Source organism: Gouania willdenowi, chromosome 12 (genome assembly GCF_900634775.1).
Source record: "Gouania willdenowi chromosome 12, fGouWil2.1, whole genome shotgun sequence".
In the NCBI taxonomy this organism is placed as follows: Eukaryota; Metazoa; Chordata; class Actinopteri; order Blenniiformes; family Gobiesocidae; genus Gouania; species Gouania willdenowi.
This window is the reverse complement of record NC_041055.1, coordinates 8,721,212-8,967,588: the sequence shown is the minus strand read 5'-3', so window position 1 is coordinate 8,967,588 and position 246,377 is coordinate 8,721,212. Positions and strand designations below refer to the sequence as shown.

Below are 246,377 nucleotides of genomic sequence, written 5' to 3'. Positions count from 1 at the left end.
CACTCCAACAAAATCCGCTCTGTGTGCAACGTGCTTTTGCAATGAATTACATCGATTAATGTCAACTGTGAAGCGTATTATCCACAATAATGGTAAAATTCACCTTATTTCCTTTATAAAGGTTTGGTCCATTTGATATAAAACTGTGTTGAATGTTGACACTTCAGGAATAATATTATCAATTTCATTCACACTTTCAGCGGAAATCACCCTGCGGGCTGAGTTGGATGCTCTGGCGGGCCGGATTTGGCCCACGTGCCTTGAGTTTGACACCCTTGCTTTACAGCAGGGGTCTGCAACCTTTACTCTACATGGAGCCATTTTGCCTAATCTCACCTGGATTAAAGTCCTTTCAGAGCCGAAAAAATACCTTCTCAATGAGGACAATACAGTGTATTATATTCTATACAGTTAAAATGATATAGAATAATGTTTGATTTGATTTATATTGATCATGTAAATAGCAACTTCAAAACAGTTAAAAATAAAATAAATTAACATCAAGAAATAACAACAAAACAGTATCTTGCATCTTCAAATTCTTATGCATCTCAGTCTACATGAAGAAGTTTTTTGTTCGTTAATGTATTTGAAAGGCTACAAACTTGAATTTGATAAAACATGATCATGTGGTCAACACATGCTAATTTCTCATTTCTTGCCACACATAAAACATGCATATTGAACCTGCACATTGGTGGTTAAATGAATTTGTCCCCACACAATTAAAAACTTTATTTACTTCCAGAATAGTGTTTTTGTTGGTTTAATTATCTTACCAGGAATTTAAAACTTAAGGTTAGCCACGGGTGCAGGAAAAGTTGATGGTCTGTAGATGTTGCAGGACGTGAAGTAGGAAGGTGCTGAGTCATTGCACAACGTGATTTATTTTAGGTTAACAAATTGTTATATCATTATTTTGATTCTCATTAATCATGAATAGCCTCTGTAAAAAAAAAAAATATATATATATATATATATAAAATTTAAATGTTTTTTTAAAGCTATAGGGAGCCATTGCAAAAGAGTCAAAGTGCCACATGAGGCTCGAGAGCCACAGGTTGCAGACCCCTGCTTTACAGCATAGTTTAGATCGTTTTTCTGTTATGATGAAGTGGCTTGAACATGTTTCCAAACCTACATCTGTTCTGAGTGTATTTAATCTCACTAACAGTTACTTCTTTGCCCTCACCGCCTGCATTCACGCCATTTGTAAAACAAAAGGATTAAAGACTACTTCCGTCCAATCCTCAAGTTAGCATGATCCCTAAACAAGGTGAAAGTCTCCATGTAGAATTGGAAAGGAAAAGGAAATGCAGAACTTCCTTGACCTCTTAATTCAAACTGCGTGCATACAGATCCCCATAAAGCAAACAGGAACACCATTGTCGTCTCCGTATGTGAGTGTGTGCAGGCGGGAGCTTTTCTAAGCGTACTTATCGCTGAGCTGCATAAGACCAGGCAAACGCAACGGATTGAGGCTAAGAATCCAGTGTGTCATACAGAAGCTATGGCTGCACCTCCCTGAGAGACAACAAATGGAAAGAAATGTCAGTGGCAAGTAAAGACAGAAAAGTTCTATTTAAACAAAAAACTAAAAAATGTACATACTTTTTTTTTTTTAAGTTTTCCAAAGAGTAATTGTGCGGTCGTAGAAACAAATCCAAACGTCAACCTTTTGGCTATTTAAAAGGGATTAAGCTTCATTCGAATTTAGAAAATGTCACATTTCATTCCAATATTTGTGTCCAGTATTTTTCATCGGTTGGCACAGAAATGCCGACAGAGTCGCCAATGATAATAAGATTTTTCTGGGTGAGGGATTTTGTTTTGTCTCCATGGGTTGAGCCACAAATGCATCCATATCAACAATTTAACAATGGAAATAAACCTGGCTATACACAATGTACACATTCATACACACTATTCTGTAAAGGTGGTGTCCCAAAAATCACCAGGAGGCAGAAAAGAACATCAAAGCGTAATTTTATCAGGTAAATGTGGCAGAAGATCAAAGGTTAACATCAGAGCAACAAATGAAGGTAGTTGTCACTCTAAGAATACCTGAAAAACCAAGATGAAGCACTGCAACTAGCTTAACCAAGATTAACCTAGCCTAGCTAGTCTTGAATAGCTTGCTTAGCTCGGGGCCACTTGAGCTCAAACTGCTCCATATTTGGCCCCTAAACTTAAATTAAGTTTTCCATCTCTGCTTTAGGATTGCAATTGAAAATAAATAGGAAAGGCAGACTAAACTAATTTTCCCCGACTGTATAAATCAGATACAACACATCACAGAAAACGTATTATTGCACACTATCTGCCGATCGCACGAAAAAATAATTAAACTCTTCTAAGTTTGTGTTACAGCCTCAGAATGAAAGGTACACCTAAAGAATAGCAACATCTTGGATCAGGAAACCATGACATAAAATCAGGACACTCAACAGAATAAACAATTAGATTGGAGTTATAGTCTATCTCTCTATAAAAGTAAGGAATCTCTGTCCGTCTCTGTGTGTTCCTCAAATATCTCTGCGGATCATGATCAGACTGAGCTGAGAGTTTCAACATGGCTGCTGCTTGGTTCAAGGGTGAGCAACATCAAATTTGTTTGGACAAAACCTCCTCCCGAGTCATCAGTGACGATGTCATCAGTCATGTGATGATGTTCCACCTTCAAACACAACCTCATCTGGCCATCCATTAAAAAGCTACTTACACTCCCACTTTTCTATATCAATACATAGTTCCTACGGGCACTGCACTAGTTTTTGAAAAGACAAAAAGATCAAATTCAAATATTTAAAGTCCTGCAGAAAGCAAATGAGATCAGAAGCTTTAACACAGATGCTAACACTGAAATGACTAGCATTGCTAATTAGGCCAAAATCAGCATTGATATGTTGCATTAAGGAAAAACTATAGAATAGCGACGCAGTCTTCACTAATGCTTAAAGCAGTGGTTCCAAAACTGGGGGTCTGCCCCCCTCGGGAGGACGTGAGCCCTTGAGCTTGAAAAACAGATGTTTTTTTTTTTTTTTTTTTTATTATTTGCCTTTAAATAAACAAATAAAGAACTTTATTACTGTTCTAAAATATGTGAATACATTGTTTAACAGTCGATATTTTTATTTTCTTTAAAAAAAAAGGTCACTTTATTTATCTTTTTTTGCAACGGTGGTCCTAAGAGTTTTGGCGCAGAAGAAAAAGTTTGGGAACCACTGACTTAGAGGAGGCTTTTACGGCAAATGACATTTTACTCGTATGTGAGTGGATGTGCCGTTCATGACCCTCAAAAGCAGTGCTTGGTGAAGCAGCAGTAAGAAGATAAATGAGACAATTAAACAGTGCTCGATGGCATCTCAGTGAGTAATGGTGTCTCTTCTGTGCACAAATACAGTCCAACACTGTTGCAACATTAGCAGGTCTTTATGTGGTGAATGGGTTTTTGGCCCAAGCTTTGTTTTTTTTGGATTGATAAACTGTGTAGGATTGTTGAGTCTGGAGTAATTTCATCAGCAACTATTGTTCCTTAAATAAATAAAAGTAAATCATAATGCACTAGCATTTAGTTTCCCACAAAATGAAAACCATAGGGTTGTGAGTCCTTTGATGACTTCAGCATTCTCACATGTTTGTCCCGTTATATCTGGTTTTCCTTTATTGTTGAGCTCCTCCTGTTTGCATCTGATGGTGTACAATGACATTCCATGTGAGGCACAGAGAGAATAGTAAACATTCGCAGCCAATGTTTTCATGGTCGTCAATAAACCATTAAAATCACTTTACATCTTTGTTTTTCTGATCAGTTTAATCAACTATTGTAGTGAAAAAAACAACAAACCTAAAATGGAATCCAAAGCTTGACCAATGTAGTGTTAAAATGGAATTTTTAACTTCATATGACACAAAAAAAATCTTTAATTAGAATATCATAAGACAATATAATTTAAGGGAATATAATACAGTGTAGAGCTTTTAATTCTCAAATTTAGTTTCTATTAAGACATTTTTTAAACTGTAAAATCAGTGAAACATAAGAAAAAAGTACTTCACAATACTTTATTTACTACATACATAATACAGTACAAATTACAAAGCCACTTTTTAATCTTAGTATCAGTATTGATAGTTGTTTACTCACAAATATGAGTATTTACTGATACAAATACAGCAGCTATGTTGCTCTGCTTTGAAACATATTTTTTCTCCAACTTCAATTAAAACAAACAAATGTAACTACATAGCTATCATTAATAAATATAGAAAATCCATGTGAGTCAATTACACATCTGTGGTAAGAGATAGTTTGTTAATTATTGTCAGTATCGGCTTGGGGTCTGGCCTGGGGTCCGGTCCCTGCTGGCTCTGGGCCCGCCGGCGGGCGCCCGCTGGCTGCCCGTTCGGCGCGGCTCTGGCCGACTGCTGGGCGTGGGCCTTGGCTCCTCTGCTGGAGTCTCGGGCGGGGGGCTCTCTGGGCCCTCCCCTCGGGGGTTGGGTGCTTGAGTGTGGGTGGGTGGGGGCGGGATGCAGGCGGGGGGCCTTGGGGTTGGGGTCGGTGGCGGGATGGGCTGGGTGCTCGGCTGCGTGGGGCTTCCTCGGATGTGTGTGTGGGGGGCGGTGGCTGCCTCTCGGCCTGGGATCTTGGGGGCGTCTGGGGGGTTGCTCGGCAGTGGGGGGGTGACCTGGGGCTCCCTGGCCCCCACTCTTTCTGCTGGCCTGGCTGCATCTGTGGGCCCGGGGCAGTTCCTGGGTTTGCGGTAATGGTTATTGCATATATACTGGTCTACGATGCACTGGCACGCCTTGGGATGTGGGATAAAACTCATACTGGGCTTAACTTTAGACATGTTAATCCCAAATACCTTTAGGTACTACCACTCACTCATTCCCTCTGTCCACAGCCACCACCATTATAGCTAAGCTTCACACTTGTCACTATACTGGCTTGATTACACAACATAATAAGCACAATATATTCTACAACTTCACATCTCACCCTCACTGTATAACAATCTATTCTTCCCCACCCTTTCTATTTCCTACCTTGAGTCTCTTTTTTCCCCTATGTGTAGAAATGAAATTATTTATTTGTAAAATGAACTCTAACTTCTACAATAAAAAAACATTGTTATTAAATCATTTGTATCACTAGGATTCTTACTGCAGCATCACATCTTAAGGCAGTCTGATATTGCTTTGAAATCAAGTACTATGTTCAAAGTGCAAATAAACCCATTTTAAAACAATCATATTTGCTTATCTAGAGTAAAAAAAGTTCAAATATTAAAGTAGCTAATGTGATATTTAGAATTGTATCTATTCGCTTTAACTCAATAATGTAGATTTGATCAGCGGAGGATGATCAAACATGAGAGTGGTGTAGAAAATAGGATTAAGTGTAAAAATTGTCCAGTTGTTGACTGGCTAACCTGAGTATTTCACACCATGTGGATCGACTAAGATGTGAGTCAGTAGACCAACAGGAAACTGAGGCAGGGCTTTAACTGATTTGTCACAAATTGACAGTAAATGTCTGTAAAGTTCAAATTAGAAATTATAGAGGCATGGGTTCATCAGTCCTACGATGGACTGGTGCCCTGTGTAGGGTGTGCCCCCGCCTAACGCCCAATGAGAGGTAGAGATAGGAACCAGTAGACCCCAGTGACCCTGAAAACAGAGGTCGGAAAGTTGATGGATTCATTCCTCTATCTACGATGGTGTAATGATATTAAAGATATCAGCTTTGTGCAGTGATATTGACACTAAGGGACACTCAGTATCAATCAAGCACCAGTTAAACACCACACAGCAGAAACAGGCGACTTTTTTTTTTTTTCTTCACAAAAATTATATTTGTTTGTCATTTTGTATTATTTTGTTGAGTCATTTTTTGTATTATTGTCATTTTTGTTGGTTTAAATTTTTTTTAATTGTCCTTTTTTTATATTTTTCAGTTATCTATTTCTAGTCATATTGAGTGTTTTTGCAGTAATTGTATTGTCCTTGTGTATTGTGTGTGTGTATGTGTGTATTTTTAGATTTTTGTGTACTGGTGCCGTATTATTGTTTATTATTCTATCATTTTGTGTTTTTGGGGTAATTTTGTGTATTTACTTTGGGGGCCACATTTTTGTAATTGTTCTGGTCTAACTAATTATACACAAATGACTTCTAATCAATGTCAATAAATGTATATATGTTTTGTGTGTGTGTGTGTGTGTGTGTGTGTAAGTAAGTGAGGGAACTGAATTATTTGTATTGCTGCTCGTCTTGGAAACGACCGTAAAAAGCCTGCTGGTGTGATGAACTGTTGCTAAGCAGCAGTGGTTGCTATGTGGTGGCGATGGGGCATGGGTTCATGTCCGTGATTGAATCTCATCTTGTTTCTCTGTTAATTTTCATAAAACAAACGAGCTAAATTACAATATGAACACAAAATGACTAAACACAAAAAAACGACTAAAAAAGAAAATATGCAAAATGCCAAATAAATAAAGAAAATGGGAGTAAAATACACAAAACAACTATAAAAACACGTCATTATCAGATAAATACACAAAACAGCGTAAATACACCAAATGACTGAAAAATACACTAAATGAATCCCAAAATTAAAATAAAAAAACCACAAGACGGTACAGAGAAAAGTAAATAAAATAGTTTAAAAAATGACAGAAAAATGACAAAAATCACTCTAAGCACCCACAAAATGACAACAAAAAGACAGAGAATAATAGAAAATATATAACATGAGAGAACAACACGCAAATTAATGAAATACACAAAAACGACTCCAAAAACATCAACAAAATGATAAAAATGGGAAAAATAAATAAGACACAAAACACACAAAATGACAAATACACACAAACTGTGGCCCTCAGACCTTTGTAGCCCCTGCTGTACTATAACTTGCCCATGTCTGCTCTGTGCTAACCTGGCTTCCAAGCATTAAAACATTTCTCTGATATTTCTGGCCAGTTTAAAAAGGAGTGCTTTGTTCCATACTTAGTCCTTAGCATCCCGAGCTGTTTTCTTCTCCACTACGCTTTCCCTGGTTCAGAGGAGTGAAGGTGAGGGTGGGGAGGTTAGCAGGGCGAGATACTGGCAGCCATTTGTACTCCAGATCCTGAGATGGAGGCTCTAAACTCCAGGTGTAGTGCTTCAACAAGTATGTGCAGGTTTCCTGTGAACAAAAGGAGAATCACATCCTTTAAAATCGTCTTTAGATTGAGCCTCTACGCAGAGATGGGACACTTTAATCTCAGCGGGGCCACAGCACTGATCGTCTGATCTGAGGGTCACATTATCAACATTCATGTCAGCATTTAGAATAATGACCAACCTGTGTGTTCTTTTTACCGACGCGTATTTATTTGTTTGTCCATTAGCAGGATTATGTCAAAATTGCTAAATGGATATTAAAGAAATTTTAACCAAAGACGGACCTTACGCAATGGAAAATTCCATTCCATTTGGAGGTGATCTGGATCAATATATATATATATATATATATATATATATATAGATACTGGTTTAGTGTGTAATTGACTGATCTTTACTCACTTTGACTCAGTATTGTCGAATCGGTGCTTCAATTACCACACCAAGTTTCATCCAGATCGGTCCCAGATTGGGGATTAATTTAATGAAAAAATTGGGGTGTCCATACATTGGGACCTACTGTATGGTTATTAACTCATTGAGTGCCATTCACATCTACAGACGTGAATTGTGTTTTTCGGCTGGGGTTGCTAGGAGACAGTGTGACGAAGCTCTCAGTGAATATTTAACTTGTACCATGATGTAGTGACCAACTGGTGCCATGTAGGTGGCAGCAGAGCACCTTTGGATGAGAGATCACCCATGATGGGCAGAGCTCAGAGGAAGAGGAAAAGAGTTTACCAGACAGAAAATGGCGCTACGAGAGTTGAAGTTCCCAGCAGCCCAGTGGAGTATGACGGGGGGAGAGACTTGGAGGAAGGCCAAAATACAGTAAGAAATCCATTCAACTCTGACATAGATAGCAAAATAATAATAATTTTGCCTCAAAAGCCTGGTCTCAGTGTTGTTTTGGTAGTTTTATGGAAGGAAACTAATGTTGAGGTGTTACTTAAGCAAAAAAAAAAAATTGCTTCAAAGTCACTAATAGATTTGTTCAGAAAAAGATGTTTTTTCTCAGCTTTTTTGTCACAAACTGGCGATTTGTGTGACACTTGCCTATATTCAACTGAGATTTTTCAGAATCTGGTGTCAGAATTCAGGGTCTTTAAAAATTAGTGAAAAAGCTCAAAAATGGCTGGCACTGAGTGGGTAGAAATTTTGAAAATGGCTGGCACTGAATGAGTTAATGGGGGTAGAAATTTCTCTCAAGCCTTTAAAATGTGAATGATCATGGTACCATGATCAGGATCATTGATCCAGATAACTGACCATATCTGCCAAAAAGGAGATTTGACACATAGCGGAGGTTTGTGCTCTGAGGGGCTTCTTCACTAAAGGCTCAGGGGTATTAAAACGTGTGCAAATGTCACTCCACGCGCTAATAAGGGGTACACACCCCATGGATTTATTCTGAATTAAAGCTCTCATGTAAACGTAGCCATTTTGTATGTTTTCGGAGCCATTGTGTGCTTTTAACTGGTTGGCAGTTGGCCATATTTTCTCTTATGCAATTTCTGCTTGTATCTTTGTTTCCTGGTTGAAAACAAGCATTGCAACACATTTTCGGAGCATTAATTACCGTAATTCTGTGTCGTATCATAATAGGTTAAAGTTGGACTGACATCATTTCATCTTAAAACGCTCATTCACTAAATGTGGACTTCCATATGAGTAGTGTATTGTGCTTGGTAAATCCTCGTACATGCAGCATTAAGCTCCATCAGTGCACCATGACGGCTGATGTCATAACCAACCTGGCACATTGGATCATTTCAGAGTCACTGTGGGAACCAATCAGATTTAACACATTTTTTTTTTTTTTTTTTTTTGCGCCGCCTTCATTTCACTTTATGAATGAAGCTTTTTCTGATAGTGGGGGAAGAGTGGGATGATTGAGCGAGGAAGGCCGAGGGGAAGGAAAGACCATGAGGGAATGGGAGAGGGATAATGAAGAGGGGGTTGGGAGGAACGAGGAGAGCGGAAGGATGGAGGGAGGCAATGAGTCACATCTCTGACCCAGATCCCTGCGGTCTACTTTTCACTCTGATCACTCCCTCTGCAGGGAGTGCATGTGTGCGCATAATGACATCTGAGCAAAGCACAATTACGCTGCTAACCTGTGAGATGGACCACATACTCCCATCAACGCTGAAGGCTTAGAAACGACCAAAATATATTAATCTACCAACCCTGTGGAGACTATTTGAAGCCTTCAGATAAAGCCTTGAGCTTGATGCTGCCTCATATTAATAACATATCATTAATAAATCACAGTGGTCACCTTTGTGGGAAAACAGAAAAGGCAGTTTATAAAGAGAGATAAAGTCACACTTCAGAGAAAGGATAATAAGGTAGAACAACTATTGGAACAAAAGATAAAACAAGAATTCTCAACTGAATTAAGGCCTTGGCAGAAACAAAAAAAAGCATGAGAAAATCACAATATGAAAATGAAATAAAAACAGTTACTTTCCAACTATAATGCAGGTCAATTCTAAGGCAAGCTAAAACAAACTGAAAAATATCATCAAATCAATTAACAGCAGAGACGGTTTTATACTTTCCTGAAGAATTAAATAAAACATTCTGGGAGCTTTATTCAAGAGAATTCCAAAGGCGTTCATATTTTTGTGACGCTGCTGTAATATTTTTTTTTCTAACAAATAATATATTAAAATATTCAGAAGTTTTACAACATCTAGATTAGATAGACTTTAATAACCCCTTGGGAAGGCTCCGTCAGGGAAATTACAGCGCTTTGATAACTTGTACAAGTTTTGAATAAAATTTAATTCCATCATGCATAATATGTCCATTTGTAACAATCAATATAATAAAATGTTCAGATCATTAGCACCACTTTTGCTCTCTATGTAGTATTTTCATAACTGTTATAGTTTTTAAATCAGATCAAATTTGGGTCAGATAAAAAAAATACACACCATATTGTTCCATTTTGTTTATTTTTTCTTTTTCTTATTCATTTAGGGTTCTATTCTCCCATCTGGGCGTTTTTTTGCGCGCCTGCAGTTACGCACTTCACGCACCGCGCGTAAGGAGCCAAAAAGCGCGAATGTGTGAATGAAGGCGGCTGAAGGAAAGGAGGCGGTGATGTCATTTTTTTTTTGAAAATGATAAAGTTCACTTTTAATTTGAAATGCCCTCATTGATAAACAATGTAACAGGTTGATTTGATCAGATTACTGATCAGATTATTGCAGTGTGACTGAGTCACAGTTAAAATCTCTCTCCTTGATCATCATCATCGCTGTAAACCAAGTTAGATGCACTGGAGATATGAGGAACTAACGCGGCTGCAGAGCATCCTGCTTTAATACAGAGGGATGTTTGCAGTGAAACAGAACTATTGGCTTCCATAATACACAGTTTTAAATATAAATTGTTTAAAACGACCTGAGCCTCATTAAAATATGTGTGGGAACAGTTTGTGTTCCATCCTCATCTGCATATGACAGCTTGTTTCACTCTGTAGTAGATCAAACTGTGACTTTATGTTAAACATAGTATGAAAATAGTTGAATCACTGTGACCAACGTGGACAGAAGTCTGCGTCTGTCAGAGTTTTAATTAATCGCACAGCAGCAGCTGAGTGATCACAGCTGTGTGTGGCTTCAAATGTAACTAAGTCCATATTTTCTAGTGCAATATAATGTTTCACCTTATTGGGGCTCTGCACTTTTCCAGGGTTAGTAGCGCGTAGGAGGAAAAGGGCTTACCCACACTGGAGAATGGGCGTAAAGCCAGATTCGAATGGGAACGCCCACATTCCAGGGCTGCTCCACCCACAGTGCGTAACTGGGATGAAGGCCCACGGCTGACTTAAGTACAGGGGGAGAATAGCACACAGCCTAAAACAGTGCTGCTGCACGGCTTTTTGGACTTACGCACATGGGAGAGTAGAGCCCTTTGAGTTGAAAAAGGTCTGACAACAAATGTTATGTTCAGGTCCTGCATGGAAATTCTTCAACTCTTCTACTCCCTCACAAGTCACAAGGCTGTGCTTAGTTCCTGAAACATGGCAACGTTTGATTTTCCGTGAATCTGTATCAAGTAGTACCGAAGGAATTTGGTCAGTACCTAAAAAAAACCACATGAATCGTTATTTTTAAACTCACCAATCGGCCCAAAAATCCTGATCGTGTAAAGCCTAGTTTTTACAATCCGCCTCATCCTTTAACTACTCTCACATTCTCCACATTAGCAATATTGGCTTTTACTTTGAATAAATGTCATGACAGAAGTCTACCACTGGTATAGAACAACATGTTACGCGTATGAAAACCTGTGTGATCCTTAAATGGGCGTGGGCAGGTGCTTGTATGGTGATGTGGTGAGCCACCATGGGGACTGAGCAGGATTACAAAGACAGACAGTTCCTGGATCTCTCCTCCTGGTATAACTAACACATACTGACAGCCGTGTGCTGTCATTCCCATGAGTGGTGCTCCATTTCCTGAATGGTTGGGGGCGGGTAACATCCTCTCATATGGTTTTTCCACTGTGCATCGCTGTGCTTTGGAAGCTCTTCATTGGTTGTGCCATTGCGCTTTGGCACAGCTAGCTAAAGGCTAATGTAGCTCTTCTACAGACAGATTAACTGATTTCAAAAGGATCATATTCTCTTACTAAAATATCTTAATAGTGAGTTCAGCCCATCTGATATCGAAAAACAATTCCAATTGTTTTTACAGGACTTCAAACCTTGCTTCAGTGTGCACAAACACTTATTTGAATTTGTATATGCAATAATAATGAATAACAATGGCTTTTTTCAAGGAGACTCAAAGCGCGTACAGACACCATTATTCGTTCAACTGGCAGCCAGGGGGCCACATGCAGCCCTTGGTCTAATTTTGTACGGCCCCCATAGAAAATGTACAACATTTCTCCAAAAACAGATAATATTACTGAAAAACGCACAAAAGGACAACACAAAATCACACAAGACGACTACAAAAACACACACACACACACACACGAAATATGTCAAAAAAAATTAAAATAAATCCAAAAACAATATGTATACACAATAGGACACCCAAAACACACAAAGCAACAAAAACACAAAAAATGAGAGAAAGGAATCCAACATGACAACAGAAATACACACAATTACACCAAAAACACTAAATTACAATTACAATTACTGGAAAAAAACAAAACAAAAAATATTACAGAAAAACAAAAACAAACTGACAATAAAATATACATGACAAAAAATATGACCCCAAAAAAACATTTCAAAAACAAAATGTATATAAAAGTAAATAGAATGACAACAAAAAAAATGGTAAAATTACACTGAAAACACAAACAGAAAAACATGCAAAGCAACAAACAAAAACACAAACATTTACAACAATAGTAACGCGGAAAAAAAAGTACACAAAATTACTACAAAATTACACAAAACAACCAAGAAACAGAACATTAACACAAATATACAAAAATAACAGGAAAATATAGACAATGACAACAAAAACAAACACACCTTTTGTTCCTTCATGTGTTAATGCTCAGATTAGTCATTATACTAAATGCTGACATGAAAGTTGATAATGTGAAGCTCAGATCAGACAATCACATCTATGTGTGATAAAAGTTGCTCTTCTCGTCTGTACAGTCGTTGTGTGAAAACAGTGTGTGAGGGCAGACGAGACGAGAATCAGTGTGGTGTGTGTGAAGTGACCTCACCTTCAGGAAAATATCAGTAAGTTTAGCTCCGATGCAGTTCCTGGATCCATTTCCAAAAGAGCAAAGGAAGTGCTCCTGTCCGGCGTTTCTACACATCAACACACACACAAACACATTTGGAGCAAGGTTAACATATGGATTTAATAGTGTCAGTTTCTTGTGAAACATGCAGACCACCTTGTTTATTGATTGATTGATTGATTCATTGATCTGTTTCTTTGGAGCACTGTCACACTCATAACTCAGTAATTCATGCACACTCACATAAGGGGACACACAACAAATTGAATGGGTAATTATAAAATACGATCGTCTCTTCAATTAAGATAAATCAAAAGTTTTTTTTAAACATGTGAGACTGAAGACATTTCATCGCATATTTCATTGAGGTCTGTGGGCCCTGTTACAGGTCAAAGACGGAATTATTTTTTACAGTAGACAATGATCAGTCTTAGGAAGAAAAAAAAAAGTCATCACTACAACTATAAATGAAAGCATTTAAAGTATACGACGGATAAAAACATGCTTCCGGCCATCCATCAAAGTTGTGCTTATGCAGGCCTTCTTCTACCGCATGTGTCTAATGCATCCTGTCTTCCTGAAACCTGAGATATGATGAAAAGGAAACAGGAAGCATTAGCAGAGAGTCTGTGTCTGTGAGTCCAGGGTGTCAGATGGTTCCTGTGTGTGTGTGTGTGTGTGTGTGTGTAGAGATTACTAAAGTTTCTGCTTACATCCAACAGTTTAAATTTGCTGGTAGCCCATCTTAAAACAAGATGTTCTTCAGAAACTCAAGTCATAACTAAAAAAATAAAAATAAAAACTTTCTATCCTATATTGGGATGTGGTTTGTGTTCATGCTTGTCCATCCCACACATCAGTTGAACCAGTAGAGTATATTCCAGTGTTTCTCAAATGGGGGTACATGTACCCCAAGGGGAACATGATGGCACTATAGAGGGTACTTGAGAGAGAGAAAGTGGAAAATTGACAACAAATAATTGTCCGTGTTGGTCTCAAACCAGGCTTGAGATGACCAAAAACGCTAAAAAAACTATAGAAATGAATCAATTCAGGAGCCACTAAAATCAAAAACTAATTCTACATTGATATCAAAATGAGGTCACGATCCAAAAAAGGTTGTGAACCACTGCACTAAATACTGTTTATTTCCACGTATTTACAAAATGGGATTCTTTAAAATGTGTTTCATCACTCGTTCATTCCATCATTGTGCTCAAGTAGTTGTTTTTAAATAGTTTTCAATTTTCTATATTTCTGAATCACTTCATTATAAAAAGTTAACCTATCATAAGTAACTAAATCATTTCTAACAGTCAAAATTGTCACTAAAATAAAGTAAAAGATCATTTAAAAACACTTAAAGGTCCAGTGTTATGCTATTTTTCACACATCTCCATTTCTTCTAAGAACCCCAACAACATAGTATTTGAGGTTTATTTTCCTAAACTCGCCTGTTTTCTGGAGTTTGAACCCTCTGAAAAGTCACTTTCAGGGCGCTCCTAAAAACAGGCTGTTTTTTGAGTCTTCAAAAGATGAACTCATCATCAAGCTCTGCAGAAGCCTGATAACGATCCTGGTCATTTCAATCAGGTGTGTTAGAAGAGGGAAACATCTAAAACATGCTGGATAGTGGCCCTTGAGGACCAGGATTGGGGACCCCTGCTCTAGGTCTTCATCATCAAACCCAAAGTGTTCCCATATAAGAGAATTTGACTTGTTTACCAAGCGTTTCTCCTGCCATGTTTCAAGACCACGAGCAACATCTTTCCTTGTGTTGCCCTGCAGGCTTCCTTTGGCTTTGAGAGGGGCGGGTTGGAGGGGAGGAGCTTGCATGTGCTTGGATTAAACAACTCAAAGTTAGTATTAATAACATGTGTGTGCCAAGCTTTATTATCTGTATATGTCTGAAATAGTGGGTTTGTTTTATTTAGCGAATAAAACATGTAAAATAGAAAATGTTTTTTTTAATAATCGTTTTTTCTCGATTATGTTATTTTTGTAATCGTTGGGTGTAATAATCAAAATCGTAATCGAATTAATCGGATTAATTGAGCGGCCCTAAACTGCTGTCGCTAAGTTTGTTTTACCTGTGAGGTAGTTTTAGAGGGAGGAGCTCATATTCTTATGTAGGGTAGGAGGAGCCAGGATAGTCAGTAGGAGGAGTTTCCCCATTATGACGTCACAACGCGGGAAAAATCCAACTCGCCCGTTTCAAGTTTTGTTTTGTTTGTTTATTTGTTTGTTTCAGTCTAACAAAAATATTCAAACATAAATCACAATTTAAAAATATATATAACAAGACTGAAACTGGCAGAAGCAAAAAGCTTATACGCCCAACATACTGTAAACAATATTCCAGTAAGTTAAATACAAAACATACAAGAGAAATGCAAGCATTCAACAATTACATATGAGCAGCCTTTTTTCAAATAATGCAAAATATATAAATACATACACATGTACCTTCTTTCATATACAACATTTAACTAATGTCAAAAAACACAAACATAAATCTACTGCTTCACATAACCCTATAAAATATATTGTGACATTTTCTTTTTGAAAATAAATGAGTCATTCATTCTTATTTCTTTATCAACAGAATTCCACAAATTAACCCCAAGAACAGACAGACATCTTCGTTTAACTACTAATCTTGCTTTTGGAAGAATAAACATCAATGGATCTCTTAGGCTGTATTTGCTGCTCTGTAGTGTGAAGTATTTTTGAACGCCTTCTGGAAGAGTATTTATTTTTGCTTTGAACATAATTTGTGTTATTTTATAATAAACAATATCTTTAAATTTCATAAGTTTTGATTGAACAAATAATGGATGTGTGTGGTCATAATATCCTGCTTTGTTTATTAATCGTATGGCCTTTTTTTTTTGTAGTAAAACAATATCATTGATTATGGTTTTAAAAGTGGTTCCCCAGAGTTCTACACAGTACGTCATATATGGCAGTATCAAAGTATGATAAATTGTAAGCAAGGAATTGTAATTAAGTAAATATTTTGTTTTGTATAACACACCAAGTGTTTTTGAGATTTTTGTCTTTATATAATTTATGTGTTGCCTCCAAGATAATATGTAGTCAATTATGACTCCCAACAACTTGATACCAAAGACACGCTCAATTTTATCTCCATTTATTTCAAGTTTTATTTCTTCTTCAAATACCTCATTTTTGGTTCCAAAAATCATAAATTTAGTTTTTGCAAGGTTGACTGTGTAATGACCTGATTGCTTATTAAATCAGTATATTTGTTTACAAGTTAAATAACACTATAACACTGAGTATATTTGTTTACAAGTTAAATAACACTGGGATGTTGAATGCATTGTTTTTCTACATGGTAAAAGTTACATTATTTTATGGTTTGATATTAAAACATTACTATCAAAATATTAATAAATTCATTGTTTAGTTAAAAGTTAAAAACAAATATGTAGCCTATTATCTGTTTATTCTGTGGTGATGCTTTGTGTGCGCTTCGCTAGTTGAGAAGCGTAGAAGAAGAGACATTACCGGAAGCGTAGAAGAAGAGACATTACCGGAAGCATAGAAGAAGAAAAAAGATACGAGAGAGAAGCCCGAGAGATGGCGTGTCGCGCTGTTGCATGAAAGCGACGCGTGCATGTGTGATAGAGGAAGGCGTGAAAAAGAAACTCAGTGACTTTGGGCCTGGATGGTTGCCCCTCGCTTCTGTGGACTGCTGTGGAGTTCGTGAGCGACCCGCACCGCGAGGGAGTGAGCTGTGGGCGACGTTGCCAGGACAGAGCTGAACCAGCTGAGTGAAGCTAGCGCTAAGCTAACGCTGCTCGTCGGGAGTCGGACGGTGAGAAGAGACGGTGTTGCCGCCAGGGGGATCGGCACTCATCCGCGTTGAGGACAACGGGACAGAGGGAGGTTCTGCGTGCGTCAAGCTTTCTCATCTGGTCGTGAGGACAAGGTTTTCGTTCATTCCAGACTGGTAGGATTATCGTTTTCAAGTTGTTTTCCAATGGATAAGAGCTCCAACGCGCGCCAACGTTTCTAAAAGCAATTGCTTAAAACTAAAGAGTGCACTCTAAAAGAAAAAAAACCCTAAACTTTATTCCAACTGATTCAAAACTATTTACCACTAAAACTGTATTGTTTTTTTCATTGTTCCATCTTTGAATACAGCAGACTAAGTCTGAACTACAGTTATTGTGTGTGTGTGTTTAATCATTTTATCATTTAAATAATACACTGTAAACAATACCATTTCTTGATTTAACTAATGATATTTGCTCATTTGGTTTAGTCATTATTATTTCTGGGAAACCTCTTATCAGATTTGTAAGTGAGCATCATATTTGACCCTAGACACAGTTTTTATACATCGGGATGTCTCTTTTGCCATAGTTATTATTCAGTAAGGGAAAAAGGGGTTAAAGATTAAGAAATCTCTCCTTTAACCTAACGAGCCGGGTGGCAAAAAGGGTTACATTTTTGGGGGCTCGTCCGGGATATATTTTTTTTTTGTTTGTTTATGTACAGTGTGGGTCTATTCCTTTAAAGCTGTATGTGATGCTACTAAATATTTTTGAAGTTTTGTTGTAAAATCTGAGAATTTTGGTTACTTTTTCTGCTTCAAGTACTGAAAATGGAGGCAGCAGAGATTAAAGCTTGGTGCCACAGACATCAGTTAGATCCCACTCATGCTTTAGTTTTAAGTGGTGTATGTGACATCTCAGATGAGGTTTTACAGGAAGTCTTGAGCTCAGTTAAAATTTTGGGAAAGACAAGAATAGTGGACAAACGTTCAGACTTGACTTCCAAGACTGACTTTGTGCTAGTCCAGACCTTAACTAATGTGACTGAACACACTTTACCTGACCAAGTGGGCGTTCCAGGTGAAGTTGGTCCCTGGCCTGTTCACATCATTCCGCTAGAAACTGAACACCAAGGAGATTTTCAAGCAAAGTTGCTGTCATTTCTTGAGCATGAGGGCAAAAGTATGTCTGATGTTAAAGGACTGTTAAACCCGTCATCCCTTGATGTAAATACTGCTCTCATCAATGCCATTAGCTCACTTGTTGACAAATGCAATGCTGCGCCTGCTGATATTCAAAGCTACAGGAAGCTCAGAATGTTTTCTGGTGTGCGACCAACACCTAGTGGTGAAGAGGAGTATGACGCTTGGGCAGAGCAAACTACACACATGCTGGAAGAATGGCAATGCAGTGACAGTGTCAAGAAACAAAGAGTTGTAGAGAGTCTTAAAGGACCAGCGGCTGACATAATAAGATTCCTCAGAGTACAAAATCCCAAAGCTACAGCGAATGACTACATGCAAGCTCTTGAAACAGCCTTTGGGACTACTGAAACTTCATCTGATCTCCTAGTCAAGTTCAGACACACATTTCAAAGCGAAGGTGAAAAACTGTCCACGTACCTGCTGAGGCTCGACAAGTTGCTACACTGTATCTTCAGGAAAGGAGGATTGCAGTTGGCAGATATGAACCGACTCCGTATTGAACAAGTTGTACGAGGTGCATTACCACATGACATGATCGCAATGCGCATACGCATGACCCATAAACTAAGACCACCGCCTTCCTTTAATGATCTGCTGAAAGATGTCAGAGAGGAAGAGGACATGTTACAAGGCAGAACTGATGCAAAAAGTATGGTTATGTCAAAACCAGTCACCTCAGTCCCCAAACCAGCACCTGAGAATAAAGCTGACCCAGAAGTTGAGAAGCTCAAGAGAGAACTCAGGGAGATTAAAGCTGAAATGAACAATCTTAAAGTGGCAACTGTTGCAACAGCAGCAGCTCAAACTGAACCAAAATGTCCAAAACTTGACAATACAACCAAAAATAGATACCAAAGAAACATCACTTCTCAAAGATCAAAGAACACAGATCTGCCTGGGATCTTTTGTTACAGATGTGGAGAAGATGGACACTACATGAGAGACTGTGATGGAGTTGAAAACTTGCAAAGAGTAAATAAGCGGCTTATCAAACTGACAAAGAAGTCGGGAAACTACCAAGGGGCCCAGTAAGGGAACGGCCTGGCGTCCCAGAGGTAAAGACACGTTCCAAGAGCATCAAAACTGAGGAAATAGTGGAAGACACTATCCCAAAAGGCTTAGTGGGCCCAAGCTCTGCTGTACCAGTTCAGATTGAAGGCATTTACACAAAAGCAATACTTGACACTGGCTCTCAGGTCACTCTACTCTACAGATCCTTTTACGACAGATATCTGACACATCTGCCATTGACATCTATCAGTGCTCTACAGATATGGGGTCTCAGTCCTGCTGATTACCCGTACGATGGCTATTTGTCACTCAAGCTGGAGTTCAGGGAAGCTGATGTTGGCGTGACAGAGACCATTGATGCACTTGTACTCGTCTGTCCTGATCCAGTTGTTAAAGATAATGCAGCTATACTGGTTGGCACCAACACTCCAACAGTGAGACGTCTCATAAAAAGTTACAAGGACAAAGAGGGAGAAAACATCACAACAGTGAAACGCATTCACCCTGCTTTCCAAAAGGCTTTGGTGGAAATATCAAAGTCCCCCTCTGAAACTGACAGCCAAATAAGAGGATCTGTATGGTTTGCTCAACCAAAACCAATAATAATACGCCCAGGAGGTGTAGCAAGGGTCAAAGGCGTGCCAAAGTTTCAAGGGATACCAAGTACTCAAGCCATTTTGGTGGATTTACCCGATGACTTTGCAGAAGAACCAAGGTTTCCAGATCGGCTTCTGGTGAGGCCGGAGCTACAATCAGTCACTGCTGTGAGCTCCAAAAGAATCACTGTCCTTGTCACTAACAGTTCATCTAAAGATATCATGCTGACTCGAGGTATGCCAATCGCTCACCTTTTTCCAGTGGATGTGTTTCCAGCGCCCTCTGTGAAAAGAGAGACCAACCCTAGAACCTCAAAGAAACTCACCCCATCCTCTTTTGACTTTGGAGCTTCACCTGTTCCTAAAGAATGGAAAGATAGGTTGGTGAATAAAATGCTTGAAAGAGGAGATGTTTTTTCCACCCATGAGTTTGATGTGGGCTGTAGCAAAAGTATGCAGCATGAAATCAAAACCACAGAGGATAAACCATTTCGAGAGAGATCTCGCCGCTTACCTCCAGCCGATCTTGAAGCCCTCAGAGAACATTTGTCAGAACTAAAAGGAGCTGGCATAATCACAGAATCTCGCAGTCCCTATGCCTCCCCTATAGTGGTCGTGCGAAAGAAAAATGGCAAGATCCGGATGTGTGTGGACTATCGTACCCTTAACAGGCGCACAACCCCTGACCAATACACAGTGCCTAAGATTGAAGACGCTCTGACATGTCTGAATGGAAGCAAGTGGTTTAGTGTCCTAGATCTCAGGAGTGGATACTACCAAGTGCCCATGAGTGAGTCAGACAAAGAAAAGACCGCTTTCATATGTCCCCTTGGGTTTTACCAATTTGACAGGATGCCACAAGGTGTGTCAGGCGCTCCTGCAACTTTCCAGCGCATCATGGAAAAAACTGTCGGAGACATGAATCTGCTGGAAGTGTTGGTCTATTTGGATGACCTCATTATTTTTGGAGCAACACTCGAAGAGCACGAGCAACGACTGCTTAAGGTGCTTGACCGCCTACAAGAAGAGGGCCTCAAACTGTCGTTGGACAAATGCCAGTTTTGTCAACCATCGGTGTCTTATGTTGGTCACATTGTGTCACAAGAAGGAGTATCTACAGATCCAAAGAAAACAGAGGCAGTCACTACATGGCCCAGACCAACCACTTTAACTGCCTTGAGATCTTTCCTCGGGTTCTGCGGATATTACAGACGCTTCGTCAAAGACTATGCTAAAGTCGCATTTCCCTTAACTCAACTTTTGTCTGGTTACCCGCCCCATGCAAAAAAGTCCAAGAAAAAGCTAGACCAGGTCTACTTTAATCCATCAGAGCCGTTTGGTCATCGGTGGGACGACAAGTGTGAAGCTGCTTTCGAGGAGTTAAAACAAAGACTCACCAACTCCCCTGTGCTAGCCTTTGCAAACTCACAGTTACCTTACGTGCTACACGTTGATGCAAGCCGAGAAGGACTTGGTGGAGTTTTATACCAAGATCAAGGTGAAGGACTAAAACCAGTCGCTTTCATCAGTCGCAGTCTAACCCCCTCTGAACGTAACTACCCTGCACACAAGTTAGAATATCTTGCTTTAAAGTGGGCCGTAGTTGACAAACTACACGACTATTTGTATGGAGTAAGCTTCGAGGTTAGAACTGACAACAACCCTTTGACCTATGTGTTGACATCAGCCAAGTTAGACGCAACAGGTCACCGCTGGCTTGCGGCCCTGTCAACATACGACTTCAGTCTTAAATACAGAGCAGGAGTTCAAAACATTGACGCTGACGCCCTTTCAAGGCGCCCTCACCCTGACCCATGCCAAGAAAAACAGTGGACAGACATCTCAGCAGATGGCGTTAGAGCAATGTGTCAAGTATCCCACGTGACCAAGAAAAATACTCGTCATGAGAGAGCAATCGATCATTTGGGTTTGTCCATACACGCTGTACCCAAAGCTTTCTGCAACCTGTCCACACTCAGCTTAAAGGGAATGCCAATTCTGAGTCCCTCTGAGATCTCAAAAGCTCAACAGGAAGATCTGACTCTAAAGGAGATATGGAGAGCTTTAAAGCAGAATGGATCACCTCAGATCAAGTCAAGAGACCCTGCAGCTTCATTGTTGTTGAGGGAGTTCGAGAGACTAAAACTGCAACAGGATGTTGTATACCGAGTGACAGTTCCACCTGGCCGAAACCGTCGTTCACAACTAGTTTTACCAGAAAAGTTCAGAACAACAGTCATGAAATCACTCCATGATGATTCTGGTCATCTAGGCATCGACAAGACTTACGGACTCATCAAAGAAAGATTCTATTGGCCCAAGATGAGATCTGATGTTGAAGAACACTGTAAAAACTGTGCAAGGTGCATACAGAGAAAAACACTTCCAAAAAAAGTAGCGCCTTTGTTTCACATGCAAAGCGACGGTCCAATGGATTTAGTATGTATGGATTTCCTGTCCATAGAACCAGACCAAAGTAACACAGAGAACGTTTTAGTCATCACTGATCATTATACCCGGTATGCACAGGCTTTTCCCACCACAAACCAGAAAGCTGAAACCGTGGCCAAAGTTCTGCTGGAAAAGTATTTCCTCCATTATGGTCTGCCAAAACGCATGCATAGTGACCAGGGCAGAGACTTTGAAAGCCGTCTCATTCGAGAGTTATTGAGTTCTCTTGGCGTGGAAAAGTCGAGGACCACTCCATACCATCCCCAGGGGGATCCCCAACCCGAGAGGTTTAATCGAACTCTATTAAACATGCTTGGAACTCTTGAGCCTAATGAGAAAAGAAATTGGAGCAAGCACATTTCACATCTGGTTCACGCTTATAACTGTACGCCAAATGAAGCTACAGGTTTTTCGCCATATTATCTCATGTTCGGGCGTGAAGCAAGGATGCCCGTGGACTTGTGTTTCGGAACATCAAGCGACAACACCTGCAAAGAAACTTACCTTAAGTATGTGAAAGACTTGAGAAAAGGACTCAATGCTGCTTACAACCTCGCAGAGTCTGCCGCTGCTAGACAAAATAAAGGAAACAAAGAAAGATATGATCGGAAGGTCAAGTTCACACAACTTTTACCTGGAGATAGAGTCCTCATCCGTAACCTCGGACTGCAAGGAAAACATAAGCTGGCAGATCGCTGGGGCTCAAAACCATATGTTGTTGAAAATCAACTTTCAAACTTACCTGTGTTTCGGCTGAAACCAGAGGATGGTGATGGTCCAATCAAAATCCTTCATCGTAATCACATCTTGCCCTTGGGACAAAAAGTATGTTTGGTCCCAACACAAAACCCAGACATTATTCCAAAGAGGAGATTGAGAAGGAGGAAAAGACACCAACACAAAGATATTGATAAAGGATCAGTCCAAGATCTTGAAATGTCAGAACAAGAGAACAAAGATGACACAGAGTCAGAGGGTGAAATGTTCTACATGCCATTCTCAATACAAAGTACCCGCAAAGATGATGGAACATGTGAACCATTCAGTCTAGATCTTGATATGCAACCTGAAGAGCAGACAGAAGATTTGCAAGCGGTTCAAGAAGACCAAAATGGGAATAAAGAGACTATACTTGACATAGCTGAACAGTCAGATTTGCAAGAGACGTGCAATACTGAGACAGAGACACAAGACTCGATACGTTTTGATCCAGAGACAGACTCACGAGAAGACTTACAGATTGATAGTGAGATCAGAACGTCTCAAAGACTTAAAAAAGTTCCTTCAAGACTTACTTATGATATACCAGGGAATCCCAGTATTTGCCCTGTGAAGTTTGTTTCTTGTTTTTATAAGTGGATAAGCTCTCCTTTCCCACCTTAGTTGGGTCTATCTGATTTTATTAGCCTACTTACCAAGCCATGAGGGCATGTCTTTATTTTGGTAGGGGGAGAGTGTAATGACCTGATTGCTTATTAAATCAGTATATTTGTTTACAAGTTAAATAACACTATAACACTGAGTATATTTGTTTACAAGTTAAATAACACTGGGATGTTGAATGCATTGTTTTTCTACATGGTAAAAGTTACATTATTTTATGGTTTGATATTAAAACATTACTATCAAAATATTAATAAATTCATTGTTTAGTTAAAAGTTAAAAACAAATATGTAGCCTATTATCTGTTTATTCTGTGGTGATGCTTTGTGTGCGCTTCGCTAGTTGAGAAGCGTAGAAGAAGAGACATTACCGGAAGCGTAGAAGAAGAGACATTACCGGAAGCATAGAAGAAGAAAAAAGATACGAGAGAGAAGCCCGAGAGATGGCGTGTCGCGCTGTTGCATGAAAGCGACGCGTGCATGTGTGATAGAGGAAGGCGTGAAAAAGAAACTCAGTGACTTTGGGCCTGGATGGTTGCCCCTCGCTTCTGTGGACTGCTGTGGAGTTCGTGAGCGACCCGCACCGCGAGGGAGTGAGCTGTGGGCGACGTTGCCAGGACAGAGCTGAACCAGCTGAGTGAAGCTAGCGCTAAGCTAACGCTGCTCGTCGGGAGTCGGACGGTGAGAAGAGACGGTGTTGCCGCCAGGGGGATCGGCACTCATCCGCGTTGAGGACAACGGGACAGAGGGAGGTTCTGCGTGCGTCAAGCTTTCTCATCTGGTCGTGAGGACAAGGTTTTCGTTCATTCCAGACTGGTAGGATTATCGTTTTCAAGTTGTTTTCCAATGGATAAGAGCTCCAACGCGCGCCAACGTTTCTAAAAGCAATTGCTTAAAACTAAAGAGTGCACTCTAAAAGAAAAAAAACCCTAAACTTTATTCCAACTGATTCAAAACTATTTACCACTAAAACTGTATTGTTTTTTTCATTGTTCCATCTTTGAATACAGCAGACTAAGTCTGAACTACAGTTATTGTGTGTGTGTGTTTAATCATTTTATCATTTAAATAATACACTGTAAACAATACCATTTCTTGATTTAACTAATGATATTTGCTCATTTGGTTTAGTCATTATTATTTCTGGGAAACCTCTTATCAGATTTGTAAGTGAGCATCATATTTGACCCTAGACACAGTTTTTATACATCGGGATGTCTCTTTTGCCATAGTTATTATTCAGTAAGGGAAAAAGGGGTTAAAGATTAAGAAATCTCTCCTTTAACCTAACGAGCCGGGTGGCAAAAAGGGTTACAACTGTAATTTCTTTTTCTATTTTTACCAAAAGTTAATTTTTTTCCAGAACAAATTATGGTTGTATCATCAGCAAACATAAAAAAATTAAAAAGGTTTGATACACCACAAAGATCATTAATAGAAAAAAAAAATTGTAAATAATTTAGGACCGATCACAGAACCCTGTGGTATTCCACAAAATATATTTTGAAGTCCAGATATTGTATTTTCTAGTTGAACACATTGCTGCCTGTTTTCTAGATAGCGCTTAATCTAAGACAGAGCAGGCCCTCGGATGTCATACTTATCTAGTTTATCTATTAAATGTCTGTGATCAATAGCATCAAAGGCCTTTTTCAAGTCAATGTAGATAGCTACTGCAAATACATCATTGTCCATAGCAGTGCTGACCTCCTCTAACATATGCATTACTGCATACGGAGTTAGCTTTTCCAAGACTTTTGAGAATTGTGAAAAAATTGAGATTGGTCTATAATTTTCCACGAGATGCTTATCCCCATTTTTAAATATAGAAATGACCTTTGCGATCTTCATATCATCTGGGAAAGTTCCATGATGGAATGATTGATTACAAATGTGAGCCAATGGCTTAGCAATAAAATTAATAACTTCTTTAATAATCATAACCATATCAATTTGAGGTATATCTGTTGATGTTTTACTTTTAAAAGCTCTTACTGTTTGAACTACATCCACTTCTGTTATCCCACTCAAAAACTTTGACTTCACAGATGGATTTATAGTTTTTTTTAGTCAAGCCTGTTTCCTCATGAACCAGTATTTTTTTTTTTTTTTTTTGCCATTGTTGGACTTTTACGTCTATTTCCCAAATCTGATTGATTTTGTTCCAAGTCTGTTTATTACTATTTTTGCTATTTTCAAATATCCCATAACAATAATTTTTCTTCTGTATTCGGAAAATAGACGTCAACTTATTTTTATAAATCTTATACTCTCTCTCATTTTCTTTAGTTTGATTTTTTAAATACTTCACATATAGAGCATTTTTTTATGGGATGCCTTTTCCAGACCCTTAGTCATCCAAGGCTTATTTTTATTCACTTTCTTTGGCTTGGACGTCACAACTACTGGACAGTAGGAGTTGTAAAGTTCTAGCCATTTAGACAGAAACGCCATGTATGATTAATTCGGAAGCTGACTTTTTACAAAATGTGAAAAAGCAAGGGAGAGAGGAAACCTTTTCAACTTTGGTCCTCTAAATGAGGCTAAAGAAATGTATATCACTGTAGAAAAACAATATAAAGTGAATTTTTCACAATGCTGCCCCTTTAACTGGTAAGTTCAAACTGTTTTTTGTAAGTAATTGCACGGTAATTACACCAACAATTCTACTTTAGCTGACCATTTTCGTTCAAAACATTGCAAAATGAAGTCGAACCAATTATGAAAACATCCTCTCATCAATTCATATAAGATATAAAACAAGAGGAAAATTCTATATATATAACAAAGTGTAGTCCATGACAAAAACAACTGAATATGGAGGTGGGTTGTTAGCAGAAAAATGAACTGATGGAAAAGCCAAAAGAAAGACATTGCACAGTTTCATATTCAGATTTAATTTATCTCAGGCGTGAGTCTGTGTGGGCATTAGCATGCTGGCTAGCCGCTTTACTTCCAACTAAAAAAGCAAACACAGCATGCCATAAAATACCCAACAATAACAAAAGCAAACAGATACAATGGTAGAGACAGGATTTGCACTTGTTATGTAAGAGGTCTGGAGCCATTAAAGGAAACAGCCAGGTGGCAGGAGCAGAAGGCAGAGAAACATGAAGCAGAGAGGAAAGCTTTCTTAAATAGAACTGATAAAGTGGAACAGGGGATTAGAAGGAAAAACACATAGGACTGAAAATCCACACATCCACACTAACTCAGAGCAGACACATGCTGTAGATTATATACACTATTGGTTCGTTGAATTCTAATTTATATCACTTTAAAGCAGTGTTTCTCAAATAAGGGTACGTGTACCCCTTGGGGTATGCGATGGCACTACAGGGGGTACTTGAGAGAGAGAGAGAGAGAGAGAGAGAGAGAGAAGCAAATTTACAAATAAAAGCATTAAGAAAATTGGGTTTTATAATGTTTATTTTTAGTGAAAAAGTATAATAATAGTAAACATTACCAGCAACTCACAAAACAACAACAAAAACACACAAAATAAGAGAAAAACATTGTGAATAATAAAAAGAATGGACAAACAACAAAATACACAAAATGACACCAAAAACACATGCCCTAAGAGAGAATAATACGTATTATTAGTAGCAACACAAAAAAACAATAAAGACACACTAAAATGAAAGAAAAATGCACAAGACATACATTGAGAGAGAATGATTTAAATAATACCAACAACACACAAAAACAACAACAAAAACACACAAAGTAAGAAACAAATATCTGGAATAATAAAAAAGAACAGATAAACAACAACAAAATACAAAAAATGACACCAAAAACACAAACTGATGATAGAAATGATCCTGATTAAAACACGAACTGAAAATACAAGAATCAATCTTGGTCCCACACCAGGGGAGATGACAAGAATGCATAAAAACTATAGAAATAAATCTATTAGGGCACTAATAACCGTTTCAGTCCACTCAGATTGTTTTTAACAAACCTTCTGATAGATTCAAACTAAAGTAAACAACAGTAAAGTGATGGAAAACTTACTATTTGGTTTATTTTTGGAGTTTTCAGCACACCACATGTTACAATGATCCATTTTTGACTCATTTTAACCCCACACTGTGTGGTACTCTGGAGGGAATGCCCAAAATCTGGTGTATGCTGGTCTGTTACCATGACAACAGCTGCCAATTCCTTTCATTCATGTTTTTTTCCCTTCAGCTGACTGCTCTGCAGGTTTCACACACAAACACAGAAATGCACTTTAGTGCACCAAAAAAAGGAATTACAATATTATCGTACCATATTTGACATTGAGTCAATCTTATTTTTTATTTAAAGAAAATGACATCTCTTTGTCTGTCGTTGCCTGATAATAGACGGTTTTATGAGTAAGACTAAATATAAACACTTAGCTTTTGCAAGGAAAATGCTTTCACGTTATAGAATAAAATATTTTATAGAAGCCGGCATGGTTAAATTTGCATCTAAGACGCTCATTGTTATTAAAATCTGTGTCGTGACACAAAGTCAGACATTTCCTATAGTGGTGTTTTTTTTTCATGCTCCTACAGAAGTCAGTGGGGGTGTCAGTGTCTACATCTTCTGTGCCTGCAATGACTCATCTGTCAGATCAAAAGGGAAAAAAAAGAGAGAGAAAGACACTTTCGAATCTCCTGTGATTGTTTTTATTCTTCCAACCTTTCTCCAAAAATAGCATCATGGGTGGTGGGAGCTTCCCTCAATCGGCACACACACACACTTGCATGAACACAAACACACATACACACGCAGGGGTTTCCTATTGGTAATAGTCAGTTTCCATGGCAGCAGGTTCCTACATCCATACAATCACGAATTGTCCCCTTCCCCCAGCGACGGCTCCCCTTCCCCTGATGTCTGCTGCACGAGCATGAATGAGAATGAGAGTGAACAGGCAGGTGAATGAAGGAGGAAGTGTTTCGCTAACAGTGTGAATGGCAGATGCAAATAAACGAGGATTCATTTATCCATTTAGCCGAAAAGCTTAAAAAGATGCCTTTTTTCTTTTCCACTGATGTCTGCCCGACACATTTAAGTGATGCTATTAGATTTTTTTCATGGGTCCCAACACGCTGTCTGCATAATAATTTTAAAGCCAAGGATCAAAGCTTTAAAAGTCCAGTTTTTCTGCTCGCACTAACATGATAGCGTACGTAGCAGAAGAGCAGACATTTAATCATATCTCCTTTTTTTGAAAATTGTAGCCAGAAATAGTTAAACATATGAGTTTAACTACAAAAGTGATGTAAGGTAATGTTTTAGTATAGTTGCAGTGGAAATGTATATAACATAAAATGTGTTTAATGTGTTATCAATGTACAAAATAAAAAATGTGCACATCTATTTAAATAAGTTCGGATTTACTACGGTTGGGCTCGCGGAACGTCTTTGCGCCGAATATCACGTACCACATTCCCGAGAATTCAGTCGAATGACTCGGTTCCACAGAGTAAAAAAATGAGGCCTGGCGCCCCCGTAGCACATACGGAGTAATGGGTCCCATTCATATATTGATATGTGCTAAGGGTGTAACAATACATGTATTTGTATTGAACCGTTTCGGTACATGACGTTCGGTTCGGGTACAGGGTTGTGCACGGGGGAGTTTCCAGAACGGACGTTGCGTGTGTTTACTTCCACCTGCAGCTACATGTGCAGCCCGTGTACATCATGGCTAATGCTAGCAAGAAACCAGAGCTGGAGGACCCTCCCCTGTCGCGAAAGTCTCCTGCTTGGGAACACTTCGGCTTCCAGGTGAAATACTACAACGGAGAAAGACCAGTGGATAAAACAGCTGAGATCGGGTATGTTTCCAGGAACACGACAAACATGCTAACTCACTTGAAACGACACCATCCGAGTGCGAATATCACTGCGACAAGAAAGAAAACGTCCTCAGTGCAAACGTAGCTGACTTCGACATTCAAGCAGCCTGTCTATCAATTCAGATCTGACCAAAGCTATAACAACTGCCATCGTAACGTAACATAACCACTTCAGCGGTCATGGGCTTGTCTGTAAAGGGTCGCATTTACAGACCTTGGAGTCGCTGTTAGCTTACCAATAAACAGGAAGAGATTTGTCACCTTTATAATACGTATTGACTAGGCCACTGGGAGTGAGGCCCAAGGCAGGCTGACTTGATAATACTGTATCATGTTTTTCTGCAGTCAGTGCCTTCTCCTCGTCCTTCTCTCTCTTCTCTGTTTCAGGTGTCGTGAAGCTGATGATGGCAGTTCCTGATCTGTGGTTCACGGCTCAACTAGTCTGAGACACTCTGATGTTCTATCTCTCTATCCTGTTCTGTTGGTCCTTCTGTCCACTAACCCCAACCAGTCGAGGCAGATGGCTGCCACCTCTGAACCTGGTTCTGCTGGAGATTTCTTCCTGTTAAAAGGGAGTTGTTTCTTCCCACTGTCGCTAAATGCTTGTTCATGTGGATCCTGTTCGGTTTTTTTCGTTCTAATTATGAATTTCATATTTTGATGAATGCAATGAGATGACTTTGTTGTAAATTGCGCTATACAAAAAGTTGAATTGAAATTGAATTGAATTGATATACGGACTGCTCTCATGTGTCTGTGCAGGTTGGTTGTAGAGTGTGTAATATGAAAAGTTTAGATAGTTCAGTCTAAACTTCCATCACATTAACGTGCCCATGCTTTGCTCAGTTTTCTTTTACCCATTCCCCTCACCTCCACCATGTGCCTACCCTCTATGTCTGAATATCTCTGTCTGTAGCCCCCGCCCCTCTTCTCTCAAAGATACACAGAGCCACAAAAATGTGGCTGAAAAAGTCAAACAAATAAGCTTCAAATCGTGAGTCAACTTCATATGTTCACTTCCATCAACGACAACAAAATCCTAAGAGCACAAATGTGCAGTACAACATCCGAGTGTGCAATTGCGCATTGGTTATTTTGGTCACGTATGTGCATCCACACACCACTTATGTGCACTCAGAGGTTTTTTCACATTATGAAGGTCCCAAGCTCTTAGCTGGTGAGGATACGTTATACAAAAAAGTCCCAGAATAGCAAAGACCAAAGCAAACGTGTCATTAACACCAAACTCTACAAAGAGGTGCAAAAACTATCCTCCACCAACGTGGAATCCTCACCTCCCACTCCATCTGTCCGGCAAGAAGCTGTCAGGCTGTTGGAACACCTCCGGGTCACGATGGACAGCGTGGCTGATGTAGACTGCTCCATAATCTTTTGGGACATGAAACCCAGCGATGGTGGAGTCCTAAAACAACACATACAAAGATATACTTCAACTTATGTTTTGACAGATACAGTACTTAAAAAAGTATAATGATTATCAGTTATAATGTTTTAGCTGACTCTACTAATAGAAATAGTGATAGTTGGTTCAGCATACGTGTACACTAAAGGTGCGTTCACAACGAATGTGACTTTAGCGACTATAGTTGCTTGAATCGCTTGTGACTGAGTCGCTTGGACATAGTCGTACTTCATCTACCCCAGTGACGTGATGACCGGGGGAGTACGTAGGGAGAAACTCATTGCCAATAGGATGTCGCGAGACAGCGTCACTCACAGTTGCTTGAAAAGTTGTCAAGTTTTCAAATTTTCAACTTTAAGCCACTTCTATCGACTCGCGTCGCTTGAAGCGAAGTTGCTTTATTTGATTTTGAATGTTATCTAGTTGCCAGAGTCGCTGAAGTCGCGTTTGGTGTGAACGCACATTCATACACAACCGGACTATTCAGCAGATCAATCTGTAGATTACAAGGGCCTCCAATTTTCCGTTTTAAAAATTTCCCAAATTCTGTTTCAGGGTTTACCCATTTCCGTGTTAAGTAGCCATTTTCCGTTTCATCATCTTTACCCATTTAGATGGCAATTTCTGACAATTAAACTTTCCAAAGTCGTACCAAACATGCTAAATAGGGTTAATAGAGTCAACTACTGTTATCAATTTTACATTTTCTAAGCCTCAGAGAATTTAGGTAAACAATTATATGCTGGAATTGCGTAACATTACGTCGCGAAAGCAATGCTAGTCCCTCGGCCACCTGTTTAGTGGAAAAAAGCCCATTAAAATGTGCAATATGGTCCCTAAACAATAATTACTGCCCACCGGCAAATTACCCTCATGTTTTTCACAAAATCGGAGCGTGTTCATATTGAATGCAACTGCAGTTCCTTAATTCGCCCGTGATGAGTCGCTTGAACATAGTTGCGCTTTTTGCACACTTCCTTGCTCAGCCCGTTTCCTGCTCAATTTTCATTTTCACATAAAACATGGCTGATCCGAACATGATTGTGGCACTGTATTTGCCGGACGGCTAGACACGGTATTTTATTTTATATATTGTGGTACCTGTAAAAAGGAGCACAGGTGTCGTACAACACAGAGTAGCCGCATATAGCCCTGATGACTCTTTCCTCCATGTTTCTTCAGTGACATGACGACCAGGGAAGTGATGTAGGGATAAACACAGTCGCAACACAGCGTCACTCAAAGTCGCTTGAAAAGTTCAAAATTCTGAAATTTGAGCGACAACCAGCGACTCAAACTCACGCAATTCAACTGACTCAATTGCGTGAGTCACATCCCTTGTAGGAAGGTCGTTTGATGTTCCGTCATTTACATTATTTTTTTTAATGTAATCTAGTTGCTAGAGTCGCTTTCTGTGTGAACGCACCTTTAGACGGTGATCTGCTGTGGTGACCCCACAAATGGAAAAACATAAAGGACATTTGTGGTTTCGTTTTTGAAGTGGTTCATAAATGTATACTTTCCTACAAGTTCGAGCTCAGACTGAATGAACATGTATCAGTGTCTCAGGCTGACCATCACACTAAGTATGCCAAAGTTCAAAGACATTAAATAAACTACACCACTGTTTAAACAGTTTATCAATACGATTCATCCATTTCCCAACCCGCGTGCTCCTTTTCAGGGTTGCGGGGGACTGCTGGGGCTGATCTCCAGCTATCATCCAGCACTTGGCTTAGGTTTTATCAATATATTTGTTTACCAAAAGATTCTATGGAGGGTTCGATTGGATTTTTGTTAAACTGAAAAGAATATTATGTATATTTTAGCGTGTTCATTATTAAATTCATGAGGACAACATCAGATTTTCTGTCTTTTTTTGAATCCCTCTCATGATATAGTTGTTTTGCAGAGATATAGAATTTTAAAAAATTATAAATTGACCTACAACTCATTGAAAGGTTTTTGTGTGGACCTTTAAGTTTTGTATTTGAGTACCCATTGATATTTAATATAGGATATATACTGTACAGTACTAACATGATACAAGAAAGTGGCTATAATCACTGAGAGGAGCCTGAACCTACAAAACACAGACATGGAAAGACCAACCCAACACAAAAAAACAAGTCAAAAGATAAAACCTCACAGAAAATCAGTTAACTCATACCTGGGCCAGAATTTGAATAATTCGGTGGTAAAAATAGGGGGGTGTACCATATGAAATCATGCCCCTCTCCCCTATAGCATGATGACCCCTTCACAATTCTGTCTGGTCCCTCACATGTACCAAAGTCTAACTCCTAAACTTGTAACACCTACGTTGGTCCACGTCACGAAACCCAAAAACCAGACACATCACCAGTTTACTAGGAGACAAATTGAAAAAAATAAATAAACTTTGCACTTGTTGCAACACAACGCAAACAAAACTGGGAACTTTTGGAAAGCCTTCATCATCCAAAAAGCAATGATGACATGATCTCCCTCTGGTCAAACAAAACACTAACCCAATTGCTGCTCTTTGAATTCACCTTTTCACTAAGTCCATTAGTAGCTGCACTAATGGACGCACAGAGAACACAAGCTCTTTCTCTGCTGGAGGGGAAAAATCTTTTGACAAATTTTCACAATGTTGTGAGGTGCCGCTGACCTCAATGACTTTAACTTCCTGTCACATGTACACACACTCCGGCTGCTCATGGCATTAGTTAGACCTGGAAGTGATTGGCTTTTTTTCCACCTGGTTGTGAATACTAATCTCTCATATGGCTTCCGTCACATATAAACATCTCATGAGTTACAGCTCCAGCTTTCCTGTTGGTACAAGGGAAATCTCTCTATATGCAGCCGCAATTAGTAACTTATTACATGCATGTTTGTGTTCTTACTTTAAAAAACGTTCTACTTCACTAAAGGCTTAAGCAGGAGTACTTATTCATAAATATAAAGAGGTACCAGTATGTTCTTTAATCACTTAACGTACCGGTATTTATATTTATTTCAGTAATTAAACCTAATATGAACAAAACAGACCTTTCTGTGCATGTATACTGTCTTCAACCCACTGATCTGATCTGATGATCACATTATCAACATTCATGTAAAAAATGTGTAGAATAATGATCAATCTGAGCATTAACATGGGAAAGAACTAAGGGTTTGTGTATTTTTGAAGTCATTTTGTGTATGTTTGTTGTTGTTTTCTATGTTATTTTTTATCTTGTGTGTGTTTTCTGGAGTCAGTTTGTGTACTTTTGTTGCTGTTTTGCATAATCTATTGTTATTTTGTTTATGTATGTTCTTATTGAATATTATTTCTTATTTTGTGTGTGTTTGTTGATGGTTTGCATGTTCTTCGAGACATAATTTTTTGTTGTTTTGTGTATTGCTGTTCTCATTGTGTGCATTCATGTTGTTTTGCATATTTTTTGGTTATTTTTCTGTAATTTTGGAGTCATTTTGTGTATTTTGTTGCAGTTTGCATAATTCATTGCCATTTTGTACAATTCTGTTTTCCATTTACCTCTGTAAATCTGTTCTTAATTTGTGTATTTGTGTCGTTATTTTGTAAGTTATTTCTCATTTTGTGTGTGTTTGTTGTGTTTTTGGGGTCATTTTGAGTTTCATGTAAATTATTATCATTTTTCTGTTCTCATTTTGTGTATTTTTGGATATATTTTCTTTATTTTTTGTTTTAGTTTTTGGTGTAATCTAAATTATTTTGATTATTATATTTGTATTTTGTTTTTTAGAGTTGTTTTGTATTTTTTGGAGTCATTTTGTATTTTTTGGAGTCATTTACTTTAAGGGTCGTACAGACTTTCATCAGTTGTTCATGTGTGCTCAGGTATCATTAGGTTGTGAACAACCATGATCACCCTGCACAGAAAATGCACTGCGTTCTATAGGAGTGACTAAACTTTCCACTCTAAACCAGCGTCGCAAAAAGCCCCTCCTCTCCACGACCTCCTTCCTTCCGGGGGATGCGAGGCTGATCAATCACAGTGTAGATCAATGTTTCTGATTGGGCTCTTACATAAGCTTAGTTGATGACGTCATAAACATGCGTATTAAACGATAACTGCTTTCAGACCAGTCCTGGACTCAGCCTGAATAACTAGAGAAAAACTCCTTGATTATTAAAAACAAAACAATGTACTGAGAACTGAGTTAAATACAGGATAGTCTATAATTAAATAATAATATGAGTGCACACATGTACACAGTGATAATGCCATGACACAATAAAATGACATGTATGAGTCTTTTCTCCAATATAAAAAGTACAAAAAAGAAGCAAAAATTAATGAATTAAGCAAAATATAAACTCTTTTCTTAGAAGGAAATCAAAGGATCTAAATCACTACTATCCTAACATTAGGTGCAAAGCATTTCAGTAAACATAGATGTTGAACGCTTAACTTTCTAACTTTTATTTTGAAGCCCCAAATAAAAGAAATATAGTTTAGGCTACAAAATGAAAACCTTTGTTTTTTCGTTTTTCAAGTTGTTTTTAAGTTGAATCTATTTGGTAGAAAAACATTTAACATAACTCTTTGGTTTGTTTTAGGTCTCATAATGACTCTTAATGGTTTCTTTTCACTGGGAAAATAAAAAAGTCAATAAAACTAACAAAGGAAGCACAGTGGTTTCAATTAGAAACATGTTGTCGCCATCTAGAGGACAGAGGGGCTAAAAAAAAAAAAGTATTTAATATAAAATACATTTAATTGTAACCAATAAACCATGAAAAAAAACGAAATTAAAATCTTTTATTGGTGAGTGTAATTAAAAAAAAAAAAAATCTTTCTCCTAATACTTTGGATGATGAGTGAAAATAGTGATTAACTCATTCAGTGCCAGCCATTCTCAGATTTTCTACCCCCCCTCAGTGCCAGCCGTTTTTGAGCATTTTGACTTATTTTAAAGACCCACAGAATATTTTCTACTATGACTATTTGAAATCTGACACCATATTCTGAAAGATTGAAGACGCTACTTTCATCAACAAAAAAAACATTTGATTATGGCTCGTTTCGCTCTTTTGTAATCAGCTGTTGAATAGAGCAAGTTTTACACAAATCTTCAGTTTCAGAGCAAAAAGCTGAGAAAAAAGCCTTTTTGTAAAAAAAAAACCGTGTCAGTGACTTTAAAGCTATTTTTTATTTTTTTGCTGTAGTGACAACTCGAACATCTGAACATTGTTTCCTTATATAAAACAAAACAAAAAATAACACAGACCGTGCTTTTGATGGCAAAATTATTATTATTTATCTATCTGGGTCAGAGTTGACTGGATTTCTTACTGTATTTTGGCATTTCTTCAACTTTCTCTCCCGTCAGTCTGCGCACACGCAACTTCCTCTTCCTCCCGGACATACAGAGTGTCACTGCTTGCGCCGTTTTTTATGGTTTTATCTCACAATCGCCACATTATCCATGAATTCCACACTTGCTCTGGTCGGAGTGTGCGCTTCTGTGCGCTGCTGGGAACGTCAGCTCTGTACGTAGCCCCATTTTCTGTCTCGTAAACTCCTTTCCTTTCTCGCTCTGAGCTGTGATGAGCATGGATGATCTCTCATCCAAAGGTGCGCTGCTACCTCCTACATGACACCTATTAGTCAGCTATCTGGCTCACAGGCTGGGGGTATTTTGCACCCACCTCCACACCCCCCTCCTCCTGACACGCAGGGATGACCCGTTTGGCCCTGTTAGTTGATGGTTTTATCTCACGATCACAACATTATCAATAATCCACTCAGGTCCACACATGTTCTGTGTTAGTATGTGGTGTTGTGAGCTGCTGGATACTTTACAATATCACTCTGTAGCACCATAATCTCCCTTTTTCCTGCTTCTTCCTGCTTTGCTGGGTAGCATCAGTGGCTAATCTCTCATCTAAAGGTGCACTGCTGCCATCTTCAGGACACAGTTGGTCACTACAACACCCCACAGCTCAGATATTGATGAGGGACCTCTGCCAGGGTGTTTTCTAGTAATCCCCGTGAAAAAATGCAAATGACGAGATATCTCGTCAGTGGCACTGAGCGTTTGAATTTAAAATGACGAGATATCTCGTCAATGGCACTGAGTGAGTTAAGGTGGTATTTAGAAGTATGCACATACTGAAGATTTGCGCATGCAATACATATGTGACATATACGGGATGTAGCAATGTGTGCATTAAATATACATTAGGTCCCACCTGGTCAGCTATTCTTCGCCCACCAATGAAGGGCGGCCACAGCCTTTGCACCTCCAGCAGCACTCTGTGCAAGTAATCCAGATCATCTATTGCTTGAAGACGAGTATCAACCTAAACACGACAAAGGGCAGACATTTCATTGACTTGAAAGAATTAAGAAAGACACATTTTAGTTTTATTATATTTGCTTAAGGCAGTGGTTTCCATTTGAAGAATGAAAAACTTTTCAGGGAAGAGGAGTTTCTATTATTACACATTTATATTTATCAACTTCTTCAGCAGAATGAGCTCCAGTAGCTCTTCTGGGGGATTGAACCACATTGTATCAGCCTTTACTCTCCACACACACCCACCCTTGGTTGGGCGTGTTCCTCAACCTTGGGGTCGGGACCCCATTTGGGGTTTGTCACGGCAAATTTGCTGTTGACCTCATTTAGAGACATGATTTATTGCTCTGGTTGAATGATGGAGTCCAGTCGAAGCGTGATGATTTTATAAAAAAAAAAAAAAGGATTTATTATAAACTAAATGAAAAAGAGCACAAAAGAAGAAGTGTCCCATCCTGTTGGGAGGAAAGGCGGCCAGAAACAACGCAGGATGGTCAAAAAGCTCCAGTCAGAGGAAAAAAGCAAGACTAACTAAAAAGTTCTTCACACACACATTTCTACACAATTTAACCCTCCTACCCCCGACAGATAAAAAAAAACAGGCCTTGGAGATGGCGCCATTGGTATCTGATGCGATAGAAGATGTGTGTAGGAATGGGTGCATGTGTTGTATTGTGTGTGTGTGTGTGTGTGTGTGTGTGTGTGTGTGTGTGTGTGTGTGTGTGTGTGTGTGTGTGTGTGTGTGTGTGTGTCTGGCCTTCAGATAGAGCTGTGTTCTGGGAGCGTAAGCTACTGACCTCGAAAGAGGAGCATGAGACATGAGACAGCAGAAATCAAAAGTTACAACTTAAAGCCTTAAAAAGAATAAGGTCTATGAGTAAATATATGAGTAAATGTATTTGTAAATATGTGAGCAAATATGTGAGTAAATGTATTTGTAAACATAATTAACCAATTTTGCCCGTACAGGTTGCAAGACACTTGGAGGGGGTCACCAGATGCTTTCAAAACACTAAGAATATTTTTCGAACAATTTGGTCCCATTTTTTCCCCTTTTTTCTGCAACTACACTAAACTTGTCATATTTTAACCTATTTTCATCACTTTTTCTTGCAATTTTTCCTCCTTTTAATGGTTTTTGCTACAGTACTCCCATTTCTGCCACTTTCCCATCAAATTTCAATACCTTTTCTGCACATTTTTTCCACTTTCAAGACATTTCAGGCACCTACAGTATAAACCCTTTCCATCACTTTTCCACCTAATGTCACATACGTTATTATTTTTACTTTAATATATTTTCACCATATTTCGCTGGGATTAATAAAGTATTTCTGATTCATGCTTATTTTTGCCAATTTAACCACATTCACGATTTATCATGCCCATTATTTGCCAGTTTAAACTAATTGTTCTTACTCTTAAAATGACATTACCCCAATCCCCCTCCGACCATTTCTGCCACTTTTACACTTGACACTTTGAACCTTTTTACCACTTTCTCTGTCTGTTTTTGGCCACTCTAATTTGAAACTTTTAACCAATTTCTGTGGTTTTTAAAATCTCATTTCACCACCTTTACCTCATTTTTTGGTCACTTTTAACCCATTTTATTTCTGATTAAAACAAGGATTTACATCTTTAGCATGACTATATACTATGATGTAAATAACAATAAACTTCCTGGATAACAGTGGATATTATTCAGATAAATAAATAAATGTGGTTATCACAGACTCATAGAACAATGGACCATCATTTTGCTGACTTTATGGATGGACCCAAAAAATTCCTCTCTTTATCCCCCCTTATATATGGCCCTGTCTCCACATGACTGTTCTTCTATGTTCATGCCTGTGTTCAACCACCTTCAGGTACAGTGGGGTGATCCCCGGTTTCTGGAAAATTAATTTTGGGGGTTGCGGGCTGAAAAGGATGAGAACCACTTGCTTAAAGCAGGGCGTGATCATCTCAACACGCAAACACACACACACACGCTCACACGCACACGCAGAGAGAACCGTTTAGTCCTACCCCCGATCTTCCTCCTGGACAGAAATCTCATGTGATAAAACAAAATCTGGTCATTTTGGTTGGTAAAGTTTAATCTTGGCCAATTTCAGAGCCGATTATTGGGACAATTTCCCACTCAACACACCTCAGACTACCGGATGCGTCGATGGCAGAGGCAATTTGTGTCGATCGCGCACGTGGGCCACAAGTCTTCATGAATGAATAAGAACGGCACAGTCACGTATACCAGAAATGAAACCTAACAATTTGACTTTTGACCTCAATTTGAGGGGGCGGTAACGCAGTAGTTTTTTCATGCCCCAAAGTCGGTCACAGAAGCCGGCAGGTTTCATTTATTAGCGGCATCGTCAGGCAACCTACGTGTGTGTAAGCCAAAAACAGAAACGCTCTGTGCGCTACAGGTTGGCACTGATTTTTATTGTGGGTCTTTGATGAAGTGAGCAGCTGTGTTTGGTGCGTCTATGGATGTGAACCGTGAGATGATCTGAAATGCTGCTGTAAATAAACCGCTGAGCATCACACTTTCACAGAGTTTTGGTTCAGCCATGTTGAAATGGAAAGGCTCCATTTTCATATTTTACAAACTTAATTTCCAAAATAGTTTTCTTGATTGCATTTACATTTTAAAAATATATTTCCTTCTAATTCAGTTTTTAAGTGTTACTGTGTCAATATTATTATTGTATGTTAAAATTTTACACATTTTGAATAATTATTTAATAATTGTAATCAAATTATTTATAACAAGAAAACATAGTCATAAACATCCCCGGCCAGATTAGTTGTCATTATAACTCACAACCTTTTCCTAAATATCCTAAATCTAAGAACTTAGAGGTATACATAAGAAAATATTATCACATCAGAATATAAAATTACTAACTGTCTTAAACGTTTCCAAAGAAAAGCTGACCCCTTTGAAGACACCTAGATCAGAGTAAAGAAAAACTGAAAAGGGCAATAACTCCGGATAAAAAATATTGCGCACTTCTCATTTTCGAACTCCATCAAGGTATTGATACCCTGAAGCCAAACAAATTTGGTTATCCTATGTTAACGATTTCTGAGAAAAGCTGTCCCCTTTAACTCGGACGCACGCATGGATGGACAGACGGAGCTCAAACCTATATTCCCCTTCACACTTTATGGCGGGGGATAGTTATAACCCCCCAACAAAGTAGATCGTGAAGAGCTGTCCGTGGTAGAAGTAGCTCGCGAGCCAAAAAAGTGTGGGCACCCATGTTTTAAAACATAACATATTCTGGCATTTGCTGTGCTTGATCGGGAGAAAAAAATGGGACAAAAACAGCTCGTTTATCTTCATGTGTGCCACGCTAAAGACATGCTCGGACAAAATAATAATCCTAAAATTTACAGTAGCATGTCTTTGTCATATTGAGTGAAATTTCACAGTTTTCCTTACTCACGGCACACGCAAACCAGTGATCACAACGTAATAAGTTAACTTTGAGGAGAGAATATTCAATCACTGCCAAATGAAGAAAACATAGTGAATAATTATTTACAATGGTGTACCTGATGGTTCCCACTGAGTGCCAGTGTGAAGGAGGTGAGCAGCGATGCCAGGGCTTTAGGAATGAGTGCTGAGATGAAGAGCAGGAGATGCTGGGCAGCAGAACTGGAGTTCGGTAAGGGCAAAGAACTGAGCGAGCCGACAAAGCTGGAGGGAATCACAGGAGTGTTGGAGTAGCGTTAGCAAACTGGCAGCAGGAATGTTTGATAGTAAATACAACGCAGGAGTGATGTCTCTTTTAGTCACAAACAAGGAGAATACTACATATAGTTTTAACTGAATTTAGGCACAACTTGTAATTATAAGTCTGAATTATACAAGTGTCCCGATCCGATATTGATATCGGATATCGATCCAGAAAACAAATATCGGATTTTATTGGACTGCATCTAAAATCTCCAATATATATTATATGTATTCAATTATAGAATACTGTAGATATTATGTTGAAGGTTAAAATGTATGTAACCAATTGGTTAATAATAAATGGGTCAGTTTTCGTCATACCTACTGTTGCTGACTATTGTTCTCTGAGTAACATCACATGATCAAGCCTTTTCTAACATTCCACACTATGAAATAAGTATTAAAACTATGTATGAGTTGGGATCGTATCTAAGAAGTGAAAAGGTTGTATCGGGACATCCCTATTGAATTATTCCAATATAAAATTAGAGAGGGCTCATTCTATGTAAAAGAACAATGTCCTGTCAGTGCATCCTTTATCAGCCAGGCACAGGCGACGTATAAAACATGCATGACAGCAACTCTCCAGGACCAGGAAGAGTTATGCTGTACAGCACAGATGGGCAACTGTTATCACAGCGGGGGCCACATTTGTCAACATTCACATCCGAATGTCAGGTTTGTCTGTCATGTTTGTGTTTTTGGAGGGATTTTGTGAATGCTTTTTTTTTGTTTGTTTTAATCATTTTGTGTATTTTTGCTGTAGTTTTTTTTTTTTTTTTTCCCTGCCTTTTTGTGTGGTTTTGAAGTTTTATTGTATGTTATTGTTTGATCCTACAGTGGGGAAATTTACTGTCATGACATGTCATGTCATCAGATAAAGTGCAAGAAAAAAAAACACACAGAAGGCAACACACAGAATACTCAAAAGACACCTGAAAGATACAATACAATAATACAGGCTATATAGAAATAGAAAAAGAATATAACAAGTATAAAGAACATAGGTATATACTCTTATCCCATAAAAATATAGGTATTCATTTTGTGTATGTTTGCTGTCCTTTAAGAGTTACATTGAATATTGTCATTTTTTTATGTTTTTGGCATTGTGTGTGTTTTTGGAATCATTCCTGTTGTCATTTTGTGTATTTTTGTTTTCCTTTTATGCAATTTTCTGTCCTTTAGAGTGTTTTTGGAGTTGAATTGTATATTAATTTTGGTTTGCATAATTCTGTTGTCATGTTGTGTCTCATGAGTCTGTTTGCTGTCATTTTGCGTTTTTAGTGTGATTTTGGAGTGGTTTTGTGTACTTTTGTTGTCATTTTGTGTTTTTAGAGTTATTTTTGTGTACATTTGGAGACATTCGAGGATTCACTTTGAAGGCCTCACAAAATTAGACCGAAGCCACCAGTGCCCATGTCTCCTGTACAGAATAATTGATATACAAGTACATGAAATGAGACTTGGATTGCTAAAAGAATCATGAAAATCCTTGTGGGCTGTTTACTGCTTCCAACTTGTTTTTTCTTCCTCTCCTTCTTCCATACCCATGTTTGTCGTTCTCAAGTTTGTCCATGATGATTTGCATTAATTTCTCTCGAGCTTCCAAAGCAGTGGAGAAACCCGAAGACCACAGAGGAACTTTTACATTCACTGGAGCAGAGATGAGACCTGCAGCAATCCAAAAACAAACACGTGTAAATGCACTGAAATCAAAGAGGAAATTCAGCAAGAGTGGGTTGCAAAAACTTGTCCAATCATGCAAGAGAAGATTTATGTTTGAGAAAGATTTTGAGCTGTTTTGCAATGAAGGCGGTCTACAACACGTGTCAAACTCAAGGCCCGGGGGGAAAGAAAATCTGGATTCTACAAACAATTACACAAAAACTGGTGACAAAGTCAAGGATTTTAGTCAAGGATTTTAATTTTGGAGGGACTGATATTTGTCAATTATTGCTTGGATATTGTTGGTGCTTTACATAATTTATAGATTATTTACATGTGGAATTGCCAACAAGCACACAGTAACTTTAAAGTGTTTTTTTTTGGTTTTTTTTCCCACCTAAAATTGTTGACCCCATGTGTGGTCACCTGAAATGTCTTGTAAATTCTAAAAAAGATACTGATGAAATTATATATTTTAAAATTATTATTATTGTTTAATTATTTTTCTTTACCACACACAATCTCAAACAAAAATATTCTATACTTTTCACATTCTCAAATATGAATCTAGCTAAAATAAAATGCAGTAAAAAAAAAAAAAAAAATGTCTGAGCTGGCGCACCTTGTCACTTTGTGCACTCATAACAAAGATTCAGATTCAGATTCAGAATACTTTATTTATCCCCGAGGAGCAATTCAGTGTCAGTTTCATCCCATCCAAGAAACATTAAAAGACAATCACATATAACATGGGAGGACAGGAGCGGGAGAACTGTAGGTCGTCACAAGGGCGGCGCCCCGTAAGTCTTAGATGAAAAGAGGAAAACAGGAGGTAGGAAGAGGGGGGAAAAAAGCAGGTCCCAAACTATGCTCCTTTAGTGAGGGGCACAGTGTGGGATTAGGAAAAAAAATCCTCAGCACACAGAAGCACAAAAAAATACCATTACTACAAAATTCGAGGACATAGCAGATATGAGCGGGGGGGGACTTGTGGAGGTAAGTAGTGCAGCCAGTCACTGGGGGGCGAGCAAAGGCATTGCATCACCCCTCCTGCTGCCACTACATGGGAGAAAGGGGGGATGGGGGGCCAAAGAAGGCATTGAGTCAGGGGTGTGAGTCTGTAGATGAGGTGGTAGCGGTGATGGGAAGAGGAGGAGGGGACGGAGCGTCATTCGGCACAAACATCCTGGAGAACAGAGAGATAAGCCAGCCTTGAGATGGTGGGCTGTCTGGGGGAGCCAATGAAGATAACAATTGTTTTCTGCTAGGCTAAGCACAATTTCTGTCAGCCTTGAGTCTCTGAGCAATATATCCAATAAAGTGGAAATTAACTTTTCAGTTAACTTCTCCACGTTAGATTCCATCCCGCGTAGAAGCTCAAAAGCTGCATCCTGCTTGCCTTTGAGTTTATCGAATGAGTCTGAGTGTTAAGGAAAGCCCTGTACACTCCATCAGTCATGACAGGCAGCCTTCCCAAAACAGCTGCCAACGTTATCCGAACTTTGCGATGAATTAGAAAACTGCCAGTTTTCTATGGCAGTTTTCTATAATTCAGAATAACAGTTATTCTGACTTATGATAACAGCAGAATAACTGTTATCATAATTCCAAATATGTAGACAACGAGTTTAATGGAAAGGATAGACAGGCACAGGATCCTCCACTCCTGCCAGGAGTCCATCGTGTATCCTACTGCAAAAGTTTTGTCAGGACAGGCGGGCTCTCCTCTGCCCATTCTTTTTGTCGAAAAAATGTGGTCGATTGCATTGAGAGACCAGCTGATCAATTCCATAATTTTGGTTTTGGATAGAGATGTAGGGAGATGCTCCTATTAGATTCTGACAAAAGACAATACAAGACAAAAAGCAGCAAGCAGGGCAGATAAGAACAGGAGGGAGACAGAGAAAAAGTGTCCGCCTTTGTTGAGAGCAAGAAGAAAAACATAGTAAAATCATTACAAAAAAAAATCTACAGTAAAAACATCTCTGCGATCATTAACAATTCATTCCATCCTGAAAAAGGTTGGGAATCACTGAACTAAACCCTTTGGTTTTGGTTAACGTTTGTCAAGGTTTAAATTTTAAAAAATGTCTTGATTATGGGCGGGGCATCTGGAGCAGTTAAGACACGCCCAGTCTACTATAAAATCTCCAAAGAACCATCTATGCTATGCTAACTAGCTACTCAACACTCACTATACCTTTCAATTCACTATTCTCTCAATCCAATTTACTCACCAGATTGCAGAGTCCTCAGGTGATAGTTTTTATAAAAGGGGCGGGGCCAACAATCATCAGCCTCCGTCTCAGCCAATAGCAAAACTTGATTATTGTAGCTGGGTTTCAACCCATAGAGAACAGTCACTTACATTTTTACAACAAAATACACCAAAATTAAATACTTTGACTAAAATGTGAAGAGTTGGACAGGAATCCATCAATAACACTACTTCATACCAAATACATTTGTTTTCAGCAGAAAATAACTGGTTTTGGGGTTTAGTTATACTCTTACCATGCCAGTGTTGGGTGCAGAGCTGCATGATTTTTTGGAAAAGCTCTGGCTGTTCCTCAGCTTTTACGTTCAGGAAAAGGCCCAATACCAGCTCCGTGGACAGATACTTAAAGGCAGAGTAGATACACTCTGGTTGGCCACTGAGCACGCACAAACACAGAATAACAGAATGAGCTAATCATTGCGTAACCTCCACAAATATGTAATATTAACTGATATACAAGTTAAAGTTAAGGGCCTGTGCGTGCATCTGTCTTACCTGGTGGACAGGCTCTTTAGGTGGCGTTCACATACACTGTAAGTACAAGTATTTAAAGAATATGGAAATTAAAAGTAGTCAATAAAAAAAACTTCTGTGGGAAACGTTGCAGTGACAGTAGGGATGTAACGATTCACTCAACTCCCGATACGATTCGATTCATGATTTATTTTACAAAATGGGACTGTACACAAATGATGACTGAAAAATATTCCTTTATTTTTTTGGGGGAAAAAAAATAGAAAATACTGTATTATTTTCCTTTTATTTTTCATTGTCAAAAGAATCCCTTGATAAACTATTCAAAACAATGCAATTTACCTAAAAATAAATCTTGAATGAAATAAATAAAGGAATAATACAAATGAAAAAAAAGCTTATTAATTTAAATTCTGGTTCTATAGTAAACAATGCAAAACTGCATAATAGTTCTTTTTCTTTTTAAAAGTGCAACTGAAAATGTATTTTGTGCCTTAACAATTGGACTTATAAAAAAAAAAAAAACAGTCATTGCACTGTATTTACGTCAGATATTTGTTTGGACCAGCAGAGGACGTTGGTAACCCAGTGGTCGGTTGGCATGCAGATATTCTAGCAGTGAAAAAGAGATGCTATGCTAGCAGACAGAGCTAATATTAAAACGTGACTTTTACAGATATTCACGTAATAGTACAGATATTTCAGTGCTAAAGGGGTAAGGAATCATTTATGATCATGTTTAAGAGTAGAAGGCGGCCAGAAAGATAGTAGTAGCAGATTCCGCCCGCGCACAACACTTCTGGACAAGAGATGGATAAATAAATATTAAAAGTACTGCGATTCATTTTTCAGAGTATCGATGTGAACCGTGATACCTATGAATCGATTTTTAACTGCTTTACGATTAATCATTACATCCCTAAGTGACAGTAGTTATTACTGCTATGGTCTAAATGATTTTACCTGGTAATATAGTCTCTTGATGATTGTAAACAATGGCCTTCAAACAGGTTGCAGAGTGAAAGACGAAGAAGACACGCCTCCTCACCTACAACATACACATACACAACACTAGTTAGTTAATGACCACATGATCACAACAAATCCAAACTGAGTTGAAAGGAAAAGCTTTAGTTTTTCTGTAAATAAAAACATGGGATTACCATTGGTGGTAACAACCGTGTCACCATACATGTTTGTCATCAGATCTGTCGGATCCTTCAGAAATATGTTGGATTTTTCTGAAAAAACACATACACTTCAGAACAATTCATTAAATGAAGAGGCAATAAATCAACAACCTAATTTGGAATTATCCATTCATCTTTGATCAGATCTGCTTTGTCATACTTCAGGGTCGAGGGGGTCTGCCTGTGCCTATCTCCAGCTTACACTGGGCGATGGGGGGGGTACACCCTGGACAGGGCGCCAGTCCATCGCAGGGCAACAAAGACATTCACATTCACTCCTACGGGCAATTTAGAGACTCCAATCAACCTAACAGCTAAGGCTGGGCATACAATCAATTTAATCGATTTATCAAATTTGTAGAAAAAAACAATTTTTATTTTGCAAATTCGAGTTTAAAAGAAACCAAAACATTTTTGTATTTTTCTAATTTTATTTTTTTCCACCACAGTTTTTTCGGACTTTCTCGCGTTCCGTCCTTGTGGGTTACCATAGCGCACTGTGAGCCATTCCCCTCTTTGTTTACATTTGTTTTCCCCTTTGAGTAGCTATATGTGTGCTACAGGCATGTTTAATTTTTTATTCGCACTATGCTGAGATGCTAAGGGAAGCGTTTATTAATTGTTTAATTGTAATGTTACATGTTATAAAACATGTAATTATCTGATTTCTTAATCAGAAAATTTAAGCTACTGCGAATGACAGAGCCTCATTTACTTTTTATTTTGGGATTGTTCTGTGCATTTTAACTCTTGAGGACAATCAGAGCAATAAAGTTGCATTTCTGACAATATATCTGATGTCTGCAGTCATTTTAAAGTGCATTGAAAAAAAACAATCGAAAATCAAATTTTTCTTTAAAAAAAAATCGGAGATTTTTTAAAATATTTTTTTTAAGGCAAAATCGCCCAGCCCTACTAACAGTCATGTTTTTGGATTGTGGGAGGAAGCCGGAGTACCCGGATGGAGACCCATGCAGCATGAGGAGAACATGCAAACTCCACACAGAAAGGACCCAAGTGTCCACCCCAGGGTTTGAACCCAAGACCTTCTTGCTGTGAGGCAGATGTGCTAATACTTTGGGATTACGTATGAGCAACATACAGTATTATAGACCGGTGTGCATGAGCAACCAAAACAACCCATGTGCACGAGACCACATGTTGTAGCACACATAGGATTTAGGGCAGTGGTTCTCAAGTTTATTTTCTTCCTTCTATTTAAATTTTTTTTACAAAATCAGTCAAAAACCTAATTGAAAAAGCTAAAATAAAAAGAAAACAAATTGCTATTTTTCTTCAAAACATAATGTGCAATCACTTACTTTAGAACATAAAGTAATAATACAACATTAAACAAAAACAAATATTTACTTATTTTTAAATCATATTTATTATATTATTATTTTTTTCTTTATTTATCAATGTATTTATTATTATTATAATTGTTGTTATTATTATTTTTATTTATTTATTTGTTTTTATTTATTTTATTTTTTTTTTTTTTGGGGGGGGGGGGGCACTGATTTAATAATACATGTAACAGTGAATAGCTAAAGTTTGCTGATGATTAGATAAAATCTTATCTGTTATGGTTATGGGAAACATATTTAAAAAGTGCTTAGCCTTGTAAGAACAATAAATATAATTTATACAAATAATAAATAAATATTCATAAAAGAACAAATTATATTCTTGTTTAAAATAATACTATAATTTGTTCTTTTATTCATGCATTTACATTTGACATCAGTAAGTGGTTAAATGAATGTGATCCAACTATCACCAGAGTGATGTCTGACTCCATTCATAGAAGCTGCTGAGGCCCTTTATGTTCACAAACTAAAGTGTTTTTATTAAAAGTGCTCAGCTATGTCCTCAGAGACCATGTGTCCTGGTAGCTAGCAGGTAAAGTGTGGCTCATACCGCACAGAAGCTCTCTCATGGCCCGCACCGAGCAGATAAAGACGGTGGGTCTGTTTAACAGGCGGCTCTGGAACACTCTACAGCGGTGCTTGTCCACCCTCTGCCGGCAGAAGCTCACCGGGTCCCGGTAGAAGTCCATGGACTTGTCCCCCAGCAGCGACACACCTGCGTTTCCTGGTAGTTTAGACATCCAGCTCCCAGGTCCTTAAAGCCGGTTTATTTAGGGTGATGAATAAACGAACTTCGGTTTACTCCAACAAAAGCGGACTGACTTTTTACCCCCAGGTGAACTTGAGCTTTTTATCTCCTCCGTGTGAGTGACGAGGATCGTATGACTGCCTTTGTTTGGTAATACACACGCACACACGCACACACACGCACGCACACACACACTCCGCGCGCGCGCCAGTGGCATGATGCGTTCACTGTTCTCAGTTATTTAGGCTTTCGTAAAGGCTGAGGTGATCACAACTGGGCCACTAAAATGTGATTATCTGATCAACATTCAAGTCAGTATTTAGAAGTAGACCAATCTGAGTATTTACACCGGAACGAACAAAAGGTTTGTGTATTTTAGTTGTTGTTTTGTGTATTTTTTGTTGACTTTTGTGTGTTTGACTTTATTTTATTTCTCTCATTTTATGCGTTTCTGTTGACGGCATATGCTTGTGAATCCATTTGTGTCTGTTGTTGTGTGTGTTATTTGTTATGGGGTTCCCCCCCCCCCCCCTGTCATTTTGGGCCTGTACTATGAAGCTGGATAAGTATATTGGGTGTCACGGACTGAGTTTACCTCCTTACTGAGATTATAACTTTAACCTTAACCTAACAAAAACCCTAACCCAATCCAATAAGCAAATAGAAGAGAATGTCTGTTCACTTTGAAAACAAAAATAAACAAAAATAATTTTTTTTTATTTTATTTTTTTTTAGCAAACATTAATTTTCCCGTAGTGCGCATGCCCATATACAGTCTCAGTACAATTCAAACTCAGTTTGTGACACCGGTGTAACGTACTGAGTTTACCTCCGTACTGAGATTATAACTCTATCCGTAACCCTAACGCAATCCAATAAACAAATAAAACATGTATACATTCACTTTGAAAACAAAAATAAACAAAAATGACTTATTATTTTTTATAGCAAAAATTCATTTTCTGGTAGTGCGCATGTACGATGCAAACTCGGTACATGACACCGGTATAGCTCTCCGTTAGCAGGTTTTACTTAAAGATTAACTAAACCCCAAACCCACTTTTTTCTGCTGAATACATATGTATTTGAGCATTTAGTAGTGCTGTTGATTGATCCTAGTCTAACTTTTAACATTTTAGCAAAAGTATTTTAAATTTGCGTTTTTAGTTGTAAAATGTCAGTCACTGCCCTCTAAGGGTTGAATGCCGGCTATTGCAAGTGAATTTTGCTATTGGCTGCGACAGATTATTGTGACCTTTGTGCGTCAGCAACTGTCACTGTTGACCCCGCCCCTCCTATAAAAGCTGGGAGGAGGGAGGAGGGTTTCCTCCAATCACAGCCCTCAGTGAGCATTGATTGACAGCCTAAATACAGAACTCTGTGCTTCAGCTGTGATGTTTTTGACTCTTTGCTTCTCTAGAGAGAAGATTCCGCGTTAATCAGAGGGTTCATTAAGATTGTGTGATTGTGTGTGCCTGTTGTGTGGTGACACATCTCAGCTGGCTGCATGACTGGGCGTGTCTTACTGCTCGAGAGTAACGTCCATAATCAAGGCATTTCTAGTGGCAGGTCAGGAAAAAGCAGGGGTTTAGTTATTCGTCAACCAATCATTAGACGCCACAGAGCACCTGTACTACGAAGCAGGTTATCAACATGTTGATGATTCCAAACTGGATCAGTGCGGGATCACATAAAAGGGCGGAGATTGCAGCGAACAAACACGGAGAAACCGTGCAGAGTAAGTTGCGTCACAATTGAGGAATAATTCTTTGAAAATATGAAGAAATAAAATTCCTAATTCAAACCAAAAAAACAACTGTTACAGCAGAAAAAAGGCAGGGAGGAAGGATTCAGGCAGATAATTGATGTTACTGTAACACATCCAGTTGTGAGATTATAAATATCAATTCAACTTAGAATAAAGTCACACCGATCAGTTTCACTTTGTTAAGGCACAGACATGTTTCTATTCACGTATACGCCTTGTTTTGGGTGCAGTCTGTGTCTCTGATGCTGCGTTCGTACAGCTCAGCCTACATCATAAGGTGGACAATATTTGTATTTTATACAGCCTGGATTATTTTCCAGGACTGAGGCTCTCTGCGTCACCAACAGCTGGTTATCGGTGAGAAAACGCCCGACACATGCAGGCTTTATCAGCTGACTAGTGTCAGTCTGTCCATCAGATAAAAATCTATACGATTCCTTTCGGAGCTCACCGGCTAAATGAAAGGATTGCATCTAACCATGAATATTGTCTCAAACTGTTACATCAGATCCATGCAGCAACGTGTCCGCAGAATGATCCACACATTCTTGGGCAGGTCGTTTTACAAAAGGAGGAGGTGGGGCTTTATACTGGTTCAGTTTTAATTCACGCCTTAATCTGGTTCCGACCAGGTAGGCCATTAAGACTAAATTACCACAGTGATTTAACCCCATAAGAAGTTAGCCAGAGTCGTACAGTGCACACAGAATACTGTACATCCTGGAAGTTAGCGCGATTAAGGAAATCAAGCTTCATAGCACAGGCTCTGTGTATGTTTCTATAATTTTATAGATTTCCTTATTTTTTGTATATCTTTATCTATTTTTGGGTAATTTGGTGTATTTATGTAGTCATTTAGTAAATTTTTCTGTTATTTTGTGTGTTTTTAGTCGTCTTGTTTAATTTTGTGTATTTCTGTTTTCATCTGTTTTAGAGTTTGTTTGTCCTTTTTTTTTTTGTCTTTTTGTGTATTTTCTGTAATTTCAAATGTTTTGTGAGTCATTTTGTTTGTTTACTTTTGGGGCTCCACAAAAATAGATACAGGTGACCCATTATCTATGTGACCCTTAAGCCAAATGTTAATTTTATGTTATTTTTAGTTGTATTAATGTAATAATTTTGTGTATTTATTGTTGTTGTCCATTTGTGTAGAGTTGTGTAATTTATTAATTTTTTTTTTTTGGTAGTTTTGTCTATTTCTGTTGTCATTAAGTACATTTTTCTGTTATTTTTGTGTACTTTTTAGTTGTCTTATGCATTTTTTGGTTTACTTTCTGCTGTTATCTTATATGACACCGCTCAATGCACAAAAATAGCATCACAACTGAGGTTAATTATGTTCAGGTAGACATAAGCAACTGGTGGCCCTGGGGCCACATGTGGCCCTCGGGTTAAGTTCGTGTTGCCCCTCAAAGTTGACGCATAAAAAGCCACAAAAGGAAAGCAAAATACACAAGAGGAACATACAATTACACACATAAATAACAGAACGATATACAAAACATAAACAAATATTTAAAAACAGACCCCAAAAATACATAAAACTGACTCCAAAAAACATAAACATTTCCCAATAGACACAAAAAAGGACAAAAAAAACCAAAACAAAACAAGAGAATTATACAAGAACACAAAAATAACAAAAAAAACAAAAAAAAACAAAAAACAGACAAAACAACTATTATACACAAATCAACTAAAAAATATCAGCAACAATACAAAAAAGGCAACAAATATACTCAGAAATTATTCCAAAAACAAACAAACAATATAAATATACAAAATGAATCCAAAAACACACACCACGGCAAATAAGTAATGCAAACATTAATGCTCAATATTCTAAATGCTGACATTAATTAGTGATAATGTTGTCCTCCGATCAAACAATCATAGTTTTGTGGCTCCTATGATGATAAATGTGTTTTAAGGCTGTTGTAGCACAAGCTGTCTTTTCATCTCATTACCACAGGATGGCAGCATCGAGCCTCTCTCTCTCTCTCTCTCTCTCTCTCTCTCTCTCTCTCTCTCTCTCTCTCTCTCTCTCTCTCTCCCTCTCTCTCACCTAGTGTCAGTCATGTGAAGCCTTCATAGGTTGGACTGTCTTTCATACTGCTGTGATGAAGATAACCATGTTGCTGCTGCTGCTGTTGCTGATGATGATGATGATGATGATGATAATGATGATGATGATGGTGGTGACTATGGGATCTTTCTGTCACTAGTGCGTGCTGGACTGTAGGAGCAGAGCTCGACACCGGTGAGTAAAATCTAACTGTAACTTCAGAAAGATAGAAAAAAATGTCATTTATACCATTAAAAAAACTGTGTAACTTGTTTATTTTATTTTATTTTATTACATGAGGATAATGTGCAAAGCAAGTCTTTATTTAGTTTTAATTTATTCACTATTTATTTCTTACCCTGCACACAACAAATTCTAGTGTACAACCTACAGTCCGTGGGCCATAACGAGTCCACTAGAGTGTCCAATTTAGCCCTAAAAGGAATATGGGACAAATGATTACTTTAACAATAGTTTACACCCTGTGTGTGTCAGGATCTGTTGTGCAAAAATCACATCAACAATAAATCTAAACACACTATAGTATGATTCAATGTGTGGATTTGAGAAAAATTGTCAAATATTACCAAAAAAATGATTTAAAATGTTTTTTTTTACAATTTGTTTTGTTATGGTATTTGCATTTAGTTTAACTACATTATTTCTACAAATCTAATACATTTTGAAAGTTGTCAACTTTTTAAGCAGCATTAAATGAATAACACTAAACTGAGCCAGATTTATAGTGACAGTTGTTGTAAAATGATATTTTATGAAATGGTCACATCGTGAAAGCGAACTTTCCTTCAGATGAATGAGAATCATTTAGAACCTCCTAATATCTATGCTTTCATCTGCTGCTCGGAGTCTCCTGAGTTGTGGAAGGCTCTGATAATTCCTCTGTATATGAAATCAATGTTGTGGCGCCGTCTTTCCAAGAATTTCTGTAATTGATGTACTGGAGGATAAGACGTGTAAGGCGCCGGTCAGACTAGCTTTAACTGAAGAATCCCTCCAATGGACTTCTTACACTTGTTTTATGACTTTTACGATCCCAGTTTTAGGTGTGTTCTGTTGTCTTTATGGATGGGCAAACATACAGTAAATGTCAGTAAATGATAAAAGAAAATGATAGAAGATCTAGTTTGGAACGGACAGCATCTTTGAAAAGATTATTAAGAGGTTTTAGTAAATTTCCCAATAAAGAAAATGTGTACATCCACAGAATGGGATTGACAGGCTCACAGGCTGCATCTTCTACTAATTTCTACTTTACAAGTTTACCTTTTGAGTTCATACACTCTCACATGACCATTAAGTTTTATCATTGTGTTTTACATGATACTTTAAAGCAGAGCTAAGTAACTTTTTCACCTTAGTAAATCCTTCTCATAGTCCCTGTGAGGGTAATACAAGTGTTTATGGGGTGATTGGGGGTCTTTCATCTCTCACTTCTGTCTCTGGCCAGAAAACTGCACTTGCAACTTACCTGCCTCCGACCCGGTGGCGAGACGTATTGAGTTTATGGCAGCCCAATACAAACTCATGCTATAGATTATGACCAGCCCATTGGCTGCACATGGTTGTCTACAAATTCACTTTTCTCAAACTTATATCGTGGCAGAGCCAGCAACAACACGCACGCACACACACTCACAACCCAGCACTCCATCAGGCAGCACACACACACACACATATCTATCTATCTAGCTATCTGTCCATCCATCCATCCATCCATTTTCAGAGCCGCTTTTCAGCACACAAACACACACACATTTCCACACTCCCTTCCCTATTACTCCCACATCATTCATTTATTGTACTTGTCTCTTTTCCGCATACTGTTCACATGGTCACATTGTACTATATATGTGAAAGCACCCTTAGTGTCACTGTTGTATTTGGATTTTTCAGTGATCGGTTGCTCCAGTCTTGGGAGAGCAAAAGTGTGCATGTGGCTGTGGGGTGGGGAAGGCGGTGGGGTGTGTGGAGTTTTTACGACAGTGACAAAACCAAAAGGGACCTTTAGGGGGAGTGCTAAGCGCAAGTTACTTAGTTCTGCCTTAAAGGTCCAGTATTCTGCTATTTTTCACCCATCTCCATTTGTTCTAAGAACCCCAACAACATAGTATTTGAGGTTTATTTTCCCAAACTCGCCTGTTTTCCAGAGTTTTAGCCCTCTGAAAAGTCAATTTTATGACATTTCTAAAAACAGGCTGTTTGGGGGCCTTCATATAAATGCATGAGTGGGCGTGTCTGTAGATGCAGACTTCATACCACAGCTTTATTACTATAGCAATTTTCTTCTGCTATCCACACACTCTTGTTATTGTTTTCAGCCAAAAAAAACTGCACATTATAGTAAAACACATGGCTATTTAAGTGGCTATTGTGATTGTGAGTCAGACAAACGCTGCTCCATTGTGTGTGTTTATTACAGCAGCAGAAGCAGAGACAGTCATCTGTTTCAAACACTCACCGAAGCTGCTACATCTCTTTCTTGTCATCCTCACCACTACTGATTACAGGAATAGTCCATTCAAGGTGACAGTCCATTGTTTTGTCCAACTGCTGCGTCGCATTGGTCACAAATCATCAGATCATGTCAAAGGAAATACAAGGCGATATAACGGATACTAAAAGTGGAACCGATTGTAACGACTCCCTTGGCACTACACCGTGGCTGCCCACTGCTCCTCAGGGAGGGGTTGAATGCAGAGAACAAATTTTGTGTATGTAGCTATACATATACAGTATGACAATAAAGTATAATGTATATTCTATATTAAACCACAGTGTTTGTTTTAGCTGTGAAGCAGTTTGAGAGGGAAGAGTTCCCATTCTTATATGGGAGGAGGAGCCAGGATTGTCAGGAGGAGGAGTTTCCGTGTTGTGAGGTCAAAACGCGAGAAGAAATCCAACTCGCCCATTTGGAGCTGACTTTTTACAAAATGTGGATAAACAAGTGAGGGAGGAAACAGAACTTTTTCAACTTTGACCCTCTAAATGAGAATAACAGAATGTATATCACTATAGTAAAACTATTGTAAAGTGAATTTTTCATAATACTGCCCCTTTAAGAGGTTTCAGTAAATTTTCCAATAAAGAAAACGTGCGCTACAACCAGGGCTTTAAATTAACTTTTTAGATCACCAGCCAGCATGGCTAGTAGATTCTTAAAGTCACCAGCCAACCAGATTTTCCACCAGTCAATTTTTTTTCCCAGTATAAATAAACTACATTATGAGTGCCACAGAGTAGATTTAAGCGTTCATGTTTCTTTAAATGGTTTTAATTTTAGTTGATTGCAGAAATACATTAAAATGATTAAAAAAAAAAACATTTAATTCAAAAGCAACGTTGTAACAATGCCTAAAATGTACAATATGGAACTTTGGGTGTGTCAAGGAATTAAAACTTTTATAAAGTATATTCTCATCAAAACATAATAAACAAACCTAACTCAGATGAAAATTGGATCTCTGGAACACTGTTTAAAGTTAGAAAGAATAGAAGTAATCAGTACTAAGAATTACATGTAATGTAGAGAAAATATGTTTAGCATGTACGCTTAATGTAAACAAATCCCACTCCCCACAAACTGTATAGTGCACATTTTAAAGGTGAACAAATGGTCGAATGCCAGTCACTCACGACCTGACATCCATTTAGTAATAAAACGCCTCAATTTCTTCTTCTTTTCAGATCCTCTTTCATCTACATTTTCCGCTGTGTCGGCAGCAGCCTTCCTTTTTTTGCAGTTCAGGTTTTTCAACACCCGATAAATATCTCCACATGATTGTTTGTTTTTCCCAGCAAATTTTACAATTTCCTTTCAGATCCTATTGTTTGTTTTTCACCGTTCTGTTTGTCTTCTCCGATAACCACAATCATGGGAAATGTAGGATTAGTACAACAAGCAGTGTTGCCAGATACACATTACGTTTTAAAGTCTAAACACAAACAAAAACCCTCAAATTTCTTGGTGGAAAACGGCCCAATTTGGCAACAGTGACTTTCTGCAGCCTGCCAATACAAACAAACGCAGTGAGTGATATTTGTTTCGTTCTTCACCAGCCAAGTAACGCTACAACGTTACCCGCCAAAGTTGGCGGGTGTTAATTTAAAGCCTTACAACCATAGAATGGGATTGACAGGCTCACAGGCTGCATCTTCTACTAGTTTTTACTTTACTAAACTATCTTTTGAGCCCATATGCTCAAACTAGTCATCATTTAAGTTATATAATTGTGTTTTACTGATATTAACCCATTGATTCCCAATCAGGGTACGTGTACCCTTTAGGGGTACTTGAACACATCTTAAAGGGTACATGGAAACAATTGTCAATGTAATGGGCCCTTGGAGGGGGGCCTGACTTTGGCAATAACTAAGGCTCATCGCACAGGCAGCAATGAGGAAAGGCGGGGCAACTTGCAGCGTCCCCTTGGTGCCCTAGGTGGCTGTGGATGTGGTTGTCATCCCTGGGTGGGCGGCTCCCGGTGCTGCTTCTGTTCCGGGTCCTTCTGGCCTGGGGTCCGGTCCCTGCTGGCTCTGGGCCTGCCGGGCGCCCGCCGGCTGCCCATTCGGCGCGGCTCTGGGCGTCTGCTGGGCGTGGGCCTTGGCTCCTCTGCTGGAGTCTCAGGTGGGGGGTTATCTGGGCCCTCCCCTTGGGGGGTTGGGTGCGGGGGTGTGGGTGGGGTGGGTGCTCAGCTCCTTGGGGCTTTCTCGGATGTGCATGTGGCTGCCTCTCAGCTTGGGATCTCAGGGGCGTCTGGAGGGCTGCCCGGCCCTGGGGGGGGCCTGGGGCTCCTTGGCCCCCGCTCTTTCTGTTGGCCTGGCTGCATCTTCGGGCCCGGGGCAACGCCTGCGTTTGCAGTAACGGTTTTTGCACATACATTGGTCTACGATGCACCGACATGCCTTGGGCTGTGGGATAAAACTCGTACTGAGCTTAACTTTAGACACGTTGATCCCAAATACCTGTTTTAGGTATTACTACTCACTCCTTCCCTCTGTCCACAGCCACCACCATTATAGCTAAGCTTCACACTTGTCACCAGACTGGCTTGATTACACAACACAATAGGCACAATATGCTTTACTACAACTTCACATCTCACTCTCACTTTAAAATAATCAACTCTTCCCCACCCTTTCCATTTCCTGCCTTTAGTCTCTCCTCCCCCCTTCCTATAATAAAAAAATTCTTACCCGTCCTACGGGAGGGCTGGTGATGGTCACAATTCTGCAATAAAATAAATTCATTTATTTAATTGCAATAACAAAACATGCATTGCTGCCTTAAAATGATTGCACTTCTTGTAGTGTTGACCTTTGACAGCATGTGCAGACAAGGAAAAAAAAAAAAATCTAAAGTTGATGAGTGAAAGTTAATCTAATACACCAACTGCCCTCTATGGCAGCTGTGGCTACAATAGCAGTTTACCACTAATGTGTGTGGAGTGAAATAATAATGCAATGTAAACCGCTTTGAGTGTCTATGAAAGCTATATGAAATCTAAAGCATTGTTATTATTATTTTGAAAAACTTATGTAAAGTTCAGGCAGAGTGATTTCTTGTGTTTGTCCACAAAATCTCTGCTCAAGTGACTTCCCAACACATTTCTGGTGTTTTCACTGAAAGTTGCAGCAAAAGCAATAGCGAATGTTTATTTTGGGGTTTACATGGAATGATCTAAATCCTGCTGAAATTGAAGGTCTGGTGGAGTGAGGTGATATCACGGGCAATGCTGGGAACAAACAAGGAAAAAAAATGGAGTCACGCCAATCACGGTCCTTCTCTGGAGAAGAAACACAAGAAATCACAGTAAGAATGAAGTAAAAACACTTCTATGTATCTGTCTACAGGACTACACATCCCACAGGACGCAAAAATTCAAGATTCAAGGTGTTTATTATCATGTTTCCCTGTACAATTAAATTATTACTCCACACTGGATACCACAAAAAAAACAAAAACAAATTTGAAACAAAAAACTGAACAAAACAAAACAATTTAAAGTAAAATAATAATTTAAAAAGTAATAACGATATATATGTACAAGGTAGAAAAGATGTAAAAATAAAAAAAACAAAGTGTACAATGCAATAAACCAAACATTTCAGACAATGTCAATAAGAAATTGTTTACAGTGGAGATTGAAATAAACTTTTAAGAGGCAATTCCAACCATTTACATCTATTTTTTGAGCAAACGATACTTGTTTTATTGATCGATGAGGCCTACACTATGTCTTTACTGGATAACGAATTAGCCAAATAAAAGCTACCTGCAAGGCTTTTGTTATTTAGAATTGAAAGTATATAATCTAATGGCCAATAGCAGGATTGTTGTAGTGATTTGAATTTCCACTTTATAAATGAATAATTAGAGCTTGTTAGGACAGTGGCTTGTGAGCAGCTTGGTGATCTTGTGGATGGATTTAAATTCATTTTGGGCTCCCATTTATACATCTCCTTCACAGTATCTCTCTAAAGTTCCAGTTATTAGTTTAAAAATAAAAACAAAAATAAAATGATAGCTCAACATTTATAATGACCCACATCCCAGCTTTGATTGTTTTACCCCTCACACAGGCAGCATCTCTAACAGAAGCTTAAGCAGCATCAGAGTTCATTTAACTCAAGTTATTGCAATAACTCACCTCCATTATTTCTCCCTCCATGCAGCTCAATTTCTCTTGATATTTGTCCTACACTTGCCAATATTTTATTGCCTGACCACATTGTGCAATCCTCAAACACACGACACGGGTCCAAGTCAGCCCTAGAAATGTTAGAAACATGAACATAAACACACAATTTATGGCGTTGTGCTAATAGTGACATTAATGATGACTGGATCGGATTAAATTTAACAATGCAAACAACTTGTGAATAAAAGACAAGTGTCTAGTAGTTTTATTTACAGTATATGATGATAGTGCAATACTTATTTCATTTGTGAAAAATGGCATTGACAACAGTAGTTGTAAGTGTAACTGTAATCAGATTTTTTTTTTCATAAACAGAGCTAATACTGGCACATTAATGTCCCCAGCCTATTTGATTTTGTGGCATTTGATGGCATGTTGCATCCACTTTATTGAGCTGGATCAAACTTCCTCATTATTCAGTGCCGTGGTTCAGCACGATTAAAAAGAGAGTCTGAGGTGCTCCTCAGTAAGAGCTCATCCTGCCATCTCACACGGACCAGCACCGTGCCACGGAGCAGGACTGTTTGATGCCGGGCTGTGAGTCTGAGTTGCGTTGGTTTGAAGAGATGTTTGCGGACTCCATTTTCTGCCATTCATATGTCAGAGTCGGGGGGTGATGCGGGGGTGGTCTGCAGAGCTATTTTTGTTGATGGGGAGGACAGCTCTGATGTGTGTTCTCTGTGTTGCACTGAATGCAGGGGGCTGTACTGTGTATTGTGCTTCTGCCGCCTTTTGTTTATGGGATGTTGGTGTGGGGGTGTTTGGTCTGTGGGTATCTTTCTGATTTGGTGTGGCTTGGGTGCACAGTCCAGTGGTCCATAAACCATTACCAGAGGTGTAAAGAGTATATATCCTACTCAAGAAGAAGTATTGTTACTTTATTGAAATTGTACTAAAGTAAAAGTACAAGTAAGTCATCTTTTCTCTCTGTCTGTGTGTGTCTGTATGTGTTCCTAAAATATTTCTGCGGATCAGAGTCAAACTGACCTGAGAGTTTCAACATGGCTGCTGCATCGCTCAAGGTTGTGCAACGTCGGATTTGTTTGGACACCCCACCCCCACGCCACACCTCCTGAGGCGACAAACTCAGTGATGATGTCATCAGTCCTACCTCTACATTGATTAAGTCATCAGTCATCTGCAATGATACCGTTAAATTAATTATTTCATAAATGCTTTACAAATTCCGTGTACATCTAAATTGGCTGTTGTGGATTAATGACACTAAATGAGCCCGGTCTGAGGAGATCTGGATCTGCGAGGACAACAAACTGGAATCGAAACAGATGGGGTTCAACTCCCTACAGTGTCCTTGCTAAAAGCCAAAATATATGAAAACACAATAGTTATCACTCTACACATTTCACAACAAACCTAAATGTCCCTGAAGTCCCACCTTCAAACAAAACCTCATATATATATATATATATATAGTACATACTTCCTCCAGGCACTGCACTAGTACATAAAATAATCAAGTAAAAGTCAAAAGTATCTCAATTAAGTAGTACTTAAAGTAAAAGTTACTAGTTACTTTCAGCCTCCACGTTTATTCTTGGTAATAAATCTTGCCACGGTTCCCTTGCATACAATAAACATCTCATGTATAAACTGAAAATGGTAGTCAAAGTTTACAATGCATTTTGCTACTGTCGCCTTTCCTATGTTTAGTTACATGCAAATATGTCAGAAAAATGCGGCCAGGAATTTGCATCATCATCAGCCTCTCTCTCTTGTGGTGTTTTCTCTGGACTGTCCATGGTTCACTTTGGTCCACATAAGCAGCAGTAGGCTTGTTCTTCTTCTGGCGATGCTCTTAAAAAATAACTGGCATTCAATGCTGTTTTGGCACTGTACATTATGTTTAATCTGATTGGTCGGCTATGATCTGATGCATTTGATTGTTGTCTGGTCATTTCATTTTTTGTAGTTTCCCAATGTCCGTTGATCATTTTAAAACAAAAAAATAATAGTTTACTCAGTAACAGTTGGGTGTAGAAATGTAACAAATGACCCTACTTCTTTTAAGAACGTACTTAAGTTCAAGTGAACTTAATGATTTAGAAATATACTAAAAAAAAAAGTACAAGTACCCATAAAAGCAACTCAAGTGCAGTAACCTGAGTACTTGTAAGACATTACTGTCTAGGGATCTTTGTAACGATCTCTGCACTTTGACTTCATTCCTTAAAGAATGTTGACTTAAGCAGGTACGATCTCCCCTCTGTTGCCTTTTTATTGCCTTTTCCCTCATTTAGCAGCTGTTGTGCCGTGCGTAATGATAATTGTCTATATCTGACAAAAATAATATTTGGCCGTTGGTGGAGGTTTGCACTCTGTGCTCTTGTTGTTTGTTTGTTTTTCTGTGAACAATCTAACTCCAAAGCGAATGGACGGATTTGGATGACATTTTCTGGAAATATCCCAAACGTGATAATGAATAAGTGATTACAGCTTGGAGGGGATCCGGATCAATACACTGATTCTGGATCAGTTTGATAAATCAATGATTCCCTACGGTCAGCTCTTTGAGCTGGTACTACAGCACCTCCTGCTGGTGACTTTGCACACTTAAAGTGTTAATGATCATGGTACCATGATCAGCACCACTGATAAAGATAACTGCGAATATCTGACAAAGAGGAGATTTGGAGCTTGGGGGAGGTTTGGGCTTTCTGAGTGCTCTTTTTACAAACTAGCTTTATCAATTATAGCCACAATAACACAACAATAAACCCCTTTTGTGGAGCACAGTACACTTTTCTAACCACACATGTGCTCATAACAGTTTTTCTTGATTGCTTTGACCTACTTAAAGAACCTGGAATCCACTCGGTTTTCATCATGGCTGTCTAAGCAGAGCACAAGACACCTCTTGCCCACGTGTTGACCGTTTCTCATTGGATTGACATATTTTCCACACCCTTTTGCAGAACGCTTAACACGAATGTCATTCAAGCTTTCCAAACTCTGCTTGTAACCAAACAGAAACCATCTGTTCCCAACATTAGAAACTAGTGTTGTAGTGGTCGAGACCGGTCTTGGTCTCAAGACCGGTCTTGAGACCAAATTTTAAAGGTCTCGGTCTCATCTCGGACTCGAAAACATTTTGACTAGGTCTTGTCTCGGACTCGGGCTGCCCGGACTCGGGATTTTCCCTCAAGACCGTTGGAGACCAGCACTAATTCCTGCTATTTTTAAACTTTTTTATAATGTGATAATAACAAGGAGAAGAACGGGACAAAACAATCCTTTATTCATTATTTAATCCACCCCGTATTATGACCGCAACCTTCCTTAATGTGACTGAGTGACGTGCGTGACACACTCACACACACAAGCAGGAGGGAGAGGCGGGAGCTAAACATGTCCGCTAACTTGTTCGTTGTGAAATTTGGTTTCACGAACCACAAATAATACATTTGTAAAAGCACAGCAAAGAGGAAACACTCTGCGGTGTGTAGGTGACCAGCCATGTTATTTCTTGGCAGAAATACTTTTAAACACTTGCCGCACATTCAGCTGACATAAAAATCTTGTTTTCAAATATTATGTAGAATAATTGTGAATTTATCAGTAGCAGTAGTAGTTTTAATGTTTTAGTACATTTTTTTGCAGGCACCTTTTTTGTCCGTCAAAAGTTACTAAACCTAAAGAGAGAATGTTATTTAACTGTTGAACCTTGTCATAATTTTATTTATTCATACATTTTTTTTAAATTAAAAAAAATGTTTTTGGTCTCGGCTCGTCTCGGTCTTGACTCGGTCTCGGCTCCCGAAGTCTTGGTCTTGTCTTGGTCTCGGTGCATTCTGGTCTCGGGCAAGTCTTGGTCTCGGATAGTGTGCTCTTGAACACAACACTATTGATGGATGTGTGGCGGGATGGGTTTTTTTCTCTTTTACTTACTTTATAATAAACTATTAATTAGCAAAGAAAAGATGGTGTAAGGCACCCAGGCCCGTCAATTAATTGAGCTCTAGACGTGTTTTCCAGTTTAAAAAATCTGTTTATTACACAAATATACTTTTCTTGAAACAATGTTTACTTAAAATAAAATCAATTAACAAAAGTGACCAGTGCTGAGGCTGGTTGGCGGATCTCAGGAAAATAAAACACCTAAAATGTGGCAACAAACACTCACGCACACACACACACGTGGGGACGTCAACTCAGGGACTGCACAGCACACAACGAAAAACCCTCCACCAAATACCAGGACCACCACCGTTGGCGCTCAGTAACTGCAAATAAAAGAATCAATGGGAATTTCAAACAGAAGTTGTGGTCATGTGAACCAACAAGAATTAAACAAATGAATGTATAATAAAATAAACCAAATATGCAGTAAGCAGACAATAAAGTTATGCACATACAATGTAAAGAATAATATTAAATAACTTAAACTAAACCAGCAGGATGTCCGGTAACCACAGGTGTGGTGTGAAGCCGGAAGGCGTTCTGTGCCCGTCAGAACGATTCACAGGGCAGGTCGTCCCACATCACAGACATACGAGAGGGTAGATGGATACAGGGTTCCACAGAACCAGAACAGGCAATCAAAACAATGACGTGAAGCAAAGCAGCAGTGGTCTCCAACTCGCTCCAATAAACGAGCCCTGTTACACATTTCATTATTATATTTAAAAGAACGAAGACAGCCAGAGCAGACATGGAGTGTGTGTACCTGTCATATGCAGAAGACGCATGCGCAGCAGCGCAACAGAGGGAGCGTAGACAGTGGTAGCTCAGAGCTACACTATAAAACAACACGTAAGGGAGCAACGTCAACGTTGGGGTCAAAATGAACACATTAAGTGGAAAACATACCTTTCAAGTGATTTCACAAGCACTAACGGGGGGTGTGCACTAGCGCAGCAGAATGAGGAGCGGCAAAACTCAGTGACAGTTCCGAGCTGTCAAACCCTGCAGGCGAATGCGCGTTGCAGCGCGGAGAACAAGGACAGTCTCCAACACAGCAAAAACCCTAGGAGCTACAGAACACAACAGCACATAAGTGCTCCTGATCGTGAGGTGTTGCTTATGCAGCTCAGATCATACCTGCTGCGGTGATCGGCAAACGATAGGCGACGGGAAACCGGGAAGTAGGCGGGTCCCTCAGCTGACAGCTCAATCAGGAAATGCCATCCAAAGTTCCCCTTTTATATTGCCCGCCCAACAACGCAACCAATCAGCTCTAAGGTAACTGCACACACACAGTGGTGCTGCTACAATCTAACCCCCCTTTCTGCATCGTCGTCCCGACGATGAGACAAGCCAATCTAGCACCAGGGCCGGAAGACAGCTGCAACGGAGTTTGACACGACACTCGAGTTTACAGCGCCCACGGTCCTGGGGAGATGATGGACATTTGAATGTTGTCCCGCAGTTGATCGCCCTGTACGTCTCACAGCTGGCTCACCGGAATCCAGTGGAACAGAGGATGAAACTGTAAAACAGGCAGGTGGTTGTTCTATCCTAACAGGGTCCCTTAACGGACCTGGCATTGCGACTAATGGTAACGGCTGTAAACCACATGCCTGGGTCACGGCCGGCGCTTGACATGAATTCCCAGGTGGCGGCTCTTGCCTCAGAGCAAATACATCCTCTTCACTCGAGAGCTCAGCCTCCGACTGTGGTTGGTCAGACGGAACGGTACGGGGACCAGGGGAGCCATTTCCGACAACAACTTTCAATAACGTGCGGTGGACATTTCTAGCTCTGGTATGATCATCTGCTGGTGCAATGGTGTATACCGAGCCCCCCTGTTGTGGTGCTTTGAGAATTCGGTACACCACAGGACTCCAGTAGTCCTGGATCTTGTGGCGCCCCTTGTTCCCAAAGTCACGCAGGAGCACTAACTGGCCCTCTTCCAGTGAGACATCCTGGACCTGCTGGTCATGATACTGCTTTCTACGCTCTGCAGCGGCCCTCAGCCTTTCACGGGCACCTTCAAAGGCTATTTCTAGCCTCGTCTGGTGTTCCTGCACCCACCTATTCACTTCCCCTCCAACTGGCTCTTCAACTCTACCGAGCAAAAAGTCAACTGGGAGTCGTGGCTCCTGACCAAACATTAAAAAGTATGGGGATTCTCCAGTTGCTTGATGGGGTGTGGTGTTATAGGAGTAAAGGAGTTGTGGAAGGCAGGAACCCCAATCCCGTTTGTGAGAGGCAGGCAGAGTTCTGAGCATATTGTGGAGGGTTCGATTGAACCGCTCACACTGACCATTGCCAGCAGGATGGTATGGCGTTGTCCGGGACTTCTCTATGCCATAGAGGGCACATAACTGGCGAATAAGAAAGCTCTCAAAGTTGCGACCCTGGTCAGAATGTAACCGGGCTGGGACCCCAAACTTTGAGAACCACTCCGTTACCAGCACCTGAGCTACAGTGGAAGCTCGTTGGTCACGGGTGGGTACAGCTAAGGTGTACTTACTGAAGATGTCAGTCATGACAAGGACATTCTCCATCCCATTATGGGTGGGCTCTAATACTGTGTAATCCATGGCAAGAATCTCATTTGGCCGTGAAGCCAGCAAATGGCCCATGGAGCTGCGGACAGTAGGTTGGTTGTTTTTGGCAAATTGGCATCTCTCACATATTTGACACCAATGTGCAACTTCAGCAGACATGCCTGGCCAAAAACACCTCTGTCGAAGCAGTTCCAGGGTCCGTTCAATACCCTGGTGGCCATGCCTTTGGTGGACCTCTGTCAACACCTCATCTTTTAGGGCAGCAGGAAGCAACAATTGGAGCACAGTCTCTGCACCATCAGGGCGGAATACTTTCCGATAAAGCACCCCATCCCTTTCAACCAAGCGGTTCCACTGATGGAGTATGGCCAAGGCTGGTTTACGCAACCGTTTGCGCTCCTCTTGATTGGGCCGTTGCTTCCTCTTCCAAAATGCCCATACTTCCCGTAGAACAGGGTCTAGCAGTTGAAGTGCCACGAGCTCAGAGGGTGTCTGACAAGGCAGAGCCACAACAGAGGATTGACTTGCATCCAGATGTCTTGTATCATGCAAGACATGTTGTAAGGGCTTGGGGATTGCGGTGCCAGGAAGCATAGCCTCCATAACCGGCGGTTCAGGGGGATGCTGACGAGATAGGGCATCAGCATTTTTGTTGCTTCTGCCAGATCGATACTTGATCTCAAAGTCAAATGAAGCAAGCTGGGCTGCCCATCGCTGCTCAGTGGCCCCCAGTTTTGCCGAAGACAAGTGGCTGAGTGGGTTATTGTCAGTGTAGACATAACACTTATGGCCGATCAGGTACTCCCTGAATTTTTCCGTCATTGCCCATTTTAGTGCCAAAAACTCCAACTTCATGGAGCTGTAGTTGGCACTATTGCGCTCGGTGGACTTAAGGCTTCTGCTCGCATAAGCAATTGGCCTCACTTGGCCCCCATGTTCCTGGGACAGAACAGCTCCAAGCCCCCCATAAGAGGCATCTACCTCCAGGATGAACGGAAGGGAGAAGTCAGCGTAGGCCAGCACAGGAGCCGAGGTGAGCTTTGTTTTGAGTGACTCGAAACTACTGCGACACTCATCGGTCCAGCCCTCAAGGAAACTGCACCTAGTCTTCTTTTTGGACCCCTTGTTGTCCAGTGCAGCTACCAGCCTGTGTAGAGGGGCTGCCAACTTAGCAAAACCCTCAACAAAACGTCGATAATAACTGGCAAAGCCAAGAAAAGACCGGAGGTCTTCCCCAGTAGTAGGAGGCTGCCAGTTGGCCACCACTTCTACTTTGTGTGGGTCCGTGGAGACACCCCTGTGGGAAATCACATGCCCCAAGTAGCCAACTTCTGGTTGGAAAAAGGCACACTTAACCAGTTTTGCTTTTAAGTTCTCTTGCTGCAGCCTCCCCAGTACCAAATCTAGCCTTGTCAAGTGTTGTTCCACTGTGGTGGAAAAAACCACAATATCATCAAGGTACAACAACAAAGACTGGCACTGTTGATCACCAAAGAGGCGCTGCATTAGTCTCTGAAAAGTGCTTGGAGCATTGCAAAGCCCAAAGGGCATGCGATTCCACTCAAAGAGTCCGAACGGTGTACAAAACGCTGTCTTATGCCGATCTACTTCTGCAACTGGCACCTGGTTATACCCACTGGCAAGGTCCAGAGTGGAGAACCAGCGGGCACCAGTCAATGCATCGAGTGACTCGTCAATGCGAGGAAGGGGGAAGGCATCCTTCCTCGTTTTGTTATTCAGCTGTCTATAATCGACACACATTCGGAGGGAACCGTCTTTCTTTTTAACGAGCACGATAGGGGATGCATAGGGACTGGAACTGTCCCTGATCACCTGTGACTCAAGGAGTTGATTGATGTGCTCCTTGACCATCTCATAGTCTGATGGAGGAACGCGTCGGTAGCGTTGTCGCACCGGAACGTTATCCAAGAGTGGAATATCATGAGATATTAGCTCAGTGCAGCCCAGATCTCCGTCACTGGTGGAAAAAACATTGGTGTACTTCCTCAGAAGTGACCTCGCTTCCCACTGCTGCTCTGCTGATAAGGAGGACAAATCAATGTTCTCAATCTGCTCTTGCACTGAATGCGAGGCTGACTGAGCTGCAACTGTGGCCACCTGAGATGGCACCTCGGAGACACCTGGGGGCAAGCCAACCATGTTGACTTTTTCTAAGGTGCCGAGGACCGTTCGGGGATATAGGCGGACATTTTCTGAGCCTACATTTACAACTGGGATATATGCAGTACCCCTAACCACCTGAATTATGGAAGGAGAGACTAACAGCCCTGCTGAAAGGCCAGTCGCTGAAGGCTCGAACAACACAGTGGAGTCAGAAAAAGACTCAGCACATGTAGCTGCCACAACCTTTATCGAGCCGGAAGGGATACAACTAGATCCCTTGCCACGAACCTTAACCCTACCCAAGGGCTCCTGAAGGGCCTGCGCACTGGCCCGATGGCACTTTTGTAGTGCATGCAGCATGGGTTTTGGGGCCCGCCCCACTACAGGCAGGTCAAAAAGTGCTGATCCGTGCTCACCAAACAGCTCTCTATAGCATCTGTGAATAATGTTCATCCCTAAAACACCAGGAACCAGGTCAGATGTGCTCCCAGGGGGGTCCTTAACCACCAAAACCCCACACTTAGTCACAGATTTACCACAGAGCTGCACGTTCAACTCGAGGTAACCGACATAGGGGATAGCCAGCCCATTGGCAGCTCTAAGCTGCAACCAATGGCAAGAACTAAGTCTGTCATGCCCCCAAGGTTCAAAATGCTGGAGGAAAAAGCTCTCTTTAACTGTAGAGACCATGGACCCTGTGTCCACTAAGCAGGGGACCTCCACCCCACTCATATTAACAGTTAAGTGGGGACAAGACGACATGAGTGTGGAAGCTCCCTTAAAATGTGTGTTACCAGTTCCTGAGCCCATAACTGCACCCCCCGAACTCTGGCTCTGCAATTCGGCGGGCGCTAGTTTTCCGACGGTTCGGAAAAGCGTGGCTGCCCATTAGCTCGTGAGGGGCTAGGTAAATGCTGAGCTGAGGGGACGCGGATGCCGTCACATTCCCTTGCAAAATGGCCAGCCTTATGACACCTCCTACAAATAATATTTTCACGGCGCAACGGGGCATTACGTGGTGGGGGATTTTGCAGGCGAGAAATACTGTGGGCCAGTTGGTGGAGCTGTTCTTGCTGAGCTTTTAACATCTCACGCACCTCACTTAGCTCAGACCTCTGGGGTACGTTAGAAACTGCCTTGGGGACACCGTCCAGTCTGTACTGCAGGCCCAGAACCGAAGGGACTGAATGGCTCCTACCTCTCATGCTAGCAGGTAAACCCTCATGCTCCCATCTGATCGCCTCTGCTCTGACCACCAAAATGTCTGCTCCAGGATGTCCGCGAACAAATCGTTTTAACTCACGACGAAGTGCACAGTCATTGACATGCTCCACAAACTGGTCACGTAGTAAACCCTCGGCATTTGGCATGTCATTAGGTGCACGCTGTTTAACTTGTGACATCAGGCTCATTAATGCCAGAGAAAATTCTTGTAACGTCTCCCCTTCTTGTTGGCGTCGTGAAAAAAAAGCCTCCTGTAGTGCTACATATGAATCAGTGCAACCATACAGTTCTTGTAAAATACTAATTATTTTATCTGGGTTACTACGATCCGCACTTGGACGGAATTTTATTTCATCACGTGCCTCTCCCTCCAGATGATCATATAAAAAGAACGCCTGATCAACAACAGACAGATGACGAGCGCGTATACACGCCTGAACCTCCTCAATCCACTCCACTAATCCTATTCCTGTCCTTCCCCGAAACATGGGACATCTCCGGTCCCTGGGCACAAGAACTAGTCTCTCTGCTAAGGGTGCACTGACTGTAGACTGAGCCGGAAGGGACGTGGCAAGCACACTAGGGCCAGGGACGGGCTGCTCCTGGCGCAGCCTCTCATTGTCTGCACGTAACTGAGCTACTAAGTCCCTCAATTCCTGCATTTCTCCCTCCATACCGAACAGTGATGCAACACGAATCCACTGAGACGGAAACACTGAACTTCTGCTTACCGGATGCCTAAAACCACCTACGCGTCCACGGAAGGCCAGCTGCTGCTTTGCTTGGGTCTAAAATAACAGAAGTTAAACTGATTCAAATACACAAAAAAAAAAAATAAAAAATTATCACACTACAAAAAAATAAAGTTAACACTGGAACACACGTCTTTGCTCTAAATAATAAGGTCCCGTCGACAACGCCAAGTGTGGCGGGATGGGTTTTTTTCTCTTTTACTTACTTTATAATAAACTATTAATTAGCAAAGAAAAGATGGTGTAAGGCACCCAGGCCCGTCAATTAATTGAGCTCTAGACGTGTTTTCCAGTTTAAAAAATCTGTTTATTACACAAATATACTTTTCTTGAAACAATGTTTACTTAAAATAAAATCAATTAACAAAAGTGACCAGTGCTGAGGCTGGTTGGCGGATCTCAGGAAAATAAAACACCTAAAATGTGGCAACAAACACTCACGCACACACACACGTGGGGACGTCAACTCAGGGACTGCACAGCACACAACGAAAAACCCTCCACCAAATACCAGGACCACCACCGTTGGCGCTCAGTAACTGCAAATAAAAGAATCAATGGGAATTTCAAACAGAAGTTGTGGTCATGTGAACCAACAAGAATTAAACAAATGAATGTATAATAAAATAAACCAAATATGCAGTAAGCAGACAATAAAGTTATGCACATACAATGTAAAGAATAATATTAAATAACTTAAACTAAACCAGCAGGATGTCCGGTAACCACAGGTGTGGTGTGAAGCCGGAAGGCGTTCTGTGCCCGTCAGAACGATTCACAGGGCAGGTCGTCCCACATCACAGACATACGAGAGGGTAGATGGATACAGGGTTCCACAGAACCAGAACAGGCAATCAAAACAATGACGTGAAGCAAAGCAGCAGTGGTCTCCAACTCGCTCCAATAAACGAGCCCTGTTACACATTTCATTATTATATTTAAAAGAACGAAGACAGCCAGAGCAGACATGGAGTGTGTGTACCTGTCATATGCAGAAGACGCATGCGCAGCAGCGCAACAGAGGGAGCGTAGACAGTGGTAGCTCAGAGCTACACTATAAAACAACACGTAAGGGAGCAACGTCAACGTTGGGGTCAAAATGAACACATTAAGTGGAAAACATACCTTTCAAGTGATTTCACAAGCACTAACGGGGGGTGTGCACTAGCGCAGCAGAATGAGGAGCGGCAAAACTCAGTGACAGTTCCGAGCTGTCAAACCCTGCAGGCGAATGCGCGTTGCAGCGCGGAGAACAAGGACAGTCTCCAACACAGCAAAAACCCTAGGAGCTACAGAACACAACAGCACATAAGTGCTCCTGATCGTGAGGTGTTGCTTATGCAGCTCAGATCATACCTGCTGCGGTGATCGGCAAACGATAGGCGACGGGAAACCGGGAAGTAGGCGGGTCCCTCAGCTGACAGCTCAATCAGGAAATGCCATCCAAAGTTCCCCTTTTATATTGCCCGCCCAACAACGCAACCAATCAGCTCTAAGGTAACTGCACACACACAGTGGTGCTGCTACAGATGGAAGAGGTCTAACACAGATGAGAGTGAGAGTAAGAGATAGAGGGGTCCAAGGACAGAGAGTCCAAATGCAAGAGGTGTAGTTGGAAGGACTCAGGTTTTGATGAAATTCAGGCAACTGTTATTGATCATGTTATCAATCATGACCTTTCACTTAGAGTCCAACCTGTTCTAAACAGAAACACATTCTGACACTCCATCGTCAGAAGTTATGAACAGGAAAACAGCTAATGTTGCTGTACAGTATATACCAGGGGTCTGCAACCTTTACTCTCAAAGGAGCCATTTTGCCTCATCTCGCCTGGATTAAAATCCTTCCGGAGCCGAAAAATGATCTGCTCAATGAAGATAATACAGTGTATAAAATTCAATACAGTTAAAATAGTATCGAATAATTTTATGATGATTTTATGATTTGAAGGGAATAACTTGAATTTGATGACACATGATCATATGTGACATGCTAATTTCTTGCAACATATCAATGTTTATTAATGTTGGCAATTAAATGAATCTTTCGCCACACAAATAAAATCTTTATTTTCTTCCAGAATAGTCTGTTTGTTTAGTTATCTTACCAGGGATTTAAAACTTAAGGTTCGCCGCAGCTGCAAGGAATGTTGATGGTTTGTAGATGTTGTAGGAGGTGAGACGGTGGCTGAGTTATTGCACAATGTGATTTATTTTTAGATTAACTAATTTATCATAATTTTATTTGTAGTTATTTTTACTCATCAATCAATACCCTCTGTAAAAATTATTTATTTATTTTTTAAAGCTACAGGGAGCCATTGCAAAAGAGTCAAAGAGCCACATGAGGCTCCAGAGCCGCAGGTTGCAGACCCCTGGTATATACTAACAGAAATATCTTCAGTGATACACTTTATGTAATCCTTTCCTCATTACCATTACATGTATTCTTTATAGAATCCAAAGCCTACCATTCTCTGGTGGTAGAGGGAGAATTACCATGGTTGTGGCAAAAAATGCCATATGGTTGCGTGAAATCATGGCTATTTCTAATACTCTATAGATTTTTATACTTTACTGTAATAGATTTTATTATTTTATTTTGGTTTACATGTATGTTGTGTAATATTTGCAGTTTTTTCATTTTTCAGCCACGGTTTGAAAAAAGAAATAAATTAATTAATGGAATCAATAAAATTTGCATCAAAGCATTTTTTATTCTTTGCAAGAAAGAAAGCAAATTTGACACTGGAATGACAGCTATGGGCTCCAATGACAAGCAATGGTGCACTGATTCACACTGAGCACTGTATTTAGGCCTGAGCACCACAAGCTGGCGAACTGCCTCTTGCTCTTGTTGTGGCCCACTACGAGGCAAGGGGCGGAGCCTATGCGAACGCCACATGCCCGTCAGTGACCGGGGACCCTTGTCTTGTCGTAGGCATGCCCCCGCACTTTTCGAAAATGTATAGTTCATGGTACTCAAAAAGGGGGAAACATTGTCATTGGGTTGGATTATTATTCTCTTTCTTTCTTTCTTTCTTTCTTTCTTTCTTTCTTTCTTTCTTTCTTTCTTTCTTTCTTTCTTTCTTTCCCGGTGTCAGAGCCAACTCACCTACGGAATGAATGTGTAGGGTCTCAAGAATTCAAACAAAATACAATTGCGCGCTTCTCTAATTTCTGGCTATTTCCTATTTTAAAAATGCAAAAATCTGACGTGCCAGTGCAAGTACATTACGAGATAGGAATTGCCAAAAAAATTAATTCGTCGTAGAATCATGAAAATTGACACAGAAGTAGACCATGACAAGACAAGTAAAAAATATTATTCAGACCATGCCAAAAAACACACAGGAAGTCCAGAATCTTGAATTGAAAATTGCCATTTTCGCTACCGTTGTATTTTAACGCATTTCTCCTCGGGCGTTTCACTGATGTGTTTCAAAATCGCTGGAGATCATCTAGAGAAGTGGGACACCGAAACCTATCCATAGATTTTTGATAACTTTTACGGTGTTTGCAGGGCGGAGCCATAAACTTTGGGCAAAAATGACAAAATATAACATTTTTGGAAAATGCCCTGATTTGCACATTCAAACTCCAATTTGCATCTAATGTGAATAAGTTGCCAAACTCCCGGCCCTAAACCAGCTCAATGTGGAAAAAACGGACATTGGTAAGTTAGCGCCCCCTACAGAGTGAAGATTATTTAATATGAGACAAATGTCCTATTTAGCACACTTTTCCCAGGGTGTTTCACTGACGGGGCTCAAAATCGCTGGAGATCATCTGGAGAAGTGGAACCCCAAAAGTTAGCCATGGATTTTTGATAACTTTTGCGGTGTTTGCAGGGCGGTGCGGCGAAGGCGGCGCAACAAAGCGGCTCGAACAAAGACGTCGCGGCGAAGGCGAGGACCGTTCATCGCCGCTTGCGGCTATCTTTTTTCATTTATTTTTTGTCCACTGTGTTATGGTTGATTGGAAGTGTTCATACACTTGATGGCAAATTGTGTAATTTGAAGGCAACATTTTGCTTTTGTTGCATATTTTTAAAGTTTTGGCACAGTTAGAGCCCTTTGCAAACAAAAAAGTATAATTTCCACCATGAGTGCAACTGTTTCGGCCTGTGTGTAACTGTTCTGAAAATGTAGAGTTTAAGTTGACTGCTGTGTCAAAGCAATCAAGAAAAACTGTAAATCCACCTCCTTTTTCGCTTTGTGCCCTTTTTGTGTTGTTGAGAAAGAGAACCTTGACAATGACTGTAAGACACATTTGAACATAAGCTGTAGGGCAGGACTTATGGTGAATAAGTAATATTATTTGATATCTTGATCTTTGTTTGTCCTGCTGATTTCTCAGTGTGACGCTTGCACCATATGCCTTGTACCAGGCAGCATGCACCATGTGCATGGTTGGTACTGTTACAGTGATTAACACGCTCAATTACCTGCTCGGCCATTACCCCCACCCTCACCTCAGCTGCTTCATCTTGTTATGGCAATTTTTATATTCATCATCATATCGTCAAATGTATGTTCATGTGTACAATTTGTCATGTTTTCATACATGATGACTCCATTACTCTTTGCACTTTTGAACAGCTGAATCATGTTAGATTAAACAGTACAGATCGTATTGTACTCAGTGCAACACAGAGTCTCTGCTGAAGGCCAAAACTCAAACTCACATGCAGATATACACGAACGCACACACTATCAAGGATAGATAAGAGTGGCGCCCAATCTTCCTCATAATATACACGTCTTCATCATCCTCAAATGTTTCCACTGTTGGGCATCTGACTCCCCCCTTCTCCTTACCTCAGGGTGGAACTTTTCTGTTATCTGTATAAAAGCTTAAGCTGTGAAACTGTTAGTTAGAGCGGGTCTTGCCTTTTTCCTCTGCCACGAGCCTTTTGCCTTTCATTCTTTCAGGATGGAAGCTTCTTTTTTACTCCTTTTTATTTTATTTTATAATAAATCTTTTTTATAAAATCATCAATGCCTCGCCTGGACTCCATCATTCAACCAGAGCAATAAATCATGTCTCCAAATGAGGTCAACCGCAAATTTGCCGTGACAATCTCTACTTTAGCCTTTGTTCACGTGACATTTTAACTTCCTCCTGGAGGTCAATTTCAGATTTAATGTGAAATCAAGTTTTGCTTTGGAGAAAAAAAGAGATAAGAGTTTTTGTCTTTAATTAATCAGTGATCTTGTGAGGAACTTAGAGACTAATATTTAATAAAAACACATTGAAAATGACAGGTACTAAACAGTTATAGCATGACATAAGGTTAGACATTTGCAACAAAATGTCATCAATTACGCATTAAAGTGTAATTTATTTTCTCTTATTTGCTGTATTTTTCTTGTCAGTTATCTCTCGCCTGTGAAGCTTTTGATTTCTAATCTTCAAGCAAAGTCGAATTACAGTTTAAAGAAGAAACCGACAAACAGCATTTCAATTAGTAAGATTATCATCCAGTCGCTTTATCAAACTAGACTGCATTGGTAATATTGTTTGAAATAAAGAGCAGAATGCATTTTACACCCGGCTGGAAAAACACATTTATCAGGAGAAGCCTTGGTTTCAATACAGAACATGGGATTTTAAATTGTGTCACATATTTTTCAGTAAAACTAAACTACTAAACTACCATTAAAAGAAACAGTTGTAGGGTCACAAACAAAGAAGACGGAGCTATTTATTATACAAAAAATGAAAATAAATAAAATATAAATTATCTATATATATATTACGATATTCAGACTTTCATATACTGTATATTCAAACTTTTCATATATTTCTATATTTAAACTTTTCTTATATGTATTCAAAATTAAATATATATTTATTTATTCTGGGATTGAATGAAAAGTCTGAATATATATATACTGTATATATATATATATATATGGAACCTCCCTGTCAAAACTGTACATCTATTGGCCAATATTATAAGTCGAACCTATACTACTTTATTTCTTGGTATGGGATAGCAAGGAAAGGTTATGTTAGCATTTTTGTTCAATAACAAATAAAATTTAAATTTTCAGTTATTGTCTTTTTGATCTTAATGTTTGTCTTGATCTTTTATCATCTAACTATGGTACTGCAGTCCCAAATTCAATCAAACTCCACCGTTTTTAGGGCTCGGCGTTTCACAATGCTTATATCACATGATCGGTCAAAATATTACATGTCATTACGTATTATGTATAACATGGAAGTGTGAATTATGGCACTTTAATGTTGAAATTGTTCGTTATCCAGCCTGTGATTTGTAGACCACTTGCGATCAAACTGCTCCGTATTTGCCCGTGAACTAAAATTAGTTTGACACACCTGCATTATACAGATTCAGCAAGCTATGGGTTTGCAGACCCGGGAGCGTTAAAACATTTTGTTTCACGCACAGAATGTTCTCACTAGGCTGCACTGAAAATGGAGATTGGCCTTCCTGATCCTGCTATCTATCAACTGTATCTCACTCTTATTGTGGCGTCCAATTCAGAGCAGTATTTCTTTAATGACGAAGTGATACTCACACTCCTCCTGCTTCGTAGTAATTGATGTTTATTTACAGGTATTGGTAACGCCTGGATGAAGGTGGCATAGGGAAGTTTCTTCAAGTGAAGACTCTCTAGTGTGAGGAAAAGGGAAAAATAAAGGAATACACTTGGCTGTAAAATGTCAAACCTTCTTTGGTACCTGTTGCCGGTGTGTCTCGCTACTTGTTGACAGCAAAATATTTGATTATCATTGGACTATCACCAAGTGAATTCAAATGAGAGCCTAACAGCTCTTTATTCGGTGCTGGAGGGACAGGCTGCTTTGGCTGATGAAATATTTAAAAGTACAGCGTAGATCAATGAGCAAGAAATGTCTCCTTGGCAACAACACCAGCAACTGGCACAAAAACACACTGTTTATTTCGCTCACAGTCCAAAGTGTTAATTTAGGTGGGAAGTATTTGCATTTCCCTCGACAACAAAGATTATTGGCAGTTAAAAGGCATCTATGAGCCGCCCTGAAGGCTGCTATTGGTGATTGAACCGTCGCCACACAGCACAGCCGTCTCACTGGCGCACTGATTGATTACATCTACAAGATCATTGTGTTATGTATTTAAACTATTTTTCATTGTAATTCAAGTTCAGCTTGTGTGTCAACAAAGAGTGAACATTTAGAGGAGCGTCACTATTCAAATCCCTTTTGGCAACATGAGGAATCAACTGCAATGTCAGCAAGGTTTTAGTTCAATAATTAGAATCAGGATCAGAAATGTTTAATGGCCAAGTACAGTTTTAAGGACAGTACAAGGAATTTGTCTTGGTAGATGGTGCACGAAACGAAAAAAAAAAACAAAGAAAACAAGAACAAAGAACAACCCAGCAACAATAATAATAATAGTGATAAATATAAAGGATGAGGGATAAATAAAGGATAGATAGAGAATAAGGATAAATAGGATAAATATAAATATATAAACATATAAGATTTTTATTTGCCATTTGTGCATACACTAATAGTCCACACACATCGGAACTTTTGTGCGAGTCATAAAACATTTAAAAGGACACATTCAGGTCAATAGCCATCTAATGGATCTAAAAGAGATAAGATGTGATACTAAAAGTAAATATGTATTGAGTGTTTTAATTGGCCTAAATAAGGCTTTTGACACTATTGATCATGTGATATCGCTCAAAATAAATGAAGTAGTTTGGTGTCAGAGTGGTAGCACTCACCTAAGGTGGAAAAAAGAAGCGGAAAATGGACAGAATAAATAGAGGTGTCCCGAACCGATATTGATATCAGATATCGGTCCGATATCAGCCAGAAAGAGTATCAGATTTTATCAGACTGCATCTAAAATCACCGATATAAGCTCTCCGATAACATTTTCCCCTCCAGCACTTCTATCCATAGGCGACGGTGGTTCACACTCCAACAAACTGTTGCTGACTATTGTTCTCTGTTTGAGTAACATCACTTGATCAAGCCTTTTCTAACATTCCACACTACAAAATAAGTGATGAAAGTATGTACAATTTGTGCTAATATCGTATTAGATCAATATCTGTATTGGCCGATACTCAAGGCTGCAATATCGTTATCATATCGGAAGTGAAAAAGTTGTATCGTGACATCCCTAAGAAAATAGAGAAAAAATATTTTTTTCTGTTTGAGTTTGAGATTCTTGCTGGGGGGGCAAAAGAAAAAAATAGAAATAAATATATAGACCGAGAGATTCCCGGCAACCACAATGTGTGTAACATACACAATAATGCAAAAATGATTAGTAACATAATTGCTAATCACTACAAAAATGTGCATCAATGTTGTAAATTTGTGATAAAATCAGGCCTGCGGCCGCTTCTACTTCATTTTTGCTGCAGTACCATACATGAACTGCTGGACGCAGTGTCGCTTCACCATTGACATTGTGAAGAAGAATTGTTCAACAGAAGAAGAACCAACCTAAAGTCTCACAATTTTGTGACCATTTCACTGAAAACTTATACTAGTATTTTTAAAATAACAAATTAATTCATATATACAGTATTTTGTACAGTCACTGTGTTTTATGGCACTTAAAATATTTCTTTATTATGCACATTATATTAAGAAATGTTCGAATGAAATTGGGAAAAATGTAACAAGAACTTTTGACCACTAGGGGGGGCAATGCTCACCTTGCAAACTCCTCGTATGCCCAATGTGGCATGGAAATGCATTGCATGCATGTTTTGCGACATTATCACACATTTACACACTTTATCACTGTTAAACAGGTGATTCAACATCTAGAAAGTGACGATTTTTCCATCGCCGCCCCTAATCTCATTCCAAATCTTGTACAAGCAATGATTCATCTAGTGATCACGTTATCTTCAGAGAGACAGCAGCACTGGGAACCGTAGTGAACACCTTGGGGTTGTTCTGGATCAGTAAGTCAGACAACGTGTTCCGGTTCCAGGAAACGAGCTCAAGCTCCGAGTTGCGCTGCAGGAGGAATGGGACGACATTCCACAATCTGGTTAACTCTATACACCGGTGATGTACCCCTTTATGCAATGCCAATGGTGCACACACTCGGTACTGAGTGCTATGAACTCTGCTGAGTGACCCCTGGTGGATTTAGGCTGTGATAACTCATCAATTGTGTACATTAAATTATCAGACATGTTTCTGTTTCTTGGATAATAATAATAAATAAATGTTCCGTTGAAATATTTCCCAATTCATTAAAAATATTACTTAGTGTGTTTATATTTTTGTTCCGTGTATATAAAAATAGGGTTCATCCTTTACATTTACAGCCAGTTTTTATGCTCTTGCTTGTTTGAGATAAATAAATAGATTAAAAAAATAAAGAAATAAAATGAATATGGATGAAGATCTTTTCACATAAGACAGACATCTCCGAGTGTCAGTCAGATATACAGATGGTAAATTTCTAATTGCAGCTTCCTTCAGATGAGTCAGTCATTCCTCCTACATCCTGTTTTTCAGACTTATCTGTCATCTATCGTTCTGTCTGTCCATAGAAATGTATGATAACTTGAATAATTGCTATTAAAGACACTATAGAATAGACTATTTCAATTTAATAAAGTACTTTGGTACGGAAATAGATTGACTTTACACCAATAACTATTCCAATGAATTATCTTCGGTTATCCTACACAAATGAGACTTATTATTGGTCATTTGCTTTTAATATTACATCACTTTGATAATTTAGATTTTAGCTGAGTCGAACACAACTCACCTTTGCGTTTGTTAATCAGAACAGAACTGTACATCACGTGCTGATAGAAGTGAGGTGCATTTCTCAACATATGTTCCTCAACCATCCTAACCTAATCATTTACTCCAGGAGTAAATGATTAGTGTGATACTCTCCACGTGCCTTTGACGTAGTGTTGTACTCAAGACCAAGACCTGCCCGAGACCAAGGCAAGACCAAGTCTTTTGGGAGTCGAAATCGAGTCAAGAATAAAGACTGCGCACGGTCTCAAAGCGGATCGCTCGCAGTCCGCGGCACATACCGAGACAGATGAACCGCAGCAGAGTTTGTTCCTTCTGAACACGTTTGTGCCTTTATTCTGTTGCTTCTCCACCTCGGTCTTCCTTTTTCCGCTTGCTTTGCCGGTGCCAAAAGCTGTGTTACAGACTACAGGGCCGGCCTTCCCGACAGGCAACACAGGCAGTCACCTAGGGTGCCATCTGCCGGAGGGCCGCCAAATTGCACCCCCCAATTTTATTTATTTATTTATTTATTCTTAATATTAATTAAAAAAGATATCATATACGTGAAACACACCCTTTAACATCACTGTACATGTTTTCTCTTAATTTAATATAGTATTAAAAATCTGTACCTATACCTGTTAATATTCTGCCCATATTTATATTCATCTTATTTTAATTATTGTTCTATTCTATATAATTCTATTGTGTTGTTTTCACATTGTGTTGGGTTTTAACATTTGTATTACAAACAGGAAAGTAGAAATTTCCTTGTACTGAAACTTTTATATCTTATTTTAACTTTTGATTGCACTGTTTTGCATTGCTTTTGGATTTTGCACCATTTTTGTTATTGTTCCCTTGAGACATTTGCACTATACCTGTAGGTGTTGTATTGTATTATAGTGCATTATTCTAAATTTTAAAATAGGTTGTATTTTTTTTTCATTGGTTTGTTGTGTCGCAGAATTGCATAGTTTTGTCTTGCTATTTAAAATAAATAATGTGTACACACTGTGTATGGGAAAAAGAAAAAAATTATCTATTTTTATTCATTCATGGGGAGGGAATACCGAATGACCTAAAGCCGGCCCCTGTTGTTGAGATGTCCCAGTTAGGCATTTATTACTTGAAAAAAATTTTCTTGAAATGTTTTTTGTATTATACTGTTTTGATGTTCCAGATAAGTATTTATTACTTGAAAACATTTTTTTTTTTTTTTTTTACTTTGAATATTTTTCATATTACACAGCTTTGATGTAAGATAAGTATTTATAACTTGAAACCTTTTTTTTATTTATTTTTTTTTACTTTAAGTAGTCTTACTACACAGGTTTTATGTTTCAGATAAGTATTTATTACTTGAAAACCTTTATTTCACCTAGGGCACCAATAAGGCTAAGGCCGGCCATGTAGATCGCCCTGTTGGTAGAAAGATCTCTGATTGGCTTTCGTCCAGCATCACACTCCTGAATTTCTAAAGTTAATTTAGAGGATCAGGAGAGGGAGAAGAGATTCACTGTCCACTCAAAACACTTTGGATTACAATATGCTCAAAGACGATTATAGATTTTTGACCAAATGATGAAAAAAAACAAAAAAAAACAAAAACAAAAGTTACATACTGCAGCTTTAAAGAGCAGTCTATCTTTAATTTAAGGTATCTTTTAAATACATTTGACAGATAAAAACAAACTGTTTGCAACTCTTTCAAAGCACAACATCCAAAAATGTCAAATCTTGACAATTTTGTTCACCTAAATCTTGCAAAAAAAGAAATCCTTGTTTATTTGGTGAATGAGACTTAAAGAAAGTGTTGTGAGGTATTTCTGACTAGAAATAAGATGGGCTGATGTCCCAGTGTTTACAAGTGTCTGACACATATGGCAATGGAAAAGATTTCCAATTAGTGAGCTAACGCTAATGCTAAATGTTTGAAGTCAAAGTACCACATTAATTAATCTAGAAGAGTTCTGGAAAAAGCTTCTTATTATTATTATCACATTAATGAAATTGAAGAATATCAAATCAGTGCTGGTCGTGATGGACAATCCCAATTACGTCCATTGCTTACAGGGAGGTGAACTGAAGGAGGGAAAGGGTCTAAAAGGTTTTTGTGAGATTTTTTTGTGTAGTTTTGTAATTGTGAAATGAAAGGATTTTAGAAAAAAAAAAATAATCTTTTCGAAAATTTTGAGTGCAGTCATGAGATAAAAGCTTTGGAAAATTGCAAGTCCCTGCAAATATTGGGGAGTTTCTTTGATTTTGTGAATTTGGAGGGGCAGTTATCTAAATTCAACTGTGTCCCGTGGGATTCTTGTGGGGGATTCTCTCACAGTATAGGGTATCGGACCCCTGACATGGGCCGTCTGTTCCCTACACGATCTGTGTCAGAGCTTGGTCCGCATTGCCGGCAGTGAGTCAGACTTGTTTCCAGGGAGGGTTGGACTCTGCCAAGGTTGTCCATTGTCACCAATTCTGTTCATAACTTTTATGGACAGAGTTTCTAGGTGCAGCCAGAGCTTTGATGAGGTCCGGTTTGGTGGCCTCAGGATTGGGTCACTGCTTTTTGCAGGATGATGTAGTCCTGTTGACTCCATCAGGCACGTGACCTTCAGCTCTCATTTGAAGTGACTGGGATGAGAATCAGCATCTCTAAATCAAGTACCTCGGGGTCTTGTTCATGAGTGGGAAGGATATGGCAGGAGGTCGACAGGCGGATTGGAGTGGCGTCTGCACCGATTTATCGTAGTGAAGAGGGAGCTGAGCTGAAAGGCAAAGCTCCCGATTTACCTTACATACCCTCATCTGTGGTCATGAGCTTTGGGTCACGACTAAAAGAATAAAATTGCAGATACAAGCGGCTGAAATTAACTGGCTGGTCTCTCCCTTAGAGATAGGTCGAGGAGCTTGGTCATCCGGGAGGAGGAAACCCTGAGGAAGCCCCAGGAAACAAACCTGACATAAATGGGTCAAATTTGATAAAAATCGGTCATTACAAACTGAGATTTTTCTCCAATGATGCGAGTTAGAGATTTTTCAATTCATGAAACTGATCCAGAATGACCTTGTTGGTGGAGGTAATAAAAGTGAAGTGGATGCTATGCTAAGTAGCTCAAAGTGTTTGTTGCTGAGCAGCACGTTTAAAAAGCGAGTCAGAAGCAGGTATCTTCTGTGTTGCTGCGCTCAGTGTCAGACTGATGTGAAATGGACACAGTGAGCTGTGAAGACACACCTTTCTGGATCCACATCACACAAAGTGAAAATATTTCCTCCCTCTTCTCACTGGACTTTTCCTTTCCTTAGAAATGAAGCAAATATTTCCTCATTCCTTCCATGTGGATGCGTAAGGTGTGCAAACGTAGCGCAGGGTGGGTGGGTGAGCTGTGCGGTGCCTCAATGATTGAGTGTGTTTGTGGGAGTAAGAGAAAGAGGGTAATGATTTCTTTTTGTCAATGTTCTGCTGGAATACAAACAGGAGTTAGTCATGAGGGTCAAACTGAGTGTTACACTGTCAGAGCAAAGCAGAACCAATCTGTGTTCTATTGTCAAGCTGGAAATCTGTTTGGAACCCTGCTTTTTTCAATAAATTGAATGAGTAATTAGAAGTATGTGCTAACTATTGAGAATTAGAGAGACGATTCACTTGGATTTGTTGCTTGATTTCAGCAGTTACTTCACTTTATTCTACCTTTTTTTATTTAGAGAAATTCTGAAGAGTTCTGTCACACAATTTATTTATAAAAATGTGATATAAGCATGAGATAACTGTGAGCCCTCCAAATGATGTGGAGTTTCATTGAATTTGTGTATTTGGAGGTGCTGAGATGTCTACAACTGGTAATGATAATCTTTCTCTGTCATTTTTCATTTCCCCTGCAGACCTAATTGGATGCTCCAAAGGGCCAGATTGGCCCTCCTGGTCTTGAGTTTGACACATATAGTCTAAACCTTTTGGTTTTGCATTACCAGCGATTAATTTTAAGTCAAACGGGAAGAGTTTGGGTAATTTGTTATTAAATGATATGATTCCAAAGTCAAGTTTGATTTAATTTTAGTAATAAAATAAGTTGGATAATAAGTACAAGATCTTAAGTAATGTTATAGGTGACTTTTACTTTTCCAACTGCAGTTTTTTGTCTTTTTTTCCTCTCAAATGTGGTCACATGATCAAATGAGATCCAACAATGTGATCTAATGCTGTATTCCAAGCAACTCGGAACTCAGGATTTTCCGACCTCCTACTTAAAAAAGTGACTGAGTAGGAGCTTTGACGTCAGGTGGCATTCAAAGTTTGGAACATTTTTTAGGTATCACTTTCTAATACAGACCGTATCTTACAGGATAAGCGAGAGCTACCCCGTAAGGCAGCGGGAGTTAGCCCATAAGACAGCGAGAGCTACTCCGTAAGACAGCGAAAGTTACCCCGTAAGACAGCAAGAGCTACCCCGTAAGAGAGCGGGAGTTACCCTGTAAGAGAGCGGGAGTTACCCCGTAAGACAGCGAGAGTTACCCCGTAAGACAGCGAGAGCTACCCCGTAAGACAGCGAGAGCTACCCCGTAAGAGAGCGTAAGTTACCCCGTAAGAGAGCGTAAGTTACCCCGTAAGAGAGCATAAGTTACCCCGTAAGAGAGCGAGAGCTACCCCGTAAGAGAGCGAGAGCTACCCCGTAAGACAGCGAGAGTTACCCCGTAAGACAGCAAGAGTTACCCCTTAAGACAGCGAGAGTTACCCCGTAAGAAGCGAGAGTTACCCCGTAAGACAGCAAGAGCTACCCCGTAAGGCAGCGGGAGTTACCCCATAAGACAGTGGGAGTTACCCCGTAAGACAGTGGGGGTTACCCCGTAAGGCAGCGGGAGTTACCCCGTAAGACAGTGGGAGTTACCCCGTAAGACAGTGAGAGTTATTCCGTAAGACAGCGGGAGTTATCCCGTAAGACACTGGCTGTATTATAAAGTGCTACCCTCGCTTGATTGGCTGCATTCTGTTCCACGTCACAAGGTCATAAGTTGGGAGTTGACAGCTTTCTTCATGCACATGAGAAGTTAACTCTATGGTCTTTAATCACCAACTATCATCTGTCATTTGCTGACTTTGAGCCACTTTCCGAACAGCCATTAGCAACTTCTCCTGCTGAGGCATTGACAAAATGTGTCCGGGAACTCAGTGTTGATAAGAGAGTTTCTGAGAAATGATAAAAGTTTCTCCTTTTACAAGTCTTTCAGGTACAATAAGATCATACAGCCATGACATAAAGATCATAAAATATCCACAGCTGTGTAAATAATAGCTCATCTGCTTTGCTTTCGGTCACAAAGGTGTGGTGGTGGACCCAGGTGTAGAGAGAGAGGGAGGCAACAGACAGATGTACCTTTTGTGATACCAGTCTATCTTTATTGGCAAAAAAACTAAAGCGCCAAAGAACCAAAACACAAAAAGGAGGCAGGCACGAGGAACACCGGAGAGAGGGCAAAAACACTATAGGAACGGGAGCAGGAAATCACAGCACGATATGACAATGAACCAGCAATCATTCTGCGTCCAATTACTCAGCTAAAATAGTGAGGAAGGCTTGATTACGCTGTGTTAGATTTAGAACCCAGAAAGGTCCGGGTCGCCAATTTCTACCTCTGAGGTAAATGCATTTCATTCAGTAAGCTTGGAAACCATGACTGGCCACAGTAAACTGATGTTTGTTTTGATATTTTTTGAGAAGCACAAATGGCTGCTGGGGAAATATGTTAGCTACTTGAGGGTAAGGGAGAAAGAGAAACATCTTATACTTTAAGTGTGACTTGAACGCACAAGCAAGGGAAATCCTGCATCCGTCATTGAACTATAGAAAGAATGCACTGAACTTTACGGGCATCACTACTTACACAGAAAATAATTCAAATTGACAGAGTGGGAATGGAAATGCCACTACAAGTTATTCTACACTTTTAGTAACCCAAATGCCAAATTAGATGACACATAAAAGTAAAAGTTGAGGAGAAAGTGGCCTGAGAAAGTGACCTCTCAGGGCGTACCTTGCCATTTTGCTAAGACGTCCGATCAACTTGGGCTGCTTGGATCCTGCCCGAAATACAGTCCCGAGCTCAAGGGCCGTTGTATTGTACTTTTCCTATTTGTTCAGTCGGATTTATCCAGGTTCTGAGTACAATCGAACGCAGGATTAGGCAGACCCTCCAGAAATTTGCGATGTTGTGATTGCAACTATTAATGCAAATTCAGCCATTCCCTGTATATTCTGCACGGCCCTGCAATTCTGTCCAATCACTGCAAATTTCTGCAATTTTAACCAATCTGACTAAAGATTCCGGTCAATTTGGCGGCACAACATGGCTGAAGTCCGTCCGCCTTGTGTAAGCCGCATCAATTTCTGAAGCCGCCATCTGCCTGGAGTCCCCAGATGCGACCGGAATCACCATTTAGTCTGGTCACAGACTGTGTCAGAACAGCCAAACTGACTCTTGTGAGCAAAATAACTGTTTAATGATCTTCTGCTGCTCTAGAAGGACTTTTAAAGGAAAAAAACCTCATGAAACCTCCACTATTATATATGATCTTTGATAGAGCTTCATTACAGTTACCGTCTAAAACGGCAGCAGTGGCCAATATCGCTGGTGCTTGCGCATGCACAAATTTACCAATTGCTGAACAAAAATCAGCCTCTTCTGCATCAATGCACTCATGACTTCTGCAGGAAAAGTGTTTATAGCAAAAGCCATGAGTGCATTGATGAGATTCTTACAGGGAAAGAACCATTTATTTATTTTAGGATTTTTTTTTTGTTTGTTTTTGTTTCAAAAACTTTAAACAAACTGATTCTCTCTGTAATATTCTCTGCACTGGAAACCTTTAAAATGTGATGGAAATAATCCATATCTTGTTAAATTATTGTGAATCTGAGCTCTTTTCTGTATTGTTATGAAATAATTCAAAGACAAATTTGACCAGTTTAGGCAAAGTTATAGAAAATAATAAAGCAATTTTTTTGAAAAAGCTGTCGCAAAATCAGGCATTTTAGGCTGCAACAATCACAGAAATTGGCTCTGAATTCCTGGAGGGACTTATTAGGACTTATTAGGAACTAGCCACACCGAGTGCAAAACATGAGGGAGCTAATCACTCACAACCCAAACACACTGACATCACTGAGAGGTGGAGACATGAACAGGAATACCTGGGATGCTGCAGCTTTTATTCTAAATGAACAGCCAATAGAAGCCAATGCTGAGACCATCAGGACGTGACATCATCTGTTTCTGAGCAGTGAGTGTATATATTCAGAGTTTTCTCATTATGAATGGATCAATATATCGTGCAATCCTCTAATTAAAAAGTATGATACACATCAGATACATTATAAGAAGATGATTTAATCATCATTTGTATTTATTTAAAATCATTAATAAACATTTGCCATAATATTCTGTTTAGATTCCTTTAAAAATAAGGCAATAAAGCCGTAGATGTTGAGAAAATGTAACTTTTTGACTCTCTTTTCCATTCATAGATCTTTGTTGAATTAGGATTCTATTATATTAAATGATATCTTTCAAAATGATGACGTGGTTTCTTATGAGTGCAGCAGGTAAACCAAGCATGCTGCTTAAATCTGGTCGGGAGCAGGTTTACATCACAAACTGTTTTCATGGCAAATAATGCGTTCTCGCTTTAATGAAACGGTCGTTCCAGTTAGATCCCGGTTTAACTGGGAACACAAAGACCCAGGAGTTATCACAAATAATCAAAACATGAACTATAAACAAGGAAATGAACTAAGACATATTGAAAAGGTAGAACTAAAAGAGGACAACAAGGGCTAAAATGAACCAAAACAATACAGATTCTGACACTTTCAAGATGTGAATACTTCCATTTTAAGTAAACATAATTGAAGTCAAGCCTCAGTCAAAGCACTATAGAAAATGACAACTAAACATAAACTCTTTGTTGTTTCCTGTGTTAATGCTCTGATTGGTCATTATTCTAAATGCTGACGTGAATGCTGACAATGTGGTTAAAGTTTCCCATCTCTGGTCTTATAGTATAATTTGATTACTTTTAATATGAAGCATTGCATTTTTGATGTTCTGCAGTTAGAACGTTGCTCCTTGTGCTTTTCACAGTCATACTTTTGTTGCAAATAAATGCTGTACGATTCTATTCTGAATGTGTTGGTGTGTATCATCAGGGCTGTAGCATGGGGTGATGAGGACTCCATGCAGATTACCAGTGATGGCCACAGCATCACCTCATCAGTAAGTTACCAGTGATCTTTCTTTAGAGAGAACATGACATTTTTAACAATGTTTGGTATCATTAATATTGCCAAAGATTTTTTTATTTTTTATCAGTTAAAGTCTTGCATGAATGGCTCCAAAAAAAATACTTAATACAATTTGGGTCAGCATTAGGTTTCGGTAGCATTAATCACCTTTAGAACGATTTTTGTTTTTATATTAACTATTTCAAGGAGGAAAAAGCTCATGTACATGAATAACTTAAATATCACCTTTTTACAGAAACCTATTATAACAGTTAATGCCTTTTTTAGTCCTGTCTTTTAATATATGTGTTGTAGTGTTTTAATCCTGTAGCACTTTGAGGTTTGGCATCAAATTATTATTATTATTATCATTATGATTAATAAATTACACATGTGCAGCATTTGACTGGAAAAAAGTAAGAAATAAATCTGAGATTTCTCCTTTTTCTAATATGAATATACCTGACAGCGTTACATGATAACATTTTAGCAACAGGACCTTTTTTTTTTTATTATGTAATTGAAACTAATTAAATTCTTCTTCCCCTCTAGTTTGTGGGATGACCATTTAAACACAGAACAACAGAAAGAGGAACTCCAGGAGCAGCAGGAACTCTTAAACACTCTGGAAACGGTCGCCCTCACCATAACTCTCTCCGTCGTTATTATTATGACAGTTTTTGGAAACCTGTTGGTCATGGTGGCTCTCTGCAAGGACAGGCACCTCAGGTTAGCCTTTGAACCTCTCCTCACAGAGCATTTACACACAACTGCATTCAATGCAACCCATTGAGTCCATCTGATCAGCATTCATGTCAGGAAACACAAAGCATATCACATTAAAGCCCACATTGTGTTTTCCTGTTGGTATAGCCTGACTTTCATGTTGTGCGATTTTCTAACCTTCTGACACAATGAAAATGTCCTACACTTTATAATCCATCACAATGTTTTAGATGAAGGATAGAGGGAACAGAAGAAATTATAGCTGCTGCGTAGCAATGGTTGGGGCCAGGCAAATTTAGGTAAAACAAGACAGCAGCTGTCAGTGTTTAAAAGCAGATTTCAAACGGCTGTAAAAAAAATTCAACATGAAAAAATAAAAAAAAATTTAAAAAATGCACAAATTATATTTATACAGCATGGAGATGTTGGTAATTTGTTTTTAACAATGATTTATTGGATCCTAAAGTGAAAAACGGATTTAAAAAAATAAAAAATAAATAATAAAATTTTGCATTAACTCCAATTATATGTAAAAATAAAATTCATATATTTTCCAAACATCATCTACCAGTATTTAGAAACAATTTGCAAGCGCATTTTTACACTACTGTTTACAGCCTAACATTTTGATGCACTGTAGGCTCAACTTTTGATCAATCAATAATCTGTGCGGATGGTTTGTGAAGGACAGTCTGAAGATGTGCTGCAGCAAGTTTGGTGTCAATTGAGCAAAAATTGTTGGATAGATAGATTTAATACATCTTACAATTTAAAAAAACAACAAAAACAAAACAATGGACTTCATAATTTACAATAGGTTAAATGTACAGAAGTTTCTTCGGTGTTGGAGCTACATTTTGGTTAAAGTTGAAAATATGTAGCACATATGGTTGGTTTGTTGTGAATTTTCATATTGAGATAGCGCCACCTTTAGGACGATTGGCCTGTTTTTGCACCAGAGACAATTCGGTGATTTCATCAGAATAGAATAGAAAATACTTGATTGTCACATATGTACGGGTACATACACGTGTGTTCTCTGCTTTTAATGGTGGGCAGTTAGGGTTAAGGATTTACTCAACATCCCACAGCGGATTTAAAGTGGTTACAAGCCCCGCCCAGAAAAACATGCAGGTCAACAAAAGCTTCCTGGTAGCTTAGGCTTCCGGGCCCCCAATAAATGCGTCTAAAGTCTTTGTTGCTTTGCCAAAGCTCTTTCAAAATGAATTAGAAGGGGAGCAGAGAGCATGTGGCTGAGCACTGATTCATTCCTTCATTAAGGCCTTCATTATTGATTATTGCTAGATGGAGGCATTGAACCAATGCTATAGGTTTGAATTAATTTATGCCCAACAATGTTGTTTGCTTACAATCGTATTACTCATGAAACATGAAAAATAATAACCTGCAGGATGTTTGATTATTTGGACGAGTCTGACTGTTTAATAATGTGAATGAAAAAAAAAAAAAAAAACCTTATTTGTAATGTTTAGCAAAGTATGTGGTTGAAAAAAAATGATTTCTCAGCTTTTGGTCTAAAATATCTTTGTTCATTCCAACAATTATTCTGACGTGTAGCCTTTTGAGTCAGTGTGTATTAATATATTATACAATGATAACTTTACTTATCTTCATTTTTTCCCCCAGAAAGAAAAAAACCAACTACTTCATTGTGTCGTTGGCGTTTGCCGACTTGCTGGTGGCACTGGTGGTGATGCCTTTTGCTGCTATCGAGCTGACTACTGGCCAGTGGCGTTATGGAGAGATTTTCTGCCTGGTGCGAACGTCTTTGGATGTTTTACTAACTACAGCGTCCATCCTCCACCTCTGCTGCATTGCACTGGACAGGTTTGGATACTTTAGGTTTCATGCTGTAGGACAGGGTTTTTCCAAATGGGGGTGTACATGATGGCACTGCAGGGGGTAGTTAATGATCGTGGAAAATTAACAAATAAAGTGTCAGTCTTGGTCCCACAGGTGTGATATGATCAGAAATGAAACTAGAAAAGCACTCAGAGCGCAGACTCCCGCCAAGTGATTTATTAAACCACAGTGCACTATTTTATTTCAATTTTTCTTAAGATTTGTCACAAACACGTAAAGAGGACAGCACGAGTCCCAGACGGGACATACACACAATGCACTTCCCTACCACTACTACATTACCCATAAGCCACCGCTCTTAAAGGAGCAGGCTCAGGAACAGCTCGCGTCCACCCATATTGTGATTTCTACGAGTGGTATTTTCTCGTTTTTGGTAAAACAGAACATCATCAAAATGTCATTATTTGTTCCTTGTTTCATTATCAACATTTTCTGAAAATTTCATCCAAATCTGTTTATAACTTTTCAAGTTATCTTGCTAACGGTCAGACAGACAGGTAAGGTAAAACATAACCTTCTGCTCTGCACTTCACGCTTGGCGAAGGTGACAATTATTCAGGAGCCACTAAATCAGCGTTTTTCAACCTTGAGGTCAGGACCCGATGTGGGGTCACCTGAAATTTCTGAAAAATTTAAATGTTAAATACATTTTGGAATTTTTTTATTTATTATAACCTATAAAAACAACAAAAAAACACCATTTTAAACAACTGTAACACTGAAAAAATAAATAAAAATCTGAGCTTAAACATGATCAAAAACTAATTGTAGAAAAAGAAAATATATATCGTTTCTTTCCACTTATTTACAAAAATAGATTTGTTAAAATGTGTGTTATCACTAGTTCATTCCATCATTATGCTCTATAGTTGGTTTTAAATAGTTTTCTATGCAAAATGTAGTCGGACGAAGGATTCTTGGATTCAGAGATAAGAGAAAGTTTGGGAACCACTGCTGTAGGAGAGGTTTAAATGAACATGTTGGATTATTTCCTGTCTTTTAATTGTGTGCACATCATTCCAGGTATTACGCGATCTGCTGCCAGCCGCTGGTCTACAGACACAAGATGACCCCTCTGAGAGTTGCAGTCATGTTAAGTGGCTGCTGGGTCATCCCCACCTTTATCTCCTTCTTACCCATCATGCAAAGCTGGAATGCCATTGGGATTGAGGACATTGTGAGTCTTCAGTTGCTAAATCCAGACACTTGTGGGGGGAACAGTGACACATTTTGAGGATCAAAAAAAGCCTAAGAACTTTATCTAACATACCTAAAGATAAAAAAAAAAAGATCCTTTTGTGAGGGTGAAGCCGCATTAACCCCCAGGAAAATAATATTCTCCTTTTCCGATAACATGTCCAATCCTTTTGACAATAACATAGTGATGTAGTGATAACAATACCATTCTGGTCCCCGATGATTTCCATGCTCTGAGCGTGGATAGCATTTCAACAAGCACTTTTTTTCGTCTCTTTTGGCTCCTTATGCATGAGGTTATGTCAGGACTGATCTGAAATGAGCAGCAGGACTCCCAGAGGCAGACAGAGGATCGAGAAATTCATCCAGACTTAATGAAACATACAGGGTTTCTTCTGTTTTTCAAACAAGCAGCAACCCAACAGGGCTCTCTGCTAAACCAACTGAATGTCAAATACCTGTATATATAAGTCACACAGAAGCGGAGTTTTATTTTCTTTACCAAAAGTCATAATAATAATACATCAAATTCATATATGGACTTGGACTTGACTTGATTTTATATAGCGCTTTATCACCACACTGAAGCATTCTCAAAGCATTTTACATATCAGCTCATTCACCCAATCACTCTCACATTCACACACCAATGGGACAGGACTGCCATGCAAGGCGCTAGTCGACCACTGGGAGCAACTTAGGGTTCAGTGTCTTGCCCAAGGACACTTCGACACATAGTCAGGTACTGGGATCGAACCCTCAACCTCTTGATCAGAAGACGACCCACTACCACCTGAGCCACAGTCGCTTTTTTGGACACTCAAAGACACTTTACAGAATCAAGGGATTATTCTTTCACTCTTTCATTTTTCTTTAAGCTACTGTTGTAGCCACAGCTGCCCTGGGGCAGACTGATGGAAGCGAGGCTGCCATAGTGCGCCATCGACCCTTCCGACCACCACCAACACTCACTCACACACTACATTCATACTACGCAATGTGGGTGAAGTGCCTTGCCCAAGGACACAATGACAGTGGCACTGTGGCACCTGGAATTCTCAGTGGTCTCCCATCCAACTACTATCCAGGCCCAGACCTGCCTAGCTTCTGAGATCTATTGAGATTGGGCAATGACTGTTATGGCCACGTTTACAAAGTGATTTGTAAAATCACTTTGTAAACTGTTGCATTAAATTGCTTATATAATGTAAAATTTGAAATCTCACCAAAGAATGCTTGCTTAGTTTCTAATCAGTGCCATCAGAGAGCGCTCCAACAAATGAGTGAGTTTGTGAAATATTTTATATGGCTTTTCCAATAGAAAGAGAGTCTCAACTAATATAGTGGCAAGATTGTTATTTTTACAAGGACTATTCTTAATAACGGCCTGGAATAACATTACATTATAATAGGCATTTCAAATGATCTGACAATACCAGCATTATAATCTGATGATGAATACACAATACATCATATTGATAACAATATAAAAAAAAAAAATGTACAATTTATATGTAGATATTTACCATTGAGGTCAGGCACAGGCAACTGGCAGTTCTCAATCTAATTTTGTGTCCCATAAAATTAATTTGTAAATACAGGAAATGACAACAAAAATCTACACAGTTACTCCATAAACATACAAAACTAAAACAGTTTTTTTGTTTTTTATGTCCACAAAAATGGCCTCCAAAAAACATACAAAATGATGCAAATTGACCTGAACCTTTTGAAACACAAAAAACTTCAAACACTATAGTGACTCCAATAACAAACACAAATACAACAAAAATACACAAAATCTGTCACTTACTGCTTGGGTACGGTCTGTGCCTTACTTACTTTACATACCAACTATACGCGCACGTGCAAACTAAGGCACAATAATGTTGAAAGTACTCGTTTTCCCGCCTATAATCTGTGTTCCACTTGAGATCCAACTGGTCTGTATTTGGCTCAATTTTGCTGCCCCACACTTAGCCAATCAGAGCATGTCTGTGGGCGGGCTCTGACAAGCTCCCAGCCAATGCGGGGTTCCATTGTGGATTAACCCATAGCCGACGATAAACAGAGGTTGTAAAGTTACTCACAGCTGTGTTTTTGAATCCCAAAAATACTAAGGTTGAATGTCCATTTAAAGCAGGGGTCTGCAACAACCTGCGGCTCTGGAGCCACATGTGGCTCTTTTACTCTTTTGCAATATCTCCCTGTAGCTTCGGCTCTTCCGCTGGGGTCTCGGGCGGGGAGCTCTCTGGGCCCTCCCCTCGGGGGGTTGGGCGCGGGGGTGTGGGGGGGGGATGGGGTGGGGGGTCTGGGGGTTGGGGGTTGGAGTCGGTGGTGTGGTGCGCTGGGTCCTTGGCTCCTTGGGGCTTTCTCGGGTGTGTATGGGGGGGGCGATGGCTGCCTCTCGGCTTGGGATCTTGGGGGCGTTCGGGGGGCTGCTTGGCCGTGGGGTGGTCGCCGGGGGCCCCCAGATTGCCCGCTCTTGCTGCTGGCCTGGCTGCTTCTTCGGGCCCGGGGGCGGCTCGTGGGTTTTGCAGTGGCGGTTCTTGGAAATACATTTGTCATGGATGCACTGGCCTTGGGCTGTGGGATAATCAGAATCAGAATCAGAATCAGAATCATCTTTATTCGCCAAGTGTATGTTGTACACACGAGGAATTTGACTCGGTCAAACACTCATACTGGGCTCAACCACAGACACGTTGTTCCCAAATACCTGTTTTATGGAATTTCCACTCACTTCTTCCTCTGTTCACAGCCACCACCATTATTCCTAAGCCGCACACTGGTCACCAAACTGGCTTGATAACTCAACAATAAGCACAATATACACAACCACAATTTCACATCGCACCACTTGAAACCTAACGACTACTCCCCACCCATTCCATTTCCTATCTTGTATCCCTCTTCCCTGTTAACTTCCCCACCCCTCTCCAACCCCTCACCTTGGTGTAACACTGCCCTCTCTTTTTTTACATCCTCCCTTTAATAAAGTATTTCTTACCCTTCCCTAGGGAGGGCTGGTGATGGTCACAATTATGCAATGAAATAAATAAATTTATTTAATTGCAATAACAAAATATGCATTGCTGTTAAAAGATTGCACTTCTTGTAGTGTTAACCTTCAACAGAATGTGCAGACAAGAAAAAAAAAAATAGATTAAAATAATTAATTATTTCTTACGGAGGGCATTGATGATTAATGACATTAACTTCAAATACAGTTATGATAAAACAATTTGTCATCTTGTGCAATAACTCTGCCACCTTCATACGTCAACTTTCCTGCACCTGTGGCTAACCTTAAGTATTAAATCTCTTGTAAGATAACTAAACTAACAAAAAGATTATTCTGGAAGAAAATAGAGATTGTATTTGTGTGGCGACAGATTTATTTAATTGCCAACATGCCGCCTTAATATGCATGCTTGATATGTTGCAAGAAATTAGCAATTAGCATGTGTTGACCGACATGATCATGTGTAATCAAATTATTTTTTGTAGCTTCAAATCCATTAACTCATAAAATTATCTAATATTATTTTAACTGTATAGAATTTTATACAATGTATTGACTTCATTTAGAAGGTGTTTTTTGGCTCCAGAAGGACTTTAATTCAGGCGAGATCAGACAAAACGGCTCCTTTGACAGTAAAAGTATCAGACCGCTGACTTAAAAAGTAACTAAACCCTGACGTTTTGGCTGAGGTGCTTCGAGGCTGGAAGATCAAAATACGACAAATTGAAATACTTTGACTAAAATGTCAAAAGTTGAAAAAGAACAAATCAGCAACACAACTTCACACTTAATACATGAAATCAACTTTTGTTTTCAGCAGAAAAAGTTTTGGGGTTTAGTTACTCTTTAAAATACCTTTGCTTGACTTCAGTCATGAAGACGGGCCAACCCAATAGCAAAGATCCAACAGCCTGTCTGTAAAGAACTCAGGCAACAACACAGGAGCTTAGAGTACTTAGCTGTACTAGAACTTAGGCGACCACTGTCACCACTGTCAGCGACTTCTCCTCCTGGAAAGTCGGCAACTCTGAATCACAAGATAATAGTTGGGTTATCAAACGCTGTAAGTAGATAACTTTCATTCTTGCTTTTCACTCCTTCTCTGCATGTTTTCCACTTGCAGATTGAAGAGAGGCGGTCCTTGTCTGGTGGCTCTAAGGACACGAGCTGTGTGTTTCTGGTCAACTGGCCGTACGCCCTGATCTGCTCCGCTGTGGCCTTCTATGTCCCACTGGCCCTCATGATTTTGGCATACCAACGCATTTATGTGACAGCCATGAGCCACGTACGGCAGATAGAGACGCTACAGCGTGCTGGTTCAGCTCCAGTTGCTGGGACTAGTCCACTTATCACTGGGAGGTCATCCACTTCTTCAGATCCATTGGAGCATTGCCGCCTTAGGGCAACCACAGGCTCCTCCTCCTCTGATCCGGTGCCTGTAGCTAACAGCCGCATGCGCATTGAGACTAAGGCGGCAAAGACACTAGCAATTATTATGGGATGTTTCTGCCTATGTTGGGCCCCGTTTTTTATCACCAACATTGTGGATCCGTTCATCCATTACTCAGTACCATGGCAGCTGTGGACAGCGTGGCTTTGGCTAGGCTACATCAACTCAGGATTGAACCCTTTTCTTTACGCCTTTTTGAACCGAGCGTTTCGAAGGGCGTTTCTGGTGATCCTCTGCTGTGGGGATGAGCGCTACACACGGCACGGGAGCTTCTCGTATGGAAACAACCACAGAGTGTGTTCGGCTGTGACCGTCAGTGGGACATCCATGGCATTAAGGTAGACACTCTTATCTGCTCAGGTGAATCATCTGGTGTTTGCATTACAACACGTGTCAATGTCAAGGCCCGGGGGCCAAATCTTTTAGCACCCAATGTGGCCCACAGGAAAGGGTCAAAATGACAGAGAAAACATGAATCATTGTGTAAAATAGTGAATAATTTGATTGTAGATATCTCAAAACCTCAAAATCCACAAATCAAATTATAGCTATTGTGCAGGCAATTTTAGGCAAAAATGTTGCTTGTGCCGAGGCTTGAACTCACAACCTTCAACACCAAGAGGCAGTCCTCCATGTCCCTGATTTAATTACACATGGGATTTAAAATGGCTGTCAAATATTCATTTAAGGCAAAGATACGATAATATGCATTGCATCTAGACGGTATCGAGATGTTGGTAATTTGTTTTTACAATAAAAAAAACACGCACTTCCCTTTTACTTGAGGCAGTGTGCTGGATCAAAAAGGTCCAAAAATGTTAAGAAGAAAAGAAGGTCCGCACAACTGCGTATTTAGCTCCCAATTTCAGTTTTTAATATACACCAAAAGACGTGACGTTTCGGGCTGACCGCCCTTCATCAGACATGGTCATTTGTTTTTAACAATGATTTGTTTTGGCTCCATAAGTTAAAAAAAAATGATTTTTGAAAATGTCATTTTTGCATCGACTCCAATTGCTGTAAGAGATATTTTGAGATAAAATTCTGATGCAAAATTGCTTGAATATTGTTGGTGCCTTACATACTTTATTTATCTTTTGAATGCAGAAGTGCAAACGAAGGCACATTAATGTTAAAATTGCTTATTTTCTCGCCAAAAATCTATGGCACACTTCAGATCAAACTGGTCTACATTTGGCTCCTGAACTAAAATGGGTTTGACATCCCTGTGTGACGGATTTTTGTGAACAAGTTTTGTTTTTAATGACACCCTAAAGGCTCAATCATACTCGGGCCGAATGTACGCGGAGTGGACTCTGTGGTGGTCCGCTAGATCACTGGGAGCAAAGCTAAAATTTGACAACAGTGCGGACACTTCTCGCCATGTATTTTTCAGATCGAGCTTCATTAAATGTAACACCGACCTGCATTTCACCCGTCTGGTGAAACAGAACCGGAGCGATTGAGACAAGCTTTGAGGAGAGACTGGCAGATGAACTATGAAAGTAACAACACCTTTAAGACATGTCCCAGAAAGAGTGCAAAAACTACAGAGAAGCACTAAGGATTGTGGGAAGTATAGGATTTCAGTGGAAACTACTGCTGTACATGGCAGTGCGCTCCAAGTGCCCTCGACTATGAAAGCTTTGATGAATTCTTATGATGCTTAATTTAATTAATTATATCTTGTTCCCATTTTCTAAAGCTGCTGGGGATGTACTTTTTTTATCAGATAAAGACATGATGTAGGAGTCATAGATTTCTTGGTTTCTAGGCCTTTTTTGCCAGACAAGGAGGACAGTGATTGGTTTGTTCCTGGTACTCCTCGTGATATAGCCTCACTCGAAGAGACATTCATTTTCTTTCCATCTAAACTCCAAAATAAACATCCGCCATTGTTGTATGAAAACACCCCAAATGTGTTGGGAAGTCACTCCACGAGCAAAAACTAAAAATCTCAGTCAGAATGACTCCAAATGCCTCCGTCTACAGGACTCCACAACCACAATGCAAAGCAGGAAAGTGTTTACAGTGGAGATCAAAACAAACTTTTAAGTAGCAATTTCAAGCTTTTATATCCTTTTTAGGGCAGATGCTCTTGAGGCCTACAGAAAATGTACATCCTACACCATGGATTTATCTAATAATACTAAAAAAATCATATCCAGCAGCTTTAAACAAGGGTTTCAAAAGGACAGTGGCCACGGTTACATTATGTTTTTTTAATTCAAAACTAGTAATTCCGAATTGAGTCATTGGGAATTAAAGTGTTCTGCTTTGTGTTTACATGGAAATGGTAATTCCTAAATTGAGGTTTACATGGAAAAAACGGTTTATTCGCCTTTAATCAATTCCGTTTTCGGTCTGGGGGTTGGGAAGGCTCTGATTAGACAGGGGGCGAACGAGACGTATTCACGTCTATCGGGAAAAACACACAACAAACCTTTTACTTTCAGCTCCAACATAGAAGACCACACATGCAAACTGTTCTCACTTTTATTTTGATTGTAGTTTTGAAGCAGCAGCTCCATAAAAACACAATGGGTTTCACTTTCACCCGCGAAGCAGAAGGAGAGAGATAGAGTAGGAGAAGGGAGATAGAACACCGTACTTTGGTAAATCCAAGCCAGTGGTTAATGCAACAGCTGTTCTGCCTTCACTACACTGGACGTTGAGCGAAAAAAGAACTTTATAATGATCCGCGCGTCATAAGTGAAGCTCTTCATGACCCGATGAAGCCTCTCCGTTTGCCGATGTCCGTGTGTGTAATAAGTCCATGTGTTTGGGTGAATGGCTGAATGTTTATGTCTCCATCCATCTACTCTTTTTATTATATCCGTATCTTTTAAGGCTCAGATTAAATAAATAGTCCCAGCTCTAATCCGGGCCACCATCTTGGATTATGTTGTCACCAGCTCATCATCGCGGCAAGTCGCATGCGCAGAACGACCGGAATTAACTTAAAGTGGAATTAGGTGTTTACAAAATAGAGGTATTATTTAATTTGGAATAAACCAACAACCTAATTTGTATTTAGGTTTAAGTTGGCATTAAGTGTTTACAAGGCCAGTTAAATGAGGAATTAACTTTTATTCTGCTTTAAAGAGGAATTAAAGCTCCCATGTAAACGTGGCCAGTGTTGACTATAAAAACAATTTAACGATTTCTCTTATCATTCATCACTATTGTTGAGATATTCAGTTAATCCCTTATTTTGTTATCTGTATGTGGCGTTTGGTACAAGCCTCAGACAAAAATGTGATATTATGAAAACAAAACCTGTACTTCTAAAATGAGTAAGGCGAAAATCAGATACCAGGGGAGGACTGTAGTGACATGAGATGCTTTGTATTGGTAATAACTTTATCAGAGGTAACAGATTCTGATCTGTTTCATCATTTTAGTAATAACTATCCTTAAGACACGCACCCAAACACACACACAGAGCTCTCCAGCAGTGGAAGGAAGACATTTGTTTGTGATTAAAGTCATAACAAAGACCTTGTGGCGTGGTTAGAGATCCTAAAGCGGTGCAGACATCTGACAGAGATTAGAGCTGTTGCATAAATACAGTCACAGCAAATCTTCTGTCCATGTGTTGCTCCACTAACAGTATTACCTTTCTGGTTTGGTTTGACCTTATAATCGTAGACTATGGGAACTCCACTCTATTTCTGAGTGAGGATGTTATGGCCTGGGGGTTGGTGAGGTGTATTTTGAGTTATTAGATATGGGTTTTTCTGTGGGTACTCAGTTGAGAGCTTAAGTTTTAGTCAATTTACTGCAGTATGGGTTGTATTCTATTCAGTAGTTTAATGGTTACTGCCTTTGGTGCAGAAAACTGTAAATTAGAGTTGTGTATCAGATAATGTTATAGTCTTATTTTAGCAGCTAGGATTAGTGTTTAGGTTGAGTTCTTCCTATCTTAGTCTCTTGGTGGGTCAGTGTTCCTGTGTGTTTCTTACAATCTGGCCTTTTGTGTGTGCGAGTAGTTTTTCCTCCTTCGTCTTGTACAGTTTTGTGCTGTCTCTCCCTGAGTGCCTGTCCTCTACTAATTACCTCCGCCAAGTTATGTTTTCCTCTCCGTTTCTCTATCTGTCTGTTAGTAGACGACATATGCAGAGACATGGGGAAAAATATTTACTACAGGTGCAAGAGATCCTTCAATGATTCTCTATATTTCAGACCTGCTTGAACAGAAATAAATACAATAGTCCAATGAATGACCTCTCAGCATGTAAACATCTAAAACTAAGGAATGATGTTTAGAAACTACTTCTCTAAGCATATAAGAAGCATATGCATCAGCAAGTGCTTCCCCAAAGAAAAAACTTCAAATTAGTTTTTTTGCAAAGTGCAACACAAATAATGTCAAAGGACTTGAACAACTTTTCTTTCACCCCACCCCACACACACTTTTCTTTAACCAGAGCAGCTGGCATCGCTGCTTAAGGCAGTGTGGGCTGAAAGTGTGAGCTTTGACTCAAAAGCAAGAGTAGGAGATGGAATGGAACAAGTGTGAAAGGTACAGAGAGATAATATAACCAAGGCTTTCATTGGTTTTTAGGTCCACGTCCAAGTAAGCTGTTTATCGGAGACACTCCCACTCACAGGTCCTGTCCTGGGCAAAACGAGGCACGTTCTTAATCAAAAAGCATTGCACGCTCTTTATTGTGCACTGGTTTTGCCATATTTGAGTTACTGTCTAGAAGTTTGGGGAAATACAAACATCCAACCGTTATTCATAATGCAAAAAAGATCCATCAGACTGATACATAACACAGGATACAGAGAACACACACAAACTCCCAGATCTCATCCAACTCAAAACTGTCCAAATGATTTAAAAAGCAAGTAAAGGTTCACTTCCAAAAGGGTTGCAGAAAAGATTTTTAGAGAGAAAAGGGGAATATAATTTCAGGGGTCAAGTATCCCGTTTTAGCCGAGAAACTCCTGTATTTTACCCCTCTTTCCCGCCATCTTCCCGTATTAGTATTTTTCCGTAAATATCCCATATTTTAAAGTAATAATAATTAAAAGATGCCTTACTAAACTGAACACCGTCACTAGCCTCGCGAGAACTTCCATCTGAAATGGCCTGAGTGGAAGTTCTCACGATATTAGTGCCGACAGAGGCAACAAACCCAGAAACAACTCAGAACAGAGATGATGAATGAAGACGTTCCGGCGAAAATAACAAAGAACTGGTGTAAATACGTTGTAAAATGTGACATAGAGTTTACCTTCATAAAGAGCAGCAGGATGGGACACAGTTACACGTTCTGTTAGATTAATAACTGAGATTTTAACGTCTACCACAGCGTAAGTCACCATAAAAAAATCAGCCAATCACAAGCGCCACAAATATACACTGCTTTAAAAAAGTGTTAAAGGATGTAAAGTCTGTAATAAATGTGTCTAATAAGTCATTAGTGAATACCAGAGAACCATGTGAGTGAGCAAGAGAAATTATAAGAAAATATATAATAAAATAAAATGTTAATGTCTAACTAAAAGACAAGCAATGTGAAATTAACAGTAAATATGCAACTTGTTGACTTGTATATAAACTGTAAGTATATTAAATAAACACGTGTTTCATATACACATTTTTGTTTCAATTTAAGCCGTTTTATAATTTAGGAATTAGGGCTGGGCGATATATTGAGATTCAAGATGTATCGAGTTTTCTATTTTGGTGATATAGAAAATTGTAATATTTCATATATCTATATATAAATATATATGTATATATAATAACTTATTATGTATCAAAATACTAGTTTTAGGAGTCGCTGCTTTTACTTCTCAGAACAACATGTAAAGCTCAGTTAGATGATTAATGAGTGTCACATATTGATCAGCTGTTTGTTAATAAATGTGTCTGTGTGGTATTTTGCATCAGCAAATTTAACCCAGAATTGTTTTTCTGGTCAGACTTTATTTGATAAAATTATCTAGATTTATATCATACGTTACCATTTTGAGAAAATATATTGACATATGAGTTTTCCAGAAAATTTCCCCTATTTTCAAATCCAAAACTTGACAGGTATGAATATGCTAGAACAACATTGGAAAAGATGAGTTTAACAATAGCAGGGGTTAAATTATGGAACTGCCTGAAGGATGAAATAAAACAAAGCACCAACATGAACCAGTTTAAAAAGCTTTTAAAATTATATATCGTTAGTAAGTATAAGAAAGAAGAGCAACAATTTTACCGAGGACGGCAATAATATGTAATATGTATATAATGGTATAAAATATATTAATACTTAAACATAATAAAGGGTTTTTATTAATTTATAGATTGCCACTCTAAATGTAATTGATGAAATTTTTGATGTAAATATGAAATAGTATAACATCAATATTAAATACATGTCATATACATTCATGCGTATGTATGCATTTGTGTGTACGCATGTATATACGTTTGATGTGAATGTATAAACTGTATATATAAAAGTTGTGCAGAATATATATTAAATGTATATTGTGAAAATATTAATACAAGTTAAATATTTGCTGTGTGTGATATTATGTAGAGAGCCTTATTTTGTTTTGTTGTGATGGGGTAGATATATATAAGCTTTGCTTCACCCGACACCCTTTCGGCTGAAGAATTGGACAATTGAGTGTTGTTTGTTCTGTACTTTGTGTTTTGTTTGTGAAATCTGCCGAAATAAAATTCAAATTCAGAATTCAAAATTCAATTCAGGCAAGTGTTTCCGTCATCAAACTACTCCGTTGGGTATGATTTTTTTCATTAGATAAAAGCGTTCAAAGGTTTTGTGATGTCACATGTTAACGATTGCTTTGATGATACACTTAAGGATTGATGACATACAGTATCTGAATAATTTGAAGGCTCGTCCACTGGCCTCCTCTTCACTGTTCCCACTCCTGTTTGTTTCATGGCGAATTCTAATATCCATTCCTCTCCTTTGTTCTTGTTAAAGAAAGTGTGAAATATTTGTCTTTCTCTCATCACCTCTCTATTTACCGCCTACAGATATTCTGAGGGTGGGGTGTGTATAGAGAATGTAAGAACAGAACATGGTAGAGAGACACCAGCAGTGACGATATCACAAGCTGGCAAAGATGCCAAACCAAAGGACCTGTTGGAAGGTCCGTTAGAAATTCATAGCAGGATAACTCAAGAACATAGTATCTCTGTCATGACCAGAGCTGGATTTTCTCTCATCGAGGTCACTCAAGGTGTTCTGTACAACAGTGTTACTTCACTTCTTAACAGGGTAAACCACTATGGTAAATAATGCTGAATGGCTAATCTGGTGCAGTGCATGAGACGAGAAAATAATTTCATTCATAGATACTTATATGATCCTTGTTGGCAACACTGAGAACCAAATACTTTGACATGTTTGTGGTTTCCCTGCCCATACAGTCAATCAAAAGGGGATTTTATGTGACAGCTGGTAAGATAATAAAAGCTGTAAAATACAAGTATTGTCCACTTTATGATCAGGGCTTTAAATTAACTTTTTAGATCACCAACATGAATAAACTACATTATTATGAGTGCCACAGAACAGACTTAAGCGTTCATGTTTTTTTAAATAGTTTTTTATTTTTTATTTTGGTTGATTGCAGAAATACATTAAAATGGTAAAAAAAAAAGAAACATTTAATTTAAAAAGCAATGTTGTAACAACGCCTAAAAGGTGCAATATGGAACTTTGGGTGCGTCGGAGACGTAAACCTTTTATAAAGTATATTCTCATCACAACATAATAAGCAAACTTAACTCTGAACACTGTTTGAAGTCAGAAAAAATAGAAGTAGGGGTGGGAACCTCTGGGTACCTCACGATACGCGATACAAAGCTGACGATAATTATTTCACGATATGACGATACTGCAATTATCCATATATTGGTCAGAAATCAATCTATGACATAACAAGAAAGAAAAAATTAAGTGAAAAACTATTTTTTTATATATATATACAGTATATATCTCTCAAAGACAATAAATTGAAAAAGTGTCTTATGAACAGTGACACTATTTTAGTGCAACATTTCTGTAAAGAAGTGCCAACATACTAATGTAAAGTATCTCCAATAGTCTTTCTTACCAGTGACACCATTATAGTGCAATATTCCAGTAAACAATATATTGGTTCCTTCAACAAACAGTGACAAAATTCCTGTGAAGACGTACCTGCACATTTTAGTGAAAAAGCAAAAAAGGTTTTGGAAAAAAAAAATTGATACTTAACGCGAGCATATCGATAATCGATCGTGCGAAAAAATATCCTGATATATCGCCATATTGAGATATCGTGACACTCTTAGTACTAAGAATTACATAGATAAAAAAATGTTTTACTAGCATGCACGCTTAATGTAAACAAATCCCACACCCCACAAACTGTATAGTGCACATTTTAAGGGTGAACAAATGGTCGAATACCAGTCATTCACGACCTGACATCCATTTAGTAATAAAACTCCTCAATTTCTTCTACTTTTCAGATCCTCTTTCATCTACATTTTCGCCTGTGTCGGCAGCAGCCTTCCTTTTTTTGCAGTTCAGGTTTTTCAACACCCAATAAATCTCTCCACATGTTCGTTTGTTTTTCCCAGCAAATTTTACAACTTAATTTCAGCTCCTATTGTTTGTTTTGCGTCATTCTGTTTGTCTTCTCCGATAACCACAATCGTGCTAACATTAGCACTTAGCCAATTGTTGAATGACACGTCACAACAGAGTGTTAAGGGGAAATGTAGGATTAGTGCAACAAGCAGTGTTGCCAGATACACATTACGTTTTAAAGTCTAAAGACAAACAAAAACCCTTACATTTCGTGGCGGAAAACTACCCAATCTGGCAACAATGACTTTCCGCAGCCTGCCGATACAAACAGACGCAGCAGTGGTGTTTCATTCTTCCCCAGCCAAAATGGCTAGTAACGCTACATTGTTACCCGCCAAAGTTGATTTTTACCCGCAATTGGCGGGTCAGGGTGTTAACTTAAAGCCCTGTTAATGATGTAGTCATAACTAAACTTTACAGTGAATGCTGCCTGTCCCTCCCTTTAATAACTGCAGTTTTATAATACAGTGAAGCAATTTTTTTTATTGTCCCATGAATTCATAATAACATTAATAGTGTTGCTTTTGACTTGAATTATTGATTTAAATTTTTTATATGTTTAACAATTGTTCCTACTGGTGACGTAAAATGCTCTGGACAGGTTCTCCGTGTTGTGATTGGTCGGATGCAGTAATCTCCACCCCTTTAATGTAAGTGCACTGATCGGCTACAGACCTCTGGGGTCTGTGAGTGTGTTTGATTTATTTATGCCTTAGAAATGGTTGAGCCATGGCTCAGCCACCTTGTGTCAGCTAACGATTTTTATTTTGTAAATTTGAGTTTTAAAAAATAAATAACAAATATTCACATTTTATTTTTATTTTTCCCACCACAGTTTTTTTGGACTTTTTTGCATTCCATCCTTGTGGGTTACCATAGCGCAATGTGAGCCAGCCCCCTCTTTGTTTACCCTTTGAGTAGCTATATGCCACAGGCAGGTTTAATTTTTTATTTGCACGATGCTGAGATGCTAAGAGAAGAGTTTATTATTTTTTAATTGTAATATTATATGCTATAAAATGTAGTTATCTGATTTCTTAATCAGAAAATTTAAGCTACTGTGAAGTAGCTGTTGCACTTTTGCTTAAACTTGGGTTAAGGCTTGAAATTGTTGAATGACAGAGCGTCATTTACTTTTTATTTTGGGATTGTTCTATGCATTTTAACTTTTGAGGACAATTGCAGCAAAAAAGTTGCACTTTTGACCATATATCTGCTGTCTGCAGTCATTTTTAAGTGCATCGAAAATCAAATCAAAATTAAAATTTTTCTTTAAAAAATCCGAGATTTTTTTTTTTGGCACAATCACACAGCCCTACACCAAAGGGACCGGAATCACCATTTATTGGAGTCACAAGATTTCATACGACTGACGTGCAGCATGGTGGAGAGCATGTGTAATTAGCTTCTTTCTGCTCTAAAAGACTTTTAAAGTCAATTACACCAACTTAACCTCTTGTATTATACACGATCTTTGAAGAAAGACGAGCACGTTGTGCACGAAGCATGAATGAAATTCTAGTTTTTAGGGTTTGTTTGTTCATTTCACGTTTTTGTGTTTGATCATGTGTTTTCACTATAAGATGTCTGCAGAGATTCCCTGAAAGGGCCAGTAAAGTGAGACGTAGGTCACTTTAGTTCAAATTGTAAAAAGCTGGTGCTCGTGGTCTCATGGAGGACTTCTGTAGTTTCTGCCTACATGCCAAACTAAATATGACTTTATTCTCGCCACCTCCTTCTCTCTCTGCGTGTCTGTTTTCGTGTATTAGGTGTGTATCTGTGTCTGTTAGGTGATATTGGTAACAACAAAGCCAATACGCCAAAAGCAGGGAGGAAACCCTAATATGCAGTAGCAGGAAAATGGCATTTAGCAAATTCTTATAGCAAGAAAAAGTGCATTTCTGCGTGAAGTTTATAGGGCCTCAGATTTTCCATGATCAAGCAAAAAAGGATGGAATATCTGTAATTCATGTTCTGAAATGGCAAAAGCAATCAAGCATTTTTTTACTATTTATCTATTCATTTAAAACCAGGCCCCAGCTTTCACAGAAATACCTCAGCCCGGCCCGACCCGACCCGAGAATCATTTTCCCGCTCAGCTGTCGGGCCAGGCTCGGGCTTCATTTTTCTCTATTACATTAATATAATTTTTTAATAAACACAAAAACACTTTTTATCATTGTGATATCATTTTTAAAGTGATTTCTGCTTGTAGTGGGACGGGATATTGACAGCGTTGTGTCGCGTTTAGTTGTTCAGCGTTCACATTCACTGAATATTATTTACTGATTTTGCTCATTCCTCACTTGCTGCTGGGGTGCAGGAAACAAGTATGATTGCGTGCTTCACGCACGGGCCGCCCGGTCTGGTCTTTATACTGTAACGGACTGGGTTCTATGTTCTGGTTATGTTCCACTTGTGTGTATTCAGTGGTTAACTGATGCTGAGATTACCCATGGCCGAGAAGGCGTCATGGTTACGTGCAGCTTTCTCTGCCAAAGTGTGTCTTTGTTTACATGTGTTCTGAGTGTTGATTGGCTGGGAGGCTGGGGAAAGGGCGGGTGTAAGCGGGGAAAAGACTAGTGAGCAATTCTGTTCCCACGGTAGCTCTTTGTGTTTGATTGCTTATTTTTGCCGTGTTGCTGCGACCTCTATTAAAGCCTGTAAAACTGTGATAACGGCTTGAGTCAGGTCAGTAAAATACCTTTTGGGCTGCGGCGAGTGTGTGCGCGCCCCCTTCTCTCCTCACCGCGGTACTAATCTACCGGCTGCAATAAATTCAATAAAAGAATAACTTACGTCGGTTTGCTTCGGGCTCGGGCCTACAATTAAAGTTAATGGGTCGGGCTCGGGTCGGGCTTTATGCCTGCGGTCCCGGGTCGGGTCAGGCTGGGTTTTTTGGGCCCGATCTAAACTCTAGGCCCGGGCTATTCAAATGGCGGCCCCCGGGCCGGGTCCGGCCCCTGAGGAATTTTATACCGGCCCTCAGAGTGTACTGTAATCATTACATACAGTATCTAGTCATATAGTGCATGACAATGGCTAATTATATTAAAAAATAAATCGTGCATAAAAGCAGGCCGAATCTACCTGTTTTAGCCGGACATGTATTTTAGGGGACCGCAAGTGACCAATTAAAAATCGCCACTGGCAGCGCCGCGGTATGACCTTCCGGACTTTTTAGCATGAAGGTTGGCTAACAAGAAAAATGTCTCTCTCTACTTTAAAAAAAAGAAAAGTTGACTCAGAGAACAGGCAGTTCAACAATGAATGGACAGAGAAATATGCATTTATTGCTGTCGATGCGAATCCTGTGTGCCTAATCTGCAATGAGTGCCTCGCCGTGAGTAAAGAGTATAATTTGAGAAGACATTTCAACACAACGCACGCTAAATTTAACACTACTTTTCCACCTGGCTCTGCCGCTCGGAAGCAGAAGATATCGGGTCTTACATTGTGTTATGAGCAAAGACGGCGGATATTGTTCCGGGCTTGTACGGATCAAGAGAGAGCAACAGCTGCATCGTTGCGGGTGGCATGGATATTGGGGAAAAAGAAAAAGCCGTTTACAGACTCGGAGACTGTCAAAGAGTGTATGCTGGCATCCATTGAAGAGGTGGTAACAGATGAGAAAACACGAAAAAGCGTTATTGATTCAATCCGGCAAATTCCAATATCTGACACGTCAAATATAAGGAGAGTCGAGTCCCTTGCATCGGACGTTTTCGAGACGCTTATGGACAAGCTGAGGAAGGCTGAGGTGATGTCTTTGGCCGTGGACGAGTCGACCGACAACAGTGATGTCGCACAGCTGTGCCTTTATGTGCGATTTTATGATGGAGCATGTTTTCATGAGGATCTGCTTGGACTAATTCCTCTGGAGGGGCAGACCACCGGTGAAATTTTATTCGCCAAAATTAGTGCATTCTTTGAGGAGAACAACTTGGATTTGGCGCGCATAAACATGCTGGTGACGGATGGCGCGCCCTCGATGGTCGGCAGGGATCAGGGTCTTGCTGCGAGGATGGCAGCCGTGGCTCCGCAGATGAGATCGCTACATTGCCTCATCCACCAAAGCCTTCTGTGTGCCAAACTCAGTGGTGAGTTGAAAGAGACCATGGACTCTGTCATGGCAATTATAAACTTTATCCGTTGCACCTCCAGTTTACAGCACCGTCTTTTCCGCAAGCTGTTGGCTGACATGTCTGCTGAATACAAAGATTTGCTAATTCACAATGACATTAGATGGCTTAGCAAAGGAAACGCACTGAAACGTTTCTGTGAACTAAAAGAGGAGATTCTGGTTTTTCTCCAGTCTTCAAAACTGAAAAAAGCTGGCAAGTTTCTGTCGCTGATGGGAAATAATGAGTTTAATGCTACTGTTTGCTTTTTGAGTGATGTTTTCTATCATTTGAACCAGCTCAACATGGAGTTGCAGGGCAGAGATAAAACAGTTTTCGAACTTGTGGAGAAACTTCGTGCTTTTCAAAGAAAACTCTCACTCTTCTCTGCTGATCTTTGTCCTGAGAAGATGCTCCACTTCCCCACATTAAGGAAATCTGGCCTGCAAATTACCGAGGTGATGTCAGGCTTTATTGACTCATTGAAAAACAACTTTGCCACCAGGTTTGATGATTTCAGCATCTCCAGTGAAGTGATGAGATTTGTTAAAGACCCATTCTGTGTGAATGATGAGGCAGACTTTGCATTGAAAGGAAAGGAGCTAGTACCATCATTGGATGAGAGTTTTTTACAGCTGGAACTCATTGACATTCAGTCATCAGATGACTTGCAACAGTCATTGCAGCAGGCAGGTTATGAAAAATTCTGGACCCATGTAGTCAGCCAAGAAAAATTTCCACACTCAAGGGGTCTTGCACTTTTTCTTCTGACAATGTTTGGCTCAACATACACTTGAGTGAGTCGTCATTCTCACACATGAATGCCATTAAAACACACAACCGCATATCCCTCACTGACCAGAATCTGCAACACTGCTTGCGCATTGCCCTGTCAACATATACACCTGACTTCACTGCTCTTGCTAAGTCAAAAAAATGCCATTTCTCTCATTAGTTAGCAAATGCTGGTAAACGACATGCAAGATAACAGGCATATTAGTCAAACAAGTGATGAGTTGTTGTTTTTTTTAACCGTATACTCCTGCAATTTAGAACATGTTATTCACCTCATACTTAATGTTTTTTCTTGATATGGTTTTGTTCAACTGAACTGAAAGTTGAGGTGTCTGATTCAATTTCAATATAGGCAGATAAGAAAAATTAAATGACGTGAAGAAAGGTCAACTAAGTGACTGTTTAATGATTTTGTTGTTTTCATGTTAGCAGGGCTAAAATTGATGAGGTGATTATTGTTGAAGTATTTTGAATAGTTATTTGTCAGTTAAATGAATTAAAATGTTTACAACTGATATGCTCATCTAAACTGCTATTTGAAATACATTGCCTTGCTATGATACCATGCACTGTTATGTTAGAATTATTTTTTGTACCTTACTATGCACTTTGGTTTTATTTTTGTTGGAGTCCAATCTTAAATATCTGTGATATGGCTGACCTGGACTGATTGTCAAGGTAACTTGATTTATGTTCAGGATGGACGGAAGTTAGTACAGTAGTAGTCCATGTGGGGATTTATGTCCATAAATTGTTCTGCATTAACAAAATTAAATATATTGATTCCTTAAGTATGTTATTGTTGTAATTTCTTTATTTGTTGCTGTGATTACCCATATTCTCCGGCCCCTCATTTTGCCTAAGATTCATGAACTGGCCCCAATTCCAAATTAATTGAATAGCCCTGCTCTAGGCTATAGACATCTATAGACATGAATTGGTTGAGTAGCATGGAGTGCTATTCACGTCTATAGACGAATTGTGTTTTTTGGCTGGGGTTGCTAGGAGACAGTGTGACAAAGCTCTCCGGTGAATATCTAACTTGTACAACGATGTATTGACCGACTGGTGACATGTAGGTGGCAGCAGAGCACCTTTGGATGAGAGATCACCCATGATGGGCAGAGCTCAGAGGGAGAGGAAAAGAGTTTAACAGACAGAAAGTGGTGCTACGAGAGTTGATGCTGAAGTTCCCTGAAGCTCACAGCAGCGCACAGTCAACCAGAGCATGTGCGGAACTAAGTGGACTATTGAGAGTGTGGCGATGGTGCGATAAAACAAAAAAAAAAAAAAACGAGGCAAGCGCTGACACTCAGCGTGTCCATGATGAGGAGGAAGTTGCGTGTGTGGAGAATGACGGGGGGAGAGACTTGGAGGAATGCTAAAATACCGTAAGAAATCCATTCAACTCTGAAATAGATAGCAAAATAATAATAATGTTGCCATCAAAAGCCTGGTCTCAGTGTTGTTTTTGTAGTTTTATAGAAGGAAACCAATGTTGAGGTGCTACTAAAGCAAAAAAAAAATTGCTTCAAAGTCATTAATAGATTTTTTTCAGAAAAAGACGATTTTCTCAGCTTTTTGTCACAAACTGGCGATTTGTGTGAAACTTGCCCCTATTCAACTACGGATTACAAAAGAACGAAACAAGCTACAAACAAAATTATTTTTTCTGATGAAATCAGAATCTGGTGTCAGAATTCATATTGTCATAGTACAAAATATTATGTGGGTGTTTAAAAATTAGACAAAATGCTCTAAAACCGTTGGCACTGAGGGGGTAGAAATTTTGAAAATGGCTGGCACTGAATGAGTTAATAATCAGTAATGATATTTAAATAAGTAAAGACGACGAAACGGTAACAAAACTGAAATAGGTCAACTGACGCGGCAATGATTAAACGTACAAACATATTCTAAACTATAAGTCCCTAAGTTTGCATGTTCTCATTTTGCATGCATGGGTTTTCTCCAGGTATTACCGCTTCCTTTGTGGTTTATAAACATTAATGCTGTAGTATGTAAAATGTCCGTCTTGACCAGGAGTGTTGTGTGTCTGTGTGTGTGTCTGTGTGTGTTCATGAGACAGACTGGCATCCTTTCCAGGGTGTGTCCTACAGCAGATCCCATAGACCAGTGGTTCTCAAACTGTTTTGGGTCAAGTACCCCCTTTCTCTTATTTCTGACCAGAAGGACCCCCTTTGTCCAACTGCATCATTTTGCTTAGAAAACACTTTAAAAACAACTATAGCGCGTAATGATGGAATAAACTGTTTGTAACACACATTTTAAAAATCCTAATTTTGTAAATAAGTGGACAGAAACAGTATTTAGTGCAGTGGTTTCTCTTATAGATTGTAACCCCATTTTAATATGAACATGTTCTGGCGACCCCAAAGACATTGTGTTTCTTGATCATGTTGTTCCTATAGTTTTTATAATTTCTGTTCAGTGATTGGTGGGACCAATACTGACAATTTATTTGTTGATTTTCCACTCTCTCTTTCAAGTACCCCTTGTAGTGCCATCGCATACCCCTAGGGTACACATACCCCCATTTGAGAAACACTGCCTTAGACCAATGATGGTGTCACAGAGTAATTTAATTATATGTAATTTGTTTGAAAAAAAAAAAAAAAAGCCATTTTTCTCTAAAACCCTAATGAAAAAGTGTTTTAATGTATTTTATCAAGCGCTTCAAAATGCATAATTGTAATTTTAAGATGTTTTCAACAGCTTCCCGTTTCAAAGAGCTTTATTAGGCTATTTTTGAGGTTGAGGTAAAATAGTTTTCAGGCAATGGTCTCACTTATCACTAATAGATGAAGTGATAAGTGGGATCAGGCTAATGTCTGGCTTTAGTCTCCATCTGAAGTCAGAGCCGATACAGATATGCTTGCAGAGGCGCCACACACTAATGTAAGTCACGTGTGTCATACTTTCATCATTACACCGCCACAGTATCGACTCCTTAGAGAAGCATTAGCAGGTTTATTTGCTTTAGTTTGCTCCTCTTTGACTCATTCAAGCACACTGTGTGTTTAATTTGCAACACCTTATTCCCTACCATGTCTATTCTAAGGAGCAGCTGTACACATCTTCATCAAGTTGGGTTATAAGCTGATAATTAAAAGGGCATCAATCTAAAAACTTATTTTGACTTTTTTTTAGACTTTTTTTTAATAAACGTGGGTAGCTCTGTAGTTTTATAGTATTATTTTATAATATATGATGATATGTGCAATGAGAAAATAAACTTTTATCTTATCTCACTACCAGTGTTAATGTTGACCGCAAATTTTCAATCTAATTTTCTAAATCTGTTACAGATATAATAATAAAAGTGTCTATTTGTATGGTTGGTGAAGGGTTAGGGTTAGGTTTAGTCTTAGTCATGTGACCCAAACAAAAAAAATGTATTCTGCGATACATCGCAATATTACGTTGCGCGATTCTCGGATCGATTCTAAATGCATCCATATTGATTTTCCCTTTATTTAACCATGAAATGATGTTCCACAGCAGGAGACACTGTAGCTGCACAAAGAAGTGCTGAAACCTGGGCATTTTGACCAGCTTGTGTTTTTTCAATAAAATCTAAAAAGAAAGTACTAACTTTCTGCATTTATTTGTTGTTATAGGCTCATACCTCAGTTAAGTTGCACTAAAACATGTTGCACTAAAGTCAAAGTTAGTTTAAAAGCCACAGGCAGATTGTATGTTATTTTTTTAATTTTAAGTTGTTGGCACATGGCATGTTAAAGCCAATAAAGTGTAAAATATGCCAATAAAATATATTTCATACATAATGTTCTCATGAAGGTGTACACATTTACAGATTAGTTGATTCTTAAGTCATATATATTAAATTAAAAAAAAAAAAAAAAAAAAAATTGCCTTATGCTTTAATATCAGGATGTATCGTATCGTATCGTACCATGACCTATGTATCGGGATACGAATCGTATCGCCAAATGCCAGGCAGCAAGGAGCGCTGCACATGGATAGAATGTTGGCTTCATTCTCATGTCCTCAGGTCTAAAAATGTAGAGCTACGTGTAAAATCTGATTATTTAATGTCCCCAAACACCAATTACCCCCTAAAAGGAAAGAACCACAATCCTTTCCTATATCTGGTGTAGATCTGATCATGTTAGAATGAACCTAATATTTGTTGAGCAAGATTAGACATCAGAAAACAATCATTGGTCAGAGAATAAGGAAATTTTACGATCAGCCTTGTATTTAAACCACCAACACCAAATATTAAAAATCAACCAGACTAAATCCCATAACTTAAAATGAATGTATTCTATATATTGTGCATTTACCTTTTATATTAGAGTGTTTTTTCAATGTGATGCACACATTTCTTAACCCTGAACACAAGTTTTCTGAAACTCTGTCTGAAAGAAACCTCTCAGCTAAAAATATGAGCACTAACACGGTTAAATGAATAAAGTAAATTAGATGAAAGCAACCGTAACTGGCTCTTTAACATGTTTACGTAATGTGTGCTAATGCATCTGCAGAATGTCATGGAGATCAGAGGAGGAACTTATTTTAATAACTCAATAAAGTTAAATAAAGACAAATACAGGCTTTACTGCTTACTCTCTTAGTGTTCTAATGATGGATTGGCATTTCCATTATTATTCTTATGATTTCTTTTTTCTTTTTGTTATCTCAATATTTCTGCCACTTATTCCTCCAACAATACTGGTTTTACTGGCGTGCATGTTTAACACGATTATTGGAGTATGAGGTGAATTAGTGTTTCTTTATTGTCCCCATGATCTTATTTGATCATAAGAAATTTAAATAAAACACCAAATAGAAACAAACAGACTTTTGAAGCTTTTGGAACAGAACCTACGGTGTCCCTGAATGGACAAGAATATAAATATTTCTTAATCCAACAAGAAATTGATACAGTTCACCACAAAATACAATGTGTTGAGTACCTTTCAATGTGCTTTACAGGATTAAAAAGTGCAACAGAAATATTAAATATAATATTAAATGCACTAAACAGAATGGTATAAAATACTCCAGAATTAGCCAAAAAGGCTAGTTTTCATCTGCAGACCATAGCACAGTGTATACCATAGATTGGCAACTTTTATCATAGCAGGGACCACAAAAGTGATCGTCTGATCTGAGGGCCACATTATCAACATGTCAGCATTTAGAATAATGACCGATCAGAGCATTAACACAGGACAGAACAAAAGGTTTGTGTGTTTTTGGGGGACTTTTGTGCATTTTGGTAATCATTTTGCATATTTTACTGCATATTTTTGGATGGTTTTGGAGCCAATTTTTATTTTTTTGTGTTTTTGAAGTCATTTGTGTCATAATTTGGTGTATTCTTGTTGTCCTTTTGTGTGTTTTTGCAGTGATTTTGTTATCATTTTGTGTATTCTTGTTGTCCTTTTGTGTGTTTCTGGAACTGTATAGTATATTTCATGTCATTTTGCACGTTTTTTGTTATTTTGTGTGTTTTTGGAGTCATTTTGTGTCATAATTTGGTGTATTCTTGTTATCCTTCTGTGTGTTTTTGAAATCGTATGGTATACTGTTGTTTTGATTTTGCACGGTTTTGTCATTTTGTCATTTTTGTTGTCATTTTATGTATTTTAGTACAAAATTATACTGACGGCCCCCCTGTGTCCCCAGGGCCACCAGTTGGTCATGTGTGGTAAACACAATAATACACGTCTTTCTAACGTGATAGAAATCTTCGGATCTACTTCTGCTGGCAACATTTTCAATGACCTGTCCTTTGTGTTTACATGCTCGCCAATATTTTACATAAAACAGTTTATGTGCACAACTAAAAACAGTTACACAAGCAGGTAAAAGTCATTTTAAAGTCATGTCCCTTCTGACGCTCCGTGAGAACCCGACTGATTATAATTTCTCCTTTTGTGAAGCTCACGTCAGCTTTAGTCATCATGTGTTGTTTCAAAATAAAAGTGGACACTTTACACATTTTTGGAGCTTCCCCTGAGATGATTTAGCAAAACATCAGCAGGCATTTCTGATCTCCGTCCTTTTATCTGATTGGAATCTCTCCCTATTGTATTGTATTATTGCCGCAGACACAGCTTTATGAAAGGGTTCCTTTCTGTCAAACTGAACTAAATATTCGATTATTAATATTTGGTTTGATTAAACAAAAAATATGTATAAGTTTTCCGATTTTCAACTTCACTTTTCTGGGAATACTGCAAATTATTTTATTTCATTATTATTATTATTATTATTATTATTATTATTATTATTATTATTATTATTATTATTATTATCTTGTTATTTTTTATTTAGTTTGCACATATTAGTCTAACTACTCTTATATTTATGTTTATACTTCTTTTTTCTTTTTCTTTTTCTCTATTTTATTTATTTTTCTTTATTCTAGTTGATTGTTATTATTTAATGTTATACTACCTGAGAGAGCACAGGTCACCAAAAGAAATTCCTCGTGTGTATTCATTCACCCCTGGCCAATAAAGTTGATTCTGATTCTGATTCTGATTCTGAAATGCAAAGATAGAAACATAGATTTCGAGCGCAGCACATTAACGTAGCCACCCAGCCCATGGCTATGCTACACTATGCTAAACACGGTGGTCATAAATGCTTCAGGCCTGAGATTTGCAGCAAAGGTGAACTCTGATAAATTCTTGTGAGTTGATGTAAGTGTCATATATCACCCGATAGTGTAGTCACAACATGTGGTTCAGCCTTTCGTCTCTAATATAAAGATAACATGTTCATGTTTCTCTTTTAAATAATACCATATAAGTAAGTGCAGAAAGGCAGCGCTAATATTTAGTGATCAGAGGTATGTTCAACAACTTTGACCCGTCTGCTGTCCTCGCATTCCCAAAACTGCATATTTGACTTGAAATTTAAGTTCATCTAAAGCCACAAGTTTAAAAAAAAATAAAAATAAAAAATCCTACAAAAATCCTAAAAACTACAATGGTGCTAAAATTAAGTATGTTCTAGTTCTTGAGGGCATGAATGCCTTCATATTATCATTCCTACAAGGAAGTTAAATGTTATCTTTTACATAATGTTTTATGAGTTTGGAGCTCTAGAATAACAATGGCTTTATTGGATCTCTTGAAGAGCAATAGATCAAGTGTACAGCAGACACAAAGACTCATTTTCAAACATGAAGAACCACCATTATACGTTTATAGGCAACGAGACGGGACGAATGAGACTGAACTATACCAGACATGGGCAACTGGCAGCCCAGGGGCCACGTGAGGCCCTCGGTCTGATTGTGTGCAGCAACCCATAGTTAATGCACAAAATAACAAAAACAGGCAACAAAAATACACAAAATGATTAGAAAAACAGGCAAAATAACAACAAAAATACACAAAATGATTAGAAAAACAGGCAAAAAAACAACAAAAATACACAAAATGATTAGAAAAACAGGCAAAATAACAACAAAAATACACAAAATGATTAGAAAAACAGGCAAAATAACAACAAAAATACACAAAATGATTAGAAAAACAGGCAAAATAACAACAAAAATACACAAAATGACTACAAATATGTACAAAAAAGATACAAAATGACAGAAATAGATGGACACCTCTGTGTGGAGTTTGCATGTTCTCCACGTGCTTCCATGGGTTTTCTCCAGGTACTCTGGCTGGTTTGACACAAGTGCTCTAGTCAATACAAGCCAAAATATTTCTGTACTTATGCTTACAAAACAATGTTCTTGGTTCATAATACAAAGCCAAGTTCATTTTGTATATTTTACTGTCCTTTTGGATGGTTTTGGAGCCATTTTGTGTGTTTTTTATTGCCAATTGGGGAGTTTTTGGAGTGATTTTGTGTATTTTTGTTGTCCTTTTGTGTGTTTTTGGAATTGTATAGTAGATTTTTTTTTTGTCGTCATTTTGCACATTTTTGTTATTTTGTGTGTTTTTGGAGTCATTTTTGTCATAATTTTGTGTATTCTTGTTATCCTTTTGTGTGTTTTTGGAACCGTATGGTATACTTTTGTTTTAATTTTGCACAATTTTGTTATTTTGTCATTTTTGTTGTCATTTTGTGTATTTTAGTACTTTGGTGGGGGTGCACAAAATTATACTGAGGGCCCCCCCGTGTCCCCCGGGCCACCAGTTGGTCTGGTAAATACAATAATACACATTTTTCTAACGTGATTTTCAATGACCTATCCTTTGTGTTTACATGCTCGCCAACATTTTACATAAAACATTTTATGTGCACAGCTAAAAACAGTTACACAAGACTAATTATAATTTCTCCTTTCGCTGACAAACCAATGTTCTCGGTTCATAATACAAAACCCAGTTAAATGCGCAAAAAACACACAAAATGACTACAACACCAAAACAAGATACAAAACAATGAAAGTCGACAAAATGACAACAGAAAAGCACAAATGACTCCAAAAACACAAAAAAAAAACAATAAAAACACAAATGATGAACACTACTAGGGATGTAACGATTCACTCAACACCCGATACGATTCGATTCACGATACTGGGTTCACGATACGATTCTCTCACGATTTTTTTCATTTACAAAATGGGACTGTAGACAAATTTTTTTTTTTGGGAAAAAAAACTAGAAAATACTGTACTATTTTCCTTTTATTTTTCATTGTCAAAAGAATTCCTTGATAAACTATTCAAAACAATGCAATTTAACTAAAAATAAATCTTGAAATAAAGGAATAATACAAATGAAAATGAAGCCTATTAATTTAAATTCTGGTTCTATAATAAACAATGCAAAACTGCATAATAGTTCTTTTTCTTTTAAAAGTGCAACTGAAAATGTATTTTGTGCCTTAACAATTGGACTTTAAAAAAAAAAAAAAAAAAACGTCATTGCACTGATTTACGTCATATTTGTTTGGACCAGCAGAGGGCGCTGGTAACCCAGTGGATGGTTGGCATGCAGATATCTTGCAGTGAAGAAGAGATGCTATGCTAGCAGACAGAGCTAATAGAAAAACGTGACTTTTACAGATATTCAAGTAATATTACAGATATTCTTTCGGTGCTAAAGGGGTAATGAATCATTTATTAACATATTTAAGAGTAGAAGGCGGCCAGAAAGAAAGTATTAGCAGACTCCGCCCGCCGCCAACACTTCCGGAAAGCTCCGCTGGTTAAAAAAAGTACTGCGATTCAATTTTCAGAAAATCGATATCAACCGTGATACCTATGAATCGATTTTTAACTGCCTTACGATTAATCGTTACATCCCTAAACACTACACTACAAACCCTTTGTTCTTTCCTGTGTTAATGCTCAAATTGCTCGTCTGCTAACATCAGTGTTGATAATTTGGCCCTCAGATCAGATACAATCACATTGCTGTGGCCCCGTTGTGATAAATGTTACCCATCTCAACTCTAATGGATCCCACGCAGCAAACTCAAGGTTTGAGCTACAACACAATTAAATTTCTAAGTAGAAATGTGAAATGTATTCAGACTGAACGTCGGCGCGTCGGTCAATCTGTGACTGTGTGATCTATTTTGGCTTCGCTTACACACAGGTTTCATCCGTGTCGGTGTCACATACGCAGACAAACTGAGCCGTGTTTGTATGTTCAACAATGCAGCTGCTCATGAAACACTAGACAGTGAAGCATTTCACTGAATCTTTCAACCATAGCCTCACTGGACAACATGCCTTCACGTGTGTGCACGAGTGTGGCTATTGTACGTCAACAGTGGTGCAGTCGTCAAAGAGCAGGAACGATGACATAACTTGTCTAGAAGTGGGTTTTATAACAGAGGAGGGCAACATTTATCATAGTGGGGGGCATGGAAATGTGACTGTATCTGATCTGAAGGTCACATGATCAACATTCCTGTCAGCATTTAGAATACCGTATTCTTCGTACTATAAGGCGCGCCGGATTATAAGGCGCACTATCAATGAATGGGTCTGACTGGGTCTATTTTCATACATAAGGCGCACCAGTTTGTTATTATTATTATTATTATTAAGACACATTAAGCCAAACAACAGTCAGAGAAGTCAAACTTTATTCAACTCATTAACAATAACTCTCAACATTGTTCAGGTTTAACACATAAAATACAGAACATTACACTCACTTTTTCAGTTCAGTATGTTGAAACACAGTACTGGTACATATCACTCCTGACTACGGTAGCCCTAAAGCGCCAAAAATACATCAAGCAGTGCAGCTTCATAGTTTACCGAAGTTGTACTAAAACATTTTGACATATTAATTTCATCCACCTGATTATAAGGCGCACAGTCAATTTTTGAGAAAATTAAAGGATTTTAAGTGCGGCCTTAGAGTCCGAAAAATACGGTAATGACCAATCTGAGCATTAATGCAGGAAACAATAAAGGGTTTGTGTGTGTTTTTGTTGTTTTGTGTGTTTTCTAATCATAAATGACTGAGGCTCAGGGGCGTTATCTTCTGATTGAGAGGTTGGAAGTTTTATTCCAGGGCTAAACCTGCCTATGTGTCAAAGTGTCCTTGGGCAAACACTGAACCCTGAGTAGCTCTATATCAGTGGTTCTCAAACTTTTTTGGCTTAAGTACCTTTTTCATATTTCTGAATCCCAGTACGCCCTTTGTCCGACTACAACATTTTGCTCAGAATACTATAAAAAACAACTATAGAGCGTAATGATGGAATGAATACACAATAACAAACTTTTTCTTCTAAAATCCCATTTTGTAAATAAGTGGAATGAAACAGTATTTAGTGTCTCCAGAATTGATTTATTATTTCCTGCCACAAAGTGGAAAGGAGACATTAGTAGGTTTGAGCTCCGTCCATAGCTTTTCTCAGAAATTGTTTCAAATGCCTTGGAGTTCGAAACTCACATATCCGCCAGCAGGTGGCACTACAACCAAGGCCACCGCGTTTTGGCCTATAACTCCAACACCGTATGTTGCACATTCAAAGATCTCATATCCACAGATTCCCTGAATAGCACTGGAAAACCTGAGCTAGGCCACGCCCATTTCCGCCTTAAGTTTTCCTTGGGGTTTTGTTCAGTCAGCGTGAAGCTTGTCACGTGGAGTCTTCAGTTGGATCTGATCTGAAGTTGAGGAAAGAATTTTGTTCGGTCAAAAAATTATGAACGAGTAAAGTTTTCTAGCTAACTATAAAAACGTGAACTGTTGCATATCTCGGTCAAAATCAATGCTAACACCACCAAATCTGAGATCCTTGGTTGGCATGTGACTGTGGGGGTATGAGCCAGATTTAAATTATTTTGACCATTAGGGGGCGCTGCAAATATGGGAAATGTATATCTCTTAAATGGCAAGACCGATTTTTACCAAATTTGGTGGGTATTACCTTGTGTTGCTCCCAAGGCCATATCTCATAGTTAATTGCGATTGGTCAAAGTGGGCGTGGCTTATTGCAACATAAACAACAAACATTTATTTCAGCTCAAGTGTTTTGTTGAGGGCTGTGAAATTTACAGGGTACATAATGAAGAGCACACAGACCACCCATACTAAAAAGTGCACCACTAGGTGGCGCTATGATGGCGGCAAACGCATTTTGGCCTCTAACTTTCACATTTTAAATCACACCTTCATAAACTTTATATCCACGTGTTCACTGCAAATGGAAATCATGTCCTGTGTCCAAGCCCGTCCTCCTTGGTGACGTAATTCCATGGGCTCCACAAAACTTTGGGGGCCGAGTTTTGCGGAAAGGCTTGGCCCCCTTTCATAACTGCTTGCAGTTCTAGTTATTATTATTATCCACCGCCACAAAGTGGGAAGGGGGATATAGGTTTGAGCTCCGTCCGTCCATTTAAGATAGTAAGATAGTAAGTTGATCTTCTGATGTGATAATATTTTCTTATGTATACATCTAAGTTCTTACATTTAGGAAAATGTTGTGAGTTGTCATGACAACCAATCTGGCGTGGGATGTTGATGACTATGTTGTCTTGTTTCTATAGTTTTAATCATTTCCCGTCATCTCCCACTTGGTGTGGGACCAAGACCGACCGTTGTATTTTTCAGTTCATGTTCTAATCAAGATCATTTCCATCATTATCATGATTATCATTTTTAATTCAAAACAAACATTATAAACCTATTGTCTATAATGTTTTCATTTGTAAATTTTTCACTTTCTCAAATACCCCCTGTAGTGCCATAGCGTACCCCCATTTGAGAAACACTGCTCTAAATGGTCGACTAGCGCCTCGCATGGCAGCTCTGTCCCATTGGTGTGTGTGGCGGTAATAAACGCATTATATAAACCAAGTGAATTCACCATTTTCAAAAAATATTGTTGTTTTGGTGGTATTGGTACTTATTTTGTCTCTTTTTCTATGGTCTTCTTGTGTGTTTTTGGAGTCATTTTGTGGATTTTCATGTAATTTTGTATGTTGTTTTTACTAATTTTGTAGATTTTTGTTTTCGATTTAAAATTCAATGACATTTTGTGGTGTGTTTTTCTGTTTTTGGAGTACTTACGGATCAGCTTTGTGTTTTGTTTCTTTTTGTTGTCATTTTATGCGTTTTGTCGTTTTTTTCTACATTTTTAATTTTTATTCATCTTCATTTTTCTAATCTATTTTTTCCATTCGTTTGTGTTGTCGGCATTGATTTGGATCTACTTTGGCGGCCGTGCAAAATTACACTGAGGGCCGCATGTGGCCCCCGGTTCACCAGTTGCCCATGTGTGTTAGAGTTTTAATTTGCACAATGACAATCTGTGTAAACCAGTAAATCCTGATTCACTGCACTTCTGCATTAAACTTGGATTTTACACAAACATGTCCATCAAAGGGCATTTAGGTCCCCATTTTAGGATTACCAACACATGTTCATTGGGTGCTGGTAATAACTGGGATTATACCATGCATTTAGCACACTTTAAACTTGCGTTGCTATGATAAACACGAGAATGAAAAGTTCCTGCATTACAGTAAAGAATTGTGAGATAAAGATCTGTAGTTTGGGTGGATTCCATATGTTCATGATAGTAAAGCTCAAATGTGGCGTCAGCCCTTAGGACAAGTTTACTTTGGGTCTATTTTTAGAGTGAGTGTCAGAGCAGCATGAAAACACACTCGTCTGCACTTGATTCTTTACTTTATTGTGTTTCACAGTGCTATAAAATAACAGATTATTTCACATGAGCCTATTGTGAGAACAGATGAATGGCTTCCCTGAAGGGTCGCTGCACGCCACGTGTTTTTATTTGCAGGCGACTGCAGAGTTTTGGTGATATTATAATGTCAGAAATCAAAAGCTGTGGGGAAAACACTGCGTCTCCAGTGCAGTCTGGATGTTTACACCGTGGGAATGTAATTCTTCTCGGCTGAGGAGCTTCATTTTTCTTCAAGTCTCTTAACTTTTTGAAGCCTTTTATAGTAACGTGAAGTCAGAAGAAGCAGCGCTCCCATCATTAACATTCTCATTACTCTACCTTGAGATCTCCGAACACATGCCACGCTGAAGATGAGGACTCATAAAAGACATTTAATGCTTTGATGGGAATTCATATCAATACATTTCCTGTTTTTCTATCGGATTGTTATGTTGCACTTATTTTATTCCCAGTCATTCCCATCATATTCCAAATTGCTCAGTCCTAGCGCTGTTCCTTTGAGCCCCCGATGCCCCCTAGGGACCCATTTCATGAAATGGCCTCAAATAAAGTCCATAAAAGTCATAATTACATAGAGTTTACGAGTTCCATAAATGTAAAACAGATTTATGCATCCATCTGAAAGAAATCCCACTCATGGCCACAAATTATACACTACAATATGACGTTCATCATCGACATCGAACGTTGAAGATTTGATATTGAGGTGCTGAAGGTGAAGGACATTCCTACATCAGAATGGAATGCCATTAAAGCTAATAAATATGAAGTTGAATAAAATACAAACAATAAAGTTTTTTATTGGTTAACCACTTTATTTAACATATGTCTTGTAATTTGTTTATGGTGTCTCAGGGAGGCAGTTTTAAGATTCACCAATAATAATGAAAAGTCATGTTAAACTTCAGTCGTAGCTGAAATTAACCAAAAGTAATCTCTTTTTCTCTTTCAGATTGTCCTTCCTGCCAAATCGCAGCAACAGTGACAATGGACAGACCATCCTGGCCAATGAAGCCAAGTCCCAGGACTCTCTTGGACCACTATAAGCAGAGCTTTGCTTGATGCTGACTGAAAATGCACCATTGGTTTGAAAAAGAACCAAACTGACTCGTTCACAAAGACATGAACTTTACCCGTTTGTAAATGCATTATTATATTCAGTTCTGTTGTTCAGGGGCCTTAAACAAGGGTTCACGCTGGGCCTTTGCTTCAGCTCCATATTCCAGAAGACCTTCGGTCACCCAGGTCATGTTCATCATATCAACTTATTAAAGGCAACTATGATCTCAATATACTGGTGTGCATAATTACCTTTCTAAGGTCAAAACATAACGACAGCTCACTTGTAGAAGTGGGACGATGGACTGAGTTCACGATACGATACGTTACGAGATGTTGGAATCCCAACTTCGATGTGGAAGAGAAGACATTTTTATTATTAATTTATTATCATCATCTTAAAAGATTAAAAATGTATTTGTCTTTGAACTCTGTATGTGCTTTTCAACTTTCAAACTGATTATAAAAAATAAAACATAAAAAAGAACAAGTTTTTTTTTTTTTTGTTTTAAGTTCAAAAACGACAATTCCCTCCAGTCTGAAACTAGAAGCACAGCTGATATAAAGCCATCACCATGGCATCATTTCAAAAACATCTCACATCATGCTGTGTTCAAAATGACACACTCTGTACTATACACTACAAACTCAATGAGTACATACTGTCTACTATATACTATTAGTATGGTTAGGATTATTAGGATGATGACCATTCCCATGGAAGTATACTTCCAAGTTTCCCCAGATGCATTTCAAACCTACAATGACAATAACCTGAAGCATGAGGCTAAATATCTCAGTTGATTCTCCACCTTTGAAAGTTCTGAAATCATTTTAAGCGACAAAGTGACCAAGTAGAATATCAACATGAGGTCATTTGATCCATAAAACTCGCGGAAAACACATTTCATTCCGACATTTCGGAGATTTTCGAAGACCCTCCATACTGACAAAACTTGAGGTTAACTTCAAAACAAAATCCCTATTTACAAAATGGTTAAAACACTAATGAAAGACAAGAAGAGATGCGTTTGTTTTTCATGGGGCGGGTGAGTATAACTAGTGTGTCCATCGTGCATACTTTATAAATGTCCTGATATACTGTACATCTGGGTATTTCTTGCGTACTCAATCTTTTCATACTATCTAATGTGAACGCACTGCATATACATTTTGACATCAAACTTAATATGAGTAGTATGTTAGTATGACTTTCCAACACAGCCACAGTCTACTCCAGTGATTCTCAACTGGTGGGTCGGGACCCAAAAGTGGGTCACGGACAGATGGTGAAAAATAAATAAATAGGATTTGTCTTTTATTTTAAAATAAACTTTTCTTTTGACAGGCATGCTGTGAAATGCATGTTGCACAGGAAAATATATAGTTTTTTTTTTTATTATTATTTATACGTCGTGTAAAGTACAAACTTGGGTACATTAATAAATGTTTTTTACATTTCTAATCACGTACCCCTTATGACAATTTGTGTACCCCTGGGGTACCCGTACCTCACTTTGGGAACCTAGGGCATAGCATGAATTGTTCTTTGGAGATTTTAGAGTATAGACTGAGTGTGTCTTAATCAATATATATATTAAAAAAAACCTCAAGTCTAGATGCAGATGATTTGTCTCAGCCTTCCTTTTTTTGAAGATTAGTCAACAAAGATTGATGCTCTTACCGTTTAGCTTCAAACTACAGACAATATTATCACAAATCCATCAACAATAAACATCACCTGTAAACTCCTGAAAAAATGTATGTTAAGCCTTGACAATAGCCTGTGTGGTACATGCATAACTTTTGTTTCTCCACAACATTGACGTGTCAAACTCAAGGCCCAGGGGCCAAATCCAGCCCATTGGAGCATCCAATGTGAGTATGTAAAGTAAAAATTACTGAGAAAACATGATTCATTGAGTAAATATCTTAGTCCCTCCAAATACACACATTCAATGAAACCCCACAATATTTGCAGGGGCTCCCAAATTATTAAAATAACTACATTTTTTAAAAAAAATGAACAATCCCACATATACTGTAATTCCCCACTAAAATTAGTCACAAAAATCAATACTTTTTTACAGTGAAGATTCTGCAGGGACTGATGTCACTCATTGCTTGAATATAGATTGTGCTTTTATCATTTATACGTGGAAATACAAACACACACACAATGTCTAGTTTGCTCTTTTTTTCCACCTAAAGTCTGCGTCCCACTTGAGATCAAACTGCTTCATATTCGGCCAATGTGTAAAAAGGAGTTTGACACTTTGTTGATGTTGATTTGTGGTTGTGTTTCTTTTTTTATGTCGAGCGAATGCTGACTTTCTAACTTGTCTGTTAGAATCATTCAATCAGTGACACATAACTTCTGTAACTGCCCTGATTCATAGACTCACTGCCGTGCCCTTCTAAGGGCTCAAACCAAACCAAGCCCATGGCTCATTTCCAATTACAAAGACTTTCCCTTCTGTGAGAATCCCGTCTGATCAGAACATCCAACAAAAATAACTATTTGTCGAGTGATGTGTGATTTTTAAACTTCTTTTATGAAGCCTTCAAAGAGATTTCTGACTTATCTGGATCTGGGTAGAGGTGGGAGGATATCCATTTAGCCGGTTCGTGGCCTCTGTGATGTAAAAGAACCACATGTTTCTCGTAAAAAAGCTTAAAATGGAAGGAAAGGTGTTTCTGAGATGGAATCAGCTGTGAGGGTCAGGTGGAAACTGCTATAGTTGTGTTAGCGAAGTGTGATGTGAGTCTGTGGGAGACTGTGATTGTGCGTGCTTGGGCTGTGTTTGTGAATGTGGATGTGTGCGTTCACATTGCTGTTGGTTTAGGTGTGTGCTGTCTATTAGGACATCCAGGGGACATGCATCTGTAAAAACAGTGACCTAGAGGGAACCTCCGATGGATGCTCTCACACACATTGAGGAATCGTATCATGTCCAGACACAAAGGTTTGGCCTAATCAGGTTGTTGGGGACCAGGTCACAGTTTTCCTATCTCAAAGTAAACACAGTAAGTGAGTCCAAAACAATGCTCCTGCCATGCAAGTGCATAGTGATGTACCTCCCTCCAAAAGACAGAAGTTTTTCATAAATAAGAGGAAAATCAGATAAATCAAATGGACATAATGGACATAATGTACACAATGCACCAGAAGCAATAACTCGGTGTCACATTAGCCCAATATGACTGCTCCCATTGATTGCATTTACTATTTAATCCCTCCTATTATCCTTGGGGTCAATTTGACCCCATTTAATGTTCATCATTCAAAAAATAATAGTTGACTTTCTTTTGCTTCATATTTCACGACTTTTCCTAATTCGATGGGTACAATTGAAAAAGCATGAAATCATCATGATAATATTTTTTTCAATGTGCTGAACACATTGGTGTTCCTCTGGGGTTGGTTTGACCCCAAGCTGTTTTAGCTGTGTAAAACGTGTGTGTGTGTGTGTGTGTCCTTATTGGAATTTTGGAACAGCTCTTTCACAGTGAAAGGGACGTAGAGGAGGATGTGTCTGAGACAGAGGACTTTACAGTGAATAACCCCAAATATGTTACAAATAAGGCAATAAAAATAAGTTAAAAAAAAATGTTTGAGAGGAAAGGGGGGTCCCCAAAAAAACAAAGTGCTTGACACAAACACTTGGTCAACAATTTTTTGGAGGCAAATATCCTTCGGGTCCTAAGGGTAAAATGTGTTCGTAATATTTGAGGAAAATAGGAATAAAATTGTTCCACACATTTCTACTGGTAGCCTTTAAGGGCCTGAATGGTATGTAAACAGCTCCCCCTGCTGTCTGACTGAGCTACTGCCTGATCATAATCTGACATTCTGCATTGACTCCATGACTGTTAGGAGTTGTTTTTTGGTTTTTTCTTAAAGAGTGAGCAGCTTGTGTGGGTTTGCATTTTATTATTTTATTTGTTATTTTTAACTATGTCTGTCTTTCTATCAATTCTACAACTTGCTTTATTGTATGTGCCGAGGTAAACGAGAACTTTTGCTTGCACATTTCCACACCTAGATTTAGAAAAGTTCACATATTGCCTCAAAAAAGCTGTTGTTGAACATGTTAATTCTAACCTTTTATACAGAAAGAATAACCACCATATGTAATCATAACTGCTTAATTAAACCAACCAGACACTGGCTCTATGTTTTAGTTAAGGCAGGCCTCGTCACTTTAATTACCATGACCTGAGGAACCAACCTATCAGTTGGGAACTTGGGACCAAACTTTCCACATGAATGTGTACTATTGGCATCAGTGCAATGATTAATGTATTAGAACAGAGGAACTCTTTGTATTGAGTGGAGGCTTCAGATTCAGACTCAGCTAGTTACAGCTTGGACACAAAGTGCATTTCTTCCTCTGACCACCAGATGTTGCTAAAGTGACACAAATGTCCTCTGGTTTTCTGTTAAAACACACCAGGCATGGGCAACTGGTGGATTGGGGGCCAAATGTTGCCCTCTGTCTATTTTTGTGCAACCCCTCCAAAGCAAACGTACAAAGATATGCCACAATCGTACCTATCCTCAAGAAACTGTCAGTCAGCAGTCTGAATGATTACAGACTTGTGACTCTCACCCTTCAACCATGATGAAGTGCTTTGAAAGACTAGTGCTGAGATACAAAGCTTCACTGCTTCCCAGCCTTGATCAGCAACCAATTTGCATACAGAGCCAACAGGTCCACAAGTGATGCCATCAACATAGTCCTCCACATGGTGTGTAAACATCTGGCAGTTATGCAAGGATGTTGTTCGTGGACTTCAGTTCTGCCTTTAATACACTCATTTCAAGCCGACTGACGTCCAAACTGCATAGCTGGGGCGCTGGCGTGCACGCCTGCAGATGGATCAGAGACTTCCTCATCAACCGTCAGCAGTCAGTGAGGCATGGCCCCCATCACACCTTAGTCCTGTGGCCCCTCAGGGCTGTGTGCTCAGTCCCATGCTGTACACCCTGTACACACATAACTGGGCACCAATCCACCACAGCAACACCTTGGTCAAATTTGCTGATGATGTGGTGGGGTTGATCCATTAAAATAATGACAGCTTACAGAGTGGAGGTCCTGAACCTCACTACTTGGTGCTACCTCAATAATCTGGCACTCAACTCCTCATAAACCAAGGAATTGGTGCTGGACTTCAGGAGGAAGACGGAGGACACCCCCTCCCCTCTTCTTATCCAAGGGGACACTGTAGAGAGGGTCAGTGACTTTAAATTCCTGAGAACATACATCTCTCAGGACCTTACATAGGGCCTTACACTAAGGCCCTTGGGAAAAATTCACAACAACGTCTGCACTTTCTAAGGTCTGTGAGAAAGGTCAACCTGTCCCAGGGACTACTGCTGTCCTTCTACAGATGTTCTGTAGAGAGCATCCTCCCCTATAACATCCTGGTGTGGTATAGCAGCAGCTCTCCTGCTGACAAGAAGGCACTTAGGAAGTTAGCACAGGACATCATAGGCATTGTTGGGTTGTTACAAGTAACGTGTTACCGCCCCAACGTTACTTTTGACAGTAACTAGTACTGTAACGCAATATTTTTTAAAGAAATAACACCGTTACCATTACAATATGGTTTGGCCGTTACTTTCCTAGCTGCAGTGTACTTCCTGTTTACAGTGACGCTACATATTTTTGCGGGACGCCGTGCCAACCACGGTAAAACAGAAGAATAAACGTTGTCAGCGTGTTTCTGTTTACATCACGCGAGTCAATGCGAGAGCAGGACGTGCTTCTCAGAGTGGAAATACGCATATTATTTTTGTCTCCAAAAAGATGCATCAGTGAAGCTAAGCTAACGCAACATTGGTGGACGTGAGGGAAGCCTCTGCACCGAAACAACAGCGGCTGGATTTTAACAGACTGTGACTGTTATCCAGGGACAGATCAGCCAAACTATTGCATGGTATGTTGTAAATATGCAGTCTGTCGCTACTGCTGAGTCACTGCTAACAGCAGCTCGTTAGCCTGATACGTTTAGCATTGTGTAGCTGAGAAAAATGCTGTCAATTTATTTTTGTAAGCATTTTCAACAGCAGAATGTGCACCTGGAATATGCACAGCTTACTTTACATTACTGTGCTAAGGCTGAAAAATTACTGTTTTAATTTTTGAGCAGCTGTTATGTTCTTTATATGAACACCATTTATGGTTGTTTTATAGCAGTTTTTGTAAAGCAAAGTTGGTCAAAATTATACAGATTGCTTTCATTTATTAATTTTAGAAGGTTTTTTGTGTTTATGTTGAACATATTTGCTAGTTTTTGTACTAAAGCTCTAAGGGAACATTCTAAGGCTAAACACAACCGTATTATGACGCTGGAGCCACTTTAATTTTTGATTTTTAATAATATTCAGGTTGTTTTGTGTTTTATTTATTTAACAATTTCTTGTTACATTTTCAGTTTCTGCTGGTCTCAGGTAAATAAACTGGTATTGAAACAAAACTTAGTGTTTCAGTCAGATTGGTGTTTGTAAATATTAATACTGAGCAAGGTTTAGTACAGTGAATGTAAATGATTAGAAACTGTAGTGTTGGATACAACAACATTTTATTTATCAGAGGCTTTTATCCAAAACAATGTTAATACAGGGGCACAGTTGATCAACAGTGGATTATTATATTATTGCAGCACTGATATGAAGCTGTATGGACACAAATAACTCAAAAAAAATACATTCTTTAATTCTAAGTAACTCAAAAGTTACGCATTACTTTTTGGTGTAAGTAATCAAAATAGTAACTTTGTGAATGAAGTAACTAGTAATGGTAACTAGTTACTTTTTTTCAGAAACTAGCACAACACTGGTCATAGGAGCACAGCTGCCCTCTTTGTCACACATTTATACCAGCAGATGTCAGACCAGGGCCAGAAGCATCACCTCTGACACTTCACATCCAGGACACAGGCTGTTCTTAGTCACCCTCAGGAAACAGGTACAGATCCATTCAGACCCGTACCACCAGATTCACCAGCAATATGGTTACTGACCACACAGGAGGTGTTCAGTCTATTCAAACATTTGTACCTGTGCAATATATTTCTCCTTGCTGTTCTCATTGTTTATCCATCATCTTGTGAATACACTTATTTATCTTCTGTCTCTTGAACCACAAGGGTTTTTTTTTTTTTTTTTTTTTTAATTCCGTTGTACCTTGTGTATGATGACAATAAAAGCATTCTATTCTACGGTGGCTGAGAAGTGCAAAACACATTTACAAATTATTGTATTATTCTATACATAAAAAATACTCTAATAACTAAAACATGCAAAATGACAATAGAAAAAAAAAACACAAAACAACAAATGTACACAAAAAGATTAATAAGTTACAAAATGATAAAAAAAAAAAAAAAAAAAAAATTTAAAATGGCAAACAAACCCAAAAGGACAACAAAAATATGTGAAACAAAAATGTAAAAATACCAAATGGATCCAAAAACACATAATGAGTAATAAGGAAACTCTGTTCTTTCTTGTGTTATTGCTCTTATTGTCCTTTTTCTAAATGCTGACATCAATGTTGATAATGTGGTCCTTGGATCAGACAACCACATACTTGTGGCCCCGCTGTGATAAAAGTTGCATATCTGATCAATCGTCATAGTCAAGTGAAACCTGCTCGTCTTTATCGTTGCCTTGAAGTGGAAGTTAAACCAGAGTTCATTTTTACAGACATACTTGTCATCCTTGAGTGAGCCTTAACAAATACACACTAAACAGTTCAAAAACTGCACAGATTGCACATTTTCCTCTACAAATCATTAACAAAGCCTTGGTTATTAGTTGATGTATTTGTCCTTGATGAAAAAAAGTGTGTGATCAGCAAAAAAAAAAAAATAACAATAATTAACCTCACACATCACAAGCATTTGAAGGAAAATGAACTGCATCAAGTGCAGCGTGCACATTAATGCACACTCATCACTTTTCTTAGTAAAAGATTAGCACGGGGAACTGAAGCCATGTGATTTGCAGTTCTGCTTTATTATTAATCAATGGAGAATGTTCTCGATGTTACATTATCACAATATACATCATTCTGACACACACAACATACATATTAAATGCTTTGTTTGGCTTTCTATGTAGAGCTGGCCCATGATGTCACTAATGGTGTGGTTTATCCAGGGGGCGTCACTCACAGGAAGAGAAGAAGTGTTTTTTTTCTTCTTCCATCTTAACTTGTGGTATTATTTAAATAAAAGTACAGTAAATATGAAAAAATATGGCCTTAATTTCATCGGACAATATTGCAAAGCCTATAAAACAAAACTGCTCTCTGGGGCCGTGTTTCTCAAATGGGGGTACGTGTACGTGGGGGTACTTGAGAGAGTGGAAAATTAACAAATGAAAGCATTAAAAATATGGGGTTTTATGATGTTTATTTTTAGTGCAAAATTATAATCATTTGACGCCTGATGAGAGCTGGTGATAGGCACCAGCAGACCCCGCAACCTTTGAAAAAAAAAAAAAAAGGAGCAAGCGGGTCAGAAACTGGATGGAAAGATGGATTATAATCATAATAATGATAATCTTGGCCCCACACAGGTGGGAGATGACTGGAAATGATAAAAACTACAGAAATAAATCTATTCAGGAGGCACTAAATACTGTTTCATTTCACTTATTCACAAAACGATATTCTTTAAAAAGTGTCATCGCTCATTCATTCCATCGTTATGCTCTATGGTTGCTTTTTATTCATATTATTCCAAGGAAAATGTTGTAGATTCTGGAATAAGATAAAGGGGGTACTTCATTCAAAAAGGTTTGAGAATCACTGCTCTGGGGGATGGACAAGTTTTCTGATGTGACCCCTGAATGCACCACTAAAAGGAAATTTAAATGTAGTTATATTGTGTAATCATCCTAATTTGTTGTGTTAATGCTGGTTTTTTAAAATGTATTTTATATTCCTTGGTTTTCATATTTTGCTTGGACTGTTGTTCATATGTTAAAATACTGTTCAGTGTTTATTGATTTTAATATTGTTTTAAATGTATGTGTTTTTTTTCTAGGCATCCGTTTTGATTGGATTCTTGTTTTATAGGAATTAAAAAGTGTTTGTGTGTGAGGAGAACTAACTTTGAATTGAATGTGATGCAACCTAACATGTTGCCTGGAGTGTCAAATTGCTTAGGGCTGGTACTGTCCAGGCTACAGTGTTCACTAATATGCTTGTCACTTTCCTTAGACTTGCTCCAAACAAACATGTTAATTATTTTCCAACCTGTGTTCACACCATACCTAAGAGTGTGGGATGACACATTATACACACAACCTTAACTGTTAATTCACGGATGTTTTTACTGAGTCAGTGTCATTGTTTAACAGGGAAAACGGTCCAAAAAAAACAGAATTTACGTTGTGAAACTTGAAAATCAATCTAACCTATTTCTTTCTTTTTTCTCTTTGTGTGTATATTAGGGATGTAACGATTCACTCAACTCCCGATACGATTTGATTCACAATACTGGGTTCACGATACGATTCTCTCACGATTTATTTTACAAAATGGGACTGTAGACAAATTTTTTTTTTTGGGAAAAAAAAAACTAGAAAATACTGTACTATTTTCCTTTTATTTTTCATTGTCAAAATAATTCCTTGATAAACTATTCAAAACAATGCAATTTAACTAAAAATAAATCTTGAATGAAATAAATAAAAGAATAATACAAATGAAAATGAAGCCTATTAATTTAAATTATGGTTCTATAATAAACAATGCAAAACTGCATAATAGTTCTTTTTCTTTTAGAAGTGCAACTGAAAATGTATTTTGTGCCTTAACAATTGGACTAAAAAAAAAAAAAACGATTGCACTGATTTACGTCATATTTGTTTGGACCAGCAGAGGGCGCTGGTAACACAGTGGTCGGTTGGCATGCAGATATCTTGCAGTGAAGAAGAGAAGCTATGCTAGCAGACAGAGCTAATAGAAAAACGTGACTTTTACAGATATTCAAGTAATATTACAGATATTATTTTGGTGCTAAAGGGGTAATGAATCATTTATTAACATATTTAAGAGTAGAAGGCAGCCAGAAAGAAAGTATTAGTTGGAAAGGTGGAAAGAACAGACAATATTTATTTGTAGTGATACGCACTTTCATGTCAGTCTTTAAAACATCTGCGAACTCTCCAATAACACAAGATAAATTCCATATATTTATCACTAGTCTCTAAAAGCCACTAAGATCTCCACAGTTGTGTGCATTCACTAGGGAGAGGAGGGGGGAGCGTGGTTGATTCCATACAAGTCTCATGATTCTACATACTGCAGCATTAAGGCTGATTGAAAGCGCTAGGCTGAAACAAAAATGGTTTCACGTGTACAGTGCAATGTGTCAGATGAAGTTAGTATGAAAAATTAAACATCAAAAAGTAAAAACATCATGAGCATTTGATTACTGTCATTTCTAGGTACTTCATTTTTTAGGGCTACAAATGGCAGTAAATTGCGTTTAAAAAATATGAGGATTACAGTATGTAAGGAGGATTATGTAAGGAGTAATAATAACATTTGAGTTTGCTGGCTGAATTATTTGGATTAGAAAATGCTTGTTTTGTTTTAAAAATACAACCTCCCAGGCTGATTCACCCGAGCTGGAGTCTAGCCATCACCATAGTAACCATCCCTCTCGTCCCCTCCCCTGCTTACTCACCAGCCCTAAACCCGCTCACTGGGGCTTGAGGACAAGGCGTGGGGAGGGGAGATCCTGCTGCTCCCATCATGCTTTGCAGCAGAAAGCCGGAAGAAGTCAGAGACAGAGGAGGAGGAGAGACTGATGGTGGATGTGGAGGCTCTACTCAGGGAGGAATGGCTGATGTTAGCATTCAGCACACAGACAAGCAGCTGCCCCCTCGCTCAGGGTGAGTCTCCTCTCAGTCAGACGCTTTGAAACCACTCACACAATCCTTAGTGTGTGTGTGTGTGTGTGTGAGAGCTGACAACATGTAGGCATGTGTGGATACTAACAGATAATGTCTAGAAAAGGATGAATGGGGTAAATGTGATAGAGCAGGATAAAAGATGTTGGGTTTTGTGTCATTTCCTGTCCCTGTGTTCTCTGTTCCTCAATAAGTGGGAAGTTACACTAACCACCATAGAACCACACACACAGTAACACACTGTTTGAATAGATCACAGCATAAGGCAAAGGAAACTCTGCAAACACGCATCAGGCTGCTTTACAGCAGCACAACATTCCCGAATCATCATCATATCATCTCACAACATATAGTGATGATTAATCTACTGTTATCATTCTTATTTCTATAAGGCAGTGACTATCCGTATGGTTGCCTTGTCATTATACCAACATTCTCTTCGTACGCAGCGCCCCTATTTGGCCAGTTTAAGTCACGTGATAGGTCAGTCATTGGCCAGTTTAGGTGTAGACTAAACCTTACCCTAAACCTAACCCTAAGACGCTATGTACGTGTACTTAACCGTACCTATAGCACTGGGAGTTGTCCGTACAAATACTTTCTTTTTATAATAAAAAAACATAAAACAACAAACACTTGATGTTAAAACGATGGCTTAAGTTCATCATCATCACCATCAGTGTTGGCGTCATGGAGGGGCATTCGCGGGCAGTGCCCCCCCAGCTAACCTACTGTGCCCCCAACCACTCCCCCCACACACACACACACACTCTTCCCGGCCGCGCCAGGGGAGCTTTTTATTAATCAAAGATATCTGATTGGCTATCAACTGAATGTGTCCATTCGCTGACCGTGGACGGGAGTCTCCTACATAGATATAATATACTGTGGTGTAATTGTTTAACGTTTGTGCTATTGAACGTTGATTCACGCGACGTCACTCACATTGCCGCACCATGACAAAGCTAGAGCTCTAAATTCAGATGGACAGGAAACTTGAAAATATGCCGTCTGAAATCACCTAAATGCCCATATTTTGTGTAGTTTACGGATGCTCCAATCGTTCTAACCGAGAAAAGGAAAAGAGATTTTTTAGAGTACCAAAGATTGTCGTTCACAAGGGTGAGAAATGTAAAAATCTCACAGAACAACGCCGTAAAAAGTGGATTTTAAACCAACTTCTGTGGTCGGGAGGAGCAGAGTCTGCTGATGCTGTAGCGACCACTTCATAAGGTATGTTAGCGAGCTAACTTTGTTTTTGTGGCTGTGTTCATATAGCTTTAGGAATCCGTGTACCCTTTGTTCTTTGTTATTTCGTTTTAAAACCAAATCAAAAAAACAAATAAACAGTGTGGTTGTTTTGTTTTTCTGATTTAAAACCAAAACAGAAATACAGAAAAAACAAAAACCATATAAACAGCGTTTGTTTTTTTGGGGGGGTTTTTAACTTGTTTTGTTTGTGTGATATTTATGCAGAAATTAGAGCGAGAATTGAAGTCCGCTGCACCTGGTTTCCCTCCCCAGGTCCTGGACCAGGTCTCCTCACACAATAGGACTGTTTAGGATTCATTTCAGCAGTTTCCTGGTCCTGCTCATGTTTTCATTTTAGCTCGTAAAAATCTGCTCACGCTGTAGTTTTGTTTTGCGGTGTTACGGTCCAAACAGTATCTAAATAAACTGGTGACTGGCCATCTACTGTGAGGGTGGTGTGAGGAACAATAGGTGTTAGAACTTCTACCATTTGACACTTTTGCAAAAAAAAAATTACAGCTTTTTTTAGGGTAGTGAAAAAAAAAAATGTTTTGCACGTTATAAATACCGCTAACACAGCCGTCAACACAGACGGAAGTTGATCATAAGAAATGAGACGCACCAGTAGATTTATTACACCACATATGTGCATGTTTTACGTAACATCCATTCTTTGGTTTTGATTTATTTATGTATTAATAATGATTCAGTTCACCTAGATGCAACTCGGAACGGAGTGTTTATGTGCCCCCCCAGTTAATGTTACCTGACTCTGATCACCATTCAGGACTTTAACATATTATAATATCATCACTGGAGTTTCCTGTGTTTCAATAATTAAAAAGTAACTAAACCCCAAAACCACTTTTTTCTGCTGAATACAAATCCTGGTCTAACTCTCGACATTTTAGTCAAAGTATTTCATTTTGGTATATTTTGTTGTAAAATGTCACAGTCACTGCTCTCTATGGGTCGAAACCCAGTTATTACAATAGATTTTTGCTATTGCCTGAGAACAAGATCATGTGACGTTTTAGGACCATTTTGCGTCACAAACAAGCACCGTTCGCCCCGCCCCTTTTATAAAAATTGCGTAAAGTAGCTAGTTAGCATAGCATAGATTTGATAGTATAGAGTGGGCGTGTCTTAGCTGCTCCAGCAGCCCCGCCCATAATCAAGGGATTATTTTAATTTCCTTCCTAGCGGCAGATCAGGAGAAAGCAGGGGTTTAGTCTTTCTACACTACAGTGAAATACAGTGAAAACAATAAAACTTACCCACCCACTATACAAAGATTATAAAACATTATCGCCGCATGCATGCACATACACACAGCTGTTTGTGTGGTGACTTTTCGGTCCCTTCTGTTTTTTTCCTTGTGTTTTATTAGCGTAGCATCATGCTAATAGTTTTGAACTTGATTCACCAATTGCTACATTTCAAGCCTTTTAATAGAAAACAATCTCGGTTCTTGGTGGAGGGGTGGTTTAGCAAGAACAAATTTAAGTCGCAAAATTAAAAAAAAATAAATAAATAAATAGCTTGAATTGTATTTGTTTATCATGTTAAATTTGCAATAATGTAAAGAACAGCATCTGTAATATTTTAGGATTTCAGAAAAATGTCTAGATTTTGCAGTTATTTATTTATTCGTTTATTTGATATGGACATAACAACTGCATTGGACAAACCAGATACATCGTTTTCAGTGTTATAGCAAAACTGCTAATTTGCAACACCTGTCCATAGGAGGCAACACATTTCACAATACAATACACATTACACTATTTAAAAGGTAAACAATACGGTTAAATTAGGGGCCACATCCCGGCGGGGCGGTCTGGCTTGGCCTCTGGAGGGGGCCCTGGCTTTAAAAGAACTGAAGCTCGTGGCGCGGGCGGCATCGGCATCTGGGGCGCCCGGGGGGGCTAGGTTGGGGTGCCTCGGGACCGGCGGGGGACTCCCAGCGGCCCCCTGGTGCCTTATGCGGCTTGGGGTGTGGTCGTTCGCCCTGGGCGGGCTGCTCCTGGTGCTGCATCCATTCCGGGTCCTCCTGGCCTGGGGTCGGGTCCTTGCTGGCTCTGGGCTCACCGGCGGGGGCCCGCCGGCTGCCCGTTCGGCGTGGCTCTGGTCGTCTGCTGGGCGTGGGCTTTGGCTCCTCCGCTGGGGTCTCGGGCGGGGGCTCTCTGGGCCCTCCCCTCGGGGGGCTGGGCGCGGGGGTGTGGGTGGTGGTGGGGGGGTGGGGGGCTGGGGGCCTGGGGGTTGGGGGTTGGAGTCGGTGGCGTGGTGCGCTGGGTCCTTGGCTCCTTGGGGGCTTTTCGGGTGTGTATGGGGGGGGCAATGGCAGCCTCTCGGCTTGGGACCTTGGGGGCGTTCGGGGGGCTGCTTGGCCGTGGGGTGGTCGCCGGGGGCCCCTAGATCTCTCGCTCTTCTTTCTGCTGGCCCGACTGCTTCTTCGGCCCGGGGGCGGCTTTATGGGTTTTGCAGTAGCGGCTCTTGGAATCACATTTGTCATGGACGCACTGGCCTCGGGCTGTGGGATAACACTCATACTGGGCTCAACCATAGACACGTTGTTCCCAAATACCTGTTTTATGTAACTTCCACTCACTTCCTCCTCTGCTCACAGCCACCATCATTATTCCTAAGCCGCACACTGGTCACCAGACTGGCTTGATAACACAACAATAAGCACAATATACACAACCACAATTTCACATCACATCACTTGAAACTTATTGATTATTCCCCACCCATTCGTTTTCCTATCTTGTATCCCTCCTCCCTGTTAACTCCCCCCCCCACCCCCCTCACCCTGGTGTAACACTGCCCTCTCTCTTTTACATCCTCCCTTTAATAAAGTATTTACCCTTCCCTAGGGAGGCTGGTGATGGTCACAATTATGCAATGAAATAAATTCATTTATTTAATTGCAATAATAAAATATGCATTGCTGTTAAAAGATTGCACTTCTTGTAGTGTTAACCTTCAACAGCATGTGCAGACAAGGTGAAAGAAAAAATTAAAAAAAAAAAAAAAAAAAAAAAAAAAAAAAAAAAAAAAAAGGTAAACAATACACATCAGGATAGATTTCATAAAGCGTTACCATGTGAGCAGCTTTGACTTGACTTCAGTCATTGTTTCAGACCTCTGTGGAACCTGTTCATGTCAGTCTGCAGTTTTAAATCAGTGGGCAGAGAGTTCCACAGGCTGGATCCATTAAAAGAGAAACTGGACTGTCCAAAAGATTTTGTAAATTTTGGGAGAACACAGTCCCCACTGACCGAGGCTCTGGTGTTGGGTCTACGGGAGTCCTGACGCCGAACAATGAGAGCTGAGAACAGCGGCGACACATGACTGTTCAAACATTTAAAGACCAATTATATGTTCATCAAATCTTTAACCATCAAAAATATGCCTAAAAACGGGGAATTTTGCTGCATAGTATGTGCACTCAAGTGGAATAGAAGATTATAATAAATAATTTAAACCAAATAAACAGATAACGTTGTTGTATGAATACATATCATTAACTAAACATCAAGCGTATTTACAAAAATCCTGATTCATGATGAAGAGAACATATTAGCTCAGACATGGGTCATTTATGTTTTTCCACACATTGATTTGATTGAACCCTGGCACTTTGTTTCATCATCTTTCCCTCATCAGATGTTGATACTATTAAACTTCCTCATTCATTTCATATTTATACACAGAAATGCACCAAAATGAGCACAAGAACACGCAAGATTTTGTGTCACATTTAATGTCCGGCAAAAAAAATATGACGGACACGTGTGATAATTGTCACAAAACAAGTGGGTGAGTCACATACTGGAGATATTTCCATTTCAAAAAGTGACGTTAGTCAGATTTTGTGCAAGAATTGACATTTTTGTCTCTCCAACCACGAACAAATTATGCATAAATGATTGATGATATTTTACCAAAACATGCATGTGAGGCTAAATTCAGTGTCAGATTGTAAAGTCTGCTTGATTTTGTAAAAAGATTTAAAAAAAGATCAATATTATACAATATTTTACAATATTGAAATTTCCGTTTCAGGAAGTAAATTACGCATTTTCCGGGTGTTTTCCGCGATCACAGAAAAATGGGAGGTCCTACCCAAGATACATCTATTTTTAACGATAAGGCATTTTGTTCTATAGTAAAGTTGGGTTCACTGAACCAGTGGTTCCCAAATGGAGGTACATGTACCCCTAGGGGTACGCGATGACACTACAGGGGGTCCTTGAGAGAGACAGAGAGAGGAAAATCAACAAATGAGCATTAAAAATATGAGGTTTAATAATGTATGCTTTTAGTTAAAAATTATAATCATACTAAATATTACCAGCAACTCACAAAACGACAAAAAAAAAATAAAATTCAATAAAAAACACAAAATAGGAAGAAAAATATACTGAATGATAAAAATAAACAACAATTTTTTTTTTTTTTTAAATGACACCAAAAAAACACACAAGCTGAAAGAGAAAAATAGTTACTATCACCAGCAACACATAAAACCACAACAAAGACAGAAAAATACACACGATCACTACAAAATACACAACAATAACAGAAACATACCAAACAACACCAAACGCACACACACACACACACACACACAATAATTTAAATATTACCAACACCACACAAAAACACACAAAATAATAAAAAAAAACTACATGGAATAATAAAAAAACAACAACAAAGTACATAAAATGTCACCAAAAATGTGGATAGAAATGATCTTGATTAGAGCATGAACTGAAAATACAAGATCAGTCTTGGTCCCATGCGGGAGATGACCGGAAATGATAAAAACTACAGAAATAAATCTATTCATAAGGCAGTAAATACTGTTTCATTCTTTAAAATTTGTGTTATCACTCATTCATTCCCTCATTATGCTCTAGAGTTGTTTTTTTTTCCACAGAATTCTGAGCAAAATGTTCTAGTCGGACAAAGGGGGTACTTGGATTCAAAAGTAAGAGAAAGGGGGTACGTGAGCCAAACAAGCTTGAGAACCACTGCACTAAACTACCACACAGCTTTGTTTGCCTCCTTATGTGAAGGTGCAAAAAGGAACAAACTGTTCTGGTTTCTGCTTTGCAATCACAACCCTGTGTTTGGATAAATCCTGCACAAAATGAGTTTCATGCCACTACCTGATCATGCTGATGCATCATAAAACAAAGACACACCCACTTCCACAGACCAGGCCAATGGTGAGAAGTGTAAGGGTGACCAAAGGGCTGCACTTATCTCACTATAAAAATCAGCAGAAGTCACACTTTGTGGCTCGGATGAGTGAGAGGGAGACGGCGGAAGGTTTGGTTTGAATCCAACACAAGAAAAGCTCCATCGTGTCATTTCAGAGAAAAAAAAAAACTCCTGGTGAGTACAATGTCCTGCGTCTTGTTTCAATAATCATATTTGTAGGAAGTTTTACAATGCAGAAAAAGCAATTTGAGGAACTATCACTATGTTTCCCATATTGTGTTGCCTTTGTAACATAGACTATGTTACATTTCCACACTAACTCACTGAGGCATAATTATTGTTCCCCCTTATCATGTATTAAGGAGGATGTCTACATAAGTAGCTGTTATTTTCATGAGATCAAGCAATAAAACACAAATATATATTTTTTATTGGTTGTAAGGATCCCAATTCAATGCATACAACCAAAAAAAAAAAAAAAGCAAACTCATCAAACTTGAGTCATGCTTTTATTTTGTTAACTGGCTTTGTATGTTGTCTTCCAGCTTTGATGTGATTATGTAACGACAGTAGATTTTAAACCAATGATTAAGAGGAATGAATTTGTAAACAGGGCTCAAAGGTAATTCCCATTCAGAGGCTTGTTTTGTTGCATGTCACATGATCTGAAGGGGGTGAAAATTGATCGGAGGCTACTGGCAGTAAGAGTTGTTCTTTGTGACACACTGAACTCGCCATGGTTTGTGTCACGCTGAGCAGTTTAAGAGCGTTCTTGCATTTGGTATTTCTAACCCTCACCAGGGTTCCTATTTGGTTTGCTGTCAGGTAAATAGCTTCAGGTGGGATTTACAACTGCTTGCTTTCTGCTTTCTATGCAAAGGGATAGTAAACTCAATCAAAGCAGAGAATGGCAGATGAAAGGACTGTTTTCATCTCTCAGCGTTCGTCTAACTAAGTGTAAACATAGATTGTGAAGATCAGCCCTGCACAGCCACAGGAAGTGGAGAGCTATCAGCACTGATAGCACGCGCTGATATACGTTCTCCTTCATTTTATGGCTGTGAGTCACAGCTGCTACTGGAAAAAAGCACCGAAGCACTTCTGTAGCCCACTGAGATTTAACCTAATTTAAAGGAACTGATAAATATTCAGTCTGTTGATGAATGTGTCGGCTTGTGTCATGTTTGACATTAGGGGTGTGAGGAAAAAAAAATCGATTTCACAATGTATCGCAATTTTATTTTATTTTTTTTAAATCAATTTAATATAAAATATTGTTTAAATATCAAGTAATATATATATATATATTTTTTTTTTTACTTGATATTTAAACAATATTTTTCTTATTGTATTTTTTTTATTTATTTACTACATAAAAACCTTGAAAATTGTACGACTTCCGCACCTCCACTCCAGTAGATGGCGCCGTAGAGCGACTTTGCTGTGCGGTGCAGCGCCATCTCTGTAGTAGAGGCAGTCACAGTGGCAGAAGCGGACTGACTCGAATCCCAAACAACATGGCCGACAAAATGATAACGCCTCCACAGTACAAAGCTGACGTTTGGAAGTACTTTATCCCCAACTTAAAGGAAGTAAAAACGAGCTTGATAAGGACAACGCCGTCTGCAAGAATCCGGCAATACATCGTGACATCGCGATAATATCGTATCGTAATACGCATCATCCTTGCCAATACTCACCCCTATTTGACATTCTGTGATCAACGTAACCTGCCTTCACAGACCAAATCCTGCTTGAGTTTTGTTGCAACTGTGAGCGTTCTGTGAGGAGTTTGCATGTTCTCCCTGTGATTGCGACTACGTACTCCCGTCTTGTCCGCCCAACATTGGATGACGGCCTTTGTCAATGATTGCTCCGTTGTTGACTTTAGCTGCTCGTCCACTGGACATCCTGTCTTCGACTGACTAACCTGACGTTTGACTTCAGCAACAACAAAAGCAAAGTTATTCTTTAACTCTGTGAATAAACACACAGAGGGGCTTTAATCCCAAAGCGGGACTGGAGACAAATCTTTTTCCATCATAAAAACAGAATGCCAAACTGGTTTAACGTTAAAGCGAAAAGCACACGTCACATGATCTCTTTACAGCTGAAAACTGTTATAAATGCATGTTTTCAGCCTCAAACACACATGACATCCATATTCTAATAATAGCTTCAATAGTTGATCTCTTCTCACCAAGCTGCTATTGTAGGTTGGGTCATCCCTGTCTTTTGGTCCTGGCCATGGTCAGGGGTCTGCAACATGTGGCTCTGGAGCCTAATGTGGCTCTTTGACTCTTAGGCAGTGGCTCCCTATAGCTTAAAAAAAAAAAAAAAAAAAAAAAACGATTGAAATAACGAATAAAATCAAGATATAACCTGAAAATAAATCACGTTGTGCAATGACTCAGCACCTTCCTACTTCACGTCCTGCAACATCTACAGACTATCGACTTTCCTGCACCTGTGGCTAACCTTAAGTTTTAAATCTCTGGTAAGATGATTAAACCAACAAAAACACTATTCTGGAAGAAATTAGAGATTTTAATTGTGCGGGGACAGATTCATTTAACCACCAATGTGCCGGTTAAATATGCATGTTTTATTTGTGGCAAGAAGCTAGCAATTAGCATGTGTTGACCACATGGTCATGAGTTATCAAATGCAAGTTACTTTTGTAGCCCTTTAAATACATTAACTAAAAAAAATCTTATTATATAACATTGTGTTCATGTAAAATGAGATGCGTGTAAGAATTTGAAGATGCAAGATACTGTTTTTTTCTTGATTTTTTTCTTGACTTTTTTTAAGTTGCATTTACATGATCAATAAAAAATCTAGTCAAATTAAATCAAACATTATTCTATATAATTTAAATTGTACATAATTTATTACACTGTATTGTCTTCATTGAGAAGGTATTTTTTCGGCTCCGGGATGACTTTAATCCAGGTGAGATTAGGCAAAATGGTTCCTTTGAGAGTAAAGGTTGCAGATCACTGACCATGGTGAAGTTTGGAGTCTGACTGATCGAAGGTTGTGGACAGGTGTCTTTTATACTGATAACGAGTCCAAACAGGTGCCATTAATACAGGTAACGAGTGGAGGACAGAGGAGCTTCTTAAAGAAGTAGTAACAGGTCTGTGAGAGCGGGAATTCTTGCTCGTTTCTAGGTGACAAATACTTGTTTTATTCAAGAATTTACAAATAATACCTTTAAAAAAATATATCATGCAATGTAGGGATTGCGATTCACTCCACTCAACTCCCGATACGATTCGATTCACGATACTGGGTTCACAACGATTCTCCACGATTTATTTTACAAAAAGGGACTGTCAACAAATGATGATTGAAAAATATTCCTTTATTTTTTGTGAAAAAATGGAAAATACTGTACTATTTTCCTTTATTTTCATGTCAAAAGAATCCCTTGATAAACTATTCAAAACAATGCAATTTAACTAAAATAAATCTTGAATTAGAAATAAAGGAATAATACAAATGAAGAAGAAGCCTATTAATTTTTTTTTTTTTTTAAATGCAACTGAAAAGGTATTTTGTGCCTTAACAATTGAACTTTAAAAAAAAAAAAAACAGTCATTGCACTGTATTTACGTCAGATATTTGATTGGACCAGCAGAGGGCACTGGTAACCCAGTGGTCGGTTGGCATGCAGATATTCTGTGCAGTGAAGAGAGATGCTATGCTAGCAGACAGAGCTATAGAAAAAAAACATGACTTTTACAGATCTTCACGTGATATTACAGATATTCTTTTGATGCTAAAGGGGTAAGGAATCATTTATGAACATGTTTAAGAGTAGAAGGCGGCCAGAAGGAAAGTAGTAGCAGATTCCGCCCGGCGCCTCAGCATTTGGACAAGAGAAAGATAAATACATAGCGCTCTGCTGTTTAAAAAAAGTCCTGTTACTCCCTTCTGCTGTTTAAAAAAAGTACTGTTATTCAATTTTCAGAGAATCGATGTGAATCGTGATACCTATGAATCGATTACGATTAATTGTTACATCCCTAATGCATTGTGATTTCCTGGATTTTTTTTAATCCACATTCTGTTTTTCACAGTTGAAGTGTAACTATGATGGAAATTAAAGACCTCTCTTGTCTTTTTAAGTGGGACAACGTGCACAATCACTGGTTGCCAAATACATTATAGAGATTTCAGCCAATCAGCATTCACATACCATGTTCTCTGCACGACATAATTGCTCTTGTGTGTTTTCAGTCCATTGTTATTTAATTGTGTTGAAACATTGTAATCCTTTGTTTTAGTGCTCAGCTTCACGTCAACCAGTAAATTTAGGAGTTGCACTTACCAGGAAAGGAGAAATGGGATTTTCTGTTGTAGCAGTTGATTGGATTTCTTTAACCTTATCAAACCAGTGTGAGTGACGTGAATGAAGCGCTTCCTGGAGTAATCATTACATCACAGTTTGTTAGCTTCTACAAGCGTACGTTTAAAGTGCTTTTTTTTTTTTTTTTTTGCAGCTTCTAGTCCTTGACATTTTGGTTGAATATCCCTTTAATAACAAGTTAGGCCTGAGGGGTGTTCCATAAAGCGGGTTATGTTCAAACTCTGAGTATGTTCGGGCTCAAATGAGGGAAACTGAGTATCTCATTCCTAAATGCGAGGTATGTTCTTCTCTGAGTACGTTTCCATGGCAACATTGTCCGTGAACTAAACCTGGTCACTGGCAGGTTTTATCAAAGAAACCCTGGGTTTCTACCTGGCTCCGCCCACCTGAACACCATTTCTGAATACTTTAATAAACCTTAACACTTCTCTGAAACACAGGTTTCGCGTCCCGCTTCAGTCTTTGTTTATGACATTTTTTTAGGACGTCGAGATGACTCTGGCCACAATATTACATTAAAAATCTATATAATTGATTCGATATCAAGCGGCAGTCGCTGTCTTTATATCCAGTGTAACAGGAGGGCTCTCTATGCAGCAACATTTTATTCATATTATTCCCCGCTCGTCACGACACTGAACCAATAAAGTGATGAAGAGACCAAAAATTGTGACTAATTACTGGTGATTTAAGCCACTATTGTCACTAAAGACTGAACACACCTTTAGAACAGGCTCTATTCCTCAAACACTGGCTTATTTCACCCATTACGGTGAATAAATCACTCTCTTTCGTTTGGTTGTCATGGCAGCTCGAGTAAATCTCTGATCCATTGATGATGGCTTTTTATCGCGCGCGTGCACGTAATTGTAACCCAAGGTTTACATACTCAGGGTTGATTGACCCACTTCCTACCAGCTGTAATAGAATCAGATACCCAGAGTTTCCCATCGCTGGGTATGTTGAGCCAGAGTTTATGGATAGACTCAGAGTTTGTTAACCCTCCTTTATGGAATACCCCTCTGATGTTATTTAGTTCATTTAGTGTGTGATTTGTATAAAATGCTTGTAAAAAGGCAAATTTACAACCCTGTGATTCCCAACCCTTAGGTATGCATGCTTTTCTCTATTATCTGTATTTGTCTGGCAATAAACGCCATGTCTAGACACATAAAAAGTGAAGCCAAAATCACAAAATAGCCCAAATGTTATTGTATATTGTAAATTAAATTGTTATAAATTTCCCAATCATGGCAGAGAGTTAAGCAGCTTATTGTTATATAACATCAACACATTGGTGAATAATCAAAGTATGACAATGAATAAGGGGGTACAAGACACAATCAGTGTTAACTTTGATTTAGTTTTAGTCATAGTCTTTGGACTAAAAATCAACTTAACTCTTGTCAAATTTTAGTCATCAGGACTTCATCAGTTATAGTTTTGTTATATTCAACTAAATGAGCTTAAGATTTTAGTCGACTAAAATATACAGGATGGGAGTTTATGTTGATATTTATAAAGATTCACATAGCATTGATCAACCTTATATTGAATGTATTGATGTTTGTAAATAGACACAGACAGATTTGATGTGATCAATGCTCGAGATCACATGATCACATCAGTTCTGATTGGATTTCATCCCATGTGACAAGATTGTATTACATTTTTTCTAGTCGACTAAAATGTAAATGTATTTCAATGTAGTTTTTGTTCAAATGTTGTTTTTGGTTTTAAATTAGTCGTAGTCTAGTTATTGTCATCTCAAAAAATTGTAGAAAACTATGACTAAATCATTGTTTTAAATGCTGTATTACAAAAATAAATAATATTAATAATTACATATACAAACTTTTTATTACAGTCAGGGTTATGGTTTATGTAATGCTTCAGTTACAGGTACAGAGAGGTTTATCTTTAAAATACACAGACTTCAGTGCTCTGGCACAGAGGATGTGTTTTTTAGGTTAGGGTGGGGTCGGTTTTTTTAGAGTTAAGGTTAAGGTAAATAGGTTTGGATTAAATTTGGGATTTTGTCCACTGGAATTCTCATGTTGTAGTCCAGACCAAAATATATGAGAAACAAGATTCGGGCTGTGTTCGAAATGGCATACTCAGTACTATACACTACAAACCCAATGAGTATATACTGTCTACTATACAGTATATTATAAGTATGATTAGTATGGTTAGGATGATGAGCGTTCCCACTGACGTATACTTCCAAGTTTTCCAAGATTTATTTCGAACCTACAACAACAAAGACCTGAGTCACACTGAGGCTAAATATCTTTGTTGATTCTCCAACTTTGAACGTTCTGAAAACATTTTAGGCAAAAAAGTGACCAAGTAGAACATCAACATGTCGTCATTCAAGCCATAAAAATAAAACTCGCGGAAACACATTTCATGCTGACATTTTGGAGATTTTCGGGAACCCGCCATTACGCTACGCTTCAAAACAAGAGCCCTGTTTACAAAAGCATTAAAAAACGAATGGAAGACAAGATGAGACGCTTTTGTTTTGAAAAGCGGATGTTAAACTTTTTGCTTGAAGCCGGTCCCAGGACGATTTTACGCTCCCCTCGCAATGCGTCACGGGGCGGTTGAGTATGACTGGTGTACCCACCACGCATACTTGAAAAATGTCACAATATAGTATACATCCAGGTATTTCTAACAAACTCAATCTTTTCATACTATCTAATGTAAACGCACTACATACTCATTTTGAGGTCAGACTTAGTATGAGTAGTACGTTAGTATGTGATTTCGAACACAGCCATGGCAAGAATTTTAGGAGGCAAGACCGAGTCCAGCAAGACCATAAAAATCTATTTTAAAACCAATACCAAGGTTGAAGAATTAAAGTTCTGTCTTCTGTTTTAACCAGTGCTGCAGAACAACATCTCTACTGTAGTAGACGATGTATCCACTATGCTTGTGAGACCTGGTGGAAACACTGATGTGTCCGTCCCTTTTCCTCCCCAGGAGCGCAGCTGACCTCTCCTTCACATCATCTCACCAACACACGTCCTCACCGCCATGGAGGAGGACGCCAAGGTCAACGCCACACCTCTCCTCTCTTCACCGCCTCAGTTGGAGCGTCGGCTTCGCCAGCGACAGCCGACGCTCTCCGTCCTCAAATCCAAAGTGAGGCGAGGTGTGAGCTGCTCTGGGGCCAGAGTTCGATCCACGCCCACAGGGTTTTTCCCTGTGGTTCGATGGCTGCCCAAGTACAAGCTGAAGGACTACATTTGGGGGGACGTGATGTCCGGGCTGATCGTTGGCATCATCTTGGTGCCACAGGCCATTGCTTACTGCCTGCTGGCAGGAGTGGACCCCATCTACGGGTTGTACACCTCCTTTTACGCTAATATCATCTACTTCTCATGGGGACATCCAGACACGTATCGTGGGGATCTTCAGTCTCATGAGCCTCATGGTTGGACAGGTAATATTTCAGATAGAACCTCAGATATTCTGTTTCAGAAGTTCCCTAATTCCTTTTAAGACTTTACACATTTCCATCGACTTTCTCTCATCAGATGTCGTTACAGACTATTAAACATCCTGAAAATGTGCCAAGCATACTTAATATGGTTCATTAAGTTAACTATTGTCATTAAGTTTATATTTATATCAAATCCAATGCATTATTCTTATTCTTATTATTATTATACAAGCAGAAATGCACCGAAACAAACACGCTGAGATCACGTGAGATTGTCCAACCGTTTGCTACACGTGCTAATGCTAACATTAGCCCTCCTGTTTTACAGTAAAAAAATATGGTGTAAATGTGTGATAATATATTGTCCCAAAACATGTGGGTGAGGGTTTAGTCTGTGTCATACAGATATTTCCATTTCAGAAGGTGAAGTCCGTCACATTACGTCAGATTTTAAGCAAAAATAATTGACACCCATGTGATATTTTCCCATTACATGTACGTGGACTAATTTCTCCGTCATATCACATTTTCTGCTTGATTTAGTTGTTTGAAAAAGAAATAATAATAATAATTAAAACACTTTTTAAATAAAAGACAACATTGTCATTTCGGCATACAGTAATACCTTGTGTCTTCTGAAGTCAATTTCGTTAAATTTAAATGAAAATAAAAGAATAATCTTCAAACATCAAATGCATGGCAACGTTAATGATATTAATGGTGCTTACATTTATTTATATTGTGTTGCCTAATCATAGAATAATTCATCTTTACTATTGTGACTTTGATCCCCGTCTGCAGGTGGTGGATCGAGAAGTGTTCCTGGCAGGTTTTGACCTCAATGAGGACGTCACGCAATTAAGCTCTGATATATTTAACAGTACATTTGGCACCAACGTTAGCGAAGCGCCCAGTGTGGAGCTGATGGGTATGCAGTGTGGGAAAGAGTGTTATGCCATCAGCATCGCCGCTGCTGTCACCTTCCTGGCTGGAATCTATCAGGTAGACGATGAAGATGAAAATATAAATAATTGCTTTTCCCATCATGCTTTGCTGCAATCCGTATCCAGGTGATAATGGCGGTGTTCCGTCTGGGGTTCGTCTCTGTGTACCTCTCGGCTCCGATGCTCGATGGCTTTGCGACTGGAGCTTCTTTCACTATTCTGACCGTGCAGGCCAAATATCTGCTGGGTCTGAAGATCCCTCGTCACCAGGGCTACGGCACGGTGATCGTCACCTGGATCAACATCTTTGCCAATATTCACAAGACCAACATGTGTGACCTCATCACTAGTGCCATCTGTATCTTAATTCTAGGTCTGAGCTCAGATTCTATAAACAGTAATAGTAGAATTTAGAGTTTTTTTTTCTAATATAAATTCTGAATGACACTTTTGCATTTGTTTTTTTTAAAGTGGCAGGAAAAGAAATCCAAGATCGTTACAAAGACCGTCTAAAGATCCCACTGCCGACTGAACTGGTTGTGGTGGCAGGAGCTACACTGGCCAGCCATTATGGACAGCTGAACAGCCGCTACGACTCCAGTGTTTCTGGTCACATTCCCACTGGTTTCATTCCTCCTCAGGTTCCCAGCTTCCCCCTAATGCCACGGGTGGCTCTGGATGCCATTCCATTGGCTGTCATTAGGTAATTGGTGTTTGATTGACCACTTTTACAGAATTAAAATAGTTACACCATTACAGAACTTACAGAAATGATTAAATTATATTAATGTTAGAGAAATGTTTGATTATTTTAAGAAAATGAATTCAAATTTCAATTTTTGTTTCTTAAAATAGAATGGCGATAGCATTGAAAACAAAATTTTAAGTATTTATAAGTACATTTATAAGTCAATGTCAAACTATACAAGACTAGAAACTGAAGAATACTCAAAGTGAATGCACAAAATAACGTAAGAAAACACACAAAAGGCAACTAAAAATAATACTCCCAAAACCCACAAGATGACAACAAAAATAACTGGAAAATACACAATTCAACAACTGAAATAGGCATAGAAACACACAATTATGCAAAAAGGCAACAAAGAAACACAAAATCACTCCAAAAACACACAAAACCACAACAAACACAAACAATATGAGAAATGATAAACAAAACAGCAAAGAAACACACTGTACTCCAAAAATACACAAAACTACCACAAAAAGACACAAAAATGACTGAAAATACACAAATAACTCCAACACATAAAACAACAACAAAAACTTACAATAAAAAAGAAAGTTTTTTTTTTCTACTTCAAACGCACACAAGACAACAACAAAAATACAAAAAATTACAGAAAAATACACAAAATAACAAAAATCACACAAACAATTTGTTCTTTTATATGTTAATGCTTAGATTGGTTACAATTCTAAATGCTGACACTAATGTTGATAATGTGGCCCTCAGATCACACCATCACATGTAACTTTGCTGTGATAAAATGCTCATCAATGATTTAAATGTGTATTTTTTCTTTTAGTTTTGCCTTTACAGTGTCACTGTCTGAGATGTTTGCTAAGAAAAATGGCTACACTGTTCGTCCCAATCAGGAGATGCTGGCCATCGGCCTCTGCAACATCATTCCTTCCTTTTTCCACTGCTTCACCACCAGTGCCGCACTGGCAAAAACCATGGTGAAGGATTCCACCGGCTGCCAGACTCAGGTGAACTTCCCTCCCTTTGTCGGTACCTTGAATACTTACAAAACAAACTAGACTCAAGCTTGTGTCCTGTTTCTCCTTACCTTCAGGTATCGAGTCTGATCAGCGCCATGGTGGTCCTCCTCGTGCTTCTCTTTTTCGCACCATTTTTTTACTCTCTGCAGAAGTGTGTCCTTGCTTGCATCATTATTGTGAGTCTTCGAGGTGCTCTGAGGAAGTTTAAAGACATTCCGTCCAAGTGGCGAGCCAGCCGGACTGATGCCATTGTTTGGTTGGTCAGCATGTCGGCCACGGCTCTTTTTTCTTTTTTTTCTCCTTTTTTCTTCCTCTCTGATTAGTGTGGAGCTCGGTCTTGTCTTTGGAATCGTCTTCTCCATGACGTGCATCATCTTTAAGACCCAGAATCCAAAGGTGACGCTCCAACGACCAATAGAAATGACAGAGAAAGAACATTTAAAGGGGACATATCATGCTAAATCCACTCTTTTAGCCCTTAAATGCATTTTGCTATTTAGTGTTTAGACGTACAGAAAAGTTCAAATTAGTCTCTTCAGGTGCTCCGTAGATATCTTTATATTCTGTTTTGGTCATATTTTTCAATCTGTTTCGATTTCCTATTCTCTATTACGTTTTTTGAACAATAACGTCACAGTATTTGCAGCAGAACTGCCAAATTAGTACATCAACTCCAGGCCCAACACTTCGAGCAATCCACCATTTTATTTCTCGCTTTTATTTTGTAGTCCAAGCTCCAGGATGCCGAAGTTACGAGAGGATAAGTCAAAATGTTCAGTTGTTGGATGTAGTAACCCACACGCTTCATTACACCGTCTCCCAGCATCAGAACCTTTTCAAAGTACCTGGTTGAGTTTGATTTTTTCATGGAAATGTACCCATCTGTGGGTAAGGTCATTTTTGTGTGTGTGAAGCACTTCAAGGATGACGCTAGCGCCAAGCTAACGTCACAAAATGCATTTTAATACAGTCTTTTCGGAGACAAAAAACGTCAAAATGAAATGACTAATGAAAACTTTAGACTTAAATTAAACCACGTAGGCCATATCATCAAGGATCTAAAACGAGCACACAGCGCTAACATATGAAGACGGGTGCAACTGCTAATGCTAACAAACACAATGACAGGGACGTCTTATAATCACATTTTTAGCGTTATTTACAGCTTACCGAAGTGCTCTGTTCGTCGTCTCCAAAGATGATAGAAGGAATTGAACCCTCAATCAGACAAAGTCTTTCTGCAAATCCTTCTTTATACTGGCGGAGGTTGCTGAAGCAGCGTTAGCTCGGCACTTGCGTTAGCTCACTTGTTAGGGTTCTGCAGGTTCATCTTCATTTTCATCTCGCTCCGCTGGGTCCGACTCTGGCTCGAACATGTAAGACTGGATGGACAAGTCTTCTGTTGTTGACATTTTGTAAATAACCTCTGAATAAAAAGTTTCTACGCCGCTAGATAATCGTATCTCTTCTATCAAACTGCAAAAATGGCCGAACAGGGTAGAGTTGAACCGGGTGTCACCTCTGCAACCTGGAGAGGGGGCGGGGTATGGAGTGTCTAATTTGCATTTAAAGAGACCGCACCAAAACGAGTTGCTCTTAGAAGCACATCAGAAAAGGGGTAGAGTAGAAAAGGGGTGGAGCTATAATAATGAGGAATTCAGACCCAAGCATTGCAGTTCCGCTTTATATAGACCACAACTGTATGATTTATATGTAAAAAGGAAGGATTTAAAAGCATGATATGTCGCCTTTAAAGTTACGCATACGTGGGGTTTTTTATGTCAACAACTCGCTAATCTTTTCTTTTTCTGATACTGTAGGTATCTCTGCTGGGCCGACTCAGTGACACTGAAATTTATGAGGGTTTAGAAGACTACAAGAACCTCATGCCACCACCTGGGGTTGAGGTTTTCCGTTTCCAGGCTCCTCTGTACTACGCCAACAAGAATGTTTTCCTCAAAAACCTCTACAAAGCCGTGGGGGTCGAACCTTTTTGGAGCTCACCAAAAAGGAGGAAAGCTGAAAAAAGGCCAAAGAAATGCTTCCACGGCAAGCCAAGGAAAACGGAGAAAAATTCAACGGAGATGTGGTTACGGAGCTGGTTCACAGAGAGCTAGAGTTCCATACCATCATATTGGACTGCTCAGCCATCCCTTTATAGACTCTACGGGTATGGCAACTGTCCACGGGCTGGTTAAGGAGTATAAGAATTTGAGTTGTGTGTGAGCGTGCTCCTCGCGTGCTGCAACACCGCCGTCATCGATAAGCTGCTGAAAGGAGAGAACAAGGACATTGGAAGCCTTATTTTTCATACAGTTCATGCTGCAGTTCAGCATGCAAACAGCACAGCGTCTGTAGCAGAGAGCAGCTCAGACGAGCTCATGGTCTGTAGGTCAGTTCCGTGAATAAACAAACTCAGTTATCTGGTGCTTGAATGTGGTTTCTTACTAACGCAGACATGGACAACTGTCGGTCCAGGAGCCATACGTGGCCCTTAGTCTAATTTGTGCGGCCTCCTGCGTGAATGTAAAAAATGACACATACATACCGCGACAGACAAAATACACAAAAGTACTCCCAAAACACAAAACCAACTGAAAACTATACAAAAACACACCATAACACACAAACTGAGAAAAATATACAGTTATTTATTTATTTTTTTTTAAATCACAAAATAATATATTAAATGCTAACCGGAATACACAATATTGCTTTAAAAATGATACAAAATTACATAAAAACACAAAAGCACAGCAAATATACACAAAACGACTATACACACATCAAATATTTACAAAACGCAAACAAAAACGCATAAGATTAGAGAAAAGTATAAAACATGACTCTAAAAACACACAACAGAAACACACACACACACATATATATATACACACACATATTAGTCTATGTAAATCAAAGATTTATCAGACATCATCTACCAGGCAAGCTTTCCTTAATTTTACATTTTTGGCAGTTTGGTTATAAGAACTCTCATGTACATCATAGCATTTCTAAAACCTATTTTCTGCTAGTTTAGTTAGAGTTATGGTTAGTGATTTCTTGTCTTTGGTCCCAAAACTGTTCCAAAGTGACTTCTAAACACATTTCTGGTGTTTTACCCAAAAATGTTGGCAAAACAATGGTTGATGTTTATTTTGGGGCTTACACGGAAAGATCTGAATCCGACTGAAGTTGAATGTCCTGCAGAATAAAGTGGTATCACAGGGAATACTGGGAACAAACTACAACAAAAATGGAGTAAAGCTGATCACTGACCTCTTTGTCTGGAGAAGAAACACAGCATATCACAGTAAGAATGAAGTAAGTAAGAAAATTACTTCTCTGCATCAGTCTACAGGACTCCAACTCCCACAGTGCAATTTCAGCCTGTGAAACTGTGAATTGCACGTCCCTGTGGATGCTTAGTGGCTTCTCAATTTGCTTTGCGTGGAGCTTTGTATGTAAATAAGTAAAACACAAATACCTTTAATGCTTCAATGGACGTTCAAATCCTGACATCAGCAATATGTACAGCACACGAGGAAAAAAAGACGTTTGGGGATGAAATAACTAGAAAATACGGGGAGGGAAGAAATATACAATAAAATATTGTAGTTAGATTGTAATATCTGTAAGATATAAAATGGCATGGTGTAATGTTGTTTTCAGATTAGCAGTAGTCTTATTACGGTATAAAGGACCATAAAAAGCTTTGAATGGACAGATATGCAGACGTGGAGCAGATGAAGAAACATTCCTGAATTTAGTGAACCTCTGTTCCAGAATCAGACCCCGCCTCCAGCCACGCCCTGATCGACGACCGATTGCATTTGATGATTAGCACCATCTTCAGCCAATACCGTGCCTACGCTTGAATGCTAACTGAGCCAATTGGAAGCTGTCTAACATACGACTTCCTGTCTGGATTGAATTTTACATTGTATAGAGATGACAACTCTGGTGCTACAGGTCCATCAGCCTCTGAATTAAAATGTTTTGCAACTCACAAATAGTATTTTTAATAAACAACACTTTTTTAGCGTATGATGCAAATGAGATAGTGGGCTTATGTTGTTTTTCATTTAGATTTTTTTTGTAACTATTCCTGTTTGTGAATTTTAATACATTTAGGAATTTCCTTCATCTGAATTGAATTTGCTTTTTAAACATTATATTAGAGAATACATTCACTATGTTATGGTCTAACATTTCAATTAAAGAATATTCCCATAAGTGCACTTCTTTCTTTATTAATTATTTTTGGGTATTCACCTTTAACCGTATTCTGAGAGATTTTGCTACAAAGATGTGGATCAAAGTATTCAAATGGATGACTGATTCTCCATCATCATTCTGGAGTTGGTTTCCTTTCAACTCTAACAGCTTCCACTTTTTTTCCAAAAGCTTCCGATAAGATGCGGAAATTTGTGCCCAATCATATTGTAGAGCATTTTTTAGGTCAGGCACTGATGTTGGATGTTACGGCACGGGCTGTTCCTCAGGAAATGCCATATCAATCAAAAAGAAGCCAAAAATAATCTTGTTGGAATTAATACGCGGATGTCAGTGAAACTTCAAAGGAAACATCAAAGCGATCGGCAGACGCCTCTGACGAGGACTGGCAGTTAACAGTCGAAACGTGTCAGGACATTAAGGTGGATTTCCTGAGGAACAGTTGTCTAAATAAATGAAACCTTAACATTATTTTCTGAAAGAAGAGAAAAATAATCTTGTTGGAATTATTACGCAAATGTCAGTGAAACTTCAAAGGAAACATCAAAGCGATCGGCAGACGCCTCTGACGAGGACTGGCAGTTAACAGTCGAAACGTGTCAGGACATTAAGGTGAATTACCAGAGGAAGAGTTGTCTAAATAAATGAAACATTTACATTATTTTCTAAAAGAAGACAAAAAGAATCTTACTGGTACAGATTGAGTCATGCCTTGCATTCTCTGCTTTTCTTCTCACATTTCAAGCTCTAAAAGGTACTTTAAGGTAATCAGGTTAGAATTATCCTTCTTCCAACAATGTAATCACCTTTGAGGTAAATATCTATTAAACGCTGATGTAACTGGACCCTCCCTGTTATTTGCTCCCATCATCCCAATCCTTTTCAGTGCTGACATGTTATGTTGCGTATCAAGCATCGTTCTAAGTTACTTAAAGTCACTACAGCTCTGTGGCAAGAGCACATCTGTACGTACGTCATGAAATGATCCGAACCCTGGGGTTACACACTTGGATACGTTGGAACGGCTGATCTCTTACTGATTAACTGTAAACATGGTGAGAGGAAAGCAGTTTTGGTCAATGATTGAGGAGGTTAATGTGTAGGAATGACTGAACCGAGGTCAAACTCATCGTCTTAACGTGTCACTAAGATCAGAACAACAATTAAATATTATTTACAAAGGCTTTACATGATTTTTATAATTGACTTTTTGGTTCATATCATGAATAATTTAAACTTTATAGTCATAGTTTCATTGTACATACAGTATATGAACATGTACAATGAAACTTTGTACGACTTTCTCTGTATAAAAACCTTTAAAAGGCCAACATCCAAACAATAACAAGACAAAAGGTAGGATTGGACTTGAACTGGATGGATCTACCAACCAGAGTCAAACCCAGTGTTGATGATTGGATCCACAGCATAGGTGATCATATATAAAGGATCAAAGCTGGTAAAGGCCAACACGATATGGATCATTAACGATTTTCATCATTAATGATATTTCATCAAATCTTGATCCCTGGACAAAGAGTGCACGATATTATGATGCAAATAAAAAATAGAAACACTTGGAAATTTTATACAACATGGAAAACATGCCAAATATGAACATAATAAATTATCAACAGATTTAGAGTAACTTTATGGCCACAGTCGCATCACATGCCATTTATCAACAATCTGATCAGTAACACAGAAAGAACAAAGGGTTTGTGTGTTTTTGTTGTCATTTTGCTCTTTTTGTACATTTCTTTTGTTGTGTTGTTTTTTTTTTTTTTTAAGTGATTTTGTTGTCCTTTTCTATATTTGTCTTGTTTTTTTTCTAGTTTTGTATGTTTATTTTGAGTAATTTGTGTAAATTTGCTGCTGTGTAGTGTATTTTTCAGTCGTTTTTTGCTTTTTTTAACTGTAATTTTGTGTGTTTTGGAGTCATTCTGTGCTTTTACTTTGGTGGTTGCACAGTTGCCCTTGTCTGCTCTACAAAATGATTATTATTAAAATCCCACAAAAAAATTTGTCATTTGACAAAAAAACCTAACTTTGGGTTTGTCACGTTGGCAAGAATAAAACAAAAATATCCGTCGCTGTTATTGACAATTATATTAAAGAAACTTGGGCAAAATAATAGCACAAAAATATTGCATGTTTTCCAGCATTCTTTATTCATTCAGAATGTTCAAAAATAGATTTTTACAAAGGCAGTGGAATTAAAACATTGTTTTGGTCAGTGCCGGATCGTCAGGAATACAAACCAACTTCAAGAACAATGAATTCAGCAGATTGTTTCAAATGTGTGCTGCACAGTTCTCTGCTGGAGTTTGCAGCTAAATGCGTTGATATTTATGAAATCAAGGAAATAAAAGTAGAGCAAAAAGCAAAACTGGCCTCATAGCGTAACAGCAGTGAATACAGTACAAATACTGAAGGAAGTAAGGCAAGCATGAAAACTGTACAAACAAAGACAACAACAGAACATTCTTATGCTAATGGCTCATCTTAACAACACATTGACAAACTAATAATGCTTTGTCAACTGCTTCCTTTGAAAACGGTCACAATATCAGCAAAGAAGGCTGGACAGGAAAATGTTGCTTGTGTAGTTTTTTTTTTTTTTTAAATGTTGTTAAAATGTTTAAAATGCTGTAAAAAGCATTTAAACAAATGCAATGAGGAATATGTAGAAATTTAGCTTAAAGCTGCTGGAGACAAACTTTTTGGCTGGTTTTTTTATCAGATAAAAACAGTTAGGCCTTTATTTAGTTATATATTTCAATTAAGTAAATGACAAGTTAAAAACTGTTTAAAGTAAAATGAATTAACAACAAAAAGATGAACAAAAAGGAGTAGGAATCCTAACTAATCCTAACAAAATCTCAATCATAACTTTTAATGTGAATAATCAATCAATGCAATTTAATACACACACAGAAACCATGCAATAATTGTTTTTTACATTAACCATGCCTCCTTTTCATGTAATGTACTATATCCCACAACTTATTTTACTCTGAATAATAAGCGAGCATCTTGTGCTAATTATTTATTAACACACCTCTGAAGAATAATTTGTTTATGCTTCTTTTTAAATAAAATTATGCTCAGAATTATTTTGAGGCGTCTAAAGGTGCGTTCACACCGAAAGCGACCGCAGCGCTGCAGTAGTTTCCATCGCCCTTGATGTGTCGCTTCCTCATAGCGGTGCTTTTTGGTCACTCCATCTCTTCATTGCTCTGGTGACGTGATCACCAGGGAACAGTGTGTGTGTGTGGTGTTGTGCGGGTGTGTGTGTGTGTGTGTGTGTGTGTGTGTGTATGGGTGTGTTGAGCCAGGACAGGGAAGAGAGAAAGAGGGAGGGTTGATCACTTCTTTCCCTTCTTGCTCCGCTTTTACGGTGTAAATGATCAACTTACAGAGATATGAAAGGATGAGTTCACTCAATGTGCTGTGATCAGTAGTTACTAGGGATGTAACGATTAATCGTAAGGCAGTTAAAAATCGATTCATAGGTACCACGGTTCACATCGATGCTCTGAAAATTGAATCGCAGTACTTTTTTTTAATCCTTCCAGAAGCGGACATGGCGGGCGGAATCTGCTACTACTTTTTTTCTGGCCGCCATTTACTGTTAAACATCCTCATAAATGATTTTTTACCCCTTTAGCACCGAAAGAATATCTGTAATATTACGTGAATATCTGTAAAAGTCACGTTTTTCTATTAGCTCTGTCTGCTAGCATAGCTTCTCTTCTTCACTGGCGGAATATCTGCATGGTTTTCAAGAAGTTAACCGCTTGAATTTTGCCCCGATAAATTGAGGAAGTTGTACAGCCCTCCACTGCAGCCGTCTGCACTGTAGCGGGAGGGAACAGGGCGGGGCTGCATCCTCCGCTCTACAGACAGTGAAGGACGAGGGAGTTGTCGCTTGAAAGCGCTTCAAAAGTTCCGATTTTTAACCTTTGAGCGCCGACCTCGTCGCTCAAATTACACGTTACGTCGCTTTAGATCATTTACATTTATTTTAATGTAATCGCGATGCTTCAGTCACTTCAGTCACGTTCGGTGTGAAAGCACCTCAACTGTTTCACGGTTTAACTCTTAATGGTAAAACAGAAGCTCGTCATTGTTGTACAAACACTGCAAACCTTTAGATCATTTGCTCAAAAAAAAAAAAAAAAAAAAAAAAAAGGAAAAGGTTGAAATTCCCACTACAAAGTTTTGTTCACTATGATAGAAAGTGATTGTCTCCAGCAGCTTTAAATGGAGTGGCCATAAGTCTTGGTTAAAAATTAGCTGATATTTTACACTGATAATCATTAATTAGATCCATCTAATGCTTTATTGAATAATATTCTGCTCATGTTTGTGGGTTATTTGGTTAGTTTTACTACAGTGTAAAACTATTATTATTATTATTACAGTTCAACACAAATACAGCTTAATGACACCCATTAAAGGAAGTGAGAGGTCAGCCATGCCATGAACTGAGTTTACACTGATTAGCTACAAACAGCTTGTTTCTGTTCTCTGAGGTCAACAAACCATTGACTCAAATCCACAATAAAAAACAAAGCACTGCAACTTAAACACTCACAAAGTTTGTTCATCATCCAAATAATAAGAATTACTCGCCCATAAGCTTTAAATACTGAGTTCACAGAGTCGTTCTTTGAACAATGGTATTCACAGTGATGGTTTATGCTCGTCTTAAAGGATTTTCATGCAGTTTTAACAAATAGAAAAAAGAACTAAGGAAGGCAAAAAGAACATTGAACATTCAGGCTGTTGAATCTGATTGGACTGTGAAAACAATCTTCAACCAAAACTCTGTTTACATATTTATCATTTTAAAACACTAAAATGTAGCACATTTCACTAAATGATAGGGTCTCATGCCTTGATGGGAAGTATAGTCTTTCAAAAGGATCCAGTTTCTGATTCTAATGTAGTCTTGTCAGTGCAATGAGGTGCAGAAAGCGTCACTTAGCTGCTGCTAGCTGCAGGCGGACACGGCTGGCTGTGTCTGAAGTGCATGATGTGCACGGCCGTCTGATGCCACCAGTAGAACATCACGACCACCAGTAAGTGCCACAACTGGTGACTTGCACCCACGTAGTTCACCTGGCCTGGAAGAGGAAACCACAGACAAGCATCGGGAATGAATCATATCAGCTGATTTTCAGGCAGCTGAACGACCTGGTACTGACGAGGAAAATACAATAACAGTTCAACAGTATCACACAGCACACTTTATGATCTCTAGTGAAATGAAAATCATGAGGGCTGCGTCCGAATACTCCCTCCTATCTCCTTTCCTATCCACTGTTCCTTCACTCCCAGAAGTGTTTAAGTGGTGGCCATGATAAGGAGCGTTCAAATTCACTTTAAGCTGAGGAGAGAAGGCTCAATGCTTCCTTTATAACCTCCTTTAGCCTAGGAACCACTGATGCATCCTTTACCAAAAGAGACAAGATAATGCTGACCCACAATTCCTTGCAGCGACAACAGGGACACGCACACCCGAGCGCTAACGGAAACTCGCGATGACCGACAAGGGGTGGCGATCATGTACGTTACCAATGCAATAATGTGCCTTGAACAACTTTAAATGATCTAAAACCTATATCTTATATGTAAGCCATGTTATCAGATTAAAACTGATATAAAAAGACATTATGTTTTATTCAACATAATTCATATTTCTGAGTGGAAGGTGAGTGTGAGCAACCATTCTCAATGTCACGTTCATTTAGCTGTGATTTTATGTCATCAGAAAGTGTTATAAATGCGCGTTTCACAGAGATACAACTTACTCTTGGAATGTTTCATGATTTCCTGTATTTTTCCACACGCTCCTTTTTAGGCCTGCATGTAAAACTTTTAAATGAGCAAATTAAGCTGTTCATGTCAGCATGAGCAGTTGTTTATCTCTACATGTGCGAATGTTGACATCAACATTTAGGACCTGTCCTACGAAGCTGGATTTCCTCGTCTCGCTAACTTCCAGGATTTATTCGGTGTCCAGTAATACGACGCTGGCTAACTTCTCACCAAGCTAAATCACCGTGGTAACATAGGTTGAACAGAGTAAAAAAGTCCCGCCCCCTGACCGACCAATCAGTTCTCTTGGTCAATCATTTCATTTCCTGATGACATCTCAACAAATTTTCAGGACATCCCACATACAATCAATAAGCACACTGTAAATTTTGAGTTTGATCGGATTAATTAATATGTTTACAAAAATAATTGTTTTTCTGATGCAATGGTTTTTATATTTGTTTATGTTACTAGTGAAAAACTAATAAACAATAAATGATTATAAGACACAGAGGCAAGCTACAGTGGCCTCATGTAAAGGATTCTCAATATTTGCTAGTGGTGAAATAACTCAAAGCTGGGGTTCAAAATAAAAATGAAGACGTCGTATAAAGAAAAATTGTTTAATATCCCAAGAAAGAGTCATCTTTATACTATAAATCAAAACAGAGATTAGATATATTTTTTTACATTCCCACATGCAGTTTGGGTCAATGAAATAATGAAAATTGTAAAAAAAATAAAAATGAAATCGGATTTCAAAAGACTGTCACCCAATAACCAATGCATATATGTGACTAATCCTTAGTGATGTAAACAGTCTATGTACATAGCTGAGGCACATGCAAAGTTGTTTACTGAAGGCCTAAACAGGTTCCAGCCCTAAACCCCCAAAAACTTCTTTCCAATTTTGAGGGGCTGGCATGTCCACCAAATAGGATGGAGATTAGATGTCTTTGTATATTCTGAGGGAGTAGGTGGAGCTATATTACTATACCAAATTTCATTTTCTATGTAATGGAGTTCCTGAGATATTGGAGGCTGAAAATCGAAGAAAAATAAGGTAACAATAATCAACCCATACCCCCTCACTAAAAATGGTCATATCTCAAAAAGTATTCACCTGATTAAACAAGTGCCAATTGATTGTATTGAATAATCACGGTACAATTTTTTAGACCTAAGTGCATTGGTCATTTGTTAAAATGACACAAAATGACACAATGATGAAACCTACCTGACAGTATCATCTCTTCTATAGTATCACTTCTATGTTCTTTTACTATGTTCTTTTCATGGGTTCATAACAAACCATAAATAAAGCAGTTAACAGAAGTTCAACATTTACAGCGGAGCTTGAACTGAAAACAGTATTTCTCTAAATAGCAGGGATAACTTAAACCCTAACACAGACACTCACTGAGCTCCAAAGTGAAATAACAACTTGCACAGTTTTCTAATTACAGTCTAAAATAAGACTGAGTGTATCAGTGTCTGTAAAGACAGATGAAATAATGTCTGGAAGAGAACAGCTTCAATTTTCCAAGAGTTAAAACTGACATCACAGTCTCACACCTACACAGCAGCAAGGTTTACTGAGGTGAACCAATGTTAAAGGTAGGGTAGGCGATTTTCAAAAACGAGCATGATTTTGAATGTAGCCTCCCTGACGGCTCCGCCTTTACCATCCTCGCCCCTCCCGTCTGTGCTCAGTCTCACTCGCATGCACATTAGAGGTCAGAGGTCACAGCAGGTTCACAGGTGTTTTAATGTAACACACTGCACAGCTCAACACAACAGCCAATTCAATCAGAACATACAACTAATAAACACTGATGTCAAATAGGATTTTGCACACAAATCAGCACATAAAGCTGATGAATGGTAAATGGATTATATAACACCTGTATGACTACACTGAAATAGTCCCAAAGTGCTTTACAATATCAGCTCATTCACCCATTCACACCCCAATGAGACTGAGCTGCCATGCAAGGCGCTGGTCAACCACTGGGAGCAACTTAGTGTTCAGGGTCTTGCCCAAGGACACTTCAACACATGGACAGGTATACACTGGGATCAAACCCTCAACCTCTCGATCAGAAGACGATCTCGGTCTTGCCTCGGCTATGTTTGAAATCACATACTCATACTAAGTCTGACCTCAAAATGAGTATTTAGTGTGTTTACATTAAGTAAGTAAGTGGGAGACAGTTCACCCATTCTTGTCTCCCATGTTATTTGTAACTGTCTTTCCATGTTTCCTTTGGACGGGATGATACTGACATGTTTGTACAGCACTTTGTGGTTTTTACCTGTGAAAAGCACTCTATAAATAAAGTTTACTTACTAAATATCCAAATTTAAAATTTCTTTGATGATCCTTCACCTGATATTTTTCAAAGAAAAAAAATCAGAAAACATATAAACAATAATGTTATGAATTATCCAATAAACAGTGACGCTGAGAGAATATAAACAAAGTGATGTATGGAGATATATGATATATCAAGATTTCTATTTTGGAAAAAAAAACGACCTATGAAAATATATTTCTTTTTGAACGCTCATTTTTGTGTAGCTACAGAATTCACTCACACATGCTGACCCTTGTGGGACATGTTCATATTGTGCTTCTAGTTGTTTATAAAAGTGTCTGTGTGGTATTTTTTGGTCCAGTAAAGTTGACCCAGAATCCTCTTTTCAGTCAAATTTTGTTAAGAAAAATATTGTTTATTTAATATTTTAAATTATTTTGTGAATCACCTTTTTGAGAGAAAATAATGAGATAAAAATTTTGACCCATATTGCCTGTAATGACATCTGATTAGGGAAAGATGATGAAACGGAAACTAAACGGAAAAGGGTAAACTGAAAAGGAATTGGGTAAAACATTTTAAATAGAAACTCAGAGGTTCTATAAGAGGAATGGATGTTTGTGGCTGAACACAAACCAAAGAAAGAGAGTTTTGAAATCACTGGTTGTTGCACAACTTCCACATGTCTCGTAAAAACTCCAACAAAAGTTCAAACTCACCAGGAAAATATCGCTCTGGGATCTTGGTGACATAGAACAGGAATGCAGATCCAGCTATCAGGTACATTACCAGGATCCGAGGCAGGAAAAGCTACACGTGGTGGAATGAAACAGAAACAATCCATTAAAAACCAGCATGTTGAGCGAGAGCAGCAGCATCAGCCTCACCAACCTGCACCAAGTCAGACATGAATCCTCCAGTGAGCCACACCCAATGACACGCAGGAATTACGCTGATGCCCGCCACACAGAAGAAAATGGCCATCCGTATCAGGCGCCAGTCGTTGCTAAGGTAACGGGGGTGGATCTGGGCGCAGAACACAGCCAGGATGAGGGAGAGCACGGTCAAGAGGTACACCTGTCGCCAGAACTGAGCAGAGAAACAACAACTGTACGTTAACACATAGCGCAATCACCGACAGCTGCTTCATGGAGGCGTTCCCACGTACAGCGTTACAGTAGAAGGCGTAGAAGATTCCTGGAACGTAACAGCCCAGGATGCCCACAGATATGCCTGCGTAGTCCAACGCCAGCCATCGACGGCTCGTCTTTTCTGATCGGTGGCAGGAGAACAGGTGGTACCCCACCGAGCACAACATACACACCTGTAATACACACACAGCACCGCATGATGACAACTGAGAACAGGAAGAGAGTCAATGAAGAGTTTTACCAACATATCTACTAGGGATGTAACCATTAATCGTAAGGCAGTTAAAAATCAAATCATAGGTATCACGGTTCACATCGATGCTCTGAAAATTGAATCGCAGTACTTTTTTTTTTAAACAGCAGAGGGGGCGCTATATATCCTTCTCGTCTAAAAGTGTAGGCAGCGGGCGGATCTGCTACTACTTTCTTTCTGGCCGCCATCTACTTTTAAACATGTTCAGAAATTATTCTGTACTGCTTTAGTAACGAAAGAATATCTGTAATATTACGTGAATATCTGTAAAAGTCACGTTTTTCTATTAGCTCTGTCTGCAAGCATAGCATCTCTTCTTCACTGCAAGGATATCTGCATGCCAACTGACCACTGGGTTACCAGCGCCCTCTGCTGGTCCAAAAATATGATGTAAACAGTGCAGACTGTTTTTTAAAAAAAATTTTAAAGTCCAATTGTGAAGGCACAAAAAACATTTTCAGTTGCACTTTTAAAAAGAAAAGGAACTGCTATGTAGTTTTGCATTGTTTACTATAGAACAGAATTTAAATTAATAGGCTTCTTCTTTATTTGTATTATTCCTTTATTTATTTCATTCGCGATTTATTTTTAGTTAAATTGCATTGTTTTGAATAGTTTATCAAAGGATTCTTTAGACAATTAAATATAAAAGAAAAATAGTACAGTATTTTCTAGTTTTTTTCCCCAAAAAAATAAAGGAAAATTTGTCTACAGTCCCATTTTGTAAAATAAATCGTGAGAGAATTGTATCGTAAACCCAGTATCATGAATCGAATCGTATCGGGAGTTGAGTGACTCGTTACATCTCTAATATCTACACACATGGACAAACTAAGATTAACTAGCAGATATGTAGCAGTACTAGGCTAAGATGTTCACTTGTGGAAGAAAGCATGAAAATTTGTACATGGATTTTTTTAGTATGCTGATTCCATTTTTAATGGGATCCACGCTGGCAAACCAACAATTCCCACTCAAAATCAAGAAATCCAAGATGGTCGCTATCCATATTGCCAATTTGGATATTTTGTCATAACTTTGGTTTTATATGACATAAAAGCATGATCTCAGTAGTGATTATAGGTTTTCAGGGTCATGGAATTGAATAATATGTCCTAAAATTCCGTAAATTGTGCTCAGAGCAAGATCCAAGAGTTATAGAGGGTTGTCAAATTATGTCAAATAGATGGTGGCCATATTGGATCTCGCTCTATATGCAAGATATAGGATTTTAAGCCATTTCATCACAATCCTTGTCCCCAATAACCTACATTTAGCCACAAAGATCATGTTTCTATGTCAAACAAAACCAAAGTTATGGTTTGATTGAAATTCGCAATACAGATGGCAGCCATCTTGGATCTTGCTCTGAGCACAATTTATGGTATTTTAAGATATATTATTGAATTCCTTGACCCTGAAAACCTATAATTCACCACTGAGATCACGCTTCTATGTCAAATAGAACCAAAGTTATGATAAAAATATCCAAATTGGCTAATACGAATGGTGGCCATCTTGATTTTTTGATTTTGAGTGGGAACCGTTAGTTTGCCAGTGTAGATCCCATTAAAGATGGATTCAGCATACCCAAAAAACCCCATGTACAAATGTTCATGCTTTCTTCCAGAAGGGAACATCTTTTTGACACATCTGCTAATAAAAACTGCTGTTAAAAGCCTTCATCAGCTGCTACACAACAATACAACACAAACACTGACTGTAACATGTGCTTCTACTGTCCTCACTCATACCTAAACACATGATGGGACGTGGAGATGCTGCCACGGCATCAAACCTGCACCAATCAATCAAACTGTTCCAGCAGATGATGGAGAACAAGACAAATGACAGATAAATACAGACTGAACACACTGAGCTCGTACTGATGAGTTTTCACCAGAAAACAAGTGACTGAACATCTTGAATGTGTTACAAACGGACAAATATGTCAATTCCACCAATAATCCCATCCAAAATCTCATGCCGTGTGTTACGGTCCGTCTCGTGATCATGTTATCCTGTGACTTGACAATGAATGCAGAGCTTTATCTGAAATTTGTTTTTAATGTGTTCTTATGAACAAGTGGTTCAGATCTGAAAATGTCTCACAACATAATCTCCCACGATTTTAATGTAATCCTCCTGTTTTGTAAATAATCTGAAACACATAAAAGTCAAATTAATGACTTCATTAACCGTATTTAGGAGGTTTGGTACGATTTCAGGAAGTTTAATAGCCTGTAAAGTAATTTATAGAAGGAAAGATGATGAAACAGAAACAAAATAGAAAAGTGTAAACTGACGTGAAACAGAATTTGAGAAATTTTGAAACAAAACAAAAAAATCTGAGACCGTACAGTTTATAAATTAATCTGGCTTTTGTTTTACCTGAAAGCAGAAGAGTCCGATGGCGTAGATCACGTAGTCTTCTCTGCTGGCTCCAGATGACGGCAGCACAGAGGACACGTCATTGATCCCCAAAGAAAGGAAGAGCAGGAAACCTAGAAGATGGCTCCATATGTTCACCGTCTCATTGGACAAAATGAAAATACTGCAACAGGAGAAAGAAACATGGATGAGTATACACTAACATATCACACTATATCTGTAGAAGAAATGGTCATGGGTTGAAACGTGTGAACCTTCTCAGGCAGAGCTTGGAGGGCAGGTGAGCTCTGTAGCCGTCGGGTGATGTAAGGGTTTTCCGGAGGAGGAACAGGGGAATTTGTTCATACGTGTACAGGCGGATCTTCTGAGGTAGAAGAATGGGCCAGTTCTGATAGCTGCCCAGCTCTATGTAGTGTGCAGTCTTCAGCAGCTTCCCAGGCATCTTCTTCAGCAGCATGATGTTCTCAGGCTCCTCCACAGGCAGCTTAAGGCTGGGGAGGGATCCACAGGACAAGATGAGAACACATTGAAAGATGGGGGAACAAAAACTCCATGCAGCTTCTATGACATGAAGAACTATAAGGGGAAATAAAGGGGAGAGGTTGTTGGGGTCCATCCATAAAGTCAGCATAATGATGGTCCATTGTTCTATAAATCTGCGATAACCACATTTATTTATTTATCTGATTAATATCCACTGTAATCCAGGAAGTTTAGGATTATTTGGACCAAGGCTGGGCGATATAAACCAAAACTCATGTCTTAATATTTTTTATCAAAATGGCGAGATGCATTGACCATTTTAATTCAAATGAAGACTTAGCAAAAAGACAATTCAGGGTTAAATTTGATGATGAAAAATGACATACAGACACATTTATTAATAAACAGTTGCACCAAATGTACCACTTTGGCTTTTTCTCCTATAATAATGCATCTTACCGTGCTTCTTAATAATGTTCTGAGATGTAGTGAAAGCAGTGACTCCTAAAACAAGTATTTTAAAACAATATATACATTATATATAGGCTATATTGTAATTTTCGATATCACCAAAAAAGAAAACACAATACATCTTGAGTCTTGATATATCGCCCAGCCCTAATTCGGACCCCAGTACTAGTATATAGTCCATGTTAAAGATGTAAATCCTTGTTTAAATCAGAAATAAAAATGGGTTAAAAGTGACTAAAAATGGTGAAAAATGTGGTGAATTGGGATTTTAAAAAGCATAGAAACTGGTTAAATGTTGCAAATTAGAGAGGCCAAAAATGGACAGAGAAAGTTGTAAAAAGTGTCAATATTAGCTTAAAAGTGGCAGAGATGGGGGGGGAGGAAGGTTGTTTGTAAAGTAATTCAAAAAGTAGGAACAATTAGTTTAAACTGGCAAATAATGGGCATGACAAATCGTAAATGAGGCTAAATTGCCAAAAATAAGCATGAAATTTTGTGAAAAGAGGTTAAAGTGCTAATAATTATTCAACATATATAACATTAAATGGGAAAAGTGGTGGAAAGGGGTTATAGCGCCAAAATGTCTTAAAAGTGGAAAAAAATTGCAGAAAATACATTGAAATTTGACAGAGAAGTGTGAGAAATGAGAGTAGTGAAGCAAAAATGCATTAAAAGGAGCAAAAAGATGGCAAGAAAAAGTGATGAAAATAGGTTAAAATATGACAAGTTTCATGTAATTGCAAAAAAAGGGTAAAAATAAGCAAAAAATTGGGCTCAAATTGTTCAAAACATATTCTTAGTTTCTTGAAGGCATCTGATGACCTCCTTCCAGTGTCTCGCGACATCAAATAGGGTCCCGACCCCGAGATTGGGAACCCCTGCATTTTACATTTAAATAAATTCATAACGATATGTGTGATCTGCAGACACAGTTAATGTATGACGTGTCCTGGATCAGCCCCTCCTGTTCCTTCATGAGAAGTTCAATCTAAGGCCAATAGTTTGTGGGCTCAGTAGAAAGTCTGTTTATGTCTAAAAACAGGAAAACTGCTGACTCGAACTAGAACTTCAAAGGATGTTTTGTTTGGACGTTTAAACAGCTGACGGAGCACTTTCTCAGGGATCTGTGAGCAGTTTCATTAGAATCACCTACTTTTCCCTGCCTGTACAATCCCATAATAAACGGAAATCATAAAAAAAGATGATCCGTCTCATCTTTTTTTTCCTTCTCATTCTCACTTATTAGCCAACAATTAAGTTTTCTGAATCTTGAATCATTAGCTGTTGGATCAAACAAACATGTCGGTGGTCTTTAAAGTGTGAGACGAATAAAACTCAAGTTATTTGCAATCTGTGCAACACTACAGTACCGTGGGGGGGGGGGGAATACTTTTGTTGATAGTAAACAGTACACAAGTATGTACAGTAAATAAACGCGTGGAAATTTAAAAGGTATTTAGCAAGGGAGAAAGGGAGGAAAAAAGAAAGAAAGAAAGAAAAACATGCAAGGTAAGAATATTTACAATGTAAATAAATGTACAACAATAAAGTTGCTCAAAACTGAAATATCAAGCATGGATGAATCGAAAAAAAGGCAAAACGCATCTGTTTAACAATGAACTAGTGTACTTCTCCCACGGCTGTAATTAATTTTTGTCATTAAAACTTCAACGAAGTCGACAGAAACGATAATAATCAGTGATACATCTAATCGGCCTATCGATTAATCAGTCCTTACAGTCACAAGTCTGTTAACATTGAAGTGGTTCTCGTGTTATCTGATGACCAGCTGTCATTAATTGTTTCTGATGATATTTTAGTTACTAATTGCACATTTCATTTGGTCAAAAAAAAAAAAAAAAGTATTAAAGTGTAAATAGATAAAATTAGACAATTCACCTCAATGAAAAAGTCAACGAATGAAACGCAGCCGGTGCTACAGTTCAGCTCGTGAACGTTTTAAATGGTGACCCACTTCCGACGGATTGTCGCTTTGCTGATATTAAATACACGTGGAAACGCTTTTTTTGTGTTAAATCTTGTTGGGGTTTTTCATTCTCTCTTTAGGGGTTTAATTGTCAGACAAATTAGTCAGAATATTTTGTATGACTGGAAAGCACAGAAACGCTGTTTATATGGTAATGGTTAGCATTAGCACACCTCAAATCACCAGTCTGAACCATTATATCATAAACAGTTCAAATAGGTTTGTCGGTTATGGATTTAAATGGTCTTCATTGAAACAGTGAGAGTCAGTCATCATATTCCAGTAGTACCAGTTAGTCAACAACAGCATGTTGGTAGCAGTCAACGCTAACCTTGACAGGCACTGGAGCAGATAAAAGGTGTAAAATATGACATGACTCACCATTTAGTCGGACTTCTAACGTAATGTTTCGGGCTGCTAAGCCCTTTTCAGAGGACTCTCACGCTAACATGATTTTTAAAATTAACATAATTTCCGAGTATTTTCCTCGAAAGAGCTAGCCCTAGCCCAACCACAGAGCAGCAGAGCTTTCTTCTTCTGTTTGATGCCGCTGATCAAGATGGACCGTCCACATGCTGCCCCCACCTGGCGACCACATGGTACTACAAGTCTAACCATTTATTCCACTTCAAAATAAAAGATTTCTCTAAATCAAAAATTATTTTTTTAAAAATCACCAACCTCCAGAGTTTAGTGTTCAATATTTACAGCCCGTTAAATGGTTTAGTTTGATGGTTTAGTTGTTGATTACAGCAGCAAGGAGAATAAAAGAAAATAGTATTCCACACACTGGATAAATACATGACACATGAATAGCAAGGGTAGAATAAAAAATAAATAAATAAATAAATAAATAAATAAATAAATAAATAAATAAATAAATAAATAAATAAATAAATAAATAAATAATAATAATTATTGTTGTTGTTGTTGTTGATGATTATAATAATAATAATAATAATAATAATAAAAATAAAAATAAAAATAGTAATAATAATAATAATAATATGTTATTCTATTTGTAATACAATGTTTTGTTGTGATTTTATGATTTTGTGAGTTGTAGATTGAAAACATGGCATCTCCCTGAAATTCCCAAAAATGAGCCAACTATTTGTTTTGTGGAAAATCATTGTTTGTTTGTTTTTGTTTTTTTAAATAAAGGTTAAACATACCAAACTTTATGTAAGAGAAAGAAAAAAAAACATCAAGCTTTACAATTTACAGCGAAATACATGAAAAACACACAAAATAACAACAATTAAACACAAAAGTAACAGAAAAACATACCAAACATCAGCAAAAATACATATTACCAAAGTATGTGTTAGAGTACGACCACCAAACAAATGATGAAATATAATAATAAATAATAACAATGAAGCCTCAAAAAGCACATTTCCCAAGGTAAACCTAAAGCCTATAAAAGGGACTTAATTTAATAATATCCATAATAAATTATAATGCAAAAACCCAATTTCCAAACTAAGTGTCTTAGTATTGCCTACAATAGACCCCTACTGTTTAAACAAAGTATTAATAAACAATGTATAAGAAAGAAATTATGTTGTAAAAGAAATCCTGAAAATTGAGTGAAAGCAAAAATTCTCAATTTTAGTGCTGTAATGTAAACAACATGATATTAAGTACATGTGATGATGTTTTTATGACCCTGCAGCCTATAATAGTGACTTTATTGATAATTAGAAAGAAAACCCTGAAATTATAGTTTACATGAAAGCAAATTGTATTATCTAAAGCACATTTTATCAAACTAAGTGTTGTAGTATAATCAATAGGAGTTCATCTATGTGTGCTGTGTGTTTAATGACATTACAACATGTTATGGTACAGTTATTGCTTATTTTAATACTTAATCCAATGATTTAAAAAAATCACAAAAATTACATGAAAGCACATTTGACCAAACTAAGTGTTGTAGTATAATCAATAGGAGTTCATCTATGTGTACTGTGAGTTTGATGACACTACAACATGTTATAGTACAGTTATTGATTATTTTACTACTTCATTTATTGGTAGAAAATCACTAAAATTACATTTATACACATTTAATCAAACTAGGTGTTGTACTATAATCAGTATGAGTTCATCTATGTGTGCTGTGAGTTTGATGACACTACAACATGTTATAGTACAGTTATTGCTTATTTTACTACTGCATTTATTGATAAAAAAAAATAACCGAAATTACATAAAAGCACATTTAATCAAACTAAGAGGAGTTAATCTATGTGTGTTGCGAGTTTGAAGACACTACAACATGATACAGTACAGTTATTACTTACTTTATTACTTAATTTTTTTACACTGCAGTTTACAAAAGTGATGTTTTTGAAAAGTATTTACATTTAAAAATCCTCAAAATTCCAACTTTATTATTAAGTGTGACACGATGATTTTTACACAATAATGCATGTGGAATCAGCAGCGTCAGGGTGAGGTCAATTTCTCAATTTGGTAAAATTCTGACTTAGGTAATTATTTTATGGGGCAAACATTACAACATTTTTACAACATGTTTACAACAGGGGAGGAAGAATAATTAGCGTCATACGTGAAACAGCAACGACTGTATGTGTAGAAAGCGAGGGTGGGGGATCTCCACAATAAAGTCATCCTGCTTTCTTTGCTGATAGCTGAGTACACAAACTCGCCTCTTGGCCTCAGAAACTCAGTTCATTTGTGCCCACACCCATCAACAGTTACTCATGATGGACTAGATGAGGTCACACACGCTGCTGAGAGTTGAGGTGCTCACAGAGAGGACAACGACCCCAGGCTTTGATTGGGAACTCAAACTTCTTTTCTCTGTACGTGCTCCAGTCAGGAGTCTAATGATGACTCAGCAGCATTCAATCACATGAGGCCTCTCGATTCATTCCAGATCCATGAACACTCCAGGGACTGGAGATGATGACATCACCGTGAACACCATCCAAACTAAAGCAGAGTGCAGGATTGAGGGATAATCTTCAGATATGGGTGTGAATGATGGTTTGTTGGCTGAGTTGTTTTAGACTGCGGCCAACCAACTCTTCATTGTTGCACATTCCTTGTCTTACAGAATTAGTCTGATGGAGAGCAGTGCATATCTGTTCTTTCATTTGTGTCGTGATCAATTTTGTTAACATTTTAGGAAAGTCATTGATAGACTGCATTGAAACCAGAGTGTTTCTTGAAATTTAGATTTAGGATTTTACATATGTTCACATTTGGAGCCAATAAATCAGTGTTAAAAAATCAATTGCCAACATCTCCATGCTATAGGTGCAACATGTGTGTTTTGGGATTTTTGTCTTAATACAGTGTTTTTCAACCTTGGGGTCGTGACCCCATGTGGGGTCGCCTGAAATGTCAAGAAATTGATTTAAAAAAAAAAAAAAAGAAAATACTGATTAAAATCTTTAAAAATCTAAACTAAAATTTTCTTTTTCAAAATAAAACACCACACATAATCTTAAACAACTGTATTCTATACTTTCACTTCCTCAAATATAAATCTAGTGAAGAAAAAAAATAAAGAATAAAAATCAAAAGATTAAATAGTTAAGTAAATAATCATATATATTTATTTATTTTTCAAAATAAAACAACACACATAATCTTAAACAACTGTATTCTATACTTTCACTTCCTCAAATATAAATCTTGTGAAGAAAAAAAATACAGAATAAAAATCAAATAATTAAATAGTTAAGTAAATAATCATATATATTTATTTATTTTTCAAAATAAAACACCACACATAATCTTAAACAACTGTATTCTATACTTTCACTTCCTCAAATATAAATCTCTTGAAGAAAAAAAATACAGAATAAAAATCAAATAATTAAATAGTTAAGTAAATAATCATATGTATTTATTTATTTTTCAAAATAAAACACCACACATAATCTTAAACAACTGTATTCTATACTTTCACTTCCTCAAATATAAATCTAGTGAAGAAAAAAAATAAAGAATAAAAATCAAAAGATTAAATAGTTAAGTAAATAATCATATATATTTATTTATTTTTCAAAATAAAACAACACACATAATCTTAAACAACTGTATTCTATACTTTCACTTCCTCAAATATAAATCTTGTGAAGAAAAAAAATACAGAATAAAAATCAAATAATTAAATAGTTAAGTAAATAATCATATATATTTATTTATTTTTCAAAATAAAACACCACACATAATCTTAAACAACTGTATTCTATACTTTCACTTCCTCAAATATAAATCTAGTGAAAAAAAAATACAGAATAAAAATCAAATAATTAAATAGTTAAGTAAATAATCATATATATTTATTTATTTTTTCAAATTAAAACGCCACACATAATTTTAAACAACTGTATTATATACTTTCACTTCCTCAATTATTATTATTATAAATACATCTAATTTAGAAAATACAGTATACAAATATCTGAGCTGGCTACAGCACAAACATGATCATTAATAATTTCATTTTATTTATTTTTTTTTAACTACGCCAGAAATTTGTAATATTAAAATGGGGTCAAGGCCCAAAAAAGGTTGGGAACAACTGTATAAATAGATCTTTTTTTTTTTTTTTTCATTTGTAATTGCATGACAGTTTAGGGCCACATTGAGAGAAATAAAAAGAATAAACTTCAAGAATAAAACTAAATTTATGAGGAAAAAAGCTCTGATTATTGTGAGAATAAAGTTCGACTGTTCTAATACAATAGAAAAGTGCTAATTTTATGAGAAAAAAACTGTAATATTATGTGAATAAATTCAAAATATAAAACTAGGACCAGATGCAAAGCAGCATTCCCCTGTCATTAAATTGCAACCCACTTTTTTCTTTTTTTTTTTTGAGATTTCAATCAACCAAATGTAGTTTTTAAAAAAAATAGATTTCCAAAACGCACATATATATACATTTTTTTAAAACATAAATCTCTATATTTTCCTGTGCAAAACTTTCTTTAAAAATAAAAAACAAGTCCAACATGAGAGACATTAAATATTTATTTCATTTTTGACCAGCTGTAAGCGACCCACCCAGTACAGGTCCGTGACCCACTTTTGGGTCCCAACCCACTAGTTGAGAATCACTGCTGTATAGGTTAAACAAATAAGGAAATTCTTTATATTTTGGTCAATCTGCACCTCAATATTATTAGTATTACAACTTTTAAAAGAATTTGCAAAAAAAAAAATTTAAAAAAAATTCCAAAAGAGGAACCATACAGAGGAAATCGGCTCTATTCTTGTACAACTTTATTCTTTTAATACTAAGTTTATTTTAGTATCATAAGTTTAATTTAGTATCATTACTGACTTTATTCCTGATGATTTATTTTAGAATTTTAGCCTACACACACAAAAAAACCCTCAATGTGGCCCTAAAACACTGTTGTATAATTGTGAATCCACAGATAATCTAAATAATTTATTTTTTACAAGCAGCACACAGTCCTGTTACAAGTTATTAGTAATATATTTTTTTGTTTTTGGAGTCGTTTTATCTGTTTTATTTGTGTTTTTTGAGGAATGTGTGTGTTTTTTTTTTTTTGTTGTCATTTTTTGTTATTGGAGACCTTTATTTGTAATTTTGAGTATTGCTCTACAATGTTTTTCAGTTGTTGTTTTCAGTCATATTGTGTGTTTGTATTGTCGTTAAGTGTGTTTTTGGAATCGTTTTGTGTGTCCTTTGTCGTATTGTGTGTTTTTATTGTCATTTTGTGTATTTTTCTGCCATTGTGTGTGCTTTTGGAGTCATATTGTGTATTTGTATTGTCATTTTGTGTGGTTTTCAGTGTGTTTTTCTCATCATTACGTATAATTTTGAAGTCCTTTTATTTATTTTTCTGCTATTGTGTGTTTTTGTAGTCACTATGTGTATTTTTCTTGTAATTTAGTGTGTGTGTGTGTTTTTTTTTTTTTAGTCATATGTTTTTACAGTCGTTTTGTGTTTTTGGAGTTCTTTTGTGTATTTATTTGTCCTTTTGTGTATTTTTGTTGTAATTGTGTGTGTTTTTGGAGTCGTGTCGTGCATTTATGTTGTCATTTAGTGTGTTTTTTGAGTAATTGTGTGTTTTTGTTGTCATTTTGTGTATTTTTCTGCCATTGTGTGTGTTTCCAATTATGTGTTCTACTTTGTGTGTTTTCTGAGCCATTGTGTTTATTTTTCTTGTCATTTAATGTGTTTTTAAAAACATCATATTGTGTATTTTTATTGCCATTTTGTGTCATGTTGTGTGTTTATGTTGTCTTTTTTGAGTGTTTTCAATGCATCATTAAGGTACGGAAGTGTATTAGGACCACAGAAGAAGAAAAAAAAACATTTGCAGGCTAAAAAAAAAAAAAGTCGAAAATCGATGTCAATTTTTTTTTTTTTTTTTTGTTAATATGATGGTCAGTATCGGGGTTAAATTCCCTGATGAAGAGAATACATCATTATTCATGCTGTGCTTTTTTCCCTAATTTTATAGAACATGTCATTTGTTTGGATTTCCTTTCCAGGAACTAACAGTGTTTTAGTCTGATTCAGTCTGCCGTGTTAATTATATTTTTGCAAATGCAGTTTAAAAATTTGCAAAATGGTGACTTGTACCTGCAAACTGACTGTACAATAATGGAGAAGATTTAGGATTGTGTTCTGGTTTACAAAATCCTTAATGGATACAATAATGGTAAGTAGTTTAACCAGATCCTCAAACAGGTATTGTGAAAAAAACAGTCAACATAATGAAGAAAAAGAAAGTAGACATCGATTTTTGGACTTTTTTTTAAGTGCATGATTATTATTATTATTATTATTATTATTATTATTATTATTATTATTATTACCTTCAACGTTTTTTTCTTCTTCAGTGGCCCTAAAAAAATCTCGACATTGATTTTCGTCTTTTTTTTTTTAACCTCCGAAAAAATCTAGACTTGAATTTTTTGACTTTTTTTTAAAGGTGTTTGTTTTGTTTTTTTTTTTGTTTTGTCTCACAATTTTATTTTATTTTTCTTCTGTGGCCCTAATACGCTTTGAGATCACTTTTGTTGTAATAAGCGCTGTATAAATAAAGTAGGTTTGAATTGAATGTACTTTGGGGTCCGCACAGAGTCAGTGGAAGGCTCGCATGTGGCCCCCGGGCCGTAGATTGTCTGCTGCTGCTGCTGCTGCTGCTCGTAGCTCCGCCCCTTCCCGCTGTAATAATCCAGCTGTTCTCTCTGCTTTATTCTCCACAACAGTCAACAACCTGTGAACTCTTCACAGCTCAACACGTTAGCATGGTTCGGAGCAGTACCATGTGACACATGTGGACTATGGACGGGATGTGGACCTGGTGCAGGATTCTGCTGTTTGTGTTCAGCGTGTGTTTGACCGCTTCGTCTGTAAGAAGTGATGATGATGATGGTGGTGGTGGCCAACAGGAGTCCTGCGATGCAGCGTTTGATCTTTACTTTGTGCTGGACAGGTGAGACAGACTTTAACCACGCTAACGCACGCTTTTGTGTCCGTGGACAGTCTGTGTCCATGTTTGGTTCGCTTCTCTTCCTCCTCCTTATAAAGGCGACTCGCTGTCCGAGCGTCCTTGTCCTGTTTTCCTCCTAAACTTCGTAACAATGTCCTCACACAGAACTAATAAGGCCTTCACACACTTTTATTTATTTTTTTTATTTATATATTTTTCTCTAGCTCCAGCTGACCTAATTTAGTGTTTCCACTCAGCAGTAACGCACAGTATAACTGACAGAATATACTGACCACACCCTCTGTTTAGACCATTCATAAACACATGGCTCTGTTTCTATTTCCTCCTCCAACTTTTCACCAACTAAGGCAAACACTGTGGAAAAGCTACGAGCAGGTGAAAAACCACATTTAAATAAGACTACAAGTTAAATAGAACTGTTTTAAAAAGAATACTTTACATGATCAAGATTCAGAAATAGTTTATTGATCCCAGGGAGCAATTATTTTTGCGACAGAGGCTTGAGAAATAGTACAAATGAAACTAATAAATCAAATAAATAAAAAAAAGAAAAAGAAAACGTATATAATTAAGTAATAGACTGTTCATTAAATAAGGATTAAATACAAGTGCACACATTACAATAAAAAAAGTACTACTACGACGACGACTACTACTACTAATAGTAATGATAATTAAAAATACATTAATTATAATCATGATCATAGTACAAATATAGGGGTGTCCCGATCCGATATTGATATCGGATATCGGTCCGATATCAGCCAGAAAACGAATATCGGATTTTATCGGACTGCATTTAAATTCTCCGACATAAGCGCGCCGATAAGTTTTTGTCACCGCCCTCAGTTGTTCCCACCACATACTGACAGTAAAAAATAACCGAAGTGAACTTCAATTGTTGACTATTGTTCTCTGTTTGAGTAACATCGCTTGATCAAGCCTTTTCCAACATTCCACACTACAAAATAAGTCATAAAAGTATGTATGATTCGTGCTGATATCGCATCGGATCGATATCGGCATCGACCAATACGGAAGGCTGCAATATCGGTATCGCATCGGAAGTGAAAAAGTTGTATCGGGGCAACTCTACAAATATAGTACATACAGTATATATACATGAATTAAGGAGCTGTCAGGTTAAAGTGAAAAATGTGCATTATTTTTTTTTATAGTGTATGATTTTCTTTTAGCAAACAAGAGAAAAACGTGAATATAATTTATTACAAAAAGTCAGGGACATTTTAACTTTATAGTAAGTAGGTAAAATTTATTTATGAAGCGCTTTTCACAGGTACAAACCACAAAGTGCTGTACAAACATTTCAGTCCACACTTCTCTGAGCTGGAGGGGAGGCGGTGCGGGTGGAGTGCGGTGAAGGCGTAGACAAAATGAAACCTTCGCTCTCTTCTCTGAAACAGTCAGATGTTATGTGGCCTTGATTGGCCTGGTTCAGAAGACAAAAGTCCAGATGGCAAATGGGGAGATAGGGACGGGGGATCAGATCTGTAAACATCCATAGTGAGATTGAGACTCATCCTTGAGCTGGTGTGTGGGGGGAGGCCGAAGGGTGATAGCGATTTCTTTACGTTTCAGGCTAGCACTCTTTCAGTAGCCTTGGAGTCTCTGGTGATCAGTGATGAATCCAATAATGTGGCATCAAACAGCAGTTGGCCGAGACATCCTCTCCATGATCGATTAGATTCCACGCAATGATCAGTAGTTATTGTGGTTCTCAAGAAGTTAACCGCTTTAATTTTGCCCCGATAAATTGAGGAAGTTGTACAGTCCTCCGCTGCAGCCTTCTGCACTGTAGCGGGAGGTGTAGCGGAGTCGCTTAAAAAGTTTTTTAAACTTTGAGCGACGAGGTCGAGCGCGACCTAGTCCCTCAAATTACACAAGTCACGTTGCTTTAGGGGAGATAACTCGAGGTCGCGTCATTTACATTGATTTTTAATGTAATCGAGTCGCTTCAGTCACTTCAGTGTTCGGTGTGAAAGCACATTGAGAGTTCAGTGCTCTGCCCCATACTTCAGAGGTGACTGGCAGCCTTCTCAAAACAGCTGCGTAATACAGACTTTACAATAGATCAGAAAGCTGCCAGCTCCAATCAACAGCATTTCTGCTACCATGATGCCAATCGTGTAGGGATGTAACGATTAATCGTAAGGCGGTTAAAAATCGATTCATAGGTATCACGGTTGATATCGATTTTCTGAAAATTGAATCGCAGTACTTTTTTTAACCAGCAGAGGGCGCTATCCACAAGTGTAGGCGGCGGGCGGAGTCTGCTAATACTTTCCTTCTGGCTGCCTTCTACTCTTAAATATGTTAATAAATGATTCATTGCCCCTTTAGCACCGAAAGAATATCTGTAATATTACTTGAATATCTGTAAAAGTCACGTTTTTCTATTAGCTCTGTCTGCTAGCATAGCTTCTCTTCTTCACTGCAAGATATCTGCATGCCAACCGACCACTGTGTTACCAGCGCCCTCTGCTGGTCCAAACAAATATGACGTAAATCAGTGCAATGACGTTTTTTTTTTTTAAAGTCCAATTGTTAAGGCACAAAATACATTTTCAGTTGCACTTTTAAAAAGAAAAATAACTATTATGCAGTTTTGCATTGTTTATTATAGAACCAGAATTTAAATTAATAGGCTTCATTTTCATTTGTATTATTCCTTTATTTATTTCATTCAAGATTTATTTCTAGTTAAATTGCATTGTTTTGAATAGTTTATCAAGGAATTCTTTTGACAATGAAAAATAAAAGGAAAATAATACAGTATTTTCTAGTTTTTTTCCCAAAAAAAAATTTGTCTACAGTCCCATTTTGTAAAATAAATTGTGAGAGAATCGTATCGTGAACCCAGTATCGTGAATCGAATCGTATCGGGAGTTGAGTGAATCGTTACATCCCTACAATCGTGTATATAATATATCCTCCACGGAGAGTAAAGACAGACACACGACTTTCCATCTGTTCCAGGAATCCATCGTGTATCCGGCTGCAAACGTTCTGTCCGCACACGCAGGCTCACCCCGGCCGGGTCTTCTCATTGAAAAAAATTGATCAATAGCATTAAGAGACCAGCTGACCATTTCCATCATTTCTCTTTTTGGATGAATCCAGAGAGAGTCTCCTATTAGATCCACAAGACAGCAGACAAAACAAGCAGCTGGGGTAGATAGGGAGGAGAGTGGGAGCAGAGAAAAATGTGACCGCCTTTGAAGAGAAGCAGAAGCGAATAATAATAATTATTATTATTATTGTTAGAAATTTCATTTATAAGCGCTTTTCAAAAACTCAAAGACACTTTACAGTTGTTAAAACAAATACTCATAAAAAAGAAACTAACAACAGTAAAGGTAAATACAGAAAATACATAACACTCAAGTGATAGTAAGCATTTGATCAGATTCAGGTTAGTACGAGGTCGTATACACAACAGCAACAACAAACAAGGAATTTCTGAAGAAGTTTGGTTTTGTTTTCAAAGCTGATTTGTGGCGTATCATAAGAAACATGATCATCTCGTGCAGTTCTCGACCAGCAGATGAACTTGTTTTCCTCTAAAGCCGAGTTGTGCCGTCGCTTTAGACTTAAAACCCAGTGATGGATTGAAGAAATGAAATCAGTGAAAAACAATGAAGTCAATGTTTGGTTCAAATTACAATCTGTCTTTCTCCACAATAATCCAGAGGTGGTTTACATGGAATATTGGTTTGTTTAAGGTGTTTCCATCCTGTGTTTTGTCTTCTGATAATCATCTTTTGGTTATGGATGCAGCTGCGTTTATTTAACAAAAAACATTATTTACTTTTTTTTTTTTTTGAAATCAAATATGCATGTGTTTTCTTTATCTACTTTGCATGATACGTATATGTCATAAATAGATGTACATTTTCCTGAAAGTGGCTGAGGATGATAATAACAATATTTTATAACAGATAAAATCATAGATTGATAGAAATTGGAAACAGGAGCATTTACTCATAAACAAATGTCGAAAGATCGTAATTTCTGCTCAAAAGATTGTTGTTGACTCCATTAGTAAACAATGGGTTTGTTGAAAAATGGTCATGTGACTTGAACTTTTGAAAAGTTTTGCACATTGCATTGTGGGATTTGGAGTCCCGTAGCAAAATGCAAAGACAGAACATGAATTCAAAAGTTTCTTTAGGACGTGTTTTTACTTCATTCTTAACGTGGTTAGTTTGTGTTTCTTCACCAAGAAAAGGTGATTCACTTTTGTTCCGGTTCACTTGTGGTGTGATGACGCCACTCTGCAAGACATTTCATTTTGGTCGTATTCCAGTGTTTCTGCTGAAAGCCACAAAATCAACATCTGTCATTATTTATAATTCATGAAAACAGCTGAAATGTTACTTTGGCAGAGTTTTTGGCATCGGCCGTGGATGAGAACAACGTTTGGATGAAATACGCAAAGTTTAAAAAAAAAATGTTCGGGATCGTCTCCAGCATCAAAAAAAAAAGGAAACAAATAGATTGGTATTATTATTACGTGATCAGTCTTATTCCCTGTTTTTAGGCCACTCACTTTGTTGTTGTTGTTGTTGTTGTTGTGTACACTGGTTAAAATCGCTACTCTTCTATTATTTGTCAACGGATCGGGCTGAAATTTGGTAGGTATAATCTATGGATGTGTACGCATCGACGCTCAGAGCCCAATTTTTGATTTGAGACCCCCCCCAAAAAAAAAAACAAAAGTCGATGTCTCATTTATTTGTCAAATATTACGACGATTGGTGGTACCGAATCATTGGCACACACCAATATATAAATGGGGCCTATTACCCAGTACATGTCATGGAGGCCCCCGGGGGCCCCATTTTTCAAATGACTACTTCTTTGTTAGTTCTCGTTAGCTTGGAATGCAGTTTGGTATGAATACTCTATGAATGAATATGATGATGCTCTGAGCCCTTTTTTTAATGGGGCCCACCCTCCATTTCTTTTAATTTCCAAATTTATGGGAACATAGTCGTGTGATTTATCGTTTCAAAGGCAATTCAACGTAGATTACGATTATTTTTTGGTCTCACAATTTCATTTGTTTTACTCGGTGGAACCGAGTCATTTGACTGACTTCTCGTGAACGTGGTACGTGCTATTTGGCGCGGAGACGTTCCGCAGTGCCGACCACAGTTCATCAGAACTTGTTTATTTGAAATTGAGCTTCAACAAGGCCAAATTTTATTTTATCCGATTACTCGATTAATCAATGGAATAATAGCTAGAAAACGTTGATGGCTGCAGCCCTTTTTCACACAGCTGATGCTCCTTACAGGTCGGGCAGCCTGTCCAAACACTGGGGTGAGATCTATGGTTTTGTGGAGCAACTCACCAGCAGGTTTGTGAGGTAAGAAAAGAGAGATAGAAACATAGAGTCGCTCCTATTATTTACAAACGCTTCAATTGGTATTTGTTTCACTTCTTTCACCATTATTATTTTTTATTTTTTTTATGCTAGCAAACCTTTGATGGTAATGAATCAATTTTAGAGCCTCGGATTTTCCATTTAGAAATTTCCCCAATTCTGTTTCACATTTTATCCATCTCAGCGTCAGTTTCCATTTGTTTTTTGCGTTAAATTTCACAAAATAGTGCCAGACGTGTTTAATACAGTTGATGGGGTTACCTTTTGTTGTTCATTTCCTATTTCTGGACAGCAGAAATCAATGAAACAAGTATAGGCTGAGATTTTGCGCAAGATTTGACGTCCATCTGTTTGCTAAACATGCTAAAGCTAACATTAGCTCACCTGTTCTACAGTGAAAAATAGGGTGGAAACTTGTGATATTGTCCCTAAATATGCATTTTAGGCTTCATTCTGTGACAGTTTGCAATTTTCACTTGATTGTGTTTAATAAATAAACAAAAAAAAAAAATCTTCATATTTATAATATTTACATTTCATGAGGTGAATTTCGTATTTTCCGTGTGTTTTCCGCGTTCACAGAAAATTGGAGGCCAGAGAAATGTGCTGAAGTAAGTGTGAGTGTTTGAATTGGAGAAACAACCTTTATTTTGCCCAAACCCAGCTTATATTTGTTGATAATGATTTTTACTGTGCACAGCAGAAGAAAAGCAGCACTATTTATTCATTTCTGTTAGGGCTTTGCCTTGTGCTCAGACTGTATATATACGTATATATGACTTTTTACAAACAACAGTAATGAGATAAAACTAGTAGGACAATCCCATTAAAACTCTGCTTTACAGTGTACAGTTCTGAAACTGGACGACAACAAATGAAAAAGAATCCTCAAGTGTTTTGTGAATTTGAATAAGTGTGATGGCTGACATTTTAATTAAATTAACTATGGCACAAATAGGCGTACATCCAATCATTTAATGTGTTTCATACTGCGGGCTAAATATGGTGCTCTAAAGCCCATGTGTCAAACTCAAGGCCCGCGGGCCAATTCCGGCCCTTTAGAGCATTCAAATCGGCCCACATACAGGAGAAAGTAAAAACATGACTGAAAACATAAATCATTGCGGCAAATAATTCATAGATATCTCAGTCCCTCCTGTGCTTATATCAAACAATGGTGGAAAGGACTAAAATCCGGCAATTTCCTACACGCAATCCCACGAAATGGCCCTAAATTATACAAAAATCTGTAAAAAAAATCTAAATCTGCCATGTTGTTGATGCTGTCCATGCCTTACGCACTGTTTTATATCAGTAGCTGCATTTCCATTACCCTTGGAAATGCGCAAAATCTAAATAGCGCAATAAAGACTGGTAATGGAAACACCGGATTTTTGAAAAAACACTTGAATATCACAAAAAAGTTTTTACGCTTTCATGAGGAGGTATTTCAGACATTTCGATATTGAAATATATCACAAAACACTATGGAAACACTTTTTCCGCAATTACACGTCACAGGACGAGACGTACCTGGTCACATGACCACTTCTCGCCGAAAAAAAAAATTCCCAGCATTATACTTTAAAATGATTAGTGCCACATTAGACGTGAAACAACAAAGAATAGAGTGTTATAGGGTGAATCTGAGCATCCATCTTCCTCCAGTGGAGTTACGAGGCTCCAAAACAACCTTCAATGGAAACTCCTTCAAAGCGCAATTATACTTTGTCGAAACTTCAAAAATATTGCTTTTATTGTGGGAAAAACTGTAATAGAAACACGTATTTTACTTTTTAAAAAAAAAAGTAGGTATTTGCACTGAATCATTGGAGAAGTATTACCCAATAATTTGTATCAATTTGTAACAGTATAAAGTGTACCAGGAAGTTTAGTCATTACAAACGAATGCAATCTAAACTTTAGTGATTGCTGTCATGTACAACAGTCGACTTTTGCAAAAGACAGTAAGTTCCTATGATGTAATGATGCAAACAGGATGTGACTCTGAGTCTAACTGTTGTTTCTCATGCTGACACAGAAAGCTACAGGACACATGCAGATATGGAACATAAGCACAGAGTGAATAGAGTTTGCGATGAATAATCAAATCCTTAAGCAATACGTCTCCATTTTTGTTAACATCCACTTTGAGACCAAAACACTGCAATGCATGCTGGGAAACTGTATGAAATAGTTCAAAGCTCAGTGCCCTTTTTTTTTTAGTTGTAATTTTTGAGGTTGAGTAATATTTACTCCAACCCAGAATTTTTATCTTCTCTTATTAGTTCCCAGGAACCTCTTGTTTTTTTGCATGTTCTTCTTCTTTCTTCTTCTGAGGAAATCTTACTTCTCATTTGCACGAACGTCCCATGCCAGATTACCTCAGCTGCAAAAAAAAGGCCAATCATCCTTGATACTTGAAAATGCACAATAAATCAACCATATGTGTTACAGATTTGTAACTTTCACCAAAATGTAACCTCAAAACTGAAGAAACTTTGGTACCGTACAAGTCCATCACCATGTTTTTTGTTAAAACTTATTAAACCTCCAACTCCAACTACAGCTTTGGCTGAATTGACACCAAACTTGCTACACCTTCAGGCTGTCCTACACAAACCCATCCACACAGATTTTTGATTTATCAAACATTTAGTCTACAGTCAATCAAAATACATTTTAGATGTTCATTAAAGAAGACTAAATGTTGGAGTCATTGTAGATTTTACATTTGTGTCAGAATTTATCTCAAAAATGGAATTTTTTTACCTCATTTTGAATTTAGTTAATGCATAATTTGGTATTTTTAAACATCAGTTTTTCACTTATGGAGCGAATAAATCATCGATAAAAACAAATTAGCTTAATTTGTTCAGGATCAATATGTGTATTTTTAGTTTTTTTGTCTTAAAAACTGAATTTTTGGCAGCCCGTTTAAATCTGCCTTGAAACGCTAACAGCTGCTGTCACTCCCAACCATTGCTGTAATCTTATTCTGAGTAAATCCCAGTTTAACTCAGATTCAAACATCAGCCTGGTTTCCCCACACACTGCATACTTGTATATTATTTTGAAAAATCAGATTCCCTCCAGAATTTTTGAAATGCAGCTACTAAGAAAAAAATCATTTAAAGATTCAAAATAAGGGAAATGTCATTGTATTTTTAAAATCACATTTAATCCAACAATCACAGTGGAGGGAAAAGTGCAGTGTCGGTTCAATGCTGTATGAATGTATCCATTTCCAAAATAAAAGCAAAGGGTTTGTCCATGATTCATATCCACACAGATGCAATGGCTTGTGTTTAATTGTGTAGTTGTGCTTGTGTTTCAGTCCCAGGATGAGAGTTTCTTATATTGTCTTCTCATCGCGAGCAGAAGTCATTCTGTCACTGACAGGAGACAGGTAAACACCTTCTCCACCATGTAACATCATCACTAAGAACGAGGCAGTGACTGGTGTTTCCTCTTGTGACCAAACAGGACCAAAATAAACGAGGGACTGGACAAACTGAGCCAGATCATTCCTGCTGGTGAAACATTCATGCACGAAGGCTTGGTAGCAGTAGGTGGACTTCCTCTTTCAGATCATTGCTTTGCATGAGTGTTAAAAAAATAGCTTCAGCTGCAAATGGAGTCATGGCTGAATCTATTTCAGATATTTCTGAATCAACGATGCTCAGTTCTTCAATTAAAAGTAGCAGAGTCATGTTTGGTCAAAGGTCACTGATGCACAAAGAAAACAAAGGCTGGCCTTTGATATCCAAACTACTATCTATCACGCTTTAAATGCTGCTTCTGATCTGAAGGAGTCATCATAAACTAGACATGGGCAACTGGCCACGTGCGGCCCACAAAGTAGACACACAAAATGTATTCAAAACACACAAAAACAAACAAAAGAAACATGAAAATATGCAAATTTATCCTAAAAACACACAAAATGACAGGAAAATATACAGAATCCCTCCAAAACACACGAAATGAAAGAAAACAAACACCTGAAATCTGCAAATTGATCCTAAAAACACTCACAATGACAGGAAAATGCACAAAAAATGGAAACATACACAAAATATTTCCAAAACACACAACATGAGAGAAAACAACACAAAAAATATGCAAATTCATCCTAAAAACACACAAAATGACAGAAAAATACACAAAAAACAGGAGACATACACAAAATCCTTCCAAAACACATAACATGGAAAAAAATAAACCCTAAAAATATGCAAATTGACCCTAAAATACACAAAAAACAGGAAACATACACGAAATCACTCCAAAACACACAACATGAAAGAAAGCAAACACCAAAAATATGCAAATTGAGCCTAAAAATACACAAAATGACAGCAAAATACACAAAAAACAGGAAACTTACACAAAATCACTCCAAAACACAACATGAAAGAAGACTAACACTATAAATATGCAAATTGGCCCTAAAAAAACACAAAAAACTGGAAAAATAAACAAAAACAAACCTCCCACAATACACAAGATTACTGAAAAACAAGTGGTTAGTGTGTAGCGGTTTGCCCATCTGCCTCACACTCAAAAGCTTCTGGGTTCAAGCCCTGACGTCGACACTTGGGTCTTTTCTGTGTGGAGTTTGCATGTTCTCATTTTTTATCCATGGACTCTGGTTTCCTCCCACCATCAAAAAACGTGACTATATGTAGTTGCAGTAAGTGTGAGCGTGTGTATGTGTGTTGCCCTGCGTTGGACTGGCGCCCTGTCCAAAATAGCATAAAACACACAAAACGACACTAAAATATTTAAAAGATGACAGAAAAGTAAACAACACAACATCAAAAACACACAAACCCCTTGTTGTTTCTTGTATAATTGCTCAGATTGGTCATAAATGCTGTGTCTCTGTGATTCACGCTAAAACCTGGGAATGGTTTCAAAGGCTGAAGAAATGGGAGCTATTGGACATTAGGCAGTTGGTGGTGGTATTAATGTTTCTTGTAAAGCGATTGATGGGAATCAGATGAGTTTTGGTCACATGTTTTCTAACATTTCCTCTCATCAGGTTTATGAGCAAATGAAAACACAAACAAAGCCATCGTCGCCTCTAATTCTTGTGATGACGGATGGAAAACTGGATATCTACCCTTTTGAACTGAGTGTGAAGGAGGTATGACACACACAGAAAGGCCTGATCGATCAATCCAGTGTAACTATGTGATGTGACTGAGTTTGAACACTTGTTGACTTTGTCCTGTTGGGTTTTCAGGCCGATAAAGCTCGAGGATTTGGAGCCAGAATTTACTGCATCGGCGTCAAGGACTTTGACCACAATCAGGTGGGAAGGGCCAAAACTTCCTCGCGTCCTTTGACAACTCTTGTTCAAACACTGGTTTCTGTTTGTCTTTCACACGATAGTAGGTCAGGGTCACAACCGGAACAGGCTGTTGTTTCTGGCCTGGATTGACCGTTGTTGCTAAACCTTGAGCACAATGTTTGATCTGTTTTAGCCTGGCAGATATGTCAAAAAGATGTTCACTTCTGGGAAAAAAAAGCATGAAAATGTGTACATTGGGTTTTTTTGAGAATGCTGAATCCATTTTTAATGGGATCCATGCTGGCAAATCAACGGTTTCCACTAGGGATGTAACGATTCACTCAACTCCCGATACGATTCGATTCACGATACTGGGTTCACGATACGATTCTCTCACGATTTATTTTACAAAAAGGGACTGTAGACAAATGATGATATAATATAAAATATTCCTTTATTTTTTTCGGGAAAAAACTAGAAAATACTGTACTATTTTCCTTTTATTTTTCATTGTCAAAAGAATCCCTTCATAAACAATGCAATTTAACGCAAAATAAATCTTGAATGAAATAAATAAAGGAATAATACAAATGAAGAAGAAGCCTATTAATTTAAATTCTGGTTCTATAGTAAACAATGCAAAACTGCATAATAGTTCTTTTTCTTTTTGAAAGTGCAACTGAAAATGTATTTTGTGCCTTAACAATTGCACTTTAAAAAAAAAAACAGTCTGCGCTGTATTTAAGTCAGATATTTATTTGGACCAGCAGAGGGCGCTGGTTACCCAGTGGTCGGTTGACATGCAGATATCCTTGCAGTGAAGAAGAGATGCCATGCTAGCAGACAGAGCTAATAGAAAAACGTGACTTTTACAGATATTCACGTAATATTACAGATATTCTTTGGGTGCTAAAGGGGCAAGGAATCACTTATGAATATGTTTAAGAGTAGAAGGCGGCCAGAAAGAGAGTAGTGGGAGATTACGCCCGCCGCCTCCGCTTCTGGACAAGAGAAGGATAAATTGATAGCGCCCTCTGCTGTTTAAAAAAAGTACTGCGATTCAATTTTCAGAGTATCAATATGTACCGTGATACCTATGAATCGATTTTTAACTGCCTTATGATTAATCGTTACATCTCTAGTTCCCACTCAAAATCAAGAAATCAAGATGCCATGTATTTGCCAGTTTGGATACTTTGTCATAACTTTGGTTCTATTTGACATAGAAACATGATCTCAGTGATGAATTATAGGTTTTCAGGGTCAAGAAGTTCAATAATATGTCTTAAAATACCAAAATTTCTGCTCAGAGCAAGATACAAGATGGCCGACATCCGTATTGCGAAATTAAATTTTACCATAACTTTGGTTCTGTTTGACGTAGAAACATGGATTTTGGGGACAAGGATTGCAATAAAATGGCTTAAAATACTATATCTTGCATATAGAGCGAGATCCAATACGGCCACCATCTGTTTGACAAACTCTGACAACCTTCTATAACTTTCGGATCTTGCTCTGAGCACAAGTTTTGGTATTTTAAGGTATTTTAATATCCAAATTGGCAATACGGATAGTGGCCATCTTGGATTTCTTGATTTTGAGTGGGAACCATTGGTTTGCCAGCGTGGATCCCATTAAAATAAATTCAGCATATTAAAAATAAAACCCCATGTACAAATTGTCATGCTTTCTTCCAGAAGTGAACATCTATTGCTACATATCTGCTAGGCTATTTGGGTTGGTGTGAAATCACAGAGAGATGCATCAGAGAGCTGCTCGCACGCATTTGGAAACAGTGATTCATTTGTGTTGCCGTTGTTTTGTTGTAGTAAATACATTTCTGCTCTGTTGTGAACCTCAGTGGTTTAATCTGACAAAACGCGAAACATCACATGATTCTTCTGCGTAACCAGTGTTATCAGCACTGGTGATCTGCTTCAGTCGCCTGTTTCAGGCCATGTGCGCTCGCAGAGGAAGTCATTACATCACTGCGTAATTGAATAATGTCAGGCAGAAACTTCCTGTTGTGCTACCATTAGTGCAGAAGATGACAGCTTTCATCTTCTACAATGGACACGTTCCCATCAGTTGCAGGTTTTTTCGATTGCTAACGAGCATTGGGGGAAAGTGAAGTCACATGTTCAAAACTCTTTACACCGTCTGCATGTCCATCATGCATCATGTAATAGTAAGTAAAACACTTCATACACGTCTGAAAATAATCTCATTCAACCACAAACACTAGCAAATAGTCTCACTTTGGAAACACACATGTTATCACTCTGAGCACACTGAACTACACAATAAAGAGCATTACATTAAATACATCTTGTCTTTCAAGTTTCTCAGGTAAATCAGTGTTTTATTATTAATTAAGATATTTGCACTTTAATGGTTCTAAATGATTGTATATGCTGTAATTTATTACAACAAGACTGAATCAGAAATACAGAAATTTATAGTAATCAAGAACATTTGTGCTTTTATAGTACTTTAGGACCTTAGAAAAATATCAGAACGTGGTCTTCCTCTCCCTTTCCTGGCCGCTCTTCTCTCTCTACCAACCAGGGTTGGGGTCAGTTATAATTGTAATCACATAATTGTAAAAATATGTGGCTGTCATAATCATAATAAAATTGTAATTGAGTGGAGATAAAATTCTATAAAGATTATTAATTATAATTTATCGCAAAACTGGGGAACCATGTTACAGTTCTGTGTACAGTTCTATACATATGTATATTTGTTTATTGATTAGGAAGCATAACAAGGTAACCAATAGATAGGAAGGAAATTATATGATAGATATTTGTTTTTACTGTATTTTACAGCTGATTTAGGACCAGATATCATAAGAGATGCTAACTTTAAGCTAACACAAGAGGAAGCTTAGCTTTTATTAGGTTGTGGGTTTTTTTTCAGGCTTAGTAATTGTGATATATTGTAATTGAACTTTAGTAATTGCAACTGGAATTGTAATTGACTTTCTGAGGACAAAAAATAATTGTAATTGGAAAAAAATTGTTGGTCACTGTAATCATAGTTGAATTGTAATTGAACATGCATAATTAAAAACATAATTGTAGCTGAACAAATTGCTTCATCCAAAGGCAGCGTAGAGAGCTGCCTTTTTACGTAAATGGTTTTCATCTTGGGGAACTGACTGCGCATGCGTAAACACATAACAACACGCTATGGGAACAGAGGCAGAGCAGCAATGTGCTTTTGGAAGAGGGCGTGGCCTCCTCCTGCCTTACAGCGGAGTGAGACTGTGCAGCGTTTAATCATTTGGTCTATAAAACACAAAATGCTGACACAAATTGAAAAATAAATCATTTATAATTATATTATAATTAAAACAAATAATCAAAATATCTATTCACCCTTGGGTAGGCACTGCCTACCCTGACTGCACGTCACTGTTCTTTGTTTGAGTAACTTCACTTGATCAAGCCTTTTCTTACATTCCACACTGCAAAACAAGTCATAAAAGTATGTACGATTCGTGCTGATATTCTATCAGATCAATAGAGGTATTGGTCGATACACAAGGCTGCAATATTGGTATCGTATCGGAAGAGAAAACGTTATATCGGGACATCTCTGCTTGTTAACAATCTAAGAAAACTGTCAATCCACAGCATTCAACGTTAGCTAACTCACATGGTTTCTCTGCTAGCTTGCTGAGATAGCCGACGGCACAGACCAAGTGTTTCCAGTGTTGTCTGGGTTTCACGCTCTCAAAGACATTGTCAATAAGGTGCGCTTTCACCTACACCGTAATATTTCTACCTGTGTGTTTAAAATCAACCTCACTCTGACTCTCTCTGTGTCACAGATCCTGAGGCAAACCTGTGCTGATGTATTCACTATTGAACCGTCAACTGTGTGTGTGAATGGTAAAGATCAGCCCGGAAATGTGTTATTAGTGATATCAACCATAGTTAAGCTCTACCAGTACTCAGAGCCACAGTATATATGAACTCCACTTAGGTTTACTAGTGCACAAGTACACTTTACTAGTGGAGCAAAAAGTGTCACTAGTACTACTAATTAGACTTGCTAATGAGGGGGCGGGGAAAAGCTAAACCAGGCTAAATTATTCCAGGAAGTATATTTTGTCTTCTTTTTGATGAATATGTTAAGGTTTTCTTTTATTCTTTTCAGAAAATGTACTTTGATCTCCTGACATCTTTCAACTTTCAGCTGCCAGTCTTCCTCAGAGGAGTCTGCTGATATCTTTGACGAGTGTTGGGCATGGCCAACTTGACATTTCTAAGAGAGGTCATCTGCCTGACAGAACTGTCAAGTTGGCCACGGCCAAAAATAACTCATAAGAACACATCAAAGTGATCAGCAGACACCTCTGAGGAAGACTGGCAGTTGACAGTCGAAACATGTCAGGGGATCAAAATGAATTTCCTGAAAAAAGTCGTCTGATTAAAAGAAAACCTTAGCAATTCAAATCCAGGCTTGTCATTTGCTTTTGAAAAGTGTTCCAACCAATCAGAGAGCAGGATTTGGTTATAATCCCTCCTACTTCATTTGAATGATTCCTACTAGAACTACTAGTTAATCTTTGGGCTTTACTTGTACTATGAGTAGACTAAAAATATTCTACTAGTACTACTAGTGAGAATTTGTGTTTACTAGTAAACAAAATTTTGTTTTACTAGTAATGGTTTTTAACGCACCAGTGTATGAATAGACATTACTAGTAAAGCACAATCCTCTAGTAGTAGATGATCTTGTGTTACTAGTAGACTTAGAATATGCTACTATTAAAAAAATCAATGCTTTACAGCATGGTGATGTTGCTAATTTATTCAACTATTATTTATTGGCTCCGTAAGTGGAAAAAAAATATGTTTAAAAATGCTGTTTTTGCATTTTACTTCATTTATTCGTTTGTTTCGAGCAGGGACCAAAAACAAAAAAAGTCTTTGTGAAAAAGGAAACCCCAACAGCAAAAAGAAACAAAAATGTTCAAAATAATGTATGCGATCCCTGTACACTTGTAATTGAAAGTGAAATTCAAAATGTTGTAAAAACAAAAAAAGAAGAAAAAAATCAAGTTTTGAGATAAAATGCTGATATTGTTCAAACATCATCTAAAATGACTAAAGTATATAGTATATGTTACTATTACTGTTTAACATTGTGATACACTGTAGACTCAATTTTCAATAAATAAAAATCAAAAATCTGTGTGGATGGTTTTTGTAGGGCAGTCTGAAGATGTGCTGTAGCAAGTTTGCTTTAATAAGTTTGACAGTTTTTGGGGAAAAAAAACAGAGTGGACTCAATTATTTGCAATAGTTTTAAATGTACAAACGTTTCTTGAGTATTGGGGCTACATTTTGGGGAAAGTTACAAATCTCTAACACATATGGTTGATTTGTTGGACGATTGGCCAGTTTTTGCAGCTGAGCCAGTCTGACACGGGGCGGGACCTTTATGTAAAAATTGTTGATTGTTTGCACATGTGAAGTAGGAGTTCCTTAGAAGAAGAAGAAGAACATGCAGAATAACAATAGGTTCCCAGCGGCCCCTAATAATGAATGATAATTGTGAAATTAGGAAGAAATGATTCAGTCCTGTTCAGCAGAACTAATTCTGTATTTTCTCAGAGTCTTTCAACGTGGTGCTGAAGGGCGCCGGCTTCAGTGGAGCCAAGAGGATGGAAAACGTCCTGTGTTCCCTCACAGTGAACCAGGTCACACTCAGTGAGTGCCTTCAGCATTAGCTCTGCAGTACAACGCTGGATGGAAATGTGTGTGTGTGTGTGTCAGGAAGTGAAATAGACAGGGAAGGCTTCTTATTGACATTAAATGGAGAACAGAAGATTTATTATAGTAGCAGGCAGAGATGGAGAGCGTGAGGAGGAGGAGGAGGAGGGGGGGATCTCTGCAGAGTTCATAACAAACCAGAGGCAGAGGGAGGGGGCGTGGTCTGAGTCACCAAGGGAACAAACACATGACTGTATCTCTCTCAGTGTTTATGTCACAACAAAACTCAATCTGACTTGAAAACTTAATTTCATCATGCAGTTTTTGGAGAATTGTCAGTATATGTCTATCAGTATGGCCGATTTTTTATTTTTTTTTTAAGGAAAGTTAAGAAGAAGAAGCAGGAAGCCTTAAAACAAATCCGTCACGCCCTCGGAAAGCCCCTCGCTGAACATTTTTAAATTACAGAATTTTTGGAGAGTTACTGTTTGCTTTTCACTGTTTTAGAGTAAAAAAAAAAAACCTCCAGAGAATCTGTTACGTTATTGTAAAAGGCAGGGCAAATGTATTTGTATAGCTCATGTCAAAGTCAAGGCCCAGGGGCCAAATTCGGCCCTTTAGAACATCCAAACCGGCCCGCAGGAGAAAGTAAAAATGACTGAAAAAACATGTTATCATATAATTCATTTGTACAGATCTCAGCCCTTTCAAATACACAATATCTGCAGGGATCACAGTTTTCCCATGCTTATATCCCATGATCCATGAATCATTTAGAATTTCAAATTGTTGACTCAATTTCTCCAAAGTCCTACAATTTTCCTCAAAATATTCCACAAATATTTGCCTAAATTAATGTTGGAAATATTCCTTTTCCCGCATTAAATCTGCGGGTCAGTGAAGATCGTGTTTCACACACAATTCATTTCATTGTGCTTTACATGATTAAAAAGTGCAACATTAAGAAAACATTCCATTGGGTTTAAAAACTCACAATCTGGACACATCTTCATTGAAGGACCTGATCCTGACTATCTCTTTAAAATGGCTCATTCATTAGTTATTCACATTCCCGTAATACTGATAGAGGTAAGCTACATCTTTGGCCACCATAGGCCTGTGTGACAAGCACATAACGTTTTCTATGTGCACCACCAAGTGAGTTCATGCGTAAAGTAAAGATTCTCAGTCATCCAGGTCATGATCTCGTGCCGAGATCAGCAACTTTTAGCACAATTCAATTCATCTTTATTTATACCATCTCATAGCGCTCATCACAAAATATATAATGTGATTGTTTGATCTCAGGGCCACGTTATTAATATTATTATTATTTAGAATACTGACCAATGCATTAATGCAGGAAAGAGCAACGTATTTGTGTGTTTCTGTTGTTCTTTTGTGTATTTTCTGTTATTTTGTGTACTTTTGTTGTCGCTTTGTGTTTTTTGAAGTCGTTCTGTGAGTTTTTGTATGTATTATGAGTCATTTTGTGTGTTTTGGTGTTATTTTTGTACTCAATCTGGTGTGTTTCAAGTCATTTTATATTTTTTCCTGTCATTTTGCTCTTGCGTGTTATGAGTCATTTTGTGTTGTCAATTTACATCATTTCTGTTATTCATGTGTTTTATTCTTGTCATTTTGTCTATTTTTGTTGTTCTTTGTATTTTTCATTGTAGTTTGAGCTGTTGTTGAAGTAGATTTTCGTTATCGATTTGTAATTTTTTGTTGTAATTTTTCTTTTTTGATCATCTTTTGGGGGGACGTAAAAAGTTTAAAATCAGAATGATTTAATGCTACTCTCCTTGTGTAAAAGAAAATCCTCATTCTGAAACATTCTGAGTTGAAAGTAAAGGTTGAACTCCAGTCCTAAAACTGTTTTAGGCGAGAGTAATAATGTCCTGTCCTAATGTAGAGCATATCAGTCTGAGAAGCTGCACACAGATTTATTAAGCTTGGTTTTCAGTTCAACTCTTTCTCTAAGGTGGATTTTTTTCTTTCTGTGCAGGTCAAAAGCCGACAATAGTTGGAGACGGACACCTGCTGTGCCCAGCTCCTGTCCTGTACGAGGTCGGAGAGTAAGTCCATAAACACACACATCACTCCAAGAGGGAAATATAATCATATATACAGTATATTCTAAACAATCAGCTGAGGATTCCAAATCATTCCCAACAATGTTTTGTTCCCTTTGCCTTCTTCAGAAACAGCCTGTTTATAGAACAGGGATAGAAGCGAGCAGCATGTTGACATTGTTCAGGGTCCAACTGTCCGCAGGTGTTGGAGGGACATAAAGCAGACTTCCCAGAATAACTGTGGCATTTAGAGACGGCGCCAGAACTGATCTGACGTCGTTGACTCCCTCAGACACGCCCAGTTTGTCCCGTCATAGAGATAAACAGAGTGATGAACTCTGCAGTGTCAGCATCTTTAAAGTAGGAGTTCAAATCTGCTCAGGGTGCGAAAAGAAAAGCAGGAACAAATGATTCACTAAAGAGATCAGTTCGCTTCAGTAGTTTGAGGATGGAAAAAATATCCACAATTAAGGTCATTGATGGTCATTTCATGTGTCTTTTTTGAGAAAATTGACTTTTAAAACTCTTCCAACCAAAACATCTCAGCTGGTGTGTAATTAAAGTGTAATACTTGTATTTAAAGATAAAGAAAAAAATAATAATCAGCATTATTTTAGTCAGAATTGAAATCACGATAATTTGTCAACCAAAAAAGTGATTTATGTTTTTTGTACAAAACAATGTAAAATATAATCTTTAAACATAAATAAAATCCTTCAAACACAAAAATCAAGTAAACAACTCAAAGTTAGTATTCAACCAAACAATCAAACTTTATTTATAGAACGCTTTTTCATATATACAGTATTATTCAAAGGGTTTTACATCATTAAAACCTTACCTACAATAAAAAAAATGCCCCGGTCAAACAATCCATAAGAAACCACAACAACATCACATAAACACACACACAGACACATAGAATTAAGATAAAGACAATGGAATCAGAATCAGAATCAACTTTATTGACCAAGAGTGTATGAATACACACAAGGAATTTCTTTTGGTGACCTGTGCTCTCTCAGGAAGTGTAACATTAAATAATAACAATCAACTAGAATAAAGAAAAGTAAATAAAATAAAGAAAAATAAAAGAAAAAAGAAGTATAAACATAAATATAAGAGTAGATAGACTAATATGTGCAAACTAAATAAAAATAACAAGATAATAATAATAGTAATAATAATAATAATGAAATAAATAAAAATACAATAATAATAATAATAAGATAATAGTGCAGTAGTGCATTGATGAGTAGTGCAAATAGGTGAACATTTAAATGAAAAAATTATGTCAATGAACATTTCGCAGTGACAGGTTGTTCCAGGGTTGATATGTTTAGTTCCAGGTTATTTCACAGTAACAGAAACAGGTCTGACAGTAACAGTAATGGCACATTATACCCAGCTGGTACAGGTGATCTTGATTAATTGAGTATTAATAATTATTATATATACTGTATACATAGTTGTTTTATCTTTTAAATAATACGTTTTTCTTGATTGTGCTATTTTTGTAATTGTTGAGTGTAATAATTGAAATTGTAATCACATTTTGATTAATTGCACAGGCTAAATTCACACCAAACATTACAAGCCCTTCAAAGTAAAAGCCAGCTTTTTCTTTATTTTATTTTTCTTTATTATTCTCTTCCAGTCAAACTCACTATCCTGACAGAGAGTGACTGACTGCTGCAAGGCCAGTAAAGTAAATATAAATATATATTTAAAGAACACTCATACGTAGATAGTGAAGGTATGTGTAGATATAAAGAAAGTCAGTGGAATAAGCACGTTTCAACATGTTTAAGGAAGAGAGACGATGCTGCTGAGTTTTCCCTGAGTGTTGCCTGCAGGTGCAAACAGGCTGGGACACACTGAGGAGAAACACATGGTTGATTCTTTGGGTTCTTTGTTGTTTTCATTTGTGTTTGCCAGGGTTGGGGAAAATTACATTTTTTTTTATTTACAACTCCATTATCATAACAGTGACCACCATTTTTTTTTTCTATTACGATTAAAAATAAAACGAGTGTTTTTCCTCTGAAAGTCAAATCAGCTGTAAAATACACTAAAAAACATGATCTATCATCCAATCATGGTTACCTTGTTAGGCCCCCTAATCAATGAAAGTATTGGATGTTTTTTTTCTTCTTATTTTTAATCTGTTGCTTAATTTTTTATTTATTATTATTATCATAATTACAAACACTACAAATAGACACAAAACCATAAATAATAAAACAAAGTACAGGATGGAAGCAGATTAGTTATACAGTCAATGTATGCATATAACACAAATGGAGGATGGGGTGTGTGTGTGTGTGTGTGTGTGGGTGTGCGTGTGCGTGTGCGTGTGCGTGTGAGTGTGCGTGTGTGTGTGTGTGTGTGTGCGTGTGCGTGTGGTTATTGATAGTCAGGTGCATGAGATTGAGAAATAAATTTAAAAAAAAAGGAAAATCATTCATTAATCACTATTAGCGCTGAACAATTTTGGAAAATAATCTAGTTGCGATTGCGATTTAATGTGCGATTATTTTTTCAGGGGCCTCTTGTCATGTATTTGTCAATGAACACAAGCAATCAGTCAATCTGTTTCATAATAAACAATTTCAGATTTATTTAAACTTTAAATAAATATGGAATATAAAGATTACAGCAATAAAGCGGCTTTACCTCTTCAACGTATCTAACTAACTTCACGTTTCATGTAAACATGTAAACATGTGGACTGCAGTGAACTTAACAGGACAGTCTATAAATAAATAAAATAAACATATATATATATATAAAATATAAATAAAACTTACTAATATCCAGTCAGTAACATCACACATACTAAAGTGCAGTAAAAGTAAGGAGAACTAATATCCGCTTTAACTAATTTGACGTTTTTTAGGGAAATCAAACTCCCAACGAATTTAAAATAAATTATTACCAAAAAAAAAAAGACAAAAAAACTGCAGCTTTTGCAATTAGAAAATCACGTTTTATGATATTGCGAGCAAATGCAATGAATCGTTCAGCCCTAATCATTATTGCTGTTAGTGCGTATATCACCATCACATACAAAGTATTGTATGTTTGGTGTTGGCGTTTTACCCAGGTTTGCATTTAATTAAATTGGTAATGATGGCGTTTATACAGTTTCCATGTCAATTACAATTACAAAGTAAATTATCTGAACTCAATTACAATTCAATTACGATTACAACACATTTTTCTATTTGCCATTGTTAATGATCAGTTATGCAATGACAATCATGATTGACCCCTACCCTGGTGCTTGCCCATTGAAACCCTGCCTCAGAGTTGTAATGAGTTCCTCTGCTTTTGTTGTTTGTGTGCAGCTCACTGGACGTGCTGGTTAGCATCAACAAAGGGAAATCCTTCATTTCTGCTCCCTTTTCCATACGCGCGACCTCATGTGTGAGTATTACTCCCACTGTTCCATCCTGATGTGGGGCTGTGTGTAACGGATGGCTGTGTGCAGTCTGATGGGACGTGGGTGCTGTGGGTGCTCCTGGCTCTGTTGCTGATCCTGGTCCTGGTCCTGCTCTGGTGGTTTTGGCCCCTCTGCTGCACCGTGGTCAGTACAGGTCGTGTGTTTCTGAGCCGCACTCGTTAGCACGGTGGGCTAATCAGTGCTATTTTCCTCCCAGGTCATCAGAGACCCGCCTCCCGCTCGGCCCCCTCCCCCTCCCCCTCCTGTTATTGTAAGTACGTCTTTATCTGTCCTGACAGGAACGACATTGTGGAAGTCTGTGGGTCTGGGTTGATGTTTGAAAGCCTCCACATGATGTGGGCGGAGAGGGAGCCAGAAAATCTAAGAGGAAATGTGGGTGTGGCTGAGACAGAATTGTAGCTTTAGCTTAGCTTCAGCATCCTAAATCAGAATACACTAATGTTTACTTTTTACCACTGAAAATATTGGATTTTAAAACGTTCATTCCTGCAGGTAGAGATTCATAATCAGACTATGGCAACAGCCCGCATTAAACAACTACAAAAAACACACAAATACACAGAATGACTTCCAAAACACACATAAATACAAACATTTGCTACAATATCACGCAAAACAACAAATATACACAAAATGACAGAAAAACAAACCAAACTCTGTGTTTTTCTCTTTATTAACACAGATTTTTTTCTATTTTAAATGCTGACAGCGTTGATAATCTGACCCTCAGATCAAATACAATCACAGTTTTGTGGCCGTGCTGTGATAAAAGTTGCCCATCACTGATATTGGGGATGTATAGACGGTTGTTAAAGTCTTCTTTGCTTTCATTTTAAACACATAAATACATTTATAATAGTATATATTGATGTCTTTATTGTGGCTTGTTAGAGCGTGATATGTAATAATGACCCAAAATGTAACAAGACCTGAATTGTTATAATATATACAGTATGTATATATATATATATATATATATATATATACATATATACATATGTCATGAAACACGAAATTTAATAACTGGTCCATAATGTAACAAAAGTTTTGTGCCCAAATTGTAATAATAACAAAAAATAAATAAAACCAAAAATGTTACAACTGGTCAATAATGTAATGTATATACAGTATGTACAGTATATATATGTATAGATATATATCAATAATGTAATATATTTATCTCTACAGTGAAGCAATAAGCCTTTTAATCCATAAATCATTGACTCACTCTATAATGTCATAAAATTATTACACTATTAGGGGAAAAATGTTTTGCCTGCCCCATAATGTAATAAAGAAAACAAGTTTTTACCTTTTGAGTTCAGCATCTTTTTACATTACTGACTAGTTTTAACATTTTGGGTTTTATTGACTTTTTTTAAAGCATATTTTGTGCACTTTTGTTACATTATGGACCAGTTATTATACATATTGGGTTTTCTTACACTTTTTTTAATGTAACAATTAGGGTCTTGTAGTTGTTATACATGTCAGGCTTTAACATGGCGTCTAGGTAAACTAATGAGCTGTGATTGTTAAAGGAACCAGAGGACGATGCTTTACCCAGACATCGATGGCCCACGGTGGACGCCTCCTACTACGGGGGTCGGGGTGCAGGAGGAATCAAACGCATGGAGGTGGGCCATGAACCTATTTCCTCCCAGACTCCAGACTGTGGAGCTCATTTATTTTATAATGATTTATTTATTTATTTATTTAGGCAGTTTTCAGAAAAATAATGAAATAAATTACAGAACAAACAACACTCAGTTGTCCCACTAATCAACCGAAAGGGTGTAGGTTGAAGTTTATACACGACTACATCACAAAAAACTAAACAAGGCTCTCTAGATAATATCATAAACTAATATCACTATTTTTACACATTCAATAATACATGTTCTACACAAAGTGTTATACAGTATATACAGTTTATACATGCACATCAAACACATACACATACTTACACACATATATATATACATACATACACAATACACATGCATGTACATAATAATTTATCTATTTAATATTCACTACGACACAAATTTCATCAATTGAAATTTAAATCATACGTAATACAGTGTTTTTATATATATTTTATAATGTTTCAGTTAGGGCTGGGCGATTTTGCCTAAAAAAAAAAAAAAAATTTCTTTCTTGAAATTTGAAATTTTTCAATTTTTTATTTATTTTTCAATGCACTTAAAAATGTGTGCAGACATCAGATATATTGTCAAAAGTACAACTTAATTGCTGTGATTGTCCTCAATAGTTAAAATGCATAGAATAATCCCAAAATAAAAAGTAAATGAGTTTCTGTCATTCAACAATTTCAAGCTTTAACCCAGGTTTAAGCAAAAGTGCAACAACAACTTCACAGTTGCTTCAATTTTCTGATTAAGAAATCAGATGACTACATATTTTATAACGTAGAACATTAAAAAATAGATAAATAAGTAAACTCTTCATCTCAGCGTAGTGCAAATAAAAAATGAAACATGCCTGTGGCACACATATAGCTACTCAAAGGGTAAACACATGTAAACAAAGAGGGGTCTGGCTCACATCGCACTACAGTAACCCACAAGGACGGAACGTGAAAAAGTTTGAAAAAATTGTGGTGGGAAAATAAATAAATGCATTTGTTTTAAAAAAAATTTTACTCGAATTTGCATAAAAAAAATTGTTTTTATCTACAAATTTGATTAATCGATTAAATTGATTTTTTGCCCAGTCCTATTTTTATTATGTTTATTGAGTAAGTCTTAATATATTTTCTACCATTATATACATATTATATATTATCGCCTGTCCTTTTCTTATACTTACTAACGATATGATTTAAAAAGCTTTTTAGACATTCTTTTTAAGCTGTGTTCCCAGTTGACAGTGAGAGTGTTTGGGTGTAAACATGGAGGCCTTTGCCCTCGTCCTGCAGGTCCGATGGGGAGAGAAAGGATCCACAGAGGAAGGATCGCGCTTAGAAAAAGCTAAAAACGCCGTCGTCAACGTGCCCGAGGACGTGGAGGAGCCCATTCTTTCTAGACCCAAACCCACACCTGCTCCTGTCCACACCGCCCCCTCACAGTCCAAATGGTACACTCCAATTAAGGTGAGACGCTCCCAAAGGAAACATGGTGGAATAAAGAGTTCTGCTGGAGGCTCAAATCGCTTTTAGATTCATTTACGTCAACTTTAAGGAAATAATGTATTTCACTTTTAGGCCAATGCTAACAATTGTGCTTCAACTTTTATGATAAAGGTTAAAACTTTATACAAATACTACATTTATGGAGATATGAATTTCTTCTTCTTCTCTGGTTAATGTGCCTTTTTCCTTCCAGGGGCGTTTTGATGCACTGCTCGCACTACTGAGACGACAGTACGACAGAGTGGCCATCATGAGGCCAACTCAACAGGACAAGGCAAGAAACAGTTCCACTCTTTGTTTTAAACCACGTCGCTTTGCAACAGTCGAAGTCACATGAAGCTTTAATTTGAGGAAACATGTCGATACAAACGGCTCCAAACATCTGGACCACAAAGGGCAGCTCACTGCTTTGATTCAGGAGTTAAAAATAACTCCGACCACGTCGACACTAGAGGTCGTGAAAGGGAGATTATAGAGAGGTTATAGAGACTGGTGGTTCCATTGTTACAGACGTGGACAACTGGTGGCCACATGCGGCCCTCGCTCTAATTCTGTGCGGCCCCCAAAGAAGAAGCACAAAAAAACCCATCGCAAAAGCACAGGAAATACATAAGATGAAAACAAAGTGTTCGATTTGTGCTTTTAGTCGCATTTTGACTTTAATGACACAGTTTGTAATTCAAAGCTAAAAAAAAAACGATTTATAGCAGAAATGAGCAACTTATTGGTCTTAATTCTCCCATGTGCACGAGTCAGAAAAGCTGCACAGCTGCACTGTTTCTGACTGCGAGCTATTCTTTCTCTCTACTTAAACAGATCCTTCGCTGTTTTTACAAATGTGGCCTAAAACCTTTGAAATGTCATTTTAAGAAGATCTATGCCAAACAAAACACATTATTATTTGTTTTATTAACTTTTAAAAATGGGACTACTTTACCCTATGTGCCGCCATGTTGAAATGACGACATTGATGACATAGTTAGCCCCTGTTAGCCCATTATGTTCTTTTGGAGTGAAGCATACAGGATCATTTAGCAGCTTTTTCAGTCAAAATGACAACTTGTGCTGCTTTAGGTTGTTCTAAAAATCAGTAAAAGTTAAAAAAAATTTGATGTAAACCTCTTTTGTTTACTGAAAAAATCTGTGGCCACAGGGGGCAACAGTTCCCACTCTGCTGTTTCGTAGATGCCATTAAGAAGAGAAGAAGAGCTCCGTGTGCATGTATATAATGGCCCAGGTTGTGGCAAGACCCCAAGTCGAGTGTGTACGCAGACCCGTAGGTGACTGCAGACCCTGACTCGAGTAAGCCAAAGCAAAGCCTCCACCACCCAGTGTGACAGGCGTTGCTTAGTGACAGGCATCCACTTATGGGTATTGGCTCAGGAGACGAACAGCTGATCGCTCCTTCTCGTTTGTGCGGATCGCACAAAAGAACACAACAAATGAGGCCGCTGCTCACCCTGTGAGGCAGAAAAGGCCAGCAGGTCGATGGGAAAACATGAGCCCACCACCTTTGGCACAAAAGCCGGGTTGGGCATCAGAATGATTCTCTCATCATTTGGGAAAAGCTGAGCGCATGACGGGTGAACCGAGAGCGCATGAATGTTGCTGGCCCTCTTGGCCGAAGCTAGAGCAACAAGACAGCTTTACGAGAGGCGAACTTCAGGTCCGACTCACCCATCGGTTCGAACGGGGGACCCTTAAGTCTCTCCCGCCAGATTCCATGGTGTACCCATCGGTTTGGACACGGGGAGGAGCCTGCGCGCACTCTTCATAAACCTGCATATCAGCGAATGCTGACTCGCTGGTTTGTCCGCAAAGCCCGCGTGACAGGTGGCGATCCCCGCAAAATACACTTTCACAGTGGAAAAGGCTTTGCATCGTGCGCTAGTGCGTCTACACAGAGGGGGAGCCCCCATGTTGCCCTGCATATGGGTCCACCTCGGCCCATCCCTAACAAGCCCACAGCTGTCGCACCACGTCCGGGTGCAACATCCATTCCTTGTAAATCCCTGGACAGCAGGTCCTCACCAGGACATAATGTCCCCCAAGAGACGGAAAGAAGTGGATCAGTGAGCGGAACACCGCTGACAGCTTCAAGTAGTTTGTGAGTGCGCTGGAGGACCGCATCCTAGCGGCCCCTCACAGACCTGCCTTCATGGATCCCACCCCAGCCTGATAGACTGCCGTCCGTGGAGACCACCTTCCTGGCCGTGACGATGCCCATAGGCACCCCCTCTGTCAGGAAGCTGGGTGACCGCCAATGCCGCGCTGCACTGCACTCGGGCGTTAACAAAACTCTCAGTGCGCCATGACGCACAGGATTGAGTTCATGTGAGGCCACCCACAGCTGGAATTCCCTCATGTGCAGGCGACCAAAACGGATCACGAGGATGGCCGAAGCCATCAACCCGGGTAACCAAAGACACAACCTGAACCAAACAGACCTGTTCTGTCAGAACAGCATGAGACACTCCCTGAACCACCTCACACGCTCCGCCGACAGGTGCGCGGTGAAAGGTACAGAGCACAGGGATAGGCCCAGGAAGACTATTTCCTGCATAGGCGACAACACGCTGATCTCTGTATTCACCATAAATCTCAGATCGGACAGGTGATGTAGCAGAATACGCGTATGTGCCCTGGCTTCCGTCTCCGACTGGGCAAGGAGCAGCCAGTCGTCCAGATACGTGGCCAAGCGAATGCCACGCCCATCCGTGCAGCGCACAAACACAAACAGGAGTATGCGGTATTCGTAGCATATTCCCTGGAATGCAAACCGTGAGTACTTTCTGTGAGGGAGATGTATTGGAATGTGAAAATACGCATCTTTGAGGTCGACAGATGTGAACCAGTCGCTTTGTTGCACCAGACGCAAAAGGGAGGAATGCGTGAGCATCCTGAACGTGTATTTCCTAAGGCCCTTGTTCAGGGCCTGTAAAGACGGATCCCGGTCTCCCCTCGTCTGGGGACCAGAAAATACCTGGAATAGAACTCCTCCTGGGAAGGAGCGGGAGGGACCACCGAGATAGCCCCCTGTGAGTGTATTATGCCGGTGAACTGCGGGGGAACAGATGCAAACTGCAACCTGTATCACCTCGATATAGTCCGTAACATCCAGGGAGGAGCTGCAAGCGCTCTCCACCTGTCTATCCTCAGGGAAAGAGAGGTCAGGCACTCCGGTCTACATTCGCGGTGCGGTGGCTCCCTCTCCCGGAGGCAGGCCACATGCAGCTGAGGGGCCCAGGAGTGGCACAATGGCGCCCTCTGCCGGAGGCCGTCGGCACCACCCAAAAAGGCTTGCCCTTACAGCGGTAGAGCCCCCTAGCAGCGACGGGTCGTATGTGACAAGAGGGCCCACCTGCAGAACGGTAGATCCCCCTGTCGGCGACCAAACGTCAACAGAGGGTCCTCCCACACCACGGAGGAGCCCCAAGTCAGGGAATAGAGTGCTTTTGAGGAATGTAGACAGAGGTCAGATCCCATAGTGCAGCATCTCACGAAATATAATGAAATAGAACTAACTATATATCAACCTCTACAACTAATCTATAAACATTAACTTTATCCCTGTTTGTTTTTTGTTCTCTCTCCAGGGTCGCTGCATGAACTTCACTAGAGTTCAAAATCACTAATCTTCAAATCACCGATGCTTTAACAGATTAATCACCTCTGCTAGAGATATATGCTGTAAAAGTGTTTTCCTTTTTTAAATAAATGTCTTGTAAAGTAGAGGTCTGACTCATTTAAAACAATGAAACACATTAGTTGGTCATTTTGTTTATTTTCAAGAAAAAATATATCAATTTCTGTTTTTCAGAAAAACGTTCAATACAAGTTCCCAGACTAGGAAAAGTTACACGAGGAATACTTAGAAAGCATACATGAGAAAGCATTTTAATATATAAAATGAAACATCACGGGACTGTCAATAAAAACATTGAACGAATCACATCATCACCACAGATGAGATAGAGAGAGGATGCACATCTGCTTCAATCACACCCTGCTCCCATACACAAACTGGGGATATAAAGTGATATAAGCCAGCCAACCAGCAACAAGCTCATACAACAGGTTCAAAAAATGCATTTATTAACTTTGATACAAAATACGACACCTGCAAATGGGAGTCACTGTAACCTATGATACAAAAGTAGTGAATCAGCTTTTTAGAACATGGTGTTACTGCGAGTCAAAGAGCAGAGCGTGTGTCAAACTCAAGGCCTGGGGGCCAAATACGACCCTTGTGAGCTTCGAATTCGTTCCTCATTCATTCAGTTGTAGATTTTTTAGTCGCTCCAAATACACATGATGGCAGTCATTTTTCATCGCAACTGGTGAATTTTCCTCAAATTTGTCAACAAAATATCGCTAGATCAGATAAACATTGGTCACAAAATGAAGGAAATTTCAGTGAATGTAAGTTAAGGTCAGTTATTGTTGATGCCTCTCATTCTTCCTCATGTTAATTACACATGGAAGTGCAAACTAAAGCACAACAATGTTGAAAATGCTCGTTTTCCTGCCTAAACTCTGCAGCCTGCTTGAGATCAAACTGGTCCATATTTGGCCCCTGAACTTAATAGAGTTTGACACTCGTAGCTTTACAGAAACGCTCTGAATCAAAGAAACTGAATGTGAGCTCAAACTATCAGGAAGCAATGACAGAACCAGGCTGTTTACACTGAGATGGAGACTGTTGGAGAACCTGAAAATAAGAAAGTCTCTCAATGAACCGCTGAGGAATGTTGGACCTGACCAAAACCGTTACAAGTCTGGCTGTGTGAAATAATACTGGATCAGTGGTGGTTATGACTGGTCCTGATGGTAAATCCCTAATCCGACCAGACCAAGACCACAACCCCATCGCTGAGAATCCACAAAGTTCTGGGACTCTCAGCAGGTTCTATAGGAAGGAATCTCACAGCAAACGATCCAGGGTCTCTGATCTCTCAGAGGTAGACCTGGGTGATATATCGAGATTCAGGATATATTGAGTTTTCCATTTTGGGATATAAAAATTGACAATATCGCCTATATATGTATATTTTTATAGATTATTTTGATTTGAAATACTTGTTTTAGGAGTCGCTGCTTGAACAACTTCTCAGAACAGTTAGATTCCATTAAATTCAACTTTATTTGTGGAGCGCAAATTACAACAAAGTCATCTCAATGCACTTATCAAAATATAAAATTCAAAATAAGAAAGAAAAAACCCAACAAGATGGATTTCTGAGTGCGTTCTAACCCAGACCTAAACAAGCCACATTACCAAACTCACTCACACGTGCTGTCCCTTAGAGACATTTGTATCATCAAAATTAACCCAGAATTGTCTTTTTGGTCAGACTTTGCTTGAAATAAAATTACCGAGATTTATATCACATATCGCTATTTTGAGGAAAATATCGAGTTTTGGTCCATATCGCCCAGCCCTACTCAGTGGTTTATCAACAAGTGCCCAATGGTTTCCACCTCAGTTGTTTTGTTCATCTCTTGACAAGTGCAGAATCATTTACACAGAAATGTTTTCTACGCTCCAAGGAGACGCTCAACAGTCTCTCACGTCTCCGTTCTGTGTAAAGGGCCATTAGTGTTGACAATAAAAGTGAAGCAAAAGAACAAGAAGAATGTTCACGTCTACAGTTAGCTTAGATATCTGAAGCAGAGGCAGCAGAAGTATGTGTTCAGAGGAGCCAATCGACCTCTAATAATATCAGTCTGTCTTATTAGAGCTGCACGTCGTCCACTCTGTAGTCCTCAGAGAACCTGGAAGTGCTTTGAACTTTATTTAACGTACGCAGTTTGTAGCTTCAGTAGCTGCCGTTCTTCCACACAGACGAGTGCCATCGAACATTGTTGAGCTAAGAGTAGACTTGATGATGTGTGAAAGCGTTCAAATGTGCTGTACGTTTAGGAGCGATTCTCTCGATGAAGAAGAGACGATCTGCCAAAGGAAAACCAAAGTGAGCACTTTGATGACATCGTTTACCCAACAGTGTGTTCAGCTGGTGGCCACGCCCAGGGGCGTAGCACCACATTTTTGGGCCCTGGGTACAAACCATCTTGTTGGGCCCCTATTGTAAGTTATGTACACTTTTTTTTTTTTGCCCTGAAACTATACTAGTATTCTTGCAATATTATATATAAGCTTTGATTTTTTTTTTCTTCACAATAACCTAATGACTTCATATTCATTGCTTGTAATTTATAAATATGTTCTACTCTATTTTAGTGGTTAATTGAATATTGTGTTTGTGACATACTTTTGAAACAGTTTAGTGGCTAAAATGTTTTTTTATCTGGTTAATAAAAGGTAAATATAGAATGATTAGAATCATGGGGACAATCCATAACTCTTGTAAAAGTGACTTTTTGTCATATTAGCTCAAACTGTCACTATGTAAGGACAGCTTTACATGAAACTAGTAGTTTGTGTGAAAAAAAAAAAAACAGGCTCATTGAGCCCCAACCCGCTGCTCCTGTTGCCTTTGGCAGATTGCCAGAATGCACCGCGACAGAGCAAAAAGAACCAATCAGAGCCAGGATTGTGTTTGATGGACTGTCTGACAGCTATTGCTCAGAGGCCCCGCCCCCTTCCGCCTTGGCCAAAACACTGCAATTCTCATAGCAAGGTAGAGCCTGGAGTGCCGTCTTTTTTACAGTGTATGGTCTGGAGGAGTAGAAGATGGAATTGGCAACTTTTCGGTTTGAAAGATTTTTACTGCTGTTTGATTGACTTTATGTTTGATTTGTAATTGTTACACTAGAACTCTGTAATACATGTGTGGTTTGTTTGTGTGCTTGCTGCTCTCACTGCAGACTCCGTGTGGGCTGCTGTGAGTGACACCGTGTTGTTACGCTGCTGCTGCTGATAAATTGGTGTGTGCACTGCAGTAATATGCTTTTAACAGTGCATGTTATATCACTGTGATGTTGCTGTCGGGCTAACGTTAGCTTGTTAGCTCCTCTGAGGGAGGCACTTTGGAGGCAGGGCAAGAGAGCAGCGGGGAGGGAGGGATCTGAAAGTTATGGACTGCACCTTTAAGACTTGGTGGCAGCAAAATGCAGTCTTAAGCAGAAACACATATGGGACAAACCATTTGCACTGTTTTAAAGGGGGCCTGGGTACTCAGTTGCCTTCCCGCCAAGCCCACCCCCAGTTTGACGCCCATGGCCACACCCACCTCAGAGACTTCCGACTGTCCTTCTCCATGTTGTTCTCAGGTCCTTCGCTCTCATATGAAGCCAGATGCAGCTCTGCAACAAGGAGACGAGCACAGTTTAAATCAACCTGAATAGTTCATAGATTTAGTTTACACATGCAAACAAGTTCAATGTAAATACCAACCGTCTTCAGTGAATATAGGAGTGGTGACGAGATACTGGAGGATACGTCGGTCTCTGTCGAACGGACAGATCACCTGTCGCCAAACGAGGAACTCACTCACTTGCTTCGCCAGATCCCAGAGTTTCTGTTAAGAGAACAACATGTGGTTTAATACAAACACTCCATAAATAAAGAGTATTAAAGACAGTCATTAGTTCTGCTTTCAAGTATAAGAAGGAAGAAGAAAAACATCTGGAGCAGCTTTATACAAACTGAAAGAAGAACCGGACTAATGACCAACGGAACCACATTCCACACACAGCGACCTTAAGTAAACACACTAAAGGATTTCAAAAAACACTAAACTGAAAGAATACACAAAATGACAAAAAACAAGACGACTGTAAATATACAGAAAAATAACAGTTTTATACATAAGACTGACATTACGCTGACATTACTCAGTCATCAACATGAAGTGTCATGAAGGCTGTCATTAAGTGTTGTTTGCTAAATTATGACACATTTGGAGCTATGTTGGCATTTTTTGGGTTAGGTAGCGATATCTAGTGGGGTTAGGTAGGGTTAGGGTCACAAACAACACTTAATGACAGCTTTCATGACACCTTATTCATGCTAATGACAGGTGTCATGTCATAATAATGACTGCGTAATGTCAGCCTTACGTATACTTCAAGTAAAGTGATCCGCAATAAAGTAAATAAAATAAATATTAAAGTCCAAAAATACAAAACAAATACACACAGAATGACACAAAATATACAAAGACAAGCACATTACACAAAACATCTCTAAAAACAACAAAATAGATAAAAATATACAAAATGACAACAAAAACTGATTAATTATTTTAAATGCAGATATAGGAAACTAGATGGTGGCCCAGGGGCCACATGCGACCTCCTAATTAAACGCACAAAATTGCAGCAAAATACAAAAAATGACAAAAGAAATACACAAATCGAATCATTACAAACACAAAAACAGCACAAAAGACACGAAAGGACAACAAACCCTTTGTCGTTCCCTGTGTTAACGCTGAGATTGTTCATTATTATAAATAACATAAATGTTGATAATGTGAACCTCGGATCAGACAAACAAGTTTTTATGGCCCCCGCTGTGATCAAAGCTGCCCATTTTTCATGTAGAAGGAGAAATCCAACCCACAATAAGACATCTTTTAGAAGTGATGTTACTATTTTGTTTGGCCACAAGAGGGCGGCGTTACATCAAATGTGATTCTTTTATGTGTCGAACCTCAAAGTTGATGTGGCCGTTGGACAACCTGCTGGCACAGCCTTCATTCAGGAAGTAGATATCTTTGATGAGCAGACTGAAGAAAGGAATCACAATCTGAAGAAAACATACAAACAGCTGCTCAGCGTGACATGTCTTTGCACCGTGACAGGAAGTAAAAGGAAAGCAGCGTGAGATGTGATGTGATGAATGCTACGGTACCTTCTCCTGGCTGCTGTGTGCCGTCTCTGACCTCTGGGTGGCGCCGCGCAGGGCAGTGCGGTAGTTGCTGAAGTTGCTGGACGGGTCCATCTGGTGCTGTGTGCCACAACACAGAAACCCCTCGCCAATGAACACAGGTCCTATCAAAATAAAAGGAGCTAAAGAAAAACTTTTCTCACCTCCAGGATTTCAAACTTGTCCGTGTTGACTTTGTTCCATGTTTTCTTCAGTCTGGCCACAGGACTCATGTTCATACCAGCTGGAGAAGACACAAGCAACATGGTCACACACACACACACACACACACACACTTTACATGGACACATTTAACACATTGCCTATACAGCATTGCAGACATCTCCTGTCCAACAGTTACTCACTGATGATTGCCATGAGGGAGTTAAAGTTGCCGATGTTGAAGCACTCCTGAGCAACGTCAATAAAGAACTCGATAATCCGCGCTCGCTGCTTCTTCTTCACTGGCTGAAACAGAAGAAACACGCCTCCGTCATACATCGTTGATTATATGAAGAAGAAGAACAAGAAGTTTTCTTTCATATGCAGATATCAAACACAATTATGAGGATTTAGATTTCTACTTCATATACAGTAAATTCAAAAAGGAACAAACTCAATAAAAAATGTATAATCCCAGGGGGAAGCTACTTTCAATACAAAAACTCCTAAAGTAAAGAAATTATAGCTAAGGTCAAATAAGATACATTAAACATTTAAATGTAAACAGAGTCTCAAGCATTAATATTACCAACATAAATGTTGTGTAGAAAATATGAAATATGGAAATGCAAATGTGTTTTTGGTGTTACTTTGTACATTTCTCTCATTTTGTGAGTTTTTGTTGTTGTTTTGTGTATTTCTAGTGTCATATAGAATATTATCTCATTTGGTGTGTTTTTGTCTTAACAATTTTATATTTTGTGACAAGTGCTATCAGATGACTTGTTTTTCTAATTGCCACAATAAATAAAGTAGAATTGAATTGTTCTTGGAATAATTGATTATTTTTCTCTTTATCTAAATTTGTGTTTTCTTAAATTCATTTTATGTGTTTTTCTCTTTTTTTGTGAATTTTTGTTGTGTTTTTATTTTGTCATTTAGGATATTTTGTTGTCATTTTGTGTTATTTTTTGTTCTTGTGTGTGTTTTTTGGTATTATGTCGTGCACTTATTTTGGTAGAAACACAAAATTAGATAGAGAGCTGCACACGGCCCATGTTTGCTCTACAATGTAAAATTAAAAACCCCTCAGGGAATTGTTGCGATTAGGGTTTAGTGTGTGTCATTAAAACCTAAAGTCTGTGGGGTTAAAGTGAGGAGTTGTAAATAAAGCTCAAAGGTCACGGGATGAATGATTTCCTGTGGCTGAGCAGCACATCATAGATGAGATGAACTTGAGACTTTTATCAGAGTCCAGTTTGAGCCCCACATTGTGAAGCTGTGAGATGTAACATGAGGAGGAAAGTAAGGCGGAGTTAAACCTACCATACAGATTTCAGTGGCCACCAGGTAACTCAGTCTGTTGAACCAGTTGATGTAGGCTTCCAGGTTACTGGTTTTCCGCTTCCGAAAGAAACCCTGAACAGAGAATTACGAAAGATGCTGAGGTCAGGATGTGTAAAAACCATAATTAGTTATATCATTAGAGCCGCCTGTCTATCTGTTTGATGTGTTGACTTCAGAACATTACATGAACCTGATGTGTTCTTTTATTTTCTAATTATTTGGAGAATGACTAAAGAACACAATATTTCCCCTGGTGGTTGAAAATTCAGAAAAGTCTGTTAAACACAATAAATTAAAGTCACTTATTTTTTTGTAAATCAATCTTTTCATCTGTTACAATGCTGTGATGAATTTAAGGGAAAGTACAAAAATTTAAGGGCTTTTCTCAGCAAATTTTAGTGAGATTAAAAAAATAAATTAATTTGATCAATTAATTACAGATCATAATCAATTCTACATCTGTTTTCAGGACTTATTTCCACTTGCCAACTGGTCCTTTTACATACACAAACCAACCCCATCAAAGCTCTATATAAAGGCCTGATGACGTAATCCTAGAGATTCATGGCTCTAATAAATGCTTATGCAACACAAGCAGCCCACTCCACTCCACATACTTCCCCTCTAACACTTCAGGACCCCTTTGCTGACTCAACCGCCCTCCAACACAAAGTAGCTGTTATATAAGCGCAGCAGGCCTGTCAGGGTTTCACATGGCGGCTAAAAGCTGCTCCTCAGAGAGCTGAGTGAAACTTAGCTACGCTGGAGAACAACTCCTTTATTCTGAGTTTCTGAGTTTTTGAGGAACTCGGAGACGAACAAACTCATCAATCTGACTCCATATCATATCCTTTCATGTGGTTTCGTTGGCAAATGAGCTTAAACTGAAGCACACCACAAATTACACTCCAAGTAGAAGCAGGAGAGACTTTATGATCCTAAAAACAAAGAGTAACTTAAGAATAACTTTAGCGAGGGCCTCTCATGTGTGAGTGCTTTGATGCTGATAATTATAAGCACGTTTCCTTTCTGCACTTTCCAAGCTGTCATTATATTGGACAGTTAGAAGCTGCAAGCCAATCAAAACTAAATGAGATTTATGTTTTATGTGAAAGAGACTGAAATAGTTTTTAAACGACAAAAACAAACAAACAGGAGAGTCAAAACTAGCTTCTAGCTGCAGGTTTCTATTACACGTGGGATCGTCTCACAGAAAGACAATTAGGGTTACGCAAAACTGAATGTTGGAACCAAATATACACAAGAGGACGACAAAAACACATAAAAGGACAAAAAAAAACACATTAGAACAACAAATTTATACAAAAAAAACAGAAATATACAAAACGACATTGAAAACACAAAAATATACAGAACAACACAAAAGACACATGTAAAGACACCAAAAATATAAAGGATGACAAAAAAACATTAAAACACATTTATACAAAAATAACAGAAAAATAGACAAAACAACATCGAAAACAAAAATTACAGAACAACCCAAAGAAAACACAAGAAAATGACATGAAAGGACACCAAAAAATACAATAGAGGACATAAAAAAACATAAAAAAGGACAAAGATAACACACATTACAACAACAAATGTACACAAAAATAACATAAAAAAGACGACAACAGTGGAGAAAATGTAAGCTTAGTCTAACCTTGTTGTTCTCCAGAGGATCCTTCATAGCAAACGTCTGAATAAACTCTTCAGGGCCAATGAAGCTCAGCCTGTCCTGTAAACAAACAAATACCAAGATTAGTTCTTCATTCAAATCTTTAGAAATGTATAGTTTTAACCTTGTGTGAGGTTTGTAAGGGATGTAGATATCAAACTAGGACAAAGCCAGTACATTTTAAACACAACAATGGAATGTTTATCAGTAAAAGTCATTTTATTAAGACTGAAATACTCTATTCCTATTGTGGAGTGGCACAGAAACACTTCATAATCAGAAATGATTTGCAATAATATGTGGATAACAAACCCCATCACACTATAAATATTAGTGCTTTTTCCTCATTTGACTCTATATCAATATTTGTTATTGTAAAGATTACTGTGAATTTATTTTCCTTTTCCCAAAAACAAAAGTTGAATCCTTCACTTCTAAAAACAATATCTATATTACACACACACATATATATATATTTGAGCATGTTTCGATTTGATATTGATATCGGTCCAATATCAGCAATGTATATACTGTAAGTATCTGATTATATCGGCCTGCAGCTTAAATTTTTTATATTATATATATTGTTTTTAATGAATTTATTTTTCAGGGTCTTCTAATTGATGTTTTATTTATTGAATCAATTGTATATAATATTCCTAAGTTAAAGGTTAAAATGTCTGTAACCCATTGGTTGATAATAAATGGATCAGTTTTTCTCATACTTACTGTTGTTCTCTGTTTGAATAACAAGTATTTTCTAACTTTCCACAATAAAACGTATTAAAAGTCTGTAGGATTTTTGCTGATAATGTATCAATATCGGTATTGGACAATTCTCAAGGCTGTAATATCGATACTGTATCGGAAGTGAACATGTGGATAACAGAAAAACATAGAACAAAGAAAGTGTGTATTAGGGCTGGGACGATACGCTTTTGTCACAATTTTTTTTTCACAATACTTGATGTCGATTTGATATACATATATATTATATTTAGGGATGTAACAATTCACGATACGATTCTCTCACGATTTATTTTACAAAATGGGACTGGAGACAAATGATGATATAATATAAAATATTCCATTATTTTTTTTGGTAAAAAAAAACTAGAAAATAATGTACTATTTTCCTTTTATTTTTCATTGTCAAAAGAATCCCTTGATAAACTATTCAAAACAATGCAATTTAACTAAAAATAAATCTTGAATGAAATAAATAAAGGAATAATACAAATGAAGAGGAAGCCTATTAATTTAAATTCTGGTTCTATAGTAAACAATGCAAAACTGCATAATAGTTATTTTTCTTTTTAAAAGTGCAACTGAAAATCGTTATCAACCGTGATACCTATGAATCGATTTTTAACTGCCTTACAATTAATCGTTACATCCCTAATTATATTGCAATTCTAATTTATGGCAGTTTGACAGTAATGATTGTTGTGTATTTAATTTCCTTATCCAAAAACAAAAGTTAAAACCTAAACTTCTAGAAACAATATACGAGTCATAGTTCCAAAAGAAATGCACAGGTCACAAGTCAGTCACTACACTACATGTAGTATTAAGGAAAAAGTTTCTGGGGAGAATTATTGATTTTTATGTCCCAAAAAACAAAATATATCATGAATCAACATTTTTTGCTCACCCTTGTTGCAATAATTGTAACAACACAAATTCAATAAACACACAAGCAGCAGCTAAACCATACAAATATTGACTACATGACAAAAAAAAATAAGCAACCACAAAATAGAATCTACCAACTCATTCATTTAAAGCTGCTGGGGATGAAGTAACATTTTTCATCTGCAGACAAAGTAGAAACAAAGTAAAAAAACAAAACAAAACAATACAAAAAACATCTATTATAACACAGATAAAGTCATAATGTAGGCCTCATTGATCAATAAACAATAAATCAAAGGGATTTTTTCTGTCAAACAGAATATTTCACTCAAACAAATGTCAAAGGTTGAAATTCTTGCTCGCAAGATTGTTTTTGACTCCAAAACAAACACTGGGTTTGCTGACAAATAGTCATGTGACTTGAACTTTCCAAAAATGTCAACATCCACTATTGTTTTGGCACAACTTTTAATCTGCGTAATCAGCAAAAATGTCCCTTTGGCAGAGGTTGTATGGTCACAAGTACAATATTGATAAATATTGTTTATCCTTCCCAACAGCTTTAAGATGAGGGTAGAAAGCAGCAACAGCACATGACTCCATCACACCCACACCTTACCAGCTCAATGTGTGTTAGCTGCTGGGCGAGGAAGAAAGGCTCGTCGCACACGCTCAGAATGTCGCTCCGTTGAGACGAAGCCTGTTTGCTCTTCAATGACGCCGGCCGCTCAATGGCCATGGCGTTGAGCGCCGCCACGGCTTCCTCGTACTGACCCAGGGCCGACAGGCGCTTGATGAGTCGCTGAGTCATCTGCTGCATGGCTCTCCAAGAGAACTAGAAAAACGTAACGATAGATATTGATATTTATTTTCGATAGATATTTGTTCTTGACTGTCTTCAAACATATACATACAATACATTACAAAGACTAAACATTCATTTTAACAACCACCACTGTAATGGGCTGAAGCAGTAACTGCTTATCGGAGCCCATTCCCAAACAGCATTATATAAAAAACACAATAGAAACAACTCAATACCAGAGGTTTTCATCAGCTTATCAACTTGTGTTTCAATAGAAACTAAATATTTAGTTTTTTAAAGAATTTTTGAACATTGACAGTGAACTCATTAACTTATAGTGTGACCTCAAGATCATTCCAAACTTTAACTTAAACAGAAATGCATCTTCATTTAACATTTGTTCTAAATGTACTTTGTTTAAAAATATAAACCCTTATTAAATGATATTTTCCTCTCTTTGTTTAAAAAGCGATATAATACTCAAAAGAAGGCTTTTATTTCATACTTGGAATAAAATCTCTAACACTTTTAACCTTACTATCTGCATACGTTTTTTTAAACAGATATTATCCATTTTTTCTTCCGTCCATTTTTTCTTCAGCTTGTACTTTTAAAAATTATAACTTTTAAACTTTTTGCGTTATTACATTTTTTGTGAAACTGCATTTACTTTTCAGCTCTGATCCAGCTCCAGTTTTTGCCTTAAAGTCTTTGCAAACAAATTACAAACCATTCAACCTTTAACATGTTCAGCTAAAACGTTTACCACATTTCAACCTTTTTCAGCCTTATTGCTAATGTCAAACTATGGCTAGGTTCATGCTTAGCTAATGCTACATTAGTGCTCATGCTAGGTTAGTGCCATTGCTATGTTAATGCTAGGTTTGAGCTAAAGCTAAGATAATGCCATTGCTAGGCCAATGCTAACACTAGACTAATATTAATTTATGCTAATACTAATGCTAATGTTAATGCTCGCTGTCAGTGCCCAATCCTTTCAGATACTTTCAACGCATGCACAAAACGCGTCTCCATCCGGTCGGCCTACTTTACGGCAGTTTGTGTACTATTTAAAAGGTTGAAACCCTGCTATTTAAAAAGAATTAGTACTGTATGTTTTGAGTGAATTCTGAATTATTTTGGTTTTTATCTTATTTTCTGTTTGTTTTTTGATTGTCAATGTTGTGTATTGTGTTTTTATCCATTTTTTATTTTAATTAACAATTAAAAACACCACGAAACACACATATTTACATGTGTACTATAAACATATTTAACAAACGTCGTATGGTCAGTTTACATTCAAACATCACGTCCCAGCAGCTCTGTCGGAAGGATTGCGAGTGTAGGAAGTGACGTAGTCTACGCGCATGTGTTGAAAGGATCTGAAAGAATCAGGACCGTGAAAGTATTGGGCACCGACACTAGCTAATGTTAATGCCAATGTTAGCTAATGTTAATGCTAGCTACTCCTACGCTAATGCAGTGCACCTCCATCCTCACTTGCATTTTCTTCAGGAACTGCAAATACAGTATTCTAGTTCTTAATGCTTTCTTTAGTAATTTGATTAATGGATCTACATATGTTTCACATGTATTACCTCAGCTAATGACAAATGGTAAAGACGCTGACATTTGAGGGCTGAGACTTGCTATCTTTCTTTAATCCTTGTGAGGCGTAGCGCCCCCCGGCCCCTCACCTCGTCTCCCCGCGCCACATGATGCGACACGTCCTTCAGGCAGCGCATCATTCTGTCGTCTCTGAAGTCGTAGGGAAATGTCTCCGTCCACTCAGTCAGCAACTGCACCAGCTTCGGGGCCACTTCCCTGAAACGAATCTAAGACCAAATAACACTGTGTTTGAGACGCCAGAGAGATGGACATGTAGAGGTGTAAAGAGATCTGATATATCCTATTTGAGTACAAGTACTGTTACTTGATTGAAATCATACTCAAGTACATGTACTGTAAGTGACACATACAATACTCAAGTACAAGTAAAAAGCTCAATTAAATAGTACTCAAAGTAAAAGTTATTTTTGGTAATAAATCTTGCCACGGTTCCCTTGCATACAGTAAACATCTCATGTATAAACTTAAAAAGGAATTAATTGGAACTTAATTTATTTACTACAAAGGCATCTGTATAAAATGAAAGGTTTGTCAAAATGTACAATTCTTTTTTTAAAAAACAAAATAACGCCAATAACAGATACTTTCTCGTCATGGTTTACATAGTGCTTGTAGAATCTTCTGGCAATTCTCTGGTGCAGTGCATTACGTTTAATCTGGTTGGTCGGATGTGATGCATTTGTGAAACTGCAAAAAATGAAATGACCAGACAATAATTTTGAAACAAAATACAGACCCTTTCCAAAAAATTTGAATATCATGAAAAAGTTGTTTAATTTCCATAATTAATTCAAAAAGTTAAACTTTCATAGATTATAGATTCAGGGCCCACAATTTAAATGACTTCAAGTATTTATTTGTTTATTTTTAAATAATTTGGGCTTCCAGCTGTAACAAATGACTTCTTTTAAAACATACTTAAGTACAAGTCAAATTACTGATTAGAAATCTACTCAAAAAAGTACAAGTGCCCATAAAAGCAACTCAAATAGAGTAAGGTGAGTACTTGTGATCCATTACTTTTACCTCTGCCGACATGATTCCTTTCATTTATCACGTCATTCATCTCTAAGCAACAACATTAAAGCAGAAACTGGTATTTTTACACAATTACTTCAATCCAAACTTTTTCTCTCGCTGAAGGACTGTTGCTCATATTGTAGCTGATAAACACATGCTACAAATAAACCAGTGTGGGTGCAGTACTTAATGGATTTCCTGGTAGGTGTGAGGCTGTGTGGGAGTGGGAAAAAAAGAATAGAGAAGCAAGTGTTTGAGTGCGTTTGAATCCTCCTACCTTATCCAGCAGGGCATCGCCACACCACTGCTGCTCCACACACAGGTGGCAAACCCGTGTCATCAGCTCGTACGGGTGGAGAAAGAGCCGCGAACTCAGCAGGAAGGTGAACACGTATGATCTCTGGTAGTGGGATAGCAAAAAAATAAATAAATCTTAAAGGAGCTCAACCAAAGAGCAGAAAACCCACACGTGGTACTTGGGGCCTCTGATTTTCTCTTGTTTATTACTTAAAATCAGGCTCCAACGTGACACAGAAATGCCTCACGTGCATGTTTTAGGACAATATCACACATTTACACACCATTTTTTTCCTGGGAAATGGGCAGAAGTGGAGCCAACAGACAAATAAGTCAAATTTTGCTTATTATCTTGTTGAAAATCTTGCGCTACAGGTTAGGGTTCGACCAGTGATCATGGTATCCTGTGACTGAAAAAGAGTGCAGAGCTTCAACGGAATTGTTTTTTATATTTTGTGATGAACAAGCAGTTCAGATTATTATGACTGCAGTGATACAACTGGTGATCATTTTACAGCAGAAGCCTCTCCAATCACACAGCATCATGGAGTAAAGTGCTAAACGTGAGGGTAATTTGCTAGTCGCCAGTAATTAAATAGTAACTAATACTTAAAACCAAATACAAAAAAGTGGTTTAAAGTGGTGTTTTTGATCATTTTAGTCCAACTCTTCACATTTTAGCCAAATATTTCAATTTTGTTGTAAAAATGTAAGAGTGGCTGCCCTCTGTGGGTTGAAACCTGGCTATTAGAATCAATGTGGTGGCTTCTTACGTCATGAACCAACACTGTTGGCCCCGCCCCTCCAATTAAAACTAGCAGCTGTGGACTCAGCAATATGTGGTGAGTAGATTGAGAGAATTGCAAACAGAGAGCTTTAGTGAGTATTAAGTAGCTAGTTAGCATAGCATAAATTGTTCATTGGAGATTTTAATAGTATAGACTGGGCATGTCTTAACTGCTCCAGGAGCCCCGCCCATAATCAAGGCATTATTAGCACGTCAGACAAAACCTCTGGTTATAACTACTTTTGAAATTATTCATTTTGTAATGTTTTGGGACCATATCACGCATTTCTATTTGTTTTACCGTAATTTTTTTAAATCGACAGAAAAAAGGCTCAGAAGCCCACAATAAAAACTATAATACCAATATTTTCATGGGTAAGGAAGCCTAACAATGCAACCAAGAAATGAAAGACTAATTGAATAATAGATATTATTTTAGTGTATTTTGCAGCTGATTTAAGACATGGGTCAACATTGACCTGTTGTCATAAGAGATGCTAACAGAAAGCTAACACAATAGTAGGTTAAGGTTTGTGGGGATTTTACTTCAGGTTTGGTAATTGTAAATAATTGTAATTAAACATTAGTAATTGAAATTAATTTACAGACGTCATTGTAATTGGAAAAAATGCTGGTCTCCGTAACCATAATTGTGTTGTATTTGAACATGGATAACTTAAGACTGAATTGTAGTTGGTCGACTTTATTAAATAATTATTATGTTTGAAATGTTATTAATTCAGGACGTTTAAGGGCAAGTAAACAGGTAAACACAAAATTGGAATGGCGGAAATTTAGAAACTTTATGTTCAGGTGCTTACATCAGGATAGTAGTCCACAGTGGGAACCAGGTGCTGAATCAGAGCTTCTAAAGACGCAGAAACCAAACTGTTGTTGTGGTAGCACATCTCGCCGTAGCTGGCTGTGATGTCCTGTCCATATGGCCTTGGTTTGTTACGACAGGACTGCTCGCCGCCGCTGCTCCCGCTGCTGCCGCTGCTCGTGTGGCGCTGAGCTCGGCCTGGACAGGAAGTGCTGTGCTGGCGACTCGGGCTGCGAGGCAGGGCTGATGGATACGGGTTCTCTGAAACCACGTAGCTGCTGCTGTAATGTTCCTTTGCACCAACAGTGGCGACGGAGTTGCTGCGATACGCGTTGTGAGAATGTGGCTTCTCCGACGCCATGTAGGCGCTGTTGTAGACGTTCTTGGTGCTTTTTGGCGCAGGGACGCTGTTGTATGGACTCTGAGGCTGCTGGTGGTTGTTGTTGTTGCTGCTGTAAGGGGGGCAGGAGCTGAACTTCCCAGCATACGGCGTAGTAGGCGGCATGACGGCCTGAAATAAAGAAAAACAAGGTTCTTTTTCAAACAAAAACACCACACACACTCAAAAACATGTGTTAAACTCAAGGCCCAGGACCAAATACGGCCCCTTAGGACCATCCAATTTGGCCCGCAGGAGAACGTTAAGTAAAAAAAAAGGCAGAAAAAATAAATTGTGTAAATAAAACTCAATAATATTTGCAAGAGCTCACAGTTTTCCCAGTGCTAATATTACATGATTGCAGTCATTTTTTACGTTGAACTGTTTAAAAAACTCAAAATTCTTACAAAATACATACATTTTTTTTAAATGATTACATAATATTTCCCTTAATTAAAAAGAAATTGGTGATAAAATCTAGGAAATTTAAAGTGAAGATCCAGTTGGGACTGATATCTGTCACTTATTGCTTGGACTTTGTCAGTTTCTTACATATTTTGTATTTTATCTATACGTAGACGTGTAAACTAGGGCACAATAATGTTGAAACAACTCGTTTTCCCGCATAAAATCTGTGGCCCTCTTGAGATTAAACTGCTCCATATTTGGCCCCTGAACTAAAAATCAGTTTGACACCAATGAGATAAAACAACTGAATACTTTTAATTTCCAAAATATGAATCTAGTTGAAATAAAATAACTGAGCAGTACAGCTGGGCGATACAGACGAAAACTCATATCAATATTTTTGCTCAAAATGTTGATATACGATATAAATCTTGATATTTTTAATTCAAATAAAGTCTTTCTAGAAAGACAATTCTGGGTTAAATTTGCTGATGCAAAATGCCACAGAAGTACAATTATTAACAATATGTGCCACTTTAGTCTTTTTCTCCTCTAAGGGACAGCACGTGTGTGTGAGTTCTGTAGTGTGGCTTGTTTAGATGAAGGTCTGGGTTAGGACGCACTCCGAAATCCATCTAACTGTGCTTTTCATGTTCTGAGAAGTAGAGAAAGCAGCGACTTCTAAAATGAGTATTTTAATACAAAAAGGATAATATATATATATATATATATATATATATTTATATATATATTGATTTATTTTTTCTGTATCACCAAAATAGAAAATTCAATATATCTTGAATCCCAATATACTTCCCAATAAACATGATTAAAAAACATAAATGCATAAAATGTATGTGTTAAAGGGAAAAAAAAAAAAAAAAAAAAAAAATATATATATATATATATATAAATAGGTGTGTAAATACAGTACTGAAGTAAATATGTATGTTTGGACAGATCAATGTATAGTGGATTACATTAATTGTACAATTATATAGATATAAATCAATTAATTATTTCTCTTTTTATAGTGTAAATAGGTGTATATTATAAGGAAATTAATGTACATAAATAAAGTACAGTCGTACTGGTAGGATCATATACGTTTATACTTCCTTCTCCTTTTTAAACATGTACAGGCTTCAGGATTTTGTAACCATTTATTCTCTATTTGCTTTGTTTGATTTATTATTATTATTATTATTATTATTGTGGTAAAGACACTGCTACTGTGTTCATGTTCGAAATAAAAATCAAATCAAATCAAAAAACAATTCTAGAGAAAAAAATGTCTCTGTTGCCAAAAATTTGTGATGGGGTCAAGACCCAAAAAAGGTTGTGAACCACTGGTTTAATGTCACCAGGGAAGTTCTAAAAGATGATTTGTATGGATTCCTATTTCTAGACAGATCAGCGTTTCTTTTTGTTTCACTTCCTGCTACAACTTATTGGCACCAAAGCAGCAAATGTAGCAGCGGATCACCCTGACAGATGGATGATCCCACAATGACAGTGATTTTCTTCTGGTCTTAATGGCTCAGATAATTGGATGTGATGCTGGTAAGCTGATCCCAGTTTACCAGTGAGGCATGCTTTAACTCTGGAGCCTCCTTTATCCCACCACTGGTGTCTGTCTGGGCACATGCCAGTGTATGTGTGAACCCAGCCTTACACACACGGGCACATGTATGTTTACACTGAACGATGCAGGACTCTAGCAGACATTTGTTTACCAATCACAGCACACACACACACACACACACACACACACACACACACACACACACACACACACACACACACACACACACACACGCACGCAGCACGCACGCACGCCAGTCCACGGTGGCGCCTCGTCCTCTGGGTATAATCCAAATACACACTCACACCCAAACGCACACAAAGAACGTTGAGCACGTAGAACGTTTGTGTACCACTGGGACTGGCTCACTGCCAGTGTAAACCAGTGATCTCAGCCTGCTACTGCTGCTGTCCCAACTCAGAAGATTAGACTCTTTTTTTTTTTTTAGAACTTGTTTTTTTATTTCGAAGTAAACAACTGGTACATTTTCAAACAACTTAACTTTCTAACTCATTCCATTTTCTGAAATTCTTACAGCTTTATCCATAATGTTGTGATAGTAACAATTAGATTTTAACAATAGCAGATTTGAACATTTTTCAGCCAAAAATACATTAAGTATATTAATTGGAGTACTATGTGGGTGGGTTCAGATGATTTTATTGCACGATTATGGCCTCAGCAGGTTTCCATCTCGTAAAAAACATTTTTCTCAGTCCACATATTGTATGTTGGGGGTTTTGGTTTTAGCTAATTAATTGTAATGCATTTAATTGCTTCTGTTATTATTTGTTAGAGATATTTTTGAGCTTTTCCATCAATGCCTGTTGGTATTAGGCCCAGAACTGCCACCCTAGGACCTTTAGCTAGATTTCAATGGAATACATTTTCAAGAGCTTCAAAAAACTTGTTCCTAAATTGCCTTTTTGTGTGCCACAGTTTCTCCAGCATTTATTTGAGTATGTTGATCCAACTTTAGCGACTTTTTCCGGTGTTCAAAAAAATCTCATTATTACTTTGCACTTAAAGTCCCTCCAAGTATTTGAGTTGGTTACTAAAAGAGCCGTAGTGATTGGACTCTCTTTAACCTTCCCTGTTATAAAAACTGAATCAGAAGCTGGGTTTCCATTACAGATATTCACAAAATAAAAGCAATATTTCTAAATGTCGACAAAGTATATTTTGCGCTTTGAACCTGTTTCCATTGAAGGCTGTTTTGGGCAGGAGCCTCGCAACTCCCGTGGAATCTCATCCCGCAAGACTTTGCCGTAGGAAGACTGACGCTCCAAACACGCCTTATAACAGTCCGTATTCCTTTGTTGTTTCACGTCTAATGTGACAGTAATAATTTAGGTATAATACTAAGAAATGTCCCAGTCTCTTCTTCTGTCTACAGGTACCGTGTCATATTTACTCAGAAAGCAGGGGTCATGTGACCAGGTATGTCACGTTCTATGACGTGCATTTGCAGAAACGGTGTTTCCATAGTGCTTTTGCGACACATTTCAATTTTGAAATGTCTGAAATACGTCCCCAAGAAAGCGTAAAAACTTTTTTGCGATATTTGAGTGCTTCTTCGAAATTCAGGTGTTTCATTTACCAGTTTTTATTGCGCCATTTAGATTTCGCGCATTTCCAACGGTAATGGAAACGTAGATAGAGACAACACTGCTGTGGCAGTAGGGAATTTTTACGCAAGTTTGGATGCCTGTAAAGCAAGTGTCGCGTTAACCAAATATTATCCGTCATTGAGCACTTTATTAAAATGATGACAGAAAGATTTGAAGGCCAATTCACACCCCTGACTACTAACGGTGTAAGAAAAAAAAAGATTCAGCGATATTTCACCGTGCCATTATTGTATCGATTAAAAAACGGTCTATTTTTTAAAGAAAAAAAAAATTAGTTGCGCATATGCATAGCACGTAAACGCCCGGTCACTATGTGTCAGTGAACCACATCAGACCTTATTATACTACCTCACTCCTAAATGCATTTTAGCTTGGAAAATTATTGCATTTTATTTCCATAAAACTTCATTAACAGTTTTATAGATGTGGTGAATTTGTTTTTTTAAGACCATAAAAACTTAAGAAAATCAGATTTGTTTTTTAAAATGGAATTTTACAGTTTGATAAACACACACCACTTGTTTTTTTACATTTGTACTTTCATCACAGTTAGTTCCCATTTACTTGTTCTCGCAAGCTTTAAAAAATTTTTTTTTTAATTTCATATAATTTTGTACTTGTAAAGGTGAAATTTGTAATTATTGATATTGCAATATATCGTGATGTGTATTGTATTCATTGTATTATTTAGTATCAAGATAGATCGGAATATATGGTATTGTGACATACAAATTGTGTATGGTATCGTCAGATTCATGGCAATACACACCCATACTGACAATTTGGTGCCAAGTGTGCATATTAAGTAATATTTTAACTGGAGTTTATTTGTCTTTAAGCAGGATTATGTCAAGAGTACTTAACTTAAAAACTTTGTCTGAAGGTCAACTAGGCAACTGATTACGCACAAAGACACGCACTTAAAGCACAGCAGGTGAACCGTTCATAATTTAAGTGTAATCATTTAACTTGACGGTTCACATTGAGCAACTGGGGCAACAGTCTGTTTTTTTTTTTTTTGTCACTGTGGTGAAAAGTTACATATGTTCATTGCTTGATGTCCACAGTGTGGATTCTCTAGCACAACCTCAGCTGTTTGGTGTTTTCTTATACTGAACTTTAACCATGAAGAAATATGTCTAAACATAGCAAACCAAACTTGGACTTTCCACACCAACTTCCTAAAAGGTTGAACCTCTCTGGATTGTCGTGGCTTTTAGGCTGTTGGGCCATAAAAAGCCAGTGAGAGAAGATTATAGGTTGGCCTCTACATGGACAACTGAACTCAACTACAGCATGTGGAGCATGAGCTGAAGTATAAAAATATTCTCTCATTTGTAAATGTTACACCAACAGCAGATGTAGTTAAACCAGATTTAACCTCGTAGTTTTGTACCATGTATCATACCAGCAAAACCACTCTTTTCCTTTACTTCACTTTAATTAGGCTTGGTTTAAATAGTCAAATCATTACGAAAAGCTTTTATGTTACACAAAGAAAGAAACCTATCATTTGTCGTTGGGCAATTTTAGTTCTAAAGTATAATAAATGAACAATAACTTTAGAAAAATGACTGCTGTGTCAGCGCAGTCTTGGTTTCCTTTAAGAATCCAGTCCAGGTCATCAAAGGGGGAAACATAAGTGAACCTGTAAAAGTGATGGAAGGAAATAGTTTGAACTATCAGATTCAAGTAGTGAAAATGGCCATGTTTACATGGGAGCTTTAATTCCTCCTTAAAGGAGAATAAAAGTTAAACACTTAATTCCTAATGCTAATTTAATTCAGAATTAAACTTAAATCCAAATTAGGTGGCTGGTTTATTCCAATCTTAATTCTGAATTAAACAATTCCTAAACTTTCTGAATTCCGCTTCAAATTAATTCCGGTCGTTCTGCGATTGTGCGACTTGCGGGGATGACGCCCTGGTGACGACATAATCGAAGATGGCGGCGGCCCAGACTAGAGCCGACACTATTTAATATGAGCCTTAAAAGACGTGGATAAAACGAAAAGAGCAGATGGACGGAGGTATAAACATGTGCACATTCATACGGACACAGTCTCATCACACACACGGACATCAGAAAACGGAACAGGCTTCATCGGACGGGTGATACTAGGACCCAGAGGTACTGCTGTACAAGCTCTAATATCAGTAAGTTTATAATTTTACCAGTTGTGAGAGCTACTATCTTTACCATGGAGCAACTATTTATTCCTGCTTATTGTTTTTCGGCGTTTTACTGGGCTTTATTTACAGCTCCCATCTCTCTTCTGCTCCGCGGTCCAAACTGAAATTGTGTGTTATGGTCAAGCTGCTGCTTCAAAACTACAATAAAATAAAGGTGAAAACAGTTCTCATATGTGGTTTTCTGTGTTATAGCCGACAATAAAAGGTTTGTTGTGGGTTTTTCCCAATAGATGCGATACGTCCAATCAGAGCCTTCTCAACCTCCAGACCTAAACCGGAATTAAATAAAGCCATATAAACCGCTTTTACATGTAAACCTCAATTCGGGAATTACTATTTCTATGTAAACACGAAGCAGAACACTTTATTTCCAAATGATTTAATTCGGAATAACTAATTCCGATATAAAAAGCATCATGTAACCGTGGCCACTGAGACAAAAACAACATAATTTGGTAAGATCTGACTGTACCTATGTCTAACTTTAACATTTACACCAATGCAAGCATTTTTAAACGATATTTGATCAATTCCCCAAACTTAAAAGCATATTTCGTCAATCTTTCAATCTCCTTGTCCAGCTGGGATCTGAGAAGCAGGAGGAGTGAAAGCGAGGGCCTGGAACAACAGGAGTGTTTTCTATGCTGTCATAGCATTAACGTCATGACGACACAAAGACCAGGAAGAGATTAGAGCTCATCACAGACAATCAGCAGACGTGTCCAGCACGGGCTCACTGCTGTCGCCCTGTGTCAGGATCATAGAAATGTTATACACGTGTTGTTCCTGTTTTACTCGTCATTGTGATCCGTCATGATGGCTCCTTTAAAGCAACGTCAGCAGATTTCAGGAGTTTGGTCCAGTTCACAGGAGTGAAGAGGCTCATTTTAACTCCTACAGTGAGATAAGAGCGTATGTGTTTTAAGAATATCAAAACACTACAGCAGCACAGAACATTCTTCCGTCGTACAAACAACACACATGTACTCCCATTTACCCTCGTCACAGAAAAGCCATTTTTCTTTTTGTCTCTTTCATTTAAAATTAGGCCCCAATATGACGTGGAAATACATCACATGCATGTTTTGGGACAATATTCTGCATTTACACGCACATTTTCCCTGGAAAACAAGCGACCAAATCTTTACAAACATCACATCATACTATTAAAACATTAAATGCCATTACTCTAATGCAAGAATCTAATACTACTTTTAAACTTTCATCCACATTCAACAGTGGATTCCGTGATTCTGTCTGCGATTCTGTTGACGTGGAAATGATAGGGTCCTACTTATTGGTTAACATGACTTGTCCACGAGCATCAGGCCACTTCTGATTGGCTGAGCGGAGGGGAGAGGGAATGTATGTATGAAATAGTTAACAACAGTTCCTGGGTCAGTCAGGAGCTCTACAAAAAAAATGCATCTTTGGCGATCACATAATCGCATTGTCTGCAGTTGTGATTTCAATCAGAAAACGACAAATTGTTCAGCCTGACCACCAAGTGTAGCAAACGGACGAATCTGTCAAATTTACCTCAATCTCATTCCTGTGTGGGATTTTATAGATATTTTATCATATTTTTCCTGTTAAACTAGCATTTAGCAAGTGTAACAAAAGGACATCTCGAATTACTTGTGACGTAATCTCACGTGATTTCAGTGTAACCTTCACAGTTTCCGTATCTTCTAAAGCATATGAATTTGAAATTAAAAACAGTAGTTGACTATTAACTCTACTGGTCATTACGCTTCCTGGAATTGTATCAAACATGCTGAATAAAGTCATCTAAACAGGGAAAGATGATAAAGTGTAAACTGCCGCAGAAATGACTAAACAGTGAAACGGAATTAAAAAAGAATTTTGAAAAAGAACTTTAAAATATAGCCACTATACTGACAATCCTCACTACTAGAAACTTGCTTTATTAACGCGTTCACACATCTAGTAAGAAAAACATCATCTGAGGCGCAAATACAGCAAATAATGTGCTTGAAACAAGCTTTTCAGGTCATAAAAACATTACAAAACCATGTCCCTACTAAATCAATTACACATCATATAACGTAACCCAATCTGTTAAGGACATTGAATTACCGATACCCAGTTCATCTGAAGGAGGAGGGGCACTTATTTAGCCAGAAGCTGCAGATCTGCAGACCTACGTCGTCGTGACAAGGCCTGAACTTGTGCAATATTCATCTCATGTGGTAACGCCAAGCTTGTACACTTTAAAAGTCACCTGATGTTCTGAGGCAATGGCATGCACCTGATAAGGGACTCAATAAAACAATTGACCTCAGTCATAAAAAACCAATGTAATGCACTGCTATCTTTGGAAGGGACCTTTAACACTAATGAGTTCAAGCAGGTCAGGAGTGAAGCGAGAGAACCCTCAGTGTCAGGCTTCTTTGGAAGAAGAAGGAGGCTGAAGTTCAGTCTGAGAATGAGATCATATCATTTTTGAGAAAAACTCTTGGTTATATACTAAAGTGATCAAAAATTACATCTAAAAAATAAGGTAACATCTCAATTTAAAACTGCTTGTGGCTTCTAGTTCAGAAAATTCCACCATGACTACACTGAAGAAAAAAAAAAACAGTGCCACGCGTCATCTTTATGTTAAATACATTTATAAAGCCAGAGGACAGGTGGGCGTGGCCTAGATTTCAACAGGTATAATGCAGAAACACTTATCAGTGTCAACACAGGCGTCTCACAGTGGTTTGGAATGCAGCTCCAACAAGATCTTAAACACCTTAGTTTCATCTGCAGGAATGACTAGAGACATGAAACAGTTTCATCACAGCAGGGGCCACAAAACTGTGATTATCTGAATCGAGGGCCACATTATCAACATTCATGTCAGCATTTTGAATAATGATCAATTTTTTGGTGTCATTTTATGTGTTTTTGTAGTAATGTTGTGCATTTTTGTTGTTGTTTTGGAAGTCATTGTGTATATTTTACTCTTTGTTTTTATTCTGTGTATTTTGTTTTGTAATTTTCTAGTATTTTGAGTAATTGTTGTAATTTGGTAGATTGTGGTCTCATTTTGTGTATTTTACTCTCATTGTGTATGTTTTGTATCTTTTTGTTTATTTTTTATATCATTTGATATATTTTACTCTCATATCTTTTTGTTGTCAATCTGTTGTATTTGAAGCAATGGTGTTGTCTTTTTTAATATTGTACTTTTCATTTTCAGTTTGTTTTACCATTGTTTTTTGTCATTTTGTGCATTTTTGCCATCATGTATATTGTGATCTCATTTTGTGTATTTTATTTGTCATGTTATTTTTGTTCTCATTTCCTATGTTTTACTCTCATTTTCTAAGTTTTTGTATGTGTTGTTTTTGTATTTGAAGTCTTTGTGCTGTCATTTTGTATAACTTTCTCTCATTCAGTATGTTTTTGGAGTAATTATGTATTTTAGTTGTCATTTTGTGTATTTTTCTCTTATTTTGTTTGTTTATGTTTTGTGTGCTTTTTGAGTCGTGTTTACCTTGGGAGCTACACATAATTAGTCCTAGAGCTGCATGTGGCCCGTGTCTGAACCAGACTAAGTATTAAGTAATAAGCACAAACTGTCCATGCCTATGGGAGTAAAGAAGTGTCGACCGTGAATTACAGACAGTTCATAACACTGTGTGCAAAGGATAATGTGTTGACAATCCTACCAACAACCACACCTTTGATCTTTGCACTGGATCTCCTCAAGGCAATGCAAAGCAGAGTGTTGTTTGTCTAGGGCTGGGCGTCACTGTGCTGGTGTCTGCTGATGTGCTCACTTTTTTCTTGACGACTGTGTTTTTGTTCTTTTGAATTGATTCTGATAATTGTTGTTTGATATCCAACGAGAGAGTGCGTAATAATCATGCTTGTGCACACTCTCAAATAAGCCTCAGATCTGGTTTAAGTGGGGTTTTCAAATAGACAGAGCCAAGCAAGGCTGCATAATATATTGTTTGAGCATAGACATAAAATAAAATGCAATTTGAGTCATTTGGTGAAAATTCCTGTATTCTTTCATATCACAATATATACCGCAGAGTTAAAAAATAATCGCAATGTAAGTTTTTTTCTCTCCTAATATTGAGCCCTACAGTCAAGCTTAAATGAAAGCTTTAAATCTGCTAATCCATTTATTTGTCAATCCATCCATCAATCCAACATCTTAATCTGTGCATCCTGATTATCCAACACAGACACAGACACAGACACAATGTTCATGGACAAACCTGTGCACATTTAAAGGAGGACAGACAGTATTGTTTCCATTACCTTTGGAAATGCACAAAATCTAAATAGTGCAATAAAAACTGGTAATGGAAACATCTGAATTTAAAAAAAAAAAAACACTCAAATATCACTTCATGAGGAGGTTTATTTAGACATTTCGATATTGAAATGTGTCACAAAAGCCCAATGGAAGCACTTTTGCCGCAATTACATGTCAGTCTCTGAGAAAAACATGGTGCGGTACGTGTAGACAGAAGAGGAGACCGAGATATTTCTCAGCATTAAACTTTAAAATTAGAAAATGTGTCCATTTGTACGGTAGCCGTACAGACAACCCCCAGTGCTATTGGTACGTTTGCCGAAGTACATGTGCGTAGCATCTCAGGGTTAGGTTAAAACCCTATAATCGCAAAATTTTTTAGGGTTAGATTTAGTCTTAGTCACGTGACCTAAACTGGCCAATGAGGGGCGCTGCATACTAATAGAATGTCGGTATATTGATACGTCTACCGTATGAATAGCCACTGCCTTAAAATTATTATTGCCACATTAAACAGCAAACAACAAAGGAATGCAGAGTGTTATAAGTAGTGTTAGAGCATCAATCTTCCTGCAGCAAAGTCTCGCGGGATGAGATTTCACAGGAGTTAAGAAGCTACTGCCCAAAACAACCTTCAATGGAAACACGTTCAAAGTGCAATTATACTTTGGCGACATTTAGAAATAGCGCTTTTGCTTTTATTTTGCAAAAATCTGTAATGGAAATACAGCTTCTGGCAATCATTGATCTTACTGAGGAATATTAATTATATTTCAAACACTGCATCAGTGCAGAATACACATTTGTGCACTTAACTACTACACTGCCTCCATCACCGCTCCATCAATGACATGTTATTCCAAGGAAAGTACTACATCATTACTCAAAACCCACCTGTTCAACTGCCTTTTCCATAGACCCCTTTTTACTTTGTTGTCTTATTTCCCATGTAAAGCATCTTTGAGCGTCCAAAAAAGCGCAATACAACTTTGATGTATTATTATTATTATTAGTTATTATTACAACAAAAGGAGTAGGAGGAAAAATAAAGGCAGTCGCTATCCGCACGTAGACGTATTAATATACTGACATTCTACCTGTACGTACCGCCCCTCATTGGCCAGTTTAGGTAAGATGATAGGTACTACGTACTTGTACTTCTGTTTGCTATTAATACGTAGAATCTTAAAGTACGTTACGGACATGCTATGTATTTATGAATTGTTGTAATCATACGTAGCACCGCTCATTGGCCAGTACTTCTGTTTCCTATTAATACGTAGATTCCCAAACTACGTTACGGACTAAAAAACCCTAACCCATGCCCTAACCTTCTGAAGTGGATTTGAATTTTGGTCACATGACTTCTGGTAACGTCTTCGGCCACATACAAATAGCACCGGGGGTTGTCCTTACGTCTAGGTATGGCTAGCCAATTCGGAAAATAAACAAGTTCCAGTCATGTTGGAGGAGGGTGTGGGTCAGAGCAGCAACTGTTAAAACACTGCTGGGTCGACTAAAAGCAATCTGATGAACTGTCAGGGAGAGAAAACACAGACACCACCAACCTCCCATTGAATGCAAGGACAGAGATAGCCTGGTGATGAGATGAGATGACTGTTTCCTCTTTATCCAATACACACACACACACACACACACACACACACACACACACACACACACACACACACACACACACACACACACACACACACAAGTACAGTATTAACCCAGAGCCAGAAAGGATAAAGCACATTATCTGCTCTGCTGCCTGGAAAGGAAGAAAACTAAGCTTGTATTCAAGGGACCTTTATTACCCTCACACACACACACACATTTCACCATCAATTACATAATTCATTATACATAAAAGCGTTTAACTTATAGTTCTGCTTCAATGTGTATTTATTACAATGTCACAAACACAATGTCCTTTTCTTCTGAGCTTTCTAAGCCTGTTTGAACACACACACACACACACACACACACACACACACACACACACACACACACACACACACACACACACACACACACACACACACACACTACATGATTCTGACTGAGTCAGTGAAGTAGAAGGCTGCCTGTGAAGAAAAAGCATGCTGTGCAAACCACAGTCCCATCAGGTGCTGGTGAGTAATGTTGTGGTGTGTGACAGCCAAGCTAATTATAACCGCACATGGCTGGTAAACAACAACAACAACAATTAGCACAAATGGTGAACAATACTAGGTACGGTAAATGGACAGAGTGGTTAAATAGTACGTTAATTTAACACACGTTCACAATACTGAGTACAAGCTGAAGTTTAGCACAATCTTATTAATAAATAAATGGCATTTTTAAAGTATATTTTTACATTCCAAGAGTATGTATCAAGTATATTAGTGTATTTGTGGCATTAAATTGTCTTAAATGTACTTTACTGACCCAGTTTACAGTAGTTGCAACGGGAACAAGTCGGTTTCAGTTAATAAATCGCCAAAAAACGTGTAAAAAGTAAAATATTTAAAGAAATAAATAATAAAGCTCACCTGCGGTGCAGCTGGCAGTCCGACAGCACGCGCTCACAAAAGAGGGGAGAAAAAACCCGTTAAAATTGTACAAAAAGAAGAAGAAGAAAAGTCCGGACTCGGAGAAATATGTTTGTCTAAAGTTCAATAAAAGCGTTTAGTCGCTAACACGCACGACAAACTCCTAGTTTTGTGTCCGTCGCCGTGTATTTCCTTCATTGTCTGTCTTCAGTCAATGATTTGAAGTCGTAATGAGCCACAAAGACGAGCCTATTCAAATGACTTCCACAGAGCCGGGAAAAGCGACCAATCACCGTGCTGGGGTGGGGGGCGGGCCACCAAGCAGGGAACCAATGGCAGAGGAGGATGAAAAAAAACTCGAAAACTCTGTCGATTATGATTGGCTGAGTGTAAGAGTAAAAGCGATCGCCCCTCCCTCCGTGTATAAGCATCAGCTAAAGTAGCGTGTGTTTTTGTTGGAGGGCTAGTGTTGGGTTTCTGTGAGGAATGTGTTTGTTCTGCGGTGGTCTCTTTGTGTTCTCAGTCAACAGTGTGCAAAAGCAAGAGTTCCTATTTCTTTAACTTAATGAGTTCCTCTGCTGTGTGGCAGAAGTGAACAAAATCATTTCTCTTCATCCGTCTATTAATCATTGCATATCCAGTGCATGCTAACACACTGACCTACAATCAGACACATACAGTGATAGACTTTGATCTATTCAGAAATTGGTTGTATGGAAATGTGATATCACTCAGTGATAACCATGTGCTCGATTTTGATTTGGTAGTGCACGATATAACTTTACTGGTAAAGCAAAAAAAAAAAGTGTCACAACTACTACTAGTCAAAGGTGTAAAAAGTACTGATGTATCCTATTCAAGTAGAAGTACTGTTACTTGCTTGAAATTGTACTCACGTACAAGTACAAGTAAGTCATACAGAAAAAACTCAAAAAGTAAGGAGGACCAAATCAAATAGTATTCAAATTAAAAGTTACTAGTTACTTTTGCCCCCCACAATTAGAACTTGTTTTACTTTCCACAAAGGCATCTGTATAAAATTATTATTATTATTATTATTTTCAATAAAATAACAACAATAAATTCAATTCAAAATAAAAATAAAAAGTCAGTCAAACTCTAAGTATAGCTAGCTATTTCATATTTTGTAGTTTCGCAATGTCCGTTGATCATTTAAGAAAAAAAAATACTGTATGTAATTTACTCAGTAACAGTTGGGTGTAGAAATGTAAGAAATTACTTTGCTTCTTTTAAAGCATGCTTAAGTACAAGTAAAATGACTGATTTAGTACTCATAAAAGCAACTCCATTAATAATTGTAATAATCCATTACTTTCACCTCTGCTACTAGTTAACCTTATATGCTAATAAGACAGTGGGGGAAAGCTAGACTTCACATTGGCTTTCGAAAATATTACAACCAATCAGGGAGCTGGATTTGGTTGTAATCCCTCCTACTTTATTTGTGTTAAGTTTACGAGTACGACTAGTGAATGTTTTGGCGTCACTAGTACCTCTAGTAGACTATGGCAGTCTACTAGTGCTACTAGTAAGATTTTGTGTGTACTAACAGTATAGTGAACAAACATTTGGTTTTCCTAGTAAAGTTTTTGGCGCACTAGTGCATGGGTAGACCAAACTGGTAAAGCAAAATCATCTACTATCTACAATTTTGCGTTACTAGTAGAACTAGTCGAATTAGTAAAAACTCAAAGCCTGTACCGGTATGCGTGATTTTTTTATTTCTCTAATTTTGTGTGTGTGTTTTTTATGTTTTCTGTGATTTTGTATATTTTTTTTCTCATTTTTTGCGTGCGCTTATTGTTGTTCTTTATTTTGTGATTCATTTTGTGTATTTAGAGTCATTTTCCCCCTTTTTTGTGGTTTTGTGTGTTTTTTTGGAAACATTTGGTGTGTTTTTGTCATCGTTTTGTGCGTTTTCTGAGTCATTTTTTTGTAATCAGTTTGTTTATTTTTACATTATTTTGTGTACTTTTTGTAGTCTTGTGTGTTTTCCCAAGTCATTTTATGTATTTTTGCTGTTGTTTTTTCTATTTTTTAAAAAAATCATTTTGTGTATTTCAGTTGTCATATTGCACCTTTCTGGAGTCATTTTGTTCGTTTACTTTTGGGGGCACACAAATGTAGGCTAAGGGCCCCCTATGGCCTCCAGGCTGCCAGTTGCCCATGATTGACCCAGAAGTATATCTTTGAGAGTTTTAGAAGAGACTCTTCTGCACTTCTAAATATTTAACCTACTCCCTTTGCAAAAAAAAAGGTACATAAATGATGTAATTACCTCAAAAATATGAGGATTAAACCAAGGTAAGTAAACACCAAACCCTCCATTTCATCCAGCTTGGATCAGCCTTGTCCCAGTCTGAGGATTTCACTGCATAAACATTACATTACATAAATAGTGTTTGAGTGGAACCAGGCCCTGATGTTGTAGGCACTCCCTTTCAGACCGCCTCTTACACGCTGACACATCATTATGCAGAAAAGAACGCAAGATATTTCGGTTCTTCACAAGACTAACCTGACTCCTACGCCAGAGAACCAAGAGCAAACCTTAGCACAGCAGAGCATGGAAGAGCACGCGCTGCACGTCCAATGGAGAGAAAGTACAACAATGCTAACATACAGTACATTTGTGCGCTTTCTTTATTGATGTTCCTCAGGGGTTTTGACCATTCAGCAGACGACTGAATACTGACTGCTGCCAGAGGGCCACTTAAAGGGTATCAGGTACTGGAAATGTACAGTATATAACACAAAATGTGTTTCATGTATTACCAATAAACAAAATATGTGCACATTTATGGTTAAAAGAGACCAGACATTTGAACTACTTTTTTTTTTTTTTTTTTTTTGCACAATTTCATGCTTTAAAATAGAATACATATGGAGCAGCCATGTTGAGTCATTGATTTCAGTGCAGTGTATACATTAGAAATATTTTTTTTTTTTTAACAATTTAGCCCATTCTTGCTTATTTTTACACTTTTTCTGCCACTACACCAAACTTGCCACATTTTAACCTATTTATAAGCATTTTGCTACATTACTCCCCTTTCTCCCACTTCTCCATTAAATTGCAATGCTTTTTCTAAACTTTTTATTTTGACTTTCAATACATTTTTGGCACTTATAAACCCTTTCCACCACTTTTCCCACCTAATGTTGCATGTGTTGATCCATTATTGTCACTTTTAACCTCTTTTCACCATATTTCGTGCTTGTTTTTGCCAATTAAACCATATTCACGAGTTGCCTTGCCCATTATTTGCCAGTTTAAACTAATTGTTCCAACTTTTTTTCTGCTACTTTTAATCCAATATTGACACTGAACCTTTTTTTACCACTTTTTATGTCCGTTTTTTTGGACACTCATTTGCAATTTTTAACCCATTTTGGTGGGTTTTTTAATCCCATTTCACTACCTTTTTCTAACATTTTTGGTCACTTTTTTCATCCCATTTCACTACCTTTTTCTAACATTTGTGGTCACTTTTTTCATCCCATTTCACTACCTTTTTCTAACATTTTTTGGCTTTTAACCCATTATATTTCTGATTAAAACAAGTATTTCCATCTTTATGATGACTATATACTATGGAACAAATAATAATGTTTAATGTTTAAAATAAAAAAAATAAATCCAAATCCCCAAAAAAGTTGAGTACCACTCCCTTATAGACTCCAGTGTGGTTCCAGATAATACACTGTTCCAGCTTTCTCTTTTCACCAGGCGATTCCTTGATGTATCCTTTGTGAAATATTCAGTGAAAACTCAGATTGAGTTTTGTATCATTCTGAATGTGAAAGTATTTCAAAAGAGGCCCAAAAACCTGCGAGTGGATGTTTAGTTTTGTGGAGAATCAATGACGTGGAACAAACAGAATGATCTCAGCTTCCACTACAAAAGCAGCAGAACCTGTGCAATGGTGTGAGGGTGGGATTACACAGTGACAGCTGGGTGAGATCATTATAGTTTGGGGAAAGGGCTAAAAAAGGAGGAGAGGGCTGCATGGGGGGTGGGGACAGGGTATAATGGATCTGGGGGGGGGAGGCTTTTACATAGTGACATTCCAGTGCCTGAGGAATGCAGGCTGTTCTTTGTTGGGAGGAAAAAAAAAACAGTCATATTTAGAAATTTACTGAAGAAAAGAAGTAACCTCGTCTGAAAAGTCCAGTTTTGTCCAGCCTTTATATTTATACATAAGGAAATGCATTCGTTTGAGATAAGCATGACAAGTGCAAGCACTGCTGTGAAAAAAATAGAGTGAAAGGCGATAAGGCGAGACATACTGGTTGAGTGGGGGCTTGGTGACTCACAGGCTTCCAGTCAGTGGTCTGACTCAGCTACTGGAAGCCCCCTGACCCAGTCTGGGGACAATAAGGGGCCGTCTGGGGTTTTACTTTCCAGCAGAAAAGGAAAAAGGACAGAAAGTTCATGACACTATGAAATGAAGGTGGCTGCTATAAGGATTCAATCATTTAGACTTCTGGAATTTCATAAAAATAAGAAAGTGTCTATTTGTACTGTTGTTGTACGGAGAACCCCCAGTGCTATTGGTACGGTCACCAAAGTACAAGTACGTAGTGTCTTAGGGTTAGGTTTAGCTTATAACCCAATATCGCAACATTTTTTAAGGTTAGGGTTAGGCTAAGGTTTAGTCTTAGTCACGTGACCTAAACTGGCCAAGTAGGAGCGCTGCGCACGGATAGAATGTCGGTCTATTGATACGGCAACCGTACGGAAAGCCACTGCCTAAAAATAAATACATGTTGCATTAAATATCAGAGAAAATGTCCCAGTTTTAATCAGTTTTACAAATTAAAAAAAATAGTTAATTCAAATGAATCACCACCTGCCATCATATTTTAATCCCTGTCTATTTATTGGCTCTATAAGTAAAAAAAACTGATGTTTGCAAAGATTTACATGTGAGCGAAATTCAAAACGGTGTAAAAAACTAAAATGAAAAAGTAGTTTTTGAGTTCCCGTTCAATATTTTCCAAACATCATCTACAATAACATTGAACATGTATTAAGCATGAATTTGCAAGTGCATTTTAATATGTGTGTATATTCATGAATATCTTGCATTGGATTTGTGTATTTTTGAGGTTTTTTTTTTTTTTTCATTTACAGTAGATTGAAAATTTCTGTTTTATTATTTTTATTTATTCATTTTATGAACTGTCGGCTCAATTTTCAATAAACCAATTATCTGTGTGGATGGTTTGTGTAGGACAGTCTGAAGATGTGCTGTAGAAAGTTTGCTGTCAATGGAGCAAACAATTGTGGGAGGTAAAACAGAGTTATGGACTTCATAATTTGCATTCAGTTTAAACGTACAAAAGTGTATTTAGTGTCGGGGCTTCATTTTGGTGAAGGTTGCAAATCTGTAGCACATGTGGTTGATTTGTTGTGAATTTTCCGACTTTTGACATTTCGAGGTTTGCTGTAGCGCCACCTTTAGAACGATTGGCCTGTTTTTGCAGCTGAGGATATCTGGGATGGGATTGGACATTTGTGCAAAAAATGTGGTTATTTTTCATGAATGGGAAGTTGGATTTCCTCAGAAGAAGAAGAGCCTACAGGATAACAATAGCTTACGCTGCCCAAGCCCTAACGATTCTCATGTCTACTGATTTGATCCCTGTGTCCAGTATTGCCCGGCTGTCCTTAAAGTAATTTGTTATTCTGTTAAGCCTTTCAACATCCATCATGAGGCAAAGAAAACGAGATGAGAGGCTATGGGATTATTTTCACCCACGGCTTCAGCAGGAGCCATGTGACGACAGGAAGTGCTGATCAGAAGCTCAGTTAGGAGCCAGATTGGCAGACCGAGGATCTGGCAACACGTGCCAACTTCTACTGCAGATAAAATGTTCTTCAATTTCAAGGCTTACCTTTTCTTCTCACCTTAAAGAAACAGAATTAAAGCAGTGATTATGCAATCAACGACAAAAGTCCTGGTGAACGCCACACAAATGCATGCATTTTCACAAAAAATATGAGGAAATCGTGTTGCCAAGCACGGAAAATTACAAAGGGATGTTTTCGTGACAGTTAGACGAACTCTGTGAGAATGAGCTCCTTAACAAGGGAGGGTGATCAGGAAGATGGGCTTCACCTGTGAGAGAACATCTCTGTCTTTACACACTGGCTGTGTTCAAAATGGCATACTCTGTACTATACACCATAAACTCAATGAGTTTGTACGTCGTCTTACATAGGGCTGCTCGCTTATGGAAATAATAATAATCAAGATTATTTTAGTCATAATTGAAATCACGATTATTCAAATGATTATTTGTCAACCAAAAAGTTATTTATTTTTTGTGCAAAAAAACCCAAAATATATTCGTTACACATAAATAAATTCCTTCAAACACTAAAATCAAGTGTGTTGCACAAAACAAAACACTTCTTGCATGTGGTGTGTCTTTGCTCTAGGTCTTCATCATCAAACCATCATCAAAGTGTTCCCATAGAAGACAATTTGACTTGTTTACCAAGCGTTTCTCCTGCCACGTTTCAAGACCACAAGCAACAACTTTCCTCGTGTTGGCCTGCAGGCTAGCTTTGGCTTTGAGAGGGGCGGGGTGGAGGGTAAGTAAGTAAGTAAGTAAGTAAGTAATATTTATTTATATAGCACCTTTTACAGACAGAAGTCACAAAGTGCTTCACAATACATACAGTGCATACAATACAATACAAATTGCAGTTACAGTCACAAGAATATGATGGTCATAAAACAACCCTTTATCACTGGAATTTAAAATGCTTTCTGAAACAAAGGTTTTCAGTTGGCTCTTAAAAGCATCAACGGAATCAAGCAAACGCAAGGAAAACGGAAGATCGTTCCAGAGCGTTGGCGCGACCGCCTGGAAGGAGCGATCTCCTCTGGTCTTGTAACGGGTACGGGGGACCATGAGCAGGTTCTGCTCTTGAGACCTCAGCCTCCGGGAGGGGGTATAAGGACACAACAAGTCTCTAATGTAGGAGGGAGCCTGACCATGCAAGGCTCTGAAGGTCAGCACCAGAATTTTAGAATTGAAACGAAAAGTGACTGGGAGCCAATGAAGGTCTTTTAGAATGTGAGTAATATGGGCCCTTCTGTTTGTGCGAGTCAGTAACCTCGCCGCAGAGTTTTGTACCTGCTGAAGACGAGACAGCGCCTTTTTGTTTAGACAAGAAAATAAGCTGTTACAATAGTCTAAACGGGAAGACACAAAGGCGTGGATAATCATCTCAAGATCATCTCTGGACACAAGTGAACGTAGTTTAGAGATTTTCCTCAGTTGGTAAAAACAGTTCCTTGTCAGCAGTTTAGAGTGGTGCTCTAATGACATTGCTTTGTCAAAGATAATGCCAAGATTTCTAAGGCTTGTTTTAGCAGACAAACTCAGGTCGCCCAAATACTTGTATGTGCGTGGATTAAACAACTCAAAGTTAGTGTTAATAACATGTGTGCCAAGCTTTATTATCTGTAGATGTCCGAAATTGTGGGTTTGTTTTATTTAGTGAATTTTTAAAAAAAAAATTTATGATCGTTTTTTCTCGATAATGTCATTTTTGTAATCATTGGGTGTAATAATCGAAATCGTAATCGAGTTTCAATTAGCCCTACTGTCAACTACTAAATACTATAAGTTTGACAACGACAAAACCTGGAGGACACTAAGGCTAAACATCTCTGTTAATATCCGCTCACAATGCATCATGGGACTGTTAAGTATGACAAGTGTGCCCACCATGCATATTAAAAAAGTGTCCCGATATAGTACACATCCGGGTATTTCTCGCATACACATACCTTTTCACACTATGTTCTATCAACGCTACATAGTAATTTGGGCGTCATGCAATTTTAAACTGATGAACTTTTTATACCCATGCATTTTTATCCGGATTAACTTTTCAATCGAATTGAATTCAACTTTATTTATATAGCGCAAATTACAACAATAGTCATCTCAAAGCGCTATCAAAATATAAAAATTCTTAAGAGAAAAAGAAAAACAACAACAAATTCACATGAACAAGCATCAGCGACAATAGGAAGAAACGACTCCCTTTTAACAGGAAGAAATCTCCAGCAGAACCGGTGTCACCTACTGAGTTTACCTCCGTACTGAGATTATAACCCTAACCCTAACCCTAACCTAATCCTATAAACAAATTAAACATGTGTCTGTTCACTTTGAAAACCAACATAACCAAAAATTAATTGAAGAAAACATCTGGATGGTTTCACTGTACATACATTAATTCAAATGGTGCAACTGTGACTGAATGATGGAACATTAAACTCCATTCATGGATTCAGAGCGTTCAGGGTGCGTTGGGTTGCTTCATGTTGTTAATCTTGAACATTTGACATATCACATACAGTCTGTCTTCAATAATCAAACAACAAAAGAAGTATCTGAGTCATTCATCTCTTTTTATTCCACTTTAGCTTGTGGTAAAATTCTGCTTTTTTGCGCAACATGAGCCCTGTTGTCAGGTTATATAACACAGAAGGGTTGATATTCAATACATCTGTACTTTAGAAGTTTCCTAAATGGTTAGAGAAAAGTAGAAACATTGCTCCAAATACAAGCTTCCTGCTAAAGTTCAGAGCTATTAGTATATATGTAGACCCTGTGGCGCTTAATGGTGATATATCATGTTGTGAAAAAGTGTGTTTTTCTTCAGGCTGCCCTTAACTTCCGTGTCACACATACAGACATCCTCTGAGGATGAATGTTAGATGCACACATAGGGACACGTATGACCCACATTCACATTAACACACCTTACGTCCTCCTTAGAGTTAAAAATAAACATTCCCCAGACTGACCTACATTGGCTGCACATTGTACCAATCTGTGTCCACTTTTTAAAGCAATCAGTAAGTGTTGACTTGTAATTTCTATTGTTTGTGTGCACCTTTTCAAGTCAGTGTATGTAAAACGAGAGTTGCCCTAGAAAGGAACAGGAAAGGAATGGAACATTTATGTAACTCTGCTCAGGCTGAAGGCCCTGCCAAAAACTACAAACTGACGTCCAACAAATTAGAAACATGTGAAACCCTTTCTCAGAGGATTTAAGGAGAGACTCCGTCTATAATACATGAGAGACTTTTGCACTCAGTGCCACATTCACTCTTGAACTAGTTTTCACCCACTTTCTGCAAGTTTCCAAAGAAAAGTAGTAGTCATGACTGTGATATCGATATCTGAAAATGTGTCAACATCATGATGTAACGGCAAAGTTAGCAGTTGGTAATGCTCGCAAGAAGATGTTAATGTGCCTTTTTTTTTCTTCTTTTTTTTTTAACCTTGTCTGCACATGCTGTCGAAGGTCAACACTATATGTAGTGCAATGTTTTCCCAACAGCAATGCATGTTTCATTATTGCAATTAAATTAATGCATTTATTTGATTGCATAATTGTGACCATCACCAGCCTTCCCAAAGGAAGGCTATGAAAACCGTTATTAAAGGGAGAATATAAAAAGAGAGGGCAGTGTTAAAGGGGACATATTATGAAAAATCCACTTTTGCAGTGTTTTTGATCACATATGAGGTAACTTGAGTGTCAATGTGAAATAAACCCATCCAGTCCTTTGTTTGTGGTCTGTGTAAGTCTTAAAACACAGAGAAAAGCGCTCCGTTTCAACTTTTCTCAGTTTATGATGTCACAAGTTGAATCGGGGGAAAAAATACCCTCCCCTCCGCTGATAACTCCAACCCCAACCTGATGAAAACTTTTGCGAAAGTCCCCGATTGTTTTTCTTGCTAGCAAAGGAGTGATGGCTACTGGTAAAATGAAATACAGAACTTGCTCGGTTGTAGGTTGCAAAGACCAGCATGTAGCTATTATATGCGTTACCGTCATTTGCTCGTTGCTATTGGTTAAGTATAAAGTAAATAAACAAAATAGGCTACAGCACGTTCCGGTCTACAAGGTAGTCTCTGACGCACCATAGCCGTGAAGCTGGCATACGAATAAAATGTAAAGACAACATAAAGTTGATAACTTACCATTCAGAAACGTCTCCCTAAAGTCTTGGTAGACATACTACTTTGGGAGAGCCTTCTCCCTCAGGGTCGAACTCAAGTTCATATAAATACGGCTGCACCGCTGTATCGTTTCCGGAAGCCATGTTTTTTTCAGGCGGCACGCTGACTAGTTGCCATGGAAGCTCAATGCTGACCCTGAGCTGAGCTTGTTTCGGCACACACTGCGGAAGAGAGGCGCGGGGGGAGGGGGAGGTCTTTGCAACTCCAGGGACACACGCCCCAAAAAGGAGCGCTCTGAAAGAGCTCGATTATACAGGGTCATAAACGTCACCTGTTTCTTGATTTATGTCATGTTTTGACCAAACCCCAGAAAACATATGTCATTTAGACCACAGGGAACTGTTTTAAAAGGTGAAAAATTGGTACATTATGTTCCCATTAAGGCTCAAACATACTCGGGCGGACACCAGCAAAGCGGAGTCCGCGCAGACTCCTCGCGGAGTCCGCGGGGCCAATCAAATGCAAAGCTTCGATTTTACTACCGCGCGGACTTCTCCGCGAAGTTTGTGTCACACAAAACAGGGCTCGGCATTGCATCGACCCGCATTAAATGTAACACTGACTTGCATTTCACCCTCCTAGGGAAACAGAGCAGGAGAGATGAAAACGAACATAGAGGAGATACTGGGAGACGAGCTACGACAGTAGCAACACCTTTAAAACACATCCCAGGAGAACAAGGACTACAGAGAAGCGCTAAGATTTCAAAGGAAATTACTCCTCAGCGGTGCACCCAAGTATGTAAGCTCTGAGGAGAGTGGCGTATTCACTAAAGGTTTAGGGGTATTAGAACGTGTGCAAATGTCACTCTACATGCTAATAAATGGTACAAATCCCAGGGAATCAGGACTGCTCGTCTTCAGCGCGATACAATGCGCCCACAATCCATTTAGCGCGTTTCCCTCTGATGAATATGTAAAGTAGGCGGATCTCATTAGGG

General features: G+C 38.2%; 6 protein-coding genes across 7 annotated transcripts; 3 read left to right on the top strand and 3 right to left on the bottom strand.

Moving 5' to 3' along the window:
* Positions 1-4,677: 4,677 nt before the first annotated feature.
* Positions 4,678-48,578, bottom strand: LOC114473343 (beta-amyrin 11-oxidase-like). Of its 2 annotated transcripts, XM_028462905.1 has the most exons (12): positions 48,230-48,578; positions 46,280-46,357; positions 46,080-46,164; positions 45,138-45,173; positions 44,879-45,018; positions 42,247-42,370; positions 40,513-40,657; positions 36,836-36,946; positions 30,500-30,627; positions 12,886-12,973; positions 7,015-7,192; positions 4,678-4,732 (listed from the first exon to the last, which is right to left on the bottom strand). In XM_028462905.1, exons 1-11 carry the CDS (start codon positions 48,417-48,419, stop codon positions 7,022-7,024), a joined length of 1,296 nt encoding a protein of 431 aa, XP_028318706.1. In that variant the 5' UTR covers positions 48,420-48,578; the 3' UTR covers positions 4,678-4,732; positions 7,015-7,021. The 2 variants fall into 2 exon arrangements, with proteins under 2 accessions (XP_028318706.1, XP_028318705.1); XM_028462904.1 differs by lacking the exon at positions 4,678-4,732 and having other exon boundaries at positions 6,713-7,192.
* Positions 48,579-52,284: 3,706 nt separating this feature from the next.
* On the top strand, positions 52,285-124,056 carry LOC114473654 (5-hydroxytryptamine receptor 4). Its single transcript, XM_028463415.1, has 7 exons — positions 52,285-52,455; positions 87,512-87,578; positions 88,139-88,315; positions 89,960-90,160; positions 91,220-91,373; positions 95,542-96,206; positions 123,516-124,056. Exons 2-7 carry the CDS (start codon positions 87,529-87,531, stop codon positions 123,607-123,609), a joined length of 1,341 nt encoding a protein of 446 aa, XP_028319216.1. The 5' UTR covers positions 52,285-52,455; positions 87,512-87,528; the 3' UTR covers positions 123,610-124,056.
* Positions 124,057-141,098: 17,042 nt separating this feature from the next.
* On the top strand, positions 141,099-153,994 carry slc26a1 (solute carrier family 26 member 1). Its single transcript, XM_028463615.1, is given in 14 exon segments — positions 141,099-141,221; positions 148,420-148,816; positions 148,819-148,839; positions 148,842-148,882; positions 149,684-149,884; positions 149,953-150,199; positions 150,298-150,529; positions 151,377-151,560; positions 151,647-151,851; positions 151,886-151,968; positions 153,393-153,608; positions 153,611-153,722; positions 153,725-153,783; positions 153,786-153,994. Coding segments are annotated over 13 exon segments (2,136 nt in total). The 5' UTR covers positions 141,099-141,221; positions 148,420-148,473; the 3' UTR covers positions 153,978-153,994.
* Positions 153,995-159,620: 5,626 nt separating this feature from the next.
* paqr3b (progestin and adipoQ receptor family member IIIb) lies at positions 159,621-171,226 on the bottom strand. Its single transcript, XM_028462936.1, has 7 exons — positions 171,070-171,226; positions 168,002-168,238; positions 167,748-167,910; positions 165,121-165,276; positions 164,844-165,041; positions 164,672-164,762; positions 159,621-160,940 (listed from the first exon to the last, which is right to left on the bottom strand). Exons 2-7 carry the CDS (start codon positions 168,202-168,204, stop codon positions 160,798-160,800), a joined length of 954 nt encoding a protein of 317 aa, XP_028318737.1. The 5' UTR covers positions 168,205-168,238; positions 171,070-171,226; the 3' UTR covers positions 159,621-160,797.
* Positions 171,227-177,874: 6,648 nt separating this feature from the next.
* LOC114473261 (anthrax toxin receptor 2-like) lies at positions 177,875-207,040 on the top strand. Its single transcript, XM_028462775.1, has 17 exons — positions 177,875-178,154; positions 183,493-183,564; positions 186,920-186,991; positions 187,069-187,150; positions 188,630-188,734; positions 188,834-188,902; positions 192,564-192,644; positions 192,723-192,783; positions 194,515-194,610; positions 196,622-196,691; positions 200,039-200,117; positions 200,182-200,277; positions 200,351-200,404; positions 201,696-201,791; positions 203,096-203,269; positions 203,502-203,582; positions 206,905-207,040. The coding sequence occupies exons 1-17, from the start codon at positions 177,994-177,996 to the stop codon at positions 206,941-206,943; spliced, it is 1,488 nt and encodes a 495-aa protein (XP_028318576.1). The 5' UTR covers positions 177,875-177,993; the 3' UTR covers positions 206,944-207,040.
* A 1,520-nt stretch (positions 207,041-208,560) lies between these two features.
* On the bottom strand, positions 208,561-235,595 carry LOC114473297 (ras-GEF domain-containing family member 1B-B-like). The gene is made up of 14 exons (XM_028462832.1): positions 235,352-235,595; positions 222,332-222,844; positions 220,704-220,826; positions 219,475-219,612; positions 217,589-217,804; positions 215,320-215,394; positions 213,630-213,722; positions 212,507-212,609; positions 212,306-212,385; positions 212,127-212,222; positions 211,926-212,021; positions 210,666-210,789; positions 210,502-210,574; positions 208,561-209,261 (listed from the first exon to the last, which is right to left on the bottom strand). The coding sequence occupies exons 2-14, from the start codon at positions 222,836-222,838 to the stop codon at positions 209,228-209,230; spliced, it is 1,758 nt and encodes a 585-aa protein (XP_028318633.1). The 5' UTR covers positions 222,839-222,844; positions 235,352-235,595; the 3' UTR covers positions 208,561-209,227.
* Between the last annotated feature and the right edge of the window lie 10,782 nt (positions 235,596-246,377).

Coding starts and splice junctions, on each gene's coding strand:
- LOC114473261 (XM_028462775.1), top strand. CDS start 177,994: ATGTGGACTATGGACGGGATGTGGACCTGGTGCAGGATTCTGCTGTTT. Junction 186,992..187,068: donor CTGTCACTGACAGGAGACAG/GTAAACACCTTC, acceptor GTGACCAAACAG/GACCAAAATAAACGAGGGAC. Junction 200,278..200,350: donor GGCCCCTCTGCTGCACCGTG/GTCAGTACAGGT, acceptor TTTTCCTCCCAG/GTCATCAGAGACCCGCCTCC.
- LOC114473654 (XM_028463415.1), top strand. CDS start 87,529: ATGAGGACTCCATGCAGATTACCAGTGATGGCCACAGCATCACCTCAT. Junction 88,316..89,959: donor TGCAAGGACAGGCACCTCAG/GTTAGCCTTTGA, acceptor TTTTTCCCCCAG/AAAGAAAAAAACCAACTACT. Junction 90,161..91,219: donor TGCTGCATTGCACTGGACAG/GTTTGGATACTT, acceptor ACATCATTCCAG/GTATTACGCGATCTGCTGCC.
- LOC114473297 (XM_028462832.1), bottom strand. CDS start 222,838: ATGCCGCCTACTACGCCGTATGCTGGGAAGTTCAGCTCCTGCCCCCCT. Junction 215,395..217,588: donor AGCTAACACACATTGAGCTG/GTAAGGTGTGGG, acceptor GTTTGTTTACAG/GACAGGCTGAGCTTCATTGG. Junction 212,223..212,305: donor ACAAGTTTGAAATCCTGGAG/GTGAGAAAAGTT, acceptor TGTGGCACACAG/CACCAGATGGACCCGTCCAG.
- paqr3b (XM_028462936.1), bottom strand. CDS start 168,204: ATGCTGCTGAAGAAGATGCCTGGGAAGCTGCTGAAGACTGCACACTAC. Junction 165,042..165,120: donor ACGCCTTCTACTGTAACGCT/GTACGTGGGAAC, acceptor TTCTCTGCTCAG/TTCTGGCGACAGGTGTACCT. Junction 160,941..164,671: donor CCCAGAGCGATATTTTCCTG/GTGAGTTTGAAC, acceptor TTCCTCTTCCAG/GCCAGGTGAACTACGTGGGT.
- LOC114473343 (XM_028462905.1), bottom strand. CDS start 48,419: ATGTCTAAACTACCAGGAAACGCAGGTGTGTCGCTGCTGGGGGACAAG. Junction 36,947..40,512: donor CACTCAGTGGGAACCATCAG/GTACACCATTGT, acceptor TGTCGTGTTTAG/GTTGATACTCGTCTTCAAGC. Junction 30,628..36,835: donor GGCGAAGAATAGCTGACCAG/GTGGGACCTAAT, acceptor GTGTTGTTTTAG/GACTCCACCATCGCTGGGTT.